The sequence below is a fragment of the Coregonus lavaretus genome (genome assembly GCF_964263955.1).
Source record: "Coregonus lavaretus genome assembly, chromosome: 40".
Taxonomy (NCBI): Eukaryota; Metazoa; Chordata; class Actinopteri; order Salmoniformes; family Salmonidae; genus Coregonus; species Coregonus lavaretus.
In genome coordinates this window covers 9,928,851-10,217,208 of record NC_140027.1, presented here as the reverse complement: position 1 = coordinate 10,217,208, position 288,358 = coordinate 9,928,851, and the positions used below count along the sequence as shown (strand labels likewise).

Sequence of the window (288,358 nt, the reverse complement as noted above, 5' to 3'; positions counted from 1 at the left end):
GGGCTTGTTACGGAAGTCACGATACCAGTCACCATGATCACCCAGGAGACTCATTTTGAGGTTATTTTTTTCGATTATTGAATTTCCTGCTTTCCCTGTGGTATTAGGTTATCCCTTGGCTAGCACTCCACAACCCCACCTTCTCATGGCCGCAGAGGGCTCTCACAGGGTGGTCGCAAGAGTGTCAGGGTAGGTGTCTAGATGTTTCCGTTGGTGCAACCACGTTGGAAAGTCCAGACAGTACCTCCACCGTGCGCATTCCCCCTGAATACCTCGATCTGGCGCAAGCGTTCTCTAAAACGTAGGTGACTAAATTACCACCTCATCGGGCGGGGGATTGCGCGATAAACCTCCGGGTAGACGCTGTACCTCCCAGGAGTCATATATACCCCCTGTCACAGGATGAAACGGTGGCTATGGAAACCTATGTCACCAAGTCCCTGCGCCAGGGGTATATACGTCCCTCCACTTCACCCGCCTCCTCGAGTTTCTTCTTTGTGAAGAAGAAGGACGGAGGTCTACGCCCGTGCATTGATTATCAACCACTGAACAGGGAGACGATAAGATTTAGTTATTCTCTGCCCCTCATTCCTTCGGTGATTGAATCAATGCATGGGGTGCGCTTCTTCACCAAATTAGATCTCAGGAGTGCGTTCAACCTGGTGCGTATCCGAGAGGGAGATGAGTGGAAGACAGCATTCAGCACAATCACGGGGCATTATGAATACCTGGTGATGCCCTATGGTTTGATGAATGCTCCCTCAGTTTTCCAGTCCTTTGTGAACGAGGTGTTTCGGGACATGCTTGGTCGTGGTGTAGTGGTCTACATCGATGACATCCTGGTGTATTCCGCTACTCGCACTGAGCATGTGTCCCTGGTTCACAAGGTGCTGGCCCGACTGTTGGAAAATTACCTTTATGCTAAGGCAGAGAAGTGTATGTTTTTCCAGCAGTCCGTCTCCTTCCTTGGATACCGCATTTCCACCTCAGGTGTGGAGATGGAGGGAGATCGCATTTCAGCCATGCGTAATTGGCCGACTCCAACCACGGTTAAGGAGGTGCAGCGCTTCCTTGGCTTTGCCAACTACTATCGGAGGTTTATCCGGGGCTTTGGCAAGGTTGCAGCTCCCATTACCTCCCTGTTGAAGAGGGGCTGTCCCGGCTCCGCTGGTCTGCTGAGGCTGACCTGGCCAGCAAACTGCGGGGTCTGTTCACCGTTCGTAGTGGAGGTGGATACGTTCGAAGTTGGGATAGGAGCTGTCCTGTCTCAACGCTCGGGTACGGCACCCAAGCTCCGCCCCTGTGCCTTCTTCTCTAAGAAGCTCAGCCCAGCGGAGCAGAACTATGACGTTGGTGATCAGGAGCTGTTGGCTGTTGTCCGAGCCTTGACTGTGTGGAGGCATTTGCTCGAAGGGGCGAAACACCCTTTCCTCGTCTGGACTGACCACCGTAACCTGGAGTACATCCGGGCAGCGAGGAGGCTGAATCCTCGCCAGGCCAGGTGGGCCCTATTCTTCACCCGGTTTGATTTTACACTGTCATACATTCCGGGTACGAAGAACGTGAAGGCAGACGCACCATTCCAATGTGTTTTAGGTTACCAACCGGTTCTGGCACCGTGGCACCAGAGCCAGACCGAGGCCCCTGCGGTGAATGACTGGTTTCGGCGCACGGAGGAGACGTGGGACGCTGCCCACGTTCACCTCCAGTATCCTGTATGACACAGAGGAGAGGCCCAGAGACAACACCCCCATACTCCCGGCCTCCTGCATTGTGGCGCCGGTAGTATGGGCGATGGACGCGGATATAGAGCAGGCATTACGCACAGATCCATCTCCACCACAGTGTCCAGCTGGGCTGCGGTTCGTGCCTGCTCTTATCCGTGATTGTCTGATCTTCTGGGCACACACGTCACCCTCCTCTGGTCACCCAGGTATCGGCTGTACAGTGCGCTGCTACTGGTGGCCTACCTTGGCTAAGGACGTGAGGGTGTATGTCTCCTCCTGCTCGGTGTGCGCCCAGAGTAAGGCACCTAGGCACCTCCCAACGGGTAAGCTACAACCATTACCAGTTCCACAACGACCATGGTCTCATCTTAGTATTGATTTTCTGACTGATCTTCACCTCTCCCAAGGTAACACCAACATCCTGGTCATTGAGGACCGCTTCTCCTGCCGCCTCCTTCCTCTGCCCGGTCTCCCCACGGCCCTGCAGACTGCGGAGGCCCTGTTTACTCACGTCTTCCGGCACTACGGGGTGCCAGAGGATATTGTGTCCGACTGAGGTCCCCAGTTCAAGTCCAAGGTTTGGAAGGCGTTCATGGAACGTCTGGGGGTCTCGGTCAGCCTGACCTCTGGGTTCCACCCCGAGTCAAATGGGCAGGTGGAATGCGTAAATCAGGATGTGGGTAGGTTCTTGCGGTCCTACTGCCAGGACCGGCCGGGGGAGTGGTCGGTGTTCTTGCCATGGGCAGAATATGCCCAGAACTCTCTCCGCCACTCCTCTACTAACCTAACACCATTCCAATGTGTTTTAGGTTACCAACCGGTTCTGGCACCGTGGCACCAGAGCCAGACCGAGGCCCCTGCGGTGAATGACTGGTTTCGGCGCACGGAGGAGACGTGGGACGCTGCCCACGTTCACCTCCAGTGCGCCGTGCATCGTCAGAAGGCCAACGCTGACCGTCACCGCAGTTTGGCTTCGGGTTTGGCTCTCGACCCGGAATCTGCCCCTCCGCCTGCCCTGCCGGAAGCTGAGCCTGTGGTTTGTGGGGCCGTTCAAAGTCCTGAGGAGAATCAACGAGGTTACGTATAGGTTGTTACTTCCCCCTGATTACCGTATTAACCCCTCGTTTCATGTGTCTCTCCTCAGGCCGGTGGTGGTTGGTCCGCTCCAGGAGTCTGAGGTGTGGGAGGTTCCTCCACCTCCTCTGGACATCGAGGGGGCCCTTGCGTACTCTGTCCGGGCCATCCTGGATTCGAGGCGTCGGGTGGGGGGCCTTCAGTACCTCGTGGAGTGGGAGGGGTACGGTCCGGAGGAACGGTGCTGGGTCCCGGTGAGGGATATCCTCGATCCCTCCTTGTTGCGGGATTTCCACCGTCGCCATCCGGCTCGCCCTGCTCCGTGTCCTCCTGGCCGTCCCCGAGGCCGGAGTCGGCGCGCTGCTGGAGCTGCTCGTCGGGGGGGGGGATACTGTCACGACTTCGGCCAAGGCTGCCTCCCCTCCTTGTTCGGGCAGGCTTCGGCGTTTGTCGTCACCAGAGTACTATCCACTGCCGCCCCAATCATCATCACAATTGTCTTGCCTTGTTATCACACACACCTGGTTCGCTGCAGTGAGTGTACAGATGGATCCCGGGAAGTTGAGAGTGGTGGTGGATTGGCCCCAGCCTACGTCCAGAGTGCAAGAGCAACGTTTCCTGGGATTCACCAACTTTTATTGCCGCTTTATCTGGGGTTACAGCACCCTTGCTTCCCCCTGTCTGCACTCACCTCTCCCAAGGTTCCGTTTACATGGTCCCCAGCTGCTGACCGGGCGTTCCGGGACCTCAAACACCACTGCTCCCATTTTGGTTCATCCTGACCCGTCCCGCCAGTTTGTGGTGGAGGCCGATGCTTCGGATGTCGGAGTGGGGGCGGTCCTGTCCCAGCATTCGGCCCTAGACCTCAAGTTACACACCTGCGCCTTCTTCTCCCATTCACCTCAACACCACAGAGAGGAATTACGATGTGGGGAATCGTGAGCTTCTCGCGGTGAAGATAGCGTTAGAGGGGGGGAGGCACTGGCTGGAGGGGGCGGAACATCCGTTCATTGTGTGGACAGACCACAAGAACTTGGAATATCTCCGCACTGCCAAGCGTCTCAATTCCAGGCAAGCTAGGTGGGCCATGCTTCTTCTGTACCTTGTCACACCACCCTGGATTATTGACCTCTGCCTGCCCTGACCCTGAGATTGCCTGCCGTTCTGTACCTTTTGGACTCTGATCTGGATTACTGACCTCTGCCTGCCCTTGACCTGTCATTTGCCTACTCCCTATTTTTGTAATAAACATTTGTTACTTTGACACTGTCTGCATCTGGGTCTTCTCCTGAAACGTGATAGTACGAACTGGCCATGACTGACCCGCAGACTCGGTCCAGCTCCGCAACGCCATCTCCTCCCAAGGAGCCACCATTGGAAGGCACGAGGAGTTGCTTCGTGGTCTCATGGAAGGGTTCCAGACCTTGGCCGAATGCCATGACAGAGCGTTTAACACATTGCTGGAGCAATGCCGTGGGTTGTCTGTTAGGCAGCCTACCACGACGGTACCTCCCAGACCCTCAGTAACCTGGCTGTTAGCAGCGCGGCCTCCTCGGCCACCCCGGTTTCCTGTGAAACGTGCTTACCTCCCCCGGAACACTTCGCTGGAGAGTCGGGAACCTGTCGGGCATTTCTCGCTCAGTGTTCGCTCATCATCGAGCTGCAACTCTCCTCCTTTCCCTCGGATCGCTCTAAGATAGCGTACCTCATCAAGTGGATTTCCGCACGTTGGCAGCTGAGTGTGCCTGGAACCCGGAAGCGCTGTTCGACACGTTCCTGCACGGAATATCAGAGGAAGTAAAGGACAAGCTTGCAGCCCGGGAACTACCGACGGGTCTCGACTCGCTCATCGACTTGACCATTCGGATCGATGGGCGACTACGGGAACGAAGGAAGGAGAGAAGGATTCCACCTCGCCTCCGAGGCATCCCAGAAGTCCCTGACGGCTCTGTTGCTGAGAGAACCTGAGGCTACCCGAGTTCCCCGAGAGTCTCCGAAGTCTGCCGATTCACCTTTTCCCGAGCTGATGCAACTAGGCAGAGCTAGGCTGTCTCCAGCCGAACGGCAATACAGGCTTCACACGAAGAGTTGCCTGTATTGCAGGACTACTGGTCATTTTGTGTCCACCTGTCCACTAAAAGACCAGGCTCACCGGTAGGAGTGAGTACTCTGGTGGGCCATACAGATAACTTTTCCTCTCCCCTTACTCGCACCCCCTTTCATGCCATCTTGCTGTGGGGGAACCAGTCGAAATCTCTCCGGGTACTAATCGACTCTGGGGCCGATGAGAGCTTTATGGACGCTACCCTGGCATCCGAGCTGGGCATCCCCACTCAGCCCCTCTCCATTCCCATGCACGTTAGAGCGCTGGACGGGCGCTCTATAGGCCGGGTCACCCACAATACCACCAGCATCAACCTACGAGTATCAGGGAACCACAGCGAGATTATCCAATTCCTGCTAATTAAGTCTCCTCAGGTTCCCATGGTATTGGGTTTATCTTGGCTCCAGCGACACAACCACTTTATTGACTGGTCTACTGGTGCCATCATGGGCTGGAGCCCGTTCTGCCACGCTCATTGCCTGAAGTCAGCGCAGCCGGCCCCGGGGATGTCTTCCTGGGGGCTCGGAAGTTGCCTCTGACCTCTCTGCCATTCCCGCGGAGTACCAGGACCTCCGGGAGGTGTTCAGTAAGGCCCGGGCCACTTTGCTTCCGCCGCACCGAACATACAACTGTGGAATCGACCTTCTCCCAGGCACCACTCGGCCCCGGGGACAACTGTACTCGCTGTCGGGTCCGGAGACCAAGGCTATGGAGACCTACATTGAGGACTCCCTAGCTGCTGGGTTCATCCGTCCTTCTGCCTCCCTCTGCCGGTGTAGGGTTCTTCTTTGTGGAGAAAAAGGAAAAAACCCTGAGCCAGTGCATCGACTACTGGGGCCTCAACGACATCACGGTGAAGAACCGCTACCCGCTACCACTCATCTCCTTGGCCATCGAGCCGCTCCAGGGGGCCAATGTGTTCTCCAAGCTGGACATAAGGAATGTCTACCACCTGGTGCGGATACGGGAGGGGGACGAGTGTAAGACAGCCTTCAACATGGCCAGTGGTCACTACGAGTATCTGGTCATGCCATTTGGCCTTACCAATGCTCCAGCTGTGTTCCAGGCCCTGGTTAATGATGTTCTCCGCGACATGTTGAACTGGTTCATCTTCATCTCCCTCAACGACATCTTCGTCTTCTCCCCCTCCGCCCAAGAACACGTGCTCCACGTCTGACAAGTCCTCCAACACCTCCTGGAGAACCAGCTTTTTGTGTAAGTGGAGAAATGCAAATTCCATCGCTCCACCATCCCCTTCCTGGGCTACATCATCGCTGCAGTGAGTGTACAGATGGATCCCGGGAAGGGGAGAGCGGTGGTGGATTGACCCCAGCCTACGTCCAGAGTGCAGGAGCAACGTTTCCTGGGATTCGCCAACTTTTATCGCCACTTTATCCGGGGTCACAGCACCCTAGCTTCCCCCCTGTCTGCACTCACCTTTGTGCAAAAACGCTTTTGGTGGCCTACCGTGGTTCCTGACGTCTGCACGATCTGCCGCCTGCACGATCTGTGAGTGCAGAACAAGACTCCTCGGCAAGCTCCGGCTTGTCTCCTCCAACCTCTACCTGTTCCTCACCGTCCCTGGTCTCACATATCCCTGGACTTTGTCACGGGTCTTCCCCCATCTGATGGCAACACCGCCATCCTGACAGTTGTGGACCGGTATTCCAAAGCCGCCGACTTCATTCCTCTCCCCAAGCTACCCTCCGCCAAAGAGACGGCCCAGCTCATGGTGCAGCACGTCTTCTGGATCCATGGACTCCCAGTGGACATGGTCTCCGACCGGGGTCCTTAGATCTCGAAGGAGTTCTATGCACTCATTGGGTCGTCGGCCAGCCTGTCCTCCAGTTTCCACCCTCAGTCCAACGGCCAGTCGGAGCGAGCTAACCAAGACCTGGAGACGACTCTGCGTTGTCTGGTCTCCGCCAACCCCACCACCTGGAGCCAGCAACTAGTGTGGGTCGATTACGCCCGCAACATCCTTCCTTGCTCTGCCACGGGTCTTTCGCCCTTTGAGTGTTCCCTGGGTTATCAGCCCCCACTCTTACCGGAGCAAGAGGAAGAGGTTGACATACCCTCGGCACAGATGTTTGTACGCCACTGTCGTCGTACCTGGAGAAGAGCCCGGTCGGCTCTTCTCAAGACCACCTCCACGTATCGACGAAAGGCGGACCGCCACCGGACCCCGGCTCCCCGGTATCGTATCGGGCAGAAGGTATGGCTGTCCACCCAAGATCTGCCCCTCCGGGTGGAGTCCTGCAAACTTTCCCCCCGATTTATCGGCCCTTTCCCTATCTCCAAGATCATTAGCCCCTCTGCTGTTCGTCATCTGTTGCCCCGTACCCTCCATATACATCCCACTTTTCATGTGTCTAGGATCAAACCCATGTCTCACAGCCCTATGTCTCCTGTTTCCAGGCCCACCCATCTCCCCCATTTCATAGACGGCCAACTGGCGTACACGGTGAGGGTTCGATTCCACCTCGGGGCAGGGGATGGGAGGGTTATGGCCTGGAGGAGAGGTGCTGGGACATCCTGGACCCAGGCCTCATCGCTGAGTTTCAACACCGGCACTCCGGTCAACCAGGTATGCGCCCAGGTAGGACGCCAGGTGGTGCCCCTAGAGGGGAGGGGGGGGGGTACTGTCACACCCTGATCTGTTTCACCTGTCTTTGTGATTGTCTCCACCCCCTCCAGGTGACGCCCATCTTCCCCATTATCCCCAGTGTATTTATACCTGTGTTGTCTGTTTGTCTGTTGCCAGTTCGTTTTGTTTCGTCAAGCCTACCAGTGTTTTTCCCCTTGGCCCTGTCTTTTTCAAGTTCCTGTTTTCTAGTTTTCCCGGTTTTGAACATTCTGCCTGCCCTGACCCTGAGCCTGCCTGCCGTTCTATACCTTGTCACACCACCCTGGATTATTGACCTCTGCCTGCCCTTGACCTGTTGTTTGCCTGCCCCCTGTTTTTGTAATAAACCTTTGTTACTTCAACACTGTCTGCATCTGGGTCTTCTCCTGAAACGTGATACTTTTGAATGTCATTGTAATTCCAAGTGACTGTAATGCACTTTTGAAATCTTCATCATTGCTCATTGATGATGCATTGAGTAGAATGCTCAGTCAGGAATCAGTCCAAAATGTTCGAAACAATATTGGAAGGAAACATGCAATCATTAATATTCGCACGATAGAAGATTTCAATGGCTATAGTTGATTTTTACATGTTTTGTTTGAGCTGCTTTTGAAAGAAAAAGTCAAATTGAAAACAGTATTGGTGTTGTTGAGTTCGATTTTCATAATAGCAAGCTAGGACTGAAGGTTTGGTTAGCTTAAATAGCAAGTATGTTTGTTTGGTTAGCACGGCAACTACTGTAGCTATCTAGTAAACTTGCAAGCTAATTCATTTATAGGTTCAATCGTGTCGTTGATTTGACTCAAAATCTTGGTAGAAATGAGACAACTCACGTACTTTTTGCAAATCCAACGAACTAGCCATTTTTATGCAACATGATTACATTGATGAAGTCAGTTAAATTACGAGGAAAGCCTAATGTTGATTCAGCCTATTTTTGCCTGGAGGGAGGGAATACACTCCAGGGTGTGTGACTGTGGTTATTGTCACGTCTATAATGTCATTTTGTTAGTTATAGGTGTGGCCAGGTGGGGCAGTAAGCTGCAGAAAGAGTATAAGACAGGACTGCAAGGGGCAGAGAGACACTCATCTACTACTGAGGTCCAGAAGACATCACCAAGACAACCAGGCATCAATCAGTCAGCATCTTCCAACTATCAGAGGTTAGTTTGCTTTCACTGAGCATATTCTCAGATGTATAGAGGTGGATAGGTGTCTAAGGGTGGACTGGTGTGTATGGCTGGACTGGTGTAGGTGGACTGTTGCATACAAGAGTATATTGGTGGACAACTGTATAATGTCACATGCTAACAACACTGTTTATCTAATTTGCTAGAGGATGATGACCCAGTGTGTGTGTGTTTTAACATGCCATTCTCTATGTGCTTCAGTAAAGGATGAAGATCCAGAGTGTGTTTCTACTGTTTTCTCTAGTGGGCATGCTGTTAGCAAGCCCACTCAATAGAGATAACTCTGAGGAAGGTATGTATTTTGTGTGTGTGTGTGTGTGTGTGTGTGTGTGTGTGTGTGTGTACTACTACTGCTGATTTTAATCTGAAATATTTTGATATGATGACAAATCTTCCCCAAGAGGATAGTGCCATGGAGAAGTTGGAGAATGACATTGCAGAAGATGAAGCTCCACGTATGTACATATAGCTAGCTACTGTATGTATCTATCTATCTCTGAGCCTATCTATCTGAACATCATGCATGCCAAGGAGAAGTTACTTGAGGTTTATAACAAGGGTGAAGGCTAACTCCATGTCTCTTGTTGATTAGCATCGTGGTGTGTTGTGTACCACTATTACTGCCAGGTTTTAATCTGATATAATTTGCTCAAATGAAAAATATATTTTCCTAAGCTCTTCTGGAGGAGGACGATCTAAAAGGTGAAAAGGCGGCTTTGGAAAAGTTGTTTGCTGCTGTGAATGCTGATGGGGTTTCTCTGAAGACTGCTGGGGGTGCTGAAGATGAAGCAGCATGTGAGCTATCTATCTATCTATCTATCTATCTATCTATCTATCTATCTATCTATCTATCTATCTATCTATCTATCTATCTATCTATCTGCAGTGTATCTAGCTGATAGAAATTCAGTAGAGTGAAAGGGGAGGTTAAACCCAAAAAATGTATATACATTTTTTCCTCAGCTCTTCTGGAGGACGATCTAAAAGGTGAAAAGGCGGCCTTGGAAAAGATGTTTGCTGATGTGAACGCTGATGGGGTTTCTATGAAGACTGCTGGGGGTGCTGAAGATGAAGCAGCATGTGAGCTATCTATCTATCTATCTATCTATCTATCTGCAGTGTATCTAGCTGATAGAACTTCAGTAGAATGAAAGGGGCGGTTAGACCAAAAATTGTTATATTCATTTTTTGTTGTAAATACCAACTTTTCCAAATAGTTGAGGTAGATAAACATTGAATAAAGTCAAAATAAGTGGTAGTCAAATGTGGATATTACAACATTAGGTTTAAAATAATAATTGAGATCTGTATTGAAAATCTATAAAGCATATTTTAAACTGTATTTATTCCACAGTTGATTGAGGAGCCATTTTGAGCACAGTCTCAGTGCTTTTGGGGTGAGGAGTGACCAGAATGGGGCCACAGTGGTTCCTCTCCAGTCTCCATATGGAATCCACTATCATCTCTGACAGCATTACTTTATTTCATTTAATCCATTATCCATCCATAACAAATAAAATAAAAACAGTAACAGAATTGTTTGGTACTTTGGTAATTAGAAGAACTCATCAACATTCTGAAAAATATATGTTTTATTTACAAACATGCACTTGATGTCCTGATACATGATAGATGGTTGGTTAAGTTAGTGGATAAATGTAGCTCAGTTGGTAGAGCATGGCGTTTGCAACGCCAGGGTTGTGGGTTCGATAAAATAATGTATGCGCTAACTGTAAGTCGCTCTGGATAAGAGCGTCTGCTAAATGACTAAAATGTAAATGTAAAATAAATAATGATGATCTGAATTTTTGGTAACAATTTTGAATGGTTGATGTGTCGTATTGTGATCCTTCAATAAACTATCAAGCATTACACATGTTTAGCAGTGTTCCAAATCCATCATACATGTTTCATAATATTATTTTATTCAATATTTGTTACAATGTAAACATGACCATAATACAGATGCAGGTGTTAAGAAACATTTATTTTTGTGGCCACTGTGCATGCAGAGCACTGAGTGGCAGCAGACACAATTGTCTTCAAACATTAAAAAACATCCAAGGGTGTTTTAAGGATATTTTCACTTTTTTGACTTAGAGACATTACACTTACAAATCAAAGTTTGTCATACGTTTTCAAACCTCTAAAGTAGTTTAATGTCAAGATGAAACCCACGATCGGTTGTGTAGATCCAGCTATATTCCTCCACCCAAAATGAATGTTTTTTTTTGTAAATACATTTTCTACAATTTCTAAAAACTTGTTTTCGCTTTTTATTATGGGGTATTGTGTGTAGATTGATGAGGAAAACAATTAATTTAATCCATTTTAGAATAAGGCTGTAACGTAGCAAAATGTGGAAAAAGGGAAAGGGTCTGAATACTTTCCAAATGCACTGTACGTGACAATTATCGGTAACTGGGCTTTTTGTTCTGTTGAAAAACGTATATTCTTTATTTTTTGCCACCCTAAAACTTAGAGGTACTCAAGACCTGGGGGAACTACAATCTAGTATTTGGATATCTTGTTCATTATGGTTTGCAGTGATTTTCACAATAAAAAACGTTTTTTTTTTTTTTTTTGCATTTATGGCACATTATCACTCATATAAATGTCTCAAAAGTATGTTTTGCCATTATATTTATTGTAGCTGACAGTGTGCTGAATCCATAGACCTAAAACACTTCATGATGCCTATTACATAAATGCCTGTAGAAGCCAAAATGTCAAGATAGTGAAAAACGACTTTATGGGGTTAAGAGTTACCAGCAGATGTCTTGAAAATAGAAAAGGGCAGCGAGTCAGTAGTTCCTGCGCCATAGACAGGCAATTGCTTTGGAGTTGTTGAAATAATGTTTTGGTATTTCTATATGATCAACCAATACATAATCTAGACCTACATGCAACAGTATAGTATCTCTTGCACTTTTGACAATGATTTCCTGAGGCCTAATTCACATGATATACGGTACATAAATACTTATAACCACTAGGCCAGGGATAGGCAACTGGTGGCCCAAGGACCAATAAAAAAAAAAATATATATATATTTTGGCTCAGCTGGGGTCTCAACTTCAAATCAAATCACATTTTATTTGTCACATGCGCCGAATACAACAGTGAAATGCTTACTTACAAGCCCTTAACCGACAATGCAGTTCAAGAAATAGAGTTAAGAAAATATTTACTAAATAAACAAAAGTAAAAAATGCAATAAAAACTAACAATAAAATAACAATAACGAGGCTATATACAGGGGGTACCGATACCGAGTCAATGTGCGGGGGTACAGGTTAGTCGAGGTCATTTGTACATGTAGGTAGGGGTAAAGTGACTATGCATAGATAATAAACAGCGAGTAGCAGCAATGTAAAAACAAAGGGGGGGGGGTCAATGTAAATAGTCCGGGTGGCCATTTGATGAATTGTTCAGCAGTCATATGGCTTGGGGGTAGAAGCTGTTAAGGAGCCTTTTGGACCTAGACTTGGGAGAGAACAGTCTATGACTTGGGTGACAGGAGTCTTTGACAATTTGTGGGCCTTCCTCTGACACCGCCTAGTATTTAGGTCCTGGATGGCAGGAAGCAGGTAGTCATTTAGGCAGGTTACCTTCGCTTTCTTGGGCACACTGACTATGGAGGTCTGCTTGAAACATGTAGGTATTACATACTCTGTGAGGGAGAGGTTGATAATGTCAGTGAAGACACTTGCCAGTTGGTCCGCACATGTTGATTTTACTCCTGGCTCAGAGTTTGTCTGAGCAGTGTCTTAACATCATCCTAAAACCTACTCTGACCTGGGAGTTTTTTGTTGTCTTAAAACAGGTATTAACAGAATTCCTAGGACCTTTTCGGAGACGCTTTGTGGATACGGGCCCTGGTTTCCATTCCTGATACAATTCCATTCACTCCATTCCATTCATTATTATGAGCCTTCAAAATGTCTATACTGCATGATCATCTACATAACATAGAAGGCAATCAGCAGTTGAAAATAAATTCAAAAGACAGATTCTTGAAACTTCCAGTCTTGAGAAGTAACATCTCTCAGCTATATAATTCTGGTTAATCTTCAAGTTTACCAGGATGTCCGAGGTGATCTTTACTGTTCCCTCATCACGGTAGCTCTGCACCACTGTGTCCTGCCTGACATCGTTCTCCAGCTGGCTTCCTGCAGGAGGGTCAGGATGCAGGCTGAGATCTTTCCAGTTGTTCTTCAGTCAGCTCCTCACTATCCAGCAGCAACAAGTCTGTGACAACTGACATCTGCAGAAAGAACATCAATACATCCATATTTTTTTGGATATACTAGAACATCTTCACTTAATCTCTCAATCTCATAATCATGGAACAGTTTCACTCACTAACACAATATGAAAGCTTTCAAATGATTTGAGAGTTAGCTTTAGCCTGCCTGGAGTTCGCACTTTTGGGATTACTGGTTCCATTAAAACAGGCAAGCTCAATCAAGCACAGCTGAAGAATTTGATATGTCAAATAGTATTTGAACTCAAGTGTCCTAGAGCAGTGCCAATCACAACATAAGGGAGTCATTCTGCAGACTTGCTGCACATTCTCCTCATTTCAAAATCACTCGCCAATGGTCCAAGTGGTTCAGTCTGTGAAGAAGTCAGAAAGCAGTTGAGGGTGGAAGAGATCGGCCAGGGCCGTTTAATTTTTTTTTTAATCCGTCAAAGAACGATCCAGATTCTGTAATCCCATATTTTGCAATCCAGGATCAAATCAATCTGTCTGATTTTGAGACAGTTTTTCTGAAAAGGATTGGATCAATCTGATCCAGATAACGCAATATCAAGATAACTGACTTTCAGTGCTTTGAATAGGCCTACACCTTGCCATCTACTGACACGTCATGTTACTACTTCTACACTGTCATAGGGAAACAGAGATCTGTAAACTACAAGGAATAAAGTATTGAATAATAGAGCCTGCATATTATAACTCACCACATACCTACACAGCAGTCAATTTAACAGAATGAACCTTTGGTGTTTTAAACCTCCCCACCTTAGGTACATTAATGTATTGGTTGTAGTGCCTTTCACATTTGTAAATCCATCATGAATCCACCTTTCCAGTGGAATAAAGATCATCCAGATGTGACATCAAAGCACAAAACATTGAATCTCGATTAAAGGTCAGATTGGATTACCAAATCCCAATCAGAATGATCAGATTCAGATTTTTCAGTTTTGAAATTCCCATATACTCCAATCCGATTGCTGAATTCTGATCAGCAACATTTGGATGTGGCCCATTAGCACCTGTAGGTGAGATTATGAGATGCTTTACAACCCTCTGCAGCGCAGAGTGACGAAGGCAGTAGAGATACCTCTCTCTAAATTCTATATAAATTCAAGAAATGTTCACATTGTATCTGTGGTGGCACCAATGATGTTTTGGGACAAATGCTTGCAATTTTTCCACTATTGACTAATGCATTCCATACTTAGTGAGTGTGCTTGAGGGTTAGAGAGTGTCCTAACAACAGATAAATCAATCACGAGTAGTATAGGCCAGCACTGAGGCACTTTGGAAATACATTTTGCGAACTGCTCCATGCACCTAATGGAATGCCAAATGTGTACAGGGGAGAAGTACATGGTTTAGCATTGTGGTTGAGTACCCAAAATATATTTGAAAGATGTCTATGACCCATCTAATGCATTTTCCCATTTTCTTGCAAGTAAACCCATTGATTAAACAAAAACTGTTTTTAGTCAGGATACAGTCTTGAACTACACACAAAAGGGATCCTCTGTGACACACCATTGGTGAAAACATTGATTTGACAATGTGAGTGCACTTGAGTGCCATCCAACCAAGTTTGTCAATTAATAATCTTAACATTGATGCTAGGTTTGTTTGAGGAGAGGATTGACACTCATGATACTGGCAATGACGTATATTTAATACAAAAATGACCCTTCTGCATGTTCCAATGAAATAACATGATACATACAAACCATACGCAATTGCATTGGAAGTCCTCATAAAAACATACAAAATCAACAGTGTGCTTTCAGCAATTCCTCGCCGGGAAGACGATATGAAGTACTAGATAATATACCGTAGTTGTGATTAAGTCCTCCCCTGTGACACCTCCATGGCCATGATAGGTCCGCATTCGCTTAGCTTCAGTCTCTTTCAGCCCTCTCCTAACCTTATTGGCTCAGTCCAAACTTGAGATGCACGCAAGCATCTTGGACTCTCACATAAATCATACATTGTTAATGGGATTTCAGACCAAAGTTCAAGTTACTCACATGCATCTCAAGTTAGAAGAGTGCCCCTTGGTTGATTGACCCTTAGTAAAAAACAAAGCTGTGTAAACTGTTCCTGGGACAGTTTCTGAGGCCAAAATGTCCCATCATCATCAGGACAAACAAAACAGCAAGACTGCTCCTGGGCCAGTTTTTGAAGCTAAAATGTCCAAATCAGGACGGTCACTTCTGCTGGAAAGGCAGCTTCCTACGGTCTTTGCCAGCATTCCTCTTCCTCTTCTTGCTGAGGAAGTTTTCCAGCTTGCCGCTCTTCTTCAGTTCGCTGTACTTCTCCGCCAGCTCCAGCTTCTTCTTGTCGGCTGTGAGAGGGTTAAGAGAGCAGAGTAAGGCTTTGAGTATCCTATCTGCACTTTCACCGTAATGGCATTTCTACAACAAGTGTCTTGTAGTCAATGAAGATGACGTTTGGACAGTGATACAGTCTCTTATTCCATTGTAATATGTCTGAATCACAATGTGAAAAAAACATGAGAGATTCCCCACCCAACCAAACAGGGTACGGCATTGTATTATAGTCCAGTGACAAATTCAGAGAGGGGTTCAACAATATTGCATTGTTGTTGCCTTGACTATAGAACTGTATCATTTCTGAAGTTAAGAGCTTTACAACATAGAAAAATAATGTCTATAGAGCAGAATAAATAGCCTTCAGAATAGAATAAATAGACTATAGAATAGAATGTCATGCTTTACACCCCAACTGGTAATACACTTACATTTCTTGAGGAAGAAAGGCTTCAGTCCCTGGCCCGCCATCTCTCTCTGTTTCCTCTTGAACTCTAGCTCCTTCTCACGCTGCTGTTCCCGGCTCTTCCGGGCCCGCTCCTGGTTCTCCTGAATATGAGAAGGAATCAGGTGAGTTCTAAGAAAAAGCAGTCCTCATTCTAAAACTACTTTGCATGGGTGTATGTGTGTTCAGCAGTTAACTCACCATTCTTTTCAACAGGAACTGAAGTTTCTCCTTCTTCTGGTTGCTCTTTAATGGTTTCTTGAGCTTCTTCTGCACTACCTATATATACACACACCACAAAGAATGGACACAATTAAAATCAGTGATAGTGAAATGTAAAAATCTTGAGGACAAACAGGACCATGATGTACAAAAGATATGCAGAACAAGTCCTATTAAATGAATGTTGTCTAAAATGAAAAACGGACTGATATGGACTAGACAAATATGGACTGATTAGACTTTATCGTTTTCACACATCTCTCTCGCGCTGTTTGATGTCGTTGATGAATCTGTAGGTTTTCTCAAAGATCTCCGGTTTGTATTCACCAGACAGATCGTCAAATCGAGGATCTCTTGACACCTGGGGGGGAAAAAACGTGACAGAAAATTACAGCATGCAACAAGATGGGTTGAGAGGTCAACAGCAACATTTTGGAGATGATGTCAGTCTACAAAAGACTTCAGAAGTGCCTTACTGTTTTCTTGACAGGAACTACTTGTCTGAGAAAAGGGACGGGCCTCTTGGCTGATATCTCCATGGGCCTTAAAACAAAACACAATGTTTGAGAAATCATTTTTAGGAGTTTAAATACATATACCATCCCCACAGTGCTGAAATAACAGCTTTTCTCCAAAACAACTTACCGATACTGAATGTATGTATTGAGTGTAACACATACAATGTGGTTCACATAGGAATCAAAAACCCATAACACTGGTATTGAGAGCGCCATCCATGCTCCAACCAACTGAGCTATTGGAATGGCCTTATTCTAATGCATGAAGGTGAACAGACAATTGGACATTACCTATTCTTGTTGAGGCGTTTCTTCGTGGGTGTTTGTTTTACCTTGGTTGTTCCGTAGGCTATTTCATTATAGACCTTTGTCCCCACCTTGTTTTGAAGCTCCAGAATGTCCTCAAAAGACATTGTTGAAAGCTCTGTAAAAATGATAAAGAACAATGAAGGATTCGCTGGCTCGCTTAGAATACATGACGTTTCACTAGTAGATAATATTTTACAACCTTATGTTTAAATTACAAATGCAGACAATTTCCATTTGGTTACAAATTGTATAGTTATAGTTCAGTATGGCTATAGGATTTGTTCTTCGTAAATGAGATGGAGAACACACCAAACTATCCTGTAGACCTAACATTTGTTCCTGGGAGATCAACTGCAGTGAATGAAACTGTGCTTACGATTTACCTTTTTTAATGTCGTCTTTTGTTTGTATTTCACCACTGTTTATCGTTTCCGGTTGTTCTGTGACATCTTCGACATCCTCGGAGTCCTCAGTGTCACTACCCAAACCTGTCTGGTCTTCATCATCATCACCAGTACCAGCAGCACCATCACGCTCTACATTTTCAACCTCTGCATCATCTTCATCATTAGCCTCCTCTTCGTCACTGTCATCCTCAAGAGCTTCTCCACCACTCGAACTGTCCTCCTCTTCCTCTCGTCCAGACTCTTCCTGGTCTTCCTCGCTGATACCTGAGGAGCTCCTTTTACTGAGTAAGGCAAAGTTTTGTTCCAGCTCGGAGTCTTCATCACTACTGTCAGGGGCTTTCTTTGACAGACTTTTGGTCTTTTTTGACTTGTTATCCAAGCTAGACACAGTGACAGCCACTTCTTGATGTTGCTTTCGCTTCATGGTTGCTTTCTGGTGCCCGGAGGACATTGTGGACTGTGAAAAGAAACATACACTTTGTAAGCGAGTGAGCTAAGGCTATGTGGCCTGAAATGGATTTAGGTTGCCTACTTTGTGATTGTTGTTATTGTTTAAAATCGACTAAGGATGAAACACCTCTACACATAATGTTGCTATGAGGCTGCACGTTCTAGCTACACGTAGACCTACAGGTACCAGAAACAGCACGCGTATTTAGAGTCCTTAGAAACGGTGGCTCACCTGCCTATGGCGAGAAAGGTTACATAAAACCTCTTTATTTTGTGACATGTACAAATAATAGTCCCCGGCGTTCACTCCCCCCCCACCGAATAGAAAAACAGCTCGCGTACCAGGCTTTAGCGAGGCCTTGTCTTACATGGCTAATGTTACTAGTTGACGTTAGCTATAGTGGCTAGCTTGCAACAAAAAGCCAAACCAACAACAACAACAACGGTGGATATAACACGGTAGCGTATTGTTTTTGGCGAAAGAGTTAAGTAGATACGTTAATGACTTACATTTATATGAACGACGATCCTTAGAAACTAACTATAATAGCAACCAGCCCAAGATGTTATCCACGTGGGTTTATGTTTGAGTTGTGTACTGTTAGCCAGCTAGCTAAATTCTGTCTGAATGATTCCCGTGTAATATTTAATTGACCAACGGGGGGCACTGTTGAATAGGTATTGAGATGCAGGCAAATGCGGGACCAAAGATTTCTGTGTGTGGGAATTTGCCTTAAATTTGACCTTGTTACAATGCTGAAATGTTCCAATTCAATGCACCTTTCTCTGTCTATCCTAACAAGAACGCGTTGCTCAGCCCCCGATTCACTTCATAGCTTTACTCTGGTTAAAATTTGACAACAATGTCATTCTCATTGGTAGGTAGGCTTACTTGCAGAGTGAAAAAAACGGTCCTGCTTTAAATGATGTTCGGCTTATAAAGGCTTCATAATGCCTTCCTAAGCACTACATGAATGTGTTACAAAGCATCTATAACAGTATGTCATGCATTATAAAGGGTTCATAAATGTGGTATAACTGTGTGACATAATCATCAATAACAAATGTGACATAACCCACTTATGTTGAATATGATATAAACATGTGACATGTTGTGCTGACGGATGGCCCTTGCTCTAAAGTGAAGTCATGTTAGTCACATTACACCTAATCTCGTTCCCAGACACTTCTGCCCAAATGCTCGGAAGGTCCAACACATCAAACTTGGCCTTCATTAGTTAGGGTTAGGTTTACAATCACATTTTAAGAAGATAAATTGTGGAAATGGGTAGGGTTTAGCAATAATTATGACTTTGTGGCTGTCCTTCCTTTTTATTGACACTTTATGTAGTGTCCTGTAATACTTATTTTGAAGTGAGACACTTTCAGTCATTCATAACACATCCATAAAGACTATATCACATGACACTGTACTTACTTTAAAGTCAGACCTCTTTGGTAATTTATAACACATACAGTACCAGTCAAAAGTTTGGACACACCTATTCATTCCAGAGTTTTTCTTTATTTTTACTATTTTCTACATTGTAGAATAATAGTGAAGACATCAAAACAATGAAATAACACATATGGAATCATGTAGTAACCAAAAAAGTGTTAAACAAATCAAAATATATTTGAGATTCATCAAAGTAGCCACCCTTTGCCTTGATGACAGCTTTGCACACTCTTGGCATTCTCTAATTTTTACATTTACATTTTAGTCATTTAGCAGACGCTCTTATCCAGAGCAACTAACAGTTAGTGAGTGCATACATTTTTCATACTGGCCCCCCGTGGGAAACGAACCCACAACCCTGGCATTGCAAGCACTATGCTTTACCAACTGAGCTACAGGGGACTCTCAACCAGCTTCATGCATTTCAATTAAAAGGTGTGCCTTGTTAAAAGTTAATTTGTGGAATTTCTTTCCTTCTTAATGTGTTTAAGCCAATCAGTTGTGTTGTGACAAGGTAGGGGTGGTATACAGAAGATACAGTGAGGGAAAAAAGTATTTGATCCCCTGCTGATTTTGTACGTTTGCCCACTGACAGACATGATCAGTCTATAATTTTAATGGTAGGTTTATTTGAACAGTGAGAGACAGAATAACTTTGTGGCAAAACCCTTGTTGGCAATCACAGACGTTTCTTGTAGTTGGCCACCAGGTTTGCACACATCTCAGGAGAGATTTTGTCCCACTCCTCTTTGCAGATCTTCTCCAAGTCATTAAGGTTTCGAAGCTGACGTTTGGCAACTCGAACCTTCAGCTCCCTCCACAGATTTTCTATGGGATTAAGGTCTGGAGACTGGCTAGGCCACTCCAGGACCTTAATGTGTTACTTATTGAGCCACTCCTTTGTTGCCTTGGCTGTGTGTTTTGGGTCATTGTCATGCTGGAATACCCATCCACGACCCATTTTCAATGCCCTGGCTGAGGGAAGGAGGTTCTCACCCAAGATTTGACGGTACATGGCCCCGTCCATCATCCCTTTGATGCGGTGAAGTTGTCCTGTCCCCTTAGCAGAAAAACACCCCCAAAGCATAATGTTTCCACCTCCATGTTTGACGGTGAGGATGGTGTTCTTGGGGTCATAGGCAGCATTCCTCCTCCTCCAAACATGGCGAGTTGAGTTAATGGCAAAGAGCTCGATTTTGGTCTCATCTGACCACAACACTTTCACCCAGTTCTCCTCTGAATCATTCAGATGTTTATTGGCAAACTTCAGACGGGCCTGTATATGTGCTTTCTTGAGCAGGGGGACCTTGCGGGTGCTGCAGGATTTCAGTCCTTCATGGCGTAGTGTGTTACCAATTGTTTTCTTGGTGACTATGGTCCCAGCTGCCTTGAGATCATTGACAAGATCCTCCCGTGTAGTTCTGGGCTGATTCCTCACCGTTCTCATGATCATTGCAACTCCACAAGGTGAGATCTTGCATGGAGCCCCAGGCCGAGGGAGATTGACAGTTATTTTGTGTTTCTTCCATTTGCGAATAATCACACTAACTGTTGTCACCTTCTCACCAAGCTGCTTGGCGATGGTCTTGTAGCCCATTCCAGCCTTGTGTAGGTCTACAATCTTGTCCCTGACATCCTTGGAGAGCTCTTTGGTCTTGGCCATGGTGGAGAGTTTGGAATCTGATTGATTGATTGCTTCTGTGGACAGGTGTCTTTTATACAGGTAACAAACTGAGATTAGGAGCACTCCCTTTAAGAGTGTGCTCCTAATCTCAGCTCGTTACCTGTATAAAAGACACCTGGGAGCCAGAAATCTTTCTGATTGAGAGGGGGTCAAATACTTATTTCCCTCATTAAAATGCAAATCAATTTATAACATTTTTGACATGCGTTTTTCTGGATTTTTTTGTTGTTATTCTGTCTCTCACTGTTCAAATAAACCTACCATTAAATATGGATTATTATAAATTATAGATTTATCATGTCTTTGTCAGTGGGCAAACATACAAAATCAGCAGGGGATCAAATACTTTTTTTCCCTCACTGTAGATAGGGATTTTATAAAAGACCAAGTCCATATTATGGCAAGAACAGCTCAAATAAGCAAAGAGAAAAGACAGTCCATCATTACTTTAAGACATGAAGGTCAGTCAATCCGGAAAATGTCAAGATCTTTGAAAGTTTCTTCAAGTGGAGTCGCAAAAACCATCAAGCACTATGATGAAACTGGCTCTCATGAGGACCGCCACAGGAAAGGAAGACCCAGAGTTACCTCTACTGCAGATGATAAGTTCATTAGAGTTACCAGCCTCAGAAATCGGCAATTAACTGCACCTCAGATTGCACCTCACAGAGTTCAAGTAACAGACACATCTCAACATCAACTGTTCAGAGGAGACTGCATGAATCAGGCCTCCATGGTCGAATTGCTACAAAGAAACCACTATTGAAGGACACCAATAAGAAGAAGAGACTTGCTTGGGCCAAGAAACACGAGCAATGGACATTAGACCGGTGGAAATCTGTCCTTTGGTCTGATGAGTCCAAATTTGAGATTTTTGGTTCCAACTGCCGTCTTTGTGAGACACAGAGTAGGTGTATAAAAAAATAAAAAATAAAATAGATACAAAATTATAAAAATAAAATAAAAAGTATGCACTCACTAACTGTAAGTCGCTCTGGATAAGAGCGTCTGCTAAATGACTAAAATGTAAAAATGTGAATGGATGATCTCCGCATGTGTGGTTCCCACCGTGAAACATGGAGGAGGAGGTGTGCTGGTGGTTTGCTGGTGACACTATCAGTGATTTATTTAGAATTCAAGGCACACTTAACCAGCATGGTTACCACATCATTTTGCAGCGCTACACCATCCCATCTGGTTTGGGCTTAGTGGGACTATCATTTGTTTTTCAACAGGACAATGACCCGAAACACACCTCCAGGCTGTGTAAGGGCTATTTGACCAAGAAGGAGAATGATGGAGTGCTGCATCAGCTGACCTGGCCTCAATAATCACCTGACCTCAACCCAAATGAGATGGTTTGGGATGAGTTGGACAGCAGAGTGAAGGAAAAGCAGCCAACAAGTGCTCAGCATATGTGGGAACTCCTTCAAGACTGTTGGAAAAGCATTCCTCATGAACCGGTTGAGAGAATGCCAAGAGTGTGCAAAGCTGTCATCAAGGCAAAGGGTGGCTGCTTTGAAGAAATTTGTTTAACACTTTTTTGGTTACTACATGATTCAATATGTGTTATTTCATAGTTTTGATGTCTTCACTATTATTCTACAATGTAGTAAATAGTAAAAATAACAAAACACCCTTGAATGAGTAGGTGTGTCCAAACTTTTGACTGGTACTGTACATACATTCCATGTATCATATGACGCTGTACTTACTATAAAGTCAGACACCTTTGGTCATTCATATCACATACATAATGGCTTAATGATGTAAACACAAATGTATAAACACTTAGGGAATTCACTAACAGCTAAAACAAATAAACATGAAAGACATGTTTAAAGCATTTCCTTTTATTTGTACATTTTAAAAACAATACAAATACATTAAGTTTGAAAAAGTCCAGCAATTTAATTAAATTGAACATTACACAGGGCTGTGAATAGTGTAGCCCGTGACAGGTACCAGACACAAAGATCAGGAGCTTGTCCCTGAGTTGGTGGAGGAATTGTTCTTGCCTGCTGGAGGTACTGCATGTTGGCTAAACCTTAAAAGTAACAAGAAAGAAAGTTAGCAGGTCTGTTAGGAAACACCATCTGGATAAAGGCATTTCTGTGCTGCGCCAGAAATAATCTAAATGGGGAGATGTATTATTATATTCCTCTTTAATTTGCTAATCTCATGATGTGACTATGAGACGTGGCTGTTTCCAGGGGTATTTTTATTTAGCTGAGCCTTCTAGCTAGCTGAATCTCATTAGCTAGCTACCTAGCTAGCAATTGCTGTGAAGTCACCATAATTATTTGAAATAAAGATTGAGATACGTATGTAATCTAAATCAACACTTAACTACTACAAACTCATTTTCATTACAATAAATAAAGGTTCACTTACAGTGGGGAGAACAAGTATTTGATACACTGCCGATTTTGCAGGTCTTCCTACTCACAAAGCATGTAGAGGTCTGTAATTGTTATCATAGGTACACTTCAACTGTGAGAGACGGAATCCAGAAAATCACATTGTATGATTTTTAAGTAATTCATTTGCATTTTATTGCATGACATAAGTATTTGATCACATACCAACCAGTAAGAATTCCGTCTCTCACAGACCTGTTAATTTTTCTTTAAGAAGCCCTCCTGTTCTCCACTCATTACCTGTATTAACTGCACCTGTTTGAACTCGTTACCTGTATAAAAGACACCTGTCCACACACTCAATCAAACAGACTCCAACCTCTCCACAATGGCCAAGACCAGAGAGCTGTGTAAGGACATCAGGGATAAAATTGTAGACCTGCACAAGGCTGGGATGGGCTACAGGACAATAGGCAAGCAGCTTGGTGAGAAGGCAACAACTGTTGGCGCAATTATTAGAAAATGGAAGAAGTTCAAGATGACGATCAATCACCCTCGGTCTGGGGCTCCATGCAAGATCTCACCTCGTGGGGCATCAATGGTCATGAGGAAGGTGAGGGATCAGCCCAGAACTACACGGCAGGACCTGGTCAATGACCTCAAGAGAGCTGGGACCACAGTCTCAAAGAAAACCATTAGTAACACACTACGCCGTCATGGATTAAAATCCTGCAGCGCACGCAAGGTCCCCCTGCTCAAGCCAGCGCATGTCCAGGCCCGTCTGAAGTTTGCCAATGACCATCTCGATGATCCAGAGGAGGAATGGGAGAAGGTCATGTGGTCTGATGAGACAAAAATAGAGCTTTTTGGTCCAAACTCCACTCGCCGTGTTTGGAGGAAGAAGAAGGATGAGTACAACCCCAAGAACACCATCCCAACCGTGAAGCATGGAGGTGGAAACATCATTCTTTGGGGATGCTTTTCTGCAAAGGGGACAGGACGACTGCACCGTATTGAGGGGAAGATGGATGGGGCCATGTATCGCGAGATCTTGGCCAACAACCTCCTTCCCTCAGTAAGAGCATTGAAGATGGGTCGAGGCTGGGTCTTCCAGCATGACAACGACCCGAAACACACAGCCAGGGCAACTAAGGAGTGGCTCCGTAAGAAGCATCTCAAGGTCCTGGAGTGGCCTAGCCAGTCTCCAGACCTAAACCCAATAGACATTTTTTGGAGGGAGCTGAAAGTCTGTATTGCCCAGCGACAGCCCCGAAACCTGAAGGATCTGGAGAAGGTCTGTATGAAGGAGTGGGCCAAAATCCCTGCTGCAGTGTGTGCAAACCTGATCAAGACCTACAGGAAACGTATGATCTCTGTAATTGCAAACAAAGTTTCTGTACCAAATATTAAGCTCTGCTTTTCTGCTTTTCTTTTCTTTTCTGATGATTTTTCCTAGACCTCAAAAGTCTTCCCCTGATGTGGTTTATGCATTGTTGTGAACACAGAAAATCAAATGCTGTTGTTTTTCTATTAAAAAGGTGTGAAAAAACAGGGGAAACCTGATTTTTTTTGTAGAAATCCTCAAACTAAAAAATAAAAAATATAATCCCCCCCAAAAAATGACTGCACTTTAGAGTGAGTGTCATCCTGCAGCACAGAATTTTTGGGAAAGTTGAGGTCAGGTACAATATTGGCTAGGCACCCAAGAGGGAAAGCGGTTGGGCCATCCTAGATATGTTTTAGAGTAATAAAATATATACAATTTAGCAGACACTTCTATCCAAAGAGACTTACAGGCATGTGTGCATACATTTTTACGTATGGGTGGTCCCGGGACTCGAACCCACTATCCTGGCATTGCAATGCTATACCAAGATGCATGACAAGGTGATAAATGCTTTGTGAAGCCTTTTTAATATGATTTATGACACCTTTATTAAGTGGTGCTTATGCCATATAATATCTTATCTAATATCTTATGTTTCACCGAGTCGTGGCTGAACGACGACATGGATAACATACAGCTAGCGGGCTATACGCTACATCGGCAGGATAGAACGGCTGACTCCGGTAAGAAAAGGGGTGGCGGTCTGTGTATATTTGTAAACAACAGCTGGTGCACAAAATCAAATACTAAGGAAGTCTCAAGGTTTTGCTCGCCTGAGGTAGAGTATCTTATGATAAGCTGTAGACCACACTATTTACCAAGAGAGTTTTCATCTATATTTTTCATAGCTGTCTAAAATATAAATGAAACTTTTGATCTGAGTTTATACAGTGGGGAAAAAAGGTATTTAGTCAGCCACCAATTGTGCAAGTTCTCCCACTTAAAAATATGAGAGAGGCCTGTAATTTTCATCATAGGTACACGTCAACTATGACAGACAAAATGAGATTTTTTTTCTCCAGAAAATCACATTGTAGGATTTTTAATGAATTTATTTGCAAATTATGGTGGAAAATAAATATTTGGTCAATAACAAAAGTTTCTCAATACTTTGTTATATACCCTTTGTTGGCAATGACACAGGTCAAACGTTTTCTGTAAGTCTTCACAAGGTTTTCACACACTGTTGCTGGTATTTTGGCCCATTCCACCATGCAGATCTCCTCTAGAGCAGTGATGTTTTGGGGCTGTCGCTGGGCAACACAGACTTTCAACTCCCTCCTGTCACGATCGTCTACCAATGAGGAGGACCAAGGCGCAGCGTTGAATGCGAACATTTTATTTTATCAAGATGATCACACGATCAAAACAACAAAAAACGAAATGTGACGTCCCTGGTTACATAAACCAACAAACACGGAACAAGAAACCACAAACACAAAGTGAAAAGACCGACAGTTAAATATGGCTCCCAATCAGAGACAACCAGCTGACACTCGTTGCCTCTGATTGGGAGTCACTCAGGCCAACATAGATATACAAACATAGACTTACACACCCTGGCTCAACATAACATAGTCCCCAGAGCCAGGGCGTGACAGTACCCCCCCCCAAAGGCGCGGACTCCGACCGCGCCAAACAACCACAACAGGGGAGGGACCGGGTGGGCACTCCGCCTCGGCGGCGGATCCGGCTCCGGACATGACCCAGGCACGGGTTATGCTGGACTGACGACGCGCACCCCTGGCTTGGTGCGTGGAGGAGGAACGGGCCTTACCAGGCTGACGACGCACACCGTAGGCTTGGTGCGTGGAGCAGGGACAGGCCGGACTGGGCTGACGAAGCACACCACTGACTTGGTGCGGGGAGCAGGAACGGGCCGGACCGGGCTGACGAAGCGCACCCCTGACTTGGTGCGGGGAGCAGGAATGAGCCGGACCGGGCTGACGACGCGCACCACTGACTTGGTGCGGGGAGCTTGGATGGGCCGGACTGGGCTGGCGACGCGCACCACCGACTTGGTGCGGAGAGCAGGAATGGGCCGGACAGGGCTGACGAAACGCACCACAGACTTGGTGCGGGGAGCAGGAATGGGCCGGACTGGGCTGGCGACGCGCACCTCAGACTTGGTGCGGAGAGCAGGAACGGGCCGGACAGGGCTGGTGACGCGCACCACCGACTTGGTGCGGGGAGCAGGAATGAGCCGGACCGGGCTGACGACGCGCACCACTGACTTGGTGCGGGGAGCTTGGATGGGCCGGACTGGGCTGGCGACGCGCACCACAGACTTGGTGGGAGTGGCAGGAACAGGCCGGCCCGTACTGGGAACACACACCACTGGCCCTACGTGGGGATCAGGAACAGGCCGGACCGGACTGGCAACACACGCCAGTACCTCTCGCCGTGCCTCTACAACCTCCTTCCCCCTGGTGACCAGTGACTCCCGTAACCTGGCGGCCTCCTCTGCCAACCCGCTGGACCGCTCTATCGCGGCCTCCTGCTGCCCCGACGTCGTGAGCCCCCCCCTAAAAATTTTCTGGGGGTCTCTCCTCCCCGTGGGCCAGGCCTCCATCGTTCTCGCCAGACTCTCACCCCACTGCTCCAAAGTCCAACCTCTCTCCTCTTCTCTTGGCTTGGCCCAGTCGAGACTCCTACTCCACTGCTCCCAAGTCCATCCTCTCTCTTCTTCACGCTGCTTGGTCCTGTTATGGTGGTTTCTTCTGTCACGATCGTCTACCAATGAGGAGGACCAAGGCGCAGCGTTGAATGCGAACATTTTATTTTATCAAGATGATCACACGATCAAAACAACAAAAAACGAAATGTGACGTCCCTGGTTACATAAACCAACAAACACGGAACAAGAAACCACAAACACAAAGTGAAAAGACAGACAGTTAAATATGGCTCCCAATCAGAGACAACCAGCTGACACTCGTTGCCTCTGATTGGGAGTCACTCAGGCCAACATAGATATACAAACATAGACTTACACACCCTGGCTCAACATAACATAGTCCCCAGAGCCAGGGCGTGACACCTCCAAAGATTTTCTATGGGGTTGAGATCTGGAGACTGGCTAGGCCACTCCAGGACCTTGAAATGCTTCTTACGAAGCCACTCCTTCTTTGCCCGGGCGGTGTGTTTGGGATCATTGTCATGCTGAAAGACCCAGCCACGTTTCATCTTCAATGCCCTTGCTGATGGAAGGAGGTTTTCACTCAAAATCTCACGATACATGGCCCCATTCATTCTTTCCTTTACACGGATCAGTCGTCCTGGTCCCTTTGCAGAAAAACAGCCCCAAAGCATGATGTTTCCACCCCCATGCTTCACAGTAGGTATGGTGTTCTTTGGATGCAACTCAGCATTCTTTGTCCTCCAAACACGACGAGTTGAGTTTTTACCAAAAAGTTCTATTTTGGTTTCATCTGACCATATGACATTCTCCCAATCCTCTTCTGGATCATCCAAATGCACTCTAGCAAACTTCAGACGGGCCTGGACATGTACTGGCTTAAGCAGGGGGACACGTCTCGCACTGCAGGATTTGAGTCCCTGGCGGCGTAGTGTGTTACTGATGGTAGGCTTTGTTACTTTGGTCCCAGGTCTCTGCAGGTCATTCACTAGGTCCCCCCGTGTGGTTCTGGGATTTTTGCTCACCGTTCTTGTGATCATTTTGACCCCACGGGGTGAGAGCTTGCGTGGAGCCCCAGATCGAGGGAGATTATCAGTGGTCTTGTATGTCTTCCATTTCCTAATAATTGCTCCCACAGTTGATTTCTTCAAACCAAGCTGCTTACCTATTGCAGATTCAGTCTTCCCAGCCTGGTGCAGGTCTACAATTTTGTTTCTGGTGTCCTTTGACAGCTCTTTGGTCTTGGCCATAGTGGAGTTTGGAGTGTGACTGTTTGAGGTTGTGGACAGGTGTCTTTTATACTGATAACAAGTTCAAACAGGTGCCATTAATACAGGTAATGAGTGGAGGACAGAGGAGCCTCTTAAAGAAGAAGTTACAGGTCTGTGAGAGCCAGAAATCTTGCTTGTTTGTAGGTGACCAAATACTTATTTTCCACCATAATTTGCAAATAAATTCATTAAAAATCCTACAATGTGATTTTCTGCATTTCTTCTCTCTCAATTTGTCTGTCATAGTTGACGTGTACCTATGATGAAAATTACAGGCCTCGCTCATCTTTTTAAGTGGGAGAACTTGCACAATTGGTGGCTGACTAAATACTTTTCCCCCCCACTGTAAGTCTTAAGGCTGCAACGACAGTGTTGCAGTACTTGAGTCCAGGACTCCCAATTTTCATGCAGGACTCCCAATTTTCATGACTTGTGACTCGACTTGGACTCGACCATTGTTGACTTGGACTCGCCTTCTCGTAACTTGTATTGGCACTTGCACTGGATAGGCTAATCTGAAAAGCAGAATATGAGCAGCACTTGGTGTGCAGAGCGGAGAGGGTTCTGTTCTCTAGCTGCGGGAAGGACGCGCCACATCCGGCACACACAGGCAGGGGCAGCTCCCCATAGCCAGGTTCTGACAAGTCATCCTTTTGTTTTTACTCTGCAATAAAAAAAAACACATATCAGTGGGTGATTATTAAAAAGTATCTGAGAGCCTGACAGAAGCAATAGCCAATTCAATCTGACATGAGCAATAGCCAATTCCGTCTAAAGACCATTCATCCATTCAAAACACTGTTACTGATTTGACATAACTATTGAACATTATATTAAAATAAATATATGTGTGTGCCTGTGTACTGTATGAATGACATTCGTTTCATAGGCTATTGCATTTTGAAGGCAATTATGACCATTGGGCAAGGAGGAAAATCTTTGCATTACTTCAATACTCACATGTAAATCTTCCCTCCAGCCCCCTACTAGTTGTTGCTGGGTAGGTTTCTACCAAATCGAAGCCAAATCAATAGAGGTATGAATCTAGCAACAGAAGAGCATCGAGCCAGCAAGCCGGTAGTACGAGCGAGCAAAAAAACAGCAGTAAACAAAATAGCAAATACTGTATGTCTAAAGAACCCCTAATCATATGTTTTTCTTTCAAACGTTTTTCAGCAGATGGTGCAAAGAGAGTGGCACAATGTCAAATATGTAACAGAAAAATAGAAGAGAAGACTGGAACCACATCGAACTTCAAAACTCAGACCCAGTGACTCAGACTTGAGCACTGGGACTCGGACTTCAGCCATAGGGACTTCAGCCTTAGGGACTTCAGCCATAGGGACTTCAGCCATAGGGACTTCAGCCATAGGGACTCGTGACTCGACCATTGGTGACTCTGACTTGGACTCAGACTCAACTCGGACTTACCCAAAGGAACTCGTGACTCGACTCGGACTCAAGCACAGGGGACCTGGGACTCGACTCGGACTCAAGGTTTAGTGACTCGACTACAACAATTTTAGTTGCAGTTGCAGGTTGCAAGTGACATCATCTCAAGCAACGTCGCTGTTACATGAAGCAACTCAAACTCCTGTACTCCTTGTTCACCCATGACTGCATGGCCAGACACGACTCCAACACCATCATTACGTTTTCCGACGACACAACAGTGGTAGGCCTGATCACCGACAACAATGAGACAGCCTATAGGGAGGAGGTCAGAGACCTGGCCGTGTGGTGCCAGGATAACAACCTCTCCCTCAACGTGATCAAGACAAAGGAGATGATTGTGGACTACAGGAAAAAAAAGAGGACTGAGCACATTCCCATTCTCATCGACGGGGCTGTAGTGGAACAGGTTGAGAGCTTCAAGTTCCTTGGTGTCCACATCACCAACAAACTATCATGGTCCAAACAGACCAAGACAGTCGTGAAGAGGGCACGACAAAGCCTATTCCCCCTCGGGAGACTGAAAATATTTGGCATGGGTCCTCAGATCCTCAAAAAGTTATACAGCTGCACCATCAAGAGCATCCTGACTGGTTGCATCACCGCCTGGTATGGCAACTGCTCGGCCTCCGACCGCAAGGCACTACAGAGGGTAGTGCGTACGACCCAGTACATCACTGGGGCCAACCTTCCTGCTATCCAGGACCTCTATACCAGGCGGTGTCAGAGGAAGGCCGCAAAAATTGTCAAAAACTCCAGCCACCCTAGTCATAGACTGTTCTATCTGCTACCGCACGGCAAGCGGTACCGGAGCGCCAAGTCTAGGTCCAAAAGGCTTCTCAACAGCTTCTACCCCCAAGCCATAAGACTCCTGAACAGCTAATCATGGCTACCTGGACTATTTGCACTGCCTCCCCACCCCACCCCATCCCCCTCGTTTATGCTGCTGCTACTCTGTTTTTTATTTATGCATAGTCACTTTAACTCTACCCACATGTACATATTACCTCAATTACCTTGACTAGCCGGTGCCCCCACACATTGTCTCTGTACGGTACCCCCCTGTATATAGCCTCCCTACTGTTATTTTATTTTACTGCTGCTCTTTAGTTATTTGCTTTCATTTTTTTATTTAACTTTTTTTTTTAAACAACTGCATTGTTGGTTAAGGGCTTGTAAGTAAGCATTTCACTGTAATGTCTACACCTGTTGTATTCGGCGCATGTGGCAAATACAATTTGATTTGATTTGAAACACAATTAAAATTGCATGCAACAGCCAATCAAATTGAAGCTGCTTCTGTCATATTGTTTGAGAATTCTAAACTCACTCCATGTCATCTACTGCATTACATCGTGATTTCACAAATTAGTTGTTTATCCAACTGTTTCGTTATTGTATAAGGATCGATTTAGACAAAATGTTGGCTGTACAAGTTAGCTAGCTAGACACAATTTCATTGCCAGCACTGTTTGATCAAGCTAGCTAGCAACGAGCTAACCAAGCTAGCAACAAATTTGCTCGCTAGTACATGTTGAACAATTTCAGTTGAAACTGGTCAGAGAGAGGTCTGGGTTCAGTTAAAAAATATATATATATTTATTGACTTCCAAACCATGTACATTTACTAGCCCTGACGCCAGTATTTATTTATACAGCTCCCGTTTGAGTAATGTCTCTTCTGTCCACCTTGATCACAGTTCCGGTAGCACTGACAGCTGTGTTGTCGACATGACAACTGGGCCGGAGTTCCGAACCTTCGAATGGATCATGTGGCAAAAGCATTCATTTTGATTGGCTGTTGCTTGCAACCAGTTGCACAAAGTTGAAAAGTTTCAACTGAATGCAACCAAGTTGCAGATCAGGGGCATAGGCACAGGTGGGCCTGGGTGGGCGCAGGCCCACCTAATCAGATTGAGCAACAACAAAAATACTTGTCAGTGTTCCAAACGGGACATTATTTGTCTTTTTACCTAAGCACAGTACTTTACTTCGGCAGGAGCTCACCGGAACTGAGTACCGACACCTCAAATTTTCTTCTACTTGAGTTCCTGCACCTATAGAATATTAGCTCAAAATTAAAAAATCATATGCTTCATTAAATAAATATTGAAAGAGCGTTGGTGACAGAGAGGGACAAAATGGTGCAATTTGAGGACATGTAGCAGAGAGTAGTGCAGGCACTGAAGATAGGGGTGAGAATAGGTGGGTCTGGGCAGGTGTGATGTCATTGATGTTTGTGTGCGTCTGTATGTTGTCTTTTGTATGTGTATGTTTTGTATTGTTAAAAAAAGAACACAAAAAATATATATACGAATATTAGCTCGAAAGTATTGAGGAGTTACTGCACCTAAATATACTGTAAACGGTATCGGCACCCAAAATGAGTACCGGCCCTATTCTAGTCCAAGTCAAGCACTGGTCTAAACATACACCATCAGATAGAATTCATAGCAAGCAGTAGGGAGGGGGTGGGAAAACAAAAGGGATATACAGTTGAAGTCGGAAGTTTACATACGCTTAGGTTGGAGTCATTAAAACTCATTTTTCAACCACTCCACAAATTTCTTGTTAACAAACTATAGTTTTGGCAAGTCGGTTAGGACATCTACTTTGTGCATGACACAAGTAATTTTTCCAACAATTGTTTACAGACAGATTATTTCATTTATAATTCACTGTATCACAATTCCAGTGGGTCAGAAGTTTACATACACTAAGTTGACTGTGCCTTTAAACAGCTTGGAAAATTCCAGAAAATGATGTCATGGCTTTAGAAGCTTCTGATAGGCTAATTTACATCATTTGAGTCAATTGGAGGTGTTCCTGTGGATGTATTTCAAGGCCTACCTTCAAACACAGTGCCTCTTTGCTTGACATCATGGGAAAATCAAAAGAAATCAGCCAAGACCTCAGAAACAAAAATGGAAGACCTCCACAAGTCTGGTCATCCTTGGGAGCAATTTCCAAACGCCTGAAGGTACCACGTTCATCTGTACAAACAATAGTACGAAAGTATAAACACCATGGGACCACGCAGCCATCATACCGCTCAGGAAGGAGACGCGTTCTGTCTCCTAGAGAAGAACGTACTTTGGTGCGAAAAGTGCAAATCAATCCCAGAACAACAGCAAAGGACCTTGTGAAGATGCTGGAGGAAACAGGTACAAAAGTATCTATATCCACAGTAAAACGAGTCCTATAGCGACATAACCTGAAAGGCCGCTCAGCAAGGAAGAAGCCACCGCTCCAAAACCACCATAAAAAAGCCAGACTACGGTTTGCAACTGCACATGGGGACAAAGATCTTACCTTTTTTGGAGAAATGTCCTCTGGTCTGATGAAACAAAAATAGAACTGTTTGCCCATAATGACCATTGTTATGTTTGGAGGAAAAGGGGGGTTGCTTGTAAGCCGAAGAACACCATCCCAACTGTGAAGCACGGGGGTGGCAGCATCATGCTGTGGGGATGCTTTGCTGCAGGAGGGACTGGTGCACTTCACAAAATAGATGGCATCATGATGAAGGAAAATTATGTGGATATATTGAAGCAACATCTCAAGACATCAGTCAGGAAGTTAAAGCTTGGTCGCAAATGGGTCTTCCAAATGGACAATGACCCCAAGCATACTTCCAAAGTTGTGGCAAAATGGCTTAAGGACAACAAAGTCAAGGTATTGGAGTGGCCATCACAAAGCCCTTACCTCAATCCTATAGAAGATGTGTGGGCAGAACTGAAAAAGCGTGTGCGAGCAAGGAGGCCTACAAACTTGATTCAGTTACACCAGCTCTGTCAGGAGGAATGGGCCAAAATTCACCCAACTTATTGTGGGAAGCTTGTGGAAGGCTACCCGAAACGTTTAACCCAAGTTAAACAATTTAAAGGCAATGCTACCAAATACTAATTGAGTGTATGTAAACTTCTGAACCACTGGGAATGTGATGAAAGAAATAAAAGCTGAAATAAATAATTATCTCTACTATTATTCTGACATTTCACATTCTTAAAATAAAGTGGTGATCCTAACTGACCTAAGACAGGGAATTTTTACTAGGATTAAATGTCAGGAATTGTGAAAAACTTAGTTGAAATGTATTTTGCTAAACTTCCGACTTCAACTGTAGTATCAGAAAGAGCAGATTCTGCAGTTTACAAATCACATATCCTTGCCAAACAACATCAAAATGACCCCTTGAGTTCTATTTCAAAATTAAACTTTTTTGGGGGCAGAATTACTGCTATTACATGCACTCTCTACACTCAAAGCACAGCAATATATTTTTACTCAAAATATGACAGAGCTGGTGTAACTGAGTCAGTTTTGAAGGCCTCCTTGCTAGTTCTATTTTTGTTTCATCAGACCAGAGGACATTTCTCCAAAAAGTACGATCTTTGTCCCCATGTGCAGTTGCAAACCGTAGTCTGGTTTTTTTATGGCGGTTTTGGAGCGGTGGCTTCTTCCTTGCTGAGCGGCCTTTCAGGTTATGTCGATATACAGTGGGGAGAACAAGTATTTGATTCCTACTACAAAAATCCATAAAATCACATTGTATGATTTTTAAGTAATTCATTAGCATTTTATTGCATGACATAAGTATTTGATCACCTACCAACCAGTAAGAATTCCGGCTCTCACAGACCTGTTAATTTTTCTTTAAGAAGCCCTCCTGTTCTCCACTCATTACCTGTATTAACTGCACCTGTTTGAACTCGTTACCTGTATAAAAGACACCTGTCCACACACTCAATCAAACAGATTTCAACCTCTCCACAATGGCCAAGACCAGAGAGCTGTGTAAGGACATCAGGGATAAAATTGTAGACCTGCACAAGGCTGGGATGGGCTACAGGACAATAGGCAAGCAGCTTGGTGAGAAGGCAACAACTGTTGGCGCAATTATTAGAAAATGGAAGAAGTTCAAGATGACAGTCAATCACCCTCGGTCTGGGGCTCCATGCAAGATCTCACCTTTTGGGGCATCAATGATCATGAGGAAGGTGAGGGATCAGCCCAGAACTACACGGCAGGACCTGGTCTGAAGAGAGCTGGGACCGCAGTCTCAAAGAAAACCATTAGTAACACACTACACCGTCATGGATTAAAATCCTGCAGCGCACGCAAGGTCCCCCTGCTCAAGCCAGCGCATGTCCAGGCCCGTCTGAAGTTTGCCAATGTCCATCTGGATGATCCAGAGGAGGAATGGGAGAAGGTCATGTGGTCTGATGAGACAAAAATAGAGCTTTTTGGTCTAAACTCCACTCGCCGTGTTTGGAGGAAGAAGAAGGATGAGTACAACCCCAAGAACACCATCCCAACCGTGAAGCATGGAGGTGGAAACCTCATTCTTTGGGGATGCTTTCCTGCCAAGGGGACCGGACATCTGCACCGTATTGAGGGGAGGATGGATGGGGCCATGTATCGCGAGATCTTGGCCAACAACCTCCTTCCCTCAGTAAGAGCATTGAAGATGGGTCGTGGCTGGGCCTTCCAGCATGACAACGACCCGAAACACACAGCCAGGGCAACTAAGGAGTGGCTCCGTAAGAAGCATATCAAGGTCCTGGAGTGGCCTAGCCAGTCTCCAGACCTGAACCCAATAGAAAATCTTTGGAGGGAGCTGAAAGTCCGTATTGCCCAGCGACAGCCCCGAAACCTGAAGGATCTGGAGAAGGTCTGTATGGAGGAGTGGGCCAAAATCCCTGCTGCAGTGTGTGCAAACCTGGTCAAGACCTACAGGAAACGTATGATCTCTGTAATTGCAAACAAAGGTTTCTGTACCAAATATTAAGCTCTGGTTATCTGATGTGTCAAATACTTATGTCATGCAATAAAATGCAAATTAATAACTTAAAAATAATACAATGTGATTTTCTGGATTTTTGTGTGAGATGTGAGATTCCGTCTCTCACAGTTGACGTGTACCTATGATAAAAATTACAGACCTCTACAGGCTTTGTAAGTAGGAAAACTTGCAAAATCGGCAGTGTATCAAATACTTGTTCTCCCCACTCTAGGACTAGTTTTACTGTGGATGTAGATACTTTTGTACCTGTTTCCTCCAGTATCTTCACAAGGTCCTTTGCTGTTGTTCTGGGATTGATTTGCACTTTTCGCACCAAAGTACGTTCATCTCTAGGAGACAGAACGCGTCTCCTTCCTGAGCGGTATGACGGCTGTGTGGTCCCATGGTGTTTATACTTGCATACTATTGTTTGTACAGATGAACGTGGTACCTTCAGGCGTTTGGAAATTGCTCCCAAGGATGAACCAGACTTGTGGAGTTCTACAATAGTTTTTCTGAGTTCTTGGCTGATTACTTTTGATTTTCCCATGATGTCAAGCAGTGGGACTGAGTTTGAAGGTAGGCCTTGAAATACATCCACAGGAATACCTCCAATTGACTCAAAAATGTCAATTAGCCTATCAGAAGCTTCTAAAGTCAACACATCATCTTCTGGAATTTTCCAAGCTGTTTAAAGGCACAGGCAACTTAGTGTATGTAAACTTCTGACCCACTGGAATTGTGATACAGTGAATTATAAGTGAAATAATCTGTCTGTAAACAATTGTTGGAAAAATGACTTGTGTCATGCACAAAGTAGATGTCCTAACCGACTTGCCAAAACTATAGTTTGTTAACAAGAAATTTGTGGAGTGGTTGAAAAATGAGTTTTAATGGCTCCAACCTAAGTGTATGTAAACTTCCGACTTCAACTGTATATATAGATATCAAAACGTCTTACCTGCTTGTGACTCTGTAGGAGAATCAGCAACAGTCACTTTTTGGCACTCTATTTTCTCCCCCTGCCTCTGTGTTAATTCCAAGCTGTGCTGTTCATTAGATTTTTCATATACAATTTATAATATTCTCACCCACCAGACTATTGTCAATGTAATCTTGTCTTTAGGCTAACTATTATTATATGTTTGAAATTTGTTTTGATATAGTTTAGGTGTAGTATTAATTGACATGTCCTCTTAAAACTGCTTATAAAATAATAGTGTGTATTATCTCCTGGTCGCTGAGCCAGTGAGAGGTTGCTAAGCCTATTGTGATTATTACTATTATATCTGGGCATTATGTTTTAGTCTCATAGTCTATTAATTATAGGCCTATGGATTAATATGTGTAGTTCTTTGTGAGTCGCTTGTTAAATGCAAGAGTCATGGATTTACATAGGCCTAGAAGACTATTTGGTCTGTAAAATGAAATCACATGTTAGATGGTTTGTTGTGTGCGATCGATTACAGTAGGGTATAGGGTATGTTTTTATGATAATTTAATGATGATTTGAGTGCCCAAAAACTGTTTTCGGCTCACAGAAATGGGAAGTTGTGAAAAGTAAACATACATTTATAGGAGCAGGTAAGATACTGTATTTATTGTTGGCCCACTTTTACAAATCAGAGTCACTTTTAAATGTTTGTTTTCTTGTGTAACACTACACAGTGGGGCCTAAATGTATTTGTATGACAGAAATGTAACACAAACAATATAATATATAATTACTAATATACTTTCTATATCGTCTTGTCTTTCTAAGGTACTACATAAAAATCTTACCCTTGAAGGTATCCCTGATGATAACCATTTGGACAGTTCAGATGTGGGACAGTTCAGATGTGGACCGTTCCAGTCCTCATTTTGTAGGACACATTCATTCAACATGTGCCATCCCCGGACTGCAGGGAATATGTAATGTTGTCAGTCATCTGTTGCACTCCCATAATAAAAATTATGTCATGAACTCACCTCTTGAAGAAATGTCTAGAGGCAGATGATCACCATAGCTTGGAGGGGATAAGACAGGATGAAGGTCAGCCCGCTACATCTGCAGCAGCCAGGAGGGAAGATTGTGTCACTAACCCGGGCTGGAGGACAAAGACAAAGAGGCTGAGCATGCAGGAGAAACTGGCCATGGAATTTCCTGAGCACAAACTAATGTATTTAAAAAAAGAGCATGATATGAAGACGCGAATCCTTCATGTTGAGTTGGCTATGAAGAAGGAGGAGAGAAACAGGAAGCATCAGCAGTACAAATGTTTTTCTCGAAACAGCACCAGTTTGGGGTCCCGATATTTCCATTTGTGAATTTAAAACCTTTTTGTTACCAATCCATGGCTATTGTTTGCTTCAACCACTTGAGCTATCTTTGTTGTGAGAAGTGCTGCATAGCAAAAGCTTCTCTGCAGGGTTGTCCAGTTCTGTCGTTGTCTGCCTCAACCATGGGAACATCTGGGTCATCTTCATCTTCAATGCGAGGATCTGGGCAGCCATGCTGTTTGAGGTCATTGATCTGGGCAGCCATGCTGTTTGAGGTCATTGATCTGGGCAGCCATGCTGTTTGAGGTCATTGATCTGGGCAGCCATGCTGTTTGAGGTCATTGATCTGGGCAGCCATGCTGTTTGAGGTCATTGATCTGGGCAGCCATGCTGTTTGAGGTGATTGATCTGGGCAGCCATGCTGTTTGAGGTCATTGATCTGGGCAGCCATGCTGTTTGAGGTCATTGTGAAGCACTGCTGTTGCAATTATGACAATGCAGCATCTTCTTGGTTGAAAGCGCAATGTGTTTCTGAGACACTGGAAACGACTCTTCCATTTGGTATTTTTTGTATTTTATTAGGATCCCCATTAGTTGTTGCAAAAGCAGCAGCTACTCTTCCTGGGGTCCACACAAAACATGAAACATGACATAATACAGAACATTAATAGACAAGAACAGCTAAAGGACAGAACTACACATAGCACACAGCCTACATATCAATACATACACACAAACTATCTAGGTCAAATAGGGGAGAGGCGTTGTGCCGTGAGGTGTTGCTTTATCTGTTTTTTTTAAACCAGGTTTGCTGTTCATTTGAGCAAAATGAGATGGAACGGAGTTCCATGCAATAATGGCTCTATAAAATACTGTACGCTTTCTTGATTTTGTTCTGGATTTTGGGACTGTGAAAATACCCATTGTGGCATGTCTGGTGGGGTAAGTGTGTGTGTCAGAGCTGTGTGTAAGTTGACTATGCAAACAATTTGGGACCACACGACTGGACAATAATCAAGATAAGACAAAACTAGAGCCTGCAGGACTTTCTTTTTGGAGTGTGGTGTCAAAAAAGCAGAGCATCTCTTTATTACAGACAGACCTCTCCCCATCTTTACAACCATTGAATCTATATGGTTTGACCATGACAGTTTATAATCTAAGGTAACACCAAGGAATTTAGCCTCCTCAACTTGTTCAACAGCCACACCATTAATTACCATATTCAGCTGAGGTCTAGAACTAAGGGAATGATTTGTACCAAATACAATGCTCTTAGTTTTAGAGATGTCCAGGACCAGTTTATTACTGGCAACCCATTCCAAAACAGACTGCAACTCTTCGTTAAGGGTTGCAGTGACTTCATTAGCTGTGGTTGCTGATGTGTATATGGACACACATGCTTTGTTTAATGCCAGTTGCAGGTCATTGGTAAAAAGTAGAAAAGAGTAGAGGGCCTAGGGAGCTGCTCTGCGGTACAGCGCACTTTACATGTTTGACATTAGAGAACAATCCATTAAAGAAATCCATTTGAGTTCTATTAGATCGATAGCTCTGAATCCATGATATGGCAGAGGTTGAAAAGCCATAACATGTACGTTTTTTCAACAACAGGTTATGGTCAATAATATCAAAGGCTGCACTGAAATCTAACAGTACAGCTCCCACAATCTTCTTATTATCAATTTATTTCAACCAATCATCAGTCATTTGTGTCAGTGCAGTACATGTTGAGTGCCCTTCTCTATAAGCATGCCGAAAGTCTCCATATACCAAAAACACGCTCCTCTGCACCTCTGGTGCGAATATGAGCTTGGTTGTACCGTTGTTGCTCAGGTCCTATTGCATGAAGATAGGGGGTGCACATTAAGTTGGTCTGTGCATCCCCACTGTCCCAAGTATGATTCCACTATGTTGTCCTCCTTCAAGCTGAGCATACAAAGAGGAGTTTTGGAAAATCCTTGAGTCATGAGTTATACCTTTCCGACGTGCAACAATGTTGGAGAACTGCAAATTGGGAGTGCACACACTTTGTACATTTATTGAGAACCAGTTTTTAAGATTCCTGTACTCCTCAGCATCTGCTGTAGAGGGACACTTGATGGGAATATGACTTCCATCTATACAGCCAATGACTCCAGGGAAGTTCCCATAGTCATATAGCTCTACCTTGTAGTTGGCTTGGGCAACAGCAGAAGGGAACTTCATGTAATTGTCTTTCAGTTCACATACTGCGTTGCAGACTTTGTGGACTATTCTGCATACTGTCGGTTCACTTGCACCATACAAATCTCCTGTTTCACGATGGAAGGTTCCAGATGCCAAAAACCTCAATGTCAGCTGCATTTTCTTTGTATGGAAACGGTCACGAAAATTGATTTAATGAAAATCATTCAGTGGGTTGCTCCTGTCTATAACCGCCCTTCTGTCTGACCTTGGTGATGCTCTTTGATCATCATTGAAATAGTCCAGGTAATCCATTTTCTTCCTTTGCCAAGGTCAACCTGGGGGCCAACATCCATTCATCTGAAGTTAAACCTGCCTTTGACCAGGTTTAATTTTCACTTAGATCTAGATTAATTCTAATCGTCCTTCTGGAAATCAGACTTTTAAAATCTAGACTAGGGCAAATCTGAGACTATTTTAAACAATGTCTGAGAAATGTAATTTCAGTTAGTCCAGTTTAAAAGTGAAATTTAGTCTAGGATTAGGTTTAATTTGTGTCCGTGAAACAGCCCCATAGAGTTTGTTTTATGGTAGGATCAAGATGGTCAGATTTATATTTAGATACTGCATATTGAAATTAATTCTGGAATGTTTAATGTTTCATTAGCATCATGGCAAAATGAAAATGTCTTGTAACCCACGGTGGTATAAGTGTTGCATGAAAATGCAGGAGTATGTCACTGAACTCTTTGTTCTTGCTATCAGCAAAACAAGAGCTGTCAAGACATGGTAAAGGGATGAGCTATAGCCATAGGAATTTGAGGTCATGTAGCTACAGTACATAAGATGGTTGGTTGTTGGAACAGTAAACGGACAGGGCTATTTCAGGACTTAAGTGTTTTTGGTCCTCATGGTGTTGACCCAAAGTCAATTGACTTCAGTTGAGCCTCGAGGGAAAGGGGGTGTAAGGGTAAAATACAAACATGAGAAGAGTGTTCATTTGTGAGAGTGAGCAAGTTAGCATGGTGTAATGGTGTCGTGTTCATAAATCAACGAGGGAATTTCCCTACATCTTGTACAAGCCAAATATGTGAACACCGTTCCACCAGAGTATAGGATTACACAGTGAAATATTTGAAAAAACTAATAATCTTCTTTCTACAAAACCCAAATCTATCTTCATGAAACAAAAACAGGTATTTTCTCCTGTTCCTATTAGAAGAAACAACATTGTCTAAGTCCCAGTCCACATACAGTATAGGCCTATGGCTTATAACATGGAAAATACCTGTAAGTGATTGCCAAAGAAGTACAGAGGATGTTACAGTAGCCTGATGTAGTTTGACCCATAGATAGGACACCTGGTTCAAATCAAGTGGAAGCCTGAGGTCTGAGTAAGCACAATGTGTTTCCTATGCTTGTCTGTAAATGTTTGGACTGTGACTGTGGAACTAGGAAAAGAAGTGGAAAAATTGCATTGGATTTTGTTACTACTCAGAACAAACTCATAGCGATTGTTATGAAAAATGTATGAAAACTATTAGGAAAGACAATTGATTCTTGAGGCATATTTGAGAACAAACAAATACCTACACCTTTCGTCTTTGTGGAACAAACATTTTACAATTTGACCAGTTATGGAGAGAGAGAGAAAGAGAGAGAGCCGACTGTTCAGACGTGAGATCTAGAGGTGCTGCATGTTTGTTGTTCTTGGTAAAAGCATTACCTCATTGTCCAGCTGTGACTGAGCAGAACGAGAGAGCACGAGAGAGAGCATTTACCCCTCTGTTACTCTACTCATATCTGAGCATGGAGCTTTTTGTTTTGGGAGGACGTTTTTGCAGCTCCAGTTTACAACCCTCAGTCACTCTGACTCTGCCCAGCCCTTGACAGAAAGTGGTGACCTCACTCCTCTTTAATGAAACTTCCCCCTCTCTTTCCCTCCCTATTTTTTCATTTTTTCTAAGAGAGCAGCCAGGCAGCAAGCCAGACACTTTCCCTTTTTGCTCAGCTCTCTCTCTCTCTCTCTCTCTCTCTCTCTCTCTCTCTCTCTCTCTCTCTCTCTCTCTCTCTCTCTCTCTCTCTCTCTCTCTCTCTCTCTCTCTCTCTCTCTCTCTCTCTCTCTCTCTCTCTCTCTCTCTCTCTCTCTCTCTCTCACTATCGGCTTGGTGGTTGCTCAGAAGAGGCACTCCTCCCACCTCGGCTTCTCACATTGGTTTCCCCTGACATGACACAGGCGCTGTAGCTCAGTTGATAACTTCGAAACAGACAGAAGGGGACGTCCTATTGTGTGTCCTTTCCTTGTCTTCCTCTCCATGAGGTGCAAGGAGACGGGTGGCTTTTTGAGTGAGTTTTGCTCCTGACTATTCTTTGGGGAAAAGAGTGTTGTTCATTCGACGATTCGTCTTGTTTTTCCTCTCACTCTGAACTTCTGATACTGGACATTGCAGTCGATGAGGTGAGAGATCTGTATTGTTTTGTGATTCTTGTCACAGTATACCCATCTAGACTAAACTGCAGAGCTATCAAGAACCATGTCTGAGGGTGTCGTCAGAAAAATCCAACCCTTTACCATTGGGACCAGGCTGTCTGTCCCCTCCGAAGCCAAATGCCAGGAGTTCATAGACGTCTATCTGCCGAAGTCTGCTGCTCCGAACAAGTTGGAGCTACAGAACAACCTACATGACCAAATGTCCCTTTACATGGGCCAGTCCCAGGGGTGGCCTGAGACTGGGAACTCAGAACTCCCACAACTGGCCACCCAGATCGACGCTTCAACTCTAGAGGGACATCAGGATGAGAGAGTGGAGGAGGACAGGAATTCTGTGTCCCCCACTGCGTCCTCTAGGTCCATCAGGAAGATCGCCATTTGCCGGAACGCCGAGACGGTCCCCGACGTGTCCCTGTGTGACTCTGACCTGGCCACCTCAGTCAGGTCCACATCGGAGACCAATCGAAGCAACAACAACAGTGTTCACCCAAAACCGGCATCCTTGATGGTAGAGGACGACTTGGAGAAGAGGTCCAACTCTCAGTCTAAGGTAACCTTGGATTGCAGTTGTTTTATTCATTGTGTCTCACATGTTATTGAGTTGGGATAGGCTACAAGCCATGGTGAATGTCTCAACCAGTGTTGTTATGGACATTTGTTTTGTTTCTGTTAGTTAATGTAACCAGTGTTAACCATTCTCAAGCTTTCTGAAAGCAAATTCATTGACTTGTTGACTTTAAAGAAAGTAAGAGCCAAAAGGCAATAGGAGGATTGGGAATTAAATCCATAACCACAAAACCCAGTGTTAGTAAAGTTTAGTTTTTCTCCCTCATTTGCTCTCAATACGTAATAGTGTTTTTTCACATACTAATAATTACTGAATTTGCGGTTACTGACTAAGCTGAGTAACAACATCAGAATCTTTCCGTTGGACACCTTCCACCCGGCAACACAATATATATATATATTTTTTGTGCATTTTACCAAAAGCCACACGACATAAACACCACCATAACGTGCATTGTTCCAACATGAAACCCTCCACACACACACACACACACACACACACACACACACACTATGTGTGCACTATTACCTCAGTGTTGCATTATCCCCACTGTACTCTCGAGCTATGAGATCATCAGCAGGCTTTCATTAAGCAAGGCAAAAGGCCACGTTTCGGATGAACTTGTTATTTCCACCGAATAAACGACTCGCAATTCCATAATTGAAGGGGTTGCGTGATGAAAATAGCAATCAGGCACATTGCGTTGGTGGATAAAATGATGCCGAACTGAAGTTATACCTGTGATTAAGTGTTTCTCCAGATCCACAGCTGGCAAACGGGTTATTTCAATCTTTGCGAGTGCCTTTCAGAATTTAAGGGGCTCCCAATAGTATTTAATGGTGACATTGAACAACTATTTTGAAATATAACTCCACAAGATCCATAAGTTCCACAACAGTGGCACAAGCATGCCAAAATAAGCTTACAGATAACTATCACATACCATGTTAAGATGCATATTTTATGCACTCAGAAAGCATGATATACATTTGAAGTAAACAGGAAAATTAAGTTAGATGTTTTTACAGACAACAGTCCCATAGTTACAGTTTTCAATGCTGAGCATGCAACTTGCAAAAAGACAGGAAAAGGAACTTGAACAGCGAAAAGAGGAGCAATTATTTTGAGATGAGATCATGGTTTTGGCTCTCTTCGCTCCTCATCTCGGCCCTGTGTAGGTGGGCTGGCTGAGTCACACAAAGCCTGCGTTATCTCATCGCATTGTTTAGTACACAACTTCCATTTTTCACAAGGTTGAGTATAGCTCTGGGGGTGAGTTTGTGTGCATCTGTCTGTACTTTGCCCTGTTTCTCATGATAATGTCTGTTTTCAACTTTTCAAGTACCCAAGACTAAATAGACACAAGCTATGCAAAGACTACAGGGTACGTGCATTCAGTTTTGAGGTCATTTGTAGATCTACCTGCTGCTGGAACTTCCAAGGCACATGGAAATCTTGCCACATGGTGAAACCTGTGCAACAGGCCTTACAGTGGTACGTTATTATCAAACATTATAAAGGTGCATATACACACATCATCATGTATTATAACTGCAAGCTTTAAGTAAACTTTTACCAAAGTTTGTATTTCACTGCAGGAAATACAGTGCATTGCGTTCCAGGAAAACAAACATCTGTCTAAGATGAAAACCAGGCAGGCCTAACAAGTTTCAGATTATTGTGGAGACTTTAGGGAACCAGCAGCAGGTTGCTCCATGATTTAGCTACATACAGCGGTGATGTAAGAGGTCTCGGAAAGATAATATTCATCATTCAACATTCTGCATGAGGTCATCAGTACAGAATGCATCGGCATTGCAAAGAGAGAACGGAGACAGACAGGGAAAGGTTCCACGAGCTTAAGGTTATGAAACTGCAAAGATGGAGACGGAGTAGTGCTCTGCAGCTCGCAGAAAATGATTAATTGCAAAGTAGCAGAAGTAAATGATTTACCTATACAGTGAAATTAATGTATTGCCTGTTGTGATTTCACAGCTGTGGCAAATAATACATTACTTTCACATTTGTATGTTACAAATACTGATAACCATCTGTATAATGTATGACCATGCTCATAGTGCAGTAAAACACTTGCGATAACCATTCATAGCACATCATGGGTACTTTTAACAGCAATGAAAAACAGCGACATGGATCCCTGTAATAGCCTATGTACTGCAAATGCTTAAATGGCCATACAGAAATCCTTTGTAATGCATTACACACACGTGGTTCAGATATATACTGAACAAAAATATAAACGCAACATGCTACAATTTCAAAGATTTTACTGAGATACAATTCATATAAGGAAATGTGTCAATTTAAATGAATTCGTTAGGCCCTAATCTATGGATTTCATATCACTGGGAATACAGATATGCATCTGTTGGTCACAAATACCTTAAGAAAAAAGGTAGGGGGCATGGATCAGAAAACCAGTCAGTATCTGGTGTGACCACCACTTGCCTCATGCAGCGCAACACATCTCCTTCGCATAGAGTTGATCAGGCTGTTGATTATAGCCTGTGGAATGTTGTCCCACTCCTCTTCAATGGCTGTGCGAAGTCGCTGGATATTGGTGGGAACTGGAACACACTGTCGCACATGTCGATCCAGAGCATCCCAAACATGCACAATGGGTGACATGTCTGGTGAGAATGCAGGCCATGGAAGAACTGGGACATTTTCAGCTTCCAGGAATTGTGTACAGATCCTTGTGACATGGGGCCGTGCATTATCATGCTGAAACATGAGGTGACGGTGGCAGATGAATGGCACGACAATGGGCCTCAGGATCTCGTCACGGTATCTCTGTGCATTCAAATTGCCATTGATAAAATGCAATTGTGTTCGTTTTCCATAGCTTATGCCTGTCAATACCATAACCCCACCGCCACCATGGGGCACTCTGTTCACAACGTTGACATCAGTCATACACTGCGGTTGTGAGGCTAGTTGGACGTACTGCCAAATTCTCAAAAACGGCGTTGGAGGCATTCCTGCAGTCAGCATGCCAATTGCACGTTCCCGCAAAACTTCAGACATCTGTGGCATTGTGTTGTGTTTCAAAACTGCACATTTTAGAGTGGCCTTATTGTCCCCAGCCCAAGGGGCACCTGTGTAATGATCATGATGTTTAATCAGCTTCTCAATAGCCACACCTGTCAGGTGGCTGGCTTATCTTGGTAAAGGAGAAATGCTCACTAACAGGGATGTAAACAAATTTGTGCACAACATTTGAGAGAAATAAGCTTTTTGTGCGTATGGAACATTTCTGGGATCGTTCATTTCAGCTCATGAAACATGGGACCAACAATTTAGATGTTGTGTTTATACTTTTGTACAGTACTTTTTGCTTGCTCTCTACCAGATGTTTAATCCCAGGCTCCAAACTATTTAGTTAGCCAAACACTGCCAGACCTAAGTCAGTATTCCAGTATATTTTCATATACTTCTTTCAGTTTATTTCCTGTATTTTTAAACAATAATCGCCTCACTAAAGGCACAGTATAGTATGCATATACTCATCAAATATCTTCATGTCATCATGGATGGATGCTTTATTGTAAGAGCAAATCTGCTACAGTAAACATCCCTTGAACAAATTTCGTATCAACTTGATTTTAAGGACCTGTGATTTCTCAATGGTGTTTCTATACAGGTAGACTCTTGGTTCAAGAGGAAGCTTTGGGATCTGAAGTATGGCTGTAGTGTCCTTGGATGTCCTTCGCAGGGCCCAGAGGACGCGTCTCCGACCCAACAGCGAGACCTCAAGGACATTGAGAATTCCCTCATACAGATGACGAGAAGTCTGGATGTTAAACAGGTTTGTGCTTCAATTAATAAATCAATGTGTAATGCACAAAGGCCCATGACGTGATAAAGCTCATAATTCAGTGTTTCTCAATACATGTTTTATTCTAGCCCAGCACTCACACCTGACTCAACTAATCAACTGATAAATTAGCCATTCATTAGTTGAATCAGGTGTGTTAGTGCTGGGCTTGAACGAAAATGTGCACCCTGGAATGGATAAAGAAACGTCATCATGTCGTGGGCCTTTATGTACTACATATTGACTACATTTACTTCATACAATACTGTACTGTATCCACATACTTGCCCTCAAGTGTCAGAATCATGCATTGAGTATACTGGTTCACAGGTTCTTCCTTTATAATGACCTCTATAGGATGGACATCCGTACGAGACGCTTGACGTGGAGACCGACAACAAGGGAGAGAAGAGGAAGAGACTACAACAGATAGAAGGCAACAAAATCCCTTCTAGAGAGAACACCGTTAACCAAACGTAGGTCCCATTTGTTACTGTCCGAGCAGCAAGATATATCAGTAACACCTTACTTTAATGAACAAATAAAGCAATAACAGTAAGGCACGAGAGGCCCCTAAGCTGTGATATATTCATGATAAATCATGGCCACTCGTGCTTTATTGCTTCATTATGGTTTATTTTGATTTTTCTATGACTAGTCTACATATACTTTGTCCTTGGTGCTATGGATGTATATTTGTTATGGCTACCGTTAACATGTTGTTTTCCTGACTAATACTATGTAACTACAGCTTTCCATGTTATGTAACAGTCATTGGTCTGACTTGAATTACTTCCACATCCATCTTGGATTTCAAGTCATATCTGGGAATTTGACCCCATTGTGATCCCATTGCCAAAGCACTGAATTAGATACTGTATCTCTTTAGTAGCTGGCTGAGGTTCCAGTCACTGTTAAGAAACTATCACCAAGACCTCAAACTGGCTCTGGACGTCTCCTCCTTCTACCAACAGGCTGACAACATCATCTGCACCATCAACAGGAAGGTAAAAAGGCAGAATAGGAATTTGGACAAGAGTCCTATTTTGCACCAGTGATCCTTTAAAGGTACAATCTTTACATGCTGTTAAATGTTTATTTCATTTGATTGATTCTTGGACTATATGCGCCATGAGCCATGAGCTTAGTACAACTGTCCCCATCATAACATCATAACCCAAAATATAAGATTGTTTTACACCATTGTTTATGTCTTTGTTATATTTGAATGGTATGTGGAAATGTGGTCCCAAGGCTCTGCAGATTATCATTGTTTTGTAATGACACGTTATTACACATGATTATTATCATTAGATTGACTCTATATTATTTTGTTTGTTTGGTAGAGAAGCGTCCTGCCTGGATCAGATAACCAGGGGAGCTGCGGTCAGACAGAGATCTACAATATTGCCAGCCAAATCATGGTGAGTGGCACATGGGGAAGAATGTAGCTCAAAATAATTAATACGTTTATGGTGAAATGCAGTAATGCATCATTCATACATCAGGGTTGTGTTGAATTCCATTTCAAGTGAAATACTAGCAATTAAAAACAGTTCTCATTGAAAATATGACCAAAATAAATTGTTCTCCAATATGAATTGAATTTCACTGTTTCACTGAATTTAAAAGGAATGCAGTACAACTGTAATGTATGGTCTAAGCACATGCTCAGTACTCAAGCCTACTTCAATCCTAAATAGAGAGAAACACAGAGAAACTATCACAAGACAGTGAAACGTAACACTAGAATCTAGACTACTTCTTCCTAGACCTTCTCTGGATATTATTTGGGGTTTTCCCCCTTAACCATAGAAGAAGCCTTCTGTGACGTGATGTTATACTTCTGTGTTCCATCTAACCATAGCCAAATTAATTGTGTAATTTCCTTCCACTGCCCCATCCCCTCCCCTCCCTCGACCACACTCTCTTCAGATGCTGAATGAGACTGTTTCACACCTTTCGGACCTCCACCCTACCCTGGCTGCCAGAGTGACACGGAAGCAGGCTGAGGTGCAGGAGAGCTGGGGCCTTCTCCAGGAGGCTATCGGGTAAATAGGGGTCCTAAAGCCCACATAGTTTGTTTGTCTGTGTCTCTAATTGCAGTGTTTCCCAAACTCGGTCCTCAGGACTCCAAGAGGTGTACGTTTTGGTTTTTGCCCTAATCAAAGCTTGATGATTAGTTGATTATTTGAATCAGCTGTGTAATGGTAGGGCAAAAACCAAAACGTGCACCCCTTGGAGTCCAGAGGACCAAGTTTGGGAAACCCGGCTCTAATGGCACCCTATTCCCTATATACTGTAGTGCACTACTTTTGACCAGGGCCCATGCGAGGATAGGGTGTCATTTTGGAATACCCTATAAAGTCATATGATTTAATACCCAACTCCGGTCCTTGAATACCCACAACAGCACACATTTGTTGTAGCCCTGGACAAAAACACCTGATTCAACTTGTCAAGGGTCTGATGATTACTTGAGAAGTAGAATCAGTTGTGCTTGTCCAGGTCCACAATAATATGCACTGTTGGGGGTACTCAAGGACCAGAGTTGGGAAACACTGATCTAATATCATATTATCTAGGGGCGTATTACAAGGATGCCATCTATCACCATATCTATATATTATGGTTATATTTGCTATAAATGTAACATCAAAGGATTTTGAGAATGTTTGCAATGTTCACACATGGTTCCCTTTGGTTGGAGAACGTTGGCGTCAAAATGGCAGAGCAGAAATGGTAAAAACAAGGACTAAAAGATTAAACCCAAGAATAAAATAATAATCTTCAGTGGTCTGTCCTTGCTTACCTCTCTTCCCCACTGGCACTCTCCCACAAACATTTAAACATCTGTCGCTCATTATCTCATTTAGTGCAAGGGGCCTATAATTATCTCTTTAGCCAATACCTAATTCAGACACAAACACTCAATTACTAGACACTTAACTGGTTCAGGTGAAATGAGATCTCAACTATCGCATGATATGAATAATGTATGTTAAGCAGGAACCTGGAATACAATTAACATAGGAATAAACACTCACAAATACAATTTAAATAAGGGGAAATGTTCAAATGTTCAAGTGAGGATGTGTCCGTATCACTCAACCCTATTTGTTTATTGAAGACTGTGCATATTTCCCTCCTGAAACCACAGTCTGAGAACCAGGGTGCTTACCTGTAGCCAATTTTTCAGTGGTGGAAAAAGTACCCAATTGTCATACTTGAGTAAAAGTAAAGATAGCTTAATGGAAAATGATTCAAGTAAAAGTGAAAGTCACCCAGTAAAATACTACTTGAGTAAAAGTCTTAAAGTATTTGGTTTTAAGTATCAAAAGTAAATGTAATTGCTAAAATATACTTAAGTATCAAATTCCTTACATTAAGCAAACCAGACGGCACAATTTCTGTTTTTTTTAATTTACGGATAGCCAGGGACACACTCCAACACGAGTGCGTTTGTGTTTAGTGAGTCTGCCAGATCAGAGGCAGTAGAGATTACCAGGGATCTTCTCTTGATAAGTGTGTGAATTGGACCATTTTCCTGTCCTGTTAAGCATTCAAAATGTAACGAGTACTTTTGGGTGTCAGGGAAAATGTATGGAGTAAAAAGTACATTATTTTCTTTAGGAATGTAGTGAAGTAAAAGTAAAAGTTACCCCCCCAAAAAACGTTTCATTTTTACTGAAGTACTTTACGCCATTGCTATTTTTCCCTCCATAAAATCGCTTACATATGGGCTGCAGGGCGGCAGGTAGCGTAGTGGGTAAGAGCATTGTGCCAGTAACCGAAAGGTCGCTGGTTCTAATCCCCGAGCCGACTAGGTGAAAAATCTGTCGATGTGCCCTTAAGCAAGGCACTTAACCCTAATTGCTCCTGCTAAAATGTAAATGTAAATATGGTAGTGCTGAATAAAGTCATCAATGGAGGTCACCAATAACTGAATTAGCGAGCCGTTGCTACAGTACAATGATACAAAATTGGCAGCCCTTTTGACCCAAACCACACATCGACTCTAAACTTTCCAACATGTTGATTAACATTACTTAATTTTTCACGTACAAGTCCAACAGTTTACATCAGGATGAACTCATGGAAAATGTATTGAAGATGAAAGGGTTTGATGTTTACAATTGGATGAATGGAAAACATACTTGGTGAATAAGATGATGTATTGTTTTTCTATTAACACTCCTGTTGCGTAACTAACAAGACATTCTGGCATTAGAACCAATGCCCTAATGGCAACTGAAGCCGACATTGAAATTATTCTTGCCCTAATAAGCCATAGTCTGAGTTTCACTCATAACAAATGCAGTCCAGATAATTGCCATGGAATCAATTCGGGGGAATTCATTCTTGACATTCTCTTTGTATTATCCAATGCTCCAGCTTTTAGCATGACACGGATTTCGCAAGCCCCTGTGTCTCAGTAAAAGTGTTCTGTGTCGGAGTTGGAGCGACAAGTGTATGCCAAAAGCAGATATGGATGAATATAGGGAAATACATTTTGCGGGAGATTATACTATATGATAAACCTGCTCCTAATTTCATCAGCAGATGTGTGCAGAGTGCCTCATAAGTATGGTATGGCCTAGTGACCAGGGACACAGACGGATGTAGCTTATAAAGCTTATTGAACAGAAGTATACTGGTCAGTTACCATGTTAGTCATTCGACTGTGGGTTAAATGCACTTGTGTATTTAAAGTTACATTTTGGAAGTTTAATTACAAATGTTCCGATTTTGGATTTAAACTGTATGGCTTACAGAGGCATTAACACACTTCTTAACCCACTGAACCATGAAATCCAAAGTTTTAGGGTATCAAACTTTTGAAATATAAACAAATGACCCACATTCCAAGCATCTGTGTGGAGAGGTGCGCCCATTTCTGTCCAGTGAGTATCAGTATCACAAACTTTGTATTTTATTTGTAAGGGCGGCAATGGGCTCTCTTCTGTCAAAACCGGAAATAGGTTTCCTTAACGGTCGCCAGAAAGCACGTTAGAATTAAAGACAACCGACAAGACACGACATACACAAAGTGTTCCTTTTTGATTCTGAGATTTCCGACTCCTCCCAGCTGTTCCCTCGCTGTTTTATAGTTTCTTTAAAAAACAAAAGCACTTTCCTGAAACCATGACCTCACCCCATCAGAGGGGGGTGACATCATTACTTTGTACCCCTGCCAGCCCCAGTCACTCACGCCAAGGACAAAGCCCTCTGTCTGTTCAGATTGTCATGGTTGTCATGGTTGCATAACATTTCGTTAGCTAGTTCAGCATATCTGGTGGATCCAGTCAGTGTTGTTCATCCTGGTATTTCTGAGTCATGTGACACGTCTCCAAGCAGAAGCGCTCTAGACATGTTGAGGAGTGCTCAAACTTGTGGGTATGACTCGAAAATCCTAAAGAATATACAGTAAAACTGATTAAGAGGCATCCGCAGCTGCTACAAATGATCCACTTTGGACATATTGTCTCTCATGCATGACAATAGGCGCTAAACCATGGTTAAGTGGTATCACTCCCATCGCTATGTACTACGGCCCTGGAGACCAGAGTTCAAGCCTCGTGTCCACCCTTCTGACCTCTCCCCCACATCTATCTTCCACTTGGTTTCCAATCTGCCTACAGTTGAAGTCAGAAGTTTACATACACTTAGGTTTGAGTAATTAAAACTCGTTTTTCAACCACTCCACAAATGTATTGTTAACAAACTATAGTTTTGGCAAGTCGGTTAGGACATCTACTTTGTGCATGACACAAGTCATTTTTCCAACAATTGTTTACAGACAGATTATTTCACTTATAATTCACTGTATCACAATTCCAGTGGGTCAGAAGTTTACATACACTAAGTTGACTGTGCCTTTAAACAGCTTGGAAAATTCCAGGAAATGATGTCATGGCTATAGAGGCTTCTGATAGGCTAATTGACATCATTTGAGTCAATTGTAGGTGTACCTGTGGATGTATTTCAAGGCCCACCTTCAAACTCAGTGCCTCTTTGCTTGACATCATGGGAAAATCAAAAGAAATCAGCCAAGACCTCAGAAAACAACTGTAGACCTCCACACGTCTGGTTCATCCATGGGAGCAATTCCCAAACGCCTGAAGGTACCACGTTCATCTGTACAAACAATAGTACGCAAGTATAAACACCATGGGACCACACAGCCGTCATACCGCTCAGGAAGGAGACGCGTTCTGTCTCCTAGAGATGAACGTACTTTGGTGTGAAAAGTGCAAATCAATCCCAGAACAACAGCAAAGGACCTTGTGAAGATGCTGGAGGAAACAGGTACAAAAGTATCTATATCCAAAGTCAAGGTATTGGAGTGGCCATCACAAAGCCCTGACCTCAATCCTATAGAAAATTTGTGGGCAGAACTGAAAAAGCGTGTGCGAGCAAGGAGGCATACAAACCTGACTCAGTTACACCAGCTCTGTCAGGAGGAATGGGCCAAAATTCACCCAACTTCTTGTGGGAAGCTTGTGGAAGGCTACCCGAAACGTTTGACCCAAGTTAAACAATTTAAAGGCAATGCTACCAAATACTAATCCCACTGGGGATGTGATGAAATAAATAAAAGCTGAAATAAATCATTCTCTCTACTATTATTCTGACATTTCACATTCTTAAAATAAGGTGGTGATCCTAACTGACCTAAAACAGGGAATTTTTACTAGGATTAAATGTCAGGAATTGTGAAAAGCTGAGTTTAAATGTATTTGGCTAAGGTGTATGTAAACTTCCTACTTCAACTGTACATAAAAAGCACTAAAATACAATATGTGTTCATATTAACACTCCACACCACAATGCTTTTCTCTCATCTTGTTTGTGGTACTGGAAATAAAAGCCTCAGGAAACACAATTTCCCTAGTATATCACCGGGGTGTATACACCAGTGTTTGCTGTGGAGAATAAGCATAATATCGTTCATTGTAAAAGACTATTCCCGGACACACGATTACCTCTGCATGTTTATTGTTGTCAACATTTTGGACGGTGACTTTTCTCAAGACAATTTTGAGTTAGGTCTCTAACCGAAACCACAACCACAACAACAACAACCACAACGTGCAGAGGTAATCAAATGTGCAGGAATAGTATTTTACAGTGATTTATCATGATTTTGGCCCATTCACTCACATTAACCGTTCTATTTCATACCAATTAACCTAGGACTGAGAGTGTCAACTGGCCTTCCAGATGAGGTAGGGTAGGGTCACTATCATTGATAGAACCAGGGTTACAAGAAGTAACACACAATGTTTTGCCATGCAGGAGCGAGTGGTCAGATTTACCCACCACCATAGACTTCTCCTGTGATGAACCTGACCCACTGAGTCAAACCAGAGATACGGAACATGAGGCCCAGAGGATCATGGGAAAGGATATCAAAGAGGAACAGAACCGTCTCAAAGGGTTCGAGGTCAGCAGATCCATTTTTCAAATATCTCGGATATTCTCGTTAAAAATGGAAAGTAGTTAAAGGAAAAGTTCACTCAAATTACAACATTACATATACAGTGAGGGAAAAAAGTATTTGATCCCCTGCTGATTTTGTACGTTTTCCCACTGACGAAGAAATGATCAGTCTATAATTTTAATGGTAGGTTTATTTGAACAGTGAGAGACAGAATAACAACAACAAAATCCAGAAGAAACGCATGTCAAAAATGTTATACATTGATTTGCATTTTAATGAGGGAAATAAGTATTTGACCCCCTCTCAATCAGAAAGATTTCTGGCTCCCAGGTGTCTTTTATACAGGTAACAAACTGAGATTAGGAGCACACTCTTAAAGGGAGTGCTCCTAATCTCAGTTTGTTACCTGTATAAAAGACACCTGTCCACAGAAGCAATCAATCAATCAGATTCCAAACTCTCCACCATGGCCAAGAACAAAGAGCTCTCCAAGGATGTCAGGGATAAGATTGTAGACCTACACAAGGCTGGAATGGGCTACAAGACCATCGCCAAGCAGCTTGGTGAGAAGGTGACAACAGTTGGTGCGATTATTCGCAAATGGAAGAAACACAAAATAACTGTCAATCTCCCTCGGCCTGGGGCTCCATGCAAGATCTCACCTCCTGGAGTTGCAATGATCATGAGAACGGTAAGGAATCAGCCCAGAACTACACGGGAGGATCTTGTCAATGATCTCAAGGCAGCTGGGACCATAGTCACCAAGAAAACAATTGGTAACACACTACGCCATGAAGGACTGAAATCCTGCAGCGCCCGGAAGGTCCCCCTGCTCAAGAAAGCACATATACATGCCGGTCTGAAGTTTGCCAATGAACATCTGAATGATTCAGAGGAGAACTGGGTGAAAGTGTTGTTGTCAGATGAGACCAAAATGGAGCTCTTTGGCATCAACTCAACTCGCCGTGTTTGGAGGAGGAGGAATGCTGCCTATGACCCCAAGAACACCATCCCCACCGTCAAACATGGAGGTGGAAACATTATGCTTTGGGGGTGTTTTTCTGCTAAGGGGACAGGACAACTTCACTGCATCAAACGGACGATGGGCGGAGTCATGTACCGTAAATTCTTGGGTGAGAACCTCCTTCCCTCAGCCAGGACATTGAAAATGGGTCATGGATGGGTATTCCAGCATGACAATGACCCAAAACACACGGCCAAGGCAACAAAGGAGTGGCTCAAAAAGAAGCACATTAAGTTCCAGTAGTGGCCTAGCCAGTCTCCAGACCTTAATCCCATAGAAAATCTGTGGAGGGAGCTGAAGGTTCGAGTTGCCAAACGTCAGGCTCCAAACCGTAATGACTTGGAGAAGATCTGCAAAGAGGAGTGGGACAAAATCCCTCCTGAGATGTGTGCAACCCTGGTGGCCAACTACAAGAAACGTCTGACCTCTGTGATTGTCAACAAGGGTTTTGCCACCAAGTACTAAGTCATGTTTTGCAGAGGGGTCAAATACTTATTTCCCTCATTAAAATGCAAATCAATTTATAACATTTTTGACATGCGTTTTTCTGGATTTTTTCATTGTTATTCTGTCTCTCACTGTTCAAATAAACCTACCATTAAAATGATAGACTGATAATTTCTTTGTCAGTGGGCAAACGTACAAAATCAGCAGGAGATCAAATACTATTTTCCTTCACTGTAGGTTTCCTTACCTTTTAAGCAGTCGATTAAAAACAAATATGTCATTTTGTAATTTGGGGTTTAATTTGGGTGAACTGTTATGAAAAGGGTAACGCATCAGTATAGGTGGTACTTGATACCTCTGTAAAATAGTATTTTCACTCTATTTATATCCTACTAATGACCTGCGTAATTTCCTTCTTTTTTTTATTAGAACATGAAAGACTGTGGGGTCCCCAGGAAACTGACTGTTAGTCAAGTTGAAGAACAGCCTTCCAAAAGCTTTGACCAAGTCTCCAGGGACACCACCAGCAATCTGGATGACTTGACTGGAAGGCGCCGTGTAGAGAGGCAAAGGTATAGACTCTTTTTTTATTTTGTCATTTAGCAGACACTCTTATCCAGAGCAACTTACAGGAGCAATTAGGGTTAAGTGCTTTGCTCAAGGGCACATCGACAGATTTTTCACTTAGTCAGCTTGGGGATTAGAACCAGCAACCTTTCGGTTACTGGCACACCGCTCTTAACCACTAAGCTACCTGTCGACTTTCATAAAATGTTGATGACACTTCAAGCAGAACATTAAGTTAAACATATGTGCTTGCTTTGCAGAAAGGACCAGACAACCTATTTGAACACTTGTTCTCCAGGTTGCCAATCAGAACTTGGTGTTCAGATGCAAAATTCTACCACATCTGCTGATAAGGTAGCTATGGATTGATTTCTGGTGTTTCTTGTGGGCTGCTACTACAGTACTAATCCTTTAGTGTATATATCCAATGACAATGTCCGCGAGAGGAACAGGGTGTTGATTTTAATGGGGTTTACAACTTTGATATGGTGTAAACATCGAGAGTGAACCCCCAGTGTACTGTAGTTTTCTTTTATCTGCAATTGATTGAATTTGGGCCTGGATGCATCCCACTGGGTTAACCAAACATCACTTCCTCCTCTTGTTTTCTCTCTTCCTCTCCCTGTTTCCTCACTTCCTCTTCCTTTCCTGTTTCTTGATGGTTGAAGACTCTGTCATGGCTGAAAGACAACCTTGCTATGGCAGCCCCCAGCCACCACACAGCCAGTCTGAGTGGTCCAGAGGTGACTAAAAACCTGCCAGCTGATATGCACCAGGACAATGTTGTTTCAAACACCATCTGCTTAGACCTGTCCAAGAGGGTAAGTCTTGTAGCTTTTCTTTGCATAATATGCAGTCCTTGCAATAGTACTTATCGGATTCAGAAAGTTTTACATTGAGCAATGTATACTGAACAAAAATAGAAACGCAACATGTAAAGTGTTGGACCAATGTTTCATGAGCTGAAATAAAAAATCCCAGAAATGTTCCATATGCACATAAAGCTTATTTCTCACACATTTTGTTTACATACCTGTTAGTGAGCATTTCTCCTTTGCCAAGATAATCCATCCACCTGACAGGTGTGGCATATCAAGAAGCTGATTAAATAACATGATCATTACACAGGTGCACCTTGTGCTGGGGACAATAAAAGGCCATTCTAAAATGTGCAGTTTTGCCACACAACACAATGCCACAGATGTTTCAAGTTTTGAGGGAGCGTGCAATTGGCATGCTGACTGCAGGAATGACCACCAGAGCTGTTGTCAGAGAATGTAATGTTCATTTCTCTACTATAAGCCGTCGTTTTAGAGAATTTGTCGTTTTAGAGAATTTGGCAGTACGTCCAATCGGCCTCACAACCGCAGACCATGTGTAACCATGCCAGCCCAGGACATCCACATCCGCCTTCTTCACCTGCGGGGTCGTCTGAGACCAGCCACCCGGACAACTGATTAAATTGTGGGTTTGCACAACCGAAGATTAGTATTATTATTATTTATTTTTTTCACCTTTATTTAACCAGGTAAGCCAGTTGAGAACAAGTTCTCATTTACAACTGCGACCTGGCCAAGATAAAGCAAAGCAGTGCGATAAAAACAACAACACAGAGTTACATATGGGGTAAACAAAACATAAAGTCAAAAATACAACAGAAAATACAGTGGGGAAAAAAAGTATTTAGTCAGCCACCAATTGTGCAAGTTCTCCCACTTAAAAAGATGAGAGAGGCCTGTAATTTTCATCATAGGTACACGTCAACTATGACAGACAAATTGAGATTTTTTTTCTCCAGACAATCACATTGTAGGATTTTTAATGAATTTATTTGCAAATTATGGTGGAAAATAAGTATTTGGTCACCTACAAACAAGCAAGATTTCTGGCTCTCACAGACCTGTAACTTCTTCTTTGAGAGGCTCCTCTATCCTCCACTCGTTACCTGTATTAATGGCACCTGTTTGAACTTGTTATCAGTATAAAAGACACCTGTCCACAACCTCAAACAGTCACACTCCAAACTCCACTATGGCCAAGACCAAAGAGCTGTCAAAGGACACCAGAAACAAAATTGTAGACCTGCACCAGGCTGGGAAGACTGAATCTGCAATAGGTAAGCAGCTTGGTTTGAAGAAATCAACTGTGGGAGCAATTATTAGGAAATGGAAGACATACAAGACCACTGATAATCTCCCTCGATCTGGGGCTCCACACAAGATCTCACCCCGTGGGGTCAAAATGATCACAAGAACGGTGAGCAAAAATCCCAGAACCACACGGGGGGACCTAGTGAATGACCTGCAGAGAGCTGGGACCAAAGTAACAAAGCCTACCATCAGTAACACACTACGCCGCCAGGGACTCAAATCCTGCAGTGCCAGACATGTCCCCCTGCTAAAGCCAGTACATGTCCAGGCCCGTCTGAAGTTTGCTAGAGTGCATTTGGATGATCCAGAAGAGGATTGGGAGAATGTCATATGGTCAGATGAAACCAAAATAGAACTTTTTGGTAAAAACTCAACTCGTCGTGTTTGGAGGACAAAGAATGCTGAGTTGCATCCAAAGAACACCATACCTACTGTGAAGCATGTGGGTAGAAACATCATGCTTTGGGGCTGTTTTTCTGCAAAGGGACCAGGACGACTGATCCGTGTAAAGGAAAGAATGAATGGGGCCATGTATCGTGAGATTTTGAGTGAAAACCTCCTTCCATCAGCAAGGGCATTGAAGATGAAACGTGGCTGGGTCTTTCAGCATGACAATGATCCCAAACACACCGCCCGGGCAACGAAGGAGTGGCTTTGTAAGAAGCATTTCAAGGTCCTGGAGTGGCCTAGCCAGTCTCCAGATCTCAACACCATAGAAAATCTATGGAGGGAGTTGAAAGTCCGTGTTGCCCAGCAACAGCCCCCAAACATCACTGCTCTAGAGGAGATCTGCATGGAGGAATGGGCCAAAATCCCAGCAACAGTGTGTGAAAACCTTGTGAAGACTTACAGAAAACATTTGACCTGTGTCATTGCCAACAAAGGGTATATAACAAAGTATTGAGAAACTTTTGTTATTGACCAAATACTTATTTTCCACCATAATTTGCAAATAAATTCATTAAAAATCCTACAATGTGATTTTCTGGATTTTTTGCCCTCATTTTGTCTGTCATAGTTGACGTGTACCTATGATGAAAATTACAGGCGTCTCTCATCTTTTTAAGTGGGAGAACATGCACAATTGGTGGCTGACTAAATACTTTTTTCCCCCACTGTATATATACAGTGTGTGCGAATGTAGTAAGTTATGGAGGTAAGGCAATAAATAGGCCATAGTGCAAAATAGTTACAATTTCGTATTAACACTGTGATAGATGTGCAAAAGATGATGTGCAAATAGAGATACTGGGGTGCAAATTAGCAAAATAAATAACAATATGGGGATGAGGTAGTTGGGTGGGCTAATTTCAGAAAGGCTGTGTACAGGTGCAGTGATCGGTAAGCTGCTCTGACAACTGACGCTTAAAGTTAGTGAGGGAGATAAGAGTCTCCAGCTTCAGAGATTTTTGCAGTTCGTTCCAGTCATTGGCAGCAGAGAACTGGAAGGAATGGCGGCCAAAGGAGGTGTTGGCTTTGGGGATGACCAGTGAGATATACCTGCTGGAGCGCAGACTACGGGTGGGTGTTGCTATGGTGACCAGTGAGCTAAGATAAGACGGAGATTTGCCTAGCAGTGATTTATAGATGACCTGTCAGAAACCGTCTCAGGGAAGCTCATCTGCGTGCTCGTCATCCTCACCAGGGTCTTAATCTGACTGAAGTTTGGTGTCATAACCGACTTCAGTGGGCAAATGCTCACCTTCGATGGCCACTGGCACATTGGAGAAGTGTGCTCTTCACGGATGAATCAACTGTACCGGGCAGATGGCAAACAGCGTGTATGGCGTTGTTCGGGTGAGCGGTTTGCTGATGTCAACGTTGTGAACAGAGTGCCCTATGGTGGCGGTGGGGTTATGGTATGTCATTGCATTCATTATGCTCATTGTTGACATCAGCAAACCGCTCACCAGCAGGCATAAGCTACGGCTAACGAACACAATTGCATGAATGCCATGACGAAATCCTGAGGCCCATTGTCGTGCCGTTCATCCGCCGCCATCACCTCATGTTTTAGCATGATAAAGCACGGTCCCATGTCACAAGGATCTGTACACAATTCCTGGAAGCTGAAAATGTCCCAGTTCTTCCATGGCCTGCATACTCACAAGACATGTCACCCATTGAGCATGTTTGGGATGCTCTGGATTGACGTATACGACAGATTGTTCCAGTTCCGGCCAATATCCAGCAACTTCGCATAGGCATTGAAGACGAGTGGGACAACTTTCCACAGGCCACGATCAACAGCCTGATCAACTATGCGAAGATGTGTTGCACTGTATGAGGCAAATGGTGGTCACACCAGATACTGACTGGTTTTCTGATCCACGCCCCCGGCCTTTTTTTTAAGGTATCTGTGACCAACAGATGTATTCTGTATTCCCAGTCATGTGAAATACATAGTTTAGGGCCTAATGTATTTATTTGAATTGAATGACTTCCTTATATAAACTGTAACTCAGTAAAATCTTTGAAATTGTTGCATGTTGCGTACATTTTTTGTTCAGTATATGTATGATGGGGTTTGCAGAGGCTATCAGAGTTGGGGTCATTAATTCTGGCAAAGGGTTTAAATTGATCTGTTAAATCAAGGACACCACTTTCATTATCAGGATAATCCAATTCACTAATAGAATTGCCAATTCAGAAATGAATTAATGTGACTGTTAAAATGGAACAGATTTTATTTTATCCTACAAAATGACATAATAGACTAGAGCAAACATTCATGTTCCATGCTTTGGGACAGGAAAAGCCAGTGTCAACCAAAGGCCAGCACCAAGGTGGTGTGAAGATGGAGGACCTCCTTGGCCAAGTGGAGACGTTATGGGAAGTTCTGAGGAGAAGACATCATAGAAGCATGATTGATGCAAACAGCTCTGGGATGCTCAACTTGGAGGTATTGATTATTGGTGTCTATATACTGGTCTGGGCCTGTATTCATAGTGTCTCAGAGTAGGAGTGCTGATGTAGGATCAGTTATGTATTTTAGATCATAATTAATACAATTATATGGATAGGGGGACCTGATCCTAGATCAGCACTGCTATCCTGAGACGCTCTTTGGTCCCCAGAGGGCAATTTATTCAGCATTGAAGACAAATCCATGCTATCCTTTGTAGAGGGATGACAATCATGAGACGGACAAGGATCGGCTTGAAGGACGCCAGTCGGAATACAGGGCAACCACGGAAAATGTGGAATTCTGGAGCGCCCCAGATGTCAAGGATCTCTCTGAGACCTTGGAGGAAAACGACAGAGGAATGCTGACAGAGCTGCTGAGGTGTCTTGACCAGGATGAAAATGTTTATCATTGTGAGGTAGAGGAACAGGTAAGGTTTCCGCTTTATCAGTTTACGTGGTTTTCCAATACCGCTTTATTCATGTCCTTCTTGCAACTCTGTGTCCTCAAACCTCCGTAAAAGGAAGGTGGGGTGTGTTTTTTTTCTAGATACATACACTCCCACTAAAACTCCCATTAGACCTCAACAAGACATGTCACTGGCCGTGCAGGCAAAGCTAACCACAAAGCAAACCACACTCGAATTCTATCATCAGATAACTTATTAGATTAATACAACCACAATCTACCAAAATACTGAGTAATTTATTTGAGTATCATGGCAGACCCTTACTGGACAAATGGATGACCAGGGGTGCATGGACGACCCTATGGAGGAATTGGTGGGGGTCCTGGAGGACGTCAGTGAAACAGTGGAGAAAAGAGGACATTCCTTCTATCAAAGTCAAGACACCCAAGAACTTATGAGTCAGGTAGGAGATGTCTGAACATTTTTTTATTTTTTTATTTGGATATATGTAGCTCAGTTGGTAGAGCATGGTGCTTGCAACGCCAGGATAGTGGGTTTGATTCTCGGGACCACCCGAAAGTAAAATATATGCACGCATGACTGTAAGTCGCTTTGGTTAAAAAACACCACAAATTAGCACACTAAAGAGGATGGCTGAAGTAGTGTAACTAGTCAATGCTAGTAAAATCAGGCTATGTTTCTGTTACTATTGTTCAGTTTGCGAAACTCTACAAGCACAAACATACATTTTTTACCACCCTTCCCCTCCCCTCTCCTCTACTAGCATTCAACACTGACGCTGCGCATTAACCAGCTCCTGTCCAAGTGTGCAGAGTTCAGCATGGACATTCTGGACACTGAGACAGACATGGCGGTCAGATGTGAGCCCTATAGTTCTGAACTCGAGGGACTGCAGGAGCAACAGGATGAGCTAGAGGTATATATATATATATATATATAGTGGTGTGTATATAGTGTTGTGTTTATATAGTGGTGTATATATAGTGTTGTGTATATATAGTGTTGTATATATAGTCCACTGTCTTCAGATATATTGTGTATGCTTCTGTTTGCTTTATCTCTCTATAGCATTGTATTAATCATTTTTTCTAGAATTGTCAGATCTCATCTCAGATTCATAGACTTTACACATGTGTTTAAAGTCCAAACATTATTATTAAAGGGATAGTTCTCCCAAACTATCCAGCAGATAGCTGTCAATAGTGTAAGCTTAGCTATCCAGTCATGATGAGTTCAATCATACTAGCCATGGTAGCCCTCTGTAGAATGAAAGACCATAAAAAATATAGATTTTGTTTTCATAGCAAACCCTATGTCCAATATATATCATACGATTATATCAGGTGTTATTAGTTCAGAACTCGCTAAATTTGATTGGTTTTGAGCCTCTGTCAGGCTTAAACTCAGATGCAAACATATTCATGCTACCTGAAAAAGTGTAATTGTTCCACATATAAAACATACAGTATGATCTTCTTTCAGATGGACTATCAGGTCATAAAAGAGGAAGTGGAGGAGATGGAGGGACTGGCTTCGCGACTACAGGTCCTCCTACCTGAGAAGGCAGGGGCTTTGGGGGAGGATGCCCATGCGACCCAACAAGCTTGGGAGGAGTTTGGCTGGAGCATGGCGGAGAACCGATGCCGCCTCCAACAATTTCGGCAACTGCAAGACTTTCTTAGGGCCTACCTGGCCATGATGTGAGTGATTACACATTATGTCAAATATTGTTCTTGGTACAACTGGTTCTTGGTGCAATTGGTTATTGGTACAACTGGAAGGTTGTGCCTGTTTTGTCCTGAGTAATGTACTGTAATACAGTTGCATGTATATTTTTTGTGCTCATGAATGCTTATTAGGTTTATTGTTATAACCAATGTACCTACTGAGCTCTCTCTCTCCCCCTCTCCCCTCTTTCTCCCCCCTCCCTCTCTCTCTCTCTCTCTCTCTCTTTCTTTCTCTCTCACTCTCTCTCTGATGTCTCCCCTACAGCTCATGGACAGAGGACACGCGGACTTGCATTTTCTCAGAGGTTTCAGCCCAGCAGTGGTTATTGGCAGAATCGAGTGTTCCATCGGAGCTGGATCTGAGGATAGAGCAGAAGTTTGACGAGTTTGACAAGCTCGCTGCTGCTGGGCAGAAGCTTATCAAGGAGCGACATCACTTGGCAGATATTGTGAGTTATTTTACAACAGGGGTCACAAACGTATTTTGCCCTGGGGGCCACAGCCTTTGAAAAGACTGTGTTTAATTCAATTATTTATAATTTCACGTGTTTTAAAAATGGAACTAGTCTAGTTGGACAAACCCCAATGACCCAACCATTAGAAGAGACTGAAAATATCTGGCAACTGTTTCTACAGATAAAGGAGAGGACTGAGGAACTTCAAAGCATGCTGGGATGGATCCTGGTGTACTGGAGAGCACAGAAAGACCAGCTGGGTCAGGAGAAGTCAAGGGATTCAAGAACAAGTGATGCCCCTCAGGCAGACGCAACCAGATTTCCACAAGGTCAACCCCAGGTAGGATAACCCCCTAAAAAAAAATGGAATAATAATAAATAAATACATTTCAAAAAGGATATCCCTGCTTTCACGCCAATACGATATCTATTCGTTATAACAAATTGTTTAAGAACAACACCACTGTTCTCTATTAGAATTAGACCCATTTAAAGCACTGAACTACATTGCTGTGGTGAAGCTACTGTAATGATGTGTATAGAAGACCAAGTGCTCTCTGATGATATTCTACCTGCCCACATATTGGCAAAATATGTTCCTAAGGATCAAGGCTTATTGCAAAAAAAACTAAAAACAATGCAAAAATACTAGAAATACGAGTTATTGAACAAAATATTTGGTTTCCTTTGCAGAATCTCTGCTCTCTGGCAGAACACAACAAGTCCTCGGAAAGCCTGTCCACAAAGCACAAGCTGATGGTGGCGAGCAGGTTTGAAGGACCACAAAAATCCCAACCGGGGATAGGTCACCATGGAGAAAACTTTGCCAAGCCGGTAAACGTCACACCACACGTCCCCTTGGCTGTGGCAGTCAACTCGCCCAGCATTATCCTTGAAGAGCCCTGTGCTACTGTCACCCCACTGGGCAGCAGCATCAACCTCATCCTCAGTTTTGACCAACAGCCACCAGGGAGCAGTCTGCAGCAGCGGCCAGTAGAGCCAAGGGAGGCAGTTGAACCTGTGCATAGGGTGAGTACAGATCACCACATATTCATATCTACATACCACAAGACAACATCAACCAAATTAAAGGGAGGACGCAAATTGGACAGTCAGATTTGAATTCTGTTGCTGTTGATGTTTGTAAGCAGGAAGTTGACCCAACGTGTATGATGATGTCATACTGCCAAGTCTACCTATAAGGCACAAATACACTACATGGCCAAATGTATGTGGACATGCCTTCAAATTAGTGTATACAATCGAGCACACAGCCATGCGATCTCCATAGACAAACATTGGCAGTAGAATGACCTGTACTGAAGAGCTCAGTGACTTTCAACGTGGCACCGTCATAGGATGACACCTTTCCAACAAGTCAGTTCATAAAATGTCTGCTCTGCTAGAGCTGCCCCGGTCAACTGTAAGTGGAAATGTCTACGAGCAACAACGTCTCAGCCACAAAGTGGTAGGCCACACAAGCTGAAGCGCGTGCTGAAGCGTGTATCGCGTAAAAATCGTCTGTCCTCGATTGCAACACTCACTACCGAGTTCCAAACTGCCTCTGGAAGCAACATCAGAACAAGAACTGTTCGCCGAGCAGCCGCCACAAGCTCGCCACCATTGGACTCTGGAACAGTGGAAATGCATTCTCTGGAGGGATGAATCATGTTTCACCATCTGGCAGTCTGCATAGTGCCAACTGTAAAGTTTGGTGGAGGAGGAATAATGGTCTGGGGCTGTTTATCATGGTTCGGGCTAGACGCCCGAGTGAAGGGAAATCTTAACGCTACAGCATACAATGACATTCTACACGATTCTGGGCTTCCAACTTTGTGGCAACAGTTTGGGGAAGGTCCTTTCCAGTTTTAGCATGACAATGTCCCCTTGCACAAAGCGATGTCCATACAAAAACGGTTTGTCGAGATCGGTGTGGAAGAACTTGACTGGCCTGCACAGAGCCCTGAACTCAACCCCATCGAACACCTTAGGGATGAATTGGAACGCCGATTGCGAGCCAGGCCTAATCGCCCAACATCAGTGCCCGACCTCACTAATGCTCTTGTGGCTGAATGGAAGCAAGTCCCTGCAGAATTGTTCCAACATCTAGTGGGAAGCCTTCCCAGAAGAGTGGAGGCTGTTATAGCAGCAAAGGAGGGACCAACTCCATATTAATGCCCATGATTTTGGACTGAGATGTTCGACGAGCAGGTGTCCACATACTTCTGGCCATGTAGTGTATTTCAAGTCTGAAAAACCCATCCCCACAGCTAATAACACAAAACATCTAGTAGAACCTCAAGACATTCAACACATTCTATTGTGTTTATCTTAAAAAGGTTTAGATTGGGACTGGGATAGGGAGAGCTGATCCTAATGGCTTAGAGCAGCTATTAGTAAAGGAATGTGCTGTAAGATTTCTGTAAGGTCCCACATGCCAGAAGTGGTGTTTCATCAACTTGGCTTACACTCAGTGGATTAGTCATGGTCAAGCCATTGCCACTGCAGCTGGGTATGAGACCACCTCATACCCATGTGATTTTGATAAGGTTTGCAGAATGTGTGATCCCATTTTGAAGGCTTGCAGCTGAAGTGATGTCTTAAAATAACGTACAGTATTTTCCTACAGAATCAACTGCATATTTCATAAAGAGTATCAGAAATTGGTTCTTCGCAAATGAATCCAAGATGTCTTTGATCATGGTTGCAAAAGCATTTAACTTCAATGATCATGAAAGTCACATTTTGCTGAGTTTTGTATTTGAATACATCTAATTCTCTTAATCTTTTCCAGGTGAGCACCTATCTGCAAGTCACAGACGGAAGTCCTGTTTTTGAAGACGTGGCATCGCCTCATATCACAGACATGAGCCACGTGTCAACCACCTTTTCCACAAGCTCAACCAACGCTGCTTTCATACCCCAAGTCAGCACTGTCTTGTGCCCCACCTTACCCAGAACCAGTTCCACCTCTACCTTAAACCTGAAAGGACCGATAAAGAGGAGGAAGAATATGACAAACAGGCACACTGTGACTGGCATTGTCGGAATGCCCAAGCCGGAGGGGGTTCCTACCGTGCCCACACGCAGAGCCTACACCTGGCCACTGGAGGATAAGAAGGAATGCCATGCCACACAAGGGAGTCCAGTTAATACAGAACTCCAACTGTACATCAAAAATAATTATGTGGTGAGTGTCATGGATGGCAACTCTTCAGGCACGTCAAGCGTTCCTACCGTTCCTACCATCCAGGGGCATTTCTTGCATGGACTCAATGAGATGACCATTAGGCAAAGCAAGAGCCACTATGGCGTTATCCCTCTCGGGTCGATGTTGAGTTTTGACCTGCCCAAGGATTGGGGGCAAATCTCACAGATAAGTGCAAAAGACCTCACAACAGAGAAAGTGCCTTTTGAAGCCAATGGGGACCATGCTAGTCCACCTTTGAATGTGTACAGACCATCAGGCTCAAACGCACTCGGTCAGACTCTTGCATCGTCCAAAGTAATTGGACAGACTTTCGCCCTCAGTCCAGAGAAGGAAAGGCATCTTGAAGCTGATGGGGAACATGACAGTCTGAATGGTTCACCTTCGAATCTGTGTAGACCGTCAGGCTCAAATACACTCAGTCTAACTCAGAAAGTGATTGGGCAGAATTTCACCCTCAGTCCAGGGGATGAAAGTATCTGCGAAACAGGGGACTTTGCTGGTCAAAATGGTTCACCTTTGAATCTATACAAATTGGTAGACTCAAATACACTCAGTCAGATTCACAAAGTGATTGGACATACTTTCGCCCTCAGTCCGAAAGAGGAAAGGAGCTGCGAAACAGCTAGGCAGGACTCACAGAAGGTCAGCTCAGAGTCTGTTTCTCTTTTGGTTCAGTGTATCTCGCTACCTGAGAAAGACGACGTCTATTATGACCTAAGAAGCGCCACAAGGAGTCCTGCTCTTGCTGCTGGACATGAGAACATTTTCTCCAGCACTGTTGGCATCCACGATGAGGATAAGGTCGAGATTTCCATTCCAGTGGCCATTTTGGACTCTAACAAGCAACGCACTGAACCAAACTGCAGCAGCTCGATGATGTATGACCACACCCGCACTGAACTGTCACAGAACCACAAGCACAACTGTTTAAGTGTTCACACCAAGATTCAAGACCTCAATAACCACATATACTTCCCTTCTGCAAAGAGGCAATTCGCTTTCCAAAGTGACCTTCGAGCCGTAGAGATCAAGGGCTTGTCTACTGTGTCTGAAGACTCCACATGGATGGGTGTGCGCAGATCTGGAAGAGTCATTGTGTGCTCTGAGGACAACTGTTGCGTGTGCTCCGACAGCCCTGAACCAATGATGGTATTGGGAAAAGAAACTTCACCCAAACGAGAACCAGATCATATTCATCCTGATCATTGGCAGTTTGAGGAGGAGGAAGAGGAACTGGAGGATATTTGGAATGGCACAGATCGGGAAAGAGCGCCTTGAATTACTGTGGTCCAAAAATATGAGGTACGTAGATCAACAAAAGTGTCCATCTTATATTTGTATATATCTGCACTCAAAACACCCACACGGGGACACACACACACACAAAATGCATCTGCAAAAGTGTAATATACATACATTCCTGCATCAATATTTCTACACACCAACCAACTGTGATTTCTGAGGTGGCTCTTTTCCACATATGCAAGTTTGAGGTGTGAGTTGGGTATATACAATGGCTTATGAATCAATAGCACCATCTGATGGATACTCAAAGAAGCAACAAAAATGAAATTGACAAGCATTTGCACCCAGAAATATTAGGGATTGGGTAGGTCTGATGCATGCATTGATAAGCTAAAAGCATGCAGTTTAACAGTTCTGTTATGAAATAACAAATCCGTTTCTCTTGATGAGTTTCATGATCACTAATTCTCATGAAATATGCATACATTTGTACATCACAAAACCATTTTGACCATATGCTGACAGTCAATTGGTTTCATTTTGATGATCAAGAATTCTCATGAAATACACACACACACACACACTGCAAAGTGTAGCCTAAGTAAATAAGTAAAAGTGATTTAGATTTCAGACTTTTAGATTTCTATTCTAAATCAAGTTCTACATGGACACCGCATTAGGACAAGCTTGAAGTGTATGTCTGTTTTAACACAGATAACACCTTTGATACAGCCTGAACATTCTGAGTGAACCATTGTCTGAAATAGATTGAACTGGTTTTGCCTTGAACAACTCAATTTTAATCTTCAATGTATTCTCATGATGTTCCTTCTCCTCCCACCAGGTGGTGCCCATGCCACACTGCAGCACAGACCAGTGACCAACCAGCCAGAGATTAAAGTGGCCCTAAACATAAAGAGTAGGAGTGCTGATCTAGGATCAGTTTGCGTTTTAGATCATAATGAATACGATTCTATGGACTGATCCTAGATCAGCACTCCTGCTCTGAGATGCTTTGTGGGATACGGACACAGATCTAGGATCAGCTTATTCTCCCCCTTTTCCAACCTTGACTCCAAATTGACTTTTACTTCACACGTCCTCAGTGACATTAGAGGACTATCGTGTGCAAGCAGTCTGCAAGAATCTCACTACAGGAGACTGAAAACATCTATACAAGACCAAAGGAGTCATGAATGTATTGTGATGCCACATTTTACATAAGGATTCATGTCTTCTTCTTTTTGTTCTGTGTAATGCTTTGATGGGAATGGTTCTTCAATAAGGGAAATTAGCTAGAATTCCCCATATTAAACTCTTACCTGTGATTTTGACTATGTATCCTCATCCCTTATTTTACCAGGTAAGTTGACTGAGAGCACATTCTCATTTACAGCAACGACCTGGGGAATAGTTACAGTGGAGAGGAGGGGAGATGAATGACCCAATTGGAAGCTGTGGATGATTAGGTGGCCATGATGGTATGAGGGCCAGATTGGGAATTTAGCCAGGACATCGGAGTTAACACCCCTACTCTCACGATAAGTGCCATGGGATCTTTAGTGACCACAGAGAGTCAGGAAACCCGTTTAACGTCCCATCCCAAAGACTGATTTGTACTCAATTATTGATGGATGTCAATGGCCAATGGAGGGCCGAAGAACTACAGTCTTCTCTGTGACTTTTTCACTGGTTACTGGCTGTTACCATGACTTGACTGTCTGATACAACATAAAACAATATAACATTACTGTATTGAAGCAGACACATGATGTAGGGTCACAAATAGTGCAATACACTGAACTGAATGGACTTACCCCATTGAATACCATACAAGATGATCTAAATGTATTTGTGTTGTCTTTTAATGCCACTTGGTGTCTTATTTCTTTCAACTGTGTATGAATTGCATGCAGGGCACATAAAGAAAGAACTGCCATTGCTACCTATTTTCATCTGCTGTACAGTAGACTATCATTTATCATTTTCATCACTTACTTAAAGAGAAAATAAATAAAGCAAAGATCATTTGCAGTCTCTGTTCATTTTGAATTGAAGTGGTTTGTCAGTTCATTAGTTGTAATAGAGAAGACCTCTTTCAGGTTATCATGAAGAAGTTCAACCTCTCATACTCTTTCAATGAATTTGAAGGCTTAACATCCTAGTTTTAGATGGCAAGGCTTCAGAGATATTGTAGTCCAATTCGTGGCTCTGCAAACTTTCAGTTGGGGCCAGTAATGGACCATTTAAGTGCATTCATTTAGATAGGCTACTCTATGTAGACACAATGTGGGCCATTACGCAATTAATTGTCGATGGAAAGATCATGTGTCACTACTATTATTTATGCTCATGTTTTCATTACTGTATGCTCATTCTTCCTGCATTATTTGTGTCTGTGTTTCAGTAATTGCAAGTGATGATTGACATCTCAGAGAACAAACGAGCAATAACGTCACGGTAGTTCAGCCTATCCCTAAACAAATTACCGCATGGGAGAGGCGGGACTTCTGCCGATGCTGCCAGCGCGACTCAACAGAAAGTAGTTGGATCAAACAGACACGGCTAGGCCTATTGATGCAGTTCAAGAATTGTAGGGACGGGGCTTTGTGTAGTTGCAATTGCAAAAAGTCACTGATAAACACAGTTTATTCTTCAACTAGGATGTTAAGCCTTCAAATAAATCGTTTTGGATAAGATGGGATTGGCGTTATCTAGATCTCGTCGGAGGTAAGATATTTTTCATTGAGAGGTGTTGCTTTTTTGTTGTTGAAGTAATTCGATTAAAGTATACAAATGTATAAGAATTACACGTTGGCATGAGTTGATTTGAAAGCTGTTCAAATTGTATCATAACCGAATGCAACTTTAAAAGTCGGCCTGACCATCTAAATATGGTGTCGAATGGTAAAAACAACAGCGATATCTGAAAAGGTTCTGCGATTCTATTGTGCTGCGAGTTCGCTCTCAACAGCGGGCTCTCTAGCCTACGTTACGTTGTAACTTTTAATTAGAAGCAAAAGCACTGTTAATAAATTGTAAACTGGACTGATATTTTGTAGCCAGAATTGATTCGATACGGCTTCGTGGTTATTTTTTGAATAACAGGGATCGCGCAACTTCAACTTCTTCCCTTTGAGTCAAATTGTGATTGTTTGCAAACTCAATGCATGTTCTGTTGGATCTCAAAGGAAAGAAGTAAAAACAACAGTGGTGTAGTGGTGCCTGGAGAAGTGGGTATACAAAAATGTTGCCAAACTTATGAAAACATTTTTTGTGAAAAATTATATGAAAACCGTGACATGCACTCTAAATGACCTAAAATGATAAATCACATATTGGTCTTTCACTCAGGACAACCCAAGCTGTAGTCTAATGTGCATGTAGGCTGAAGGCGTTCGCATACTTCCCATTTGGAACAGTTCGTGCATATATTATGACGACATTTTGTGACGTTTTGGTTCGTTTTGGTTTTAGTCAAGTTATTTTTTTCAGCTGAAGTCGGTAGCCGAAGATAACGCCCCTTCGTTGGTGATTGGTCAACAGTAGGGATTCTTCATTGAAGTGTTTGTTGTCATTCAAGGAGAGACGAATCGTTTTCATGCAAATTTTTTGACTCCACCAAACTTCTTAGTTAGATGTAAAATTGCCCCACTATGATCTCCTCGACAAAAAAGTAAAGATTAATTACAGTTTTCTTGAGTTATCTTAGATTAATTCAGACTATTTTGACGAAGTGTATCTGGCTACAGCGTCTCAAGATGGACAAACAGTACTATTGCAGCTTTTTTCTTGTTTTTCAAGCGAAGGTCTTATAAGGGAGTATGCAAGCACCCTCATTTGGTTCGCCTAGCCGAAGCATGCAGAAGGCTTAAAGGCGTCTGCATGCTTCCCATCCAAAATATTCGGAACAGTTCGTGCATATATTATGACGACATTTTGTGATGTTTTGGTCTTCGGCAAGGGTTTCTTAGGCTGTTCGTGCACACACAAATCTAGAGGCATGCCGAATTTCGGTTGCCAAAGTCTACGCCCCTTCGTCGGTCATTGGTCAACAGTAGGGATTCTTAAATTAAGTGTTTGTTGTCATTCAACGATAGACGACTCGTTTTCATGCACAATTTATCACTTGAGAAATACTGGGACTAAGATCTCCTCAGCAAAAAAAAGTCAAAATGAATGACAGATTTCTTGAGTTATGTAATTCATTCTGACTATTTGTGGAAGTGTATGGCTACTGGCTATCTCGCCTCAAGATGGACAAACAGTACTATTGCCGCTTTATTCTCGTTTTTCAAGCGAAGGTCTTAAGGGAGTATGAGAGTGCACTCGTTCGGCTAGGTGCCAGCCGAACTGAAGCATGCGGAAGCCTTAATTACATTAGTTCCATTACATTACACAAGTAATAATAATAATAATATAATATGCCATTTAGCAGACGCTTTTATCCAAAGCGACTTACAGTCATGTGTGCATAAATTTTTACGTATGGGTGGTCCCGGGGATCGAACCCACTACCCTGGCGTTACAAGCGCCATGCTCTACCAATTGAGCTACAGAGGACCACAAAAGGCGTCTGCAAGTCATTGGACAATGGCGTCTTATGTACGGGGGAGTTTTGTTAAGAGCCCCGACCCTCGTTCTGAATATTAACACGCATTGCTTGTGGTACGGTTTTGGAAGCATAACGACCTTATCTTCAATATCAGCGAGAAACGTAAAATTGATACACACCTTTTTATAGGGTTAGGGTTAGTGTTCCCATACGGCCATATCTCCATGTTACAGCATGTATACGGAAGACAGAGGGACCACTGTGCTATTTAGCTATCTAGCATGCTCTGAACACCTGTGTGTAACGGAAGACCGCCAGAAACATCACTGAAAAATACTGCAACGGTGATAAAGCTGGTTAAAACAGAGCATATTTTGCATTTGTGAAATTATTTTGTTGGGATATGAAAGTAAAGCTGTTTATGTTTCTAGAACCGTATTGCAATTGAGAATCAATTCATGTTTAGATGGAGCATTTGGCTGTTTTGGCTGCCAGAGCCATTCTACCTCTGAAAATAACATAAGGTCCTTTGACCTTTAGGAGTAACGGTAACGTTAGGATCCTTAAGAGTACCTCTTGGGCTAGCTAATAGTAGGCCTACTATTGAAACAGATAAATGAGTCTGTGAACTGAGTCAAAAATTCACAGGTTTCAGATTATCCCAATTTTTTTCAGGTTTTCGCTCTGTCACACTTTTTGAAATAGAATATCTAATTTTGTTGTTTTTCTAAGTCCACAACAATGTGTAAACCACATCAGGAGACCACTTTTGAGATCTGGGAAAAATCTAAGACATTTCTATTTTTGAGTGTAGTTACCCTTTAATTCAAGGTCTCAGGCACCTAGCACTGTGGTTAGTGGTGTTTCTGTAGCATATGAGATGGAGTTTTGCAACACAAATGGCCACTGAATTGATAATAATAATAATCATGATATCATTCTGCCAGGTAGGCATAGGCTACTTTGTAGCTAGTTAACATTTAATTGAGAAGGTTTTTGTTAGTTAATATTTAATTAAGAAGGTTTTTGGGATGGCCTTTCCATCTACCTGATGACGGTTAGGCCTATTGTTAGCATTCCTATATTTTTCCTGTTCCTTAATTATTTGAAACCTGGACATTTTATTTCATATTATGAGGCATTTCATACCTTGCTTCTAAGTAGCCTATAGCCAAAATTCCACCATAGAAATATGGAGGCAATTTATTTTATAAAGCCTTCCTCATTTGCGTTCTCCTGTTCTATTGGTTTTCTTTCCACTTTATTTCATTGTCTAGCAGCTATAGGCATTATCCTAATCATATTAGCAACCCATGATGGTTGTTGCATCTTTAGATCCCTCTCTACATTTGTAATGGATATTTCCATCTCTGTCCATGAAACCGCTCGCATGTGCGGTGCACATTTTAGAATGGTGTTTTCCCACAAATTGCATTTTGGAACGTTCACATCATTCTAGGCCTACCGCCGTGTGCACATAACTGTGTAGAAAATGTGAAGAAATAATAGTTTATCAACATTTTAAGCTAAACATTCTGATCTGTTCCATTAGCCTTATACGGCGTATACCTACAGGGAGCTTAGTGGTTAAGAGCGTTGTGTCAGTAACCGAAAGGTCGGTGGTTCTAATCCCACGAGCCGACTAGGTGAAAAATCTGTCGATGTGCCCTTGAGCAAGGCACTTAACCCTAATTGCTCCTGTAAGTCGCTCTGGATAAGAGCGTCTGCTAAATGACTATAAATGTAAATGTAAAAATACTTTGATATGCATCCTGGCGATTAAGAAGTGAGTATACGCAATGACCACTGAAAAATAAATGGGTATACGCCGTATATATGCGTATACCCTCCACTACACCACTGAGTATGCCTTCTCAAATTGGCAAAGTTTGCTCTGCAAGACATTTTGTATAGCTTCTAATGAAACTATCCTAAATATGTAGGCTGTTGCTAAAAATAGTATTTTGATAGCATAATAATGATATCATCACTACGCTATCAAATAAGTCTTATACACATCAAGCATACATGAGGACAATTTGTAAACTATTCTAGTTGGTACCTGTGTAAGGGTTTGGGTTATATTGAAACCAAGTCTGTTTCTTCTACCTAGTGTGGCAGTGCTAACCTTGACAGCCCAGCTGTTGTCTTCATCAGCCTAGTTGGCTGCCTTGCTAATCCTTGGTTATTTTTGCAATACAAAGCGGTACTTTTGATTTCAGACTTTTAGAGAAACGCCTGCTAAGTACATCTGCTTATAGCTCCCTGATGCTTTGCGTGTTTGAGATGTCAAACAAAATGATGACTTGTTAAGTGGTTTATCGGCCATGACAAAACGAATCTGACAGAAATGCTCAACTTTGGGAATAAAAGTTTTCTCCAGGATAGACCTTGGTAGTTCAAGAGGCAGCCAATAATACAGTAGCCTAGATTATCATTCAAACCAAATTTAGAATACTAAATGATCTCCTTATGCTTGGTCAAGTAAAGATCCCCTTGTGCTTTGGGGACTTTAATATTTAGGGAAAACCTATGAGGACCCTTAAAAAATGGCTATGGGAACAAGGGAAGTGCTGTGGTCCTTTGGCTCCCAAATTCCTTCCACTCATGAACATGCCTAAAATGCTCAAAACTGGCAACCAATTCTAGCCCGCATACCCTCCTCATATGGCTAAAATCAATAGCATTTGTATTGCCAAGCGCCTGAGAGGACAAGCTTAAGGGTGATTTGTTTGGCCAGATTAGCTCCTTTTATCTGAATTTGCAAAAGTGCCTGTCAGCACTCAAGGCTGCTCAATGGGGATCCAAGTTTCTTTACTGGAGGCAGCTAATTAAAAGGCATAGCTTTTGTTTCCACTCAGTTTTCTAATCCTGTTCCTGGAATGCTGGACAGCTGAGACGAGCCAAGCCCGTCTATAGATGCAGTCCACACTCCAGAGCAGTGTATTCAGTGTATTTTCTGTCTGCCTTAAGGTCCCCTTGAGCAGGCCAGGGAAAGTCCTCCCTCTGCAAGGTGTTCACTGTAGATGAAAATAATCCACAAATCCCTATCTGCGTTCCCTTTTTCCTCCTCCCCACTCTTGATGTTTGAAAACCCAGAGTACTTCTTACTGTATTGCATAGTGCTTTGGAGTGTAATGTTAGCCGAATCTGTCGTTTGCGGGTCAGGGTTCTCTACTAATCTCCATATTCCCCACCTCCTTGTACGCTGCTTCTTTGGTTCCCCCGTGGAGGTAAAATAATTGGAGTGTGGTCTCATCGCCAGTATCCTACATGGCAGGGAAGACCATGTGCATAGTTTGCATGTTCATAGATAATGGAGTGAGAGAGAATCAACCCTGATGTGTTTCGTATTCCTCCAAACAAGGTCAAGAGAGGAAGGATAGAGCCTAAGTGCCGTACTGCTGTAGACTAAACAAGTTCTCCTCTTGTCCTTCATTTGACCTTTTTCTTACCCTGCCCAGTACTCTACTGCACATATTTCAATTCCTAACCGGGTGTCTGCAACTTTGTGCCTCATACTTTTCTTTCTCTATACCAAATCCTGTGTGGTGCAGAACAGGAAAATGGCCACCGGCAATAGGAGAGTCTGCACACCGAATCATCCACACGTGTAACCTGAGCGCAGGCCAGCTTGTAGACCTATTTCAATGTGCGTGACTAGAAAGGCTGCATGATAGTGTTACAGACAAGGGGTTTTAGGACTGGGGTAACCACATTTTAAAAAGGGCCTTCATCAGCTCTCTTGTGACCCGGTATCTGGTAACAAGGGAATGCATGGACGCAGACTGGGATTAGCTAGCCGGGGCCATCTGTGCGAAGGACAGCGGTAGCCAGGCCTTTTCTTGGTGTCCCTGCATGCAGTCCGGAAGTCTGCTGGAACCCCCATCGATGTCCTTATGCATCTGGGCCATCCTGGGGTCTTTAATGATTTGATTTCACCATGAAGCTGGAGGGAGGAGCTGCCTCCACAGTCACCTCCCTTCATTCCCAATTCTCCATACCCCAAGAGAAAGGAGACTGTGGCCAGGCAGGCGCCACACCGCCGCAAACCCCACAGAGAGTTAGGTTGCAGGTCGATGAAGAAATGGCTCCTTCCCCATGATAGCAGCAGAGAGCCCTAAAGAGGCGATGCCAGATCGGGAAAAGGCCTCTCACTTCCGCTCTACTGATTGCGGTGACATTGAAACGTGAATCACCTGGTCTTAGCACCCTGCTTTTCCAGCCAGCCAGCCCAGCTAGCCAGTCACGGGGGCCATAGCCCCTGCAGGGTGAAACATGGGATTATCAGGTTTACCAGTGCAGACGGCTTTATTCACTCTACTCGTTTGTGTGTTTAATCTATTATTAGTTGTAAGTACTATACGGCGACTGTGGGCCTACGCCGTGTCTGGGCTGGCGCCATAAACTGGTCAGATGATTGACTTAGGTCACGGACCATGGTCAAGGTTTAAGGTCACTGAAGTGGATTGCCTTAATTTAAGTGGAAGGAGTTAGACCAATTAAATATTTAAATACTGAAGCAACCTTTTGATGAACTTTCTAGATGGCACAACTCTACTTTTAGAGTTTCGAAGAATGCAAAATAATTTCTGCTGTGTAATATGTCAGCATTTCTTCATAGCTATGTCTCTGTGGGTACTTGGAAAAAGAACAATGACTTTAATCAACACTACTGCTATTCTCATATACTCCTGATAACATTTAGCGTGCTCTTGTGTTGTTGTAACCCCATTCCCAGTCTCTGTAACAGTTTGGAGCCTCTATGCTATCATCTGAAATTCTCTCTAGCCAGCACCACAGACTCCCAAGGGAGTGGATCAAGCTGCTGGCAAGGCCTTTCCCAAACATGCAGCCATCTGCCTCGACACCTGACACCATAGCCCACACTGCGATCCAATTTGACTTCTCTTCAGAGACACGTTTGTTCCTATTAAAGACTGTTTAAAAACTGACGACCAAGCATTATCACAACCAATAGATTAGATAGTCCATCTCCATTCATAGGAATCGTCCACACGTTCCTTCCTTTTCTGGGTGAAAACAATCTGTTGACAACATGTTTAATATTTGAAAATGACTGTGGACTGCTGTGAATGTGGACCACTCAAGTGTGCCTGAATGCTTGTGTGCTTTGGCTGGGGCAGCGTTGAATCGACCTCCCGTTGCAGTACGTACTGGATGCGTTGCAAATTAATGTGACAAATGGATGCTGTGTGCATTTTTGCTGACAAGTATAATTGAGGACTTTGGGCCTTTGTAAATGTATTAGTTTCATTGGTTTGTGCAAAGGGTGTTTTTGACTGATGTGCTGAGAGTTTATTTTGTAAAATTTTAATTTATGATTATTGAATCTGAGTTAGTAGTAGTAATAGGCCATGGCTGATACAGTTACTAAGTGTACACACTTTGTTTCCCGAGTGCTCAGTGAAGGTAATTTTAAGATCCTAGACGTTTTGAACTTTACATCAAACTACTAACAAAGACAAGTGCAACGTTGCTCAAATCTAACTGTTTAAATTAGACAGCCGCCTTTAATTTCCCCAAGGTTGAAGGTGTTTTCAGTATGACAGCAAACGCCTCTAGGTGAAAATGTGAAGAATTTCTCCTCTTAATAAACCTCTAATTGACAGGCACTTCCTCGGTCGGTTTCCACCTGGGCAACCACAAAACATCTAATCGAGCTTGATGGGTCTATGAAAAGAAATAGCAGCCTTACGCTGTTGTAGAAACACCTGCCAAAAGGTCGGTAAAGCAACACCAGATGTTGTCATGGAGGTGTATGCTGTAGAAAATCAATCAAAAGACGGACTGCGGTTTATTTACAGTGTTATGACAAACTATTGAGTAGCGATGAGCTACAAGGTGGTAATGTCGGTGTCCACAGAGATGAGCGTCTGGGGCTTGTGTTAACTGGTCAAAGCAAAAAAGGTTATCATATTTGGTCACCTTCTCGTTTAAGTTATCTATTGGCTCTTGACAGCTGTGCTGCCAAGTTTCTTGTGTTTTTCTCTTTAACACTTTAGTAATGCATTTGAGGATTGAGCAAGGCTTTTTTCGGTTGATGACAGTTTCAGTGACCATGGTTCTGCAATTATTAGTGAATGACAAGCGACTTTGTTTTATTAATGCATATGTTAGCCCTTGGTACATTACTCTCCATTTCTGTGCTTTGCGTCATATTTGTTTGCTCGATTTACTAATCACAGTTTATTAGTGTAGCTCAGTTGGTAGAGCATGGCGCTTGCAACGCCAGGGTTGTGGGTTCGATTCCCACGGTGGACCAGTATGAAAATGTATGCACTCACTAACTGTACGTCGCTCTGGATAAGAGCGTCTGCTAAATGACTAAAATGTAAATTACATTTAGTCCATCAGAGCTATCGACTCCAAATAGGAATCCCACAGTTTGTGTTATTTCAGCGACGACATGGGAATCAGTTTAGTATTTCCATTGCCAGAGTAGACAATAACTTTCGAGCCATTTGTCTTAGAATTAATGAGGATGTAGACTAAATGTCCTCGGCGTTGACAATAGAGTACAAATGATGTTGTTTGTGGCCTCCAATTCCCTCCATATTACACTGATATAATTTCCCATGACATTATATCATATTGTGTGGGTGGATGATGAGCCGTATATGCTTGATTCATTTATGTAATCCTACTTAACCTTTCTCATGTGGTGTAAAGGAAGATTTGTTTGCTCTGACTGCTTTCATAAGGAATCTGTCATGTTCAAGTATAGTTATTCTTTGTAATTTACAGTGGATGGTGATAAATAATAGTGCAACAATGTCCTTTTTCTGGAATATACTATCAGAATGACACTGGGTGGGTTATGGTATTGTTATACCCATTTGTAGACAGCACCCAATTGCAATCATGGGGTGATTTTGGTGGTTAATGCACCAAAGTGGATGTGGATGACCCACGTCTGTCAATCACAGTTTTAACTCAATCAGAAGGCTGCGATAAAGCCTTTTCTGTTTGTTTGGCTCCCAGAGAGATGTTCTCACCTAATCCCTATAGGTTGCTGACGTCGAACTATGATAGGGCACTCGCGTAACCCTTGTATAACCCCAGAATCCTCTGATTCTCTGAGGATTTGCATGTAAAAAGTAAAAGTCCTGTAAATGACCAATCACTGCACTGATGTTCTCCCCTTAGTGTCGCTAAGGTGAAGCGGCACATTTACTAAGTATTTTATAAGGCCTTACAGCTGTTTACCAGATGTCTTCCAAGTTAAAATATTTGTAAAAGATTAAGAGAAGGAATAATTTTTTTCTTATAAATAAGTGTAATTTGGCTTAATGACCTTTCGTGACAGAAACATTTTAATGGGCAAGGGCTAAAATAAAGGACACCATGAAAAAATTGTCAAATTGTTCTATCTTTCAGATAAAAACTAAGCCCACCTTACCAGTTATTTTCATATAAAGTCAGGATACCAGTTATTTTCATATAAAGTCAGGAAAGCAAAATTTGCCATGTCATTGACCCAGAAGTCAAGCTTGTTATAACCTCTCTGGCCATGCTACGGTTAACTGCAGCCCCTCTGAAGCGAGAGAACCTGGGGGAATGTGTTGTGTTTTCTCCGGCCCAGAGCAGAAGGGGGGTACTGACCTCGCTGGCCCCAGTCTCGACCAGGAGATAAAAAGATGACTGGCCTTCCCTCCCTGCATTCCTTCCCCTCATTGAGGCGAAAGTGACATCTCAATAGGAAGCCCTCAGGGGATCTGCTTTGACATTCCTGGATCACTTGACTCTTCTATCTCCACTGATGTCGTTTATGAATTGGGATGGGAAGTCATCTTATCAAGTGCTGGCGAGCAGAGCTGGCTGAGGGAAATTATGGGTGTGCTGATATTGGCAGGAAGTTGTTTCTCACCGGTAGTATTAAAGGACGAGAACTAGCCAACACATTTTTTGTAGACATGTCAAAAGGTAGAAAAAGATGACCGCATATTGGTGGTTCAGCTATTATTGGAACCAAGAAGGACTTAGTTGGTTGGAGGATGGTGCTTGGTACACCAAGGGTGTGGGTTTGATTCCCTTTTAGGCCACATGTACTGGAGGCCTAAGTGGCTTTGGAAGCTAAACAACCATATTGCCCTAATGGTTTCGATTACAGTCACCATGGTGGCTTGCATGTTAGAGGAATATTCTGAATCAGACAATTTTGTCTTATTCAGGCTGTCCGACTAATGCATGACTACCAACTAGGGCTGGGCGATGTATCAAAATAATGTTTTAGTGCAATGTTCCAAATGCCTGTATGGCATGAATACAAGGTTTACGTTTTCTGTTGTGCAACGAAGCTTATTTAGAGAAAACGTTCAGACCCCTTGACTTTTTCCACATATTGTTACGTTACAGCCTTATTCTAAAATGGATTCAATAAATAAAAATCCTTAGCAATCTACACACACTACCCCATAATGACAAAGCGAAAACAGGTTTTTAGAAATTTTTGCAAATGTATTAAAAATAAAAAAGATTGATAGAAGTATTCAGACCCTTTACTATGACACTCAAAATTGAGCTCAGGTGCATCCTATTTCCATTGATCATCCTTGAGATGTTTCTACAACTTGATTGGAGTCCACCTTTGCTAAATTAAATTGATTGGACATGATTTGGAAAGGCACACACCTGTCTATATATGGTCCCACAGTTGACAGTGCATGTCAGAGCAAAAACCAAGCCATGAGGTCGAAGGAATTGTGGCACAGATCTGGGGAATGATATTAAAAAATGTCTGCAGCATTGAAGATCCCCAAGAACACAGTGGCCTCCATCATTCTTACATTTAAGAAGTTTGGAACCATCAAGACTCTTCCTAGAGCTGGCCACCCGGCCAAACTGTGCAATCTGGGGAGAAGGACCTTGGTCAGGGAGGTGACCAAAAACCTGATGGTCACTCTGACAGAGCTCTAGAGTTCTTCTGTGAAGATGGGAGAACTTTCCAGAAGGACAACCATCTCTGCAGCACTCCACCAATCAGGCCTTTATGGTACAGTGGCCAGACAGAAGCCACTCTTCAGTAAAAGGCACATGACAGCCCGCTTGGAGTTTGCCAAAAGGCAGCTAAAGACTCTCAGATTATTTGGTCTGATGAAACCAAGATTGAACTCTGGCCTGAATGCCAAGCACCACGTCTGGAGGTAACCTGGCACCATCCCTACGGTGAAGCATGGTGGTGGCAGCATCATGCTGTGGGGATGTTTTTCAGCGGCAGGGACTGGGAGACTAGTCAGGATCTAGGCAAAAATGAATGGAGCAAAGTAATCTCCGAATGTCCTTGAGTGGCCCAGCCAGAGCCCAGACTTGAACCCCATCGAACATCTCTGGCGAGACCTGAAAATAGCTGTGCAGCAACTCTCCAGCCTGACAGAGCTTGAGAGGATCTGCAGAAAAGAATGGGAGAAACTCCCCAAATACAGGTGTGCCAAGCTTGTAGCGTCATACCCAAGAAGACTCGATGCTGTAATCGCAGCCAATGGTGCTTCAACAAAGTACTGAGTAAAGGGTCTGAATACTTATGTAAATATGATATTTCCGTTTTTTTATTTGTATAAATTAGAAAATATTCCTAAAAACCTGTTTTTACTTTGTCATTACGGGGTATTGTGTGTAGATGAGGGGGAAAAACAATTTAATCAATTTTTGAATAAGAATTTAACATAACAAAATGTGGAAAAAGTCGAGGGGTCTGAATACTTTCCGAAGGCACTGAATATTGTGAATCGCCCATAAGTTTGGAAAAAATCTAAATATGATTTTTAGGCAATATCGCCCAGCCCTACTACCAACCAGCTAGTCTTAAGACCTCATGACAGATGTTCCGTTATGTAGTCGTTTACCAAAAGTGTGACCTACTCCTAGTGGCTTTGGATTTGTATCCAGTACTATTTTTGTTGTCATGCTTTTTTAAATTACAGTTTCCCTATAGGTTTTAAAATCTGTTATGTTTTGTGTACACCATCTGTGTGTTTTAGTTCTTTTTCTGATCCACGTCTTTCAAATCTCCAAACGTAGATCCCTGCCGCCACACTAAACAGTTTACTGACTGTTTGCTGCTCCCAAAAACGATTGTGTAAGAAGCTTTAGGGATACAATAACAAAGATTTTAGGTACTGACTGGTTGAAATGTTATTCCGTAACTAAGTATTCTAAATTTTCTTCACTTTTGGGAGCAGCTTTTCTGCTACATTTTGGATGTGTTTGTAGAGTGGCCTCAGCACGGTAGGCCTCACCAGACACAGGAGGAAGAGCTGTTTTTTTCAGTCAAGTGCTTCCACCATATACTTCACACAGAGAAGCGAAATCTTTTTAAAGTGCTACTCAGTGTCTTATTCACAAAGAGATTTGATTTCACATAGGCTTGTCTATGGATTCAATTCATAATTCATGGAATACGTATTGCCTCATTGTAACAGCTTCACATATAAAAAAAAACGGTTTTTCTCTCTTGTTGCTGGCACTGCACTCAATTGCCCCACACGCATCCAGGCAGATAACATTGACCCCAAGTTGACCCTACTAACCAGGAAGCCCATCGATATCCCATTTCGGCTATCCACTCGAAACTGTGGAAATTATATAGTGAACATACCAACCGTGCTCATCGCCCTAGCGACGAACTGCTGATGAACTGATTTACCTGCGCTGTCTTTCGTGTGCCGTCGTGTGGGGAGTCCTCCGTTCGACAAAGGGAACCATTAGATTGAAGACTATCCCATCTGTTCCAAGGTTAATTGGAATTATGGTCGCTAATCAAATGCGGCGACGTGGACCCAGAGAGCAGTTTCAACAGCCTTAATTAGTTGTAACGGCAGAGAATGCGTAGTGACCGGAGTCCCAGGATAACATGCCCTTTTGCGTAGTTTGCTATAATAATCACTCCCAATAGTACGGCTTTATGGATTTAGGTTGATTTTGTTTTCATACGTGGTTATTCAACGGTCATTTCTGGCCAACAAGGCCATGAACACTCAATGGCCATAGGGTTAGAAGGAGAGGATGAAAAACAGAGGTGTTTCGGCCCTCCAGGACCGGAATTGAAGAACCCTGGGCTAGGGTTTTCGTGTGTGTTAAGGCTATCTATGCGGCTAGTCCATTCACGTGTGATATAGACATCTAGCATAAATGTCTGAAAATCTTGAATGAAAATCTTGGCTCTCATCTACATGGTCCATGTGTTTATAATGTGAGAATTTGTGTAATTGGAAAATCGTGTGTTGGGTGGGTGTTTGTTACTAGACTAGACTGTTGTGTTTTGGTGTCTGTTTTATATCTGGTAGCAGTTGCTCAGGTGGGTGTGTGTGTGGGAGCAGGGATTTGTAGGGCTGACTAATCCTCCCTGACTCAGCACTCATTGAGCACTTTCAGAGTAGCGCAAACGGCTCCAAAACACACAGGCATTTCAACTAGTAATGGAACATCAGAAAAATATTTTCTTCTTATCGTCGCCACTACCTTGAACTATTCTGCTGTATGTAGCAAGTCAGCATTTCCCAAAAGCCTCGTGCTCTCTTTTCCCGCTTTCTTTCCTAACCCAGGACACACATTTTATGACTGCCTGCCTCCTTTAAAAAGGCAAGTCTTGCAGACTTCATGAGATCATTAGCTTTGACAGACTCGAGAGGTCAAAGGTGACCACTCTTCAGAGACTCTAGACACACTGCTCCAGGAGACATGTTCGCTGAAGGAAGCCTCGATGCAGGGCCTGCCCTCGAATGCTTTTCCCTGACTAGAGGGGTATAGAGGGGATGGAGGGAGAGGTAGAGAGGGGGTGGGGGCGTGGGGGGATGGAGGAGCACAGCTGGGAAGGGGGGGGTAGTTCAATCTGTCTTGGTTGAGGCTCCCCAGACCTGTCTCCTAGATGCTACTGATGTGACTGCCTCAGGGTCGGGGAACGGCTCTGATGTACCCAATGGGGCATTAAACATGCATTCTCTTTCTCTTACTCACTCTCTCCACTCTTCCTCTCAGTCATTGTCTTATTTCTGCTCTCTGTCTCTCTTGAGGCTTTTAGTCTGCTCTCTCACCCTCACTTTCAATCTTTTAGTTTTTCAGTTGGCTGTCTGCTGCTTGTCTTCTCTCACCCTAACGATTTCTCTCTCTCTGTTTTCAGATGCTCAGTTCCCACTCTCTCTCTCTCTCTCTGACCTCTACTCTTCCTTTCCAGGGCCTCACTTTTCCCTTTGTTCTAATATAGAGAAGATCTAGACTTCTCTATACTCATGGCTGTTTGTCAAGTTGCTCTATGCTCCATGGCAGTGTTTTCCACTAGCGCCGGCTGTCGGCTATACAGCTGATTTAGTCATTTTCAGCCGGGTACTTTTTCCACTTAAATTAACTAGGCTACTTTTCAGTCGGTAGTCAGAAAAAAGGCTGCCGAGCCCCCTCTACGGAGCGAGATAGCTGCCAAAAGGTTGAATGTACATATTGTTAGGATCGTAAGAAAATCCATATGTTAATTGTTAGGCTCGTAAGAAAAGCCATGCGTGACACATGAAACTTAAACGTTAAATTAGATCTGTAAACGTACAACACAGAAGAGCCTTGTCTAGAATAACCGACTGAGCTGCAAAATAGAAAGTAAATGTGCCTTAGGCTAGGCCTCTTCTGCTATCTAAAAATGCCATGCTGTTGTGTGTTATTTAATGGCCATGTAATTGCATCATTTATTTTTGTAGCTGCGTGGGGCTACTGTGGTGATCATGTTAACTAATGAATCACACTTTTTCCAGTATTTGGGAGCATGTACTGAAGGCCTTATATTAGGCATTTGACTGTTGTATTAGTGAATTCCACTCTGTATGTAGGCTTGTTACAGCCATTTGTATTGCACAACCCCATCAAGCATAGGCTATATCCATATCAATAAATGAGACAAAACAATATATTGATTATGTCTTGGCTATAACCTGTCCTGAGCAAATGGCCAAGGAGTCTTTTATTTTTATTTGTTATATATATATATATTTTTTTTTTACCCCCTTTACTCCCCAATTTCGTCATATCCAATTGGTAATTAGTCTTGTCCCATCGCTGCAACTCCTGTACGGACTCGTGAGAGGCGACGGTCGAGAGCCGTGCGTCCTCTGAAACACAACCCCGCCAAGCCGCACTGCTTCTTGACACAATGCACGCTTAACCCGGAAGCCAGCCGCACCAATGTGTTGGAGGAAACACCGTACACCTGGCGACCGTGTCGGCGTGCATGCGCCTGGCCCGGCACAGGAGTCACTAAAGCGCAACGGGTCAAGGACATCCCAGCCGGCCAAACCTTCCCTGGACGACGCTGGGCCAATTGTGCGTCGCCTCATGGGTCTCCCGGTCGTGGCCGGCTGCGACACAGCCCGGTATCGAACCAGGATCTGTAGTAACGCAGCTTGCACTGTGATGCAGTGCCTTAGACCACTGCGCCACTCAGGAGAATAGCCAAAGAGTCTTGACCATTTGGGACCATCTATAGCCTATTCTTACTGCCAGTTCTGTTTTCCCCATCAGCCACTGCACGTGCTTCTTCACCTGTTTTGTTTAAAATGTATTTAGAGGCTATATTTAAAGGCCTGTGAGCTTGGGTCTCTTTTTAAGGGGAGCCCTATAATAAAAACAGTTATAAAACACTAATAGGGTTCTGCAATTATTCCGCAAGACACCAGTACCCAAAATGATTGCCTAAATTGCAATGCCTACATGTTGAAGGCTTTTTTTGGGTGGGGACGGGGGGACGGAGATGCCTAAATTAAGCATTGAATTATTAATGTGATAGGCTAAAGGACTTTGGAGAATTTAGATAATTTTGAGTACACACATGGATTTCAGTAAACAAATGGATAAGACTGTTCTATTCTCTTTGATTTAGTTCCTATTGCAACACAGACAAATGACTATGGATGACATACTGACTGACTGAACGAAGGATGAAATAAATGTTCAAATATGTTGGAATGACAAGTTGAACACTTTATTTGGCTAGTAGGCAAATAGGCCTACATTAGGGTATAATGACTATGGCTGCATGCCTCCAGAAGGGCATCTTTTGAGGCTGAGTGGTGCTTTTCCGAAGGCGCACGATGCTGTGGCGCTGCATGGAGATCACAAGCTCTTCAACTGGGCAGCAGTGTCGCGGTGGAGGGAATAGCTTATATGGAGACTGCTTAAGACCACTGCAATAGGGTTATTGTAAAGTGTTGGGAATAAGTTTATGCCAGACTTGGCCTACGTTTAACCTCTCCCTTGTTAATTTCAAAGTATGTTCATGACCCGATTCATATAAATCATGTCAAATTAAAAATTCATATTAACTCCTCCTACAGAATATGCTTTGTCAAGATTTTGGGTGATGATTTTTTTATTTTTTTTATTGACTCAAGTGATAATTCATAATTCACCAAACATCTATTATTATTATTATTCATTGGTGGAAAACATCTACTACAGTCCCATCAAAGTGAGATGAGAAAATGATGGATAATTGAGCTATGTGATCCATTGTAGTCTGATTAGAATATTATAAGGCAAAATATTGTGGTTGCGCAACATTGCAACTTTCACGCATGGTTTACATTTACATTTCTTTTTACATTTTAGTCATTTAGCAGACGCTCTTATCCAGAGCGACTTACAGTTAGTGAGTGCATACATAAAAAAAAAAAATTTCATACTGGCCCCACGTGGGAATCGAACCCACAACCCTGGCGTTGCAAAAGCCATGCTCTACCAACTGAGCTACATCCCTGCCGGCCATTCCCTCCCCTACCCTGGACGACGCTGGGCCAATTGTGCGCCGCCCCATGGGTTTATTTTCATACATTTCTAACCAATAGTATTAATTATTGAAAATCGACACAACATTAAATTAATGCTGATAGTACATTTGTTGAAAGTAATGAGCATTACAAACCAGAAACATGGAGATAAGACTGATTTTGTGCACTTCTCATAATTTGTTACTTCTGTCCCAAGGCTGTGTTATTCCCGCCCCACCGGCAGGTACAAAAGTAACGTTGCGGTAGTTCTGTTCTCTTGTCTATTTAATTTAAACTAATTTGTCCTAGAAATGAAATTACAGTTGCTAATGGTAGAGGACATACGTTTGTCATACAATATGGTGTCTCTAGCTCTATCTGTCTCTTGAGTAATAAGGGAAAATATAAAAATAGTTTATTTCGTCCTGGTTCTCCCCTACAAGAGTTGATGCCTTCACACGGCACACGCGAGCTCTCCAGAGCAAAAAGAAGTTCCCATCAATCTACTCGCAGAGCATATTTATTTTACAGAAAGTGATTAACCTTCAATAGTGAACAAAGTAGCAATATACTGGCTACTGTTGATAGTCTGCAAAAAGGAAGCTACAAAAAGACACCTAGCATTTGTCTTGGCTAGCCTACTGTAGCCATGTCTATATCTTTTGAAACGTTTGTCTTAAAGGGGCATCTTCTCAAAATTACACACTTTAGAAACAAATGAATGCAATTAATACAATATAATTCTAAAAAATAAAGTAACAACTTGCATTGCTAAATTATATTACCCAGCTTTTTAATACATATCATAATAACAATGTAGCCTATTCATTCCTGAAAATCGAGAGAAAGCAAGCCAACCTATAGGCCCTGCATGACCCCAATACCCCTGGCGTGTTTCATATGCAGCTACGGAGTGGTGGTGCATAAGCTATGTGCTTTGATTGACGAAAAGCAAGCTTGACTAGTTCATGAAAGGTGTTGAACTGACTGAGTAAAGTCGATCTCTTATATCCTTGCTATTCATAAATCATACAACGTAGTTATATCTCCATGGTATCGCATCTGGAAACGTGAACTAAAGATCTTGTTTGTATTTTCGATATGAAGTCCATCAGGACTTGTCAGACAGTGACGTTAAAGTGAATGACTTGCCATTAGCCTACCGAATCGGTAAGAGAGCTATTCATTTTGGCTCCGTAAGTTGCATAAGGGTAGGCTTTTTGGCGATTTATCAGCAGAAAAGTTATGAAAACATTCTATGAAGATGGTGAATCCTGCTCACTGCAGGAACAATAGGTAGGCTAGTGGAGAGAGCCTCACTCTGGTCCAAAATCTGATAAAATGAGTTGTTTTAAAAGCTCAAGATGCTTACAGTGCTGTGAAAAAGTATTTGCCCCTTTCTGATATTCTCTATTTGCATATTTTTTACACTGAATGTTATCAGATCTTCAACCAAAACATAATATTAAATAAAGGGAACCTGAGTTTACAAATAACCCAACAATTATGGATACTTTATTTTATTAACAATGTTATAATAATAATAATAATAATATGCCATTTAGCAGACGCTTTTATCCAAAGCGACTTACAGTCATGCGTTTATACATTATTATTTTTTTGTGTATGGGTGGTCCCGGGGATCGAACCCACTACCTTGGCGTTACAAGCGCCGTGCTCTACCAGCTGAGCTATTGAAGGTTAATCACTTTCTGTAAAATAAATATGCTCTGCGAGTAGATTGATGGGAACTTCTTTTTGCTCTGGAGAGCTCGCGTGTACCGTGTGAAGGCGTCAACTCTTGTAGGGGAGAACCAGGACGTGTTATGCAACACTCTGTGTGAAAAAGTAATTGCCCCCTTACACTCAATAACTGGTTGTGCCACCTTTAGCTGCAATGACTGCAACCAAATGCTTCCTGTAGTTGTTGATCAGTCTCTCACATTGCTGTGTTGGAATTTTGGCCCATCTTGCATGCAAAACTACTTTAACTTATTTGTGGGTTTTCAAGCATGAACTGCTCGTTTCAAGTCCTGCAACAACATCTCAATTGAGATTAGGTCTGGACTTTCACTTGGCCATTCCAAAACTTCAAATTTGTTGCTTTTTAACCATTTTCATGTATACTTGATTGTGTGTTTTGGATCATTGTCTTGCTGCATGACCCAGCTGCGATTATGCTTCAGCTCACAGACAGATGGGCTGACATTCTCCTGTAGAATTATCTGATACAGAGCAGAATTCATGGTTCCTTTTATTAAGGCAAATCATCCAGGCCCTGAGGCAGCAAAACATCCCCAAACCATCACACTACCACCACCATGCTTGACCGTTGGTAGCTGGTTCTTACTGGGGAATGCAGTGTTTGGTTTTCGGGAACCATCTAGTCCAAAAAGTTGACTCAAGTTTGTCAAAAAGCACCTGGATGGTCATCAGCCCGACCTGAGGAAATGCCTCTTAAAAGGAAGCTTGATGCCTATGGAAGTCTGCAAACTCTTACAGTGTTCTTTAAAGGCCAAGTGCAGTCAAAATACTTTTTTCCCCGTGTTTTATATCATATTGTACAACAGCTGATGAAACTAACACGGTAAAAGTGTGAAAACATTTGATTCGTGTTATTTCCTGACAGTTGCTGGTTGAAAATGCAATCTAGCATTTGAATGTACCAGAGGGCACCAAAATAGAGCTTGTTCTGCAACAACAACAAATTCAGCTCTACAAATGAACACCACCATGTACAGATGTGCTCTTCTGCTATCAGTCTGAAACAGGAAAACAACATACTGTAAGAGGGAGTCCAGAAAATCCAGTCAGTGACTCACACACATCCCGTCTGTCCACACCCTGTCTCAGGGCAGCAGGTAGCCCAGCGGTTAGAGCGTTGGGCCAGTAACCGCAAGGTTGCAAGTTCGAATCCCTGAGCGGACTAGATGAGAAATCTGTTGATCTGCCCTTGAGCAAGGCACTTCAGCCTAATTGCTCCAGGGGCGCCGTCGGTAATGGCTGAACCCTGGCTGTGGCCCCACTCTCCGGGGGAGTGCTATATGCCAAAAATACATTTCCATTTTCGCACCACACACTTGTACAGGTTACTCTTGTACATGTGTGAAACAGGACAAAACCCATATCTCTAATATTCAACCTGTAAAAACAAAGACTAAGAAAACCCTAGTCAGGCAGCTCAGATATCCTCGTCCCATATCTGTTTTTGCTGCCTCGCCAACTCCTATGGCCATGACAACCACCACAGGATTTGTCTACAGCCTACGATAGAGCACAGACAAACATGCGAACAGGCTAGAGCTTGGAGGCCAACCAACTACTTTGGGTCTAGCCTTAAAGAAAGCTTCAGTCCTTCAGAGGCCGACTGTACTCTCTCAGAAAGACCTAAATGTCAAACAGCCATGTCTAATATGCTGCCGTAACCACCACAAGAGAACCCCCGATATGTCTGTCATTAGCATCAAGCTTCCCATCCACTTCAGAGCTGCTATAGTGCAGGTGTTCTGGCTCCATGGAGAGGGAGACGGTAATTAAAGCTAGCGATGGCTAAATTGCTTACGACGTTAGTGTTGCATGCAAGCAGGCTTGCTCGCATGCTGTGCCACCCCCGTCCCGTGCATGTTTGAGATGGGGTTTAGAATGGGAGTTTTAAGAGTCCGTGAAGACAAATATTAAGCGTTTATTTGTATTTCCACCGTACAGTAGAGGATATTTGCATGATCAAGCAAGCCTGGTTGATGAAACCTACAGTCGACTTTGTAAAACTTAGACTGCTCTTTTTCTTCTTTCCCTCAATGAGGAATGGACATACCATACCCCTCCACTAGCTTACAAAGGAATGGAAATAACTTGCTCTACATTGAACTTCAGCTCGGCAGCCATATTTACGAGACCTTGCTCCAGAGAAAGCCTTTAATTCACCTAGTTACAAAGTTTATGATAATTTGTGTGTCAGTTTGTGCGTTTTTTGACCATCCATGTATACACACACACACTTTCTCTTGGATGAATGTGTGCTAGCCCAACAGGCATGACAGTCTTCCTGCTTTTAGGCTCTTACCAGTCCGTCAAAGATGACAGGGTGAATACAGCATGATAAGTCTTGAAAGCAAAGGCACCATCTTTTTCTTCCAGCTTATCTCCTTTACACAGGGGCCTCCGAAACAATTTTTCTGCCCCCTCCCCCCTTCATCTCCCCTCCAACACACTCACACAAATGCAACACGCCCTTTTTTACTCAAGTGGACCACAAACTCGTAGCGTGTTGACTTTGGCACAGCGGGCTGCAGAACAGTTGGCACATCACTTCTTTAACATGGGAGTGTCAGGTGGTAGGAACATCTGCTGGCTATCCCCCCCTGCCAAACCCCTTCCCCCATCCCCCCAACACTCCTTCCCTTGGTTTCCCACACACACGCCCAACCACCAGATGTGTTGAAGCAATGCCACACTTTATGCAGGCTTGAAAGAGCCTTAAATTACAGTCTATCCCCCTCTAAAATGTTTTCCCAACTGAGAGCCACATTCTGTCAATCAAATTCCTCTCCAATGATACGGTGCACGCCTTCCCAGCCGAGCTGTTGCTGTCACTGAAGAAAATAGTCCAATCGGTTGGTTGTTGCCTAGAGACGGGGAAGAAGAGAGAGGCATAAACATACTCACTGTGACCATACAATCTCCATCTCTCTGTTTATCTCTACCTCAAATACTTCCACTCTTCCCCATTCCATTATTGCCTAATCATTTTGTTACCCTTCCCTATTTCCTTCCCTATTTCACTTCAAACCCATGTGAATTATTGCATGTGAGAGTATTTGAATGACCCTGCTATCACAAACTTATTTTAAAATGGATTAAATTGTATTTTTTCCTCATCAATCCACACACAATACCCAATAGTGACAAAGCAAAAACAGGTTTTTAGAAATGTTTGCAAATTTATATAAATAAATAACAATTACAGCCTCGAGTCTTCTTGGGTATGACGTTACAAGCTTGGCACACCTGTATTTGGCAAGTTTCTCCCATTCTTCTCTGCAGATCCTCTCAAGCTCTGTCAGGTTGGATGGGGCGCGTCGCTGCACAGCTATTTTCAGGTCTCTCCAGAGATGTTAAATCGGGTTCAAGTCCAGGCTCAGGCTGGGCCAATCAAGGACATTCAGAGACTTGTCCCGAAGCCACTCCTGCGTTGTCTTGGCTGTGTGCTTAGGGTCATTGTCCTGTTGGAAGGTGAACCTTCACCCCAGTCTGAGGTCCTGAGCACTCTGGAGCAGGTTTTCATCAAGGATCTCACTGTACTTTCCTCCATTCATCTTTCCCTCGATCCTGACTAGTCTCCCAGTCCCTGCCGCTGAAAAACATCCCCACAGCATGATGCTGCTACCACCATTCTTCACCGTAGGGATAGTATTGGCCAGGTGATGAGCGGTGCCTGGTTTCCTCCTGATGTGATGCTTGGCATTCAGGCCAAAGAGTTCTCTCTCTTTCATCAGACCAGAGAATTTTGTTTCTCATGGTCTGAGAGTCTTTAGGTGCCTTTTGGCAAACTCCAAGCGGGCTGTCATGTGCCTTTTACTGAGGATGGGCTTCCGTCTGGCCGCTCTACCATAAAGGCCTGATTGGTGTATTGCTGCAGAGATGGTTGTCTTTCTGGAATGTTCTCCCATTGCCACAGAGGAACTCTGAAGCTCTGTCAGAGTAACCATCGGAATCTTGGTCATCTCCCTGACCAAGGCCCTTCTCCCCCGATTGCTCAGTTTGGCCGGGCAGCCAGCTCTAGGAAGAGTCTTGGTTGTTCAAAACTTCTTCCATTTAAGAATGATGGAGGCCACTGTGTTCTTGGGGACCTTCAATGCTGCAGACCTTTTTTTAACCCTTGACACAATCCTGTCTCGGAGCTCTACGGACAATTCCTTTGACCTCATGGCTTTGTTTTTGCTCTGGCATACACTGTCAACTGTGGGACCTTATATAAACAGGTGTGTGCATTTCCGAATGATGTCCAATCAATTGTATTTACCACAGGTGGACTCCAATCAGAGCCCTGACATCAACTCCATCGAACACCTTTGCGGTGAATTAGAACGCAGACTGCGAGCCAGGCCTAATCGCCCAACATCAGTGCCCGACCTCACTAAAGCTCTTGTGGCTGAATGGAAGCAAGTCCCCGCAGCAATGTTCCAACATCTAGTGGAAAGCCTTCCCAGAAGAGTGGAGGCTGTTATAGCAGCAAAGGGGGGGGACCAACTCCATATTAATGTACTTGATTTTGGAATGAGATGTTCGACGAGCAGGTGTCCACATACTTTTGGTCATGTAGTGTTTGTTGATAAACAGTCTGGGGTCACCAGGGTCATCCAGGTCTTGTTAGTCTCTGGTTGTTGTGGCTGCAGAGTGAATGTGTCCAAATATGTATTGGGATCTGTTTGGTGTTAGGAGATGAAAAGGGTTGACCTAAAGACTCTTTCTCCTGTTCTCCCTCTCCTTCCATGTCTGTCGGTCTCCATTTGTGTCACTCCCCCTCTCTTATTATTCCCCTAATTGCTTTCTCGCCCTCCTCTCTGTCGATCTTTTTCTCTTCCACTCATTCCTTTCCTTCTCTTTTCTCTGCCTCTGCCCATTTTGGCCTCACTCTTTCTTATTTCTCTCTCTTGTTCTCTCTCTACCCACAGACAACACATAATTGACAGCTGTCTGATTTGGGACGCAGTGATTTGCAGCACTCCACCAGACTGAAACGCTAGCAGCACCCCCTCTCACGCACACACACACACACAGTCCATTCACACACTCCTCTCTCACCCACAGAGAGCTATTTTAAAAATACAGACGTGTCTGTTGGAAAGTTTTCAATGGGGTGTGGAGAGTAACCGCCGGTGATCCGTGTTTGTGTTAAATGTGCATTCGTATAATGGGAAGCACAGATTTTGGGTTGAGAGTTAGACCCCTGAATATGTTTTGACGAGACAAGCCTTCTAAAGGTTTTCACGAATCTGCTGTTGCGTGATTGAGCAAAATACTGACAAAGTAATCCTAATATTGTGTCACTGTGACTGGCTTTCACATACTTTTTTCGGAGGCTTAAACCATTAACATTGCATGACATTTTGTGTGGCATTTGATGCACTCTGAAACGATTAACGCCAGTTTAATATTGCATCAACTCCTTGACTCCGATGATCTTCAGTGTCATGTGTGATTCCTAAGCAGAGTGCGAATTACGCCCTGACAATTTTATCATGTGCCTAATAATAAGCACGGAATTTAAACTGTCAACATTGATTATCTTTTATTGTGGCATGAACACAACCAGTCATGATATTTTCATCTGATTTGTCAAACAAATCAATGAATAAAGTAGGCTACCTGTGCATGTTCGTCCACTCTAAAATAATTATAGCATACAAACTGTATACTCGCACCGTTTGATGAATGCAAATCTGTTACAAAACACCAAAAAGTGTGCCTAATGACATTCAGCGATTGCCATTGATTAGGCCTACATTAATTGATGCGTCTTGCTGACAAACTGAGCTTTTTTGTAGCCTGAAAAGTCGGGACACCTAAAATGGGGCTGAAACTGTCCTGGGGAAAACGGGATGGTCACCCTAACACACACAGTCAACTTACTAAACTAGGCTACAATGTGTATTACCAAGAACTTCAAATAGGCCTACCGGTAGCCAGTGTTAAAAAAATTTGTGCTTACAGATCGTGTGACATAAAACACTACCTTTCTTTCCTTACATGAATGACATTGATGACAGTGTTATTTGTCATTATTAAGCATTTAACAATTTAACTTAAACCTGTACGAATCATTGATCTTGGAGATCTCGGAAAATGTCCTGTATGTGTAACTATGCCTACGTAACATTTCATTATGTTTCACCATGAAAATAGTTCTCATGTGTACACAAATCCAAAATAACTTAGGCCTATGCCATTGCAAAATCTAATGCTTCTAACCGAAAGAGTTAACTATAGGCCTACTGTCATTAACGTATACTTGTTGGATGCGCATTGGTGTCCAGCTGTAGGCTAGTTGTCTAGTGAAATTGTCGACCATCAGCTGATCCAGGAAAGAAAAAAAATATTTATAGAAAATAATAAGGCTAAATTAATGGTCTACTACTTTAGGCACAGAGAACACCAGTAACAACGTGCACCTGAAAAACAAAGCAATGAGCGCTCTAAACAGCTGACTGACAACAGCAAGCAATGATAAATCAACTAATAATAATAATAATATGCCATTTAGCAGACGCTTTTATCCAAAGCGACTTACAGTCATGCATGCATACATTTTTTGTGTATGGGTGGTCCCGAGGATCGAACCCACTACCTTGGCGTTACAAGCGCCGTGCTCTACCAGCTGAGCTACAGAGGACCACTGATAGATCTAATGCATTGGAATAAAGGCATTCTTTTTTTTAAGGACGCATGGCAAACAAATGGCGAAAATGAGTAAGTCCAAAGGAAAATCTATGCGTAAAGGAGCTCAGCTGAGGCCGAAATTCAGCACTACTGAATGGACAGCGCCACCACATAGAAATAAATGGGTTAAACCGTGAAAGAGAGGTGGGGGTACTTGTTTCATTGGCGCTTTTATTTTCATATTTACCACTGTAAAACATACCACTACATTTTAAACAAGTATGAGAATGGTTAAATTAACATTATTTAGAGCCCACCCTAGAGTGTAAACAAACTGAAAAATACATATATTTCTGCCTGTTTAGGTTGCACCAGACAGATGTTTTCAGGGTTTGATTCTGAGCACGCAGAATCAAGCCCTCGGCATCAAACCCTGTATTGTAAGATGTTTATACGGGTTACTTATTGACTTAGAGACCGATCGCTCTAGTCTGTCTAAATAGAGGTGCTGCTGGCCGTGTACTTGAGGATTAAGCGGAAGCATCATGCTCTTGTTGAGGATGTTTCTCATAGACTTTGGTTGATCCCAGATTATCTCTTGTTAGACTTGGTAATGCTCCCAAAACACGCTCCCAAATGAAAGGGAGTGAGGAGGTGAATTGAGTGCAGACGCACACATGCAGACACGCATGCATGTACACACACACACGTATCCCCATTCACACAGGTCCAAATCGCGACCTCCGCTTGTCTACATTGTACATTTTGATCTCTATGAAAAATCCCTGTCCCTCCATACCTTTGTCCTATTCTTTCGCTGCAATCCACAGGAGGTCAAAAATATGCAGCCCCAGCATATGGCCCATAGAAGGTCCTATTTGAGGCTCTGAAAGCACCATCCTTTGCTTCCTTTGCGTCTTTCTTTTTAAACCTCAGGAACTTAAAGGGATGCCGTTCTTTTATTTTGTCCCCCCAGAATAAATTGAAAGGCCCTTCAATCCTGCTGTTCCCCCTCTAAAGACTCTTTCAGTCCCTCAGAAATTGAGGGGTTGCGACCGGGGTGGACCGGGGTTATTGTGGGCGACACAATCAGGTTGTATCTGCCGTCCCGATGAGCTGAATGTCACGGTGTCCCTTTTCTCTATACACATGCTAATGCCTCCCAATCAGTTGGGCAGTTGGAGACGTTGTCAAAAGGAAAAGGAGGATAGAGGATTATCAATTGGGGCGAAGCTGCAGGAGCTGCAATCAGTCATTCACTCTATTTTCTTTCTCTCTCTCTCGCTCTCTCTCTCGTACTGTATATTCACTATGGAAAAAACAGACAAGCAGCTGCCCTAATTGTGGGTCAAATCCTTACCAGTGGAGGTAATACAAATAATATTCTTAATGTGAATGAATCATGAAAAGGCTACCATATATTAATTGCATTTGACATGGTGTCACTACCTCGTCACAAAAGTTTACAATTTAAAAGATTGCATTGTTTATAGAATAATAATAACCTCCAGTAATGAAGGTAAATAATTAGAGCAGCAAATTTAAATTCCATGTGTTTGGGTAGGATGGCAGCTGTGTTGTCTACTTGTCTACTATCAGTGTCTCAGGTTGTTTGCATGTCTCCAAAAAATGTACGACCATGCGAAGTGTGTGTTTGCGTGTGTGGGACGGTTAAGTGCATATCCTCCCCCCACCCTTCTTCTAGCCTTTGCGAGGTGTGAGTCTTCCAAGTACTGTGTGTGTTTTTGGGCTCATTTCCATATGGAGTGTCAAAGAAATCATAATGTTCAGAACAAATTTACATACTTCAGAAATGTCAACTTTCTGGTTTTCCTATCCATCCCTCTTATCTGTAATAACTCATCTGTCGGGAACTGACTTGCTTCCAAGTAACTTGCATCCAGCTGCCATTTTCCAGTGACAAGACAAACCTTGTACTCTTGTGAAAATTCCTCTTGAATCAGTAGAACTACTAAATCAGTCCCTCTTCTACTGTAGTTACACAGTTGCCAAGTCTTGCTTCTCTTGCCAACTGGGAAGATGTTTTCCCCCGCCTCACTCCATTGTGTGTGTCGTTTGATCGTGAAAGGCTGTCAGTTGAGAGCGGATGCAGCAGGACAGCCTACATGTGTGGTTATGGAAATGAGGTGATTCCTTTGCCAAAGGAACATTGGGGACAGGAGTTGTGGGGTTGAGAGTTTCGGGGAGGGGGAGGATGTGGGCATTTGTTCAGGGAGGACACATCCCTCTCACGGGAGGGTGTGAGGGGAGTCTCGCTAGCTCTCTGTTCAGTGCTCCCTCTCTCCTGTCACCAGATGGTCGACATTTGGGGGTGGATGGATGTAGTTCTACTTAAAGGTGTTATTGTCCGACAACTAGGCCTAGCTATAGCCCGATATGGGATGACTGACTTGACTTCATTCAAGCGAAGCAGAGCGACTGGAATACAACCAAGCTACTGCTCGTTTTTTTTTTTCTTCTCCTTTTTCATCTTCACGGGAGTCTTCAGTTGCCGCCTCTCTCTCCCCCATTTTTCATTAGCATTGTAGCATGAATGATTCCTCCTCACTCCCACCCAATGGGGCTAATTTTATGTCAGCAGACAATGCAACAGGCGGCTGTCCTCAAATAGCTCTCTGGGAAAATCCCGGCAGTAAATAGGCTTGCAAAAAACAGCCCGCCCGTCTTGTCTTTCGCTCTCCCCCTCTGTCTCTGCTACCATTATCATGATCAATATAGAAATAAAAGTGAACACCAAGGCTGTGTGCATGTGGCTTGTTCTTATATATTATGTGCACACCCTCCTATGTGCCCAGAGGCAAAGTGTCTGCAACAAGTGGCAAGAGCCCAAAACCAGCCGTGTTATGAGTGGCAACCCAACTGATGTCATCAACCAAGGGCTGGCCCCCATTTTCTTTTGTGTTTCTTGTTATGCAGCAAATGGTTACCACCACACAGAAACATTTGGCCACAGGCCTGTGTATGCTGTAAAGTTCATATTTGTGTAGCAGCTGTACTGTTTGGTAAAGAGAGGTCCTACTACTGTTTTCCTCACCTTTGTTTTTAAGACCAGTGGTAAGATGCAGTGACACGGTAAACAGTCTTATCTCGATGTACCTGTCCTTTCCAAACAATGCCTGAGTAACCGGCAAGCCTTCAATCTGTATCTCCAGGCTCACCTGTTGTTGTCCATTTACTCAGTCTCATTCCAGACCATGTCCCCTTCACAAACAGGGCTGTTTCCTCCCAACCTGGTTCTGAGAGACCGCCGTATATGCTGGTCTTGTCTTCAAGCTCATCTTTTAAAAATTAAACTCTCAAAGGATTGATGCTGCCTTTCAGGTGATTTCATAGGTTTTTCCAACGAATTGCAAAAACAGAAGACATTTCATGAAGAGTGTAGTTTAATGCAAAGACCAGCTTACATAGTGGCCCTCCAGGACCGAGTTTGGGTTTAGTGTTTAGTGTGCTTAAGTTTGAAAAAGACACAGGAAATGCATGATTGAGCCTTTATAGATAGACACAGCAACAGTCTGCAGATGAAAGGTTTTGGGTCTTGGCCATCCCATCCTTGAGCTATATTTAGGAGACTCGTTTTAAGTTGTTTGGTAACGATACAGTCACATATCCCCGTCAGCTCCTTAGCCTCTAAGAGAGTGGCATGGTTGCATGCTGCAAGGCATATGGTAGGTATTACATTAAAAGTTAGAAATTAAAATAACTGAGCGTTAACACACTTAATTGCCCCCAAATTCTAAGGCTTCCTGTTAAGGGAAAGAAGGAGAAGAATGTGGGAGTATTTCCCAGCATGATAAGTCCAGATGGGGGAGTTGAACAAAATGTCAGACCCCCTAAAAGAAACAAACAAAAGTCAACTCTGTCCTAGTCCAGCATTTCCATCTCAGCTGGAGCTCCTTGCGTGGGCTCTAAGCGATCGAGCCTGGAGCGCCATGTTGCTAATCAAACAGGCCAACATACGGTTCCCATAAATCCCATAACTTGTTTAGAGATGTCATCAGTGCTTTATCTATGCAAACAAACCCCCTTATCTTTGTTCCATGTGGCAGCTTGCCTAGAGCTCAGCTGTGAAGGGTTGTGTTGGCCAGGGGTTAGTTCGCAGGGTGAAAAGGGCTTCTGGTGCGCTCTGGCCTTGATTTATTTGAACAGCTGATCCAAGTCAACTGGGCCAGTCAGCAGAGCCAGAGCATGGACATCCCACTTTCAATAAAACTCAATGAGAGCTTTATTGGCAGCCCCTCACGTTGACCACTTGGTTTGCCAAAAACTGCTGGAGACTGCTGACAGGCTGATTGAAAGTAATGATACAGTACTTTATACTCCAACATGCATACCTATACCATATACATTAGTATATGGAAGAGAAGACAATAAACGTACAACCTGAAATTACACCATTTCAACCAGCTTTCCTCAGTTTTGCCCACTGGGAGTAGTGATATGAAAAGGGGTTTTTCAGATTGTTGTATTCTTAGAAAGATATTTTACTTGAAAAAGTACTTCCTTGAATATACTGTCAGCTATCCCCTTCTTACTCCTCACCTCACTCATCCCAGACTATATGGGCCTCATTCAGTAACTGCTTGCCATTAAAAAGCTACTACATGTACACGCGTTATTTTTAAAAGTAAAAGCATCCATGTGAGGGGAGTCTACCTTTTGTATATCTCCAGTACCCAAAACCATTAGTTTGTGTGATTTTTATTTGGCTATTGGGGTAAAGGTATGTTTACTCTCTGCTACTGTGATATGTAAGTAGCCCGTGGCCCAACCTAATCTTAATCTCAAGTAGCCCAGGGTGGGTCCTGAGGGGTATACTGCAAAGCAGGATCAATGACTTAGCCAGCTAACTTTGATAAACAACCAGAAATAACTTGATTTTCTGGTTAATTAAGAAATCTAAACTTTTGTGTTTTTGTTTGTTGAGTCGATTAGACCATGCCCATTTTCAAGTTATTTCAAAATATTTAGGCAAGTTAGCTGGCTAACTCATTGATCCTGCTTTGTAGTATACCACTCTGGTCTGTTTATATAGTAAACAGAAAGACCAGCAGAAGAGGAACAACAATAACAAAACCAATGTTAATGTCCAGATGCACTATCCTCCCCACAACCCACCCATATGTGCCCCCCCCCCCCCGTAACCTCCCCAGGGGTCCGTCTTTCATTTAGCCCCTGCAGAGCCATCCCAGTATTTGCATTCACTTCCTTGATGTTCTGCATTTCCTCTCTTTTTGTTTATTTATGGCCTTGCTCCATACCTTAATTTGGCCCACCTACCACTACCACTGCCCCTCTTCACTAGCTACAGACCCACAACTAAACAGTCTTCTCGACGGACGGCCAACCCCCCAACCAGCCTGCCTTCTTGAGGGAGTAGTCATCTTAAAGTAAACACATACTGATTTGGCTCTGCTTCGGGAATCAAAATCAAACATACGCACGCATGTCGCGGTGGAGTGCATGGCGGAGGACCGCACTGGAATGTGTATGTGAACTGATCCCCGTCTGTACGCCCCTCACCCCACCCTACCTGCCTCCACTTGGAATAAATCCTTGTAGAAACTCCCCCTGGAATGGAAGGCATTAGAGCCTACAGCTGGGAGTATGCGTGGGCGCTTAGGCTAGTGCACCTAACAAGGCAAAGTAGTGGGAAGATGGATGGGGACCCCGCTAGCTTAGCTCTGTCTTATTGATGTGTGAGGGTATGCAAGTGCAAGGGTGGGTTGCCAGTTAACGGGATGCACCCATGTACGGTGTTGGAAGCTCGATGCCCTTGTTTTCTTGCCCCCTGTTTTGGATACGGGCCCAGTCAGCCGCTGGAGACACGTGAGCGCATTTTGATTCGAAGGCTTCAAGGCATATTGCTATTGCGGTCAATCCCTCTGCGTGAATCTGAATCTCAATTTATAGTCTCCACTCCCCCCCAAAAAAATACAAACAGTATGTTTTACTTTCTTTAATACTTTGTAATGGTAAAGGAAAAGCTCACATTGTTTCTCTCATTGAACCATTTTTGTCCAGCCCTTTTAAATTAAACAGCCAATCAAATAACTTATATATTTATTTTGAGTGGGTTATCTTTATTTAACATGAGGGCTGAATTCATAGAGAGGAGTGGCGTGAGACCTTAATAATAGGCTACACAGGCTGGTAGGTGCAGTACAGATGACATTGTTTGGTTGGAACATTTTATCTTTCTAAATTGGAACTCATTCTAATGGATGACATCCAAAAAGTGGATATGTAAAAGTAGAACAAAGGAATGATGGCGTTGTCTGTCTGTCTCTGGGGATTTTGGAACTGGACAGCGTCAGCTTCCACTGCTCACTGACCTCCTTTCTCTGTCATTGTTTTTGCCTCATCATACCTCAGTGGAGGTCCGTCTGTCTGCTTTTCCTAATCTGCACCCAATGTTCCCAAAGGACATCGCCACTTGCGCCAGTGAGCTCGTTCCCCTGGTTAATGAAGTCGGATGATAAAGAGACTGCATGAGCATTTCCAAAATGTCACTGAAGAACTGTAGTACTGCAAATAATAGCTTCATCGCATAAGAATATAGCTCAAGTACAATGTCCAGATCACACACAAATCTATAGTTCAATGTAACAGTATGTGAAATTGATTTGAGCCACACAGACAGACATAACAAGTACAAACCTCTGCTGCCAGCAATGAGTTAGGCCTGGCTCATTTCTAGATGCCACACACCATTAATCTCAAACTCTCCCAAATCACAGAATCCAATATCCAGTACTGCAATCCACTTCACTGTACCCCTGTCAGGGTACACGGAGTGTCCATTCTATAGCTTTCAACCAAAACAACACTACCCTGCCTCCCAGCCAAATGTTGCTCCCAGACCATGTCACTACCCTAACATTTGCGCTGTTCCCTCATTGATTACCGTTATGTTTGGGTGAGCGACCAGCTCTGTGTGCCCTGCTGGTTCGTGGAAACAACTGTAGCACACATCGGTTCTGTCATTAACCAGCAGTGGTGAGACTGTAGCCGACATTCAGGCTGACGTTTGATGGATGGTGTCATCTGTTCATTTGTGACAATTTGTCTGTTTAGTTTTTTCTTTCCCCCTTTTTAGATGGTCTTATTTTAAAGCCCATCTAGGGACTGACTGATGCTTGAATCCAATGTTTGTGCAACTCTTGATAATTACTATGTGTTTGTATTGCAATTGTGTCGGTCTCTCCATAACATAATGCTTTAATTTAGTGCTGTATGTACGTTTTTTTAATTTTTTACATTTGAGACATATTACAATCAAGCGTCCGATGCAGTGCACCATCATACTTTAGCTTGTCCTAACTCCAGCATCAGTCAGACCCTTGATTGCCAATAGGAAGTATACATACTGATATGTAAAGCAGTATGAAATTGTAGTTCTTAACCGAATCCACGTGATTCGACTTTGTAGATCAGATAACTGACTCAAGCCTTAGAACCAAAGTTGTCCTCTTTTGCAGAGGCAGGAACCTTTCAGAAGATTCATGACGAGTACTGAAGGGGAAAAAAGGATATGTCACAAGCTGTTTTCATCTCACGCTTTCATGATCTGTTTGCTCTCAAGCGGTCTGACATCAAGACCATGCATTTAATGAGGGCTCTTTTCTCATATTCCATCTCTTCCTCACTTTATTTGGGTGTTTTTAATAATGGAGTAGGGGCCTCCTCAGTGTGCTGTGTCCAATCATAGCACGGCTGCCTCTGTAGTAATTGCAAATAACCTTTACACCTTAATGTTATGAATGCTAAATGCTTGTTTTAAACAGCATCTGTTTTCTGTCTGGTCAAAGTATTGGGGTCTATCTAAAGATCATGGACTGCTTTTGAGCAGGGACTATGTAGGGAATAGGGTGCCATTTGGGCTGTATTCAGACTGGTATTTTCCAACATGATATGAAAATACCCCCAGTGTTAAATCTGTTGATGTTTACTATAGGAAATGGTGAATGAAGGATATTAAAATCAGGTATGGATATACACTACCGTTCAAAAGTTTGGGGTCACTTAGAAATGTCCTTGATTTCGAAAGAAAAGCAATTTTTTTGTCCATTAAAATAACATCAAATTGATCAGAAATACAGTGTAGACATTGTTAATGTTGTAAATGGCTATTGTAGCTGGAAACGGCTGATTTTTAATGGAATATCTACATAGGCGTACAGAGGCCCATTATCAGCAACCATCAGTCCTGTGTTCCAATGGCACGTTGTGTTTGCTAATCCAAGTTTATCATTTTAAAAGGCTAATTGATCATTAGAAAACTCTTTTGCAATTATGTTTGCACAGCTGAAAACTGTTGTGCTGATATAAAGAAGCAATAAAACGGGCCTTCTTGAGACTAGACCAATTGTGGATTCGATTACAGGCTCAAAATGGCCAGAAACAAATAACTTTCTTCTGAAACTCGTCAGCCTCTTCTTGTTCTGAGAAATTAAGGCTATTCCATGTGAGAAATAGCCAAGAAACTGAAGATCTCATACAACAATGTGTACTACTCCCTTCACAGAACAGCGCAAACTGGCTCTAACCAGAATAGAAAGAGGAGTGGGAGGCCCCGGTGCACAACTGAGCAAGAGGACAAATACATTAGTGTCTAGTTTGAGAAACAGACGCCTCACAGGTCCTCAACTGGCAGCTTCATTAAATTGTACCCGCAAAACACCAGTCTCAACATCAACAGTGAAGAGGCGACTCCGGGATGCTGACCTAGGAAGAGTTACAAAGAAAAAGCCGTATCTCAGACTGGCCAATAAAAAGAAAAGATTAAGATGGGCAAAAGATCACAGACACTGGACTTTTTCTTTCAAACTCTGCCTAGAGAGTCGCCCCTTCACTGTTGACGTTGAGATTGGTGTTTTGCAGGTACTATTTAATGAAGCTGCCTAATTAGTATCACTTTCAAATACATACAGTACTTATCAGGAAGGTTGAAATGTTGGTCACATGTTCACACATTTAATCACATTCCAAGATGACTAACCAAATACTGATTATGTTGGTAGTTTTATGCTGTTTTCTGAAATCCTGCCCTCCTCAATTTAGAAATGTAAATGACTCAAGTCGTATGCGCTCCAGCAGGTATATCTCACTGGTCATCCCCAAAGCCAACACCTCCTTTGGCCGCCATTCCTTCCAGTTCTCTGGTGCCAATGACTGGAACAAATTGCAAAAATCTCTGAAGCTGGAGATACTTATCTCCCTCACTAACTTTAAGCATCAGTTGTCAGAGCACCTTACCGATCACTGCACCTGTACACAGCCCATCTGAAATTAGCCCGCCCAACTACCTCATCCCTATATTGTTATTTATTTTGCTCATTTGTACTCCAGTATCTCTATTTGCACATTCCGGTGTTAATACTAATTGTAATTATTTTGCACTATAGCCTATTTATTGCCTTACCTCCATAACTTGCTACATTTGCACACACTGTATATATATTTTCTGTTGTATTTTTGACTTTATGTTTTGTTTACCCCATATGTAACTCTGTGTTGTTGTTTTTATCGCACTGCTTTGCTTTATCTTGGCCAGGTCGCAGTTGTAAATGAGAACTTGTTCTCAACTGGCTTACCTGGTTAAATAAAGGTGAAATAAAAAATAAAATAAAAAGTCCAGAGGCAGTGTGATAAATAGTTTACTTTGAGAGTGGTAGGATGATTCATATTACATTATTACTGCTCTAAGACCTAGAAGGCATTAATTGTGAGTTTAAGAAGAAAAGTGTTCACTCAATGCATGCCATGTTTGTTTATTTTTTTTTTCCGTAGGCTATGTGTCATGTTACATTAATACAGATCAGATAAATCTTTCTAATTCAACAAGGTTGTGTGACATTTACAGGCATGTAGCTTGCAGCACCTAGAGCCATGAAATAATTAATTTTGAATTATTGCAAATGAGCCTTTGAACTTGAAAAGGCCTTTTAATCTTTCAGCCACATCATTCCCAATGTGTTAAAAGCTGCCGAAAACCCCATCAAAGCAATACTGGTGGCTTTTGTTCTTATATTGGTGAATGGACATTGTTCGAAGGCCTTTGGTCAGATTGATTAAACCGAAATAGCTATGACGATTTGATTTTCATTATGTTTAGGCCTTTGCACAAATTGAAGGTGAAATGCAATTTTAAATCTGTTTTTATTTTGATGTTATAATTTAATAAAATAACCATGTTGTTATGTCTCACTTTAAAGATCTGAATCCACAAAGGATCACCATGTGGCTGTCATTGGCTTGATGTGGACCAGGAAAGGATCTTCACCTTCTATGCTGCACTGTCCTTCAGAGACCCAAGCAGATCTGTCAATCTAATCCCTTTCTATGGATTATGGACCTGGCGAAGTGAAACCCCAGATTTGGGTCTTTGGCTAATACTGCCTGATAGCAGTTTCCAGAACAAATGGCTTGTATTGAAAAGCAGTCATGAAATTTGGCACTGTAAGGTGCCTGTACACAGGATATGAATGTGCCTTGCCTCTGGACTGAGGACATAGCGAATCTTGGTGGAGTAGCTGGCGAGCCAAAGGGCTCCAAATATTTGATGCAGTCGGACAACCCGTTCAGCAAGAAACTCCAAGCGTTAAAGGGGTCCATGGGACCTCCAAACGCCAACGTGCAGGGAACGCCGGCCATGCCCAAGATGGGCGTCCGGGCGAGGGTGTCAGACTGGCCCCAGCGAAAAGACGGCTGGGAGTCACAGCCTCCGCCCCGCTATGACAGCCTGGTGCCGACCTTCCAGAATGGACCATCAAAACTTACCACAGAGGCCATCCTCCAAAATAGCCAGGAGTTGCTCAATGCCGAGTTCCCAGAGACCAGGTATCCGCTGTGCGACCTCCTGAGCCACTCCCCCATGAAGGGCTTCCCCGGGATCAAGAGGAGCAACAGCGAGGTCACCATTAGCGACATCTGCGCCGAGGACTTGGATCACACCACCATCAACCCCAACACTGGAGCCACCTTGCGCCGTGAGTATGGGAGCACGTCCTCTCTCGACAAGCAGGGTCTTTCCGGATCCAGCGAAGGCTTTGTGGGAAACCTGAGAGGCTACCATGTGGAGGACCGCTCAGACCAACCCAGTGCGCCTCCTCCACAGAGTTTCCCGGAGCTGCTGCGTCTCAACACCACCCTGTCACCCAGCCTACAGACGGCCGCCCAGATTGCGCGAGGCGACATTGTCTGCATCCCGGGCTACGACTATGTGGACAGCTCCCTGCTCTACAGCCGTGAGCGGGAGAGGTCCTTCATCCAACGCATGAAGGCGGAGAAGGCCGATACCTCCATCTTCCGGAGGCTGCGGAACGTGAAGAGCGAGGGCGAGTACCTGGACCAGGAGGACGGAGGGCGCTTCGGAAGGCCCCTGAGCTTCCAGAAGTGCTTCGCCCACTACGATGTGCAGAGCGTCCTCTTCAACATCAGCGAGGCGGTGGCCAACCGTGCCGACCTGGGTCGCAGGAAGAACACTACCACAGGGGCGTCGGCCGCCTCTCAGTGCCAGGCCCTGGCTTCTGGGTTGGGAGACAGTGCCACGCACATGCCCATCTGTGAGTCGCCCGAAGGCAGCTGCGAGGAGCTGGGCCACAAGGCCAGCATGGACACAGATGAGGGGGATGGGAAGAGCAATACCCTGGTGCTCAGCTGCCCGTACTTCCGTAACGAGACCGGTGGCGAGGGCGAGAGGAAAGTGGCCCTGAGCAAAGCCAGCAGCGCCAGCTATGGGAGCGGAGACTATGCTCCTAACTATGGGGGTGGAGGACAAGGCTACTCAGTGGAATCATCGCTCAGCACCCGGTGCACCAATGCAGGAGTGTCGGTGCTCGAGGTGCCAAGGGAGAGCCAGGCCTTCCACAGGGACATGTACAAGCGCTACATAATCGAACACATCGACCAGGGGGCCTACTACTACCACAAGTACTTTTACAATAAAGGTAAGAGAGGCATTGACTACCTACCTAATACTAAATTGTTTCCTTACTATAAAGTACTCTAGCAACTTAAAGAGAGCGACAGTTTTTCATGTTCATTTGCCATGTGCTTTGTTGTTTACAAATGGACAATGTTAGCAGACACCATTGAATCTGGTCATGTGTAGCTAAATGTGAGCATTGCTGAAAATCTATGACCTGCTCATTGAATTATGAAATAATTTACATAAGTATTCAGACCCTTTACTCAGTACTTTGTTGAAGCACTTTTTGGCAGCGATTACATCATCGAGTCCTTGGCACACCTGTATTTGGGGAGTTACTCCCATTATTCCCTGCAGATCATCTCAAGCTCTCTCAGGTTGGATGGGGAGCGTTGCTGCACAGCTATTTTCAGGTCTCTCCAGAGATGTTCGATCGGGTTCAAGTCTGGGCTCTGGCTGGGCCACTCAAGGACATTCAGAGACTTGTCCCAAAGCCACTCCTGCGTTGTCTTGGCTGTGTGCTTAGGGTCGTTGTCCTGTTTGAAGGGGAACCTTCGCCCCAGTCTGAGGTCTTGAGTGCTCTGGAGCAGGTTTTCATCAAGGATCTCTCTATACTTTGCTCCGTTCATCTTTCCCTCGATCCTGTCTAGTCTCGCATTCCCTGCCGCTGAAAAACATCCCCACAGAATGATGGCCACCACCATGCTTCACCGTAGGGATGGTTCCAGGTTTCCTCCAGACGTGACGCTTGGCATTCAGGCCAAATAGTTCAATCTTGGTTTTATCAGAACAGAGAATCTTCTTTCTCATGGTCTTGAGAGTCCTTTAGGTGCCTTTTTGGTAAACTCCAAGCGGGCTGTTATGTGCCTTTTACTGAGGAGTGGCTTCCGTCTGGCCACTCTCCCATAAAGGCCTGATTTGGTGAGTGCTGCAGAGATGGTTGTCCTTCTGGAAGGTTCTTCCCTCTCCACAGAGCAACTCTGGAGCTCTGTCAAAGTGACCAGCGGGATCTAGGTCACCTCCCTGACCAAGGCCCTTCTCCCCCGATTGCTCAGTTTGGCCAGGCGGCCAGCTCTTGGAAGAGTCTTGGTGGTTCCAAACTTCTTCCATTTAAGAATGATGGAGGCCACTGTGTTCTTGGGGACCTTCAATGCTGCAGAAATGCTTTGGTACCCTTCCCCAGATCTGTGCCTCGACACAATCCTGTCTCGGAGCTCTATGGACAATTCTTTCGACCTCATGGCTTGGTTTTTGCTCTGACATGCACTGTCAACTGTGGGACCTTTATATAGACAGGTGTGTGCCTTTCCAAATCATGTCCAATCAGTAGAATTTACCACAGGTGGACTCCAAGTTGTAGAAACATCTCAAAGATGATCAATGGAAACAGGATACACCTGAGCTCAATTTCGTATCTCATAGCAAAGGGGCTGAATACTCATGTAAATAAGGTATTTCTGTTAGAAATGTTTAATGAATTTGCAAACATTTCTTTAAACCTGTTTTCGCTTTGTTAATATGGTGTATTTTGTGTAGAATGATAAGGATTTTTTTTTTTTTAAATCAATTTTAGAATAAGGCTGTAACAAAATGTGGAAAAGTACAAGGGTCTGAATATTTTCTGAAGGCACTGTGTATATATAGTGTACTTTAAGATGACTAAAACTAAATAGCAACTGTGTAGAAATGTTAATGGACCTACATTTACACAGTTTCTTGACTGTGTCCAGCTCGGTAATGATCATACAAATAAAATCGAGACAGTCAGGGAGTATCGAACATTTCAGGAAAACTTGCCAATTTTGACACGAGGAAATAGAACACATTTTCAGTGCGGCACGCCAGACCTAATTAAAGTCAGAATGTGGCCCCCGGTGAAAAATTCATTTGACACCCCTGGTCTAGGAAGTGATGAAAAACAGTCGCCCTCCCTCTCACCTTTTAATACTTTCTGCTTTCCACTTATGTTTGTTATATGCTGCATCCTAGGGATGTATTTAATGAAACACGTATTGCAGTTAATGGAACTACAAAGACTATGGTTTTTCTGCAGTGCAGGTTTTGGGCTGTGCTGGTTTCAGTCCGTGCAGGGTTTTATTGAAGTGAGCCTGTAGTTACATGTCTTTTGCAACCCTACAAGGTCATATGCCTACATGTCAATTAATCAGTAAAGGGAGCGTTACTACATGAAAATGTATCCGTCTACTCATTGATTAATTGATACACTAGGTCTAGGCATATCTCTTTATGGGTTAGCATTGTCAGTGGGTCCATCTATTTGGTGAATTTGATAAATTTTTCTGGATTTGCTAATGTTATAATCTATGATGTGTAGGCCCTATTCATGGAGTTTAAGGAATGCAAAGGATTCTCCAATCATGTTAAGTTGAACTGGTTTGTTGCATGTCTGTTTTTACCTTTGACCTGTAAGCCAGAGTGCCTAAACCACATTTTAATTTTCATGTGAATTGAATGGAAAACCAAGATTTCGTATGTTATCATAATCCAAACCACAGCTAGCGTTTGTTGTACTGTCATTTACCATTTACCCTCAGATCACCAGAACTACTTCGGCACAGATGAAAACTTGGGCCCCGTGGCGGTCAGTATCCGCCGGGAAAAGCTGGATGAGGGAAAGGAGGGAGCACAGTACAACTACCGGGTCACCTTCCGGACCAGCGAGGTAAATAATCAAAAAGGGTATATGTCGCTTAAGGCTGAGGGTGTCCTAAAATGTATGCTTTACACAGATTCTTACTGTGTACTCTCACGTTGCTGACCATACAGCAGGCAAAATGAATTCTGAAGTGGTAGAATATTGTCATACCTTCATACATAATGAATAATCAATTAATTATATCACAACAAATGGTGTGAAATAGAAAATACCTCTAGATTGAATTCAAACTAAACCAAGTGCTTCCTCAACTCTGTAGATAATCGTAACATAACCAAAAGGTACATCTGTTCTGAGATGATACACAGTGGACTAGATAAGCAGACATTTTGTATTAGCATACCAAGGAGACATTAAACTACTTTTAATCCGGCAAGTTAATGGAAGTTAAGCTCTTAAAGGGAAAGTTTGATCCCACGGTATGTTAGTTCTCTCATGAGATACTGTAAGTGGGGAGTTCGTGGTTGCACTTCTTATGACACGCTAATGCTAATCTATTTAGTTTTACTAAAAGCTAATTCCCTATGCAACTTAAACTTCTCTCTCCCAGTTCACTGGGTTAACTGCGTGCAGCAGGAAATTGAAGCTCTTTGGGGTGGCACTCTCTTTTCTTCACTAGTATCCTAGTTTACTATTCCATATATCACCCACGTTTCTTATATATTACAGAAATGTGTCTTTTACGTTGTCTTCTTGATGTAGTTGACTTTATATTATTCATAATTTGTATGCATTTTCCATTACAAAAACAGAATACTTCTTTAATAACAACATCATAGCTACATTACTTAAGACAGCCCAACACTTCGATGATTCCCACTCACTTAATGTGTTAAAAACATTATTTTGGATCATGTTGCTCTTGAAACATGGGTGCAGAAAAGATTCTGCCATCCGCACAAAATTTGGGAACCCTTTATAACAACTTTCATGAATGAGCCTTTATAAATGCTTACACTTTATTAATAACTTTCAATGTTGTAATTAAATGCTTATGAATTGTAATGATTGTAATGCCTATAAGTGCTTAATTCTTAAGTCTAAGCCATTCGTGGACTTCTAAGCTGACATATGGAATTGTTTTAAGGTCATACAATGGATTATCCTTTACTACTCTAGCCCATAGAAACGCATTGAATTACACATTCATAAATGGCAAAAAAGACAATAAAATGTTTTATCATAAGGAATAAGGTTTTGAAGTGTCTGTCCTTTATCTCGTTTTTTTTACTCATTTGCCACAAAACTACCTCCATACTTCCATTAATTTGTATGGGTTACATTTAGACGAGTCCCGTGACATGTGTGAGGGTCGTAGAGCCAAATGGAGAACACCATTGTGTTTGTTAGTCTCCCCTTTCTACAGTGGGGTCATATTAGTTTGTAGCCCAAACGGTTCGGACACTACAGACAAACGTTGGTACATCAACGTTACCGACTTCAGACAAGTCCAGAGACAAACTGTTTCGGATGCTACAGACGTTTTCATGAGAAGACCGATTTTTCGCGATGTCTCCTGGTCTGACGCTGTAGCTCTGTCACTTTCCACCGCAGATGTGGAAGGGTGACGTAGGCGATGCAGTGGATTGAGACGCAGCCCATGCAAAAATATACTAATCTCTATCTTAAACTGACGGATTGTGATGGGGATGCACCGGTGCATCAATAGACTCTAGCGGGTTATTTATAATTTATACTTATTTATAATTTTCAACTTTATTCATGAATGTTGTTATAAATTGTTACTCAAAATTCAACTCAACCGTCAAGACTAGACACCGAGCTAACCTCCAGCCTCTCTCTCTGTCCTCCCCAGCTCACCACTCTCCGAGGGGCCATCCTGGAGGACGCCGTGCCCTCCACCGCCAAGCATGGCATGGCCAGGGGCCTACCACTGAAGGAGGTGCTGGAGTATGTGGTCCCAGAGCTGAACATCCAGTGTCTCAGGCTGGCCACCAGCTCGCCCAAGGTCCCTGAGCAGCTCCTCAAGCTGGACCAACAGGGGGTGAGTGATCATAGTCGCTAGTGAAAGTCTCCGCGCCCCTTGCTGTCTTCACATTTTGCTGGCATAAAATATAATCTAAAAGGTAATAAACCTACTCCACATTTTCAAAATTAAAATATATATATTTTCACCGGTAGTGTGTGTGTATGTATGTATGTCTATATACTGGCCGTGATTGGTAGTCCCATAGGGCGGCGCACAATTGGCCCAGCGTCGTCCGGGTTTGGCCGGTATAGGCCGTCATTGTAAATAAGAATTTGTTCTTAACTGACTTGCGTAGTTAAATAAAGGTTGAAAAAAAACACATTTTACATGTTTGTCATTTAGCAGACGCTCTTATCCAGAGCGACTTACAGTTAGAGTGCATACATTTTCATACTGGTCCCCCGTGGGAATCGAACCCACAACCCTGGCGTTGCAAGCGCCATGCTCTACCAACTGAGCTACACAGGACTACATACACACACAATTTCCAAACGCCTGAAGGTACCACGTTCATCTGTACAAACAATAGCACGCAAGTATAAACACCATGGGACCACGCAGCCGTCATACCGCTCAGGAAGGAGACCCGTTCTGTCTCCTAGAGATGAACGTACTTTGGTGCGAAAGGTGCAAATCAATCCCAGAACAACAGCAAAGGACCTTGTGAAGATGCTGGAGGAAACAGGTACAAAAGTATCTATATCCACAGTAAAATGAGTCCTATATTGACATAATCTGAAAGGCCGCTCAGCAAGGAAGAAGCCACTGCTCCAAAACCGCAATAAAAAAGCCAGACTACGGTTTGCAACTGCACATGGGGACAAAGATCGTACTTTTTGAAGAAATGTCCTCTGGTCTGATGAAACACAAATAGAACTGTTTGGCCATAATGACCATCGTTGTCTTTGGAGGAAAAAGGGGGTGCTTGCAAGACGAAGAACACCATCCCAACCGTGAAGCACGGGGGTGGCAGCATCATGCTGTGGGGGTGCTTTGCTGCAGGAGGGGCTGGTGCACTTCACAAAATAGATGGCATCATGAGGAAGGAAAATTATGTGGATATATTGAAGCAACATCTCAAGACATCAGTCAGGAAGTTAAAGCTTGGTCGCAAATGGGTCTTCCAAATGGACAATGACCCCAAGCATACTTCCAAAGTTTTGCCAAAATGTCTTAAGTACAACAAAGTCAAGGTATTGGAGTGGCCATCACAAAGCCCTGACCTCAGTCCTATAGAAAATACGAGCAAGGAGGCCTACAAACCTGACTCAGTTACACCAGCTCTGTCAGGAGGAATGGGCCAAAATTCACCCAACTAATTGTGGGAAGATTGTGGAAGGCTACCCGAAACGTTTGACCCAAGTTAAACAATTTAAAGGCCATGCTACCAAATACTAATTGAGTGTGTGTGAACTTCTGACCCACTGGGAATGTGATGAAGGAAAGAAAAGCTGAAATAAATAATTCTCTCTACTAATATTCTGACATTTCACATTCTTAAAATAAAGTGGTGATCCTAACTGACCTAAGACAGAGAATTCTTACTAGGATTAAATGTCAGGAATTGTGAAAAACTGAGTTTAAAATGTATTTGGTTAAGGTGTATGTAAACTTCCGACTTCAACTGTATGTGTTTATCTTGTTGTTGGGTTATTACACAAATGTTTGGTGATCGACTAGGAATGCCTTGGAGATTGACCAGTCGATCGTGATTGACCGGTTGGTGGCCACTGGTCTAAAAGAAACAAATAGTTTCTTAGCAAAGAGCAATTTCTCAAGCAATAATTTTGCTAGGACTGTCTGGGAGTGGTCTGAGTGAGGAGGAGTAAACTGAAAACTAGATGTTATTGGCACAGAGGTTTGGAAATCTCTTTTTGGTCTATTAACTCATTTACTGCCTGGTGATGTAACCAGGCAGGCCAAAACTCCAACCCACAAAAACCTTCAGACATTTCTGGCGGTCCTTTCACATAGCTCATACACTAAAAGGGCATGATCATTGTCACAATTTCACAGTATTATTCCAACCTCCAAAAAAACACAGGATTTTGACTGCATTGGGCCTTTTAATGTGACTCGTAAATGACTAAGGTATTTGTATTGCAATAGAGCGCACAATATGACACATCCTACTACAATCACGTATGTTATACAGTGGGGGAAAAAAGTATTTAGTCAGCCACCAATTGTGCAAGTTCTCCCACTTAAAAAGATTAGAGAGGCCTGTAAATTTCATCATAGGTACACGTCAACTATGACAGACAAATTGAGGAAAACAAATCCAGACAATCACATTGTAGGATTTTTAATGAATTTATTTGCAAATTATGGTGGAAAATAAGTATTTGGTCACCTACAAACAAGCAAGATTTCTGGCTCTCACAGACCTGTAACTTCTTCTTTGAGAGGCTCCTCTGTCCTCCACTCGTTACCTGTATTAATGGCACCTGTTTGAACTTGTTATCAGTATAAAAGACACCTGTCCACAACCTCAAACAGTCACACTCCAAACTCCACTATGTCCAAGACCAAAGAGCTGTCAAAGGACACCAGAAACAAAATTGTAGACCGGCACCAGGCTGGGAAGACTGAATCTGCAATAAGTAAGCAGCTTGGTTTGAAGAAATCAACTGTGGGAGCAATTATTAGGAAATGGAAGACATACAAGACCACTGATAATCTCCCTTGATCTGGGGCTCCACGCAAGATCTCACCCCGTGGGGTCAAAATGATCACAAGAACGGTGAGCAAAAATCCCAGAACCACACGGGGGGACCTAGTGAATGACCTGCAGAGAGCTGGGACCAAAGTAACAAAGCCTACCATCAGTAACACACTACGCCGCCAGGGACTCAAATCCTGCAGTGCCAGACGTGTCCCCCTGCTTAAGCCAGTACATGTCCAGGCCCGTCTGAAGTTTGCTAGAGTGCATTTGGATGATCCAGAAGAGGATTGGGAGAATGTCAGATGAAACCAAAATAGAACTTTTTGTTAAAAACTCAACTCGTCGTGTTTGGAGGACAACGAATGCTGAGTTGCATCCAAAGAACACCATACCTACTGGGAAGAATGGGGGTGGCAACATCATGCTTTGGGGCTGTTTTTCTGCAAAGGGACCAGGACGACTGATCCATGTAAAGGAAAGAATGAATGGGGCCATGTATCGTGAGATTTTGAGTGAAAACCTCCTTCCATCAGCAAGGGCATTGAAGATGAAACGTGGCTGGGTCTTTCAGCATGACAATGATCCCAAACACACCGCCCGGGCAACGAAGGAGTGGCTTCGTAAGAAGCATTTCAAGGTCCTGGAGTGGCCTAGCCAGTCTCCAGATCTCAACCCCATAGAAGGGAGTTGAAAGTCCGTGTTGCCCAGCGACAGCCCCAAAACATCGCTGCTCTAGAGGAGATCTGCATGGAGGAATGGGCCAAAATACCAGCAACAGTGTGTGAAAACCTTGTGAAGACTTACAGAAAACGTTTGACCTGTGTCATTGCCAACAAAGGGTATATAACAAAGTATTGAGAAACTTTTGTTATTGACCAAATAATTATTTTCCACCATAATTTGCAAATAAAATCCTACAATGTGATTTTCTGTTTATTTTTCCTCATTTTGTCTGTCATAGTTGACATGTACCATCTTTTTAAGTGGGAGAACTTGCACAATTGGTGGCTGACTAAAAACTTTTTTTTCCCCACTGTACGTCACTGTTGTCACAAGTAAGTATTTCCGCTTACAACAAGGGATTACACTGCAGATTTTGATTGCTTTACTCTATTCAGCAAAAACCCAGATTTGTAGTTTGCTGTTTTCGAGTCCTTATCATCAATCAAGCTCTTATGGATTTAGCATACTGCCTTTCGGGCTATGTCTGGCACAGCGGGAAACCAGGAAATGGTAGAAATACGCAACTCACCACTCAGTCAGAGGCTAGACTTTAATGACATTTATTTTCCCCATTTGACTGCCATGCAAAGAAATCATATTGCCACCGTCTGAGGGGCTTTTCCCATTCTAGTAATTATATTTCTATGCTTCCATGTCTCCGATATCTAGTATCAATATCGTGGAATATTCACTCAACTCTGGACAGGGGAAAAACAATAAGCGGTATTGCCATGTAACTGGATTTCTGGGTAACCCGAGACGTGCATCGAGACAGATCGATCCCTAAAGCATGTAACAGCAGGGGGAGAAATGGCATCGGGGTGCAATAACGGAGAATTGATAAGATCAAGTTTCATACAAGCCTCTTTCATTTGGGGAGCATGACGGGTGGTTTGTAAATCTATTGGAGAGCAAAGCTGGCAAGAGATGAGGAGGGGGAATCTTGACCTCAAGGAATGTCTAGGGGTCACATCTCTTACTCCTCAATTCGATTAAGTTCAATTCCATGTTCCTTAATTCAATGAAGTTTAAGTACATTACATTTCATTGATGTGATATTCATAATATCATAATGAGCTTTCACCGGTTATATCTCCTGCAAGTAGGACTGGAATGCTATTATTGTTTTAACTACTCGGTAAGCAACCGTGGAGCTACGTAGTGAAGACAACCATCAATGGCAGTCTAACTTCGCTTTACCAGCAGTACTTCCCCCATCCCCCTCAAGTGTGAATCATTTACTAATCCAAAACAATATGGCCTTGCCTCCCACTGAATTTTTGCAGTGTTGCCACGACAACTGCCGTGGCGGCACCACGAGGCGAGCCCCTTTATTTCCTTTGTTAGGAGTGTTGGAAAGAGACCAGCCAAGCAAATTGAGACTTTTCTCGATTTAATACATTTTTCTTTTGACCGCTCGTCTCATGTTGCCTAGCTGTCAGCAGTGGGCTCTCCCACTGTCTTGTTATGAGGACCTTCTTTGAGTTTCGCAAGGGTCTGCTGATCCTGGTCTCGCGCACACACACACAGCCTCCCCACACACACACACACACACACACACACACAACCTCCCCAATCCTCCCCCACACACAAAAAAACCTTTACATCCTATAGCATTTCTAAGATTAATAAATTATTCAGGACCAACAGTTAGGTGTTGTCTGAGGGCCACTCACACTGTAATTACTTCCTCTTTTGTGTGTCCAGTCCTCTGTTCAGATTGATAGCGCACTTAGCGCTAGCTATCTCAGCACCAGGTGTCAGGTAATAGGTATTGATAGCAGGAGATTAAATGCACTGAGCTGGTAAAACGCTTGGTTTATTCCTCCCTCCCTGAGTGCTTACAGGGGCGTTTCAGTCTAATTTGACACAGTATACCGGCGCCAGCAACCGTCTCTGACTCTACAGAGCATTTCAATCGAGTGTAGATAAGGAGGAATGCATTGTTGAATACTGTATGTCCCATCTCAGTGTTGCGCTGAAATAATGTCTTATGAAAAATTGCACCTGCTATAATTTGGTAATGAGCCCAAACATTTTGAGAAATGTTTCAGAAGCGTTATGCCAGGTATCTTATATGATCTGAATTGAGATAAAAAAAAATATGTATTTATTATCGTATAATAAACAGACATTAGGTAGACATAGGCAGGTCATAACCGCAGGTTATAACCCACCTCTATATTACAAGGTTCTTCCACCCATTAGCATGGCATAAACAGATATTGGGCAGACATTGGCATGTCATAACCCCACTTCTATTGTTCTTTGTGGTTCCAGTTGAGCTTCCAGCACAAGGTGGGCATTATGTACTGCCAGGCGGGCCAGAGCACCGAAGAGGAGATGTACAACAATGAGAGTGCTAGCCCCGCCCTGGAGGAGTTCATGGAGCTGCTGGGCCAGAAGGTCAGGCTGAAGGGCTTCACCAAGTACCGGGCCCAGCTGGACAACAAAAGTAAGAGTCCACGACTCAACACACACATCATTTGTTTATATATTTTATTATCATTTGATTTATCATCTGATCAGGGCCCAGCTGGACACATACAGTACATCACCTTGTACAGAAAAGAAGAATAATGCAGTTTTGAATTATTTATCTTTTGATAGGAGCAAACTTGGAAGTTGGTCCTTTTCTGTGTTAGAAAAAATTTGGTAGATTGCACAAAACAATAAAAATAAAAAAAAGTCAATTTCTCTCTGTGCACTGAAAAATGCTTCAAAAGGCTTTACATGGCCAGGATTTTTTTTAACTTAATACGATTTAAAAAATAAATGATACACATAAGTGCCTTGGAGTTATTTTGTAATGCAGCAAAGGACTACCTTCCAAGTTTGTTCCTATCAGTCAATACCTGTTTCCAAAGAGAACTGTTCCGCCACACCCAAACCCACGCAGCTCCTACCCTTTGTTTCTCTTTCGCTTTGAAAGTTTGGAGTATGTGAAACAAGTCATAATTTAATATAAAAACCGAGCCACTGTATATGGAGAAATGCCCAAGGTCTATGGAGGTACTGTATGAGTTTGGCCAACTTCAGATCTGTTGTTGCCTTCTGCTTAATGCTGGCAACACCTGAGTTATGGGACTGATTCCCACATGGGCCATATATCCATACATATATACAGACAGGCAACAATTTCAAAGATTTTACTGAGTTACAGTTCATATAAAGAAATCAGTCAATTGAAATAAATTCATTAGTCCCTAATCTATGGATTTCACATGACTGGGCAGTGGTGCAGCCATGGGGTGGGCATAGGCCCACCCACTGGGCAGCCAGGCCCAGCCAGATGATCCCGCAGGTGAAGAAGACGGATGTGGAGGTCCTGGCCTGGCGTGGTTTCACGTGGTCTGCGGTTGTGAGGCCTGTTGAACGTACTGCCAAATTCTCTAAAACGACGTTGGAGGCAGTTTATGGTAGTGAAATGAACATTAAATTATCTGGCAACAGCTCTGGTGGACATTCCTGCAGTCAACATGCCAATTGCACGCTCCCTCAAAACTTGAGACATCTGTGGCGTTGTGTGACAAAACTGCACATTTTTGAGTGACCTTTTATTGTCCCCAGTATAAGCTGCACCTGTGTAATTATCATGCTGTTTAATCAGCTTCTTGATATGCCACACCTGTCAGGTGGATGGATTATTTTGGCAAAGGAGAAATGCTCACTAACAGGGATATAAACAAATTTGTGCACAACATTTGAGAGAAATAAGCTTTTTGTGCGTTTGGAAAATGTCTAGGATTTTTTGTTTCAGCTCATGTAAAGTGTTGGTACCATGTTTCATGTTGCATTTACAATTTTGTTCAGTGTATATTAATATAGATATATAGAGATCTATATTTATCTCTGCTAAAGTACAGGAATTTAGAAATACCCAGAAACATAGGGCAGTTCAGGCAAATGCAAGATGGGCTGGTCGCATGCACTCCATGCACTCCTCAGTTAAATTCCCCACTCTGCTTGGTGGAGAGGCAGTCTTTAGTTATTATGCCCCCAGCCTCTGGAATAGCCTACCAGAGAACCTGAGGGGGGCCGAAACTGTGGACATATTTAAGAGATCTTAAAACTAATATTTTTAGCTTTGCTTTTCCTTAGGGTGCTTTTTAATCATTCAGTTTTTGTCACTCTTTAGTTTTTAATCTTATGTTTGTTGTGTAGTAAATATTTCAGCTTTTATTTTCCTTGTTTTTTATTAGTTTTTTCCTGTGAAGCACATTGTGTTGCATTCCATGTCTGAAATGATCTGTATAAATAAAGCTTGATTTGACTTGGTGTCTGTGGATATACCCGGGTGGGTCTTTCTATCTAGACCATAGCAACACTCTCTATAAATGAATTGTCATGTGTACCCTGTTGGTTCTATTTGCTTTGCAGTGTCTTGTGTAAAGCTCTTGGGAAAAGCATTCAGATCACTGTTTTTTGATTAATGGACTATTCTGGAGGTCTGAAATTCAGTTACAGGAATATAGATTTTAGGGCATCTTAAAGCTGTGTCTGTCTGTCAATCCTGATTCCTGGACATAACACGCAAACTGCCCAGCGTTCATATAAAGCCACCTATACAGGAACGAGGGCCAGTATCATTTCCGAGCTCTAGGGAAAGAGAACGTGACATTTTGAAATACCCAGAAACAGACTGGCCATAGGGCAAATGCAAGATTGGCTGGTCTGTCTTAAGCCCAGTGGGCCTGTGTACATTTGTAAAAAAAAAAATATATATATATTCCTATTTGCGCAGTATTATAATTATTTCACTCATAATGGGGGGCCTCAAGGAAACAAATGTTAGAAATACCCATTTCTGGTCCCAGTCCGTCCCTGCCAATACCACAGGATTATTAGTGCAGTGTACAATGATCTTATTGCAGATCATGTAATTTGGTATTGTTTTTCAGAGACTACAGTATTACATTCTTTTCAATTCTATTGTTTAGAATGTCTCTGTCTGAGCTGCTCTGACCTAAATTCTTTGTTTGGGTGTTACAGCGGATTCCACTGGAACACATTCTCTCTACACTACTTACAAAGACTTTGAGCTGATGTTCCACGTGTCCACACTGCTCCCCTATACCCCCAACAACAGACAACAGGTGAGTGGACACACACAGGAAGTCTATGGGGATCTGCGCTAATGCTATCTCTAACTTCCTTCATACTGGACACAGATGCATAACATTTTTATTCAGAAGTTCATCTGACTCTGGGAAAGTAGATAAAGGGCCTCATTGCCAAAATCCCAAAGTATCCCTTTAAAGCAGCACTAGTCAATCTGTGTCCACCCACAGTGGGCCCCCAACATTTGTGTAAGTATACTGAGAGACTGGTCTTGGCAAATGTCACTGAGGTATCTGAATATTGTTGTAACTGCCCTTAAAGCCAAAACAGACAGATTTAGGAGTGCTGCTTCAAAAGATGTATTATATTTAACACTTTTTGATAATTAACACAAAGATCTAGTAGGTCATATTTTCAAAACATTAAGGGCTGAATCAAAACTTGATGTGCACATAACCCTCTTGAGTCAATTTCCGCGGTCCCGCATAAATCTAATTAGCATAATAAAACAATCCCCATCAAAATCCGTCTGTTTAAGATAGTTGTCTTTTTTTTTTTTTGTTGCATGGGCTGTCTCAATCCACCGCATCCGCCAATGGTGGCCTTCCGCATGTGTGGTGGAAGGTGGCTGAGCTACAGCAGTGTTAGTCAGACCAGTTTGGCCTAAAAAAAAGAATATGACCCTCTACAGAAAGATGAGATTTAGGAATACGTACATGTCGGTGGTTTTACTCCACAAGACTCACCTGAAGGCAACCTGGTACCAGTTTAAAAAATGAATGGAAGTATACAGTTGAAATCGGAAGTTTACATACACTTAGGTTGGAGTAATTAAAACTCGTTTTTCAACAACTCCACACATTTCTTGTTAACAAACTATAGTTTTGGCAAGTCGGTTAGGACATCTACTTTGTGCATGACACAAGTAATTTTTCCAACAATTGTTTACAGACAGATTATTTCACTTATAATTCACTGTATCACAATTCCAGTGGGTCAGATGTTTACATACACTAAGTTGACTGTGCCTTTAAACAGCTTGGAAAATTCCAGAAAATGATGTCATGGCTTTAGAAGCTTCTGATAGGCTAATTGACATCATTTGAATGAATTGGAGATGTACCTGTGGATGTATTTCAAGGCTTACCTTCAAACTCAGTGCCTCTTTGCTTGACATCATGGGAAAATCTAAAGAAATCAGCCAAGACCTCAGAAACAAAATTGTAGACCTCCACAAATCTGGTTCATCCTTTGGAGCAATTTCCAAAGGTACCACGTTTATCTGTACAAACAATAGTACGCAAGTATAAACACCATGGGACCACGCAGCCATCATACCGCTCAGGAAGGAGACGCGTTCTGTCTCCTAGAGATGAGCGTACTTTGGTGCGAAAAGTACAAATCAATCCCAAAACAACAGCAAATGACTTTGTGAAGATGCTGGAGGAAACAGTTACAAAAGTATCTATATCCACAGTAAAACGAGTCCTATATCGACATAACCTGAAAGGCCGCTCAGCAAGGAAGAAGCCACTGCTCCAAAACCGCCATAAAAAAGCCAGACTACGGTTTGCAACTGCACATGGGGACAAAGATCATACTTTTTGGAGAAATGTCCTCTGGTCTGATGAAACAAAAATAGAACTGTTTGGCCATAATGACCATCGTTATGTTTGGAGGAGAAAGGGGGAGCTTGCAAGCCGAAGAACACCATCCCAACTATGAAGCACAGGGGTGGCGGCATCATGCTGTGGGGGTGCTTTGCTGCAGGAGGGACTGGGGCACTTCACAAAATAGATGGCATCATGAGGAAGGAAAATTATGTGGATATATTGAAGCAAAATCTCAGTCAGGAAGTTAAAGCTTGGTCACAAATGGGTCTTCCAAATGGACAATGACCCCAAGCATACTTCCAAAGTTGTGGCAAAATGGCTTAAGGACAACAATGTCAAAGTGTTGGAGTGGCCATCACAAAGCCCTGACCTCAATCCTATAGAAAATATGTGGGCAGAACTGAAAAAGCGTGTGCGAGCAAGGATGCCTACAAACCTGACTCAGTTACACCAGCTCTGTCAGGAGGAATGGGCAAAAAATATTGTGGGAAGATTGTGGACGGCTACCCGAAATGTTTGACCCAAGTTAAACAATTTAAAGGCAATGCTACCAAATACTAATTGAGTGTGTGTAAACTTCTGACCCACTGGGAATGTGATGAAAGATAGAAAAGCTGAAATAAATCATTCTCTCTACTATTATTCTGACATTTCACATTCTTAAAATAAAGTGGCGATCCTAACTAAGACAGGGAATTTTTACTAGGATTAAATGTCAGGAATTGTGAAAAACTGAGTTTAAATGTATTTGGCTAAGGTGTATGTAAACTTCCGACTTCAACTGTATATGGAGGTAGTTTAGTAGCAACATGTTTTTGGTGAAATATGTGTAAAATAAATTATTAAATCGTTTCCTGATCTTATATCTCAGACACTTCAAAACAATCTTCCTTTTTATAATATCTTATTTTTTTACTATCTGTTTTTCCATGTATGAATCTGTTATTAAATGCGTTTCTATTGGCTTAATGCAATAAGCCCAAAATCCTTGCTATGACCATCTTAAAACAATTCCATATGTAAGCTTAGTAACCCCCCCCCGAAACTCAAGTCAAGTGCACATTTTTTATGCTGCTCTGAAAACGCTCACATTTTTTCACTAACTAACTGCAACCCTTTTTATTTTATTTATTATTATTAACATTACTTATAGTTTCTACCCATTACTACAACAGGTAGCTTGCCATCTTGATCCTTTAGTCACAATCTGCTTTCCAATATTAGAAATTGGCACTCATCATTTCGGAGTCGCGTATAATTTCCCCAGTCAGTCCCTTGTTAATTGGAAATACTATTGCTGGAGATGTTGCCACGACAACAATTTTGCATGCACTCCTCAATTAAATTGCCCACTCTGCTTGGTGTCTGTGAATATGCCTGAGTGGGTCTTTCTATCTAGACCATAGCAACACGCCCTATAAATGAATTGTCATGTGCACCATGTTAAATCTATTTGCTTTGCAGTTGTATCTTACGTAAAGCTCTTGGGAACAGCATTCATATCACTGTTTTTTGATTAATGGACTATTCTGGAGGTCTGTAATTCAGTTACAGCACTAAGGATTTTAGGCCATCTTAAAGCTGTGACCATCTGTCAATCCTGATTCCTGGACATAAACCGCAATCTGCCCAGCGTTCATAGAAAGCCACCTATACAGGAACGAGGGCCAGTATCGTTTCCGAGCTCTAGGGAAATAGAACGGGCCAAGTGTCTTGGGCATCGCATGTGTCTTGGGCCTTGATTATCAGGATTTACTGGATTAGCAGTATGCCCCCCAAGGTCTGCAGAGGCTCTGCCACTACTTGAGCCCCTTGATCCGGCCTATTCCACCCCTCATCCCGTTTGTTTACCACCTACACCAAGGGACTAAAGAGACTATGGCCTCCTGGTGAGGAGACTATTGCCCTGTTAAAAAACCCTGGACCCTAGCCACTGACCCCTTTAGCACTTCTGTCGATTGGCAAGGATATGAGAGGTATAAGCAATATGACAGTACTGTAGCTCCCACTTGCCCTCTGATAGACTCCAAATAAACATGTTTTACTCTCCTCCATATCCTTTCCTTGACCACTTAACAGCTTGACTCATGATAGATTAAGAATGGGATAGATTTCCACCATGTAGGTCTTCATCAGCCGTTTGAGACCATTGAGACATTGTCCTAGTCTCTCATTTACTTTTCTGAATTCTAATGTGCTTTTTCTTTTCTGTTTCCTTTTCTTGCCATTTAGCTACTGAGGAAAAGACACATTGGAAATGACATCGTCACCGTCATCTTCCAGGAACCTGGTGCTCTTCCCTTCACTCCGAAAAACATTCGCTCGCACTTCCAGCACGTGTTCATCATCGTCAAAGTCCAAAACCCTTGCACAGAAAATGTTTGCTACAGGTGAGCAAAGCGGACCGCCGATACTTCTAAAATACTTGGTGTGAGAGATGTGTAGAGCTAGTTTAAATTAACTTGCATTGATTCAAGCATTCATGTACCTAAGGGCCCAATTTCAATACGGCTGGAATCCGATCATTCAGAAGTATGTTTATTAATGATTGTTGAATCAAGTGTCAACTCCCTCCATCGCTAACGTTCCTAGACAATAAAGTAGATGAGCTTAGGGCGAGGATCTCCTTCCAGAAAGACATCAGGGACTGTAACATACTCTTTTTTTTTTTTTTTTCATGTAATCATCGCTCTCTGCGGATATATTGTCCACGTCCATTCAGCCAGCAGGGTTCTCTCTGTCCATCGTGCAGACAGGAAAAAAAAAACTCTCAGGGAAAAAGAAAGGCGGAGGGGTTTGATTCATGATTAACATTGGGGCAGGCTACAAAGCCCTCCCCCGCCCTCCCTTCGGCAAATCGATCACACCTCTCTTCTGTTCCTCCCCACCTTTATAGGCAGAAGCTTAAACAGGAAGCTCCCGTGGTAAGGACTGCACAATGTTGGTCTGACCAATCGAAATCTATGCTTCAAGATTGTTTTGATCACATGGACCTGGAAATGTTCCGGGTCACCTCTGAGAATAGTATTGACGTATACATTGACTCGATGACTAGGTTCATCAGGAAGTGCATAGAGGATGTTGTTCCCACTGTGACGATTAGAACTCATCCAAACCAAAAACCGTAGATAGATTGCAGCATTCACGCTTTAGCGCAAACCACCGTATTTAACCATGGCAAGGTGACTGGGAACATGGACGTGTACAAGCAGACCAGCTATGACCTCCGCAACGCAATCAAGAGGCAAAACAACCGTACACAGTGAAGTTCCATTAAACGGCTCAGACATCAGACATATGTGGCAGGGACTCCAGACAATCACAGATTATGAAGGGAAAGCGAGCCACGTCGCGTACACCTACACCTTGCTCCCGGATGAGATAAACACCTTTGCCCGCTTCGAGGAAAACAACATCGAGCTGCCGATGTGGGCCACCGACGCTCACGAGGACTCTGTGCTTTCGTTCTCTGTGGCCGACGTGAGTAATTTAAGCGTGTTAACCCTTGCAAGGCTGCCAGCCCAGACTGCATGCCAAGCCGCATCCTCAGAGCATGTGCAGACCAGCTGGCTGGAGTATTTACGGACATATTTAATATCCCTGTCTGTTGTCCCCACTTGCATGAAGATGTCCACCATTGTTCCTGTACCCAAGAAAGCGAAGGTAACTGAACTAAATGACTATCGCCCCGTTGCACTAATTTCTGTCATCATGAAGTTCTTTGAGAGGCTTTTTAAGGATCATATCACCTCCACCTTACCTGACACCCAGACCCACTACAATTCACATATCGCCTCAACAGATCCCCGGGCGACGCAATCGCCATTGCACTACACCCTGCCCTATCCCACCTGAACAAGATAAATACCTACAGTGGGGAGAACAAGTATTTGATACACTGCTGATTTTGCAGGTTATCCTACTTACAAAGCATGTAGAGGTCTGTCATTTTTATCATAGGTACACTTCAACTGTGAGAGATGGAATCTAAAACAAAAATCCAGAAAATCACATTGTATGATTGCCTATTGTCCTGTAGCCCATCCCAGCCTTGTGCAGGTCTACAATTTTATCTCAGTAAAAGGCACATGACAGCCCGCTTGGAGTTTTCCAAAAGGCATCTAAAGACTCTCAGACCATGAGAAACAACATTCTCTAGTCTAATAAAACCAAGATTGAACTCTTTGGCCTGAATGCCAAGTGTCACGTCTGGAGGAAACCTGGCACCATCCCTACGGTGAAGTATGGTGGTGGCAGCATCATGCTGTGGGGATGTTTTTCAGTGGCAGGGACTGGGAGACTAGTCAGGATCGAGGGAAAGATGAACGGAGCAATGTACAGAGAGATCCTTGATGAAAACTTGCTCCAGAGGGCTCTCAGGACCTTAGACTGGGGCGAAGGTTCACCTTCCAACAGGACAATGACCCCAAGTACAAAGCCAAGACAATGCAGGAGTGGCTTCGGGACATGTCTCTGAATTTCCTTGAGTGACCAAGCCAGAGCCCGGACTTGAACCCGATCGAACATCTCTGGAGAGACCTGAAAATAGCTGGGCAGCTACGTTCCCCATCCAACCTGACACAGCTTGAGAGGATCTGCAGAGAAGAATGGGAGAAACTCCCCCCAAAATTGTTTTATGCTTTTGCTTTGTCATTATGGGGTATTGTTTGTAGATTGATGAGGGGGAAAAAACAATTTAATCAATTTTAGAATAAGGCTGCTACGTAACAAAATATGGAAAAAGTCAGGGGTCTGAATACTTTCCGAATACACTGTATGTACATATCTTTATGTTCAAGTCTCGTGTCTGCTATTACTGCACTGTTGGAGCTAGAAACACAAGCATTTCGCTGGACCTGTGATAACATCTGCAAATCTGTGTACACGACCAATAAACTTTGATTTGGATATGCTGCTGTACAATTCAAAGAAACTTCTGAAAATCCACTACAATGATTTCCGGCCCTTACTGTTAGAAGACCTGAGTCTTGAATCAGAATTCTGATCATAGAGTAACACCAGTTGCTTGTCTCTACCTACACCACTGTGATGGTTGAAACAACCTATATTTGTTGAAACTGAAACCACACCTCTATTTATAATAGGTGATTATAAAAAAGCTTGTGTAGTCAGTGTTAAATTATATTCACGCGATGGAACAGAACTTTAGCTATCTAATATGACGTACAGTTGATCGGGAAACCACTTGTTCTGCTCTTGTAATTGCCCCCATCTGTAACAGCAAGTGCTCTTTGGATTAGCAGAACAACAGTTTGAAACCTTTCCATTTCCAGAGAGGGGTCGTAATGGCTGTAATTCAAAATCCCCCAACAGATCTCTCTCAAATGTATTGTCATGACCTATTTGTGTTACTTATAAAAGATTATGATGCAAAATGACAGAGGGATTAAAATGGCTGTTTTTCTTCATTTGGTTTTAGTGTGGCGGTCACCAGATCTAAAGACGTGCCCGCCTTCGGTCCTCCTATCCCCCAGGGGGTGCTCTTCCCAAAGTCGGCCATGTTCCGGGACTTCCTCCTGGCCAAGATGTTGAACGGCGAGAATGCGGTGCATAAGTCGGACAAGTTCCGCGCCATGGCTATGCGCACGCGCCAAGAGTACCTGAAGGATTTGGCCGAGAACTTTGTAAGCGCCACCCCCGTGGACTCTTCGGCGGCCAAGTTCAGCTTCATCTCGTTGGGTGTCAAGAAGAAGGAGCGCAGCCGACCCCGGCGGAACGCCCACCTCCAGAGCTACGGTGCGGTCACTTGGGCTGTGGTGGCACGGGACTTTGGCCAGTCGGCGGACATCGGCTGCCTGCTGGCCGTCTCCAATGAGTTTGTGGTGCTGATCGAAGAGGCGTCCAAGGAGGTGGTGTTCAACTGCTACTGCCGCGACGTCCTCGGTTGGAGCGCAACATCCGGAAGTGTCCGGCTTTTCTACGAGCGCGGTGAGTGCGTGGTGTTCTCCACGCAGGAAGGATGCTGGGACGACATCCGGGAGATCATGCAGAGGTTGGAGGTAAGAGGGTTGTGTGGGGGGCTAAAAGACCACATAATTCAGTGGTGGTTTCCTGTACACAGATTAAGCCTAATCCTGGACTAAAAAGCATTTTCAACTAAGATTTTCCATTGAGAATGATAATTTTGTCAAGGACTAGGCTTAATTTGTGTCTGGGAAACCATGCCTCAGTGTTAAAGTCCTTAAACCAGGGGTCACCAATCAAACATACAAGGAACATATCTGATTCAACCTCTCCAAGTATTTACTGAAGATTAAGTTTAGTTGATCACTTGAATTGGGTTTGTTACTGCTTGGCTGTACCCACACTGGCCCAGAGAGAAAATTGGCCACCTCTGCCTGAGACATACAGTGGGGAAAAAAAGTATTTAGTCAGCCACCAATTGTGCAAGTTCTCCCACTTAAAAAGATGAGAGAGGCCTGTATTTTTCATCATAGGTACACGTCAACTATGACAGACAAAATGAGATTTTTTTTCCCAGAAAATCACATTGTAGGATTTTTTATGAATTTATTTGTTAATTATGGTGGAAAATAAGTATTTGGTCAATAACAAAAGTTTCTCAATACTTTGTTATATACCCTTTGTTGGCAATGACACAGGTCAAACGTTTTCTGTAAGTCTTCACAAGGTTTTCACACACTGTTGCTGGTATTTTGGCCCATTCCTCCATGCAGATCTCCTCTAGAGCAGTGATGTTTTGGGGCTGTCGCTGGGCAACACAGACTTTCAACTCCCTCCAAAGATTTTCTATGGGGTTGAGATCTGGAGACTGGCTAGGCCACTCCAGGACCTTGAAATGCTTCTTACGAAGCCACTCCTTCGTTGCCCGGGCGGTGTGTTTGGGATCATTGTCATGCTGAAAGACCCAGCCATGTTTCATCTTCAATGCCCTTGCTGATGGAAGGAGGTTTTCACTCAAAATCTCACGATACATGGCCCCATTCATTCTTTCCTTTACACGGATCAGTCGTCCTGGTCCCTTTGCAGAAAAACAGCCCCAAAGCATGATGTTTCCACCCCCATGCTTCGCAGTAGGTATGGTGTTCTTTGGATGCAACTCAGCATTCTTTGTCCTCCAAATACGACGAGTTGAGTTTTTACCAAAAAGTTCTATTTTGGTTTCATCTGACCATATGACATTCTCCCAATCCTCTTCTGGATCATCCAAATGCACTCTAGCAAACTTCAGACGGGCCTGGACATGTACTGGCTAACGCAGGGGGACACGTCTTGCACTGCAGGATTTGAGTCCCTGGCGGCGTAGTGTGTTACTGATGGTAGGCTTTGTTACTTTGGTCCCAGCTCTCTGCAGGTCATTCACTAGGTCCCCCCGTGTGGTTCTGGGATTTTTGCTCACCGTTCTTGTGATCATTTTGACCCCACGGGGTGAGATCTTGCGTGGAGCCCCAGATCGAGGGAGATTATCAGTGGTCTTGTATGTCTTCCATTTCCTAATAATTGCTCCCACAGTTGATTTCTTCAAACCAAGCTGCTTACCTATTGCAGATTCAGTCTTCCCAGCCTGGTGCAGGTCTACAATTTTGTTTCTGGTGTCCTTTGACAGCTCTTTGGTCTTGGCCATAATGGAGTTTGGAGTGTGACTGTTTGAGGTTGTGGACAGGTGTCTTTTATACTGATAACAAGTTCAAACAGGTGCCATTAATACAGGTAATGAGTGGAGGACAGAGGAGCCTCTTAAAGAAGAAGTTACAGGTCTGTGAGAGCCAGAAATCTTGCTTGTTTGTAGGTGACCAAATACTTATTTTCCACCATAATTTGCAAATAAATTCATTAAAAATCCTACAATGTGATTTTCTGGATTTTTTTTCTTCTCAATTTGTCTGTCATAGTTGACGTGTACCTATGATGAAAATTACAGGCCTCTCTCATCTTTTTAAGTGGGAGAACTTGCACAATTGGTGGCTGACTAAATACTTTTTTTCCCCACTGTAAGTATCATAAAACACTTGCATGAAATCCTTGTACCTCAGTATTAGGCTGCGTTTAGACAGGCATCCCAATTCTGATCTTTTCTCACTAATTGGTATTTTGACCAATCAGATCAGCTCTGTAAAAGATCTGATGTGAAAATATATTTTTAAGCTAAGTAGTTTACTGTGGGTAAACACTGCAGTGAGGTGATTACTCAAGTCATGGGAGCCGGCCCAAGTCACAGCAGTTTAGTCAGCAGGTCGGCAGATGTGCCCCTTTATACCTCCACCATACCTCAGCCTCACGACAATATGTTTGTTGTTAAAAGTTACTGTTCTTGAATCACTGATGGTAATAAAGGCCTGCTGGGGCATGTACTTTCATCCTGCTTCTTTTGCCAGGAATGGATTTAGTCGTTTGGTTGATAATTGTATTATTTAGGGGGAGACGAGAGGTTGTATAGGATCGGGTGTCCCTCAGCGCTCTATCCCCGGCCATTTTAATTTCGGTTATGGAGCCCTTAGTCTTTTCAACCAACTTTAAAATGGAAAGGGATAATGGCTTAAGTTCTCATCGGCTTCGGTGCTATTAAGGTTTTGTATTTGTGTGGATTGTGTCAAACCACAAAGTTGCTAATTACTGCCCCTCCTTAACTGGGGTAAAGGTTGACCTACAGTAGGCCTTATAAGGTAATGCTCATAACTTATCAAAACAGTTGCCAACATGGTTCAACCCTAATAAAGCCGTTGTAGTAGATCAGAGTATGCTGGAATTGACTCTCTTGGTCATGTCACCCTAGATTGTCACCCGGGGCTGCGAGACAGTGGAGATGACCCTCCGGCGGAACGGTCTGGGCCAGCTGGGATTCCACGTCAACTTCGAGGGCGTGGTGGCGGACGTGGAGCCCTTCGGCTTCGCCTGGCAGGTGGGTCTCCGTCCGGGTAGCCGGCTGATGGAGATCTGCAAGGTGGCCGTGGCCACACTGTCCCACGAGCAGATGATCGACCTGCTGCGCACGTCCAACACGGTCAGTGTGGTCATCGTCCAGCCCCACGAGGACGGCACACCCAGGAGGTAGGTTAAACACCACTTCCTTCTTCTTTGCACTTAACTTAAACTAAGCTTAATAGCTCTTACAAAAACATCTGTCCCAGTTTTCTTATACTGAACAAATATATATACGCAACATGCAACAATTGCTATGATTTTACTGTGTTACAGTTCATATAAGGAAATCAGTCAATTGAAATAAATTCATTAGTGCCTAATATATGGATTTCCCATGACTATGCAGGGGCGCAGCCATGGGTGGGCATAGGCCCACCCACATAGGAGCCAGGCCCAGCCAATCAGAATGATTTTTTCCCCACAAAAGGGCTTTATTACAGACAGAAATACTCCTCAGTTTAATCAGCTGTCCGGGTGGCTGGTTTCAGGCGATCCAGCAGGTGAAGAAGTTGGATGTGTAAATCCTGGGCTGGCATGGTTACACTTGGTCTGCAGTTGTGAGGCCGGTTGGGCGTTATGCCAAATTCTCTAAAACGACGTTGGAGGCGGCTTATGGTAGAGAAATTAACATTAATTATCTGGCAACAGCTCTGGTGGACATTTCTGCAGTCAGCATGCAAATTGCACGCTCCCTCAAAACTTGAGACATCTGTGGCATTGTGTTGTGTGGCAAAACTGCACATTTTAGAGTGGCCTTTTATTGTCCCCAGCACAAAGTGCACCTGTGTAATCAGCTTCTTGATATTCCTCACCTGTCAGGTGGATGGATTGTCTTGGCAAAGGAGAAATTCTCACTAACAGGGATGTAAAGAAATGTGTGCACAAAACTTGAGAAATAAGCTTTTTGTGCATTTGGAACATTTCTGGGATCTTTTATTTCAGCTCATGAAACATGGGACCATGTTTGTTCAGTATATAACCAATTCATTCTTTATAGGTACAATCTGTAACTTTATTTTTCTCAAAAGGGCAGGGTTTTTTATTTTGAGCTTTCCTTCTTGGTGTTTGTAGTATCTTAAGTTGCCACTGGCAAAATTAAAGTTACAAATTGCTACTTTAAACACTCTGTTAGTATCAGTGTTTCATCAATGTCCCACGATTTCGACCACTATAACCTGTTGAGTTTTACATCAGTAATTCTCCTTTGCCAAGATAATCCATCCACCGGACAGGTGTGGCATATCAAGAAGCTGATTAAACAGCATGATAATTACACAAGTGCACCTTGTGCTGGGGACAATAAAAGGGCACTCAAAAATATGCCGTTTTGTCACAACACAATGTCACAGATGTCAGAGGTTTTGAGGGAGCATGGAATTGGCATGCTAACTGCAGGAATGTCCACCAGAGCTGTTGCCAGATGATATAATGTTCATTTCTCTACCATAAGCCGCCTCCAATGTCGTTTTAGAGAATTTGACAGTACGTCCAACCAACCTCACATCCGCAGACCACGTGTAACCATGCCAGCCTATCACCTCCACATCCGGCTTCTTCACCTACGGGATCGTCTGAGACCAGCCACCGGGACAGCTGATAAAACTGTGGGTTTGCACAACCGAAACATTTCTTCAGAAACAGTTTCAGGAATGCTCAGCGGCGTGCTCGTCGTCCTCAACAGGGTCTTGACCTGACTGCAGTGCGGCGTCGTAACTGACTTCAGTGGGCGAATGCTCACCTTCGATGGCCACTGGCTTACTGGAGAAGTGTGCTCTTCACGGATGAATCCCGGTTTCAACTGTACTGGGCAGATGGCATGTATTGCATCTTGTGGGCGAGGGGTTTGCTGATGTCAACGCTGTGAACAGAGTGCCCCATGGTGGCAGTGGAGTTATGGTATGGACAGACATAAGCTACAGACAACGAACACAATTGCAATTTTATCAATGGCAATTTGAATGCACAGAGATACCTTGATGAGATCCTGAGGACCATTGTTGTGCCATTCATCTGCCACCATCACCATATTTCAGCATGATAATGCACTGCCCCATGTCGCAAGGATCTGTACACAATTCCTGGATGCTGAAAATGTCCCAGTTCTTCCCATGGCCTGCATACTCACCAGACATGTCACCTATTGAGCATGTTTGGGATGCTCTGGATCAACATGTATGACAGCGTGTTCCAGTTCTAGCCAATATCCAGCAACTTCGCACAGCCATTGAAAAGGAGTGGGACAACGTTCCACAGGCCACAATCAACAGCCTGATCAACTCTATGTGAAGGAGATGTCGCACTGCATGAGGCAAATGGTGGTCACCAGATACTGACTGGTTTTCTGATCCACGCTCCTACCTTTTTTTAAAGGTATCTTTGACCAACAGATGCATATCTGTATTCCCAGGCATGTGAAATCCATAGATTAGGGCCTAATGAATTGATTTCAATTGACTGATTTCCTTATATGAACTGTAACTCAGTAAAATCTTTGAAATTGTTGCATGTTCCGTTTCTATTTATATATATCGTATTACTTTAGGCCAGAGCCCTATGGGGCCTGGTTAAAAGTTGTGCATTTTAAAGGAAATGGGTCCCATTTGAGTATTAGACTAGGCCAACATGTATGAATCAAGACGGGGCTTTCGCGCTTTGCCATTTTTTTAAACATTTGAACTGTTGGATTGAGGACTTGAGACTTTCCAAATCATGTTTAAACAGGAATCAAGCAGAGTGAAAGACAAAACATTATCAATAGTTTGTACTATATGTGCTTAAGGAACATTTCTGGGATATTTTATTTCAGCTCATGAAACATGGGATCAACACTTTACATGTTGCATTTATATTTTTGTTCAGTATAGGAAATAGGGTACCTTTTGGGACCCAGCCTATATCTCCCAGCTAGTTCAAAGCTAATTATCTCTGTAGTCATGACCTAATGGGTTTGTTAAATGTATCAATATTGTCTATTAATGTTATGTATAATGTCATGTTTTCTTTGGACTCCTTGAAGTGTAGCTGCTGCTTTCGCAACAGCTAATGGGGATCCTAATAAAATACCAGTGTTATTGATGTCAATCGGCCACAGGCTTAGTCAATGCAGCTCATATCCATCAGCAAATATTTTACATATTTAACTGTAGCAAAGTAGCAGTAAATGTAGTCCCGTGTAGCTCAGTTGGTAGAGCATGGCGCTTGCAACGCCAGGGTTGTGGGTTTGTTTCCCACGGGGGGGGGGGGGGCAGTATGAAAATGTGTGCACTCACTAACTGTAAGTCGCTCTGGATAAGAGCGTCTGCTAAATGACTAAAATGTAAATGTAAATTGGGATGAAGTTGGACACTGACTGGTCCCAAATGCAATGGGAAGTTGGTCATCTCTTTCGCACCCAGAATATTGGGTTAATACTATATTCTGATGGTTAAATCAAGCAAGAAAGAGGTGGAACGGGGCTGTACCACTTTGGAAACGGACGTATCAAGTAGTGAGGTTTGAGGAAAAATGTCACAGGCAGTGGAAAATCTCAAAATACCAAACACTCAAAATGCAGTCCATCTGCAAAATCTCAATGTAACTCTCCCATTGACTTACAGTATAGCCTTTTTGGCAAGTTTGAGGATTGTGTCACACTTTTTACATTAGAGGCACTTAATAACACGGTAACAACACTTACTCATGCTCTTACAGTATAATGTAAGTCCATTAACTTCTACTTACCATTTAAGATTGTTTTGTAAGACGCTCCATTGCTAATGTGTCTTTTGATTTGTTCTATCAGGAGCTGCTCTGAGATGTACCGCATCCCCGTGGTGGAGTACAAGACCACCACGGCTGCTGGCTGGCACCGCGTCTCAGCCGCCCCGGGTGGCGGCCTGCCCCTGTCCCGGACCTCCCCTACACAGGGCCCCAGCCCCGGGCAGCAGATGTTTCACTACGCCCAGGGGGCCATCTCCCGCAGCACCTCCTTCGACAAGAAGCAACAGGACGGGACCAGGTACACCTCAGCACCCACCTCCATCTTCTTTGGCTCAATTGACTCATAGTTCCTAGTTCAAACCCCCTACATCAGAGGTACTCAAATATGATCCTGGAGCGGCAAAGTGCTGCCGGTTTTCTTTTCTAACGGAGTTAACTGACTGTCACTGGTTGGTTAGAGATTCCACTCACCAGCACTGTCTTAATCAGTCTCTACATAGAGAGAAGAATTTATATCAGCAGTATTTGTCTGGAGATTTGTGTATCCCTGCCTTTGACGCTCAAAATCATGCTCAAAGTGTGTGACCAAAAGAAATACCGGTATATTACATCAAGCATGCTTCCTTGCTTGGCATAAAGAATCACTCAGATTCAGAACATCTTTTCAGATACATATACGTATTTGCTGGCCAATCATGTCTGACTCATCCCAAGGACCTGTACTAATAATTGAATAGGACCCATAGCCGACTTGTTTCCTTTAGGGCCACTGATTTGAATGGACAGGATAAGGTGAAAAGCAATTTGAACCCCAGAAAAGTAGTATTTCCTGTGTTAGCTTCAATTTTAACGCTACCCATTCTCAAGCCCAGAGTTTCTTCATTTAATTTATTTGTCATTTACATGCATTCTTTTTGTTAGTGAAATTGTATAATTTTCCCGACAGGACACAATGGCACCTCTATCCTTAGTATCACTCACACCGTACAACATTAGCATAGGCCGTGAATAATGAGGTCAAGGTTTTTGTAATGTGATTAGCATAAAATTATCAAGTGGCAAGTACATGACTGGGAAACCGAGACTAGGATCTGACAGGAAGAAAAACAAGATGGCGGAAGTGGCATGTTCATTAGGGAAAGCAACTGAGTGTTTTGAAACGATTTGCAATGGAAAACAAGAATGATCTTTTGTTATTTGACAAGTCTAGGTAAACCGTCCCTGTTTGTCTGTTTTCTACCGTTGATGAACTCGACCCAGCTCTACTTCCCACTCTAACATACTGTAGCTACTATACTTAAAGCAGTGTTTCTCACAGACCTTGGTTCAGATGGTATTTGCACACACAGTGGGTCCCAGGACTAGAGAAAACAACTGAATCAATAATGAATGTCGATGAGAAGCACTCTTTGGCATTGTGATATATTGCTAACAGAAAAACGAACAGAAAAGAGACTATAGAAGGTTATTCCTTGTCGTTTTGTTGTTGCCCTTATGTTGGGTCATTTTTTACACCTGGCATATCTATGGAGTGATTTTAGTGGCAACAGAATATTTATCCGAATTTAATAATTGAATTTGTATTATGACATGTTTCATTTTGTTATCACTAATATCAATCCATAAGCGTCTGCTTTTTTTTACCCTGTATTTAGAGTGACTGTTTCTCACTCTGTGTCTATTAGGAATGACCTCCATGTTGTGCCCCTGTTATTTAACACACGCTTTCACACACATACGCACACAAACACACAGCGACAGCAAGCCTACCTCAGCACTGGTCTTTCGGGTAGTGTTGCATTACATTTCAGCTATGCAATTGTGCATCAGGTTGAACGCGTGTGTGTCCATGCCATTGCGTGTGTGTGTGCGCATGTCCTTTTACAACTGTGTGACAACTGTATGTGTGCATGTATACATGGGAGTAGTGCATTTGTGTGGGATCAGTTTGACCTTTTGTAGAAAGAAAAGCCTTTTTCCTTATAGTCATTGGTTTCACAGGAATGATTACGGCATGGATTGGCCTCAGGAGTGAAAACTCTATTTTCAGATTGGAGTGTCCTTGTATATGTCTGTATGAAAGACTTTACAAGTCTACACTGAGTGTATTAGGAACGTGTTCTTAATGTTTTGTACAATCAGTGTATGTTATAGACCTGTTTGCAACCTTTTAAATTGTTCTTATCAGACATGTCTCTCTCTCTTGGAGACATGGGCATTTCAAATGGAGTGCACTTCACACAGAATAGGTTATTGTTCATTGCTGGGTAAATAATGAGAATGACCACGTATTTCCAAGACACCAGCCTTCTCAGTCTACCTTTTGGACCAGACCAGTTAATATACTGTAGTAACATACTGGTTCTTATAAGCACTGTGGAGCGTACCGGGAGTCACCACACCATTACCAGCAGGAAATATAAAAACGGGTTTCTGGGTTATGATTCATGTAACATGGCATTTCCCGCACACTTTTACCATACCATATTTGTCATATGTGACACTGTCTACTAAAAAACCATAAGTGATATACTCTGAGGTAGTACAATGGAACCATTAAGGTGACATGTTTTCCTAAGGGAAACAGACATGTGTGTGTGGGGGTTGTTCGAATTCCAACACTTTGTGGCTTCCTATTCTTAACGTGTCCCTTGGAGCTTCGGCAGCTAATTAAGAGGGAGTGGGACTCAATTTACATCTGCCAACGCCTTGCGAAGCAGGACTGCTCCGAAGCTGCTGAATATGCAGAGTTTTATTCCGCCCCATCTGGAAAGACCCCTCCTCCCTTTCACGCCCCCTCATCCCTTCCTCCCTGCCCTATATACCCAATATTATGCAAGCTTCCTGTCGTGGAAATGTATGTATACTGAGAGAGACTTGGACAATTATTCAAACAATCAATCTTTATTTAACATCGATTAATTATTGCAATAATGAAGCTGGTCGACCGCACACTCTGAAGCGTGTGTGCCGAGAGCTTGACCTTACAGAGGAATCCTGGTTCTTATATAGCTGACACTAAAATGCTTAGTCATGGCTGGTTCCACCCCTCCCATGCAGATCAAGTGGCATCATAAGCCACCTTGGGTTCATCCTTATGGTTATCTGCACCAGGTGTTGTTTTAACCCCCAGCCCGGCTTAGTTTCCCAAATGCAAGAATGATTAGAAACAATGAGGGGTTTAGCTCAAGCTATCTCTAGTGACCACACGCCCAGATTAGCTGCAGGGAGCTGGAGTAGAAACCATCCCTTTTACACAAACACAGCATTAGCAGAACAGAAATGTCTTACGCTTTGTTAAGTATATAATTGTTAACTATTAATATCAAACAAATCAGGTAAATGCAGAATTTTTCTCTCACATTCCCCATTGCACGTTGACAATCTCATCTCAGCTTTTCCATATGATCCATGATTCTGTATTTTTCGAGGGCTCAGCGTTCCTCTCCGGGCCGGTGGGAGAGTTGGGTTTCACGAGTTGGAGGCTCGAGCATCTCCCACTCCATGGAGGCTTGGAACAGTCCGTTCAGGCTAAGAATAGCGCCTTGCCTAATTGTTACTTACACTATGTTCCGCAAGTATTTCCCCAAGCACTCTTCATAAATTGGTGGGATTCTAGAAGTCCAGTTACTATTTATGGTCACAGTACAGTGGATGACCCCTGTTCCACTATTTGTATTGTCCATATCTAATAAAACGTTGTCTACACTGTTTAATTTGACCTTTGGCTTCACAGTGGCATAACAGACATGGTGAGACACAAAACTAACAAACATCAGGAGCACAATCATACACCGGATTAGGTGTTGAGTTGTATTGACATGCCTGCATTGTCATGACGGCTCTTTTATTTTGTTTGACAACTCTGAGAATAATAGGAGTGATAACATAGTCGTTTAGCAGATTTATGTGTTTAGTGTTTAACCAAAGTGACCCACCCAGTGGGCAATATAGTTTTGTCTGCTAGGTACAGTCAAAGTGTTTTCTTAGACCTAATGTATGTGGCCCTTTTGAGAATCCAACTAACAACCAACCCCATTCAACTGAGCCATTGGAGCTGTAGCCTACAGGTGGGGAACTTGGGTGGTTCGAGGCCTCTAAACGTTCCTTTGTTGGTTTTCAGGGTACTGCAGGAATATGAGATATCCCCTACGGCCTCCTGTAGCAGTCGGGAAGCAGGACAACTCTACTGCAGTTCCCCCAGCAACCAGTCCACCTCCAGCGACCCCGGACCATGCGGCACCTGGTCCCAGAAGGCAGGATACATTAACGGGTAAGTGCATTACATTTTATGACGGCTATGGTATATATTTTAGGACAACTACGGTATGCGTTTTAGGACACTCTCAACCTCATGCCTCACCCCTCCATGGAGAGTTACGTACACAGCAGACTGGGTTTGAATACAATTATATTCAAATACTGTATCTGTGCTTGATTGAGCTTTTCTGGGGCAATGGTACCAATGGAATAGTACCAAAAGTGCAAACCCTGCCCACCTATCTGTTTAAATGGATAGTTCAGTCCAAAATCAAAGTTTTGTTAGATGTTTCCGTTCCTCAAAATAATCAAGTCCATATTTGATGGCATCTTGTGTGTACCGGTTACCGATAGGCCTACAGCTATGAGAGCATTAAGAGAAATCTACAGACCCCAAGCCCAAATGAATGGGAGAAATGGCTATCATCTAATAAGATGCATTTAGGTGTTTTTCTTTGCTCCGAGATTAGATCAACTTTATTATCCCAACAGGGGGAAATTCATTTGGCAGTGTGCTTAAAAAGACAAAGTACATAATACATAGAGACACAGAATAATGCACAATTAACATTAATATGAAAAGTGCAACAGGCTACATAATAATAATAATAATAATAATATGCCATTTAGCAGACGCTTTTATCCAAAGCGACTTACAGTCATGCGTGCATACATTTTTTTGTGTATGGGTGGTCCCGGGGATCGAACCCACTACCTTGGCGTTACAAGCGCCGTGCTCTACCAGCTGAGCTACAGAGGACCACATGTACATATTTACATCGAAAGTGCAATACATATTTACACTCCTATCAACCCTCTTAAACCAGACTATCCCCTCCTGTGCATAGATGGCACATCATCTATAGAGAAAGAGGACCATAATAATAATACTATGGTCATTTAGCATTTTTATCCAAAGCCATTTTCATAACTGTTCGGCATTGACAGTGACCCATACTCTATATGAATCAATCAAATTCAATCACATTTATTTTAAAAGCCCTTTTTACCTCAGCAGTTGTCACAAAGTGCTTTCCAGATACCAGCCTAAAACCCCAAAGAGCAACAATGCAGAAGCATCAGTGTAGTGTTTATTCAGTACATAAGCCCATACTGTATATTCAGCAGTGTATATATTCAATACAGACATATATTCAGTATATGTAGTGGGACCAGTCGTGTGTTATATGATAGGCCATCTCCTCTATCTAGGACAGAACAATGCCATTACCACCCCCCATCCTGGTTCTTCCAGAGACGCCATTCCTTGACCTTCTGCAGTCCAGACAAGTCTATAGTCGCCAGGCCAGAGGCCGCAGCTGGACCCTGGCTCTCAGGTTGCAAGGCATTCCTTCAATATCCCAACAGCATCCGTTGTGGAAATGTGTCTGGGCAGCCGCAGCTTAACGGATACTGTTACACACCAAGGGAAAGGTTTGAAATAGCTCTGTGCGACTAGCCAAGTGGTGAGAAACAGTGAAACAATGGCCAGTGGTGCGAAAAGCAGGAAGTGGGCCGGATAAGTGTTACAATGCACTTTTAAAGGTTCCGATGCAAAGCAATGGCAAAGCGTTGAGGATGCTGTGGGAGAATACTATAATTTGAACACATTTTCTCAATTGTAGTGTTTGGGAGCCATGATATGCTGGTTAGCATTCTCTTTTCTCTTTGAGGTGTGAGTTTTGGACAACGATTCTCATTTGACAGAATTATTGCATTGAAAGTTGATACAGTTGTGATTAGGTAGGGCAGGGGTAGGCAACCCTGTTCTTGGAGTTCCGCAGGTACCGCAGCATTTTGCTCCAACTAGGTACCACACCTGACCAACTGAGGTAATTGATCAGTTAAATGATTGCCTAAATTCACCTGGTCTTCCAGGTCAGTTAAATCAAAAACATGAAGTGCCCGCGGCGCTCCAGGACCAGGGTTGCCTACCCCTGAGCTAGGGTCTGGCAGCTTTACATTGGATCATGCAGGTGCGGGTCAGTAAAAGAAAAACTGGGAGTTTGTTCGGGTAAAAATAAAAAAAATGGCTGACCTGCGCGTCATTGACTGACTGTCTTCATGGTTAGAATGTTCAACGAAGACGTCATATCTTGCCTCCCCCTTTTGCAGATTTAAACCAGTTTGCTGGTACCTCTAGCTTTATGTCGTGTCCTTCTTTCATGCACCTGTAGATGCCAGTCCCCTGCACTGCTCCTGGACCAGCCGAGCGACAAGGAGGGAGAGGGCCGGAGAGAGAGGGAGCCCAAGCTGGAGAGGACCAGATCTGCAGGTATGGGTTACTCTTCTTCATCACCAGCATCATGTTTCAGCAATATAATTATCATCATCATCATCATCAACTGTGCTATGAAAGAGACTCGCCAGTCAGTAGAAATGCACTTAGCAGAAAGGTCAGCTGGAGACAGACAAAACAGAAAGCAATATTAACTGTCATTCTTACAGATTCAAGATTGGCATTCACACTAAGTGTTACCAAACGTGTCATGATTATGTGATGTCAACAAATGACAAATGTGCTTTCATAGCCTATACCATAGATTAGAATGACCAAAGAACTGCCATTCCAATACATTTTTGGGCATTTCAGGAACTGCATTGAAAAAATGCCAATAATGGCAACTAGGGTCATATTCATTAGTTCACAATGTATCAAAAGGTTTTGCAATGGAAAATGAAAACAAGCGTTTCTTATTGGACAAATTCAGGTAGTCCCTCCCCACTTCAATCTGTTTGCTTCTATTTGGTTCCTAGTGAATATGACCCAGTTCAAGTCCTGAATTTATGGTGAATTGACCTGACATCAGCTCTGGTGGACCACAAGTATTTTAATGAGAAAATTATATCTCAAAGAAAACAATCACGAATTGTCTTCTTCCTCTTTTGCAGAGGCCAAGTGGCACCATCCCTCCACAAAGGTTCTGAACGTGAGGGAGAGAAGCCAGCCGAGACAAGGAGCAAAGGACTCTCCCAATAAATACCAACATGTGAGTACTCATACTTGGAAATAGTTATTTTAATGTTTAATGAGGGTTGCCAGGTTGACTTTGATTTTACAATGTTGGATTTGGGTTAGTTTGTTGCGTCTATGTCATCTCATGCAATAGCCTACATTTGAGCATCAATGGAAAAAAGTTATTGTAACACTGTTTCAGGACAAAATACCCTTTAAATAAACAAAGTAATTAATTAATCATATGTTTCATTGGTTTCATAATAAAGCATTAGTGTCATCCAATGACAGAACATCATGGCTATTTGGTGAACGTATCCCGTAGGAGTATGTCTCGTCAATCGGAGAAAAGGCTTTGGTAGACCTACCTATGCGCTCCCAGAGCACCTTATCCTCTACTAGCAACATTCATGGTCTTAGGTTTGGACCGCAACACAACACCCTTGACAGATGGGCCATGATACCGTATGTATAGTAATCTGATCTTTAGGGAGCTGGGTGTCACACCCAGCAGTAGAGAACGCCTCGGTTACCCATACAGCCCCAAGGCTACACAGTACGATGGTGTGTAGCGCTATGCCTACAGAGAACGAGGCCCCCCTCCTCTCGTCAGGTTGACTAGAACTCTCCTTGACGGATCAGGCTGGAAAAGGTCAGCTTACCCTTGTCGGTGATGACGTTTTTGCTAACAGCAAACTGTCGCTTCGGATCTATTCTCCTGTACTATCCCCCACCCACCCCACCTAATCTGAAATCAATTAAAATGTGTATTGAAAGTAATGGAGACGCATGGTGAATATCGATTTATGTGCATTATTTATTTGCATTATCTGTGCATTAATATTTCTATAAATGAGGAAGCATCCCAAAAATTGTTCCTGGAAAAATATTGCAATGTTTGAAGCTTGAGGGGATGCTGCTTCTATTGCTAATAAACAGAACGTGGGGGAGAATGTATTTGTCTCCCTGTGCAGAGCGCATTAAAGTTTCATATGCCCTCCTAACTCAAATGGAATGGCTTGGTTTATGGAATTTCAGTTAATTGCAGCTTCAGGAATTATTTATCTGACTACGGTGTAGTGTAAATGGGACCCGGGTCGACTATGAATATAGCTCTCTCTTAATAGGAGTAGGAAGCTCAATGCTCTAATAAATCAAAACGTGAATGGTTTAAAGTCCAAAACGCGTATCATCCAGCAACAAGAAAAGTATGTTTTAACTGAAATGCAGTTTTGTTACTATAAAGGCCTGCGAAGTGGTATGTTGATCATTTTCCCACACACCTTATTGTTGGATTAGATTAGGGTTAGGATTAGGGTCATTTACTGCTGTAAATGCATTGTAACAATGAAGAATCACAATAGAACAATATGAACACTGTAAAGTGTACCAAACATTTCCAGGATCCCAATTCCATCATTCTCAAGTTTTAAGCGGTTAATAGGGAAAGGAAAGGGGGATACCTAGTCAGTTGTACAACTGAATGCATTCAACTGAAATGTGTCTTCCGCATTTAACCCAACCCCTCTGAATCTGAGAGGTGCGGGGGCTGCCATAATCGTCATCCACGTCAATACATTCCGAAACAGTGAATAAACCCACAATGTGTTTTTCCGCTTTTATCTGAGATTTGATTGAATTGTGGCGTAAGGATACATAGCCTATGTATACTAGCTGCCGAATCCTTGTTTCCTCAATTCCTCTCAAAGCTCATTGGAGGTCGGAGGGAGGGTTCATGGATCCTTTACGCCAATGCGCTTTGAGAGGAACTGAGGAAACAAGGATGGAGGAAGCAAGGATTTGATCGCAAATTTACAGACACAAATTAATGCCGATAACCATTAACTAGTGTTGTTTGATCTCCATCTCTTCTCCCAGTCTGGCTCCAGCCACTCCAGCAGCAACACGCTCTCCAGCAACGCCTCCAGCGGCAGCAGCGACGACAAGGACCCCATGGACCCCGATGCCCTGGGCCTCATCTACATCAAGGGCGCGTCCACCGACAGCGGCATCGACACGGCGCCTTGCATGCCCCCGCCGCCTCCCCCTCTACCAGGCTGCAGCGGAGGTGGCGTACCGGGGGTCTCAGCCGGCCGGCCAGTCCCCCAGGATGCCAGAGGGGAGCAGTGGGTGCTGGAGTACCCCAGGACGGGGGCGCCGGAAGGAGGGTTGACGTCGCAAGGCTACAGCACCCAGGCCACTTCGGCTGGGCACGTAACGGACGGGAGCCTGGGCGACCTGAGCGAGATTTCCTCCATGTCCAGGTAAGGTGTAGCTCCAAGATAAAGTTCCCTAAGTACAGATCTAGGATCAGCTTCCCCTCCCCCAATCCATTAGTGGGGAAACCGCAGAACTCACCCATGATCAACGTCGAGGGGCAACTTCACCCTATACCAAGAGGCTGACTGGATCCCTCTTGTCTGACCAATGACCAGTGCTTCAATTGTGACCACGGCTCACCGATACAGAGTACCAGCATCTGAAATGTTCTTCTGCTTGATTATTGGCCCCTCTTGTAGAGTATTCACTCTAAAATGAACCCTGGTACTGTAAAATTGAAATCAATACTGGTACCCTTTTCATTCCAATTCAACCACTGCCAATGACACATCGTCAGGCTAAGTAATGTGAGGTCAAACTGCCCCTGTTTTCAATGTCTGTCATTATTGGCTGTGAGTTATTTTTGCTCTAGGCATGTACACATTACACATTGGCATGATGAGTAAGCAGGGACCGCCTAGGACAAAACAATTGCCCTGGACTTTGACCCAGACTTGCCCACCACAACCAGCCCACGGATACACCACCGCCCCCGCCGACGCACACACACCAGCCCTTGATACCACCACCTAGCTGCACCACAGCTATTGTACACTAATGCAGTACTATTTTCAGAGTGCTACAGAACACACATACACACGCGCTGTACACTGTTATAAGAGTTCTACAGAACACATCCTGAATTGTCATGATTGAACAACATCCCATCATCTGAAGCCTAGAATAAAACCGAGAAGGTATAATAGCTAGACATAGAACACTGGCTGGCTGTTTTTCAGGGAGGGCTCGCTGGCTTCACTCTGTCTAAAGTAGTACAGACAGCCTAGTGAACCAAGAAAAAGACACCCGAAATGTGCGCGTAAAGAGAATGGTAAGTAAGCGAGTTCTAGAAGAATATGGCCTGGCTACCTAATTGGAGGATCAGGTTTCTCATCAGCTCACTTTTCTCTAGCTTAGCACAAAAATTCTGTTGTAATTCATAATTGTTTTAGCTACAGATTATAAATATAGCAACATAGTGGAAACAATAGCTTCATAGTCAGAATTAATCATCATAAAATGAATGAATAAAAGGCTGTGTCAAGGACTGACTTTACAACCATTTCACTACACCCGCAATAACATCTGCTTAATATGTGTGCGCGACCAATACAATTTGATTTGATTTGACTAATGTTAATAGTAGGGCTTCAAACAAACATGAACCTGTTGAATGTAATGTAGAATTCCGCCTAAATATACATTCCCAAAAGTAATTATTTTTCATGAGTGCCATAAACAATAACTAGTAATGCTGCGTACTCCCAAGAAATAAATATAAATCGCACCTTTCTGGTCAAAATAGTTAGAAATTGCTGCGGTGTACTGACTTTTAAAGTTCAAGTACATAGCAAAACTATGATTAAAATATGAAATATCATATGTTGTAGTTCCTATTGAACAAAGTTGAGGAATAGAGCTTGAAATGATTGTCTGGCATGTACATCAATCAACAAACTGTCTGGCTGGCATCATGTTACTGGTATAGTTAGCCTAGTTAGTTTGCCCAATATTGATGTTGTGTTATCCATGTCTCCCTCCCTGCCCTTGATCCCTGGATCCTACCGCTTCGGCTGACTTTTGCTTGTGCTCACAATCGTCGGCTGTCCTCATCTTCTGCTAGAACTCTTTGACCCGGGACTGTGGCGTCCTCCTCGGCATGGGCTACATGCACGTTGACGTTAGCATTGGCACTAGCAGCAGCACTACCGAATAAGTCTGTTAATTTCCTACATTCGGCTGCATCTGACTCAAGGGACTTTTTTGTCCCTTAACTTTCCAGCCCCACCTTTGCGTTTTTTTTGTGTGTGGTGGTTTTACTTTTCCATGTTGATTTGGGAGTATTCCTACGCGGACTTCTCTTGATAGCTAGCTCAACTTCTCGTGAACGGGAGCCCCTGCTCCCGCTAGTTTTTCTCCACACTCTACTTGGTTCACTATCACTACGACTCTCTGGTTCGTTCGTATGTTGTCTGGGCTGTGTTCAGTGAACGGAAATGTTTGGAACGTTGCAGATAGAAATGTAATAAATAGAGCTGACACGATTCTCTAATGTAGTGTTAGCCATTTTGGTGCTCCAGGTGGCTAGTCTGCTACTGTGAGTAAGGCTAAATAGGTCATTGTTGCGAGGCTGTGCCTGCACTATTTATTGTTATTCATTCACATAGACACCGGGCACATCAGCAACGATAATGACGCAGCTAAAGTAGCCAGCTAACCTACTTAGCCAGCAACTAAGCAAAAAACACCATGTCGTCATCATCACAGAATCTCCCCACCAGATTTCCAATCCATTATTCTCGCACTTCCTCTCTAAGCTTGTGCACAGTAGCCTGGAGTCAAGGTTACCTTTCCAACATTTCATGTCCTTCATTTTTGGGTCAGACAGAACGAAACAGAGTATACACTTTCCTGCCCTCTATTTTGGGGTCAGACAGTATGAGCCCAACTCTGCAGTTTCCTGCCGGGCTAGGCTGAGAGGTGACACCAGTTCCCCCATTTTGGGGTCAGATACGACCAGATATAGTCTTCATTTTTATGCTGTGCCAGGCTGAGTCAAACTGCAGTTTCCTGCCGGGCCAGACTAAATGTAACCCTCCTCCTCTACCTATTGCGCACAGCCTATATAAGCCTGGGCTATCAACCACTCTAAGTTGGCCTTAGTGGGAGTGGCCATAGAATTCTAATAGTTTACTCAGTGCTCTACTGAGTAAAGTATCTGTCATTAAATTTTTGCGAATCACACGTCTTCGAGGCGTGCCTCTGTGCTTGTGATGTGCTAGCATACGGGGAGGGTTACGTGGAAAGTGTTCTGGGAGATGATTGGTTTTTAGATTAAGCCAATGCCTATGCACCGGAAGTTTCTCTGGGCTCTCTGTATTGGCTAACAAAGGCCAAGTTTGACGTGTTGGTCCACCAGACTCTTTGTGCATTTGGGTCGAAAGTGTCTGGGAACAAGATTAGGCTAAAAGGTGACGACCGGTCTGCCATGTTGTGGCAGGCTCACTGTGGCCATGGCATGATCCTGCCTCCCCCCGCAGTGTGCACAATGCAGCATTTAATGAGGTGTGACACATTTGCCCTTCGCTGCCAGCGGCACCAATGCAGTTTCATCATGCCCCAATTCGTATCACTATGTTGTCCACATAGGCAGGGTTGGCATGAATTCTGCTGTAGTAGGCTAGTGGAGTCTTAGGAGTTGGGATCAAAACCTGCTCCGAGAATCACGCCGAGCCCATCGTGAGGAGAACCACTGATATGGGTGGCAGGGTTTGGTTCAATTCAGTCAATTCAGGAGGGGAATTATCCCTCCTGATAATCCCCTGATTTGACTGATATAAAATGGACTGACCCCAACCCTGGTACCTATACAGGTAGTAGCTGTTTTCATCATTGTTGGACCCCTCTGTGAGCAGGTTTTTGTTGTTGCCTTCATTTTGTCCTGTATAATTTGACCTGTTTATTGACTATGATGTGGATATCTTAAGATGAATACACGTACTGTAAGTCGCTTTGCATAAAAGCGTCTTCTAAATGACAAAAATTTTAATGTATGTCATACTGTATCAGGGTTTCTCACTTGAGAGAAAGATACTTTAAATAAATGTACCTTAGTAGATTTGAAGGACTGTAAGCAGGTCTCTACTAATGATGTGGATTTTCTGTGAATATGGTGAGTTTGGAATGAAAGTAATCTTACACATTTGTCCTCTTGTACTGGATTTTTGGTTGCCACTCATCTTTGACGTAATTGGCCAACTGTGATCACATGCTTCTGTCTCGGTTTTTCTAGTGGCTCACGGCACTCTGGCAGCCCTTCGGAACGTGTTCCGAAGACCTCCACCTCGGTCGACTCCTCCAAAGTCTACACAGTCGTCTCCGGCGGCACGGCGACAGGGGCGGGGCTTAATGGTCCCGTCCATGCCCGCCAATCACCAGGTGAAGAGTATCTGATTGGCTGGAAGAAAGCTGAGGATGGCTCTCCAATGGAGGATCCGGGCAGGCCAAAAGACTATGGGTGAGTAAAGAAGCAGTGTTTTGTGGGGTTGTATTCTTACTTGGACATAAAACTTGTTCCTAGAGTGCTGTCAACATGCTCTATAGCACAGTAATAGTTGCCAGTGCCACACGTCCTTTTTCTCCCTCCCTCCCAGACTGACAATTTTTCAACCTCGACTCTAAGTAAACCATTGAAATAAACCCCATCGTCCTATTTTAATAAAGAAGCCACAAGTACGTACGTGCTAACCTTTGGCCAGGTCGCCCTCGCAAGCAAGGCTTCTAACGTCAAGGGTCTTTCTTGGTTAAGTTAACTTAACTGGAAAAAAAGATGGCGCGCTGACAAACTGTCTGCCTTGGTCCTGTTGAAAATGTGGCAAGCCATACCAACCAAAGGCCCCCATTTTAGACAGGTTCTGATCAAAGGGGACAGCCATATTGAAAGTAACCTCTGATGACCTGATGCTCTGACAGAATCCTCTTGACACATGTCGCATCTTATTAAAAAGTTGGAATTGAAGCAGTGTCCTCAGGTACGGTCTCATTTAACTAGTGTCAAGTGTCCTTCGGCAAGTGCAACCTTTTCTGATCTTTTCTGTTCACAAAATAGCCCTCGTAGTGGGCATTGTGGCTCCAAAATAAACATAACATTTTAGATGGACGGGACTGCACATGGCTAATACAAAACAAGTTTGGATTCCTGCTGCTGCTGTAGCATTAGCATTGGTGGACAGTTGTCATTGTTTTGTTGTATTATATCATGGCATGACAGATTTCATTGTAATTTTTATGGTTGGTGGAGGATAACAAGAGTAGAGCAGTATTTTCATCCACACTACATCACATTGGCCTTATTTCAAGGTAACTATTATGTAGTTTGTGCTAGGTATGTAAGAACAAGTAGTTAGTGTACTTACCCCTGTAAATACAGAAACAATTAGCACAAGTAACAGATTTATTACATACAGTGCATTCGGAAAGTATTCAGACCCGTTAAATGGATTAAATAATTTGTTCCCTCATTAATCTACACACAATACCCCATAATGACAAAACAAAAACAGGTTTTTCAAAGTTTTGGCAAATTTAAAAACTGAAATACATACATAACATAAGTGTTCAGACCCTTTACTCAGTACTTTGTTGAAGCAGCTTTTGGCAGAAATTACAGCCTTGAGTTTTCTTTGGTATGATGCTACAAGCTTGGCACACCTGTATTTGGGGAGTTTCTCCCATTCTTCTCTGCAGATCCTCTCAAGCTCTGTCAGGTTGGATGGGGAGCGTCGCTGCACAGCTATGTTCAGGTCTCTCTAAAGAGGTTTGATCGGGTTCAAGACTAGGCTCTGGCTGGGCCACTCAAGGACATTCAGAGACTTGTCCCGAAGCCACTCCTGCGTTGTCTTGGCTCTGTGCTTAGGGTCATTGTCCTGTTGAAAGGTGAACCTTAGCCCCAATCTGAGGTCCTGAGCGCTCTGGAGCAGGTTTTCATCAAGGATATCTCTGTACTTTGCTCTGTTCATCTTTCTCTCGATCCTGACTAGTATCCCAGTCCCTGCCACTGAAGAACATCCCCACAGCATGATGCTGCCACCACCATGCTTCACCGTAGGGATGGTGCCAGGTTTCCTCCAGACGTGACACTTGGCATTCAGGCCAAAGAGTTCAATCTCGGATTCATCAGACCAGATAATCTTGTTTCTCATGGTCAGAGTCCTTTAGGTGCCTTTTGGCAAACCCCAAGCGGGCTGTCATGTGCCTTTTACTGAGGAGTGGCTTCCATCTGGCCACTCTACCATAAAGGCCTAATTGGTGGAGCGCTGCAGAGATGGTTGTCCTTCTGGAAGGTTCTCCCATTGTCACAGAGAAACTCTGGAGCTCTGTCAGAGTGACTGTCGGGTTCTTGGTCACCTCCCTGACCAAGGCCCTTCTCCCCCGATTGCTCAATTTGGCCGGGCGGACAGCTCTAGGGAGAGTCTTGGTGGTTCCAAACTCCTTCCATTTTAAGAATGATGGGGACCTTTTTTTGGTACCCTTTTCCAGATATGTGACTCGACACAATCCTGTCTCGGAGCTCTATGGACAATTCCTTTGTCCTCATGGCTTGGTTTTTGCTCTGACATCCACTGTCAACTGTGGGACCTTTTATATAGACCGGTGTGTGCCTTTCCAAATCATGTCCAATCAATTTAATTTACCACAGGTGGACTCCAATCATGCTGTAGAAACATCTCACAGATGATAAATGGAAACAGGATGCACCTGAGCTCAATTTCGAGTCTCATAGCAAAGGGTCTGAATACTTATGTAAATAAGGTATTTCTGTTTTTAGTTGTAATACATTTACAAAAATGTCTAAAAACATGTTTTCACTTCGTCATTTTGTGGTATTGTGTGTAGATTGAGGGAAACAATTAATTTAATCAATTTTAGAATAATGCTGTAACGTAACAAAACGTGGAATAAGGGAAGGGGTCTGAATACTTTCCGAATGCACTGTAGATACTAAGGTTTTTATAAGGCCAATGTTATGTGAGGTGTGACTATATTTTCTTCCTAAGTAGCATAGCAATTTGGACAGCTATATGCTTGCATATCAGCCATGTACATCTTTTGTTTACATCTCAATGTACTTTACCATTATTTCCCTCCTTTTTTCACTTTGGGTTTTCTACATCAGTGGAGTGGAAGGCGTATTGTCTTACCTACTAAAGACTCTTACACTGAGATCCAGGTACACTAGCATTACGGAACCCTGTTTGGTTCAATAAACCTGGATGTACACTTTATTTTACAGTCCGCTATTTCCATAGTATTTACTAAGAAATGTCATTGTAAAACTGAAACCTGTTTCTTTTAGATTAAAACCACCATTTGGTTGTATGGAAGTCTTTTTAAGTTAAGTGCATCATTTCTTAGTAAATATCGGACAGTGTCCGGTTGAAATGGGGTGGTAAAATAAATCGTTACCCACTTTGTCACTCGCATGGTGTCTGTATACAATGCAACCTGTGCCTCCTGTGACACCTCAACCCCACTCTGTGTGTTTGCCTGGAAACGGCTGCTCCCCAAACTAGATGCCCTCCAGTTGAGGAACTGTGATTTAAGTTTGGCTCCGAACAGCATATTGTAAAAGTTTACGCCCCCTGTTTGGGGTGTGTGTGTGTTGATATTCGACTTTCAATAACCCTGTACTGTAGTTATGGTAGTATCCTTCTTTCTTATTTTGTCCTTCCCAAAGAGCTGTGTAATGTGCTGCCTGGTCATACTTCTGATAGCTTTGTTTCCATAATCTTACTGTGGTTTGGTCTTACCTTTCTTCAGGAATGTCCTTACTCTCCCACACGTGTCACTGTGCCCCCTCCTCTACCTCACCTTTGTTGGCAAATCCCAAATGACCCCCTATTCCACATGTAGTGCACTGACCAGGAATGGGTGTTATTTTAGACACGTTCTTTGTTCAGGAGAGACTGCCTTCCACCTACCCTTGGAAGAAACTGCAATGAAACTGATGAGCTTGTCTCTAATTCAATTCTCCTACCTTTGTTTTTTCCCACCATCTACATCCTCTCCCTGCCTGTTTCTCATCCCTCTCTCTCTTTCTTCCCTTCTTCCTCCACCTCACTTTCTCTCTTCCCTCACTTTTCCCTCTACATTCTCTACCATTTATCGCTTTCTCTCTCTCAACCCTATTTCACTCTCTCTCTTCACTCTCTTTTCTGTTTCCCCTCTTTGTCCCTCCCCCCCCTGCCCATTGCACCCCCTGTCCTCCCCTGGGGAGCAGGCTGCGGGCCATGCTGGTTGCAGATGGCCAGCTCCAGAAGGTCCAGCCCAGCCTGACCAGAGAGGCCTTCCTAAAGATGATGCTGCCCGACAGTCCCCCCGGGGAAGGGGGACGTGGCAAGGTGAGCCGCTGCTCCCGCTAGTTTTTCTCCACACTCTACTTCACTATCACTACGACTCTCTGGTTCATTCGCATACTGTCCTGGCTGTGTTCAGTGAAGGGAAATGTTTGAAACTTTGCAGATAGAAATGTAACAAATAGCGCTGACACGATTCTGTAATGTAGTGTCCCCCTTTTCCTCCTCTAACAACGAGTGTCTCGCTTTAATTTCCCTCCCTCCTTCAGTCGGCTCCTTCCTCCGCTTGACATAATCTATTCAGATTGGTTGTGATATTAAAAATCAAGGCTGGCATCGTTTTCAAATCAACTGAAATTAAAACCAAGGGGGGGTTATAAGGCGCCAGACTCGCGCTAACCTTTTCCTAGTGCAGCTTCCCTCCGCCTGTCGAAAGGTTAATTTAGACGTCTCCTGTTCAATGCCACCTGCCAGGGCGACTAGCGTCAGGAAAAAACCCACCACTTGATGTAAAGGCTCTTGGGTAATTAGAAGAAGACAATGTGGCCAGGAAACAAGTGTGGAGGTGGAATGGGAAGGGGTTGATAGAAATTGATTTTATCTGGGAGCTAGCAAGCTGCTCTTCAGACCTCTTTGTTCTCTGATTGAAAAAGACATCACAGGACAGAAAGAAAATGGTATTGATACCAACTACTATGCACAGGGAAGCTATCATCAGATAATTGAGGGGAAATTATTGACTCTCATTTTTGGCACTGTGGCAGACCGACGTTACTGTTTTGCCAATTTTGTGATAGATTCAACCAGTTTAGCACATACCAGTTGGCGCTTGAATCACCCCTTCCGTGGTGCAGCCCTCCGAGATGATAAATGTATCATAATATTCTGTCTCCCTTTTTCCCTCCCTTATTTTCTCCATCCCTTCCCGCAGAGTCTGACTGGTCCTGGTGGCCTGCCCATGTCCCCGCGGAGGTCCCTGTACCGGACCCTGTCAGACGAGAGCCTGTGCAGCAGCCACAGGAAGTCCCTGGTCAGCTCCCGAAGTTCTCTCCTGGACCAGGCCCTGCCCAACGATATCCTTTTCAGCACCGCCGCTGGGCCCTACCACAGCACCCTGCCACCTCGCATGAACCTCGGCCACAGCCACGGGGCGCCCCTACACAAGAGTGAGTGTCTGCCCGTTTAGGGTTTAGAGTTTCGGATGTTTAGGGTAGCTGGCTAGCTAGTCGGTCTTGTCGGTTGTGAGCATATAATTCAATAGAACAGATAGATAATAGATACTTTAATGTATCTCTATGGTTAAGCGGGAATACGGATGGCCAACCTTTCTCCTGGAGAGCTGCCGGATGTATACGCTTTTGTTCCAGTCCTGCTCTAACCCACCTGATTCACCTAATACAGTTTTTTCAAGGCCGTTTTTACCTTAAAATCAAAACATGTCCAAACTGTATAGTCAGTGTTAAAGTACCAAAGTCTGCTTTGCATGTATTATGTATTAGTGAAACCTTGGAGTTCAATTAGGAATGGAACGCGTGTTACGAAATCAGTCGTCCATTAATGTATCTACCAAAGATGGAATGCTCCTGAGGTGTAGTAACAAGTCAAATGGTGCTGAGTGGACAGCTGCATGCATCTACTCCTGAAAAGCCCACTCTGTGATATTTACAGTCACTTTTATATTTCTCCAGCCCCATTCCTCAGCTTTATTTTACATTTACATTTTAGTCATTTAGCAGACGCTCTTATCCAGAGATAAGAGTGAGTGCATACATTTTTCTTAATATATATATTTTTTTTTTTTCATACTGGCCCCCCATGGGAATCGAATCCACAACCCTGGTGTTGCAAGCGCAATGCTCTACCAACTGAGCTACACAGGGCTTTATAGTAAACAAAGTGGCGGGGCAGCCATTTTGAGTTTTAAATTAAGGAGTGGGCCATAGGAATAAAAATATCTAACTGTGAGCTCATTGTGGTCAATTAAATGCAAACGCCCTTGCCAGTCTGAAGCTGAACTTTACGAGACCTATCGTAAAAGCTACAGCATATGCCATTTTCAATTTCCCATCTGTCTTGTATTAGGTGAGAATTCGTAGGTGTTAAATTGATGCAAACCTATTTTAAAAAGCTGTCTGTTTTTAAGAAACACAGCAAGATATTGGATCTTTTCCACTGGGAAAACATCCCAGTATGTGCTATGTATCCCAGTATGTGGTAATTGAGTATGCAAGATATTAACACTTTCACTGTCGGTCCTCCTTGCGTTCTTTGTTGAAACATTCTAACCATTGGATGTATTTCACAGTGACACAAAGGGGCTGCCCCCCCAACATTTACATAACACTGTAATAGGTGTCTCCAGCGATCACATGTCAAAACGTGAGAATTCCGGAATGGACCACTGAGGCGAATGTTCCCCCTCAAAAAATCACCACTCGAAGGGTTAGCCAGCCAACAATCACAAATCCACTGCTTTCAGCTCATTATCACAAGCCGTGGAGGTGTGTGTGTGTGGATATGTGATTGCTGTGTCTTATTCAGATCACCTTTAACTCTGCCGGGGGGGCTGTGCTGTGCTGTCTGGGATCAGAAGCCAGAATGAAGGATCATGAACCTCCAGCTGTGCAAATGACTGAAAGCCTGTGCGTGTGTGTGTGTGTGCGTACTCGTGTGTGTGTGTGTGTGTTTCTATGCACATATTTGTGTGCCTAGGTTTGTGTGTGTCTGTTCGCCAAAGCTGACCTCTGTGGGCATCCCCTAGATGCAGGTTAATTGTCTGTCTGGCGGGGGGAAGCTCCCCCTTCCTCTCCGTCCTCTAATCAGCTTTCAACAGCAGACTGTGACATTGGGTTAAAAAAAAAAAAAAGTAACTGTCTTCTTGGCAGTTTTCCAAGCAGGACTGCAATTTGAGTATGTCATTGTTTAGCATTTTTTTCACATTTTGGGAGAGGGGGGTTGTCTCGCACAGTCAATTTGGTGTAAATTGAAAAGGCTGAATTGTATTTGCTTCAAGGGGAATTGCAGATGCCTCTTAAAAATGTATGTTAAGGTGATACAAGTCGTATGGATACCTCTGTGAGATGTTTGTCTTACGCTTTGATGGAAAGTGCCCATCTTTCATTTTTTTATTTTGTTTTTACTGACTTTGAAACCTAAAACCCTGAAATGACTTTGTAAATCTGCAAGCAGTCCGGGCTTAACATAGGAGCAGGTGTTCCATGTGGAGAATGGATGATGTCTCATTATCGGGAGGGAGAGTGAGAGCAGGAAGGAGGAGGAAAGAAAGGAGGGAGGAAAGAGGGAGGGAGCACCAACTGTTCCCTTCACCCAAATCGGTGAGCCTGTCGGTCACTTATCTAAACCAAAATGTCTCATCTCTACAGATGAGCTGTGGTTTTCTGACAGCTCCCTGGCCGACCGCTGCAAAATGGCCGACGGCAGCCTGATGCCCCTCCCGGAAGCAGTGTCTGGCCTGGACTGGTCCCATCTTGTTGATGCCGCAAGGGCTTTTGAAGGTAAGGACAACATCTAGATTCATCATACTCCTGCATGGCATTAAACTAAATGGAGTGCTGATTCACTGTTTGATCTTTTGATGCTCCCTAAAACGTAGATACGTTTGAACAATGTCAAAAGGAAAACGTTATGTGTTGTAACTCAACATTCAAGGAACATCCTTTTGGACTGACTTTCTTAAAGCACTTAAAAGCTGGACCAACAAAGGTTATGGGAATGTTATCCTCTAACCTACCAGAAACGTTGTTCCCTAACCTACCAGAAATGTTCTGGGAATGCAGAAATGTTAGCTAGGTGTAAGTGGTACCTGATTTAACATTTGCTGCTACCAAGGTCCCTGTCAGGTGTCATACTGTCAAAGGCTGTCAAGTCTTTTGTCCCCAGTTCTCATCAGGCTTTCAGAGCTTGAACTGTTACCATTTTGTTCACTCAGTAGAACAATTCCTGGCCTTTATTCAGTGTCTAATTTGTACTCAATGTTTTTTTTCCATTCTGGTCAATTTGGGTATCTAATTTGGCGTGAAATTCAAAGTGCGAAAAGACCATTATAAAAGTTGTTTTTCTTTTCTCGTAATGTTCAGATGTGAATTCATTGTCCGTCGTCCAATTAAAGTCTGCCAAATTCATTTGCTGAAGCGACTGGACATGAATTAAGATTGACCCCCAATATCATCTTGACCCTGTCAAAATCTTCAGTCTCTCCCATTATCTGTGTCTGCCTTGAACTCAGTCGGTCTACCTCGAGGTGCTAATTAGCAGGAAGTGGAAGGAGAGAGAGCGTATTTCGTGTCTTGAGAAACAAAGCATTATCACAATGGAGCGCACGGCAAGGAACCATTTTGCCAAATGACTCAACGCCACCTCCCGCCGCAATTGCACCCCTTGCTTGCACACTTTCTCTGGCAATTATAGCTTCACTACCTCGTCCAACTGTGTTCAGGGGTAGCTGGGGAGTGTTTTTCTGGTAACCTAGAATGACGTGGTGAGCAACCGGGTGATATACTCCCATTTATTTATTTTTTATTTTATAAAGTTTTCTGCAAATAGCTTCTGCTTCCTTCGTGACCATCTGATGTTTATAGACTGGATAGGTTGGAACCGGTGACCACATTTTTTTTCACCCTGAGCAGCGAGGGGTAGGGCCGGGGACGCCATTGACTAGCATCGGGCTGCACAGCAGCCTTCGATTTGCATACATGTCAACAACAGAGAAAAGAGGGGGAACTAATTTGCTTGGAGAGTCGCGGGAGTGCTGACCCTGGCATTTATTAGCCCAGGCTTGCCGTGTCGTTTAGTTGGCTTGTTTTGTTTCGTGGTGCTCGCTGTGTGCTCTAAAGGCAGTGTTGCTAAGCACGCAGAAACTCTAGCATGCTAGTCCTCATTAGCAATGCCTGGGGGCAAAGGGCGGGGTGAGCATTAGTAGCGACTAGCGAGCATTATTTCTGTTTCCGTAGACCCACGCATACTAGAACAGGACGAATGGTTGACATTCACAGCCAAGAGTGCAGCAGAACAGACAACACAGACATTCCTCTCTCCTTGCGTGTCTCATTGTTCAGTTGTGGTTCATATTTATCAATGATAACTTAACCTCAAGTTTTATCTTAGACCGTTCGTTTTTTCCATATTGACCATTACATAAAATGTCATGGGATGTTGTTTTCGTTGTTTCCGTCTCAATATAGGCTAGTCCTTTTTCTAAAGGAAAAGTAAAGATCTCCCCCTCTTTTACTTTCTCCCTTGTCCTCCTTTGTATTCTTTGTTTTCCACCATGATAATCACTTCACCTGTGATTTACTTCAGTCAACGTTAAGCCAATGTTGAGACTGTCAATTAGAACAGAGAGTGATTGTTAAAAGGGAGAAAGAGAGAGATGTGTAATTATGGGTGAGATTTTCACAGCTTCAGTCTCTCGCTCTCACTTATCTTTACTGAGAACCCCTTTCATCTCTCTTCCCTCTCTCGCGCTCCCCCTTTTCTCACTCCTTAGCGAGAACAATCTTAGCAAGAACGGCTCCCATCTCTTTCCCCTTCTCCCTCCTTTCTGTCCTCAAATTCCACATTCCAAACCCACGTCACCTCTCAACACTGTCCAACTATTGAGAAGATAGACGCAGGTGGGGGGGGTGGATGGTGCTGCCATTTTGCTAGAAACTTAACCTACATTTCCTCACTAAGACCCCCAGCTTTCTAAAGGGATATGTGACTCGGACATCTGCTAGGCTGTTCTGACTTCTCACAATGCCCCCCCCCCCCCCCCCCCTTTCTTGTTTTCTTCCCTATCCAGAATTGTCCTATGCTCTCTATCTGGAAGGTAACAATAGTGTGCTGTGCCGTGTCGGTTACTACGGAAGGGGACTGGCTTCTAGTGTTTCTCAACTCGGTAACCCATTGGACTGCACTTCATTGTTCTAGCCCAGTGCTAACGCACTTGATTCATGGAATGTTTGAGTTGTTGAATCAAGTGTGTTAGTGTTGGGCTAGAACAAAGATGTGCAGTCATGTGGGTCTTTACAGCTGGAGTTGAGAATCACTGGCTTACAGTGCCTTCGGAAAGTATTCAACCCCTTAACTTTTTCCACATTTTGTTAGGTTACAGCGTTATTCTAAAATTGATTAAATCGTTTTTTTCCCTCATCAATCTACACACAATACCCCATAATGATCCAAGATGGCGTAGCAGTGCGGTCGTGTTCTCTGTTGTGTGTCCATGTAAATAGCCAGTTTTTTGTATTTTTTTGTATTTTACGGATATATTTCCCTATCACACTTTTCATCCTTCTACTAAATATACTTTCCTGCAACCCGCCTAACTCAATGTGGAACGGATTCTATTATTTACTCACCTTTATCTAGAATCTCCAGTTGAAACTAGCTAGCCAGCTAACTAGCTACTTGCTATTAGCCACCGTTAGCGGTTTTCACCCAGAACATCGGATTTTCTGCCGGAATAACTGAATCACTGGACCTTAACACCGGATCGCAACTAGCTAGCCGCAACCGAATGGATGTTACTGTAGGCTAATCACCACTGCCCCCGAAGCAAGCACCAGTTAGCCTTGAGCTAGCCTCGAGCCAGGCCCATATCCCGGCTATCTACCTCTTTGTCTACCGGACGGGAGTAGCCAGCTAACTAGCTACTTGCTATTAGCCACTGTTAGCGGTTTTTCACCATTGTCCGTGGTCTGCACTACCTACCAGCCAGCTCTAGCCTGGACTATTATCGGCCAGTCTGCACTGTCTGCACAGTGCGTTATCGACCCAGAACGTATCAGATTTTCTGCCGGAATCACTGAATCACTGGACCTTTAACACCGGATCATCGCAACTAGCTAGCTGCAACCAAATGGATGTTGTTGTTGGCTAATCAGCCTTGAGCTAGCCTCGAGTCAGGCACATCTCCCGGCTATCTACCTCTCTGTCAACCAGACAGGACCTCCTAGAGTCGACACAGAGCCCTGCCGATCCATCACGACTGGTCTGCCGACGTAATCGTCTGTGGTTTCAACAGGCTTCCCGTTGCGACGACCACGAAGATCCATCTGCTAGCCCCGGCCCGCTAGCACACGCAAACAACAGCCGTGCTTCCTGCTCGCTGTGCTGTAGCACCAATTCGAACTGCTCTCGGACTCACATATTGCTGTTCACTGGACCTTATGATCACTCAGCTGCACAGCTGATGCCTGCTGGACTGTTCCTTTACACGGTCCCCTGTCCTGTTTATCTGTTTAGCCTCAGCCCAAACTTTCATCGCCATTACCAGTTGTTGTCTTAGCTCTCTCTAATAACACCTGTGATTGCTTTATGCCTCTCTCCCAAGTCAATATGCCTTGCCTATTGCTGTTCCAGTTAGTTCTTATTATACAATTTCACTGTAGAACCCCAAGTCCCTCTCAAACTGCCTCAAATAGCTCCTTTGTTCCACCCCCCATACACGCCGAGACCGGCTCAATCGGTGCCTCCAGTGATGCTATCTCTTTCAGCGTTACCCAATGCTTAGGTTTACCTCCACTGTACTCATATCCTTCCATATCCTTGTCTGTACATAATGCCCTGAATCTATTCTACAACGCATGGAAATCTGCCCCCTTTATTCTCTGTACCCAACGCACTAGAAGACCAGTTCTTAACGCCTTTAGCCGTATCCTTATTCTAGTCCTCCTCTGTTCCTCTGGTGATGTAGAGGCTAACCCAGGCCCTGCAGCCCCCAGTATCACTCCTACTCCCCAGGTGCTATCATTTGTTGACTTCTGTAACCGAAAAAGCCTTGGTTTTCTGCACGTTAACATCAGAAGCCTCCTTCCTAAGTTTGAGTTATTCACTGCGTTAGCACACTCCGCCAACCCTGATGTTCTAGCAGTGTCTGAATCCTGGCTTAGGAAGGCCACCAAAAATTCAGAAATGTCCATCCCCAACTACAACATTTTCCGTCTAGATAGAACTGCCAAAGGGGGTGGAGTTAGCCTGCAGAGCTCTATCATACTATCCAGGTCTGTGCCCAAACAGTTTGAGCTCCTACTTTAAGTCTCTCACTGTTGCCGCTTGCTACAGACCCCCCTCAGCCCACAGCTGTGCCCTGGACACCATATGTGAATTGATTGCCCCCCATCTATCCTCAGAGTTCGTACTGCTTGGTGACCTAAACTCTGATATGCTTAACACCCCGGCCATCCTACAATCCAAACTAGATGCCCTCAATCTCACACAAATTACCAAGGAATTTACCAGGTACAACCCTAAATCTGTAAACATGGGCACCCTCATAGATATCATCCTGACTAATTTACCCTCTAAATACACCTCCGCTGTCTTCAACCAGGATCTCAGCGATCACTGCCTTATTGCCTGCATCCGTAACGGGTCCGCGGTCAAACGACCACCCCTCATCACTGTCAAACGCTCCCTAAAACACTTTAGCGAGCAGGCCTTCCTAATTGACCTGGCCCATGTATCCTGGATGGATATCGATCTCATTCTGTCAGTAGAGGATGCCTGGTTGTTCTTTAAAAGTGCTTTCCTCTCAATCTTAAATAAGCATGCCCCATTCAAAAAATTCAGAACTAAGAACAGATATAGCCCCTGGTTCTCCTTAGACTTGACTGCCCTTGACCAGCACAAAAACATCCTGTGGCGTACTGCATTAGCATCGAATAGCCCCCGCGATATGCAACTTTTCAGGGAAGTTAGGAACCAATATACACAAGCAGTTAGGAAAGCAAAGGCTAGCTTTTTCAAACAGAAATGTGCATCCTGTAGCACTAACTCCAAAAAGTTTTGGGACACTGTAAAGTCCATGGAGAATAAGAGCACCTCCTCCCAGCTGCCCACTGCACTGAGGCTAGGAAACACTATCACCACCGATAAATCTACAATAATCGAGAATTTCAACAAGTATTTTGCTACGGCTGGCCATGCTTTCCACCTGGCTACCACTACCCCGGCCACCAGCTCTGGGCCCCTCAAGGACATTCAGAGACTTGTCCCGAAGCCACTCCTGCATTGTCTTGGCTGTGTGCTTAGCGTCGTTGACCTTTTGGAAGGTGAACCTTCGCCCCCGTCTGAGGTCCTGAGTGCTCTGGAGCAGGTTTTCATCAAGGATCTCTCTGTACTTTGCTCCGTTCATGTTTGCCTCAATCCGGACTAGTCTCCCAGTCCCTGCCGCTGAAAAACACCCCCACAGTATGATGCTGCCGGCACCTTGCTTCACCTTAGGGATGGTGCCAGGTTTCCTCCAGACGTGATGCTTGGCATTCAGGCCAAAGAGTTCAATCTTGGTTTCATCAGACCAGAGAATCTTCTTTCTCATGGTCTGAGAGTCTTTAGGTGCCTTTTGGCAAACTCCAAGCGGGCTGTCATGTGCCTTTTACTGAGGAGTGGCATCCGTCTGGCCACTCTACCATAAAGGCCTGATTGGTGGAGTACTGCAGAGATGGTTGTCCTTCTGGAAGGTTCTCCCATCTCCACAGAGGAACTCTAGAGCTCTGTCAGAGTGACCATCAGGTTTTTGGTCACCTCCCTGACCAAGACCTTTCTCCCCTGATTGCTCAGTTTGGCCGGGCGGCCCGCTCTAGGAAGAGTCTTGGTGGTTCCAAACTTCTTCCATTTAAGAATGGTGGAGGCCACTGTGTTCTTGGAGACCTTCAATGCTGCAGAAATTTTTTGGTACCCTTCCCCAGATCTGTGCCTGCATGGTTTTTGCTCTGACATGCGCTGTCAACTGTGGGACCTTATATTGACAGGTGTGTGCCTTTCCAAATCATGTCCAATCAAATAAATAAAATAATAATAATAATATGCCATTTAGCAGACGCTTTTATCCAAAGCGACTTACAGTCATGCGTGCATACATTTTTGTGTATGGGTGGTCCCGGGGATCGAACCCACTACCTTGGCGTTACAAGCGCCGTGCTCTACCAGCTGAGCTACAATCAATTGAATTACCACAGGTGGATTCCAATCAAGTTATAGAAACATCTCAAGGATGATTAATGGAAACAGGATGCACCTGAGCTCAATTTCGAGTCTCATAGCAAAGAGTTATGTAAATAAGGTATTTCTGTTTTTTATTTTTAACCTGTTTTCGCTGTGTCATTATGGGTATTGTGTGTAGATTGCTGAGGATTTCTATTTATTTAATCTATTTTAGAATAAGGCTGTAATGTAACAAAGTGGAAAAAGTCAAGGGGTCTGAATACTTTCGTAATACTGTATATTATACTGTGGGGCCTTAACTGTGTGAAATCCAGTTAGCTCTCATATTTAACCCACCACCTGCACGTGCGATCCCCTTCACCCACCGAGAGAGTGGATCCAGTTGTTATAGACAGTGCCGTGAAAAAGTATTAGAAAGGGGGCAAATACTTTTTCACAGCACTGTAGCTCCATAATTGTTGCTTTTAGAATAGACCATGGCAAAGGTTTAGGGATGGGAGCTAACTATAGCACTTCCACAGGATCCATTCTACTCTACATCATGCTCTCCACCTCCAAGGTTGCAAGAATGGACTGCTTAAAAGGGCTGCGCCAGAATGTGCCTTTCCTTAGAACATTGGTTTTGGAGCATTTAAGAGCTACTGTAGCTTATTTGCACTGAAAGTGCACTCTACACAGTGTGGGTAGCTGAACTGTATCTGAGGGATGTGCTGTCTCCTCTCGTGTTTTCAGGTCTGGAGCTCGACAAGGATGCCAGTCGTCTGTGTGATAAAGACAGTCAGAAAGACTCACTAGGTGACCTTGACATTTTGCTCAACAAAGCACTTGGTGCTCTCTACTCTTTTTTTTTAATTCTCCTCTTCACTGGAATTACTTGACTTTTACTACCACTCTAGTTAGTTACTGCCATTAGAGCTTCTTTCACCTTTACTGCCATTGGTGCTTTTGCTATTACTGCTATGGAACCTCTACAACTACTACTTTTATTTAGGATGAACTCAAATTAGGGTTTCTACCTATTTCTGGCAATACTACCACAGCTACTACTACAACAGCCAATGCTTCTGTAACACTACATTGGTTACTACTACCACCACCACTATTACTACCACCCCCTTCTACTACTAGCTGCCTAGTGTTACCTCAACCACTTCTTGTATTGTGATGTTTTCTCCTGCTAACTTTTGTTCCAGCCTAGCACTAACACGCCTGATTTTAAACTTCTAATCTGGCATTTCCAAGCAGTTAGGGACATTCTTAGTCGAGATGTGTGTCATGGTATTTAAAGATGCACTATGCAAAAATCGCTCTGCAATTTCCTGGTTGTTAAAATTCTAATAGTTCACCTAATTTCAGTTTATGTGACAAAACAAGCAATTGTAGTGTAGAGAATCATTTTACCATCTAAACCGCTGTGAAATCTATTTTCCATAACCAAAAATATTGTACACTGAACAAAAATAGAAACGCAACATGTAAAGTGTTGGTCCCATGTGTCATGAGCTGAAATAAAAGATCCCAGAAAATTTCCATACACACAAAATGTGTATTTCTGTCAAATGTGGTGCACAAATTTGGTTACAACCCTGTTAGTGAGCATTTCTCCTTTGCCAAGATAATCCATCCACCTGAAAGGTGTGGCATATCAAGAAGCTGATTGAACAGCATGATCGTTACACAGGTGCACCTTGTGCTGTGGTCAATAAAAGACTACTCTAAAATGTGCAGTTTTGTCACACAACACAATGCCACAGATGTCTCAAGTTTTGAGGGAGTGTGCAATTGGCATGCTGAGTTAAGGAATGTACACCAGAGCTGTTGCCAGAGAATAGAATGTGCATTTCTGTACCATAAGCCGCCTCCAATGTCGTTTTAGAGAATTTGGCAGTACGTCCAACCAGCCTCACAACCACAGACCATGTGTATGGCGGTGGGTGGACGAGCGGTTTGTTGATGTCAACGTTGTGAGCAGAGTGCAACATGGTGGCGGTGGGGTTATGGAATGGGAAGGCATAAGCTACGGACAACCAACACAATTGCATTTTATCAATGGCAATTTGAATGCACAGAGATACCGTGACGAGATCCTGAGGCCCATTGTCGTGCCATTCATCCGCCACCATCACCTCATGTTTCAGCATGATAATTCACGGCCCCATGTCGCAAGGATCTGTACACAACTCCTGGAAGCTGAAAATGTCCCAGTTCTTCCATGGCCTGCATACTCACCAGACATGTCACCCATTGAGCATGTTTGGGATGCTCTGGATCAATGTGTACGACAGCATGTTCCAGTTCCCGCCAATATCCAGCAACTTTGCACAGCCATTGAAAAGGAGTGGGACAACATTCCACAGGCCAAAATCAACAGCCTGATCAACTCTATGCGACGGAAATGTGTCTCACTGCATGAGACGAATAGTGGTCACGGACTGGTTTTCTGATCCACGCCCCTAACTTTTTTTTTTAAGGTATCTGTGACCAACAGATGCATATCTGTATTCCCAGTCATGTGAAATCCATAGATTAGGACCTAATAAATTTTTTTCAGTTGATTTGATTTCCTTATATGAACTGTAACTGAGTCAAATCATTGAAATTGTTGCATGTTGCGTTTATATTTTTGTTCAGTACATTTTCAGTTGTTTGAAGCTGGTGTACAAAACACAGTGAAAGTTGCAAAAAACGAACCTTAAGAATGGGGAAGCATAGAAATAGTGCACATAGATCAGATCTACCGCCCAAAAGTTACATATTGCAGCTTTAATAGTATTGTGTGTGTGTCTTTAGCAGCGGACCAGGGTTCACTCTGCTCCATGTTGGACGTGGAGCAGGCCCAGCAGGCCATGGAGCTGTCCCATGAGCTGAGTCGGAGGGTGGCTGCGTCGGAGGCCGCCATCTTGGAGGCAGGGTAGGTGTATTGTGCCTTTGGGTGGGGCAGGCAGTTAAAGGAGCTTGACTTAGCAGAGAAGGGGATTTAGTTATTGAAGGTCTTACATATAGGTATGTTTAACACTACTTACTGACTGAATGCCGAAACATTGTTCATCCTCCTCTAAAGGAATAACTTATATTATCAAAATATTATAATTAAAGGCCCAGTGCAGTCAAAAATTTGATTTTCCTCTCTCTCTGTGTGTGTGTATTTATTTATTTTTTCATACTGAGGTTGGAGTAATAATGTAAAATTATGATAATGCCCTTGTGTGTAAGAGCAATTTGAAAAGACTTCCTAAAATGTCAGCCTGTTTTGGTAGGATAGAGTTTTGGCCTGCCTGGTGACATCACCAGGCGGTAAATTAGTGTATAAAAGTGACCTACATAACGAAGAGGTTCTTTTTCTATAGACTTGCAAAACTTAAAGAAGCCTGTCTCTATCTCTATATAGGGCCGGCTCACCTGCTCTGCTCACGGGCAAAGTCATCCAACTGGAAGAGATCCTCAGACAGCTTCAGTTCGACCTACGAAAGGTAAAGTCAACTCCCCGATGCATATCGGTGACATGTCCAGTGAACCACTTAGCATGTATAACAATAATAACATGGTCATTTAGCAGATTACCTTTATCCAAAGGGATGTGCAGCTAACATATTAGTCAATATACTACTATGATGTACTAGAATGGTCTGTACAGTTAGCTGCTGTTCTAAAATGTACGCTTCTCTGTTGGTGTATTTTGTAAATCATACAACCCCAGCAGGCAAAACCAGTTGTCATGTTCAGGTTGTATACTGATTGTAAAAAGACGTTTTGTCAGTCTTTTCAGCAACCAGAAAAATTTATTTATCTGACCAGATAAACAACCAGAAAATGATTGCTTTCCCATGATGTGTTGACATTGTCATATAATATACATCTTTACCTGGTTGTAACAGAGACCAGTTGGTTGTAATCTGGTTATATTATGTATTCTCATTCAGAAAACCAGTGTACAACCAGACAATTATGTCATAATGAAGCCAAATGTTGTCCACTGTGCCAAATGGTGATCATATGTATAGCCAATGCCGTCATGCCAGGTTGCGTAATAAGCGAAGTGTGTGTGTTCCCTCTCCACAGGAGCAAGAGGACAAGGCCATGTTGCAGGAGCAGGTCCAGCACTTGCGTCAGGACAACATGCGTCTGCACGAGGAGAGCCAAACGGCAGCCGCCCAGCTCAGGAGGTTCAGCGAATGGTTCCTACACTCGGTCGACAACAAGAAGCCCTGAGCAAAAAAAAACACTGACACATACACACACACTGACACACACTGCAACATGGCCGTTAACTCCACATTACCTGAGCTAGTGGCATGTCAAGAGGGACGAAGTAGTGATTCAAAGTGGATAGCCATCGCATGAGAGTGAGAAGTTGCGAGTTAGCGTGCTAATGCTAGTTGCATTGTTTTGAAAGCAAAACAACATTAATTAGTGTAAATATCTCAAGGGGCCGGGGGGAGGGTAAAGCGATACATTTATAGAAGGTTAACATAAAGGGGAAGAGGGGAAGAATGTAGCAGACCTCATGTTTTTTTGGCTATTTGCGGAGAGGAAGGAACATGTGAATTAAAAACAAATGAATGTAACTTATGTGAAATCTATATTATTTTGCCGAATAAGGCAAGTGTAAAACTTATGAGTTCCCTCGGTAAACAACAATTTAAAAAAAGTTCACCCAAATAAAATTACTAAACTTTACCTTGACATTAAATGTATTATAAAACAACCAGGAAATAATTAAGGCGTTACAAGGTTCTTGTATAAAAAAAAGCTAATCTTTAGTAAGTTTTGTAAAGTACTCCACTGTTTTGAACAAAAAAATAGAAATTGTCCTAGCAATAAATATGGTGATAGTCACAAAACTGTTATTAATGGTTAGCACTGATTGTGGTGTTGTCGAGACGTGTTTATTTTGCAGGAACAAAAACGTGCCTGACTTTAACCAGTGGTGTATGGATACTGTAGTCTTTTCTGTTGTTGTAGTCCCTCATCCTTTTCCAACCCCACGCCTTGTCCACTACTCTCACTAATGATGACTACCATGATGTTATTACCCTTCTTTTTTTTGCCACAGAAATGTATTCTTATGCAGTTGACCCCGAACTTGTAGGTACACAAGGTACCACCAAGTGTACGAATTATGTATTTTCAATGCCAAAATGTGTTTGATGGTCTTTGTACAGTACTTCAGAGAAAGTGTCTTGTATTTAACACTCTTATTTAAATTTACCCTCCAAATTGTTTATTTTAATATTGAATATTTTGTTCCTTTCTGCACTAAAAAAGATTAATGGCTCCTTATTGGCAATATCTGTATAGTTGGCAAGAGATAAAATATAAATACTATATACATATAAAGGGTTATTTCTGGGAAGTCCAACGTTTGGATGCTGCTAGAATACAGCCTGTTGTTTTGTATGCCTTTCTTTCTTTGTAAGATGTTTTGTTAAAGATGGGACAAATGGTTTGCTTTTTTAATAAATGTAGGATGTTGAAAAAACAAAATGGACTCAAGTGTCATTTAATTCCAGCGACAACGTTTGCGTATTAAGGTATTTTTTTTGTATAGTTGGGTGCTGTTTTGTGGACAGAAAATGTTATGTCTTAAACATACAGCCTATGGTATGTCCCTGATGAACTGGATAGTTGACATTCTTGACAAAATAGGATAATCAGTGCCGCACTGTTTTATAAGTGCCATGCAGTCATTTGGAGTATTGAATTATAGGTAACACTTGTACAGGGATCACATATTAGGCACAATTGGGAATCTGCATAGTAGCATATGTGCCTTCCTTTTTTATTAGTCAGGCCATTATTCAAAACAGCTAAAGGATCTAGCAAAAGTGATGGCTGGATGGACGCAGGTGTTCTGGAGTGTAGCACACTCATCTCTTATTAGACCCAGATGGGCCTTCAGTGTCCACAAGAATCACCCATATGAACCTTTTGAATAATTCATGGAACTAAAGTATTTGGCTCAGAGGGTCTCTTGTACCCGAGTAGGCCTACCAGCTCTTATGGCAATGTGGCACAAGTGCAAATAGCTGGCAACCTTGCGTCTTGTACTTCACTTGATATTAATCGCACTATATTTGTTTTTATTCCTCTTTGGTTAGACTTCACATATTGGAACATTTAGTTGGTTGAGTATTTTCCTAAAACACTGCACAACCAAACTAGCCTCTTATGAAAACCCTGAATACAAGTTTAACTCTCATGTCCAATTAAGAAGGCAACATACTCCCATTGTGTCCAACAGATGAGCCATTATTTATGGCAGATCGAGAACACTCCCATCCCTTAGGGACAATAGCCTGTGGTTTGGTGGGGGTGGTGGGGAAGTCTACAGTTGTCATCCCAGCCTGACTACAACAGTAGGCCTATGTCCCAGATGGCTCTCCTGCAGCCTCCAGCCACCCAATTTACGTCCCATTACCTCACCTCTCTCCATATGGTTTGAACGCAGATGTAAAAAGTGGAGGAACTGAGAGCGCGACACCCACTCACACATGCAATTGGTAGCAGACACACACATGCACGTCATTGAGGTCCAGGAGGAGGAGCAAGGTTTGGTTGGAGATGGGGAAGGAGAGATATTCTTTTTTAAATGAGTGCCTGAGAGAAAGGAGAGGAGAGATCAAACAGGAGAGGCATCCTACAAGGAGGGGAAGACAAACGGGCCAGTGAAATAGTTCAAAGTAAGGTTTTTTTAAAGATGAATGGTAGGGAAAAGGGGAACGTTGGATGGATGGATGGAGTGCTGGAAAGTGAATATAGTGCTGAATAGTGAATGGAGTGCCATAGCGCAATCGTCGCCCCTTTTACTCTAGCTCATGTTTCACCTTCCATTTCAAAACCCCAGCGTTCTCCTCAGTGGAGCCAATCAGAGTATTTTCATTATTGATTGAACACTTTGGTGGTTGCGTAGGATATGTATGGAGCACCTGCCGCTAGTGCTTTTAGGATGAGAGCCCTGACTCGAGTGTGACACGAAATGAGAAGACGATGCGTCTCCTCCCTCCCAATGAACCTGTGTTTTGAACCAAGAGTTGACTTAATGGAACAACACTTTACAAAGATGCTTGCGAAGCACAAGGCATGCTAAATCCCGAACAGAAGCGTTCAACAGAAGGAGGAAAAAGAAAGCTGCGCAATGTTGCCAGTGCCGTCTTGGAGGGGGATCTATAATTCATAGATTCAATGACCTGGTTTCCCGAAAAAATGCTGAGAGAAAGGGAAAAAATATCAATGCATTGGTGTTTTTCACTGTGTTCTACACACACAATGGAAAGTAGGGAGTAAGAGAAAGAGAAAGATCAGAGACCTCTATGGCTCGGGTTGAAGCTGCAAATTGCGTAATGTTTTCAGCGGTGGTGCCCCGAAGGTTTGGGCTTTCTAGGCCAGAGAGTATTCTCAGAAGTGAGCCTTAGGTGAAAATGAGAAATGTTTTACTAATAATGATCATGGGACTGCAATGGTAATTTGGAGTATATTGTTGTGTATGTGACCAACCGTGTATCGAAGCTTCATCTAAGCATCATTAGGCCTTCATCTTTGCTCTTCACTACACAGTCCTTTCAAATACTGTAAGTTGGAACATTGTTTCTCCCCCGAACTAATCAAGGGCTTGATAATAAGTTGAGTGGTTGGAACAGTTAAAATGGGGTAAAACAGAATAAGTTAATTGTGCAACCTTTCGGGTACTCAAGGACCAGGATTGAGAAACGTACAGTGCATTCGGAAAGTATTCAGACCCCTTGACTTTTTCCACATTTTGTTACGTTACAGCCTTATTCTAAAATGGATTAAATTAAATGTTTCCTCATCAATCTACACACAATAAGTAAGTATTCAGATCCTTTGCTATGAGACTCGAAATTGAGCTCAGGTGCATCCAGTTTCCATTGATCATCCTTGAGATGTTTCTACAACTTGATTGGAGTCCACCTGTGGTAAATTCAATTGATTGGACATGATTTGGAAAGGCACACACCTGTCTGTATAAGGTCCCACAGTTGACTGTGCATGTCAGAGCAAACACCAAGCCATGAGGTTGAAGGAATTGTCCGTAGAGCTCTGAGACAGGATTGTGTCGGGGCACAGATCTGGGGAAGGGTACCAAAACATTTCTGCAGCATTGAAGGTCCCCAAGAACAGTGGCCTCCATCATTCTGAAATGGAAGAAGTTTGGAACTACCAAGACTCTTCCTAGAGCTGGCCGCCCGGCCAAACTGAGCAATCGAGGAAGAAGAGCCTTGGTCAGGGAGGTGACCAAGAACCCGATGGTCACTCTGACAGAGCTCCAGAGTTCCTCTGTGGAGATGGGAGAACCTTCCAGAAGGACAACCATCTCTGCAGCACTCCACCAATCAGGCCTTTATGGTGAGTGGCCAGACAGAAGCCACTCCTCAGTAAAAGGCACATGACAGCCCGCTTGAAGTTTGCCAAAAGGCACCTAAAGACTCTCAAACCATGAGAAACAAGATTCTCTGGTCTGATGAAACCAAGATTGAACTCTTTGGCCTGAATGCCAAGCGTCACGTCTGTAGGAACCCTGGCACCATCCCTACGGTGAAGCAAGGTGGTGGCAGCATCATGCTGTGGGGGTGTTTTTCAGCGGCAGGGACTGGGAGACTAGTCAGGATCGAGGCAAAATGAATGGAGCAAAGTACAGAGAGATCCTTGATGAAAACCTGCTCCAGAGCGCTCAGGACCTCAGACTGGGGTGAAGGTTCACCTTCCATCAGGACAACAACCCTAAGCACACAGCCAAGACAATGCAGGAGTGGCTTCGGGACATGTCTCTGAATGTCCTTGAGTGGCCCAGCCAGAGCCCGGACTTGAACCCGATCTAACATTTCTGGAGAGACGTGAAAATAGCTGTGCAGCAACGCTCCCCATCCAACCTGACAGAGCTTGAGAGGATCTGAAGAGAAGAATGGGAGAAACTCCCCAGATACAGGTGTGACAAGCTTGTAGCGTCATACCCAAGAAGACTCGAGAGTGTAATCGCTGCCAAAGGTGCTTCACCAAAGTACTGAGTAAAGGGTCTGAATACTTATGTAAATGTGATATTTCCGGGTTTAAAAAAAAATACATTTCCATTTCTTTTAAAAAAAAACATTTTTTAATACATTTTTATACATTTGATTAGGGGGGGAGACTATTTAATCAATTTTAGAATAAGGCTGTAAAGTAACAAAATGTGGAAAATGGAAAGTGGTCTGAATACTTTCTGAATGCACTGTAGATATCTTATCTTCTCAGCAAATCGGAAAGCCAACAGAGGTTTTGGGCAGGGGGGGCAGCCAGACAAGTGGAAGGGTTCAGGCGAAGTCACATCTCCCGGCGGTCCTACAGGGGGAATTCAACAGCTCTACTACCAAGGTTAGCCATGTTGACAGTTTGGTCCGGTGCCCTGAATGAAAAATTCCCGAAGCTATCTATCAGTAGAGTTGTGAATTGAGAGACCACAATATTATGTTAGCCTGCTGAGCTAAAGCTAGCCAAAGCAAATCTTCAGGTCTCAGGAAGGTTACTCATCACATGAGCATGGTTCACCGAAGCACCTCCACTGTACTCAATCTTTGCCAATGTCACAACGGTGGCAAAAGTTAGTCCGGTGGACTAAGTGTGACATTCCCGAAGCTATCTGTCCTGTAGAAATCAGGAATAGTTCTTGCTTACTCTTTGCTATTGAGTATGGAGGAAAGAGAAGCAGCAGGTCCTTCAGTAGGTAGTTCATTTTACTCCTACACTCTTCCACAGAAGGCAAAATCAAATCCTCCCTTTTCAAATGATGGACATTTTGGGTGAACATAACAGCCAAGGGGTCTTTAAAATAATCATCTTTCAAATGAAATATTTACACATAAGCTGTAGAAGTTAAAATCTACCGTGCAGCGTGTATGTGTATGGGAAGTAACCAAAGTGAGCTAGAGGCCACCATTCGTTTCACTTCAGTATGCCCCCTTTTCTTTTTATCAATTATAGACATAAATTGATCAATCAATAAACCATTGTAATAAACAGTCACTAATCATTAGATAGTAACCATAATATTAGTGGTTGGTGAACAGTACAGTATGCGTGAGTGGTGAGCCTGCATGAGGATGTATGGGTGTGCATGCATGCAAGGATGATTTACATCCTAAAAAAAACTCTCAGGAAAGCTCACGGGAATGTCAGTGAAAATGAGCCACATCAATTAGTAAATTATTTTCCTTTTGTTTCCGATTTTTTGACCCTGGATCTCACAATTACAACATTATTTCAGTCCAAAAAAGTATAATTTGTTAATTGGAACATATAGGCCTATAGCGCTTTTAGTTACAGAAAGATGCATACAGGAGTCCATTAACGCAGACGAAGGGATATCAAGGATCTGGAAAGATTCTGTATGGAGGTCTAATATCCCTCCCAATGTGTTCTCCAATCTCATAAAACATTTTAGAAAAAGGCTCAGTGTTATTATCCTTGCAAGGGGAGGGTGCTGCAGTTTTGATAACAGGGGATCCAATCATTTTTACCCCTATCTTTTTGAGATTTGTTTTATTACTTGTTAAACAAAATATATTTCTCTGTGCAATTGTATTAGTATATAATAATATAATTTTCACATTTCGTTGAGCATAAAATATAGCTCAGTATTTGTATTATTTATTTTATACAGTCTTTTTTGCTTATCTTTATCAAGGAAGCCAATATTTCCGGACCCCACTGTATATGTAAGAGGGTACACAGGACCTTTGGGTCTGACCTTTCAGTACATTAAACGTAGACCTAGTTTAATGACGGACAGTAGATGCAGAAAGTAAACAGCATAGTGGGTACATTTCCACAACAACTAACAGTGTTGAAGTGCGAGGCTCAACTTCTCCGCTGTTTTGAACAGAGTGAAGCGAACCCGTGCACATGCGCAGATACTGTGTGTGACTGTGTGAGAGCGAATTCTTGCATCTCGCTCATCTCAATATCTGCGGTGCTGCTTGTGGCAACGTCATTTCGCTGAGTCTACCTTTAAGTAAGCATTTCATAATAAAATACAATAGAACTTGTTATTGTAAAATGGAAATGTGTCTTTGCTGTGTTATGGTGTTTCCCAACCCCTTCATACACTCACACAAGAGCCTGGAAGCAGCACAGGGTCAGCTGAAGAGGAGCACCCTGGAGCAGTTTAGGGATGAAGTGCCTTGCTCAAGGGCATAACGGCAGTAGGTGGCACCTCACTCTCGCCAGATTGTTCCCCGTCAGCCCTGGAATTTGAACCGGCAACCCTTTATTTACTGGCCTGCCTCTCCAGCCTTGAGGCTACTGCCTCATACAAACTAAACATATTTTGGTCCCACTTTAAACTAAGTATAATTTATAAAGGCTTCATATAGCATACATAAAGGCTTCATAAGCACTATATAAATGCTTCACGAATCATCTATAAGCCTATGTCATACTCTATAAATGGTGTATAAAGGGTACATAACCATTCCCATAGTATGGTGAATTGCCAAATGTAACATTCTACAGCATTTATAGAGTATGACATACGCTTATAGATGATTTGTGAAGCATTTATATAGTGCTTATGAAGCCTTTATGTATGCTATATGAAGCCTTTATAAGTTGTACTTCGTTTAATGTGGCACCCATATTTTCAATAAAGTGTTTAAAGTCACTTATGTTATGAGCTATATGTGCATGTGATAATGACTTGAACAAAAGCATCAACTAGATCTGCTCTGAGTTGTTGTACTTTGACTTTCCCACAGGATGTGTCACCATAGAAACTCAGCATTCCTTTTATAATCGGCACTAGAACACATAAAAAGAATATGGCTTCTACTGTGGCATCGATGCATTGAAAACTGTCAACGTCTCTCACAACCACAATACCGGTCCACACATGGCGACAATCCAATCAGGAGACCCACAGGTCCAGATGGCAATGTCTCTGTGTACAGACCATCTCCCGTGTAGCTCAGTTGGTAGAGCATGGCGTGTGCAACGCCAGGGTTGTGGGTTCGTTTCCCACGGGGTGCCAGTATGAAAAAAGTATGAAAATGTATGCACTCACTAACTGTAAGTCGCTCTGGATAAGAGTGTCTGCTAAATGACTAAAATGTAAATGATCTTCAAGAGATCCTGCAGGCACATTTTTCTGCGTAGGTTATCTAAGCATAGGTCTTTACCTGTTCAATTGTCATTTTAATGAATGATGCACATTGATTATTTAACAACTTTTATGCCTTAGGAGTTTAGTACAGCTGCCTCACTGGCATATACTATCATAACCCAATAATTAAAGCAATTTTGTTTTCTAAAGTCTACCAACCTTGCCAGCAGTCATGCCAGCTAAGATAGTTAGACAAGCTACTTTAACTTGATTTATATCCTGAAATGGCTTGCTAGCTAGTTATTAGGTTGGGAGATTGGGCACCTACTGTATCTAGCTGGCTAGTTAAAGCCTACTTCATAAAATTGCTAGGTGGGTAGTATTACAGAGAAAAACCAAAACAGTTTCGTTTTGATTTATTCATCAAAAAGGAATCAATAGACTACATAGCTTGATCAAATTCATTTACAAACATGCCTCCTGCGAGTCCTGCCCATCACTCAACACTCTCTCTCCTCCACTGATGATAGTATATGCACGCACTAGAGAATCTAGCGTCCGGCCTAGCATACCTTTGTTCCGTGATGCACCTTGGGAGAAACGCTGACAGATCTTTTTTTATAAATAATTATGATCGAACGTGGGCTTAAAAATGAAGTTCAGTAAATAATTTAACATCTGAAAAGTTAAGAAACAGGACAAATCTGAGGGGGCACATGCCCTTGTGCCCCCTATTGGCTGACGCCTCTGGGTGTGCTGTAATTCCGCATCAGCCAGTGGGTTTTGTAATCGACACCATTTATGTGTGACGGAGAGTGGATGTCTTTGTCTCCTCTGGACTGGAGAAATAAAAAGCTTATAACAAAGCCCTGTGGAGATACCGCATGTTCCATCTGTTTTTGTCTTGCTAAAAACATCTGGGCCCGAATTCACATAATACTTCTTAAGAAAAAAGTACTTTGACTTTCCCACATGATGTGTCACCATAGAAACTCAGCATTCCTTTTATAATCGGCACTAGAACACATAAAAAGAATATGGCTTCTACTGTGGCATCGATGCATTGAAAACTGTCAACGTCTCTCACAACCACAATACTGGTCCACACATGGCGACAATCCAATTAGGAGACCCACAGGTCCAGATGGCAATGTCTCTGTGTACAGAACATCTCCCGTGTAGCTCAGTTGGTAGAGCATGGCGTTTGCAACGCCAGGGTTGTGGGTTTGATTCCCACGGTGGGCCAGTATGAAAAATAAAAACAAAATTTATGCACTCACTAAGTCTGGATAAGAGTGTCTGCTAAATGACGAAAATGTTATGTTTGGTTGCAAATCCAATACAACACATTACTGAATACCACTCTCCATATTTTCAAGCATAGTTGTGCTTGTAATCGTTAAGGACTGGGGAGCTTTTCAGGATAAAAATGCAACGCGATGGAGCTAAGCACAGGCAAAATCCTAGAGGAAAACCTGGTTCAGTCGGCTTTCCACCAGACACTGGGAGATGAATTCACCTTTCAGCAGGACAATAACCTAAAACACAAGGCCAAATCTACACTGGAGTTGCTTACGAAGAAGACAGTGAATGTTCCTGAGAGGCCGAGGTACAGTTTTGAATTAAATCTGCTTGAAAATCTATGGCAAGACCTGAAAATTATTGTCTAGCAATAATCAACAACCAATTTGACAGAGCTTGAAAAGAATAATGGGTAAATGTTGCACAATCCAGCTCTTAGAGACTTACCCAGAAAGACTCACATCTGTAATCGCTGACTCAGGGGTGTGAGTACTTATGTAAATTAGATATTTCTGTATTTAATTTTCAATAAATTAGCAAACATTTCTCAAAACATTTCACTTTGTCATTATGGGATATTGTGTGTAGATGGGTAAGAAAAAAATATGTTTGCTCCATTTTGAATTCAGGATGTAACACAACAAAATGTGGAATAAGTCAAGGGGTATGAATACTTTCTGAAGGCATTGTATGTAACAATACCATTCTGTTGCCCTGTATGTTGATTCAATCTTTTTAGTTTGAGCTTTTGCATAGTTGATGGTTCATTGCCCAAATCTTCAAAATGGAGCAGTAGGATTTGACCTCACAAAGTCAGGGGCCGAGATCCCACTAAACTGCAGTGGGGTTGCCAAAAAATGAAATAATTAAGAGTACAGATTATTATGTGGGACAATATATAAAGGTTTTAGAGAAGAAAATGTTTTTTGTTAAGTAAATGTATTTATTCGTTTCTTTTTTTAAATTAACCGATTTCAAGGTTGTGTCATTCGATTTGGGGTGGAGTGGGGTTGTGAGACATTCTTGGGGAAAAAATGGGGTCTCCTGAAATTCTGGCAGAAAAAATGGGGTCCCCGCTGAAAAGGTTTGAATACCAAACCCACATGAAGAAAAATACAGTTTATTATAGAATACTATAGTACTTACTATAGAATTCTATAGAATTATGTAGTAAAATGTAGTAAACTGTAGTATACTGTAGAATACTATACTCCAGACTGTAATATCGCTTGATCATGTTTAGTACTTAGTATGGAATTTTTTAGTATACTATAGTAAATATCACACTATTATCTGCAAAAAAAACACTGTAGTAAATAATACAGTAATGTCTGCAAAAACATGACAGTGTCGCAAAAACACAACAGTTTTTTGAAGGCCCAGTGCAGTCAAAATTCAATTTTTCCTATGTTTTCTATCATATTGTACAACAGCTGATGAAACTAACACTGTAAATGTGTGAAAACATTTGATCAGTGTTATTTCCTGATAGTTGCTGGTTGAAAATACAATCTACACAGGACCTTCTAATCAGCAGGTTTGCATGGGCGGGAGTTTTGGCTTTCCATGGTGACATCACCATGCGGTAAATTGGCTAATAACCCAATAACAAAGAGAGTTCCAAACCTCTTTGCCAATAACAGCTAGTTTTCAGTTTTCCCCTCCCCTCTCAGACCACTCCCAGACAGTCCTAGCAAAAGTCTTGCTTGAGAAATAGTGTTTTACAATAGCGTTTTTTTTACCCATATCCCAATTTGTGCCACCCATGAGTGAGAAACCTACATGCCAGGTAGAGACCATATATTGTGTTCCCTTCAGGTAATGGAAAAGAGCAGAAGCTCTGAACTATCCATTCAGACTTCAATCCTACCTACAGTTTATGGAAAATTAGCTCTTTTAGTATTTGTCCAGTAGGTTTCCTCAAGTCACGGGATGGTTTTAAAATGGCCTTTTGTCCAGTATCTCACAAACACATTGTCAGCTGCGTCTCTCGTTGCCTACTTGGCCCTCGGCCTGTGCCGCGAGTGGGTGGAGTTAGCCGTTTGAGAGAGTGGTGAATGTGCTGCTAAAAAGGCAAATCCGGAATGCAAATCTGGGGAACGCAGGCGAACATAATGGACAAACCACTGTTCATGATTCCATTCGTTAGCAAAGAGGCAGGCGCGATTAGAACAAGAATATAAGCAATCTGAGATTTGACCAATGCTGGGAGCCACATTTAGATGTTGACCTGTAATTGATTTTCTTTATTGTGTACAAAATATTTATTTGTATTATTATTATTATTTAATTGTATTATTTATTTATTTGTATTACCGAGGTCCGGACCTTGGTGTCCTCATATGTAGTTACGGCCCTGCTGATAACAGTTAGCAACTTTGCATAGTTGAAACAAGCAGCAGACTTGAAACAAATAGTCTGCAAATTTCCAAGCGCAAGAGTGAGGGATGCAAAGTGGAAACCTAACTCACCAGAGGAGGCTAACAGTAACTTTGTTTGTCATATCCTGCAAGAGGAGGCTTACAGTAACTTTGTTTGTCATATCCTGCGGGTGACCTGGTTACTGTGCCAACAAATCATGTAATCGGCAATGAAGTTGCCACACAGACAAGGCCGTCTTCTCATATCCGCCGAGCATTGCGTCAGTGTACAGTACACAACATCCACTTCCCTTACGCACGGCCAGATTTACACATGGATTTCAGAGAGGAATACAACATACTGTGAAAGGCTGAAATAATTGTATGCGTAGAAGTCACACCGCCTTGCAGAAACGTGAAGCTTTTCGTTCACAGGAAACAAACTCACATTTGCTAATTCCCCCTGTGGGAATCGAACCCACAACCTTGGCGTTGCAAACGCCATGCTCTACCAACTGAGCTACATCCCTGGCGGCTATTCCCTCCCCTACCCTGGGCCAATTGTGCGCCGCCCCATGGGTCTCCCGGTCGCGGCCGGCTACGACAGAGCCTGGATTTGAACCAGGATCTCTAGTGGCACAGCTAGCACTGTGATGCAGTGCCTTAGACCACATTTAATAAGGGATCATAGCTTTCCCCTCAACTCACCTGGTCAGTCTATGTCATGGAAAGAGGTTTGTACACTCAGTGTATATATGCCATTTAGCAGACCCTTTTATCCAAAGCGACTTACAGTCATGCGTGCACTATCCTGGCATAGCAAGCACCATGCTCTACCAGCTGAGCTACAGAGGTTTTAAACTATTCCAAAACCACTTACTCTGTGTACCAGAGTGGCCTTATTCAGCCAGTAAGGCTTTTTATCTCATTTCATGGTTCACCAATGTGTCATCGAAGCTGGCTTTTTAAGAATGGTTATGTTAGGCCGATTTTGTATTTATTCTGTTAATAAAACGGAAAACATTATTTTTAGTTCCCCCGGATGAGGAGAGTTTTGTCCACCCCCAACGGGCTCTGATACATTCCACTTTAGGCTTCACTGCCCTACAAGCTTTTGACATATAATTTGTACTGCGCGTCCTTAACTTATTCATGAAAATCCATTTGGCTTTTTGCAAAACAGCTTAATACACTGACCAATGTTCAAGGGATTTTAGGCCAAATGAAATGTCTAATTACATTGCTCACAAGCAATTGGAGTCGTAAAATGAAAAGGGATTTAACGGATGGCTTGATTGCCTTTTGTAGCCTAGCCAACCCAGCTCACCCGTGATACAAGTCAGTATTCGACGTCCATCGATGTCTGAGGATGTCGGGAGATGACGTGGAAACAAGCCACTAGGGGCAAAGGTTTCAAGTTCGAATCCAGCGATATAAAGTTTTTGTGATTTTTGTTTTAAGCCCATCCCAAACTTTAACCCTTACCTTAACCATTCGGAGTTCATGCCTAAACTTAACCTTAAACACTTAGACATTTTACATTTGCAACAACTTCGAAACTTGACGTTTGAGAAACATGGGTGAACGTCTAATTCTGACGTGAGACTGTGAGAGCTAGTTGGAAATAAAACAGAATGCAGAACACCATTTTGTTAGAATTGCCTGTAGTTCTGTGTCCCCTCAATCAGGTAGGCACATTACTTCATATGAGGTGGGAGTGCCCTGCAGTTAAATGCTTCTGGGAAGAAGTTACAAAATGTGTTTCTAAGTGCAAGAATGTAAATATTCAATGCTTTGCATCTACCATGTTACTTAACGATGATAGCTCCTTGAATCTCTAAATCAATCAGAGATGATTACTGCTGGCAGGCAGCACTGCCGCAGGAGGTGGGTGGTTAGACGGAGACATGTTGGATGGGTGGGGTTGGGGGAATGGGATGGGATGGGATGGGAGGTTGGGGGTGGAGGCTCACTTCTTTCTGTTTCTCTTCCTTTACATACTACATTTATAATTACTTTTGAACTCTGTAATATGATCAAAATGATCAATTCTTTGTATTTATGTAAAATAAATGGTACGTATGTCTTTGGGGGGGGGCAGCCCGAAGGTATATATATATATATATATATACAGTATGTTTAAATTAACGAATGGAAAATAATTAATGGAAAATACAATATGAACTGAATATGAAATTATATGTATGCATATATTGTACCTGTAAGTGTACCTTAAACTTTTCCTTATCTTTCCAAACTTTAGCGCAAGCTCTCTCTTCTTAACCATTTGTCATATCCAATACATGTAACAACTTCAAAACAAACAGCTTGGCAAAGGTCATTGGCTAAGAGCAAGAAACCTTTGAAGGTGAGCAGCACAATGATGGATTCTTCGAGCTGTCTGTGTGCAACAAAACAAATCCATTGCCAGCCTTGTCACGAAGCACCACGAAGCATTGACAGATAACCATCCTAAAAATAACTTGGAGAGAGACAGAACATAGAAAAATGGACCGGAGAGCGCTCAATCGCTCTCTCTCTCTCTCTCTCTCTCTCTCTCTCTCTCGCTCTGTAATGTAGCCAACAGGAGAGAAATGGGGGTCAGTTTTATTTGTTATTTTTAGAGGGTTGATGATGCACCTTTAGGAAGATAAATGGTGTCTACTTCTGGTCTTAGTTGACAAGATTGATGAGGAAAACGTCTCCCACCAAGGGGAGGTAGGCCTCCACACACATAAATGTGAACACACACACACACACACACACACACAAATGCACACACACATTTACTCTTATAGGGCCTATACCGAGCGCTGGTAAGGGGTCTAAGAATGTTGTCTTTAGTGCCCGGAGGAACTGATATGCCGCCATGCCGTCTATCCTGTCAATCATATTGATTGACAGAACAGGAGCCACAGGCCTTGTTCCAGCCGTCAGTCTCCTGTCTGTTCCGATCATTTCTCCTCAAAGACATCAACCTTCCACTGACTTCAACACCCATACAACAAACATGTCTATACTCTTTTCAGTTTATGTAGATTGTCTCTGTGTTTCTTCTTGGATCTCCTCTCCCATGGTCTGCTGTCGTCACGTTTATCTTTTCTTATTTTTCAATGAATCTGCATTTCATTTTAAGAATTTGTGGCATTTTGTACAGATTCTAAAACAATAGTGGAGACCTACTGATTTGTCAAAGTAATTCTGTAGGATAGTGGCTGGAGGATACAAAAAAAACTGCTCCAGTCTTACAGTCACTAAAAAAGGCCCTCTCTCTTTCCATTGTCCAAAAGACTGGCCCAGCAATTTTAAAATAGACATGCATGGGAAGCACAACCAAAGGACAAATTTAAGCTAACCTTTTTTGTCCTAAGGCACTGGTTGCTATCCAGTTAGGAACATAGCGTGGCTGCCACTCATGGTTGCCATGGGATCTATATTTAATGTGCCTTCCTTTTCCTCATACTGCCTCTGTTTATTGTGCAACTGGCATTACAACCGGCTCAGCAGGACCCCGCAATGGCTTCCCTTTTTAGGATGCTCCCCTCTTGCATTCTCCTTTGTTGACTTGTCATTCCCTGGTCCGGTTGATGAGGAGAAATTAAAGAACATTTATTTATTTTGTCTGTCGCAAAGCAGAGGAGAGAAATGGCCTTTGGGTGACACTGCGGTTTTCCTCCGACAGAGCATCCTGGTTCATTTGCATATGGGTTTTGTCAATCTGTCAGAGTTTGTGTGGAGATTGTGGACATTTTTTTTTCTCTGTCTTCCCCTTCAGTTTAGATTCTTGTGAGATGGGGGTAGACCTTCTCTGTTTGCTTTGTGGAGGTCATTTGAATGGCGCACATTAGCATAAACAAACGTACTGTAATGTCTGAATAGGCAGGCATGAGAAAGAGGTAGTGTTGGCAGGTTTTCCGTCTCTATGGATCCGTCTTATAGCAATGCATCAATTCTTCGTAAGATTCTTCAGAATTTGTGATCATTCGTCTTTGTTTTATGTTTATTACATGGAATATTAATCAATTCAGCCTGGTCCCATTTGACGCTTCTGCCAACGCTATATCATAGCATGACAACAATAGCGCTAAGGTGGTTTGTTGATACACGCTCATGTGATAAGTAACCTTGCCTATGACCTGGAGAATTCCATTAGCTCAGTAGCATAACACAGTCTTGTGGCGCATAGCAGAGCCAGGTTCTAAATCCAGTCGGTCATAGTGATTAGAGTGCGAATATGGACCTATAAGGGCCCTGGTCAAAAGTAGTGTGCTATATAGGGTGCCATTTGGGATGCAACACTAGAGTGAGACATAGACACATCTGTCTGCTTGGCTTTGCAGCAACAGCGGAATTAACATTCCAACACTTGTATATGAACACTGCAAAACCATTGAACTGACACATTGTAGCGGTGTGAGTTTTTTTTGGACACAGCATGAATACATTAGCCACACTTACGCAGCGTATCCGACCGAAAAGAAAACTACTGATACATGCCAAGAACAGCAATTGGGGAAGGAGTGTGTGTGTGTGTACGTGCGTGCATCTCTGTGTGAGTGTGTGTGTGTGTGTGTGTGTGTGTGTGGTAATACTGAGTACTTAGCAGCACCAACAGGACAAGGCCGCTAGACATTTGTGTACTTGCTATAAGATGTGTGTAGGCAGGCAACCATCTTAGCCCCCCTCCTGTAACACATCAAGAGGCATCAGCTTAAGTGAGACCGGGTTGTCTCACACTCATTTACAGCTTAACACAGTGTGGTTTGCTCCAGGGACCCCATCTGTAGAGGAAGTCCTATGGGACTAGACGCATATAGAGTAGAATAGAATGTAGAACATAAGATATGTAAAATGATAAATAATGTCATCAAAGTAAAAACAACAGGGAATTTCATGTTCGTTTTTGCATGTAGCCGTTGCATGTTAGAAAATACACCACACAATAGGATATGCAATACACACCAAAGACAGACAGAAGACTCAGAGTCAGAGCAGTGCAAGTAGCAAGCCTTCTTACAGAAGAGTACCCAACATTGTGTTAACTAACCCTCACTAACCCTTAGAGACAGATTATATTAACCATATCAGCTCCAAGGGAGAGGGCTACACTACGCAGAAGGACAGACAGAGATTGTGTCCCAAATGGCACCCTATTCCCTTTATAGTGCACTACTTTTGACCAGGGCCCATAGGGCTCTCGTCAAAAGTAGCGCACTATATAGGGAATAAGGTGCCATGTGGGATGCACACAGAGCCATGTCAAGTGGTTTCAATACATTTCACATAGAATACTATCTGAGCTGAATGCTATTAATTATACATACAGTAGACAATTATTGGCCAGTAGTTGGCTATTTTTCTTGAAGTTGCTCATCTAGCGAGGCACCTTTTATTCTGAAAACAGAAGATCAGCCCATACTATATTTACTATGTACTATGTATTCTTTCCAGTTGGAATGGTGGCCTTCTTGTCATTATGGTGTTACCAATACTGTGCTGTACATTGGTGAGGGTGATGCAGTGTGGCTCAGTTGGTAGAGCATGGCACTTGCAATGCCAGGGTTGTGGGTTTGATTCTCATGGGGGACCAGTACGAACAAATATGAAAATGTATGCACTCACTACTGTAAGTCGCTCTGGATAAGCGTGTCAGCTAAATTACTAAAATGTTTTTAAAAATGTCTTATGATGAATCATGTGACTCATTTGTTAGTTGGGGAAGAAGCAGGTGGGCCGATCTAATGATGACATTCATGTTTCATGAACATGCCTGGAGGAAATGTCCTCATGTGGAAAAGTAGAACTTTGCTATCTCAAGGGGCTATTGTATGAATCTGCTCTGATGTTTTCCTTTGCCTGTAGGTACCATCTGCAGTACTAAGTAAGAACTCTGTGGTGATATATTGAGGCTTGTTATAGGCTTGTGTTACTGACACAGATATTCTACAATTGGGACTTACTAGACCTAAACGCTTTCACTCAATGATGAGCATACAGTAGTAGGTCATTGAAAGCATTTGCCTATACTTATGTTTTGAAAGAGTGACAAGGCCAAGCTTGAATTAGCTGGTGATGCATAGCAATGAAATCACTCAAGTGTCACATCAGGTAATGAATAAGTCGATTAGAGATGACCCCAAGAGGTAGGTACCAATGACAAGTCAATAAGCTACACTATGACCCCAATGAAACATATCCATGATTTTCAGAGGAAGAAAATGACCTTTGCTTGCAGCATATTGTAGCATATACAACATAAGCAAATTCTTATATTAACAACGTCTGATTATTGCTAATCAGTGCTAATTCAATAGGTTGTCATTCAAAGATCAAGACCATGACAAAAACAAACACACATTCTCACTCAGTCACTACAGCCTTGAGAAGGAGGTGGTGAAATGGCCCTATCTCCATTGCTGGATCGAGCAGACACCTTATTGATAGTGTCAGAGTGAGCCCTTCTGGCATTGAGACAATTAGTCGGCCATGACAGGGGGTCCCATGGGGGCTTACACGCCCAGCGCTGTTAGACAGCTAGCTACGACAAACCAATGAACAAGGAACTTGACGCCAAGGACATAGAGAAGTGGAGGGAGCCTCATTGTGGCCAGATGTCCCAATGGGGATGAAGGAGGATTAAGTAAGTAATGAACAATGAATAGTAGTAGTCTGGGGAGTACTTGATCTAACAGTACTATTAGCTATTCGTCTCTAGTACTGTACAGTAAGACACATCGTAATCATTGTACTTTCTAATTGGTACATTCTGGAGTTCATCAACAACAACAAAAAATCGACACTCTTTCAATACACTTTACGGTAAAATAGACCCAATATCAGAGGGTTGCTAGGGGTTTGCTTGTGGTGGAATTGCTAAAAAAGCCTGCTCCTCAGTATACATTCCACACACAAGCCATCATGAACCCTATTTTCTGGAGGGTGCACTCATGGCCAAATTTGATATCTTAGAATGAACTCAGCGTAAAATAAACAATAGTATCTGTATTTTCAGCATACAAATGGATGCAAACTCTGTTTCAGTGGGCATGACGCCTCTTACACACACCACACCATACCGTACACAAATGGTTCTAGCGTGGTTGATATGGCTTGTGTCTCTTCTCTGTAGTCAGTGAGAATATAGTAGGGCTGCTGGATGGAGGATTGCTCTCTTGGAGATGCCGCCTGCCGCCTTGCTGTTGCTTCTTGCCTAATGGCTGGACGTTATGCAAACGTTCTCCTTGGGGTGAGCTGCCTGCATCCCTGGGATATTGTCCGCATCGCATCTCGTATATAGGTCAGGCTGTCTTCAGCTGTTGTCAGGCAGTCTCTCTCTCTGACACACTTTCCAGGGCATATAACTCATGTCCTTCCCTAAGTGTTTTAGTGTACTAGAAGATAGTGGTAAAGACGTTCCTCAGGGATCTGTTCATAGTCTTCTGATGTTCCTTTAGTGTTCCCCTATGATCCAAGAAGAAAAAAATATCCTCCTGCCAACTATTTCTCATCTGTCTTTCGTTTGACTGTCTTTATTTCAAACACTGTCTCACATGTTCATTTGGGCACTATTAACAGGCGTTATGATATTTTCTTTGATGCCGCCTACATTCTTTCACTGTAGATATCTTTTTGTTTGCCCTTTAGATTTAATTTATTGCTCTGGGGTTTGTTTGTGCTTATTTGTGCTTATCCCTGAACATGGCACTGACTTCGTCGTAGGCTACTAAGTAAAAGCTACAAGTCTGATTACAGAGCCTTGCGGTATGCAGCCAAAAATGTTTGCAGTGGATGTTGGATGTTATAACAACCAGCATACAGTACATTAACTTAACATTGTCGAGGGGATCAAGGTGCAAGACCACCTTGGTGGCGTTTCAGGTTGTTGTTTTTGTAGTCGTGCTGTGTAGATTAGACATTGTGTGATCTGATCATTTCTACAGAGTGATGGCAGAAAAGACCACCTGAAACAGCACCCTATCTTACCTTGTATTAGCAATGCATTCACCTGGGAGATCACATGACTGCATAGCATGGAATTAGCGCCTACGCACCAAAACACAAGTAGCCCCCAGTCTGCATGATAAACACATGTAATGCATAGGCTTCTATGGATTATCTACCACCATGTATATCTTACAAATCACACGATTCTATGAAACAATCCATGTAAAACAAGGGGGAATTATCAATATATTGACTGCTTATACAACACTGATCCTATGGTTGAGGAGGTCAAGGCTAGGTTAAGCCAGGGTTAGGGATAGAATGAAAGATTATGACCCCCTTGCTCGCAGTTTGTAGATTATTAAACCACCTGGTTTTGAAGGCTCACTTTGTGATATATATGCCATTTTGTTGTTGCAAATTAAGAAGTGGGCCTTTAACAGTTGTCTATGCAGCCCTAATGGGTTATTACTGCAATCATAGTGTGTTGTTTTGTCATTACTCAGCTTTTTAATGCAATATCGTTAAGTGAGGTTGCTTTCATTTTCTGCTATAACCAATGGATATATTCCAAATATATCATATAGCTACACCTATTCTAAGAGCCCAAGGCAATGCTGCATATTGTTAGCTGTTATGTCAACTGACAGCTGTGGTGGAGTGGGGCATGCATATGGGGATCATACAGTATGGCATTGGTGGCATTCTGTATGCACTTCCAGGTTTTAAATAAAAACAAAGTTGACCTCTGACCTATGGCAGGCCAAAAAAGGATAAGGATTTTTTATGACACTGAAATTGTCTAACATTTATAGACGAACCTATTATTCTGATATGACCCCCCAAGCTAAATGAAGTCTGCTAAATGTGGTAACAGGATAACAGGCTCGGATTTCAACTTGGGTAACTTTGTTTCATACAAATGTGTGCAGCTTTTGGTGTGTGTGTGTGTATGTGTGTGTGTGTGTGTGTGTGTGTGTGTGTGTGTGTGTGTGTGTGTGTGTGTGTGTGTGTGTGTGTGTGTGTGTGTGTGTGTGTGTGTGTACATGACTAAGGGGGCGCTAGGACCATCTGTGCCTGCTTTCTCTCACCCTATCGCGCTGAAATCCTTGGCCTTGGCATCCATTGGCATCGCCTTGGCATCTGGAACCTCTTGTGTAGCCAGATCCCAGCACCCTATTCCCTATAATGTATATTGCACTACTTTTGCCCATGGCCCATATGGCTCTGGTCAAAAGTAGTGCACTATATAGGGCCCTCAAATTCAAATCTGGACCTGGAAGCCAGTTCCAATGCATTTATTCATTGTTCCCCTCTAATCAGGGACTGATTTAGACCTGGGGTGTGTGCAATTAAGTATCGGGTAGAACAGAAAACCAGCAGGCTCCGGACCTCGTAGGGTACGAGTTGAGTACCCCTGATATAGAGAATAGGATGCCATTTGGGACATACATAGTAATAATTTCAATTAAGTTTAGGTTTATTTTAACATCTTGGTACATATGCAGAAACGTACATAAAATGTGATGTCATACAATACAATACACAGGTAGAAATCTGATCTACCTAAATATATGGATAGTGCATCATCAATAAATAAGTCATACACAAGAAATTGGCACACCACCAATCTGATTGTGCTTTGTCCACAATGCACATTTTAAAGGGAATGTTTCCATATTCAAAGAGACCACAAATACGGTAAAAGCTGCATTTGTCGGCTCAATCGAACATTACCCTTAAATGGCACATTGTTTAAATCTACGATCAAATTGAATCCCTTGATTAATAAATATGCATTGAGGATAATACATAGTGGTTGTCAATAGATACCTGTGTATAGATCCACGTTAAGTTTTGCGTCGGTTTTGAGGTCAGTTCTAACCTCTTTATTTATGCAGAAAGGACTAATTTACATTCATGAGTCAGTACTTTATGTTCCCGTATTTCATGAAACATGGTCAATATATTTATGCAACTGAAAAAATCGAATGAAAGAATACAAAAACGATGTGTCTTTAGACACAAGTAGGCTAACAAACATGGTATTTATTGCGGTTTACCATTGCTCAGTATACTTGAGTCTGCTGTTTTATATGCCTTGCTGGCTATTGAGAGTCCGAGTGGTGTTTGACTGTCATACACGTTTCTGCAGTGTGTGCATTGAGAGATGTCCTCTGAGCAAGCCCATCACCATATGCCTCTCAACCCTCTAGGGAGAGGATCCATCTCCATTCACTGATATTGATGTCTGGGGCTGTCTCTGTGGGTGTGTGTGCAATACACATACACTCTCTCTCTCTCTCTCTCGCTCTCTACATCTCCCCCTCTCTCCGTCTCTCTCTCTCTCACACACACACAGTCTTTCTCTCTCTATCTGAAAGAATTGCATTACCTTTTGAAAATGGAGACCCACCTGCCATTAAATGCCTGGGGATCCACTATGACCTTGGGTATTTGAGCAGGGTCACAGCCCTTCTATAGTGTTACTCAATAGTGGAGTCCATTACAAAGAGGTCTTGACATCAATATCACCACATGCCGGGCATTTTCCCGCCTCTGTTTGATCCTAATAGTCTCTCTAATGACACCGTAGACATGGTGATACAGCCTCCTTTACTCACAGACACAGACCCCTACCTTCTGGGCCTAAATAACCTAAAGGTCGACCAATCAAAGAAAGAAAGATACGTTTCTTCATGTAGCATGAAAGTATATCACAATTTCAGCAGCACTTAATGATAATTGTTTCTGGATCATCTGAAACGTTTCTTTTACAGTAGGTTTAATGAAGGATCATCTCAACTTCTGAAGTGTTTTGATATTGAAATATGAAATTGAGACTCTGGAGAGGACTGCTTTGGGTTTGTACAATAGATTGTGTGGGGATGTCTCTCTCTCTCTCTCTCTCTCTCTCTCTCTCTCTCTCTCTCTCTCTCTCTCTCTCTCTCTCTCTCTCTCTCTCTCTCTCTCTCTCTCTCCCTCTCTCCCTCTCTCTCTCTCTCTCTCTCTCTCTCTCTCTCTCTCTCTCTCTCTCTCTCTCTCTCTCTCTCTCTCTCTCTCTCTCTCTCTCTCTCTCTCTCTCTCTCTCTCTCTCTCTCTCTCTCTCTCTCTCTCTCTCTCTCTCTCTCTCTCTCTCTCTCTCTCTCTCTCTCTCTCTCTCTCTCTTTCTCTCTTTCCACATATCTAAGCTCCTGGCTGATGGATTAGTCATTGACAGAGAGACAGAGAGGAGGATTTGAGAAGACGGAGAAAGGTGGGGACCAAACAGTAGCCTACTTAGAAAGGCGAGGAGGGGCACGAGGAGCGATGAGTGGAGCCAGGCTATATGGGCCCTAAATAGAACACATTTCCACGTGTTAAGTAGCAAAATGCCCCCGCCGTCAGAAAGGTCCGACTTCAAAGTAAAGTGTTTCGCTTTGAACAGAAGAGTTACATACACAGTGCCAGCTTATACTGTGAAGAGTAGACGCCATATTCGTACATGAAATTGTTAAGCTAAGAATTGAGACTTGCTGTTGGCTGAGTAGAAGAGCAAGAATGGCTAATATTTTTTGATGTGTTTGAGATGATGAGAATCAAAGACAGGTGCATGGAAATGGTTATCTTGTAATACAATGACTTCCCTTCTGCAACTCCCTTTATCTTATCTACAGTATCTCCATTGTCATATGAAACAGCAAGAAAAAAATTCTACATTGTTAGACAGTTCTATGATATAAAATGACTTCAGATTTTACATGATATTGCAAATGCCTCCTATAACAATTCAAGGAAAACAGGACAATGGAAATTTGCAGGTGTAAATTAAATGAAACTAACAGCATTTTCCGGCAATTGAAATCATGGTTGCTTGTTTGCCGACAGATTGGCTGAGGCTTCAGGCAGCAGCAGGCAACAGGAGTTATTTTTGAAAAGCAATTGTAATTAAAGATACAGCACACACACACACACACACACACATATATACACACAAAAACCCATTTAAAAATACTCCCAATACGCTGGAACACCTATTATGTCGAGCCAATTATCCGTATTTCATTTCACAAGGTTAAGTAGACCGATATACAGAAAAAAGATGGTAGCAGACAGCAAAGAATAACATGGTACCAAAAACCATATATAATTCCTAGTTGCTAAGGTAGCAGCAACCTTGCTACCCAATTAAAAAGGTAGCAGTGATAACTAACATGGTAAAAAAAAAAGCATCCTATTCAACATTTCTAATGTGCAATCAAAAATGACCAAGCTTATGACTAGGCTTTAGCTCAGAGGGCTAACACATTCTTGTGGCGCCCAAGAGACCCGCATTCGCCCAGCCGGTCCTACTCACGTCACCAAATTTGGCGATACAAATTGCAGCTAGAACCAGACAATAGAGGTCACACTGTCTGTCTCGAGATCGGGGTGCTCGGGGGCCACCACAAACAACACTGTCTGTCTCGAGATCGGGGTGCTCGGGGGCCACCACAAACAACACTGTCTGTCTCGAGATCGGGGTGCTCGGGGGCCACCACAAACAACACTGTCTGTCTCGAGATCGGGGTGCTCGGGGGCCACCACAAACAACACTGTCTGTCTCGAGATCGGGGTGCTCGGGGGCCACCACAAACAACACTGTCTGTCTCGAGATCGGGGTGCTCGGGGGCCACCACAAACAACACTGTCTGTCTCGAGATCGGGGTGCTTGGGGGCCACCACAAACAACACTGTCTGTCTCGAGATCGGGGTGCTCGGGGGCCACCACAAACAACACTGTCTGTCTCGAGATCGGGGTGCTCGGGGGCCACCACAAACAACACTGTCTGACGAACTCCACCATTAAAACCTTTACTGTGTCTCCCTTTCAGAGGAAGACAGCGGATATGTAGTCTGCATCCCAAATTACACCCCATTCCTTATATAGTGCACTTCTTTTGACCAGGGTTCTCTGTTCAAAAGTATATAGGAAATAGGGTGCAATTTGGAACATACACGTAACCTTCCCCAAACAAAAATCCCCCTCTCCTTCTGCCCGCTCTGCCGTTTGCTTTGTTATTTTAGCCGAGCGTCTTATTTCTCTCTGATGTAGGGATGAAGTGGGGGGCAGAGTTCAACTCACGATTTCCGCTGAAGGCTGTGGGCCTGAATGACTCTATATGACTGATTTGAACAAGATCATCTTATAAAAGCATAGCTCTCTGATTATTTTCTCTTTCATGGGATACAGACAGTTATTATGTAGGGTTAGGCTTCACGTTTTCGTTTTGCATTACCTGGTGATGGTGAGGAGTGACGTTGCTTGACAGGTTGAGCAGTCATGCTGGCCATCTCAGAAGGGGGGGGGGGGGGGGGGTGATCTCTCGTTGTCCTCGTTGTCTCTGGTTCTTCTTGGAAGGCCAGTCACCTATGTTGACCTCACTCTCAGAAAGAATGGAGTCACTGGTGTACTCAATATCAGACACGCTTTCAAAGTCGTCTTCCTCCGCGCTGTCACTCTCCTTCTCGCTCGATGACTGACTGGTCTTGCTCTCGGTTTGCTTGTCTTCAGGCTTCTGTTGCTGGTGTTCCTGTTCTGTTGGTTCTTCGCTGGAAGCTGTCTGTCCTCTCTCAGCTGGGGGGGCACTAGGTGGTTCTACTCGGACTCCCTCTTATATACAGTTCATTCAGAAAGTATTCAGACCCCTTCCCTTTTTCCACATTTTGTTATGTTACAGCCTTATTCTAAAATGGACTAAATATTTTTTTCCCCTCATCAATCTACACACACTACCCCATAATGACAAAGCAAAAACAGCTTTTAATTTTTTTTGGCAGAAAAAACACAAGAAAACAGAAATACCTTATTTACGTATATATTCAGACCCTTTGTTATGAGACTAGAAATTGAGCTCAGGTGTTTCCATCCTTAAAATGTTTCTAAAACTTGATTGGAGTCCACCTGTGGTAATTCGAAATTGAGCTCAGGTGCATCCTGTTTCCACTGATCATCCATGAGATGTTTCTACAACTTGATTGGAGTGCACCTGTGGTAAATTCTATTGATTGGACATGATTTGGAAAGGCACACACCTGTCTATATAAGATCCCACAGTTGACAGTGCATGTCAGAGCAAAAACCAAGCCATGAGGTCGAAGGAATTGTCCGTAGAGCTCCGAGACAGGATTGTGTCGAGGCACATATCTGGTGAAGGGTACCAACAATTGTCTGCAGCATTGAAGGTCCCCAAGAACACAGTGGCCTCTACCATTCTTAAATGGAAGAAGTTTGGAATACAAAGACTCTTCCTAGAGCTGGCCGCCCCGCCTAACTGAGCAATCGGGGGAGAAGGGCCTTGGTCAGGGAGGTGACCAAGAACCCGATGGTCACTCTGACAGAGCTCCAGAGTTCCTCTGCGGAGATGGGAGAACCTTCCAGAAGGACAACCATCTCTGCACCACTCCACCAATCAGGCCTTTATGGTAGAGTGGCCAGATGGAAGCCACTCCTCAGTTAAAGGCACATGACAGCCCGCTTGGAGTTTGCCAAAAGGCACCTAAAGGACTCTCAGACCATGAGACACCCTCCCTACGGTGAAGCATGGGGGTGGCAGCATCATGGTGTGGGGATGTTTTTCAGTGGCAGGAACTGGGAGACTAGTCAGGATCAAGGGAAAGATGAACGGAGCAAAGTACAGAGAGATCCTTGATGAAAACCGGCTCCAGAGCGCTCAGGACCTCAGACTGGGACGAAGGTTCACCCTCCAACAGGACAACGACCCTAGGCACACAGCCAACGCAACGCAGGAGTGGCTGCGAGACAAGTCTCTGAATGTCCTTGAGTGGCCCAGCCAGAGCCCGGACTTGAACCTGATCAAACATCCCTGGACAGACTTGAAAATAGCTGTGCAGCGAAACTCCCCATCCAACCTGACAGAGCTTGAGAGGATCTGCAGAGCAGAATGGTAGAAACTCCCCAAATACAGGTTTGCCAAGCTTGTAGTGTCATACCCAAGAACACTCGAGGCTGTAACCACTGCCAAAGGTGCTTTAACAAAGTACTGAGTAAAGGGTCTGAATACTTATGTAAATGTAATATTTCAGATTTTTAATAAATTAGCAAGCATTTCTAAAAACCTGTTTTTTCTTTGTCATTATGGGGTATTGTGTGTAAATTGATGAGGGAAAAAAACAATTTAATCAATTTTAGAATACGGCTGTAACGTAACAAAATGTGGAAAAAGTCAAGCGGTCTGAATACTTTCCGAATGCTCTGTATAGTCCTATATGCATAGGACTCTGGGTAGTCGAAGAAGGAGTGGCTGGTTTTTATCACATATGGTGCATTTGCTGGTGTTGTTACATTCTCTGGCCTTGTGGCCAAGGGATCCATAGCGCCTGCACTTGATGGTTGTGCATTCTTTGGCTTGATGGTCAGCAAGTTTACAGATGAAGCAGAGTAGGACCTGTCTGTGGTAGAAAACCCTACCACTATAGGGGCCCAAGGCAATTGTGTTCGGCTACTCTAACAGCTCTCCCGTCCTTCCCTTCTTCAACTTCACCCTGTACTGTCTCACTCCGTACCAGATACCATACTTATCTACAGGCTTCACAGCTGGCTGTAGAATGGTGCAGTATATCTCGATCAAGCCGTCGACATCTTCATCAGCCACTCTTCCCGTCCAAAATTTAACCACAAGGTTCTTCTCATCAATGTTCATTGAAGATTTCACCTGCCAGTGCTTCCACTTCTCATCCTGTGACTTGGTTGCATAGATTTCCAGGAAGTGGTGCAAAGGCGCCTCTACGTTGAAAACGACCCACTGGGCACAGACATCAGTTCAACGTCTGGTTTTGATTTACATTTGGTTGAGTTGTCAACTAATGTGAATTCAACGGGAAATTAACCAAAAATGTCACCTTGTCATTGGATTCAGGTTAAAAGTTGTGTGAAAAAAATACAATTACCTTACGTCGATTACTTTTTGCAAATCCAATCAGTTTTCCACGTCGATTCAACGTCATCACCTTGATTTTATTAATTTTTCTATGGTGTGGAAACAACGTTGATTCAACCAGTTTTACCCAGTGGGTAGTTCATGTTCCTTCCTAAAGGCTATGAAGCTATAGATGTCACTGGCATTAATCCATTAATTCTGCTGTGGGCCTTCAATGTGAACGATTCAAAAGAAGAGGGTATAAAGAAGAATTATTGGACAATTGCCTTAAGAGAGTAAGACAAAGTGAGTGGAATGCATTATTTTAGCCACGTCAAAGGAGTCCCTCTCCTCTCTCTGCAACGTTGGTGTCCACCTACAGTCCTATTTCAAGATCGATCAAGGAAGTGGTTAATAGACATTGGCACATATTACACAGTGACCCCAGCTTTGGTAAAGTGTTTGAATCCCCCCCGAGGTTTTGCTATAAGAGACACTGAAATTTACGGGATTGCTTAGTAAGGTCAGATTGCCCAAGAAAACAGCATCACATTTTACGTTTATCATTCCAGATGGCAATTTCCCTTGTCACAACTGTCCACTGTTATGCCATGACCAGAGGGAACTCTCTTATCCATCCCATTCGAGAGGAGAATAACATGTAACACGAAATATGTTGTACAGTGAGGGAAAAAAGTATTTGATCCCCTGCTGATTTTGTACGTTTGCCCACTGACAAAGACATGATCAGTCTATAATTTTAATGGTAGGTTTATTTGAACAGTGAGAGACAGAATAACAACAACAAAATCCAGAAAAACTCATGTCAAAAATGTTATCAATTGATTTGCATTTTAATGAGGGAAATAAGTATTTGACCCCTCTGCAAAACATGACTTAGTACTTGGTGGCAAAACCCTTGTTGGCAATCACAGAGGTCAGACGTTTCTTGTAGTTGGCCACCAGGTTTGCACACATCTCAGGAGGGATTTTGTTCCACTCCTCCTTGCAGATCTTCTCCAAGTCATTAAGGTTTCGAGGCTGACGTTTGGCAACTCAAACCTTCAGCTCCCTCCACAGATGTTCTATGGCATTAAGGTCTTTTGACTGAATAGGCCACTCCAGGACCTTAATGTGCTTCTTCTTGAGCCACTCTTTTGTTGCCTTGGCCGTGTGTTTTGGGTCATTGTCATGCTGGAACACCCATCCACGACCCATTTTCAATGCCCTGGCTGAGGGAAGGAGGTTCTCACCCAAGATTTGACGGTACATGGCCCCGTCCATCGTCCCTTTGATGCGGGGAAGTTGTCCTGTCCCCTTAGCAGAAAAACACCCCCAAAGCAAAATGTTTCCACCTCCATGTTTGACGGTGGGGATGGTGTTCTTGGGGTCATAGGCAGCATTCCTCCTCTTCCAAACACGGTGAGTTGAGTTGATGCCACAGAGCTCCATTTTGGTCTCATCTGACCACAACACTTTCACCCAGTTCTCCTCTGAATCATTCAGATGTTCATTGGCAAACTTCAGACGGGCATGTATATGTGCTTTCTTGAGCAGGGGGACCTTGCGGGCGCTGCAGGATTTCAGTCCTTCACGGTGTAGTGTGTTACCAATTGTTTTCTTGGTGACTATGGTCCCAGCTGCCTTGAGATCATTGACAAGATCCTCCCGTGTAGTTCTGGGCTGATTTCTCACCGTTCTCATGATCATTGCAACTCCACGAGGTGATATCTTGCATGGAGCCCCAGGCCGAGGGAGATTGACAGTTATTTTGTGTTTCTTCCATTTGCTAATAATCGCACCAACTGTTGTCACCTTCTCACCAAGCTGCTTGGCGATGGTCTTGTAGCCCATTCCAGCCTTGTGTAGGTCTACAATCTTGTCCCTGACATCCTTGGAGAGCTCTTTGGTCTTGGCCATGGTGGAGAGTTTGGAATCTGATTGATTGATTGCTTCTGTGGACAGGTGTCTTTTATACAGGTAACAAACTGAGATTAGGAGCACTCCCTTTAAGAGTGTGCTCCTAATCTCAGCTCGTTACCTGTATAAAAGACACCTGGGAGCCAGAAATCTTTCTGATTGAGAGGGGGTCAAATACTTATTTCCCTCATTAAAATGCAAATCAATTGATAACATTTTTGACATGCGCTTTTCTGGATTTTGTTGTTGTTATTCTGTCTCTCACTGTTCAAATAAACCTACCATTAAAATTATAGACTGATCATGTCTTTGTCAGTGGGCAAACGTACAAAATCAGCAGGGGATTAAATACTTTTTTCCCTCACTGTATATCTCCTTAAGTGTTCCTGTAACTTTTATTATGTGGGTGATATATTAATTTGTATTTTAAGAATAATGACTAAAGGATTTCACCCCAAATACAGTATAAATGTGTGAACGGTGTTAGAGTTATAATGTATTGTCAACCCACTAACAGAGGGGGGGGAGTTAGAAACTGTTGAGAAAGCATTCCAGGGTGAAGGGGACTAAGAAACGGTTTAAAGGTGGGCGGAGCAAAGTGCCTTTGTGTGTCAAGGGATATAAAAGCTGTATGTATGTTTTTTGGCGCCAGAGCTCTCCATGATTAAAAATACAGATCATTCTTGCTGGTTGCGGACCTTTGTTTAATTCATGATTAAACCAGAGAATTTACACCCTCTGGGAATTATTCAGATCATTAAGTTTGATTAATTAGAGATAGAAATTCTCGTGACAGTGGGTAAGACCAAACGTGAACTTAAGACAAGGATATGTGAGCATAAGAGCTCCATTTGCGACCATGATGAAAAATCACCTGTTGCCAGGCATTTCAATAGCCATAATCATGAACTAAGTTCCTTACGTTAATACAGGTATTGAATTGGTGAAGGGGCCACATAGAGGAGGAGATGGGGATAAATGACTTCTCCAAAGAGAGACATATTGGATAGACCGCTTGGGCACTCTTGCCCCAGCAGGCCTTAATGTGGAATGTTATTTTTCTTGTAGAATGTTTTTTTGTAGTAGGTTATAAACAGGCCAAACATTTAGGTAATTACATCACAATGTATTTGTATTGTGTGTCTATCTTTATTTGATTTTTATGGTTTCCCCCACAGCTCCCTATGCTGGGATCTCTTGATTGGGCCAATACTGACTGTGAATGTATAATTATGCCCAACTGTGTGGTATTGATGTTGTGACATTGATTGCCATTGCCTTGAACGCTGAAGAAGGGCTCATACCCGAAACGTTCGTGAGGCATAAAAAATATGTCAGCTGAAGTTTATTTACCAGAGTCCAGTCCTATTTCGGTTCTTTGGCCTTGCCTTCCCCAACATATCTCAGCCGGGCCCAGTGCTGGCCAATGTGGCCAGAACTGAGAGCCATGATGGTAAGGCTTACTTTGGCTGATCACTGTGGGACAATGGCTTACTGCCCCCGTCCAGACGTGGTGTTCACTAATTGAGTTCAACTTCCCTCCTCCCTCCATCAGAGGAAGACTAATAAGTAGAACCAGGGAGGGTTCAGGGACCCAGCTAAGTGGATGGCGGCTGTGTTTATTGTTGTGGAACGGTGAGTCATACTAAATAAGCTCTTCTGAGCTATTTGGGCTACCCGCTGACAACCTCTCTACACACTCCTCTCTCTCAGTACCTAACAAAAACAACAGTCCTTTCATCCATAATGCAAAGATAGATTATGAATTATAAATAGATTGCTCTTAATAGTAGTGTCGTGAAAACACGCTGTTATCTCAACCTGGATCTCAAGGATCTAAATACTGTGGACCCAAAGGTCTTTAATACTTTTTCTTGTTGTTTTTCAGAGAGAGGTGAAGATAGGGAGATAAATGAAAGGGGATAGGTAGGATGAAAAAGGGGAACCTACGGGCAGACCCAGGATCAGAACCCATGTCTCTAGGGGTAACATGGGGTCCAGAGTGGGCTGCACTGCCATTTGACCAGACTCCAGCACAGTCTATGATAGTTTAATTTCCCTTGAGACCAATAATCCAATAGGATTTGACGGATGAAAAGCTATTGAAATGGGAGAGGTTGAATACTGCTTGTTAACTGATTCTGTGTATCTATTTAACATGTTCCCTGACTTAATGCAGAACACCTGTGCTTCACTAATTAAAAAGGAGGTGTGGCTTCTGGCAGGAAGAGCCAGAGTAGAGAGAGATAGCTAGGAGAGCAGCTGCAATCTTAACTTCCAAATCAACCACTAGCCCCAGCCCTTACCTAGGCACTTGTGTAGATCTGAGAAGATTGCATAGATGTTAGCAATATAGTGGTAGCTCCATCTTGCCCTCTGATAGGCCTGGTGGAATTGTGGCCATATTGCGGAGGCATATCCAATCCTCTCAGATCTAGTGGGACCAGGGGTTCATTTGGTATTCAGGAAACCCGTACCTACCGCCATAGCAGCATTGGTAACCGACAAGTTCATTGATTTAAAAGAACTTGGTTAGGAATTTGAGGGAGTCCTTTTCAGCTTCAGTAGTTTGCCACCAGTGAAGTCCAACACAACACAACAACTTAGAATATACTGCGCTAGCACAACTGTCCCTCGCTCAATCTGTTCTTGGGAAGAAAAAAAAACCTGTCACATGTAGTTCACATCCAAGCATGACCCAACAGAGAAAGATGATCCTTTACAATATGGGAAAGAAACACACAGAGAAAGAAACACACAACTACTGTAGGTTGTATTCATTAGGGCACACCATAGCAAAACGTTTCAAAACGTGTAACAATAATGACTGTTTCTTATAGGATGAGTTCAGGTTGTACCTCCCCGTTTTATTATACCTCCCCGTTTTCTTCCATTTTGTGCCCAGTGAACACAACCAAGATGAAGGGAGTTCTAGATTAAATCCAGCTGTTTGCTTGGATATATCTGACTGCAGGCTTGCAGAGCCAAGTAAAGACACCCCCCAAATCACTTCTTCTCTTCTCTTTGCCTTAAGCCCTTATTAAACTGACATTAGTTATGTTTCCATGACCTTGTCCATAGATGTTTTGTGAACATTTAGAAATGTTGCATAGAAAATAAATGCGACAATTGCCTGCTAGGGTGCGTTTCCATTTAACTATCTGGTGTCGATAAAAACAGCTGGATGAAATGACGTCACATTACACATATTTTTCTTTAAAATGGTGTTTCCATTACCCATTTAGGCAAATTGCGCAATAATAAACTGGCCTGTATGCCGTCCTACCTATCTGTTTCATGTCTCAGGTAGCCTGCGAAAGCCAGCCAGTATAGAATGCAATAATTCACTTATATTTGCCATATTCTAATAATTCTTATGTGCCAACGTATTGTCACGGCCCGTGCCATGGTGAAACTTGCCCTCCTGTAGATCTGAAATAATTGGATGGTGAAACTTGCCTGCCAACCAGAAAAGCAAGGTGAAGCAATTCAGGCATTCTTGAAAGTCAGAACAATCCTTGTCCTGCAAAGAAACATTATTTCTATAGTTGAAGAAGTTGATTTTGCAAACAGTAGGCATTAAGAATTAAATGTGGGGTGAAGCTTTATAGTTAAGTGATGACATCAGGTGCCCCGCATACCTTCAAAATTCTTCGGCAATCATCATTTACTCGAAAAACATTTCCATCATCATTTGTCGCAATAAAAAGGTTCAATAAACAGGGCCTGTTCTGGCCGTTCTGCCGCCCTAAGTGAGACACAAATATATTTTTTGAGACAATGCTTTTGTCGAATAAACCTGGGCCAATGGAAACCTGTCTAATTACTTAACTGGACACACAAGCACACGTGTGCGCGCACACAGATTGATATGGAACATAGCCATTAGTCGGTTACTTCACTGACAGGATAGTGAGACAAGGTAGTTGAGAGGTGCAGTCAGTCAGTGGCCCTGCTCCCACCACCAGGGTCTTTAGGCACTTGTGTAGATCTGAAAGGATTTGTATTTATTATGGATCCCCATTAGCTGCTGCCAGCAAAATTAAGGCAGCTATACAATTTTAAAAACATTACAATACATTCACAGGTTTCACAACACACTGTGTGCCCTCAGGCCCCTACTCCACCACTACCACATATCTACAATACAAAATCCATGCGTGTGTGTATAGTGTGTATGTTATCGTGTGTATGCATGTGTCTGTGCCTATGTTTGTGTTGCTTCACAGTCCCTGCTGTTCCATAAGGTTTATTTGTATCTGTTTTTTAAATCTAATTTTACTGCTTGCATCAGTTACTTGATGTGGAATAGAATTCCATGTGGTCATGGCTCTATGTAGTACTGTGCGCCTTCCATAGTCTGTTCTGGACTTAGGGACTGTGAAGAGACCTCTTGTGGCATGTCTTGTGGGGTATGCATGGGTATCTGAGCTGTGTGCCAGTAATTCAAACAGACAACTCGGTGCATTCAACATGTCAATACCTCTCATTAATACAAGTAGTGATGAAGTCCATCTCTCCTCCACTTTGAGCCAGGAGAGATTGACATGCATATTATTAATGTTAGCTCTGTGTACATCCAAGGGCCAGTCGTGCTGCCCTGTTCTGAGCCAATTGAAATTTTCCTAAGTCCATTTTTGTGGCACCTGACCACACGACTCAACAGTAGTCCAGGTGTGACAAAACTAGAGCCTGTAGGACCTGCCTTGTTGATAGTGCTGTTAAGAAGGTAGAGCAGCACTTTATTATGGACAGACTTCTCCCTATCTTAGCTACTGTTGTATCAATATGTTTTGACCATGACAGTTTACAATCCAGGGTTACTCCAAGCAGTTTAGTCACCTCAACTTGTTCAATTTCCACATTATTTATTACAAGATTGAGTTGAGGTTTAGGGTTTAGTGAATGATTTGTCCCAAATACAATGCTTTTAGTTTTATAAATATTTAGGACTAACTTATTCCTTGCCACCCACTCTGAAACTAACTGCAGCTCTTTGTTAAGTGTTGCAGTCATTTCAGTCGCTGTAGTAGCTGATGTTTATAGTGTTGAGTCATCCGCATACATAGACACACTGGCTATACTTATGTTTTGTTTTACCCCATATGTAACTCTGTGTTGTTGTTTTTATCACACTGCTTTGCTTTATCTTGGCCGCAGTTGTAAATGAGAACTTGTTCTCAACTGGCTTACCTGGTTAAATAAAGGTGCAATAAAAATAAATAAATAAAATACTCAAAGCCAGTGGCAAGACATCAGTAAAGATTGAAAAAAGTAAGGGGCCTAGACAGCTGCCCTGGGGAATTCCTGATTCTACATGGATTATCTTGGCGAGGCTTCCATTAAAGAACACCCTCTGTGTTATGTTAGACAGGTAACTCTTTATCCACAATATAGCAGGGGGTGTAAAGCCATAACACATACGTTTTTCCAGCAGCAGACTATGATCGATAATGTCAAAAGCCGCACTGAAGTCTAACAAAACAGCCCCCACAATCTTTTTAACATCAATTTCTCTCAGCCAATCATCAGTTATTTGTGTAAGTGCTGTGCTTGTTGGATGTCCTTCCCTATAAGCATGCTGAAAGTCTGTTGTCAATTTGTTTACTGTAAAATAGCATTGTATCTGGTCAAACACAATTTTTTCCAAAAGTTTACTAAGGGTTGGTAACAGGCTGATTGGTCGGCTATTTGAGCCAGTAAAGGGGGCTTTACTATTTTTAGGTAGCGGATTGGATTGGTCTAATTTCTCTTGGCCTATCAGAAGGTGAAGTGGAGCTTCACCTTCTGATACCTATCCAATCCTTCAATAGATTAATAAATCCATCTTTAGTAGATGTGGATATTTCGAATGGACATGTTTCACTTGTGTCCTTTCAAATAACATTTCACTGCAATATATTTCCTTTCTGTTTATTAATTCTACACTGAACAAAAATAATATATGGATTTCACATGACTGGGAATACAGATATGCACCTGTTGGTCACAGATACCTTTAAAAAAGGTAGGGGCGTGGATCAGAAAACCAGTCAGTATGTGGTGTGACCACCATTTGCCTCATGCAGCGCAACACATATCCTTCGCATAGAGTTGATCAGGCTGTTGATTGTGGCCTGTGAAATGTTGTCCCACTCCTCTTCAATGGCTGTGCGAAGTTGCTGGATATTGGCGGGAACTGGAACGCGGTGTCGTGCACGTCGCTCCAGAGCATCCCAAACATGCTCGATAGGTGACATGTCTGGTGAGTATGCAGGCCATAGAAGGACCAATCAATAAATCAAATGTATTTATAAAGCCCTTTTTACATCAGCAGATGTCATAAAGTGCTATACAGAAACCCAGCCTAAAACCCCAAACAGCAAGCATTGCAGATGTAGAAGCACTGTGGCTAGGAAAAACTCCCTAGAAAGGCAGGAACGTAGGAAGAAACCTAGAGAGGAACCAGGCTCTGAGGGGTGGCCAGTCCTCTTCTGGCTATGCGGGGTGGATTATAAGAGTACATGTTCATTTAAGGTCAGATTGTTCTTCAAGATGTTCAAACGTTCATAGATGACCAGTAGGGTCAAATAATAATCAATGGTTGTAGAGGCTGCAACAGGTCAGGATCTCAGGTGTAAATGTCAGTTGGCTTTTCATAGCCGAGCATTCAGAGGTCGAGACAGCAGGTGCGGTAGAGAGAGAGAGTCGAAAACAGTAGGTTGTGCAAGAACTGGGAAATGTTCAGCTAAAAGCAATTGTGGACAGATCCTTGTGACATGGGGCCGTGCAATATCATGCTGAAACATGAGTTGATGGCGGCTGATGAATGGCACGACAATGGACCTCATGATCTCATCACGGTATCTCTGTGCATTCAAATTGCCATCGATAAAATGCAATTGTGTTCGTTGTCTGTAGGTTATGCCTGCCCATACCATAGCCCCACCACCACCATGGGGCACTCTGTTCACAACGTTGACATCAGCAAACTGTTCGCCCACACAACGCCAAACATGCTGTCTACCATCTGCCCGGTACAGTTGGAACCAGGATTCATCCGTGAAGAGCACACTTCTCCAGCGTGCCAGTGGCAATCGAAGGTGAGCATTTGCCCACTGAAGTTGGTCACGACGCCGAACTGCAGTCAGGTCAAGACCCTGGTGAGGACGACGAGCACGCAGATGAGCTTCCCTGAGACGGTTTCTGACAATTTGTGCAGAAATTAGTCGGTTGTGCAAACCCAGTTTCATCAGCTGTCTGGGTGGCTGGTCTCAGATGATCCCGCTGGTGAAGAAGCAGGATGTGGAGGTCCTTGGCTGCTGTGGTTACACGTGGTCTGTGGTTGTGAGGCCGGTTAGACGTACTGCCAAATTCTTTAAAACGACATTGGAGGAGGTTTAAGATAGAAAAATTACCATTCAATTCACTGGCAACAGCTCTGGTGGACATTCCTGCAGTAGCATGCCAATTGTGCGCTCCCTCAAAATAATGAGACAAATGTGGCATTGTGTTGTGTGACAAAACTGCACATTTTAGATTGTCATTTTTATTGTCCCCAGCACAAGGTGCATCTGTGTAATGATCATGCTGTTTATTCAGCTTCTTGATATGCCACACCTGTCAGGTGGATGGATTATATTGGCAAACGAGAAATGCTCACTTACAGGGATGTAAACACATTTTTGCACACAAGTTGAAAGAAATAAGCTTTTTGTGCATATGGAACATTTCAGGGATCTTATATTTTAAATCATGAAACATATTACCAACACTTTACATGTTGCGTTTATATTTTAGTTCAGTATATATTCTGTGTGTATTTTTTTTTTTAGCACATCTCATTCTGGCTCACGGCCTGTGTGTCGCTCGCTCAAGCAGAAACATTGGCCTCGTAATCTGAAGCGGGTGATGAGGGTGACACTGCAGGAAATCAAATTACCACAGTCAATGAAACAACTACCATGGCTGACGGCGTTGGGCCACCAGTGAGAACGTCACACATAGACATACTGTACCCCAAATGATATGGGGGTTGTTACATATGCAGCATGTTAGAGAGTGGAGGGTATATGTTACATGTATTTGGGCATGCTATCAAATGCTATCATGGTATGGTACGGCATGCTAGCATCATGTGCTATCATTCGTGGTTTGATTAGACTGGATAGAGATTCATTGTTTATTGATCCCTGTGGGGAGATTGAGCTGCAGTTGACATGTCACTAGTTCACAATGCTTTGTGTTAAGGGCATCATGTGTCCATCTTCTTGGTAGTTCTGAAACGCATGCAAACTGCGTGTGCATGTGCATGTTTTATAGCCACGGAATATGCACCTAATCTTGGGAGCCATAGATTTTGATCATTTATCTTATCAAAAGCTGTGAAGTCTTCACTGACATGTTCTAAGTAAGTGAGTGTGCATTTGTTTTTGAAGAGATGCACAGTATTCGTGTAATTACCGAAAATGTGGAAGAAATTATATTTATATTTTAATACATTTTACAGTATGATAGTCTTAACCATCAGCGTATGCTTCATACCAAGTGAAATCAGTTTGAGTTCATTAAAGAGCAATGCAATTCAGAAAACCCTAAGAATGTACTATTATCTCATTATAACATATGATCACATAAAGCAAAATGGCGGTGAATTCACATCCTGCCTTTTAAGAGGTTAAAATCATATATTACAGTATGTCGTCATAAGCAATTGTATAATCCAAACACAAAACACAGATTAAGAATTTCGCTTGAGCTGAAAAAGTAGGGAGATATCTGACTGACTAGTATAGACATAGACTAAATGAGATTATAGGACGTCTCAGTTAAATCTTGACAGTTTTTAATCCTTGCAATAATAATTGCTTTCACACACAATGCAAATGCTAAGCACATTTTTGCAAAGAGTAAACATAACTCTCTACAAAAGACGCAAAACTCAGTTGAGTAAATCATGACAAACAAAATTAAAACATTTGGTCACAGCTGATACAAATGACTCCCATGAACATGAACCACTTCTGCATGTGTGCAAAACTTCTTTGCACAATTGTTCAATCAGCAATCAATCCTTATTCATGCATAAAAGAGGTCACCTCTGAGTTGCTGTTTGTATGAATGGACAAAGTAAGAGGTCGAGGGCAAGGACAAAAGAGAGGTAGAGGGGCCCATAGAGGAAGATAGTTCAGCTCTCAGTTAAAATGGAAATAGGTAAAATAACATTTTGTTTCTGCATATTCATGCTCTTGAGTGACATTCTTTCTGCATTGGTCATCTTTGGTAAAATCATTTTAGGAAAAAAGAATATAGTAATGCTGTGATAATATGTTTACTTGCCTTTTATAGTGCATACTATAATTACAGTATCAACACATGGCCCCGAGATATAAAGTGGGATAACCATGTTAGGATATATTGATAGTTAGTATTTATTGGGCCATTGTGTAAGGATTGATTAAAATAACTTTTCATTAGATAACAAGTTTATGTGTCATGTATTTCATGTTATGAATGTCATTTTGGCCAATGTGTTTCAGTTTGGGGCTGCGTGTTAATTGTTTTGAAAAAGTGAATTCTGTTTGGATAAATGTGCTCAAGCAATCCAAAAACTGTAATCAACACTTCAGTGTTCACATCAAAAGTTAGCAAAAGAGCCCATTTTCATTTGTGGTTCCGACACACTGTAGTCCCTGTTACTCCTTTGAGACAATGGAGTAAATCAAGAAATGTATGTGAATAGGCAATGGGTGGCCCAAATATCTGCCCTATTAATCCACCCAGACATAGCCATGAGATATTCTCTGGTAGTCGAATTTCAACCTTCAGACAACGTAAATGAAATACCCCATTATAGATAATTGGCTTCCTATCACCTCACCAAGGGTTTTGCTAACACCTTTGTAAGAAGTGAATTATCTTTAGGTTACCATGGCAGCCCTCGGTCGGGGTGTTAGTACCTGTGTGTGTGTGTGTGTGTGTGTGTGTGTGTGTGGAACACAATCTGGTGTGACTAGAGGTGTGCCAAGAAGTGTAAGTTAGGTGTGTGAGATCATATTAACAAACTGAAGCTACGGTGCCCAAGAGATGGCATGCACCGTAGCTGTGCTGCATGACCATTCAACCATTTTAGGCACAGTTTGACAAAATGGCGCTTTATACCAAAACCATGTCAAGACAAGATGAAATAACTTTTTCCGTAATTGGCCAAGGTTTGGGTCAATTCCATTCTCTAAAGTCAATTCAGGAGCTAAATTGAAATTCAAATCATGATTATTTCATATGAAATCTTTCGAAATCATTGTTTGAATTGACTTGCAAATTTCAAATTGAAGTCAATTTGAATTGATTTGCAAAATCTCTGTTAAAGGTCTCCTCTCATCAATATGGCCGTGTTTCTTTTTTGCAACAGTTGGCATGGTAAATATGAGACAAATTGAGGAGGAATGACAGAATTGAAAGCTGCCGATTTGGGATTCAAACTCACATCACCAGGGGGACATGCTTGGTCCAGAATCAGCAGCAGCACTACCACTAGACCAGCCCCAAGCACTTTGACTGTGTTGTTTTGATCACTTTTCATGGCTTGATAATACATGCACATCTGGTGTTTTTGGATTAATCAACACACAAGTGGGATGCGCCCCAAATGGCACCCTATTCCCTGTAGTGCACTACTTTTTCCAGAGTCCTATGGGTCCTGGTCAAAAGTAGGGCACTAAATAGGGAATAGGGTGTCATTTGGGATGCAAACGCGTTATCTGAATTGCCGGATATCGAGTAGTTTGTCGTGGGCACTTCAAAACGTGCTGGCGCTCAGCCTGATATCTTCATCATTTCAATTGGATTGAGCTTCTGGTGAAAGACTGTAGTGAAATCTAGAATGGAGTGTCCTTGAGTGAAGAAGGCGTTTGGGGACTGGCTTGTGGTCTCCTACTCTGTGTGTGGGAATAAATTCAAATTCTATTCTATTAATTTTAATTGCATGAACAGAAAAGCCATGTGTTCCTCAGGTTTGACATTTTGTCTTATTACAGGGAAGTTACTTTGTGCTTAGACTTTTGTTTTTCACACCTGTGTCTTGGCTTGACAATCAAACAAGGGAGTCAGCGCGCCAAAGAAATGAGCAATACAAAAATATTTGTTGTATTTGTATCTCTTTTTATATTATTTTGGTCATGACACAATGTTTTCATCCATGCCCGCTAACTAATGAACAGATTTAGGTCTAAAGAGGCAGTGGGCCTAAGAAACATTGACTGTGTGTGCTGCCTCTGGCCAATTCATATATTTAATCTATCACTTAAAGAGCAATTCCGCCACTTTTCAACCTCATATTCATCATCTCCAGCACCAAACCAGTGTTACATTTGTTACATATGTTAAAACAGTGTGTTTCTATGATATGTGGTTAAAAAGATGAGAAGAAAGGTCCTAAAAAATTGCTTCTCTGTGACAGGATTTAAAGTTTTAAAAAACGTGATTTTCAAAACTTGCAACGACTTTCTAGCCCAAGGGAGGGTAATTTCTTGCTCTCCATGCCACCACGAATCTCATAGTGTTTGAAAATCACTGTTAAAATGTTTTAACTTTTGTTGTTGTCAACGGGTAGTTTACTTATTTATTTATTATTTATTTACTTAGAAATGCGCCGTTTTCATATCTGAAGAGTTTATTTCCAAAACGCTATATCCACCAATTTTCCACAGTTGTTTTTCACAAAAATAGATAGTTTTTTATGTTTTTTTTAATGGAATGTTTGTATACTGTACATTTGATGGTGATATGTGGTTGTTTCACCTAGCTATCTTAAGATCAATGCACTAACTGTAAGTCGCTCTGGATAAGACCATCTGCTAAATGACTAAAATGTCAAATGTAAATGTTTTACATACAGATCTAATATTACTGTATTAAATATTGATGTCACAAATGTATCATTTCTACAGTTCTTTATAAAAAAATTGTTATGTGTTACATTTGACTGTGTAAAACCAAGTAGTACTACTTATTTCTCTGAGAGTGAGGCGGATATGTATTGTAGTGTTTTGCAAAAAACACCAAGTTAAACCACCAAGTGATACATTTCAAACAAATACATGTCTGTCATTTAAACAACCCCATACCATGATTAGATAGTGAAAAAAACACACCAATCGCTTTCATAAGTTCTTTAAACAATAAAAGCTAATTTACCAACGTTTCTGAAAATGAATACATAGCGTTTTGGAATGAAACTCTGTTCACACTGGTATTGTGCTGGAGATAATGAAAATGAGGTTGAAAAGTGGTGGAGTTGCCTTTTACGTAAAAAGCCAGAACACTGTCGTGGTCCTTGAGGAGAGGATCAGTGTACTATCTGTCTATTCTCACACGTAAGCACAGATGATACACTTTCCCTATTTGCCTCCCCTTTGTTGAGATTTAATCACATTTACCCAGCATCACTATGGCAGCCACCTGTGTCTCCTCAACTGCCCCTCACCGGGTGCCCCATTGCATTGTGGGAATTGCCCTCACTGCTTGCCACCGCCACAACACACCCTGTACTCTGTGTTTGTTTGTTCCTGCTGTGTGACGACCACCAAATAGGTTTTCAGTTATACATGTCTGCCGATAGTATAAGGTGGATTTTGGTCAAAGTGTTCTTAATGCTTAAGGATATTGTTTCTGTTTGCATGTTTTTTGGCGGCCATTTTGGGAGTTGATTTGTTAATAGAAATTGTTTTACTATTCTTATCTGCCTTCCTGTCAACTACGTCCACTTCTGGTCCAATCGGCATTGTGATCTAATTACGTATCGCAGCATCCCCTTTGGCACCTCCCCTGTTGTGGAGTGTCTCATCAACAGTTCATCACCGGGTACCCCACTGCATCGTGGGAATTGGCTACTCGCCACCACACGCTCCGTGGCTCTGGCTCTGCATCCCAAATGGCACCCTATTCCTTATATAGTGCACTACTTTTGACCAGATCCATATAGCCTCTGGTCCAGTAAGTCGCTCTGGATAATGCATCTGCTAAATTACTAAAATGTCTATGTAAATGTCAAAAGTAGTGCAATATGTAGAGAACAGGGTGCCATTAGGGATGCAACCTCTGTTTTGGACAGAGTAAATGTCATGACATAAAAACAGTGTGCCTCGCAGTTCATTAAGCACCAAACTGAATAAAACAGACTGACACAGACTACCTGGACCTTCTATAAAATCACTATTGATGCAAATGTAAGACATACAGTGCCTTCAAAAAGTATTCACACCCCTTGACCTTTTCCACATTTTGTTGTGTTACAAAGTGAGAGTAAAATGTATTTAATTATCAGTTTTTGTCAACGATCTACACAAAATAGTCTGTAATGTCAAAGTGGAAGAAAAATTATAACATTTGTAAATAAAACACTAATATATCTTGATTAGATAAGTATTCAACCCCCTGAGTCAATACATGTTAGAATCACCTTTGGCAACGATTACAGCTGTGAGTCTTTCTGGGTAAGTCTCTAAGAGCTTTCGACACCTTGGTTGTGCAACATTTACCTGTTATTATTTAAACAATTATTCAAATGCTGTCAAATTGGTTGTTGATCATTGGTAGACAACCATTTTAAGTCTCGCCATAGATTTTCAAAACTGTAACTCGGCCACTCAGGATTTTTTTATTTATTTCACCTATATTTAACCAGGTAAGCCAGTTGGGAACAAGTTCTCATTTACAACTGCGACCTGGCCAAGATAAAGCAAAGCAGTGCGATAAAAACAACAACACAGAGTTACATATGGGGTAAACAAAACATAAAGTCAAAAATACAACAGAAAATATATATACAGTGTGTGCAAATGTAGCAAGTTATGGAGGTAAGGCAATAAATAGGCTATAGTGCAAAATAATTACAATTAGTATTAACACTGGAATGATAGATGTGCAAGAGATGATGTGCAAATAGAGATACTGGGGTACAAATGAGCAAAATAAATAACAATATAGGGATGAGGTAGTTGGGCGGGCTAATTTCAGATGGGCTGTGTACAGGTGCAGTGATCGGTAAGGTGCTCTGACAACTGATGCTTAAAGTTAGTGAGGGAGATAAGTGTCTCCAGCTTCAGAGATTTTTGCAATTTGTTCCAGTCATTGGCAGCAGAGAACTGGAAAGAATGGCGGCCAAAGGAGGTGTTGGCTTTGGGGATGACCAGTGAGATATACCTGCTGGAGCGCATACTACGGGTGGGTGTTGCTATGGTGACCAATGAGCTAAGATAAGGCGGGGATTTGCCTAGCAGTGATTTATAGATGGCCTGGAGCCAGTGGGTTTGGCGACGAATATGTAGTGAGGACCAGCCAACAAGAGCGTACAGGTCACAGTGGTGGGTAGTATATGGGGCTTTGGAGACAAATGGATGGCACTGTGATAGACTACATCCAATTTGCTGAGTAGAGTGTTGGAGGCTATTTTGTAAATGACATCGCCGAAGTCAAGGATCGGTAGGATAGTCAGTTTTACGAGGGCATGTTTGGCAGCATGAGTGAAGGAGGCTTTGTTGCGAAATAGGAAACCGATTCTAGATTTAACTTTGGATTGGAGATTCTTAATGTGAGTCTGGAAGGAGAGTTTACAGTCTAACCAGACACCTAGGTATTTGTAGTTGTCCACATACTCTAGGTCAGACCCGTCGAGAGTAGTGATTCTAGTCGGGTGGGCGGGTGCAAGCAGCGTTCGGTTGAAGAGCATGCATTTAGTTTTACTAGTGTTTAAGAGCAGTTGGAGGCTACTGAAGGAGTGTTGTATGGCATTGAAGCTCGTTTGGAGGTTTGTTAACACAGTGTCCAATGAAGGGCCAGATGTATACAAAATGGTGTCGTCTGCGTAGAGGTGGATCTGAGAGTCACCAGCAGCAAGAGCGACATCATTGATATACACGGAGAAAAGAGTCGGCCCAAGAATTGAACCCTGTGGCACCCCCATAGAGACTGCCATAGGTCCAGACAACAGGCCCTCCGATTTGACACATTGAACTCTATCTGAGAAGTAGTTGGTGAACCAGGCGAGGCAGTCATTTGAGAAACCAAGGCTATTTAGTCTGCCAACAAAAATGCGGATGGTTGACAGAGTCGAAAGCCTTGGCCAGGTCGATGAAGACGGCTGCACAGTACTGTCTATTATCGATCGCGGTTATAATATCGTTTAGGACCTTGAGCGTGGCTGAAGTGCACCCATGACCAGCTCGGAAAACGGATTGCATAGCGGAGAAGGTACGGTGGGATTCGAAATGGTCGGTGATCTGTTTGTTAACTTGGCTTTCAAAAACTTTCGAAAGGCAGGGCAGGATGGATGTGGGTCTGTAACATTCTCTTTCTTCTTGTTAAGCAACTCCAGTGTAGATTTGGCTTTGTGTTTTAGATGATTGTCCTGCTGGAAGGTGAATTCATCTCCCAGTGTCTGGTGGAAAGCAGACTGAACCAGGTTTTCCTCTAGGATTTTGCCTGTGCTTAGCTCCATCACCGTTTATTTTTTATCCTGAAAAGCTCCCAAGTCCTTAACTATTGCACACATACCCATAACATGTTGCAGTCACCACTATGCTTGAAAAAAATCCAATACAACACTTTGTATTCAGGACAAAAAGTTAATTGCTTTGTCAAATGTTTTGCAGTATTACTTTTGTGCCTTGTTCCAAACAGGATGCATGTTTTTGAATATTGTACAGGCTTCCTTCTTTTCACTCTGTCAATTAGGTTAGTATTGTGGAGTAACTACAATGTTGTTGATCCATCCTCAGTTTTCTCCTATCAAAGCCGTTAAACTCTGTAACTGTTTTAAAGTCACCATTGGCCTCAAGGTGAAATCCCTGAATGGTTTCCTTCCTCTCCAGCAACTGAGTTAGGAAGGATGCCTGTATCTTTGTAGTGACTGGGTGTATTGATACACCATCCAAAGTGTAATTAATAACTTCAACATGTTCAAAGGGATATTCAATGTCTTTTTTTACCCATCTACCAATTGGTACCCTTCTTTGCAAGACATTGAAAAACCTCCTTGGTCTTTGTGGTTGAACCTGTGTTTGAAATTCACTGCTCGACTGCAGGACCTTACAATTATCTGTATGTGTGGGGTACAGAGATGAGGTAGTCATTCAAAAATCATGTTAAACACTATTATTGTATACAGAGTCCATGCAACTTAGTATCTGACTTGTTAAGCAAATGTTTACTTTTTTAAATTTATTTAGGCTTGCTATAACAATGGGGTTGAATACTTATTGACTCAAGACATTTCAGCTTTTAATTTTGTATTAATTAGCAACTATTCTGAAAAACTATTGCCTGGTCTTACCCAGCAGCATTTTACATTTACATTTAAGATAACTTTACATTTAAGATATCTTAAAATACACATTGACCTACATATTAAGATTTAAATGTAGAGGGCTAAATACAATATATTACATAATTTAATTCAAGTAATTATCTAAATGCCAGTCTGAAATAGGTAGACTGAGGAGAGGAAATTAAGTAGTCGTATTCTGAAATAGAACAGGAATATGTGTTTGTGTGTGAATGAGAAAGGAAGGGATGGGGGAGAAGGAAGGGAGAAAGGGGGGAGGAGAAAGAGAGGAAAAAAGAGAGAAAGAGGAATTTGGAGTCCCTCCTAGTTATTATACACTGAACAAAAATATAAACGCAACGTGCAACAATTTCAAAGATTTTACTGAGTTACAGTTCATATAAAGAAATCAGTCAATTGAAATTAATTCATTAGGCACTAATCTATGGATTTCACATGACTGGGAATACAGATACAGTGGGGAAAAAAGTATTTAGTCAGCCACCAATTGTGCAAGTTCTCCCACTTAAAAGATGAGAGAGGCCTGTAATTTTCATCATAGGTACACGTCAACTATGACAGACAAATTGAGGGAAAAAAATCCAGAAAATCACATTGTAGGATTTCTTATGAATTTATTTGCAAATTATGGTGGAAAATAAGTATTTGGTCACCTACAAACAAGCAAGATTTCTGGCTCTCACAGACCTGTAACTTCTTATTTAAGAGGCTCCTCTGTCCTCCACTCGTTACCTGTATTAATGGCACCTGTTTGAACTTGTTATCAGTATAAAAGACACCTGTCCACAACCTCAAACAGTCACACTCCAAACTCCACTATGGCCAAGACCAAAGAGCTGTCAAAGGACACCAGAAACAAAATTGTAGACCTGCACCAGGCTGGGAAGACTGAATCTGCAGCAGCTTGGTTTGAAGAAATCAACTGTGGGAGCAATTATTAGGAAATGGAAGACATACAAGACCACTGATAGTCTCCCTCGATCTGGGGCTCCACGCAAGATCTCACCCTGTGGGGTCAAAATGATCACAAGAACGGTGAGCAAAAATCCCAGAACCACACGGGGGGACCTAGTGAATGATCTGCAGAGAGCTGGGACCAAAGTAACATAGCCTACCATCAGTAACACACTACGCCGCCAGGGACTCAAATCCTGCAGTGCCAGACGTGTCCCCCTGCTTAAGCCAGTACATGTCCAGGCCCGTCTGAAGTTTGCTAGAGTGCATTTGGATGATCCAGAAGAGGATTGGGAGAATGTCATATGGTCAGATGAAACCAAAATACACTGCTCAAAAAAATAAAGGGAACACTAAAATAACACATCCTAGATCTGAATGAATGAAATAATCTTATTAAATACTTTTTTCTTTACATAGTTGAATGTGCTGACAACAAAGTCACAGAAAAATTATCAATGGAAATCAAATGTATCAACCCATGGAGGTCTGGATTTGGAGTCACCCTCAAAATTAAAGTGGAAAACCACACTACAGGCTGATCCAACTTTGATGTAATGTCCTTAAAACAAGTCAAAATGAGGCTCAGTAGTGTGTGTGGCCTCCACGTGCCTGTATGACCTCCCTACAACGCCTGGGCATGCTCCTGATGAGGTGGCGGATGGTCTCCTGAGGGATCTCCTCCCAGACCTGGACTAAAGCATCCGCCAACTCCTGGACAGTCTGTGGTGCAACGTGGCGTTGGTGGATGGAGCGAGACATGTCCCAGATGTGCTCAATTGGATTCAGGTCTGGGGAACGGGCGGGCCAGTCCATAGCATCAATGCCTTCCTCTTGCAGGAACTGCTGACACACTCCAGCCACATGAGGTCTAGCATTGTCTTGCATTAGGAGGAACCCAGGGCCAACCGCACCAGCATATGGTCTCACAAGGGGTCTGAGGATCTCATCTCGGTACCTAATGGCAGTCAGGCTACCTCTGGCGAGCACATGGAGGGCTGTGCGGCCCCCCAAAGAAATGCCACCCCACACCATGACTGACCCACCGCCAAACCGGTCATGCTGGAGGATGTTGCAGGCAGCAGAATGTTCTCCACGGCGTCTCCAGAGTCTGTCACGTCTGTCACGTGCTCAGTGTGAACCTGCTTTCATCTGTGAAGGGCACAGGGCGCCAGTGGCGAATTTGCCAATCTTGGTGTTCTCTGGCAAATGCCAAACGTCCTGCACGGTGTTGGGCTGTAAGCACAACCCCCACCTGTGGACATCGGGCCCTCATACCACCCTCATGGAGTCTGTTTCTGACCGTTTGAGCAGACACATGCACATTTGTGGCCTGCTGGAGGTCATTTTGCAGGGCTCTGGCAGTGCTCCTCCTGCTCCTCCTTGCACAAAGGCGGAGGTAGCAGTCCTGCTGCTGGGTTGTTGCCCTTCTACGGCCTCCTCCACGTCTCCTGATGTACTGGCCTGTCTCCTGGTAGCGCCTCCATGCTCTGGACACTACGCTGACAGACACAGCAAACCTTCTTCCCACAGCTCGCATTGATGTGCCATCCTGGATGAGCTGCACTACCTGAGCCACTTGTGTGGGTTGTAGACTCCGTCTCATGCTACCACTAGAGTGAAAGCACCGCTAGCAATCAAAAGTGACCAAAACATCAGCCAGGAAGCATAGGGACTGAGAAATGGTCTGTGGTCAGCAACTGCAAAACCAGTCCTTTATTGGGGGTGTCTTGCTAATTGCCTATAATTTCCACCTGTTGTCTAATCCATTTGCACAACAGCATGTGAAATGTATTGTCAATCAGTGTTGCTTCCTAAGTGGACAGTTTGATTTCACAGAAGTGTGATTGACTTGGAGTTACATTGTGTTGTTTAAGTGTTCCCTTAATTTTTTTGAGCAGTGTATAACTTTTTGGTAAAAACTCAACTCGTCGTGTTTGGAGGACAAAGAATGCTGAGTTGCATCCAAAGAACACCATACCTACTGTGAAGCATGGGGGTGGAAACATCATGCTTTGGGGCTGTTTTTCTGCAAAGGGACCAGGACGACTGATCCGTGTAAAGGAAAGAATGAATGGGGCCATGTATCGTGAGATTTTGAGTGAAAACCTCCTTCCATCAGCAAGGGCATTGAAGATGAAACGTGGCTGGGTCTTTCAGCATGACAATGATCCCAAACACACCGCCCGGGCAACGAAGGAGTGGCTTCGTAAGAAGCATTTCAAGGTCCTGGAGTGGCCTAGCCAGTCTCCAGATCTCAACCCCATAGAAAATCTTTGGAGGGAGTTGAAAGTCTGTGTTGCCCAGCGACAGCCCCAAAACATCACTGCTCTAGAGGAGATCTGCATGGAGGAATGGGCCAAAATACCAGCAACAGTGTGTGAAAACCTTGTGAAGACTTACAGAAAACGTTTGACCTGTGTCATTGCCAACAAAGGGTATATAACAAACTATTGAGAAACTTTTGTTATTGACCAAATACTTATTTTCCACCATAATTTGCAAATAAAGTCATAAAAAATCCTACAATGTGATTTTCTGGATTTTTTTTTCTCATTTTGTCTGTCATAGTTGACGTGTACCTATGATGAAAATTACAGGCCTCTCTCATCTTTTTAAGTGGGAGAACTTGCACAATTGGTGGCTGACTAAATACTTTTTTCCCCCACTGTAATTCCACGTTGACATTATGGGGTATTGTGTGTAGGCCAGTAACAAAATAAATCTCAATTTAATCCATTTTTAATTCAGGCTGTAACACAACAGAATGTGGAAAAAGTCAAGGGGTGTGAATACTTTCTGAAAGCACTGTACATATTTAGGCAGTACATTTCAAATTCTCATTTGTTTGCAACTACTTGTATGGCTCCAAGATAGCTACAGTACACTGCTGTAACCCAGGGCTCCATCTCAGATAATTTGACCTAAAGTACAGTTCTCTGCGAGTACAGCTCAGTCCAGTGCCAAAGAGTGAACCTGTCATCTGATATCTCTTCCACACTGTAAACTGACCATGCTGATCCTGTGATCTCCAGTGTTCCCTCCTCATCTAACCCAGCGTTGTTTTGCTCCATCCCAGTGTTGATTTGCGCCAGCGCAGCCCAATGTGTTGTGTGAGCTCTGGCCTTTCAGTCTCCACTGGACCTAACCGAGGATGGCATGTTTGTGCCATTCACCCCTTACACACACACACACACACACACACACACACACACACACACACACACACACAGCCCTCCTACCCAGATAACTAGTCCCTAGGCCCCCATGTTCTTAATTTATCTAACTGTGCAAGCATTGTTGTCTTCAAGCTCCTCTTTCTCCCTCAGGGGGAGGTTGTTTGCAGTATCAAGATTGATAGAAAGTCAGGACTGTCCAAGCTCTTCCTTTGCAGTGTCCCCTTGTTGGCATGTTTTCAATTTCGGTCACACTTTATTTGGATAGTCCGGAAAGTCCATCTGTAGATGCTCTACAGATTGTCATACATCAACAAACTATCTGTTGTTATACAACAGGTGGGTCTAATCCTGAATGCATATTGGTTAAAACCGCATTCCAGACGGTGTCTATTCCACAAGTTACCACCGGCTAAATCTATCACGTTAAAATGCCTATTTACTCTGTTCCATCTGATTGTGCAATCCACTGTCTCATCAGCCCAGCCAGGCAATTTACAAACTTGATTTCCATTATAAAAAGCATCTAGACATTATCTCACATTTCTTTTAGACTAACATTTAGTTTTCAACAGCAGAGATTTTTATAAACCTTGCTGTCTGTCTCTTCGACATTTGCAACATTGTTTCAATATTCAAATTCGATCTCCAGCTGTCCCATAGTAATGAAAGTGTCAGGAGTCGGGATGAGACAGACAGACAGGCAGCTTTTCTCAGCCAGTTGAAATCATGAATCAGCATCATTTTTATGGATATATACAAAGAACTATCAATAGGAAACAGGTAAAATGAAATGAAGTGCAGCTAGTTTGCAGTCTTTCCAGCTTCAGTTTGAAGTGATTGTGTTAGCTGTGTTGTTGGCTAGCTCCTCTGAACAACAGTGTCCTGACGAGAGAGCGCATTTTCTACGCCAGGCGAAATCGCACATCATTAGCTCATTGTTATGGATGTATCCAAATAAATGTCACTAGAAAACAGCTTAAACAAACGCAAATGCAGCTACTTTGCTCTTATTCTGGCTGCACTGACATGACTGTAAGTTAGCTGTAGTTGGCTAGCTAGCAAGCAAGGGATAAGAACGTTGCCAGCCAGTATGGCAATGGAACATTTAGAACGAACGACTGGGTCGCGTCCAAAGATGCAGAACAAAAAGACTGAACGACTGAGTCGCGTCTCTGGCAACTGAACCGATAGAACGAACAACCAGCCAGCTTGGGTAGCAACCCTAGATTTGTGTCGGGACTATATCTTGTGGAAGGATGAAACAGAATGAATAAATTCATCAAAATAATGTTTTTAATGAAAATATGTCAATCATTATTTGAATATGTTGGTAACTCGTTGTATAAAGGTGATAATGCCCTCAAAGCTGGTGTTTGGAGGATATATTGGCACGATTTGCTAACAACACCTATGCCAATATATCCTCCAAACACCGGCTTCTCAGGAATTATTACTTAAATAAGCAACAGCCTGCTAAGGTTAGGGAGCATCTACAGATGGACTATCCAAATAAAGTGTTACCCAATTTCTTCCCCAAAACATCTTTGAAAGGGGTTTTGTAGCTGAATAACTTGGTTTTAAGTTACTTTGACATGAATGATTGGGCATGATCAGAAGCCCTGTGTATACCTGGTTCTAACATTAAGCTTTTGTCCAGATCATTTCCACATTCAGATTGTGCCGACATTTTAGACGATTAAAAGACGCATTGTGATCTGATTGTGATCAGATCTTATAAGTGTAAACAGACAAGATCAGGACAAGATCGGGACGAAGGACGCATGTTAACGGCAGGTATAAACAGGGCTAAAGACAGCTATAGCTCACTGCAGGAACCCAGGGCTCCAGCTCAGATAAGTTGACCTAGAGTACAGTGCTGTGCGAGTACAGCGCAGTCTAGTGCCTAAGAGGGAACCTGTCATTTGAAATCTCTTCCACACTGTAAACTGACTATGCTGATCCTGTGATCCCCAGTGTTCCCTCCTCATCCATCCTAGGGTTGTTTTGATCTATCCCAGCGTTGATTTGCTCCAGCGCAGCCCAATGTGCTCTGGCCTTTCAGTCTCTACTGGACATAACCGAGGATGGCATGCTTGTGCCATTCACCCCTTGCACAAACACACACACACACACACACACACACACACACACACACACACACACACACACACACACAGCCCTCCTCCCCAGAGAAATAGTCCCTAGGCCCTCATGGTTCACCTGCTATGCAAGCGTTGTTGTCTTCACGATTGATAGGAAGTCAGGACTGTCCAAGATCTTCCTTTGCAGTGTCCCCTTGTTGGCATGCTTTACATTTCTTGCCCAAAACATCTCTGAAAATGATTTTGTAGCTCAATAACTTTGTTTGAAGTTACTTTGACATGAATGATTGGGCATGATCAGAAGCCCTGTGTATACCTGGTTCTAACATTAAGCTTTTGTCCAGATCATTTCCACATTCAGATTGTGCCGACATTTTAGACGATTAAAAGACGCATTGTGATCTGATTGTGATCAGATCTTATAAGTGTAAACAGACAAGATCAGGACAAGATCGGGACGAAGGACGCATGTTAACGGCAGGTATAAACAGGGCTAAAGACAGCTATAGCTCACTGCAGGAACCCAGGGCTCCAGCTCAGATAAGTTGACCTAGAGTACAGTGCTGTGCGAGTACAGCGCAGTCTAGTGCCTAAGAGGGAACCTGTCATTCGAAATCTCTTCCACACTGTAAACTGACTATGCTGATCCTGTGATCCCCAGTGTTCCCTCCTCATCCATCCTAGGGTTGTTTTGATCTATCCCAGCGTTGATTTGCTCCAGCGCAGCCCAATGTGCTCTGGCCTTTCAGTCTCTACTGGACATAACCGAGGATGGCATGCTTGTGCCATTCACCCCTTGCACAAACACACACACACACACACACACACACACACACACACACACACACACACACACACACACACACACACACACACACACACACACACACACACACACACACACACAGCCCTCCTCCCCAGAGAAATAGTCCCTAGGCCCTCATGGTTCACCTGCTATGCAAGCGTTGTTGTCTTCACGATTGATAGGAAGTCAGGACTGTCCAAGATCTTCCTTTGCAGTGTCCCCTTGTTGGCATGCTTTACATTTCTTGCCCAAAACATCTCTGAAAATGATTTTGTAGCTCAATAACTTTGTTTGAAGTTACTTTGACATGAATGATTGAGCATGACATTTAAAGCCCTATGTTTCAGAGGGTTAACCATGCAGGTTAGGTTTATTAAGTAGCAGTTCTCATAGTAATGTGCACGATAAGTAACAAACTGATTTCACAATTTGCTCTTCGTCACATTAGTTACATTTTTTACAAATACTGGTCTGATGGATATGATCCATTTGCTGCTGTAGCCCACATTTCCTCGAGAGGATCGCATTTTTTGCTAAAAATTACTCAAACTTCTAAATGAAACTGGGCCACGCAAATTAAGTCCTCCCACGCATTATTTTAACTAACAGTGACTATGGGCCAAGTTCCCCTACTCAGTCTTAAAGGGATGGTTCATCAATTTGTTTGGCTACTTTAACAAAATCAAAGTATAGATTGCATTCACTCCCTGTCCATAAACTGCCTTTAAGGTAAGGAAACAAATATCTAAATATGTTAATTCACTGAACTGTCCCTTTAAAATAATGAAATTAGTCACAACAAAAACAAATTATTCAATATCTACTTGCAGTCCCTATGGAGTTTTGATTGCTTGCTTCAGAAGACTATAATGTGAGTAATTGGACACGCACTTGTCCTGCTGTCATGTCAAGATCCATCCGCCGGCAAGTAGCTTAGTGGTTAAGAGCGTTGTGCCAGTAACCGAAAGGTCACTGGTTCTAATCCCCGAGCCGACTAGGTGAAAAATATATTATTATTATTTACTTAACACTAATTGCTCCTGTAAGTTGCTCTGGATAAGAGCATCTGCTAAAATGTAAAATGAAATGCCCTTCTGACCTACTGTTCTCTGACTCATACTGTAGGCTCAGTGGAGATGAATTGAGCATGTAAAGTGAGTGTGTAAATGCCGAATTGGGGGCTTTTGGATTAAATATTTAATACAATATGAGTGAATCTAATGTCTCTCATCCTTCAATTATATTTCTCTATCCTTTGTGAAGTCGAATGTCTCTAGTCTCAACGTCCTTCATTTATATTTTTCAATTGTGTTCATGTGCCTGTGTGGCTTCTATGCTTCCGTTTCATTTATTACATTTCTGTGGTCGTGTCTGCGTTCTAAATGGTCAGCTGATTGGGTATGCAGAAATAATTGATGTTACACGGATAAGAGGTAAACAGATATACAGCTAATACTTTATGCTATTTTTATCACACAACACAAGTGTTTATTTTACCTGATTGCATAAAAGACAGGGAAATGTGTAGAGAGTAAGAAATGCAGAATGCGTTTTTAAAGGGACAATCAGGGATTCCAATAATTGATGTACTAATCCCATATTGTCCCTCTAAAGAGGCAATCTGCAGTTCGAACACTAACAAAGCGCCACCCCGCCACTGATTTAATAAACAGCTGAGGGATGAGGTTGGAGAAATGTAACCACTCTCAAACTCATGGACAAAGCCATATACCACAAACCCCTGAGGTGCTTATTGCTATTATAAACTGGTTACCAACGTAATTAGAGCAGTAAAAATAAATGTTTTGTCATACCCGGCAGCCAATCAGCATTCAGGGTTCGAATCACCCAGTTTATAATCTTCAATAATCAATGGGTTTATATAATTAATATAAAAGTCTAAATGAATGTAGCAGCTGCAGATTGCCCCTTTAAGTCTAGAATTTCTAATGTAAATGCACCAAGCACAATATCATTGAAGTACAGAATTCCATTGAGCACCATACTGTACATTGCTGGACGAGTTCAGTCCAATAAAATGTGAAGTCCTTCAGCAGTCATCTAAAAAAACACCCAAAAAGGAAAAGAAAATGGCCTACAGAGAGAGAGAGAGTCACAGAGTAAAATACCAGTAAAAGGACCGTTTCTATTTTTACTACTGCCTAAAAAAATCCAGAGTGGAATAATGGAAGCATGCAATGACATAGTTACTACATAGTTTTCTGTTGTTGCAGCTGGAACTTCCATCAGAGAAATCTCTTTGAGGATGACTGGAGGGCCTGTCTCCCCCGGGGCCATGCTTCAGGCTTGCCCGCTTCTGGATATCGACATCTCTGAGTGGAGCCTGAAGTGAACAAAGATTTTACAGCAGGGGGAACAACGATGCAGCTGCATACACGCAAAAATGGCCTCCTCCACTCAACAAGCATCAACGAAACGATGAAACGATGACTTACTGAAGCAGTTTTCTCCACGTCACAATTCTGATCTTAGAAAGCTGTAGATAGACAGTGTGTGCATTATTTTGCTCCAGCTCAACATTAAATCACCTAGTTTAATGATTCAGCTGATCCACTAATCGTGGTCTTGGTGATTAGTTGACGAGACGAATCAGGTGTGTTGGGTCGAGACTAACGCCCACACATACTGCAGCCTTCCATGACTAGGGCTGAAGGACACTGACTTAAAGGGACAATACACAGCAAAATCAAACTTTGTCAAAAGTAGTCTAATGTCAAGATGAGTTCATGTCCCAGCAGATCTGTTTTGTAGATCCAGCTCTATGCCACAATCCAAAATGAATGAATGAGGTAATCATCATGTAATTTCCACATTTGCGGTGCTTATCTTTTCCATTCATTTATGGTTGAGCTGGATGGCTGGTGTTTGACGTCAACACGTGCTTTGGTACACTCTTAGAAAAAAAGGTGCTATCTAGAACCTAAAAGGGTTCTTCGGCTGTCCCCATAGGAGATCTCTTTCAAAAACACTTTTTGGTTCCAGGTAGAACCCTTTCCACATAGGGTTCTACCTGGAACCCAAAAGGGTTCTACCTGGAACCCAAAAGGGTTCTACCTGGAACCAAAAAGGGTTCTACCTGGAACCAAAAAGGGTTCTCCTATGGGGACAGCTGAAAAACCCTTATGAAACCCTTTTTTCTAAGAGTGTATTCTAGTGCCAACCATAGCGAGCATGTCAGTAAGCTCTCACAGAATACCCATTAGGCTTCACTGCTCTTGGTGGAATGGCTCGAGATTTTGACTGAGGGATGCAAGATTGCTCATTTGAAACCATCCCTTCCTCTGGCTACAAGACAGTACAATGAGAATTTTGTACATCTATGATTCCGTCATATTGGTCAGACAGCATAACGAGAAAACTTGGCATGGTATCATTCTGCAATATGACGATAGTAAAACAACCAATTTGGAGGCTTTTCCTCCATGTGTGACTTGATAATGAACTTACAGTACTTGACATACAGTATATTTCGATATTTAAATGTATAATTTTCATAGATGCCAGATTGCAAAACGTTATGCCTCAGAAAGGTTGAGGAAAATTGAAAGTGTCACATTCTGTATGACATTTATAGGACTTGTGACTTTGCAATGCTAAAGGGTGTATGGGACAGGCGTTGTCAAGCATGTACACACACATACACACAAACACACACACACACACACAAACGCACACACACACTGGCTGTCATGTCATTGGTCTATTGGGACCTTGTGTGAGAACAAGAAGGTTTGAATCTTTAAACGCATTTAACCTCCAGTCTGGAATGGCTGTTAATTTCACTGGGTTAATTCAGTTAGTGATGCATGAACAGGCAAGAAGCTTATTATTCCCATCCACACCCATCCACACACACACGCAACACGTACGGTCACACATGCACACACACACACACACCCACACACACACACACACACACACACACACCAAACACACACACACACCAACCAGTGCCTTTTGATTTACATTTGGCTGAGTTATTCAACGTGAATTCAACATGGAATCAACAAAACATTTCACCATGACATTGGATTTAGGTTAAAAGGTGGGTGAAAAAAAGACAAAGTTCCCTTATGTTGATGACGTTTTGCAAACCCAATCAGTTTTCCACGTTGATTCAACGTCATCACATTTAATTATTTTTTATGACGTGGAAACAACGCTGATTCAACCAGTTTTTGCCCAGTGGGTGGCTGCCAAAGAGCCCCTGTCAGTGGCATCCCTCTGGCAGCGGTGGAATTTCAACACTGATCTCCTTCCGCGCAATAAGCTGCTGTCACCTCCGTGAACAGTCACAAGTCTCAGCTCTTCCATCGTCAGCCATGCTCTACACACACACCCCTACACACTCACGTGTCCACGCACACACAGAGAGACACACTCCGATACACACACACCCCAACACACATACACACACAAACACACACAGATACCCCCATTCCACACACACCACCCCGATACGCACACGCGCACACACACACACACACACACACACACACACACACACACACACACACACACACACACACACACACACACACACACACACACACACGGCAGCTCCAGAAATGTCAAGTGGAAAGAAAGGCGCCTTGTCACAAAGGCCAAGCCAACTACTGTAAAGGTCAGTCCCAGAATCCACCTCTATAAACAGGATGTATCCCAAAAGACACCCTATTCCCTATGTAGTGCACCTCTTTTTGTCCAGGGCCCATAGCGCTGTAGTCAGATGTAGTGCACTATTTAGGAAATTGATTGCCATTTGGGACACAATCACAGACTTCCTGGAGATAGACATCATTAACTGTCAAACTGAAAAGAAGGTCTTCATGTACCATTTTACCTGCTGTAAGTGATGTAGCTGCTTATTCCTGTGCCGTAAAGTAAAGTGTTACCCATGAAAATATAATGTAGTTGTCAAATATTCTTCTAGTTCTTTGGATTTCAAAGGCAATGGAGGGAGGGGCTTGAGTTGAGAAGTGCCGTCTTTGTTCTCCTTCTTTTGATACAGTTATTTTTTTTTACAAGTGAACCATAAATGGAATGAAAAGAGCAGCCACAATTCCCTTTTCTAACCGACAGACAATAATATCTGTTGTACACAATACATTTCTATCTGAGCATTGCATTCTGTAATGGTGCCCTTCAGAACAGACTCCTGATTAAAGTTGTGCCCTTAAAGGTGATAGGCAAAGGATTCCAGGTTTGTAATTTAAAAAATAAATAAATAAAGATAAATATATTACATTTTGTTTAGTCTCGAGTTATACTTTTCTGTGTGTGAGCACGCGTGCGCTTTCTATCAGCACAATGGGAACGGAAAGCAAGTGCATGCTCGCACACGGAAAAGTATCGCTCGAGTCCAACATAATGGACCATAACGTTGCGGATGAAGTTCAAAATGACACATTTTCCTGTGTACAACATCTAAAGACCTGCATCACTATACTGAGAGCTTTGCCATTTCTAAAAGGAAGTCATTGGGTGATTTTGGAACCTTTGTAGATGTTTTATCACCGCCCGATACTGCAGGATGAGCCTAAGGAAGTCTGTCCTCAGTGTGGCTCAGTTGGTAGAGCTTAGCTCTTGCAACGCCAGGGTTGTAGGTTTGATTCCCATGGGGGACCAGTACAAAAATGTATGCACTCACTAGTGTAAGTTGCTCTGGATAAGAGTGTCTGCTAAATGACTTTAAAAAAAACACATTTACACATTTATCGCTGATGGGGTAAGTTTCTCAAAAACAAGTGAAATCACAATAAAAGTGTCTGGACACTTCTATAACATGCCATTTACCTAAAAATGTAGGGTTGGTTCAAAAAGCTAATTTGTCCTTTAATTGCCAGGACACCCACCATAGCTGATCCTGGCTTCAAACTCCTCAGGGTGTTTGTGACTGTGTTCCTGAAGGGGTTGGCTTTAAAGCAAATAGGACACATTTCTGTGATATGAAAGTCCTCACGCAAAAGCTTTTGACACGCCAGTGATTGACAGATCAATCACAAAGTGCTCAACCAACATGCCAATCTATAACTTTGAATCTAACAACATTTACACTGTCCCTTTTACTGTCAAAAGAAGTTACATAATCGAGTCACTCAAGTGTTTATTTTTCCTTCAAATGTGACAAATAAGCTGGCCCACTTTCCAGCTGAGAAGATACCCTGCCGAGCGTTTACGACATCCTGCTATTTCTCTAAATATTTCTATGCTCTCCCAAGACATAGAGGAAGAAATGCTTGCAGTAGCAGCAGTAGCAGTGCTACCTCAATGACTCATGTCAGTTGTCCCTAGACATTGATCTTGGGTCAGTGTTGCATTTCCCCCAATAATGTTTAAGGTTAGGATTTGGGGAGGAGAAGCTGATCCTAGATCTGTACCTAGAGGTAACTTCACCCTGGAGCACCTCAGTGACTCACGTTCCAAAACAGGGAGAATGGTCCCTGACGGCACTGTGTGATGAAGTCATAAGCCCCTGGTGCAACTTCTAAAATCAAAAGACTGACAGGCATGCATTAGCCCCTTAAACCAGACTGAGTGAGCACAGCAGTCAATCTGGTTGAGGCTAGGCATGCATAGCTACATATTCCAAAATAGAAAAGTGTAGAATTCAGACTTGGGATAGTATTGTTTATGCCAGTGTCTTCATTTATAAGCACACGCACAAACACACACAAACACATAGACACCTCTCATTGTACACAGTAGGTCTGCTTTACACCTTCACGCATAACTGAAGCCACAGGGAGAAAAAACTACAAATATAAAGCAGTCTGTGAAAGAGACATAAAGTGAGCATTAGGAATTCACAAAAAAATCAAGGGAAATCTCTGGAAGCATGTGCTACTTGAGTAATGGTGTGAAAAGTAAAACATGCTGCAAATAACTCTCACACGAGCAAGGCAAATTTAACCATTTGGGACTTGAATCAGCCTAGTGCTTAAAGATTAATTACTAAAGAATCAGATCGCTGTGCTGCCACTCCAAAACACTGTAACATGCAGACTGGTAGCTAGAAAATAAACTGAATAAATAAAAATAAGGAAATTACAATTAAGTCTTGGCAGTGATGGCTTGACTACTGTAAACTCACTGCAGCATTCTGTATGTTTTGCAGTTGACCAATGGCTTTCTTGGGTAGACCATACAGGAGAACTTGACTACTGTAATGCTCTCCTGTCTGGTCTACCCAAGAAAGCCATTGGTCAACTGCAAAACATACAGAATGCTGCAGCACGGGTACTGACCAAGACCAGACGGAGAGCACACATTACACCGTTTTTAAAGTCTCTGCACTGGCTGCCTGTGAGTTTTAGAATCCATTTTAAAATCATTTTATTGGTTTTTAAATCAATCCACAATTGTGCACCCCATTACATGTCAGAAATGCTTTTAAGTTATGTACCCAGTAGGTCCTTCATGTCCTCTGGCACTGGCCTTTTAACTATCCCAAAGCCTAGGACCAAGAGGCATGGAGAGGCAGCCTTTAATTATAATACCCCCAGCCTCTGAAATAGCCTGCCAGAGAATCTGAGGGGGGCCGAAACTGTGGACATATTTAAAAGAGATCTTAAAACTAATATTTTTTGCTTTGCTTTTCCTTAGGGTGCTTTTTAGTCATGCAGTTTTTGTCATTCTTTAGTTTTTTATCTTCTGTTTGTTGTGTAGTAAATATCTCAGCTTTTGTTTTCATTGTTTTTTATTCGTTTTTTACTGTGAAGCACATTGCATTGCATTCCATGTCTGAAATGTGATGTAGAAATAAAGCTTGATTTGATTTGATGGGCCTCAGACATATATCTTTTTTTGCATGTGCTCGCTGTTTAGGTATACAGTATTTTAAAATAAACTATAACCACAACCAATTTAATCTGTGAGAATGATAAGCCAATAAGCACACTTAAAATAAATTGTAATAATAAGCATAATCTTAACCATAACAATAACTATAACCATAACCATAACCATAGCCACAGCCATAGCCATAGCCATTGTCACACCCTGATTTGTTTCACCTGTCTTTGTGATTGTCTCCACCCCCCTCCAGGTGTCGCCCATCTTCCCCATTATCCCCTGTGTATTTATATCTGTGTTCTCTGTCTGTTGCTAGTTTGTTTTGTTTCGTCAAGCCTACCAGCGGTTTTCCCCTTGTACCCGTCTTTCTCAAGTTCCTGTTTTCTAGTTTTCCCTGGTTTTGACCATTCTGCTGCCCTGAGCCTGCCTGCCGTTCTGTACCTGTTGGACTCTGATCTGGATTACTGACCTCTGCCTGCCCTTGACCTGCCGTTTGCCTGCCCCCTGTTTTTGTAATAAACTTTTGTTACTTCGACACTGTCTGCATCTGGGTCTTCTCCTGAAGCGTGATAGCCATAACCATAACCATAACCCTAACCATATCTATAACCTTAAGGATAACCATAACCATGTAACTTCCTGAATTTTCGCCATACTGTGCATGCATTGAACCATAAGCATAACCATATGACTTCCTGCATTTTCACCATACTGTAGTCTACATGCATTGATTATAGCTTGTGAAATCCAGCTGACTGGAAACTATGACCACTAGATGAATCAAGTGTACCGAATGTTTTAACCAAGGTCATGAACCTTCCATTCCAACGCAAACACACGCCGAGAGATACTTTATGCCTGCAGATAAGTGTACAATAGTAACTCTAATCTCCATCCTGTTTCACCCATGGCCAAACGAAAAGAGAAGAGAGAGAGAGAGAGACAGGGAGACAGAGAACAGAGAGAATAGCAAGAGAGAGAGAACAGAGAAAACGAGAGAAGAGAGAGGGAAAAGCTCACAGCAATTAAGCAACACAGAGGTGGCAGAGAGTTCTCCAAATCGTATCGTGGGGAGGCCAAGCGTGAGGGTCCTGACAGAGGCAATGCTCAACCCACTGACTCATCAAAAACAGAAGGGATTAGATCAGATAAACAACCCAAAAAATTATATTTCGACTATGGTTCCGGGCAACTGCTGTCCCTTGGCTCTCAGCTCTCACATATATTTGACTACGCAACGGGGGTGATTTCCGTTTACAAATTTCACATGTACCAAAGTGACGCAACTAGGCCACACTGGCAGAGGGGAGAGGCTGGTTTGTGTAAATCATGAACGAGGACGAGACCCCCCCCACTCCCTTAACCACTACTAGAGGCCCAGTGAAGCGCAGATTGTTGACCAGACAGATGCCTGGAATGCATTCATCCACCAGGCGGGAGTGTAACTACTCAAAATTGTAGCACTGATGAGCCCACGTTTGGGTCGTGTTCATTACGACATGCAACAGAAAATGTTTTAAAATGTTTTACAATGGAAAACGAAAACAAGCAGTTGTTATTGGACAAGTACAGATAGTACCTCCCCATTTCACTGCATTTAGGTGCGTTTCCCTCCGTTTCAAGCCCACCGAAGACAACTCTGGTCTAGTGGTAGTGCTGAGGCAAACCTGCCCATCCAACTGGGACAAACATGAAACATATGTCTGAAAGCGCAGTGTGAAAAACCCACTATCTGTGACTGTAATGACTGAATACTGGCCTGAGTTACAGTAAGCATAGATTAAACTTGTTGAATTTCATTCAAAGATAGATTAACCTCTACAACACTATATAAATAGTGACTTCAATGGATTGATGTGGTTCTTTTTCAAACAGTTTTGTAATGAAATATATATATATTGTATCTGAACGGTATGTAAGACTGAAGTTGCTGAGGACCAATTGCCTGTATTACAGCGACCTCTACTGGAAGCATGTTTGTATGGTTTCGTGACAGCTCTTTTGAAATGATGGCATGACAGTCATTTTTATCATGATGATATTAACATCATTGACTTGACATTTGACGTCAAGATATGCTGTGCTGCTTTTGTGACACTCAATATTTACAATAAATAGTGCAGGAAAAATAAATACTATGCAATATCTTTACATTTGTATATTTACACCATGTGTTTTACTCTTATTTTGCTATTTTTTAAAAATATATATTGTGAACTTTAGTTATGATGATTAGCACCCAACCACAGAATTATAGACGGTACACTATCACCTCAAAATAATCTCCTTCCAATACATTTGAGGAACTGTGACACTGAGGGAAATAACAAGGAAAAGGTTGTAGCCTATACATTAACTGTAAATCATCAAGCATATATAAAAGACCAGAAAAGTAACCGAGCCACAACATCAACACAGTTTAGCCAGGGCTACTTATTTCATCAACTAGATGGGACTCTTAATGACAACCATGGACACAAATGAGGTTACATGAGGTCTTCAGCGGTCCTTCAGTAAACAATAGCTACAGGCCCAATAGCCACAGGAAGGAGGGTTTGAAACGTGGATCTATTTTTACTACGGCAATTAACATCAAAGAATGTGATATCCTCCATTCTTTGGCCACAGCCTGACACGTAGCTTCGTCGAATGTTGGATGGCTCCTTTCAACGCTGCTGCTATCACTTGGCTTGTCTCCATCTTTTGCAAGAGCATACCTCCACGATACAGATAGAAGGGAGATTGTGGTGTGTGTGTGGGGGGGGGGGGGTGTGAAAACCTTGATCCTGACTAGTCTCCCAGTTCCTGCCGCTGAAAAGCATCCACACAGCATGATGACCACCACAACTATGCTTCCCCATAGGGATGGTCCCAGGTTTCCTCCAGACGTGACGCTTGGCATTCAGGCCAAAGAGTTCAATCTTGGTTTCATCAGACCAGAAAATCTTGTTTCTCATGGTCTGAGAGTCTTTAGGTGCCTTTTGGCAAACTCCAAGCAGGCTGTCATGTGTCTTTTACTGAGGAGTGGCATCCGTCTGGCCACTCTACCATAAAGGCCTGATTGGTGGAGTGCTGCAGAGATGGTTGTCCTTCTGGAAGGTCCTCCCATCTCCACAGAGGAACTGTAAAGCTCTGTCAGAGTGACCATTGGGTTCTTGGTCACCTCCCTGACCAAGGCCCTTCTCCCCCGATTGCTCAGTTTGACCGGGCGGCCAGCTCTAGGAAGAGTCTTGGTGGTTCCAAACTTCGTCCATTAAAGAATGATGGAGGTCACTGTGTTCTTGGGGACCTTCAATGCTGCAGAAATGTTTTAGTACCCTTCTCCAGATCTGTGCCTCGACACAATCCTGTCTCTGAGCTCTACGGACAATTCCTTCGACCTCATGGCTTGGTTTTTGCTCTGACATGCACTGTTAACTGTGGGACCTTATATAGACAGGTGTGTGCCTTTCCAAATCATGTCCAATCAATAGAATTTACCACAGGTGCACTCCAATCAAGTTGTAGAAACATCTCAAGGATGATCAGTGGAAACAGGATGCACCTGAGCTCAATTTCGAGTCCCATAGCAAAGGTTCTGAATACTTATGTAAATAAGGTATTTCATTTTTATTTTATTTTAGCAAAAAAATATAAAAAACTGTTTTTGCTATGTCATTATGGGGTATTGTGTGTAGATTGCTGAGGATTTTGATTTATTTAATCCATTTTAGAATAAGGCTGTAACGTAACAAAATGTGGAAAAAAGGGGTCTGAATACTTTCTGAAGGCACTGTAATTATTCGGGTAATGTCAACAACATTGTGTTATGTTACGGTTAACAAGAACACTTGTTATGCTTACTCAAACTTTGACAGTACAGTATACTCAAATGATACATTTTTTAACTCAAATGGTTCAATGCAATCAGTTTCCTCAAACCATTTGAGTAAATTTAACTAATCAGGTTTTACAGTGATAGTTGCCCTATGCATGGGTGCATGTGAAAATATATTATAAATACGTTTGGGAAAACTTGCTTATAACCTCATAACAAGAGAGTATAGCTGCCCTATGGCCTGAAACATTGCTGACTTTTGTCTACCTTATGACAACCTTATGTATATCTTATGACTTATGACAGGTTAGTTATGTCTTCCATATAACAAGTTGTTATATTTACCTTGTGACATGGCAGACACACAAACCCTTCCTCGCCAGTTTGCCAAGCTTATCTGTTTTGTTTTTCTCTGTTTGTTCGTTTGTTTTTACTACCTCTAAACCCCATCCCCACCCCCAGGAGTGCCATCATAGAGCAGGGTAGGGTGATGAATGTGTCAGAGAGGTGCCTGGCAGTGCCCATGGTTGGATGATTCGTGGCGTGTCCAACATTCCTCCCCTTGGCACATGGGCAGTAATGTGCCATTAAGCAAGGTGACTATTGGGTGACTGGTGGAGTATTGGATCAGTAGATTGGCGAGAGACGAGGCTTAAACTTTTCCCACTTTTCCCTTACATGGGTTGACTCACTATTTCGCAAAAAGGTAGGACAGTAATTCCCTAACCCGTGAGAAAATCCATTGTGCAATGCTTGAAGAAAGTATTGTGGTCATTTCGATTAGGGCCATTATAAAACATACATAAAACATGTTTAATATGTTCAAGTAAACTATATATACAAAGTAACTCACTGGTTACATGAAACACAAAGATGAAACTTTCCCGCTACGCCGATGATCTGAAAAAACCCAGGGACCGTCTGGTTTATTTAAGGTGACGAGGAGAAAACGAAGAGAAGGAGAGAGAGAGAAAAAAAGACCGCACACCTGACTTCCTCCACAATAAACAGTTGGCATCCGTCTCAAATGGCACCCTATTTCCTATGTAGTGCACTACTTTTGACCAAGGCCCATAGGGCTCTGGTCAAAAGTGCACTAGATAGGGAAGAATATAGGGTGCCATTTCAGACGCAATCCTTGAAAGTGAGCTGGCGTGGTAGGCGGCCAAGAATATCAAAACGTCTGCCCGCATCGACAAAACCTCAAAAAGACACCGGGACCCTTGTTTTCCATGGGAGCGCTGAACCGCATAAGCGACACAAAAATGAGGGCAAAATACTGACGTTAAAATACTATATTAATGACCTCCATCTTTTGCGACATCTTCTGAAGGGGGTTGGCATATCGTGACACCCTCTAATGGAGGTGATATTAGCGCAGCCGTGTAGATAGGGGCAGGAATTTATATCTGGTACGCATCTGATAAAAAAAAAAACAGTGCGCTGATCACTTTGGGTTGACTGGGCCTTTCTTAGCGAGACAATACATCACAGACTGAGAGATGCGGGAGTTTATGTGGGTCGTGAATGTGCAGTTGCTTGAGTCCTCTCCACGTTCTCTTTAAATGCTTACGCCCTTATTCTGTGGTATGGCTTATTCAAAGCCCCCATGTGAGAATAATGGATACATTGTAAAGATGTAAGGATAGCTTAGACTATTTATCCATAAATTGCTGTGTTCTTTCTATCCATCATTGAAATCATTGATTATGATTTTGACTCTGCCTCCATAACGAACTTGTGTTGTGCACTTTTCATCCATAACACTGCAAAAGGTCACTTTACACACAGCTGTTTTGCAAATATGTGCATCAGAGAGGCTCACACAGCTGCAAGCCAAGACTGGCAATGCCAATACTGTGATGCTTCCATGACCACGGGTGGGTTCAGGTTTACCCGCATGTGCCAACATCAGTACCACGTACCGCCATGGCAGGGCCTAACAAAGCGTTCAGTGTTAAGTCACTGCCGCCGTCAGATGGAGCCGATAGGAGAAGTTGAGTTATTACCAAACATACCCTGTGCCCCAGTGCCAATGTTGTTGAGTCATTGTATATGTGGCAGCAAAGTGTGCCAAAAAAGCAACTGAGGAGATGACAGTCAGGCTGGCCATGAAGTGAATATAATTGGCCTACCTACTTTTCAAACATACAACGGGGTATTTCAGAATTCAGAGGTGAGATAATGTATTATAAGGATGTTATAACTACTTATGAGTTGTTATGACAGCTTACAGCAAGTGTTATAACGCACTACAAGGGTAGGCCTATCATAAGGCATTATAAATGCACTTATAATGCCTTCTATGCATGTGCCTCATAGAAAGTTTACCAAAAGTTGTTGTGAAAATAGCCTCCCTTCTTAGCTTATCTAAGATAGCGTTAGCAGGAAAAGTTCCAGCAAGCCAACTGTTACTCAGACAGACCTTCTTATCAAAGCACTTTTCATATCAGGGATAATTACGCCCCAGATATAGCCACTGAGAGATGTTAATGGTTACTGTGCAAACAACAACCACTATAAAGACTTGACCTGTGTGAGAACACAACATCTTAACCTTTAGGTTTTACATTGTATAATTCAAGTTAAAACTCTACAGTGTTCAAAAGTAGTCAACTGTATTAGTGTTAATTTTGAACTCTTTACAGTTACAGAAACTCCCTGAAAGCTAACACGAATAGCAATAATTTAACACTAAAAAGTATCTATATTGTTCCACACTACACAGAGGTAGCTAACACCGTGTGGTGTAGGACAATATAGACATTTTTGATTTAACACTTGCTATTTTCCTGTGAGATTACCGCCACAATGTTGGGCAGTCAATCAATTTAGAAAAGTTGATAAAAGCTATATTCGTTTTTAAGAAAACTTCAATTGTTGGGAAAGGGCCCGTGGTCAAATCAGCTGGGATGAAAAAGCAATTCCTCCGGGACTGTAATCTAAAATTAACTTCAAGCTTTTAGATAACTATGGTAAAAAGCAGTTAGAAAAAGCCCCTAATGTTCCCTTCAAAAACTTGGCAGACAATATGTCTGCCCCAGACCAATTCTCTACCTCTCTCTAAGATAGCAATGGGAAAGAATAATCTTTGGGTAATTTTTTTGTCTTATCCAAGGGTGGCATGTCATAATCAGTGCTTTGACAGACTTCATGTGGTGGCTGAGTAGGCCGTTGTGCCTAGAAGAAACTTGGTAACATTTTCTAGTGTTATAATTTACTATAAGTATATCATAAGGCATTATGCAATTTTAAGGTATGTGTGCCTCATAGAAAGTGTTACCAAACATTTCTACTTGGTGGTTTTTGTTATTTTTTATTTTTATTATTAAATTTTTGTCCCTCTGATTATACAGCAACATTTGTATTATCCCTATCAAAATATTTTTGTTGTTGTTGATATTTAACTATATTTCAAGTGCATGCTCAACTTTTTAAATGCCCAAACACCCTTCTATTCCAAAGTTGAGCATTATAATTTTGACTTCAGCAATGATACACTTCCAATTCATAGTTTATTATAACTCTGGAGACAGTAAGGTTGCAGGTTGCTCTTCCTTGTCTTTACAGTGAAACACATTCATGTGTTCCTCTTCGGGAGAGGTGAAGGTTGAGTGCTATATGAGGTCCTCCTCTCTAAAAGGACTGAAGCCAACTGTGTACGTGCAGCCGGACTCAGTTCCAACAGTTCCTGTCCGAGTGCCAGTATTTACCAAGCAGGTGTTCAACTCGGTTTAATATTAATCCTCATTTATTATATGCTGCTGGTGCAGTGGAATTTCTAGGTAAAGGAACATGACTTTTCGCCAGTATCTATTTTCAGTGAATGAGTCAAACATCAATGGGTAGTGAATTGCTGTCAACAGTTTTGATAAGGTGTCATTACGGTCCAGGTATTTCTGGTTTATGATGTAGGAGTTATATTTCTGGTTTATGATTATATTATATTCATAATGTAGCATCATATGTTTAAAATCAACTCTGAATATATTGTTTTTTAATGTTAGGCTATAGTCACTCTTCATTCAAGTATAAAGTGAATTTGATGAATGACAGCATATTTGGATGAGTGTCCACAAATAGGCTAACTTCATATTGTAAATTAACAAAGCTTCATTGCGGTTGGAAACACTTTTATATTTAACGATGAGAAGAACATTGTGAACATCAAATGTACCTAAGGACTTCATAACACATTCATAACACATTCATAAGCAGTATACATAACATGCTTATGTAAACAAGCACTTTAACTTTAACTGAAAATATAAAATAATGAGTGGTTATAAGTTAATAAAGATCCGAATGAGAAAAACAACAACGAATTCTAAAAAACTGCACGCTTTGTTTCAACCTTATGAATGGGCCTTGGGCCTCAGCGGTTGGCCCTGCCCTCGTTATGCTGACGTCAGGGGTTGTCTTACTTTGGACTACGTGTGGAGTGAAGTTGGGGGGGGGGGGCGCGTAGGCGCCATGCGACTCGAGCGGAACGACACACTGCAAAATAGTCAGACAATTCGTTATGACGCGCTCAACAGTATTTAATCTACTACGAAACACAAAAGGAGGGCAATTCAGCACATGTGATGAAATAATTATTTCGCAGGAATGCCGCCGCTCTACAATTTCGTTTCTATTGTTTTAGGACTAGGAGTCTTCTAAACTTGGACGGTAGCAGCGGGTGAAAAGAGCTTGGTTTAAAGGGGCGCTCGCTCTGACATAAGCATGGAGAAGGAGAGAGCAAATGAATTTGACAGGGACCAGCAGTATTGTGAGCTTTGTGGAAAGATGGAAAACCTGCTTAAATGTGGACGGTGTCGGAACTCTTTCTACTGTAGTAAAGAACACCAGAAAGCGGACTGGAAGAAGCACAAGCAGTTTTGTAAAGAGGCCGAGAAACCTCAGTGTCAGCGGCAGCCCGAATCAACACAACAGCCCGTACGGACTGCGAAAGGAGGGCAAGACAGGCAGCTTAAAAAGAAAAGCACCGACGAACAGAATGACACAGCTTCTCAGAGCACCACAAACACTGGGCCTTCAAATCCGCCGACAGATGGCGAAAGAATGAAAGATTTTATCACTTCGGTAACTTGCTCGGGTAGTGTGTCTGACAGCAAGCAGACTGGGGAAGGAATTAAGCTCAGCTCTAAAACCAACGGACAAATGAGGTCCCCCCCGCAAAAACTGGCTATGGACTATATCGTTCCATGTATGAGTAAGCATGGCATCTGTGTTGTTGACAATTTCCTTGGAGAAGAGACTGGACTGAGTATTTTGGAGGATGTGAGAGCCCTCCACAAGACTGGTAAATTTACTGACGGACAGTTGGTTATTCAAAGAAGTGACTCCACTAAAGATATACGAGGAGACAAAATAACCTGGACTGAAGGAAGAGAGCCTGGTTGTGAGAAGATAGCCTTTCTCATGAGTCGCATGGACGACCTGGTCCGACACTGTAATGGTAAACTGGGAAACTACAGAATAAATGGAAGGACGAAAGTAAGTAAACACTGAAAGTGAGTTGCATGTTATTAATAGATTTGAACTTATTTCAATATTTATTTATCTTCTCCAGTTAGTCCTATTTAAAAGTTATGAAAGTCTTAAACATTTCTTTTTGCAACAACATAATAATCATAATATTGAAAACAAGAATAACATATTTTAAAATGTGTAACATTAATAATAGTATGAATATGGTATCATATTAATGATACTATTATAAGAATATATAATACATATACTTCTATGATAACATATAGGCCTATTCTTAATATAATAATTAATAAGGGTAAGCCTATACAGTGCATTCGAACAGTATTCAGAATGATACTATTATAAGAATATATAATACATATACTTCTATGATAACATATAGGCCTATTCTTAATATAATAATTAATAAGGGTAGGCCTATACAGTGCATTCGGACAGTATTCAGAATGATACTATTATAAGAATATATAATACATATACTTCTATGATAACATATAGGCCTATTCTTAATATAATAATTAATAAGGGTAGGCCTATACAGTGCATTCGGACAGTATTCAGACACCTTGACTTTTTCCACATTTTGTAAAGTTACAGTCTTATTCTAAAATTGATTAAATTGACCCCCCCCCCCCCCCCTCATCAATCTACACACAATACCCTATAATGACAAAGCAAGAACAGTTACGAAATCTTTGCAAATGTATTACAAAGAAAAAACGTCAATATCACATTTACATAAGTATTCAGACCTTTTACTCAGTACTTTGTTGAAGCACCTTTGGCAGCGATTACAGCCTTGAGTGTTCTTGGGTATGACACTACAAGCTTGACACACATGTATTTGGGGAGTTTCTCCCATTCTTCTCTGCAGATCCTCTCAAGCTCTGTCAGGTTGGATGGGGAGCGTCGCTGCACAACTACTTTCAGGTCTCTCCAGAGTCTCCCAGTCCCTGCCGCTGAAAAACATCCCCACAGCATGATGCTGCCACCACCATGCTTCACCGTGGGGATGGTGGCAGGTTTCCTCCAGGCGTGACGCTTGGCATTCAGGCCAAAGAGTTCAAGCTTGGTTTCATCAGACCAGAGAATCTTGTTTCTCATGGTCTGAGAGTCCTTTAGGTGCCTTTTGGCAAACTCCAAGCGGGCTGTCATATGCCTTTTACTGAGAAGTGGCTTCTGTCTGGCCACTCTACCATAAAGGCCTGATTGGTGGAGTGCTGCAGAATGGTTGTTCTCCTGGAAGGTTCTCCCATCTCCACAGAGGAACTCTGGAGCTCTGTCAAAATCAAATCAAATGTATTGGTCACATACACATGGTTAGCAGATGTTATTGCAAGTGTAGCGAAATGCTTGTGCTTCTAGTTCCGACAGTGCAGCAATATCTAGCAAGTAATATCTAACAGTTCCACAACAAAAACCTAATACACACAGATCTAAGTAAAGGAATGGAATAAGAATATATAAATATATGGATGAGCAATGTCATTGTCAGAGTGGCATAGGCTAAGATGCAATAGATAGTATAGAATACAGTATATACATATGAGATGGGTAATGCAAGATATGTAAACATTAAAGTGGCATTATTAAAGTGACTAGTTGTTCCATTTATTAAAGTGGCCAGTGATTTTGAAGTCTGTATGTAGGCAGCAGCCTCTCTGTGCTAGTGATGGCTGTTTAACAGTCTGATGGCCTTGAGATAAAAGCTGTTTTTCAGTCTCTCGGTCCCAGCTTTGATGCACCTGTACTCGCCTTCTGGATGATAGCAGGGTGAACAGGCAGTGGCTCGGGTGGTAGTTGTCCTTGATTATCTTTTTGGCCTTCCTGTGACATCGGGTGCTATAGGTGTCCTGGAGGGCAGGTAGTTTGCCCCCGGTGATGAGTTGGGCAGAACGCACCACCCTCTGGAGAGCTCTGCGGTTGTGGGCGGTGTGACCATCAGGTTCTTGGTCACCTCCCTGACGAAGGCCCTTCCCCCCCGATTGCTCAGTTTGGCCAGCTCTTGGAAGAGTCTTGGTGGTTCCAAACCTCTTCCATTTAAGAATGATGGAGGCCACTGTGTTCTTGGGGACCTTCAATGCTGCATACATTTTTTGGTACCCTTCCCCAGATCTGTTCCTCGACACAATCCTGTCTCGGAGCTCTACGGACAATTCCTTCGACCTCATGGCATGGTTTTTGCGCTGACATGCACTGTCAACTGTGGGACCTTATATAGACAGGTGTGTGCCTTTCCAAATCATGTCCAACCAATTGAATTTATCACAGGTGGAGTCCAATCAAGTTGTAGAAACATCTCAAGGATGATCAATGGAAACAGGATGCACCGGAGCTCAATTTCGAGTCTCATGGCAAAGAGTCTGAATACTTATGTAAATAAAGTATTTCTGTTTTTCATTTTTAGTAAATGTGCAAAAATGTGTAAAATCTGTTTTCACTTTTTTCATTATGGGATATTGTGTCTAGATGGATGAGGAAAAACATTAATTTAATCAAGTTTAGAATAAGGCTGTAACGTAACAAAATGTGGAAAAAAGGGGTCTGAATACTTTCTGAAGGCACTGTATGAACGAGAATATGAAAGTATTGTAGCGAATTCGGAAAGTTGCCCTGATATGGACTAGAACCTGGGTCCCTGCATCTGTGAGTCCAAGACCTCACACCTTACACCAAGAGTTCTGAACGTCTTGGTGATGTTGCTAGGTGTTGTACTAAGGAGCCTACACACTACCCCCATCCTGCAGAGCGGTCATAAGTCCCCTTGGAGGCTTTCTCCAACTGTTACCCAGCCAGGTCCCTGCAACTGTCAGTCAAATACCAGTAATTTAATGGGGGAAAATAATAATTGAATAGTGCACATTGCATTCCAGTGGTGGAAAAAGTACTCAATTGTCATACTTAAGTAAAAATACCTTAATAGAAAATGACACAAGTAAAAGTGAAAGTCACCCAGTAAAAGACTACTTGATTAAAAGTCTAAAAGTTTTAAATATACTTAAGTATCAAAAGTAAATGTAATTGCTAAAATATACTTAATTGTAAAAGTATAAATAATTTCAAATTCGTTATATTGAGCAATCCAGATAGCACAATTGTCTAGATTTTCAAAAATGTAATTTATGGATAGCCAGGGGCACACTCCAACACTCTGACATCCTTTACAAACGAAGCATTTGTGTTTAGTGAGTCCGCCAGATCAGAGGCAGTAGGGATGACCAAGGATGTTCTCTTGATAAGTGTGTGAATTTGACCTTTTTCCTGTCAAAATGTAACAAGTATTTTTGTGTGTCAGGGAAAATGTAAAAAGTACATTATTTTCTTTAGGAATGTAAAAGTTGTCAAAAATATATACTGACCAGAAATATAAACGCAACATGCAACAATTTCAAAGATTTTACTGAGTTACAGTTCATATAAGGAAATCAGTCAATTTAAATAAATTCATTCTATGGATTTCATATGATTGGGCAGGGGTGCAACCCTGGGTGGGCCTGGGAAGGGGAGCCAGGCCCAGCCAATCAGCATGAGTTTTTCCCCACAAAAGGGCTTTATTACAGACAGAAGTACTCCTCAGCAAATTCTCACTAACAGGGATGTAAACAAATTTGTGCACAAAATTTGAGCGAAATAAGCTTTTTGTGTATACGGAACATCTCTGGGATTTTTTATTTCAGCTCATGAAACATGGGACCAACACTTTACATGTTGCTTTTATATATATTTTTCAGTGTAAATAGTAAAGTAAAGTACAGACCCCCCCCCCCCCCCCAAAAAAAAATTACTTAAGTAGTACTTTAATGTATTTTTACTTAAGTACTTTACACCACTGCTTGAAACAAAACAAAATCAGTGTGACTCACAAGAACATTACTTGTTACTTGGTGCTTATTCAATTTTTAGATTAATTAAATATTACATTACTTTCTTAAGACTAACTATTACTACGATATGCTACTTTCCATATGCTAGGATATTTCAGTTACAGGACACAGAACAGGCAGAAAGGGGTATTCCCTATTACTAAGGATTCCAGATTCTCTTTCCCTCCATCACCACCTCTCCCTGTTTTTTGTAAGGACAATGGAGCTCTGTCATCCTAACATACAGTACCAGTCAAAAGTTTGAACACACCTACTCATTCCAGGGATTTTCTTTATTTTCACTATTTTCTACATTGTAGAATAATAGTGAAGACATCAAAACTATGAAATAACACATATGGAATCATGTAGTAACCAAAAAAGTGTTAAACAAATCAAAATATATTTTATATTTGAGATTCTTCAAAGTAGCCACCCTTTGCCTTGATGACGGCTTTGCACACTCTTGGCATTCTCTCAACCAGCTTCATGAGGTAGTCACCTGGAATGCATTTCAATTAACAGGTGTGCCTTGTTAATTTGTGGAATTTCTTTCCTTCTTAATGCATTTGAGCCAATCAGTTGTGTAGTGACAAGGTAGGGGTAGTATACAGAAGGTAGCCCTATTTGTTAAAAGACAAGTCCATATTATGGCAAGAACAGCTCAAATAAGCAAAGAGATCATTACTTTAAGACATGATGAAGCGCTATGATGAAACTGGCTCTTATGAGGACCGCCACAGGAAAGGAAGACCCAGAGTTACCTCTGCTGCAGAGGATACGTTCATTAGAGTTACCAGCCTCAGAAATTGCAGCCCAAATAAATGCTTCACAGAGTTCAAGTTACAGACACATCTAAACATCAACTGTTCAGAGGAGACCGCGTGAATCAGGCCTTCATGGTCAAATTGCTGCTAAGAAACCACTACTAAAGGACACCAATAATAAGAAGAGACTTGCTTGGGCCAAGAAACACAAGCAATGGACATTAGACCGGTGGAAATCTGTCCTTTGGTCTGAGTCCAAATTTGAGATTTTTGGTTCCAAACGCTGTGTCTTTGTGAGACGCAGAATAGGTGAACGGATGATCTCCGCATCTTCCCACCGTGAAGCATGGAGGAGGAGGAGGTGTGATGGTTACTCTGCCACTCTGTTACTCTGCCACTCCACTGGCTTCCAGTTGAAGCTCGCATCCGTTACAAGACCATGGTGCTTGCCTATGGAGCAGTGAGGGGAACGGCACCTCCGTACCTTCAGGCTCTGATCAGTCCCTACACCCAAATGAGGGCATTGCGTTCATCCACCTCTGGCCTGCTGGCTCCCCTTCCTCTGCGGAAGCATAGTTCCCGCTCAGCCCAGTCAAAACTGTTCGCTGCTCTGGCACCCCAATGGTGGAACAAGCTCCCTCACGACGCCAGGACAGCGGAGTCACTCACCACCTTCCGGAGACATTTGAAACCCCACCTCTTTAAGGAATACCTGGGATAGGATAAAGTAATCCTTTTACCCCCCCCCCAAAAAAATTTTTTTTTTGGGAAAGTGGTTATCCCACTGGCTATAGGGTGAATGCACCAATTTGTAAGTCGCTCTGGATAAGAGCGTCTGCTAAATGACGTAAATGTGCCCTTGAGCAAGGCACTTAACCCTAATTGCTCCTGTAAGTCGCTTTGGATAAGAGCGTCTGCTAAATGACTAAAATGTAAAGGTGTGGGGGTGATTTGCTGGTGACACTGTCAGTGATTTATTTAGAATTCAAGGCACACTTAACCAGCATGGCTACCACAGCATTCTGCAGCGATATGCCATCCCATCTGGTTTGCGCTTAGTGGGACTATCATTTGTTTTTCAACAGGACAATGACCAAACACACCTCCAGACTGTGTAAGGGCTATTTGACCAAGAAGGAGAGTGATGGAGTGCTGCGTCAGATGACCTGACCTCCACAATCACCCGACCTCAACCCAATTGAGATGGTTTGGGAGTGAAGGTGAAACAAGTGCTCAGCATATGTGGGAACTCCTTCAAGACTGTTGGAAAAAGCATTCCAGGTGAAGCTGGTTAAGAGAATGCCAAGAGTGTGCAGAGCTGTCATCAAGGCAAAGGGTGGCTACACAAACATTCACTCCAGTTCTGTTTGTGATATTAAGATTCTAACACCGACAGTAGCTCAGTTGGTAGAGCATGGCGTTTGCAACGCCAGGGTTGTGGGTTTGATTCCCACGGGGGGCCAGTATGAAAAAATAAAAAAATAATGTATGCACTCACTAACTGTAAGTCGCTCTGGATAAGAGCGTCTGCTAAATGACTAAAATGTAAATGTAAATATAGACTTATTTAGGAAAAGTCAAGAACGCGGGGGGGGGGGGGGGGGGCATGGCTTTAAAAATGGCAGAGTAATAAAAATGATGTAATTCATGAACAGTCAAAGTGACTGCTTTAGCGGCTCTAGTGTTAAGCCTAAAACAGATAGAAAGGATTCAGCGATGGCTGACTGTTTTTTACTCTTTGTCCGCCCTGAACAAGATTATACATGAATCTGGGAATGACGGCCAATCGCTCAGGTCCAACTAACGGCGATGGTGCGGCACACACCTGTGGGCGATGGTCGACCAATGACGGTGTTTGACTGATCGTCGGTTCCGATGCGTCCCCTACTTTATGATTGAGTTCCTGCCCTAATTTATTGCATGCCAGACCTTAAAACGCTTGGATAGGTATTTAACATATAAGCTAACCACATCATATGACATAGCCATCTGATGCCCGACTGTACAGTCAATGACATGGTACGCAACCATTGGTACATCTAGTCGGGCAGGAACTCAACCTTATACTTGTGTGTGAGATCAGTCTTCACACCTCCACCAGACAGAACTGTACTAGGGTTACAATACAGTACTGTGTAATTCATCCAGTCTATCCACACACACCAGCTGAACCACACTGCTAGTATGCACTCATTACGCCTAGTCTCTTGACAAACTTTGAAGTCTTAACCATTCTACAGTGCATTCAGAAAGTATTCAGACCCCTTGACTTTTTCCACATTTGTCATTATGGGGTATTGTGTGTTGATTGGGATTTATTTATTTTTTAATACATTTTAGAATAAGGCTGTAACATAACAAAATGTGGAAAAAGGGAAGGGGTCTCAATACTTTCCAAATGCACTGTATATAAAGTGTTGGGGTGTACTGTTCACCGGTTGACCGGTGATTCCATTTTTACAAAACAATGGAAAATAATTCAATGCAAAGCACTTCGAATACCTTCGTTTGAGCTGTATGGGGAGCAATGCAAGCGTAATTGCTGCCCTGCTCATGTCCCCTTGACTTTGGATGTGCAGCGGACCTTGGCCCTTTGCGCCTCTCTCACCAGCTGTTAATGGCACTCTACTGCCAAACTCTCATGGTTTATCATTACTTAATTCCTCAAATCTGCCCCCGTCATTAGGACTAATTCACTAAGGTATGCATCTGTTGTGTCCCCTATAGGTTCTCGCCAGGGGTTAATTGCAAAGTCCTCAAGCCCACCACTCAAGGTCAACACATGGGGCCCACCCCCTCACACAAAGTCAATGTTTTGAGGTTTGAAGATGTACCCAAAAAGTTGCTGTTATGTGCACTTATCTCCAGTTAGGAATCTGCTCAATAGGGGTTTAAAGGTAGCGGCTCAGCCAAACTGCTGAGTACAGTGGGGGAAAAAAGTATTTAGTCAGCCACCAATTGTGCAAGTTCTCCCACTTAAAAAGATGAGCGAGGCCTGTAATTTTCATCATAGGTACACGTCAACTATGATAGACAAATTGAGAAAAAAAATCCAGAAAATCACATTGTAGGATTTTTTATGAATTTATTTGCAAATTATGGTGGAAAATAAGTATTTGGTCACCTACAAACAGGCAAGATTTCTGGCTCTCACAGACCTTTAACTTCTTCTTTAAGAGGCTCCTCTGTCCTCCACTCGTTACCTGTATTAATGGCACCTGTTTGAACTTGTTATCAGTATAAAAGACACCTGTCCACAACCTCAAACAGTCACACTCCAAACTCCACTATGGCCAAGACCAAAGAGCTGTCAAAGGACACCAGAAACAAAATTGTAGACCTGCACCAGGCTGGGAAGACTGAATCTGCAATAGGTAAGCAGCTTGGTTTGAAGAAATCAACTGTGGGAGCAATTATTAGGAAATGGAAGACATACAAGACCACTGTATCGTGAGATTTTGAGTGAAAACCTCCTTCCATCAGCAAGGGCATTGAAGATGAAACATGGCCGGGTCTTTCAGCATGACAATGATCCCAAACACACCGCCCGGGCAACGAAGGAGTGGCTTCGTAAGAAGCATTTCAAGGTCCTGGAGTGGCCTAGCCAGTCTCCAGATCTCAACCCCATAGAAAATCTTTGGAGGGAGTTGAAAGTCTGTGTTGCCCAGTGACAGCCCCAAAACATCACTGCTCTAGAGGAGATCTGCATGGAGGAATGGGCCAAAATACCAGCAACAGTGTGTGAAAACCTTGTGAAGACTTACAGAAAATGTTTGACCTGTGTCATTGCCAACAAAGGGTATATAACAAAGTATTGAGAAACTTTTGTTATTGACCAAATACTTATTTTCCACCATAATTTGCAAATAAATTCATAAAAAATCCTACAATGTGATTTTCTGGAATTTTTTTCCTCATTTTGTCTGTCATAGTTGACGTGTACCTATGATGAAAATTACAGGCCTCTCTCATCTTTTTAAGTGGGAGAACTTGCACAATTGGTGGCTGACTAAATACTTTTTTTCCCCACTGTATCTTCTCTCTCTATTGTTCTGAACTCTCTGATATAAAAACTTGAGTCCATTTCTTTAAACAGGGACTTCCTGTCAGGCTGCACCCTATGCTACTGATAGGCCATATTTGAGTCATCCATCGCCAGGACGACCTTCACATTTCCTGCATGCGAGGAACGCCCCTTTACCACCAGCTTTGGGCCCTGTTGTGTTTTAGAGGACAAATGCCTTAAAGATACACTATGGAAGTTTAGTTTAAGTCAAATTTTGGCTTGGATGTTGGCTGCATGTTTCATATGCATATTATATGTTAATAAATTAATTTCCTGTTTTATAAAATCACACAAATCCATGAAAAAGTATTAGGGAAACAATGTATGCTTTTGCTCATGGTTGTGAGAAAATGTGCCTCTCTCTGTCCAGTGAGGTCATTTTTGGACAATGGGTTATTTCTGTCCATTTAGGGGACCCCTTTGGCTCAAGAGCACCTCCCGGCAGATGTCACATATAGCCTCTTTAAGTTGTTCGACCAATAGAGAAAAAATACACTGATGTGTCAGTTAGACACTGATGTAACTGCCATTTTGTTAGGGGGTGTGTCTCTGAACCCTTTAAGTTGCTTTAGCTCTCTCCACACTGTTGGCCAGCAAGGTGACTAAGTTTGTTCTGTCACAGCTGTGAAGAAGGACGACCCCTGATAGATCAGTGAGTGACTGTTTGGACTGTAGATTGGAGGGCTTCCCTTATCAGTCTCTACACACACACACAGACAGATGCACGCATGAAACTCTACTTTGTCTGCCATGGAAAACAGTGCAGCTCTGCTTGCTTGTCACGCAAGTCCCAGATTCAAGGTTTATGAACTTTACGTCTGGGTGTCTAACCAAACAAACAACTTCTAAACTACTCTGAGAATGTTGCTTTTGGAGCCCCTAACATGCTCTGTGTCTTGATGTAATGTATCTTCTATCTGTAATGATTGGTTCTGTGGTTGACATGTGGGGAATGCAAACACAACATTTCACTACAAGCAAAGCCTGGCTTTTGTGGTACTTGAAATTGTATCTGGTGTCAAGATCTCAAAGTAATATGAAATTACTGCAATACTACACTGGAAACAACACTATGTTATGATCTTAAAGGAAAACAATCCTCTCCCTAGAGTACAGATAGGGCTTTGAAGAGAAATTTGATAGGAAGTAATCCGCCCTGCAAGCTTAAATAGTGGCTTGTTTATTTTCTATAATAATTTGATGTTTGCCTCAGTCGTCAGTTTGTGAGAAGCAAAGTAGAGTCCAGGCCTGAATGTTTAATTTGTCCATTTTCCGGGTGTTAGGCCTAAACAGTAGGAAAATAAACAGACTGACCATGATATCGTATGCCGGGTATTCAGACTCCCCGGCCATATCAGCTAACAAATCAAATTTTATTTATTTATTGTTTCCTAATTGATTGTTTTCCAGCGGTCCTGGGACTTTGCACAAATGCACTCTGTCAAGGTCTTAAAGAATAAGAAAATGTCCCCTTTCTGTGATTGCAAGGATTTGTCTTATTTGCTAAAAAAAAATCTGTGTTTTGTCGCTTTTTAAAAAATATACATTTTCATCACCCAAAGTGTTGGGAGCCTAACATGCTAAAGTTTTGTCGATTGATGGACTTTTAAAATGTGTTCATTTATCAACACTTTTCAAAGTTTTAATTTAACACTTTTCCGGGTAATTATATGTACGTGTTGAAAGTGTTTATTTGAACACTGTGGGTGTTAAAATTGCTTAGGAGATTTTCCTGTGTACTTTCCTGTTTGACAATTTAAAGGACATGTCAACTGCAATTAATAGACTCATTCCGTTGGGAACAAACGGAAGATGCTAGGCGATATTTGGAAAATGCAGAACACCAGAGACACTTTTGTTCACATTCAAGGAAATTGGCAACAGTTCAATGCAGCTGGTCCAGTGTCATCTGTCATTTTACTCAGCCGTGTCATCTCCTTGTGGCCGTGCAACAGGATGTTTGAGAAGCGCCGAAGCAGCACTTCCTGCAGACACTGATATGGGCAGCAGGGCCGTGCTGGTTTCTCTGACCATTAGCACGATAGCATGTAAGCACCTACTAGACAATGAGGAAATGCTCAAGTTACTAGGCAAAGAATTGTACACTACCCCTTTCCTCTTAACATGGACCATTGCATACATTTGGGATCCAACTGCGCTCCCTAAAGAATCTTACTTATGGGGACCTACAAAATGCAGTGGGCCACACATGGTAATGGGAAACCTATGGCATAATTCCTCCTGGTTGTGTATACTGGTGGTCTCAGGCCTCATAAAGATTCCCTTTGGTAAGTTACTGGCTGCTTTAGGATTGTTTGAGAACCAGTCCTGAAAGTTTTCCCGCCATTTTCTCCTGTCTAGGAAGCGCTATTGATTAATTTAGGGGCTTGTTTGGACGGGCATCGATGCAACGGGGTGACCCTCACAGGCTAAAGGCTAATGGGCGCTAAAACTGCAAGTTAGGGAATGTAAACAAAACAGGCTGAGAACAGTCTTAGCTCTCTAATGAGGCCAATAGATGGTTTATTCAGGGTTGTGTTCATTAGTCCATAAACTGAAAAGCTGACCAATACCGGGATGGACTACGTGGACAATAAGAAACACGCATTTCAATTTTTCGTTGCATGCCCTAATGAACACGACCCTGGTGTCTCTGGGTCTGTCAGCCTCTACTTCCTCCCTGGTGGTGGGTCGGTGCTGGAGCTCTAGCACAATTAAATGCCTAATGCCTCTATTTACATTCTACGGTGGAGATGCGCAGTCTAAGGAGAGCCCATTTTGCCCCGTTGTTTTAATTCAGAAGACTGAGGCTGCTCCATTCCCCCAGAACTCACAGTGGCACTGTAGACTCCCTGTGGAAAGTCCCCCGTCGGTACAGTCTGTGAAACTGACAGGAAATAAGAGTTTTATGTTACTCTGTTTGAGAGGTTATTTAAGAAATGTTCACGTCATAGCAACGTTAATTTTCTGTATCCTTGAGTGCTTGAACTCCTTATCTTTGCTGCAGCTCGTATGTGAAAACAAAATGAATCCTGGTCCAAATGGGTTCTCATGTGCTTCTGAAATGAAATGACGTTGCTTTACAAATGATTGGAGTGAGGCTACCGACTTTCGTCTCCAGCTGCACAGAAAGCTTTGATATTTTTTACATTTTACGTCATTTAGCAGACGCTCTTATCCAGAGCGACTTACAGTTAGTGAATACATATATATATATTTTTTATACTGGCCCCCCGTGGGAATCAAACCCACAACCCTGGCGTTGCAAACGCCATGCTCTATCAACTGAGCAACATCCCTGCCGGCCATTCCCTCCCCTACCCTGGACGACTTGTGCGCCGCCCATGAGTCTCCCGGTCACGGCCGGCTGCGACAGAGCCTGGATTCAAACCAGGATCTCTAGTGGCACAGTTAGCACTGCGATGCAGTGCCTTAGACCACTGCGCCACTCAGGAGTCTGATATGATGGCACAACTTGTAACAAATTCTTACAGTAGTGCAATGCTCTTCAATCATGATCTTGGGGGACCCACAGCTTTTGCACATTCAAGCCCCTGATAAGTTGAATGTGGTGTGTTCAGTGCTGGGATATAACAAATGTCCCCATGACCTAAATTGGGTGGGTCGCCATGACCTAAATTGTAGAACACTGCCGTAAAGAAGAGCATATTTATAGACTTTGATTGAATTGGATGTTGCATGCAATTTCAAACGTGGATGAGTTGCTTTGTGTTATAAGTGAAGTTGCATTGAAAGATTGAAAACAGTTGCTTTTTAAAACAGCTGCTTTGTGTAAATCCAGCCTAAAGCATTAAACAGTGTACATACTTCTTGAAAGTCAGTCTCATTTTAAAAGGTCGTTTTGAAGGCAGTTCAGGTCCTCCATCTCAAACGACACTGTCTGTGTCAGACAGTAACTCATGTAGCGTAAACTGCACCCTGCGGGGGTTGTGCATGACCCGTCTCAATTCTCAATTGGCTCGCTAACCTCCCTCTCTTGACCATAACAAATGTGTTTACTCCAACACCGGTTGAGCCTGGCCTGGATGCTCTTCTAGTGCCAGGGCTAGTCCCCACTCCCCGCTAGAGGAGCAACAGCCAGCTAGAAGACAGACAGCCTCACGCACCGCACGTAGCACGATCATTAAAATAAAGCCTGTCTGGATGGGCTCCAGCAGCCGTCACAGCCACCGCTGAGTTTAGATCAGTTCAGCCACTCTTCTCTCTGGAGTAGGCTTGGGCAGGATACCGTTTATACCATATACCAAAGTGGAGGCTGCTGAAGGGAGGATAATGGCTAGAACGGAGCGAATAGAATGGCATCAAACACATGGAAGGAATGTGTTTGATGTATTTGATACCATTCCACTAATTCCGCTCCAGCCATTACCACGAGCTCGTCCTCCCCAATTAAGGTGCCACCAACCTCCTGTGGTATACCGGGGTATTGGAAAAAGCCACAGGATGGTTTTTCAATACCGTCAAAACTTTTTCTAGGAAGTTTTTCAATAAATGTGAATATTTGTAGCTACCTTTTTAAGTTAATACCTGCATTCAACTTGTGTTATACGTTAGGAGATACAGTAGATTGCGTTCTTCATTTCACCTGTCACATTATTTTACATTATGAAGCTTACCGTAGTTCCCCAGAACAGTTGAGCCAGTCACGTGTTTGTTTTTAAATAGCACAGCGGGAGCCGGTGAGTCCATAGCGTTCTGTATCTATCTGCGAGTCTCAGTTGTGCGGCGCACATACGGTGATGGAATTACACTTGTAAGCAATTCACTACTAAATGTTTGCCATGAGATATCTTATAATGGCTTTCTGCCAGAAGTCCAAAACTCTGGATTGAGTTATCTGTACAGTTGCAATTTTTTCCCTGTGCTTTATATTAGCATTTAAATCCTCCTCCGTTCTTCTCCCATCTGCTCCGTGTACACATGCTGCTCTTCCTTCAGAAAAGCATGCATCACAACTTTGTTCATTTGCACAATTTCTCTTGTTTACATTCGGTAGCTACTAACTATGCTTGTATAACTTTATGAGCTTGATTTCCCTGTCTTTGCTATGTGTCATTTTTCGCTATGTGTCAATGTGATTTCGCTATTAGTTTGTGCTAATTTTGTTAGCATTCTGGTAATAGAAGCCCAATTAGCTTTTCTTGCGTTTTTAGCTCCCCCTTGTGTGCTATGCCAGTAATATCGTAAATCCCGGGATGAGAGAAGGACGGTATGACGATTTTAAAATCTGGAGACTGCCCAAGCCTACTCTGGAGGTGGCGCGGTGTCAAGAGATTGAGCAGGATGAGAGAGCAGGAGACCGCATTCTCACACGGACACACTCTCACTGAGGTGCATTCACACAGACACACATCACTTTCAAACGTTGAACCCTGCAATTACACAGAAAGACTGAAACATGCACAGACAGCCTCACCTTCAGACACACAAACACAGGAATACTCAGACATTTACACTCAGATACAGACACACTCACTCCAAGTGTGCAAAGACTGGAGTGTTGAAGTGCATTGTGCACAATGCCTACAAGTGCAATATAGCCTATTCCATTTGTGTGGCCTTATATAGTTCAGAGCTGTGACCCATTTATGCATTGTGCCTACTGTAAGCGAGTACCTCGCTCCAATACATGTATATTACATAACGCATACATTGGCTTTCTCACGTCTGCTTGCAGCACTGCGGTAGAAAATGTAACTGATCACCATCAACTTTATAAACATAAAACATTAATTAAACCTCTGGAAAATAAAGTAACAAGAGCATCCATTTCAGGTCACAGTTACCAAATTACCCTCAACCCCCTATAACAGTCCTTTTTTTTGTAGTTATTTAGCAGACGCTCTTATCCAGAGCGACTTACAGTTAGTGAGTGCATACATTTTCATACTGGCCCCCCGTGGGAATCGAACCCACAACCCTGGCGTTGCAAACGCCATGCTCTACCAATTGAGCTACACGGGGCCACGTGTTATGCATATTAAGTGCTTACAGTATGAGATGTGTGTTGCGTTTTGTAGACCGCTGTCCCAAAATCACAGTTGGAGGATTCCCGGATTCAGGAGCGAATGAGCAGGAAATCTGTAATCCTCCAACCAGGATTTCTAGAAAATAAGAATTTATTGAACGTTTTTGCAACCCTAGGTTTTGTACGGCCACTGTCTGCATGAAGGCGGTATGGCTGCCAACCCCCTTTTCTCTCCATTCACCTGCCCTCTGTCAATGGAGGCACTTGAGAAATCACTCTTGCACAGCATAGAGGAGGCATAGCATGGCATGCGAAACACGACCACCAGAAACCAAATGACACAAAGCCCACGTCTCACCACCCCCATCTCGCACTGAGCAAAACCTCTCTGACGCACTTCAGCCCCTCTTTACGCACTCCATGTCTTCAAATGGCATCTGATGTTATCTTCCCCATGTACCCGTTCACTCCCCCCTGACTTGCGTCAGCCCTCGGCGCTGTGTTGGCTTTGTCCCGACTCGTCTTTTGTTTTGGTCTGCGTGTGTCGGTGTTTCCCTCCTTTTCGAGCTCAGCTTGCACCTGCCAGCAGGAAAAGCGCTAATGGTTGGATAACAGCTGAAATAATGGCGAGTGGATTGTGGGGGCTGTCATCTGTCATGCATAGCCTGTCACTGACTGCCGGCTGCAGCGTGGAGATCACTCTACGGAATCCGAGGGCGAGCGCGGCGAGATCGAAGCAGCGTCATTCATATAAAAAAATGTTTTCATTTAAGTCATTTAGCCGAAGCTCTTATCCAGAGTGCCTTACAGGAGCATTTAGGGTTAAGTGCCTTGCCCAAGGGCACATCAACAGATTTTTCACCTAATCGCCTCTTGGATTGGAACCAGTGACCTTTCGGTTACTGGCCCAAAGAGGGCCCCGCTAGGCTACCTGCCGCCCTATCCTGGTGAGTTAAGCAGAAACATTCTAACAATAGCAGTGGGCCCGCTTTCCCAACGTTCCGACCTCGACATTCCAAAACTTTGGAGGACGGATTGTTCTGTTGTGCAAAAAAAACAAAACAAGACCTTGGTTATCACCAACTCTGGCTGCTTCACGGCACGGTCTCCACACAGACAGACAACCACACACACACACTCACACTCAAACTCACAGCTATGATCACCACCACCGCCTATCCCAGTTAGACTCAAGGTCTGACCCAGAGCGCCGCTGACCTATTTCGTGACCTCAGACCCCCTTTCCTCTCTTTGATTTCCTTTGTTTTGCGTGCGGGCCTCTCTTAAATAAAAAGACGAGGGGGTTTCCGCCATCTGGAAATGACCCTGACGGAGAGGCGTGAACGGGAGACGTGCAGAACATCCTGGTGGTTAACAGCCTCCCGTCCACCTCTCCCCTCAATCTCACCCCTCAGTCCTCCTCCCTCCTCCACAGTTGGAAAAGAGATCAGAAGGCCTTCCAGGTCACAAATAAACACATACAGAGAGGGCCAGCAATCTGGGGTAAATGGCAGTGTAAGCAGTCTCATGTCATAGTATCATACAGTCCTGTGGGGTGGTGGTGGGGGGGGGGGTGTTGTGGGTTACACTCTGGCCCTTGTTGACAGTCTAAGAACCTATCGGAATCCTGTTATCAGTTTAGCATAGTTATGATTATTGTAGAACATAATTGAAGAGGACTTGTGATAGGAACTTGACAGGGATATTGTTTGGAAAGCAGTTCCAACTTCGGAATTGAAAGGTAACAGATTTGTAGCATCAATGTCTTCTGTTTCTGTGATTAGATATGAAATATATACGGTAACACTTTATTTGGATAGTCCCAAATAAATGGTTTGTGTATGATTTGTAGATGTTCAGTAGATGTTCAATAACTGTCAACAACATTTCAACTAACTATCCACTAACCCCAGCCCTAATCTTAACCTTAGCAAGCAGTTGCTTATCAACAGATAGTTGTCCCCCATGATTAAATGAGTCACCGTCCGTTAATACGCTCGTTCGTCACACGCGATATCTCAGACACCACTGGACCGACTTTGACGAAACTTGTGTGAATGATGTGTCTTGCAATAGAGATCCGGTATTTACAAAATTACATTGATTGGCCAGATGGTGGCGCTATAACAGGCTATAAAATTTTTGCCTCAGGGACCAAGGAATTTTCCACCCTTTAGAATTTTGTGAAAAACATTTCAAACGCTACTCCTATGGCACCGAATGACCTATCTACACAAAACTTGATATTTGGCATCTATGGACAAAAGTCTCTCAACGCAATATTTTCCAGACTAGTACCTAAAACAACATGGCCGCTATTGACCAATAAACATTCTGGTCTGGTACATTAATGCATATAAATCAGTCAAGGATATTCGTATTGTAACAAAATTCAGTACACATGTTGCAAACACTTTCAAGACACAACATATGCAAGAACATTCATATTGACTACATGGTGGCGCTATAATGGGCACATATCTCTTGATCTGTTTGACTCCGAGTGATGAAATTTGGCACACACGCTCAGGGATACGAGTCTAGCTAACCCACGTGATATCTCAGACACCACTGGCCCGATTTTGATTAAACTTGGGTGAATGATGCATCTTGCCAAAGAGATTTGTAATTTATAAAATTACACTGATTGGCCCAAGGGGTGCGCTGAATCATTCGTGGGGGAAGGCATGTTTACTGTTGCCTTGTTTGTTGAAAGTTTGACCATCTGTACTTTCAAGTTGTATTGTCACGTGCACAAGTACAGTGAAATGCCTTTTTTGCAAGCTCTTTCCTAACAATGAATTAATCAATATCAGAGCACAATGCCATCTCTTTTGATCTGTAGATTATCTATATGGGACTATCCAAATAAAGTCAGACAAAATATACTACTTTGCGACTACTCAATTGTAGCCTATGTCCTTGGAAGTACTATACTATCTCCAATGACCGAGCAAAATGCATGTCCCCCCCCACTTTGTCCTGTCCCGTGGCAATACCCGAGCACCAAAAGGATGTATCCGTTTATAAAAATAAAAAAATTAAGAGGATGTATCTGTGTATATATTTTTCCACCCACGGTTTGTTACGTAACAACTTGTGCGTGTGACCCAGAGACCGACATAATAAAGGGAAAAAATGCTCGTAAGCCAACAGTTCTGACCTATTGTTTTCTAACACTTGAAGTAAAGGCCAGACCGATGACACAGCAAAAACAACTCAGCTACTCCAATTAGCCTCTTTCCTTTCAAATCAGCCCAGCAAGCGTGTCAGTCGCCTCTCTGTCTCGGCTTTCACATATCAGCAATTATGAATAACAAGTTCTCCTTTTTGTTTGTGGTTCTCTTTTTTGTTAGCATGCTTTGAACGGGAATGATTTAGTATATACTTTTTATACACATGCATTTCAATAGCAGTATTATCAATTATGAATCAACAAGACTTCTTAAATGACATGACAATTTCATAATATCAAAGATAGGAGATATGCTGTTTTATTATATGCTTAATCATGGAGAAATAGGTGTTGGGAAGCATTTTTATCTTGTGTGACAACTTTTACGACATTTTCAAAATGGCCACCCAAACTATGTCCTTCTCATGTTCTTTTTCAGGCTATGGTGGCCTGTTACCCAGGCAACGGGACTGGGTATGTACGTCACGTGGATAACCCTAACGGCGATGGGAGATGTGTAACGTGTATTTACTATCTCAATAAAGACTGGGAGGCTAAGGTATGTCAAAACAATGAACTGAAAGCAAACTATATGTCCAATATTATGTTATTTTTTTGTATGTTTTCTGCTACTAACCCAAAATTTGGCACATTACGTATTTTTCTGGTTGTAAACTGCTTCTCTGTTTGAGGAGACTTCACCGGGTAAAGAAGTATTTTTCATGACAAAATCTAGACGGCATTGGAAAGATTACATATTTTGGTCAAATTCTAACCAGTAAAAAAAAATCTGGTAACTTATTTTTCTGGTTCCTTAAAAAAAATAGTAGACCTATACAAGGCCTATTCATCAAAGATGCCATAATGACGTCATTGCAACCAGTTGTCTCTGCTGGGAACAACACTGTGGCTTTGAATATTGACTCTGTTAATTCCATGCCAGTCACCCTTTAGAGTTCAGTTTCTGGATGTAATCCCAAAGTTCACCAACCAGCCCACTAAATGAGTTTATGCGGAGGGGAGAAGCGTTGATCGATAGAGGGGAAAGGGGGGTGTCTAAAGAGGTACTGACACGCTATGGATTAATCCCATACATAGTGTACACTGACTCCATTGCCTGGCTACCCAAACTCCTTACTCCAGAAACCATTGGGTTGGGCCAGAGCCAGAACACACATTGGTAAAGCGACGTTTTGAAAATGTATCATTGGCTTTGATACTCTGATTGGTTAGAGATGATCCAATCACTGATGACTTTGTTTTGTACAACACCCCTCATTTTGACGTCACTACGGACGACTTCAACGATGGCAGTCTGACTGAAGTATGTAGCGAACGAGAGAGCTGCGGAAGAATTCAGTTTGAGTCATCAGGCAACCGGCCCTATACCATATGTATGGTGTCCATATTAGGACAGCCTTTGATGGACAAATCAGAGGGACACGAACACCTTGTGAATCTGAAGCTGTCCTAATATGGCAACCATACATGCTACGGTGTGACAAGTGATGACAAAATAACTTTCTGACATGGCTGACTATGGAGTCCTGTTGGGACGGAATACATGTAATGGACACATGTCAATTGCACAAATAATGCACACAATCCCACAGGCATTCATACACCAAAGGTGGTGGTAGTAACTGCTAGAACAAACCCCAGGGCTACCACTAGAACATTGTGATTGCAGGTGGAAACTATGCTGGAATGGGGATGACAGGCAAGCAGCTCCTCTCACACTCCCACTCTGACGTTGTAGGCCTTAATTCTAATCCGATAGCGTCCTCCCTTCTCTTTCCCCCTTATCTTTGCCTTTGCTGACCCTCCTCTCAGATCTGAAACAATTCATTTGAATAGGGAGATATGGAGTTATCAGTTTGGAATACACTAGTGGGGTCATATAGTAGGGCTGCAGCCTAGGTCCTCGTAAAAAAATAATGGATATACTGTAGGGTGGAATGAGGTAACAATAGAACACTGTGGTGTAACAATTATCAAGGGATCCTTGTGAAAAATGCACTCTTGTTGATTCCAGTGGCATCAATGGTGACAACAGACTTCATGTCTTGTAAAGGGACTTGACACTCCAAAATGTCAGTTTGTCAGACGTTTTCAAACCTCAAAAGCGGTCATTTCTTTCCATATATCCACATCCCAGGCCATCTGTTTAGTAGATCCAGCTTTATGCCACAATACATTCATGGAAAAGATAGGCACCATTTAATTAGAGGTTTTGCTGCGGGGCTTACAGTGGGGAAAAAAAGTATTTAGTCAGCCACCAATTGTGCAAGTTCTCCCACTTAAAAAGATGAGAGAGGCCTGTAATTTTCATCATAGGTACACGTCAACTATGACAGACAAAATGAGAAGAAAATAAATCCAGAAAATCACATTGTAGGATTTTTAATGAATTTATTTGCAAATTATGGTGGAAAATAAGTATTTGGTCAATAACAAAAGTTTCTCAATACTTTGTTATATACCCTTTGTTGGCAATGACACAGGTCAAATGTTTTCTGTAAGTCTTCACAAGGTTTTCACACACTGTTGCTGGTATTTTGGCCCATTCCTCCATGCAGATATCCTCTAGAGCAGTGATGTTTTGGGGCTGTCGCTGGGCAACACGGACTTTCAACTCCCTCCAAAGATTTTCTATGGGGTTGAGATCTGGAGACTGGCTAGGCCACTCCAGGACCTTGAAATGCTTCTTACGAAGCCACTCCTTCGTTGCCCGGGCGGTGTGTTTGGGATCATTGTCATGCTGAAAGACCCAGCCACGTTTCATCTTCAATGCCCTTGCTGATGGAAGGAGGTTTTCACTCAAAATCTCACGATACATGGCCCCATTCATTCTTTCCTTTACACGGATCAGTCGTCCTGGTCCCTTTGCAGAAAAACAGCCCCAAAGCATGATGTTTCCACCCCCATGCTTCACAGTAGGTATGGTGTTCTTTGGATGCAACTCAGCATTCTTTGTCCTCCAAACATGACGAGTTGAGTTTTTACCAAAAAGTTATATTTTGGTTTCATCTGACCATATGACATTCTCCCAATCCTCTTCTGGATCATCCAAATGCACTCTAGCAAACTTCAGATGGGCCTGGACATGTACTGGCTTAAGCAGGGGGACACGTCTGGCACTGCAGGATTTGAGTCCCTGGCGGCGTAGTGTGTTACTGATGGTAGGCTTTGTTACTTTGGTCCCAGCTTTCTGCAGGTCATTCACTAGGTCCCCCCGTGTGGTTCTTGTGATCATTTTGACCCCACGGGGTGAGATCTTGCGTGGAGCCCCAGATCGAGGGAGATTATCAGTGGTCTTGTATGTCTTCCATTTCCTAATAATTGCTCCCACAGTTGATTTCTTCAAACCAAGCTGCTTACCTATTGCAGATTCAGTCTTCCCAGCCTGGTGCAGGTCTACAATATTGTTTCTGGTGTCCTTTGACAGCTCTTTCGTCTTGGCCATAGTGGAGTTTGGAGTGTGACTGTTTGAGGTTGTGGGCAGGTGTCTTTTATACTGATAACAAGTTCAAACAGGTGCCATTAATACAGGTAACGAGTGGAGGACAGAGGAGCCTCTTAAAGAAGAAGTTACAGGTCTGTGAGAGCCAGAAATCTTGCTTGTTTGTAGGTGACCAAATACTTATTTTCCACCATAATTTGCAAATAAATTAATTAAAAATCCTACAATGTGATTTTCTGGAAAAAGAATTCTCAATTTGTCTGTCATAGTTGACGTGTACCTATGATGAAAATTACAGGCCTCTCTCATCTTTTTAAGTGGGAGAACTTGCACAATTGGTGGCTGACTAAATACTTTTTTTCCCCACTGTATCTTTTCCGTTAATATAGGTTTGAGGCATAAAGCTGGATCTACACAACCGATGGTTTGGGACTTCGGTTCATTTTCACATTGACATCATGTGATTAATGCTAGCTTTAAGGAGACAGGTTAAAGAAGGATTTTTAAGCCTTGAGACAATTGAGTGCCTTTGAACGGGGTATGATCTGTGCCAGGCGCACCGGTTTGTATCAAGAACTGCAATGCTGCTGCCACTTTGTGTAGCCATTAGCGATTATGCTAATGACAAGTGTATTTTGGTAGATGGAAAGGCTATCCCAAAAACCTTCTCAATTAAATGTTAACTACAAAGTAGCCTATGCTTACCTGATCATGATTATTTGCATCAACCCAGTGGCCATTTGTTTTGCAAACTCTGCAATCACATGTGCGCTACAGAAACACTGCTAAACAAACAACAAGTCCCTAGCTGTTGCACACTTGAATTAAAGGTTAACTACACTCCAAAATAAAAATGTCAAAGATCTTTTTTTATTATATTATATTTTTTTCATAAAGTAAAAAAATAAAATCACACGAAATACAAACATACACATACGAACAACAACTTACAGACGCACACAAACAATGACTACATCTCCTCTGCCCAGACCCTCATGCTCACACCCCCATCCCTAGTGCCTGCATTATTGTTTGCCACTTGGCCTGAAACTGCACCATTTTGTTTCTCTCCGTAGGCCATGCACTTTCAATATTTAAATAATAAATCATTAGATTTTTCCATTGTGTTAATGATGGCAGATTGATTGATTTCCACGTTTTTAGTATACGTTTTTTTCTAGATGAGCAGAAGAGAATCATCCAACCCATCGGGTATCTCACTACAACCCCATATGCCATGTCTTGAAATATGCAGACAGACGGATTTAAAGTACGTTTACATTGTAATACTTCTGACAGACAACTTTCTAGCTCCTCCCACAACTTCCAGACTTTATAGCATTCACATAAAGCATGGTTTATTGAGTCATTATTAGTTTTACACTTAAGACATGACTCTGCCGTTGTGCTGTAGAATTTGTGATTTTTTAATATTTTTCCTATTGCCATTATTTAGTTTCTTTACACATTAATTTTATATCCTGAGATTTTGGAGTATTCCGAAAATATTTTTAGCAATGGGGGCATTGAGTTTTCAATATTGGTCAGATATATCAGGAGATCATCTGCAGATAAGTTTAGTTTATATTCATGTTTACCAATACTGATACCTGTTACATTTGGGTCCTGTCTAATTCTTTCTGCAAGCGGCTCAATTGCCAGTGCAAACAGGAGGGGACATCCCTGTCTTGTGCCCCTTTCTAAAGCAATTTCATCAGATAATGTATTATTTGTATATCTTTTTGTTTTAGGACATTTATACAACATTTTAATTACATTTATTATTTCAGCTGGAAAGTTGAAAGCTTCCAAGTTTTTAATTGAACGTTTTGAATAGAAAAGGCCATTCAAGACGGCTGAACGCCTTTTCGGTATCAACAGCCATTATTGATAAAATCCATATCTTGTTTTTTTGCGTATTGTATTAAACTGATATGTTCTTCTATTTGTTTGTGTCTTTTTAATAAACCTTGTTTGATTGATATGTATAAAGTCTGGTAAGACTTTTGCCATTCTATTGCTTATAAGCTTTGTTATTTTATTGTCACAATGTATTAAACGTATGGGTCTATTATCAGCAGGGGACTCTCCAGAGTTTCCTGGTTTTAATATAACTGACATAACTGTTTGATACATGGGACTAGGAAGTACTGAATTGAGTGGCGTGTGTTGTCATTCGTGTAAATAGGGGGGCTATTCTGTCCCAAAATGTTAAATGGAATTCTATGGGAATGCCATCCATTCCTGGTGCTTTTCTCTGTGCAAATGTTTTAACAGTATCTAATATTTATTCTTGGGTGATCTCTGTTTTTAGTGATTCGTTTTTGTCTGCTGATAATTGCTTCAGAGTTGTTGAGTCTAAGAAGGATATACGATCCATCCAACTGTTGTTTAATTCTGATTTATATAAATGTTCATAGAAGCTTTTAAAATTGTCATTAATCACGTTGTTGTTTCTAATTACCGTTTTTGTATCTTTATCTTTTAAAATTATAACTGGTTTAGCATGTATTCATTTTGTGAGAGCTGCGAGAAATTTACCAGGTTTGTTTGCCATTTAAGTAGTACGCTTTATTTGAGTTTAACCTGTTGTCTCTCAAAAGTGGTCTCCTGATGTGCTTTGAGCATGGTTGTGGACTTAGAACATCCAATGTTGTTGTTTATCTATTAAAAAATATATTTTGATAGCGAAAAACGTTTTTTAAAACTGAAAAGAAATTGAAACTTTAAAAAACTAAACCGAGAAAACAGAATTTGGGGAAATACATATAGCTGGTTGACATCTTGCAGCTTTTGAGGTCTGAAAACATCTGACAAACTTTTATTTTAGAGTGTAATGACCCTTTAAACCTATACTGATTACTTTTGAAACCACCTACTGTTAGACTCAACAGAAGAGAAGCTGTCAGTCTTACTGCCCTGCAGGCCTGGTGTAAGATTACTAGCTAATTATGAAATTAGGACCACTTAGACTAGAGATCTTACCTGGGTCATGGGAGAAAACAGAGTGAAACGAGGAACTACCTAAACTTCTCCAATAAGGACACAGATTTTCATTTTCTGTTGCAATTAATTTCCCTACGGTGTGCCCTACTGAGCACAACCCTAAACTTGCAAATGCCTCACCATCGGAAACACACAGACAATTTTGTTATAGCCCTGAACCAGCACACCTGATTCACCTAATCAAGGGCTTGATGATTAGTTGACAAGTTAATTCAGGTGTGCTAGCTCTGGAATATCACATACAGTGGGGAGAACAAGTATTTGATACACTGCCGATTTTGCAGGTTTTCCTACTAACAAAGCATGTAGAGGTCTGTAATTTTTATCATAGGTACACTTCAACTGTGAGAGACGGAATCTAAAACAAAAATCCAGAAAATCACATTGTATGATTTTTAAGTAATTAATTTTCATTTGACATAGTAGGATGTTACACCAAAACTTGGTCTGTGCCATCTACAGCAGTGTTAATCCTGGCCCTTTTGTTTTTGCCCTAGCACTACACAAGGTTTGAGGATGAGTTGATTAGTGGAATCAGGTGTGTAGTGCAAGGTCAAAGCAAAAATGTCCAGCCCTATGGCTTATTAACAGATCAAGTTTCTAAAAGGAGGCCTGGATAAGCCCAGATGTGCCTTCAGTTATGGATAAATATACTTTATAAGACCAATAGGAACTGCAGGACGAATTAGAAAGTATGTGTGTTTGCTGCCATTTACACCATGCAGATACTCGGGGTGTTTTCACACTTGGTCCCTTTAAGACAATTTTTGTGAACTCAGTACAGTTCGCTTAATTTTTTGTGTGCAGTGTGAACAGTCCAAAGGAACTCAGACCCTTGAAAAGATCACCCATATGGAAAGCCATTTGAACATAAAACCTTTTTTTATATCAATAATTGAATTTCTTATATCAATTATTGCATTTTTTATATCCCCCAAAATATCTATTGATATAAAAATATATTTTTTTATATTCAAAAATTAAATATCAATATATATTTTTACAATTATTGAATAATTTTTGATATCGATAAATAATATTTGTATATCAATAATTCTATGATAATGACCTTCATGGGGGCAGGATCACATTTGCATGCTGCTACATAGGTTCTCTGCTCCCAACAGGAAGACACAGCAACATGGCCGCACGTGTATTTCTCCAAGTTAGGAGCATTGCGTGACCGTGACCCTGACCCTGTTGCTACAGCACATTATGTAGGCCTAAGCACAGCTCTTCTGGCGCTGTTGAGAAGCAGCAGTGGATAGTATTTTTTGGGAGGAAAAAAAAATTGTCTGCAGGGGGAATCGAACTCACACACACTGGTTTCTCCATTGAATCCTATTGGGAGTTATTGATATAAACATTTTTAATTATTGATATAAACATTTCGGTTCGCTTGAATTCCGGTGTCCGGTTCAATTTTTTAGGGCAATGTGAGCTCCTCAGGTTCGCTTGTCATTATTCCCGCACCACACAAGGCTACTGCAACACGGTTTCTCCTGACATAACCCTGACATTGGTACCACAAAAGAGAGATGATGCGCAGGTTCGCCAAAAAAAAAAAAGGTGCTGTTTTTGGATATTGATTAGTGATTGTCAATATGTGATCTATAGGCTAAGAGAGCTTCATAAGCTGTTTATTCAACAACATATTTGGTGAGAATCACAACATAGGATACAAAATCATTTCTAGCTCTTAAAGGAGCATTAGCCTACATTGTGTGTACAATTTTCAATTACAGCATTTTTTCATCTGCAGTTATTCTTCTGCTATTTATTTTGTTACAAAAAAAAAACTATTGATATCAGAGCGGCGGTAACTCACCAGCATTACGACCAGGAATATGACTTTCCCGAAGCAGATCCTTTGTTTGCTCTCCCCAGGGCAATTGAACTGATTCCAGCGGCTGACCCAAAACATCGCCGGCGGAGGAGAGGCACTCGGAGCGGCCTGCTGGTTCGACTTAGGAGGCGCGTACACCACCCACCGTTTCCAAGTATACTACTCGCTAATGTTCAGTCTTTGGATAACAAAGTCGACGAGCTCAGGGCAAGGATTTCTTTCCAGAGAGACATCAAGGCCTGTAACATACTTTGTTTCACAGAAACATGGCTCTCTGGGGATATTCTGTCGAAATTGGTCCAGCCAGATGGGTTCTCAGTTCATCGCGCAGACAGAAATAAATAGCTCTCCGGGAAGCATAAGGGCGGAGGTGTGTGTTTCATGATTAACGCTTTGAGGATAACACAGTGCCACCGACGAGGCCCACTACCAAGGACTGTGGCCTCTCCTTCTCAGTGGCCGACGTGAGTAAGACATTTAAGCATGTTAACCCCCGCAAGGCTGCCGGCCCAGACGGCATCCCTAGCCGCGTCCTCAGAGCATGCGCAGACCAGCTGGCTGGTGTGTTTACAGACATAATCAATCTCTCCCTTTCCCAGTCTGCTGTCCCCACATGCTTCAAGATGGCCACCATTGTTCCTGTACCCAAGAAAGCAAAGGTAGCTGAACTAAATGACAATCACCCTGTAGCACTCACCTCTGTCATCATGAAGTGCTTTGAGAGACTAGTCAAGGATCATATCACCTCTACCTAACCTGTCACCCTAGACCCACTTCAATTTGCTTACCGCCCCAATAGGTCCACAGACGATGCAATCGCCATCACACTGCACACTGCCCTATCCCATCTGGACAAGAGGAATATCTATGTAAGAATGCTGTTCGTTGACTATAGCTCAGCATTCAACACCATAGTACCCTCCAAGCTCATCATTAAGCTCGAGGCACTGGGTCTGAACCCCGCCCTGTGCAACTGGGTCCTGGACTTGTTGATCGGCCGCCACCAGGTGGTAAAGGTAGGAAACAACATCTCCACTTCGCTGATCCTCAACACTGGGGCCCCACAAGGGTGCGTGCTCAGCCCCCTCCTGTACTCCCTGTTCACCCATGACTGCGTGGCCAAGCATGCCTCCAACTCAATCATCAAGTTTGCAGACGACACAACAGTAGTAGGCTTGATTACCAACAATGACGAGACAGCCTACAGGGAGGACGTGAGGGCTCTGGGAGTGTGGTGCCAGGAAAATAACCTCTCACTCAATGTCAACAAAACAAAGGAGATTATCGTGGACTTCAGGAAACAGCAGAGGGTGCACCCCCCTATCCACATCGACGGGACCGCAGTGGAGAAGGTGGAAAGCTTCAAGTTCCTTGGCGTACACATCATTGACAAACTGAAATGGTGCACCCACGCAGACAGTGTGGTGAAGAAGGCGCAACAGAGCCTCTTCAACCTCAGGAGGCTGAAAAAATGTGGCTTGGCACCTAAAACCCTCACAAACTTTTACAGACAATTGAGAGCATCCTGTCGGGCTGTATCAAACGCCTGGTACGGCAACTGCACCGCCCGCAACCGCAGGGCTCTCCAGAGGGTGGTGCGGTCTGCCGAACGCATTACCGGGGGCAAACTACCCGCCCTCCAGGACACCTACAGCACCCGATGTCACAGGAAGGCCAAAAAGATTATCAAGGACATCAACCACCCGAGCCACTGCCTGTTCACCCCGCTATCGTCCAGAAGGTGAGGTCAGTACAGGTGCATCAAAGCTGGGACCGAGAGTATGAAAAACAGCTTCTATCTCAAGGCCAACAGACTGTTAAATAGCCATCACTAGCACATTAGAGACTGCTGCTGCCTATTTGAAATCACTGGCCACTTTAAGAAATGGAACACTAGTCAATTTAATAATGTTTACATATCTTGCATTACTCATCTCATATGTATATACTGTATTCTATTCTATAATATTCTACTGTATCTCAGTCCATGCCGCTCTGTCATTGCTTGTCCATATATGTACAGTATATATTCTTAAATTCCATTTCTTACTTAGATTTGTGTGTATTAGGTATATGTTGTGAAATAGTTAGATATTACTTGTTAGATATTACTGCATTGTCGGAGCTAGAAGCACAAGCATTTCGCTACACCCGCAATAGCATCTGCTAAACACGTGTATGTGACAAATAAAATGTGATTTGATTTGATTCCCCAGCCCCCCTTAGGAGGTGAACGGTTAACTTGATCCCCCGGATAAGCTTGGGGAGACGTGCATGTTTGAAGGTCAACAGACCCCGCTCTCATGTCTTCTTTACACACCCGTCACACACACACACACACACTGGCCCCCAAGTAGTTCATGCAAACCTGCAGTTATGAGTCATGTAAATCACGGCATGCAGATTCCTCATAGCTATGTTTAGCACCAGGTTGGCCCCCCACAGGACATTTCTCCTTTTAACATTTTCCCACCCTTAACATTCCTATCCTGCGTGTTTCGAGGGGTGTGTGTGTGTGTGTGTGTGTGTGTGTGTGTGTGTGTGCGTGCGTGTGTGTGTGTGTATGGATGCATGGTGCTGCTGTGTGTTTGCGTGTGTGTTTGCATGCATTTATTTGTATGTGTGTTTCAGGAAGCTAATGTGTTACTCTGTGTGTTTGGCGTGTGTGTCATTGTGTTTGTTTCCTCTTAATTCACACTGACCCAACTCCCAGGAAAACACTGACCCAACTCCCAGGAAACACTACACGTGGTAACAGCTTTATCCGTGGCATTTGGGAAGAGATGGACGTGACTGCTCCTCTTGTTTGTTTTCCATGTCATGCGTGTACACCGAACCACACTCTTATCTGCATGGAGTAAATAGCAACAAGCACACATACTTCCTCATTCCTCCCCCCTATTTTCCTAACAAGAGGTTCATTTAGCCACAACTGAAGGTGAATCTGGTACAAATGGTTTGAACCTAAATTCAACCCTGTTTCGGTCCCAGACCTCACATCACTGATGATCCTTTTCTGCACAGTCAGGGTCACGTCATACACTACAAAAGTATGCGGACGCCCCTTCAAATTAGTGGATTCAGCTATTTCAGCCACACCCGTTGCTGACAGGTGTATAAAATCGAGCTCACAGCCAAGCAATCTCACTAGACAAACATTGTCAGTAGAATGGCCCGTACTGAAGAGCTCAGTGACGTTCTACGTGGCACCGTCATAGGATGCCACCTTTCCAACAAGTCAGTTCGTCAAATTTCTGCCCTGCTAGAGCTGCCCCGGTCAACTGTAAGTGCTGTTATAGTGAAGTGGAAATGTCTAGGAGCAACATAGGCTCAGCCGCGAAGTAGTAGGCCACACAAGCTCACAGAATGGACCGCCAAATCTGTCCTCGGTTGCAACACTCACTACTGAGTTCCAAACTGCCTCTGGAAGCAATGTCAGCACAATAAGATCACCATGCGCAATGCCAAGCGTCGGCTGGAGTGGTGTAAAGCTTGGACTCTGGAGCATTGGAAGCGCGTTCTCTGGAGTGATGAATCACGCTTCACCATCTGGCAGTCTGATGGACAAATCTGGGTTTGGCGGATGCCAGGAGAACGCTACCTGCCGAATGCATATTGCCAACTGTAATGTTTGGTGGAGGAGGAATAATGGTCTGTGGCTGTTTTTCATGGTTCAGGCTAGGCCCCTTAGTTCCAGTGAAGGGAAATCTTAACGCCACAGCATACAATTACATTCTAGACGATTCTGTGCTTCCAACTTTGTGGCAACAGTTTGGGCAAGGCCCTTTCTTGTTTCAGCATGACAATGCCCCCGGGCACAAAGCGAGGTCCATACAGAAATGGTTTGTCGAGATCGGTGTGGAAGAACTTGACTGGCTTGCACAGAGCACTGACCTCAACCCCATCGAACACCTTTGGGATATATTGGAACGCCGACTGCGAGCCAGGCCTGATCGCCCAACATCAGTGCCCGACCTCACTAATGCTCTTGTGGCTGAATGGAAGCAAGTCCCCACAGCAATGTTCCAACATCTAGTGGAAAGCCTTCCCAAAAGAGTGGAGGCTGTTAGAGCAGCAAAGGGGGGAGCAACTCCATATTAATGCCCATGATTTTGGAATGAGATGTTTGACGAGCAGGTGTTCACATACTTTTGGCAATATATTGTATTTCAGAAATATATTTCATTACAAAGGTTATTGTTTGATGATATTTGCTATTGCTAATGAAACTTGGTGCTTGGTTTCCCTGTGAGAAAGGTTGTCAAATAAACAATGTACCTTTTACAAGGCATTTTGAAAAAAGTTATGTTTTGATGCACATCATTTTTTAAAGTTTCTAATTCCATGTGTTTTTCCTTTCTATTCACACCTTTTGCTGTTTTATGAGGGGATGTTCTATGTTCTATGTTCTATGTTCTTTGACATTAAAATGGGGGAATTAAATTACATTTTAACGTAATTTCTGAATGAATTAATGAACCCCAGAGTGGAAATTGGAAAAATGTGGATAATTTATTGATGTCACACATTACTTTTATTGTCTCGTAGGAACACGGAGGAATCCTGAGGATTTTCCCAGAGGGCAAGGCACAGTTCGCCGACATAGAGCCCAAGTTCGACCGCCTGCTCTTCTTCTGGTCGGACCGGCGGAACCCCCATGAGGTGCGGCCAGCGTACCACACCAGGTAGAGTGATCTCTTAGCCTGACCTCTGACCTTTTGACCCCAGAGAAAATGTCATAACCCTGACCTTGGATCTAGGGTCGTCTGCTTGTCTTCCATCACAATCCCACACTTCCTGTTTTGTGTTGCTTATTGTAATGTAATTTAAGTAAAGCATCTGTCACAGGCCATATTGAGAACTTGGCTGAAGTGTGAATGGTGACATACTTTACATTAGGTTAATGCATGCCTTGATCTATGAACAGACATCGTTGTAAAGTGCTACCACATTAAGCAACACCACCAACACTATCCAGCTGTAATATATATGGAAGTGCTCAATACTGTTAGAATAGTAGGACCGTGACAAATGGTTGGGTAGTGATGGTGTTACCTATAATGTGAATTATTGTATGTTAGATGACCTCTCTGTTTCCGTTGTCTCACTCTCTGTCTAGGTATGCCATAACAGTATGGTATTTTGATGCCGATGAACGAGCTCGGGCCAAGGAGAAATACCTAACAAGTAAGATGGAGTCCTGGGCACGTATTCATAAATCGTCTCAAAGTAGGAGTGGTGATTTAGGATCAGTTTTGTCTTTTGGATCATAATGAATAAGATAAAATGATCCTAGATCAGCACTTGATCCTAGATCAGCACTTGATCCTAGATCAGCACTTGATCCTAGATCAGCACTGTGAGACTGAGACGCGTTATGAATATAGGGCCATAGTGATCATCATAAGAAATAATAATTTATATGAAGTCATTAGAAATAAGAATTTGTTCTTAACTGGTTGAATAAAAATGAATAAAATGAACTCCCCCGCTCTCCCTCCTTCTCTATTCCGGCCTATAGGTGCAGGAGAAAAGGGAGTAAAGGTGGAATTGAACAAGCTGTCAGATCTGAGCTAATATGAGAGAAGCGGTTGGTCCTGAGGCGTCACTGCCATCACCTGCTGCTGCTGCTGTGGACAGAGGGGGAAAGAGGGAGGGAGGGAGATGGCAGGATGAAGAGGAGGGAGACGAAAGAAACCGACTCGGACTAGTCAGCTTTCTTTACACTTACTATCCAAAGTTGACACACATGCAACACACAACACACACACAGACCCTGAATGTGATGTCATTGCGCTGCAAGGACTCATCATTTTTTGCCAAGTTTCTGTTTTTGCTTGTTGCTTTGATTTTTTGACTTTATTATGTGAAGAATGCCGGTGTAAAAATGAGCTATGGAGAAGAGAAAAAAAGGAAGGAGTGAGCCAAATGCAAAAAAAAAATATTATTGTTAAATTTGGGGTGATGAAAGAAGTGTACCCATATGTACTTATCTGCTGTCATGGTCTCCATTGGATGGATCTCTCCACACCCGTCGCTATGGGCGGGCCATAGGGGCCCGGGCCCGCCCCCAAAAATGATTGTGCCCGCCCACTTGAGGGAATTTATTATTAAATATATGTACTGTAGGCTAATAACAATTGTGCCCTGCCCTCCCATGCATTTCATATGCCCCCCTTAAGACAGGTCTGGCGACGGGTCTGGATCTCTCACTGTTAAGAAAAAAAGGTACAAAAGACTGTGTATGATATCCCTTGACAGGAGGTTGTGACACACTGTCCCGCTATTGCCTGATGCACACTATAAGGGCCGACTCAAAACCGTACTTTGCTGATTTGGATACTTTCTTTTCGCATGATCATTTGCAGCACGGTTCTAGTAAATGAGGATGATGCCTAACCACGCCAGACCAGTACAGGACAACTCGTCTCGGACCGGCTTGGCTTAGTAGTTTGAAAAGGCTATTAATAGCTTAAGCTGCACTGACTCTAATAAGATAGAAGTTTTCACGTTTGTGCAAACGGCAGTAGTGATTTTCACATTGCAGGCGTATGTTGATTGCGGTGCTGTTCTGCTGCTCCTCTTTCTCTGTGTCCTGGCACCCATTGCTTGGTAACTGGGTCCTGTTCATTAGGCACCAAACAGAAGAAAATGGACTGAAACAGGGAGGGACTGACATGCTCGTTCTCCGTTGCAAAACATTTAAAAACGTGTTCCTTGCGTGCCATAATGAACACGGACCAGTGATCTGTCTGTTGTTGCAGACGTAATATCACCGTTGTCTTAAAAACCAAAATATGACACCTGACTATTAGCCTTGCAACGACCTTGCAGCTCTGAAGTTGAATAATGAATAAAAAGGCGGGATTTGTAAGTGCAGTTTAAATCTGCGGCTGTATTGTCTCGTCATTGCAACGTGTGTGGGGTGTGTGTGTGTGTATCTGCACGTATGCATGTCTGCGATTCCTTCTCTAACCACTGAGCCGAGGTTGAAAGTGAGTGAGAGAGACTGTAATAATACAGTCATGACTATTCTCTCTGGCTATACACCATCGCCGTCATGTGGTCACAAACAACATAAAGGCAAAATTCCTGTTAAGGCACATCTGACCAATGAGTTTATCAACGGGAGAATTGGTAGACCTAACTGAATGCGGCAGGTCTCCTAGCGGTTAAGAGCGTTGGGCCAGTATCCGAAAGGTCGCTGGTTTGAATCCCAGAGCTGGCTAGGTGGAAAAATCTGCCTCTCTGCCATTGACCAAGGCAATAATCCCCAACAACAACTGCTCCCCGGTCGCCGTTGACGTCGATTAAGCCCCCCCCCCCCCCCCCCCCCCACCCCCCCCCCCCCCCACCTCTCTGATACAGAGGGGTTTGGTTGAACGCATTCAGTTCTGCAACTGATTAGGTTTTCCATTTCTCCCTCCACCCTAAAACATCCCACAGAATCCTTGCATGTGATTTAGGTAAACTGTATTTATTTGCCATTGATCTATTCATTTATCAATAAATCAGTTGACAAGTAAATAAAACAACATTTAGAGAATAAATGGTTTATTGAGATAAACATTTATGTATTGTTTGCATCAAGTTTAAAATATAAATTCCAATATATAATTACAGACTTTTCAGTTGGTCCCATTGTGAAGGGCAAGCTCAATCAAGCACAGCTGAAATATTATAAATGTTTTCACCCATGTCTGAATATGTCCCTTCATTGCGGTCTCCTCGTGAACTTCTCTTCCCAGGCCATGTCTCACATCACACCCACAGGAAAGCCAATGACCTTTTTCTAGACCCTACTCTTTTGGTGTTTACAAGTGTATGAAGGAATACGATATGTGCAGGGAATATGGAGGAAACTCCCCAAATAAATGTTGATGATGGATCTGCCAACACTGTTTAATTAACAAGAAATGACAGTCGCTGTACAGAGCTGTTAGAGAGAGGTTGACCGTCACCCTGTCTTTGGACCTATTCCACTTGAGGTATTCAGTGCACTTGGCCCTGACTATGGACCCTATCACCCCCAGAGTTCCAAGGATGCTGGAGATGGAGCTGAGGGCCAGAGCTACTACCCCACTGTAATGGGGAAACAGAATAATTGCCTGTATGGACAAAGCAAAGGTCACTAGGGAGATCATCTACACTGCCACTCCCAGGGTGTTGACCACGAACTCCATCCAACTCCTGCTTCAGCAGGGCTTTAGGAGGTATTGGAGGGGTAGACAGTTCTGTACAGCATGGTACCCCTGGTCAGCAGCAAGGTTGAGGCCCCCCAGCCAATGTAGAGTAAAGCCCTCAGCCCACTCCTCTGGGCGATCAATGGGTTGTGGGAGTATCAGATGATGTTTCTGGCTATCCAGGAGACAGGGATGAGGAACAGAGTTCCAGTTAGAATGAAGAGAATTATGTTAATCATCACTATGGCCTTGATGTGGTTGGTGCACTTGACCCCGATGAGCAGCATCAACCCCAGAACCCCCGATATGATGGAGATGAGGGTCAGGGCTCTGGCGGCCTGCAGGTCCTGAGGTAAGTCCAGCATGGAATCGTAGACCTTACACTGCATCTGACCTGTGCTCTTGGTCACACATCTCATCCACAGGCCCTCCCAGATAAAAAGGTTGTCTCCTATGGTTGTCTATCCAAGTGGGGAGTGTGCAGACCACAATGGTCATGATAAATCATATGACTCCCTGGGCAATGGCAAAAATGTCCATGCACATCAACATGCTCTCTTCTACACCTGCCCTTTCTGGAGGAACGATGATGCAGAAAAAGTAATTCCAGAACAGCAGATATGTTAAAACTTCAGAGGATTTCCTAGAAGCTATACAAACAAAGTTCTAGAATGGCATATTCTTCCACTTTGAGTCTCACAGACATTCGTTGCTGAAGTTTTCTGTGAGATTAGAGTGCAGAGCCCAGTAAAAAGTCCTCTGTATGCTTTACTGTGGTGTCAAAAATTAGGCTGTCTTGGAAACACAAACTATTAATAAAGACATGGTTAAGGGTGGTTAATAACCACATCAGTGAAAAACTGGTGCGTTTCTATTCTGTGACTATTTTGTTACGGCCCTGGAACAAAGTAGTTAGCTAAAGCAGAAACATAGATCCAGTTTAGTGAGTTTCAGAGTTGAAATAAAAGCTAAATTCAATAGAACCTGTTCTGTACTACACTTGCATTAGCATGTAAACATATATTTTCCCTGAAACATATTACAAAATCTGCCTTGTTAGTAAAATTATAAATCTATTACATGTCATCCAATTGGCTTAATGCGCTGAAACAACAATTATGTAATAAAGCGCCAAATGTCATCTAGACACTGTTTTGCAATTCTGATAAGCAAGTCATCATGCCTGCTTGAATATACAGTACCAGTCAAAAGTTTGGACACACCTACTCATTCAAGGGTTTTTCTTTATTTTTACTATTTTCTACATTGTAGAACAATAGTGAAGACATCAAAACTATGAAATAACACGTATGGAATCATGTAGTAACCAAAAAAGTGTTAAACAAATCAAAATATATTTTATATTTGAGATTCTTCAAAGTAGCCACCCTTTGCCTTGGTGACAGCTTTGCACACTCTTAGCATTCTCTCAACCAGCTTCACCTGGAATGTTTTTCCAACAGTCTTGAAGGAGTTCCCACATATGCTGTGCACTTGTTGGCTGCTTTTCCTTCACTCTGCGGTCCAACTCATCCCAAACCATCTCAATTGGGTTGAGGTTGGTTGATTGTGGAGGCCAGGTCTTCTGATGCAGCACTCCATCACTCTCCTTCTTGGTCAAATAGCCCTTACACAGCCTGGAGGTGTGTTTTGGGTCATTGTTCTGTTGAAAAACAAATGATAGTCCCACTAAGCGCAAACCAGATGGGATGGCATATCGCTGCAGAATGCTGTGGTAGCCATGCTGGTTAAGTGTGCCTTGAAATCTAAATAAATCACAGACAGTGTCACCAGCAAAGCACCCCCAACCATCACACCACCATCACACCTCCTCCTCCATACTTCACGGTGGGAACCACACATGCGGAGATCATCCATTCACCTACTCTGCGTCTCACAAAGACACGGCGGTTGGAACCAAAAATCTCAAATTTGGACTCATCAGACCAAAGGACAGATTTCCACAGGTCTAATGTCCATTGCTCGTGTTTTTTGGCCCAAGCAAGTCTCTTTTTCTTATTGGTGTCCTTTAGTAGTGGTTTCTTTGCAGCAATTTGACCATGAAGGCCTGATTCATGCAGTCTCCTCTGAACATTTGATGTTGAGATGTGTCTGTTACTTGAACTCTGTGAAGCATTTTTTTGGGCTGCATTTTCTGAGGCTGGTAACTCTAATGAACTTATCCTCTGCAGCAGAGTTAACTCATGAGAGACAATTTCATTATAGCGCTTGATGGTTTTTGCGACTGCACTTGAAGAAACGTTCAAAGTTCTTGAAATGTTCTGCATTGACTGACCTTCATGTTTTAAAGTAATGATGGGCTGTCGTTTCTCTTTGCTTATTTGAGCTGTTTTTTCCATAATATGGACTTGGTCTTTTACCAAATAGGGCTATCTTCTGTACACCACCCTACCTTGTCACAACACAACTGATTGGCTCAAACGCATTAAGAAATAAATAAATTCCACAAATTAACTTTTAACGAGGCACACCTGTTAATTGAAATGCATTCCAGGTGATTATGTCATGAAGCTGGTTGAGAGAATGCCAAGAGTGCGCAAAGCTGTCATCAAGGCAAAGGGTGGCTACTTTGAAGAATCTCAAATATAAAATATATTTTGATTTGTTTAACACTTTTTCGGTTACTACGTGATTCCATACGTGTTATTTCATGGTTTTGATGTCTTCAATAATATTCTACAATGTAGAAAATAGTAAAAAATAAAGAAAAACCCTTGAATGTGTAGGTGTGTCCAAACTTTGGACTGGTACTGTATATCACATTACAAATATAAAATAAACAGCATTTTCATTTGATTTATTATTGAGATTTCTATTGAAATGATAAAGTAATGTGTCATTGTGATATCATCAATAATAAGTGGACAGGCATGGTTATATCCTTTTTGGTTCTTTATTCCGAACATTGCTTGACGTGGCCTCCACGCAGGGAGCCATAACTAACATCTGCTGTACCACACATACAAACCAATGGTGCATATAAACACTAGACGACTGACAGGTGGCGCTGTTTTTAAGTCACTGCGTCACCACTGTATAATTTTTTGCCAAGCATAATTCTATTACAGACACCTTAATGCATACTTTTAAATTGTATTATATGAAGAAAACTTTTTGTTCTCCTTAAAGTAGAGTTTTTAGAGAGTACGAATGTTACTGTTCACTCTACAACAAATAAATACTTAAATATATTTAATTTTGCCCTTGAAATATTAAATTGAAATATTGTAGAATTGCATTCATTCCTATGGAGGACTGCTCCTTCTGAGAAGTACAAACAGTGGCTTCGAAGTCTCTCAATGGCCAATACATATCATCAGAAATCTAGTGTTTTAATACATAATTGATACAAACCCCTATAGCAGGGTTCCCCAACTGGGTGGTTTTATTTGGCCTCCCAAACTTTTCTTGTTTTAATTTTCATTGTTGGACATAAAAGACTGTAAAAATACCAGAAAATCAGCTCCAATTGATTTTTATTTAGGAAATCTGTTCCCAAGTATTCCCACGCATAATAGGGAGACACGTGATCGTATACAAATGTAAGCAAGGTTTGAAATGATCTGTTTGGGATTCTTGCGGTCAAATTGCAGTCTACAAATCATTTGTAATTATGTTCCTGCCCCCCGACCATCCGGTCAAGAAAAAATCGACCCACGGCTGAACCTAGTTGATGATCCCTGGCCTACAGTAACTGAGGCTGTGGCTCATTACTGCCTCTGCTGGAAGAATGCACTGTAATAGCAGAATTACAGTCATCATTACAAGTAGCCTACTTCAATTGATGTGGTTTTGAATAGATCACTATATATCCTGAACAGTCACGTTGATACTTTATGATTAGCAACAAAATAAAATAAAACCAAAATAAATGTATTGGTTTAATAGTAAGTGTGTCAGATACATTTTAACAGATCAGGTTTTGCCTCCTCTCAACAACCACATAGCCATGCCTTGTGTAATCTACTGCTTTCCAGTTTACCACATTCCCTGGAGATAAGATCTCCCCCTTCATATAGCTTTGGATCTCACAAGGGGAGAGCACTCTGTCCCACATGTGGACATCGGTCTCATGTCCGTAAAAGGCGTCATTCACATTAAACCCACCAACGTATGCATCTTGGTCCTGACCTAAAATAATGCTCGGTGTACCAGCGATGGAGCCACCGACTTGGAGAGCTTTCCTTGAACTTGGCTTCCCATTCACCCACAGTTGAGTCAGTCCTGTACCGGCATCCCACGTCCCACAAACGGAGTTCCACTCGTTCATTTTGTCTGACAATCCCCTGAAATTGATACCTTGGTCCCCAATGTACACCCTGTAAATTCCCCCATCTCCCCTGAAGATGACAAAACCATTGGTATGAGAAGGCGTGGCCAATGAGAAAATGGTCTGCTCCTTCGTCTGGTATTCGGTGAAAAATCGAACACAGACAGTCACAGCAAAGAAGATTTTGTTCATGTCAGGGGTTATCTTGACATAGGCAGTGTTTGACTCCACTGGGAAAATGATTTCCTTCCCTGACATGTCTGTTACAATGAGAATAATATTTGTTAATAGAGTTGCAAAGGGAGAAAATATTCCTGGTAACTTTCAAAATTCTGTGTTGGTAAATTCCCAGAACTTTGGAAATTACAGGGTATTTTGCAACCCTATTAGTATAGTAAGTAAGTACTACTGAAAAACATGTAATAATTCAACAATTCATAATAGTATTTTGGGCCATCTCCAGTATTTCAGTCTTACCTTGTGGCACAGCATAGCAGCACGTAAAGACCATCAGAAGCCATATCTGCAGTTCCATTTTGTAGTTTCAGTTGGAGTAAGCGCCAATGTTATGGACACATCCTCGAAGGATATTCCTATTTATACTATAGAAAACGGACTGAAAATGGGAGGGACTACCTGTGTGCTCTTATGAATGCCAGCCAGACATAATATATTCCCCACTTCCTTGTTTTTGATATTGGTCTAGATTAGAGTAATCTGAGAATCAAAGTTCATATGATTTATCAACATTGCCAGTTTATCAAGATGTTCTTTCTGTCATAAGACTTTCTAGATCAAACCAATCTCTAGGTCAACAGATATGTTAGTAGGTATTGTCACACATTTAGTAGGTAATGGTATTATTGGGCAAACACATCATAGAAAGTCAATAGAGAGTTTGTGCAAGCTTTTACTTGTATGACCTCTTTTATGACCTCTCTATGGTTTTATCTCACACAGATGTGGTGCCACTGTAACAGACTTAAAGTAAGGTAAAGTTAAAGTTTCATTGGACACTGTAACTGTCCAATGAAAATCTCATTTTAAAAAGTTAATATTCTGTTCATTCAAATAATGTTGTTGACTTGTCCTTTACTTCAACTTGTGACCAAAGCATTCATAAAAAAAAAATCTCAAAAACCTCTCCTCAAACATGTATCTGAAACAGACAGTTAAAAAAAAAAAGTTTGCTATTGCCTGATATTATGTGACTTCTGTTTACGTGTCATGAATATTTATGTTAATCTTTGTTTAAACCTTTAGGGCCATAGTCTCACCAGTTAGGTACCTATCCAGTTCACACCTGACTGAGGTTTTTGGTGTAACCACTGAATTGGCCTCTTTGACACTAAAACCAGGGGACCTTACTAGCTTTACTCTGGAACCAAATAAGATGGATTCAGTTTTTCCAAGATGCAGAAAAAGTTTGTTATCTGAAAGCCATTTACTGATAATGGATAACTATTCACTAAGGATCTCTTCTACTGAGGCTTTGTTCTTATGGGACACCAGTAGAGCAGAGTCATCCACATACAAAAGCAAATGATGAAAGCTGGCTCATTTCATATTGTTAAGGTACAGTAGGAAGAGAAGTGGGCCAAGGATACTGCCCTGCGGGACCCTACAACTAATCCCCTTCGCACTAGAATGTTTTCCATAAACATCCACCATTTGGTCTCTATCTGTTAAATAGGATTTAACCCAATAAATGGCCCATGCATTACCATTCCACAAACATTTTCCCGGTCAACTTCTTTCCCTGGTCAACCCATGCATCAATCTAAGTAACATAATACAAAAATCCCCATCAAAATGCATCAATTTAAGCTAGAGGTCTCAATCCACCGCATCCGCCTATGTTGGCCTTCCACTTCTGCGGTGGAAGGTTGCCAGGCTAGAGCGGTGTTTGTCAGACCATGAGAAATTCAGAAAATCGGTCTTCTCATAAAAACGTCTGTAGCGTCTGAACGGTTTGGCCTACAAACTAATATAACCACTCTATGGAAAGATGAGACTCTCATTTTGCTGTTTTGCTCTACGACCCTCACAAGCCCCACAGGACTTGGCTGAAGTCGGTACTGCCGATGTGCCAACTTCTGTCTGCAGCATCCGAACCGTTTGGGCTACAAACTAATATGACCCTGTGAAAAGGGGAGATTCTCACGAACACAATGGTGTTCTCCGTTTTGCTGTACAACTACCACAAGTGTCTGAAAGTAACCGGTACCGGTAAAATACAGTAATTGAAGTATGGAGGTAGTTTTGTGGCAACAAAAAAGGGGGTTAAATATTTGTTAAAAAAACAAAACTATTTCCTTAGCTTTCTTTTATCTCCTAGATATAGGAAAGAGACTTCAAAACCTTATTCCTTATGATTAATTGTTTTACTGAATGTGTTATTCAATGTGTTTCTATGAGCTATGGTAGTAAAGGCCAAATACAATATTGACCCCTGTAGGGGGATACCTACAGGGGCCAAAAAATTCAAATTCAAATAGCTAAATGATCCTTGGTATGACCATCTTAAAACAATTCCATATGATAGCTTAACCTTTAAAAACAATAGACGTGTCAGTGGAGTGGGACTTTCTAAAACCAGACTGTAGTTCGTATAAAATATGATTATTGTTAGTATATTCCTCTATCTGTTCATAAATTACTTTTTACAGCACTTTAGACAGAATACTCCAAATAGATACAGGTCTATAGTTGCCCTTGTCTGTTTTGCTGTCCTTCTTGTGGATAGAGATCACTCTAGCATGTTTCGCATCCGTAGAAACTCTACCCTGTTCCATAGAGATGTTGATTAAATAGGTGACACAGGGGGCTATAAGTTCAGCAACATCTCTTAAAAACCTGTCAGGTATCTTATCGAGGCATGTAGCTTTAGAGCAGTTTAGTTCAGACAATCTCTTGACAATTTTAGCCTGAGACACTGCTGTAAAGGAAAAGGCATAAATTATTTAAAAAATATATGTAATCACTAACTGTAAGTCGCTCTGGATAAGAGCGTCTGCTAAATGACTAAAATGTAAATGTAAATGTAAATGCATAATCTTGAAACCCATCTTGGAGTAATAGCCTAGGACCTGACCCTCCCCATACACTCCAGTACAACCAGGTAGCTTCTCAACCAAATGTAAGGCAACTGTTGTGAAAAAGGTATCGAGATTGTCAGCTACCACTTCCTTGTCAAACATGATTTCCCCATCAAGACCCAACTTTTGCAATTCGTTTTCTGTTTTCTGGTTGTGAACTTATCTACTGCTCATCTCTAAAATGCACTATAAAGGCATTTATACATAATGGTGATGTTGCTTTTAACAAACAAATAATTAGGTCACCTTTGATTCAAAATTATGGGACGATAAACAAATAATATCTACATTGTAATACATTATTTTTATTGAAATGACTTCATAAAGACTGGAAAAGATGTAAGTTATTTTATCTCAGCATGTCTACAGATTCTCCCTTCTCCCTGTTTTTGTTTGCTTGGGAATGTTGATACTGGAGACTGTTATCAGAAGAAACTGTGTAACCTAGCATTTATAGCGGCTACGAAATGCATTGCCATTAATTGGAAGGTTGGTTATCCTCCAACAATGTCACAATGGATGGCAGAAATGTTAAGTTCTGTATCACTAGATTTGATTTTGTCAGCTTCCTGCTTCTCCTGTTTGTCTCCTGGCCTCTAGAGGTCAGCTGTGTTCCCCTCTGCCTTTGTTCTTCCTCATGTGTCCTCATTAGTTTGATCCAGGTCACCTGTGCCTTGTTTTCCCTTTAGTATTTTAGCTGTGTGTTTTCCCCTTGTTTCTCACTTGGTTATTGCGTCCTGACTATGTGTCTCCTGCTTTGTCCCACCGTGTCAGTCCTAGTAAGTTGTTCGAAGTTATCTTTAGTTTGTTTTTCTCCCCTCGTGGAGTTGTTTTGTTTTGCCTCCTGTTTTGGAACATTAAATCTACTTGCCTGGAGTATTGCCTTGGGTGTTTCATTTGGGTCCTACAACATCTCCTCTGTGGCTAAGGGGTAGTACCCCCAGCTCTACACATCTGAGACCGGAGTTCTAGCCCGGCTTGTGACAGAATAACCAAGGCAATCATGGACCCAGAAACACTCAGTTCCCAGGACCTGTTGGCGGTGATCACTCGACATGAGGCTTCTTTCCAGCGCCATGAAGCCGTTCTCAGCCGACAAGAGGAGCTGATGGCTAGTCATTCTCAACTCTTGGCCGAAATGATGAGTGCCCTTCGCCAGCTCTTTGAACGCCTCCCTGGTCCTCTCCCTTCCCCCAGGTCACCCCCCAGTGACGACAGGCCTTCTCGGTTGGCGGAGCCCCGACTACCACCTCCCAAGCCCTTTTCTGGGGATCCAAGCTCTTGCCAGGGTTTCCTCACCCAATGCTCCCTCACCTTCGAGCTCCAACCCTCAAGTTTTCCCACAGACCGTTCCAAGATTGCCTACATCATTACCCTTCTTTCAGAAAAGGCGCTCGCCTGGGCTTCTGCGGTGTGGCAGTCCCAGGAGGCCTGTTGTGACTCCCACGCTGCATTTGTAGAAGAGTTCAAGCGGGTGTTCGATCATCCTGTCAGTGGGCGGGAGGCTTCCAAGCGCCTACTGTCTCTCCGTCAGGGCCCCCGAAGCACGGCAGATTTTGCCATTGATTTCCGGACCATAGCAGCAAGGAGCGGATGGAATGATGAAGCGCTGAGGGTCTGCTTTCAGGGAGGGTTATCTGAGCCCCTTCAAGATGAGTTAGCCACCCGAGAACCAGCGGGAGATCTCGAGTCCCTCATAGCCTTGGCCATCCGCCTGGACAATCGTCTAAGAGAGCGGAGAACGGCTCGCCGTCAGGTGTCTCAGTCCCAAGTTCCTCTGAGCAGCTCTGTTTCTCCTGTTTGGACTCCGTCATTCAGAGCTGCCCCGGCTCCTGAACTGCCCCAGGATTCCCCGGAGAGCATGCAGTTAGGCCGTTCCAGGCTTTCTCCCAACGAAAGGGAACGTCGCATGAGGGAGCGTCGGTGCCTCTACTGCGGGGTTGCCGGCCATTTCCGCTCCACTTGCCCCGAGCTTTCGGGAAACGCCTGTCCCCGCCCAGCTACAGGAGGGTTGTGATGGGGAAAATTAGAGCTCCTCCTACTAACGCGGTCCTAGCTATTCCAGCCACTCTGTCCTGGGAGGGCCACCAGCATCGGGTCCAGGCTATGATCGATTCCGGTGCCGCAGGTGATTTTATGGATGTAACCTTGGCTAAGGAACTTAAGATCCCTACCCAACTACTTCCTCAACCCCAGGCAGTTACAGCCTTAGATGGCAGACCTCTGGAACCAGGAAAGGTTACTGAGGCGACTCAGTCCCTGCGACTTACCATCTCTCAACACCAGCAGGAGGAGACCTTCTATCTCATTGACTCTCCCGAGTATCCTATTATCCTGGGTCACCCTTGGCTATGCAGACATAATCCCCAGATCGACTGGCCTACTGGCACCATTCTAAGCTGGGGTCCCACTTGCCAACTCACCTGCATGCTTCAGAGTCCCTCAGCCCCTAGTACCCAGTTTCAAGAGTCTGTTGACGTCTCCCGAGTCCCCAGTGTTTACCATCGGTTCAAGGCAGTGTTCAGCAAGGCCCGGGCTACTGCCTTACCGCCTCATCGCACGTATGACTGTGCCATTGATCTACTCCCTGGGTGCTGCCCTCCTAGAGGTCGGATCTTTTCCTTGTCCTCCCCCGAGCACGCAGCTATGGACACCTACATTAAGGAGTCCTTGGCAGCCGGCCTCATCTATGCCTCTACTTCCCCGGCTGGGGCGGGCTTCTTTTTTGTTGAAAAGAAAGACGGGGGTCTTAGGCCTTGTATTGATTACCGGGGACTCAACAAGATCACGGTTCGGAATCGATACCCCCTTCCTCTCATGGCCACTGCTTTTGAGCTGCTTCAAGGGGCACTATGAATATCGGGTGATGCCGTTCGGGCTCACCAATGCCCCCGCAGTATTCCAAGCCCTGATTAATGATGTTCTCCGGGATATGCTTAATCTGTTCGTCTTCGTGTACCTGGACGATATCCTCATCTTCTCGAGGTCACTGAAGGAGCATGAGGGGCATGTTAGCCGGGTTCTCCAGAGGCTCCTTGACAATCACCTCTACGTTAAGCCTGAGAAGTGTGAATTTCATGTTTCTCAGACTCAGTTTCTCGGGTTTATTGTCACTCCCGGGCACCTAGAGATGGATCCCAAGAAGGTCAAGGCGGTCCACGATTGGCCCACACCTGCCACGGTCAAGGAGGTTCAACGGTTCATTGGCTTTTCTAACTTCTATCGGAAGTTCATCAAGAATTTCAGCTCGGTGGTAGCCCCCTTGACGACGCTTACCAAGGGAGGAGGGACCAAGATTCACTGGGGTCCGGAAGCAGCAGGGGCCTTCGAGGATCTCAAGCGCCGCTTCACTTCTGCTCCGATTCTGGTGACCCCTGACCCAGAAAGACCTTTCGTGGTGGAGGTGGACGCCTCAGAAGTGGGGGTAGGAGCCGTCCTGTCACAGAGGGGTGCGGATGGGAGATTACACCCTTGTGCCTTCATGTCTCGCCGCCTGTCTGAGGCCGAGCGCAACTACCACGTGGGGGATCTAGAGTTGCTTGCGGTTAAACTGGCCTTGGAGGAGTGGCGCCATTGGCTTGAGGGGGCTCAGCACCCTTTCCAGGTTCTCACAGACCACAAGAACCTGGAATATCTCCAACAGGCTAAGCGGATGAACCCTCGGCAAGCACGATGGTCTCTTTTCTTTAATCGATTCCAGTTCCTCCTGACTTACCGACCTGGCACCAAGAACGTCAAGCCGGATGCTCTGTCTCGAGTCTATTCTCCCGAGGTACAAGAGAAGCCCTTGGCATCGATTATTCCGAGGTCTAGGATCGTCGCACCTCTTCAGTGGGAACTAGAAAGAGGGGTACGAGAAGCTCTTGTCCAGGAGCCCGATCCAGGCGGTGGTCCTGCCGGTCGCCTGTACGTTCCTCTCTCTGTTCGGGCCCGCGTCTTGCAGTGGGGTCATGAGTCGCCCTTGACATGCCATCCAGGCAGTGCTCGCACACTGGAGTTCCTCCGACGGCGGTTTTGGTGGCCGTCCATCAAGAAGGACGTGCAGGTCTATGTTGAGGCCTGCCCTGTGTGCAACCAGGGAAAGTCGACACGCCAGCGACCCCAGGGACTGCTCCATCCCTTACCTGTTCCTCGAAGGCCATGGTCACACCTTTCTCTGGACTTTGTTACGGGACTTCCTCTATCCCAGGGCAACACCGTCATCCTAGTGGTGGTAGACCGGTTCTCTAAGGCTGCCCGGTTTATTCCCCTGCCCAAGCTGCCCTCGGCTAAGGAGACTGCTGAGCTCCTCATGAACCATGTTTTCCGGATATTTGGTATTCCCCTGGACGTGGTCTCTGACCGAGGTCCCCAATTCTCGTCCCGGTTTTGGGGGGCCTTCTGCAGGCTTGTTGGGGCCACAGCCAGCCTATCGTCGGGGTTCCATCCAGAGTCTAATGGCCAAACGGAACGGATTAATCAGGATCTGGAGACCACCCTGCGGTGTATGGCGGCCAGTAATCCCACGTCTTGGGCCACCTATATCATTTGGGCTGAATATGCCCACAACACCCTCCAGTCCTCAGCCACCGGATTGTCCCCATTCGAATGCCAGTTCGGTTACAACCCTCCATTATTTCCAGAGGAGGAGGCGCAGGTTGGTGTTTCCTCGGCCCAGCGCTTTGTCCAACGCTGTAGGCGGACCTGGAAGAAGGCCAGGCGTGCCCTCCTTCGGACCTCCCAGAGATACCAAAGTCAGGCTAATCGCCACCGCCGGACGGCCCCTAGTTTCCGAGCTGGTCAGAGAGTTTGGTTGGCCACTAAGAACCTGCCCCTCCGGGTCGAATCCAAGAAGCTTTCCCAGAGATACATCGGCCCTTTCCGCATTGCTAGAAAGGTTAACCCTGTGTCTTATCGTTTGGTTCTCCCTCGCTCCCTTCGTATTAACCCCACTTTCCATGTTTCACTTATTAAACCTGTCTTGTCTTCTCCCTTTGCCCCCCCACGCAGACCCCCGCCACCTCCCAGGATTATTGACGGCCAGCCAGCCTACACAGTCCGCCGGATACTGGACTCCCGGAGGGTCCAGAACTCTCTGCAGTATCTGGTGGACTGGGAGGGCTACGGGCCAGAGGAGCGCTCCTGGGTTCCAGCCAGGGACATCCTGGATCCAGGGTTGGTCCGAGATTTTCGCACCCTGAGGCCAGGGTGTTCTGGAAGGAACGTCAGGAGTCGTTCCTAGAGGAGGGGGTCCTGTCAGCTTCCTGCTTCTCCTGTTTGTCTCCTGGCCTCTAGAGGTCAGCTGTGTTCCCCTCTGCCTTTGTTCTTCCTCATGTGTCCTCATTAGTTTGATCCAGGTCACCTGTGCCTTGTTTTCCCTTTAGTATTTTAGCTGTGTGTTTTCCCCTTGTTTCTCACTTGGTTATTGCGTCCTGACTATGTGTCTCCTGCTTTGTCCCACCGTGTCAGTCCTAGTAAGTTGTTCGAAGTTATCTTTAGTTTGTTTTTCTCCCCTCGTGGAGTTGTTTTGTTTTGCCTCCTGTTTTGGAACATTAAATCTACTTGCCTGGAGTATTGCCTTGGGTGTTTCATTTGGGTCCTACAACATCTCCTCTGTGGCTAAGGGGTAGTACCCCCAGCTCTACACATCTGAGACCGGAGTTCTAGCCCGGCTTGTGACAGATTTATTACCAGATTAAAGGTATGCTGTGCTACTTTCATAAGGTCTGGATGCCTTATATGGAATACTGTACGACGAAAGAGTCTGTATTGAAAACATGTCCACGTCAGTGGAGATACTTATTTAGGCAATCACTAGCTGCTAGGCTGCTCAGTCCTGGCCCTTCCATATGGTTGGTTGTCACTCTGGCATTGGCCTAACACAACTGAAACCAATAATGAATGTTTCACTAAGATCCTAAAGCTGAGTGGGATGTGTTGGGTTGGGGTGCTGCAGGGTGGTGGACCCTGTCGTGGAAATTCTAACCAGAAAGGAAGAGACTGTAGATTCTTGGGGGTATGATATTTGTGCATTTATAACTTTCTCACTCATCATTAGTCACGATTCATTCAGTATTATCCACATTCATTCATAGCATCCACATTCACGTAGAAGCAGTGGCGGCTCCTGAAAAAAAGAAAAATACCAGGGTTGGTGGAGCCCTCAGTTTCATCTTTGCCTCGCAAAGCTAACTCAAACACTCCGCAAAACTTCACACACTGGATTAGCCGGCTGAGGATGTGGCGGTTCTTGCTAACCTCATCATTGTGGCGGCGGACAGCTAGCCTGTATCCCTCATCCAGTTGAGTGGCAATGTTCACTCTCCCGAAAGCAGACAATCTCAAACAGCTATCCATGTGGGTCTTTGACAGCTCATGTTTCTTAATCTTTTCTGAAAGATGGTGCATGTCCGTTACACCAGTCGCTGTCCAAGCGGTGCTGTCTGCCGTGCCGCCTTCAGGGTGAAAGAGTAAGCAGGGGTAGCAGAAGACTGCATTGCTACATCACAGCCTGCTAGCCAGGTTTTTCGTTCGTACCAATTTTTGGAAAATCCTCGGGTGTAGGACTTTCCCCCTTTAGTAGAAACCTGTTGAATTATTAAATTTGGTCTGGGAGGTCCTAATTGTTTCGTTGCCAATTTATCTTGATTTGTTCGCAGACAAAAAGGAACTTCTTTCAAAGAGACAATCGAGTTGCACTGAACGCTAGCCATCTTGACAGTAGTACGTGAATTGATTGACGCTGCTACCCGCTCTTTTCTTAGTTACGTTCATGGTTATGTTACGTATGACGAAAGCGCGTAAGTGCAAGCCCTCCCGGAACCCATAGATATTGTATTGAAAGCTCTGATATTTAAAAAAAATTGATTTTACATGAGAGTCTATGAGAGACTTCTGGGGCGATTTTCAACCTGACTGAAATCACCCCAAAAGGGGCGGGGCCATTTGAAGCACGACTTTAGCCTGATTGGACATTTAGTGGCAGATCAGACGTCTAGATTAGAACACTGATAACTACTGTTGCCGTGATATAATTGATTAGAAAAAAAATCCCTTCCTTTTCCCGTTTGGCAGTGCGTCGCCCATATCGCCCTAATGAACACACCGCCCCTGCGTAGAAGTGTTTAGAAACATATTCCCCCCCAAAAGAAAATCTACCAGCCAATCAGATTTTTTACCAGCCAAAATAAAGGATGAGCATGCTTTATGATGTTTCTAAAACAATAAATGTATTACTAGTAAGAAGTAATATGGTATACTGTTTAATTTCATTAAAACATTTCTGACCTGAGTCTTTTATCCAAAATATCACAGATGAGACAAAAATGTTCACCTGCCCCTTTAAAGGCGGGAGGTTACCATGGTAAAGTGACTGAGTCTTTTTTGTGCCTGTGAGTAGTGGTGCACAACTCCAGGATTTTTGGAGTCGACTCCGACTCCTGTGATTGGAGTCGAAAGGAGTCGACTCTTGCTCAACTCCCAAAACACGCTGAAACGAATGTGCACACACATACACACCATCTCATTATTGCAGTCCTACTAGGAAGACTACATTTGCATTCTAGAATACTGACATGAGCATGATGCTGCCTATTTGCCTGTAAAATGCCTATTTTGTTTGACTATAGAAAGAAGATGTGTAGGAAGTAGAATATTTCAGTGATATCCCATGGGATGATGCGGCGCACTCTACTCTGAAAAGCCTATTCTATACCATGATATAGCCCTATTCGGGTGGGTATTACTAGAGACGTTGGTTTTGTACTTATTATCCAAGCATGTGCGTTATTCCAGAGGACGATTCACACAGGATGAGTTTTTCCAAACTGCCCCCTGTTCTTTTAAATTCATCTTTTTTTAATGAATTGAATCTTATGACGGAAGCCTGGAAGTTTTTATTGTAAGCGTGAAGATATTTCAACGGCATGTCTAGACAATAATAGGCTACACTGATAACTCGTGCGTGGCTGCCAAATGTAGGCCTATAGGTCTCCCCATAATATTTAAATTGATAAAGTGTGATCATAATCATTATTTTAGCAATCCATCCATGGTAGACGTCCTTCCTAATAACAATGCCCCACATCCTGCTGATTTGAGCTGCTGAACCCTATTTGCACTTGACTGTGTTTATGGATGAGAAAGTGAACTTGCCATTTCCAAAAGGTTTAGCGGGGATGCTGCTTTGAGATCTATTGCCTAGGACAGGGCTGTCTTACCCTGTTCGTGGAGACCTAACATCCTGTAGGTTTTCACTCAAACCCTAATCTAGCGCATCTGATTCAATAATTAGCTGGTTGATAAGCTGAATCAGGTTAGTTACAACTGGGGTTGTCGGATCACCTCCTCAAGCTGAACCTCGGCAAGACGGAGCTGCTCTTCCTCCCGAGGAAGGACTGCCCGCTCCATGATCTCGCCATCACGGTTGACAACTCCATTGTGTCCTCCTCCCAGAGTGCAAAGAACCCTGGCGTGACCCTGGACTATACCCTGTTGTTCTCCGCTAACATCAAAGCGGTGACCCGATCCTGCAGGTTCATGCTCTACAACGTTCGCAGAGTACGACCCTACCTTACACAGAAAGCGGCACAGGTCCTAATCCAGGCACTTGTCATCTCCCGTCTGGATTACTGCAACTCGCTGTTGGCTGGGCTCCCTGCCTGTGCCATTAAACCCCTTCAACTTATCCAGAATGCTGCAGCCCGTCTGGTGTTCAACCTTCCCAAGTTATCTCATGTCACCCCGCTCCTCCGCACACTCCACTGGCTTCCAGTTGAGGCTCGCATCTACTACAAGACCATGGTGCTTGCCTACGGAGCTGTGAGGGGAACGGCACCTCCTTACCTTCAGGCTCTGATCAGACCCTACACCCAAACGAGGGCACTACGTTCATCCACCTCTGGCCTGCTAGCTCCCCTACCTCTACGGAAGTACAGTTCCCGCTCAGCCCAGTCAAAGCTGTTCGCTGCTCTGCCACCCCAATGGTGGAACAAGCTCCCCCACGACGCCAGGACAGTGGAGTCACTCACCACCTTCCGGAGACACTTGAAACCCTACCTCTTTAAAGAATACCTGGAATAGTATAAAAGTAATCCTTCTTCCCCCACCCCCCATAAAAAATAAAATAAAAATAAAAGTGGTTGTCCCACTTGCTATCATAAGTTGAATGCACCAATTTGTAAGTCGCTCTGGATAAGAGCGTCTGCTAAATTATGTAAATGTAAATGTAAATGTTGGAGCAAAAACCTACAGGAAGGTAGCTCTCCAGGAATATGGTTGGAGAGCCCTGACCTGGGACATCAACAGTCAGCCAGGGTTTCATTAAATGAATTATAGGCAATACCTTATATTGCACATTTCGGCCTAATTAAACTGATACATTTGGGGATGCTCAACTTCAATTCACTGGCACTATGAAGAACAGCTTAGCCATGCTCATTGATAGCCTAATATATACTTTAATATACTTTTGATGAATTTATGAGGCATTGCTAGATACAGATTACCAAGATACAGTATAGACCAGTGGTTCCCAACCAGGAGTACTAGGACCCCTGGGGGTACTTGGCATATCCACAGGGGTACTTGAGAAGACTCATGAGACCATAGGTCTACTGGTAAAATGCACCAGGGGGTACTTCAGGGGTACTCCGGACAGAGCAAAATTCAGTTGGTG

The 288,358-nt window shown here is 43.1% G+C and overlaps 6 protein-coding genes and 1 pseudogene across 11 annotated transcripts; 4 read left to right on the top strand and 3 right to left on the bottom strand.

Annotated features, from left to right (window-relative positions):
• The first annotated feature begins 8,618 nt into the window (after positions 1-8,618).
• On the top strand, positions 8,619-10,597 carry LOC311113729 (uncharacterized protein). The gene is made up of 6 exons (XM_084157041.1): positions 8,619-8,697; positions 8,926-9,016; positions 9,126-9,179; positions 9,400-9,519; positions 9,688-9,804; positions 10,079-10,597. Exons 2-6 carry the CDS (start codon positions 8,932-8,934, stop codon positions 10,084-10,086), a joined length of 384 nt encoding a protein of 127 aa, XP_084013167.1. The 5' UTR covers positions 8,619-8,697; positions 8,926-8,931; the 3' UTR covers positions 10,087-10,597.
• Positions 10,598-14,636: 4,039 nt separating this feature from the next.
• On the bottom strand, positions 14,637-18,293 carry LOC311113728 (ribosomal RNA processing protein 36 homolog). Its single transcript, XM_084157040.1, has 8 exons — positions 18,177-18,293; positions 17,193-17,673; positions 16,792-16,924; positions 16,459-16,525; positions 16,239-16,343; positions 15,962-16,039; positions 15,747-15,864; positions 14,637-15,329 (listed from the first exon to the last, which is right to left on the bottom strand). Exons 2-8 carry the CDS (start codon positions 17,665-17,667, stop codon positions 15,193-15,195), a joined length of 1,113 nt encoding a protein of 370 aa, XP_084013166.1. The 5' UTR covers positions 17,668-17,673; positions 18,177-18,293; the 3' UTR covers positions 14,637-15,192.
• A 20,102-nt stretch (positions 18,294-38,395) lies between these two features.
• LOC311113384 (putative nuclease HARBI1) lies at positions 38,396-40,310 on the bottom strand (annotated as a pseudogene). Its single transcript has 2 exons — positions 39,727-40,310; positions 38,396-38,515 (listed from the first exon to the last, which is right to left on the bottom strand). The product of its transcript is annotated as a putative nuclease HARBI1 (transcript).
• A 23,151-nt stretch (positions 40,311-63,461) lies between these two features.
• LOC311113383 (uncharacterized protein) lies at positions 63,462-70,665 on the top strand (the record flags this gene model as incomplete). Its single annotated transcript, XM_084156590.1, has 6 exons — positions 63,462-63,694; positions 63,987-64,170; positions 64,358-64,516; positions 64,870-65,205; positions 66,971-68,689; positions 69,477-70,665. 5 exons carry the CDS (start codon positions 63,462-63,464, stop codon positions 68,663-68,665), a joined length of 2,607 nt encoding a protein of 868 aa, XP_084012716.1. The 3' UTR covers positions 68,666-68,689; positions 69,477-70,665.
• A 496-nt stretch (positions 70,666-71,161) lies between these two features.
• Positions 71,162-168,427, top strand: LOC311113727 (signal-induced proliferation-associated 1-like protein 2). Of its 5 annotated transcripts, none has more exons than XM_084157036.1 (23): positions 71,162-71,362; positions 106,567-108,300; positions 110,837-110,964; positions 112,775-112,963; positions 118,617-118,791; positions 121,329-121,432; positions 125,243-125,400; positions 128,451-129,030; positions 131,766-132,040; positions 135,696-135,911; positions 139,737-139,886; positions 142,051-142,148; positions 142,766-142,863; positions 144,708-145,093; positions 148,942-149,166; positions 151,825-151,878; positions 152,929-153,049; positions 153,936-154,170; positions 156,388-156,519; positions 163,685-163,747; positions 165,746-165,863; positions 166,341-166,422; positions 167,012-168,427. In XM_084157036.1, exons 2-23 carry the CDS (start codon positions 106,833-106,835, stop codon positions 167,159-167,161), a joined length of 5,205 nt encoding a protein of 1,734 aa, XP_084013162.1. In that variant the 5' UTR covers positions 71,162-71,362; positions 106,567-106,832; the 3' UTR covers positions 167,162-168,427. The 5 variants fall into 5 exon arrangements, with proteins under 5 accessions (XP_084013162.1, XP_084013161.1, XP_084013163.1 ...); XM_084157035.1 differs by having other exon boundaries at positions 165,743-165,863; XM_084157037.1 differs by lacking the exon at positions 151,825-151,878 and having other exon boundaries at positions 165,743-165,863.
• Positions 168,428-235,909: 67,482 nt separating this feature from the next.
• Positions 235,910-270,017, top strand: egln1b (egl-9 family hypoxia-inducible factor 1b). Its single transcript, XM_084157076.1, has 5 exons — positions 235,910-236,959; positions 255,256-255,375; positions 267,680-267,816; positions 268,251-268,318; positions 268,653-270,017. Exons 1-5 carry the CDS (start codon positions 236,186-236,188, stop codon positions 268,706-268,708), a joined length of 1,155 nt encoding a protein of 384 aa, XP_084013202.1. The 5' UTR covers positions 235,910-236,185; the 3' UTR covers positions 268,709-270,017.
• Positions 270,018-275,242: 5,225 nt separating this feature from the next.
• LOC311113277 (C-reactive protein-like) lies at positions 275,243-276,140 on the bottom strand (the record flags this gene model as incomplete). Its single annotated transcript, XM_084156487.1, has 2 exons — positions 275,243-275,865; positions 276,083-276,140. The coding sequence occupies 2 exons, from the start codon at positions 276,138-276,140 to the stop codon at positions 275,243-275,245; spliced, it is 681 nt and encodes a 226-aa protein (XP_084012613.1).
• Between the last annotated feature and the right edge of the window lie 12,218 nt (positions 276,141-288,358).

Excerpts from the sequence above, each read along its gene's own strand:
- egln1b (XM_084157076.1), top strand. The coding sequence starts at position 236,186 with ATGGAGAAGGAGAGAGCAAATGAATTTGACAGGGACCAGCAGTATTGT. Across the intron at positions 267,817-268,250 it reads CGGCCAGCGTACCACACCAG|GTATGCCATAACAGTATGGT; the intron begins GTAGAGTGATCT and ends CTCTCTGTCTAG. Across the intron at positions 268,319-268,652 it reads CAAGGAGAAATACCTAACAA|GTGCAGGAGAAAAGGGAGTA; the intron begins GTAAGATGGAGT and ends TCCGGCCTATAG.
- LOC311113729 (XM_084157041.1), top strand. The coding sequence starts at position 8,932 with ATGAAGATCCAGAGTGTGTTTCTACTGTTTTCTCTAGTGGGCATGCTG. Across the intron at positions 9,017-9,125 it reads TAGAGATAACTCTGAGGAAG|AGGATAGTGCCATGGAGAAG; the intron begins GTATGTATTTTG and ends ATCTTCCCCAAG. Across the intron at positions 9,520-9,687 it reads TGCTGAAGATGAAGCAGCAT|CTCTTCTGGAGGACGATCTA; the intron begins GTGAGCTATCTA and ends TTTTTTCCTCAG.
- LOC311113727 (XM_084157035.1), top strand. The coding sequence starts at position 106,833 with ATGAATGTGCCTTGCCTCTGGACTGAGGACATAGCGAATCTTGGTGGA. Across the intron at positions 108,301-110,836 it reads CAAGTACTTTTACAATAAAG|ATCACCAGAACTACTTCGGC; the intron begins GTAAGAGAGGCA and ends ATTTACCCTCAG. Across the intron at positions 151,879-152,928 it reads ACTCTTACACTGAGATCCAG|GCTGCGGGCCATGCTGGTTG; the intron begins GTACACTAGCAT and ends CCTGGGGAGCAG.
- LOC311113728 (XM_084157040.1), bottom strand. The coding sequence starts at position 17,667 with ATGTCCTCCGGGCACCAGAAAGCAACCATGAAGCGAAAGCAACATCAA. Across the intron at positions 16,925-17,192 it reads AAAAGACGACATTAAAAAAG|AGCTTTCAACAATGTCTTTT; the intron begins GTAAATCGTAAG and ends TCATTTTTACAG. Across the intron at positions 16,526-16,791 it reads AAACGCCTCAACAAGAATAG|GCCCATGGAGATATCAGCCA; the intron begins GTAATGTCCAAT and ends TTTTGTTTTAAG.